At 51.7% G+C, this 282,376-nt stretch overlaps 7 protein-coding genes across 11 annotated transcripts in view; 4 read left to right on the forward strand and 3 right to left on the reverse strand.

Annotated features, from left to right (window-relative positions):
• The first annotated feature begins 2,085 nt into the window (after positions 1-2,085).
• Positions 2,086-14,077, forward strand: EIF4A3 (eukaryotic translation initiation factor 4A3). Its single transcript, XM_055408409.2, has 12 exons — positions 2,086-2,321; positions 4,689-4,761; positions 5,374-5,440; positions 6,232-6,294; positions 7,113-7,245; positions 7,448-7,528; positions 8,574-8,715; positions 9,588-9,726; positions 10,296-10,411; positions 13,349-13,456; positions 13,554-13,681; positions 13,838-14,077. The coding sequence occupies exons 1-12, from the start codon at positions 2,153-2,155 to the stop codon at positions 13,852-13,854; spliced, it is 1,236 nt and encodes a 411-aa protein (XP_055264384.1). The 5' UTR covers positions 2,086-2,152; the 3' UTR covers positions 13,855-14,077.
• A 3,082-nt stretch (positions 14,078-17,159) lies between these two features.
• On the reverse strand, positions 17,160-32,930 carry GAA (alpha glucosidase). The gene is made up of 20 exons (XM_055408407.2): positions 32,847-32,930; positions 29,542-30,209; positions 28,173-28,318; positions 27,099-27,264; positions 26,920-27,016; positions 26,354-26,473; positions 26,162-26,280; positions 25,962-26,093; positions 24,932-25,042; positions 24,358-24,471; positions 24,176-24,260; positions 23,612-23,729; positions 23,105-23,238; positions 21,865-22,016; positions 21,553-21,701; positions 20,220-20,361; positions 19,686-19,829; positions 19,090-19,254; positions 18,656-18,808; positions 17,160-18,263 (listed from the first exon to the last, which is right to left on the reverse strand). Exons 2-20 carry the CDS (start codon positions 30,046-30,048, stop codon positions 18,204-18,206), a joined length of 2,814 nt encoding a protein of 937 aa, XP_055264382.2. The 5' UTR covers positions 30,049-30,209; positions 32,847-32,930; the 3' UTR covers positions 17,160-18,203.
• Positions 32,931-34,129: 1,199 nt separating this feature from the next.
• On the reverse strand, positions 34,130-79,336 carry CCDC40 (coiled-coil domain 40 molecular ruler complex subunit). Its single transcript, XM_055408410.2, has 20 exons — positions 78,640-79,336; positions 77,105-77,168; positions 76,272-76,694; positions 73,271-73,403; positions 71,955-72,118; positions 71,106-71,189; positions 70,799-71,018; positions 64,383-64,540; positions 64,084-64,206; positions 60,916-61,037; positions 48,976-49,219; positions 48,714-48,896; positions 43,645-43,890; positions 42,469-42,682; positions 41,885-42,054; positions 41,692-41,783; positions 40,099-40,219; positions 37,552-37,740; positions 35,857-36,015; positions 34,130-34,904 (listed from the first exon to the last, which is right to left on the reverse strand). Exons 1-20 carry the CDS (start codon positions 78,666-78,668, stop codon positions 34,659-34,661), a joined length of 3,384 nt encoding a protein of 1,127 aa, XP_055264385.2. The 5' UTR covers positions 78,669-79,336; the 3' UTR covers positions 34,130-34,658.
• Positions 79,337-79,518: 182 nt separating this feature from the next.
• On the forward strand, positions 79,519-168,451 carry TBC1D16 (TBC1 domain family member 16). Of its 5 annotated transcripts, none has more exons than XM_055408411.2 (12): positions 79,519-79,596; positions 98,012-98,257; positions 101,048-101,645; positions 152,306-152,467; positions 153,526-153,673; positions 154,626-154,793; positions 155,327-155,475; positions 156,095-156,229; positions 157,000-157,186; positions 159,232-159,411; positions 161,994-162,140; positions 162,975-168,451. In XM_055408411.2, the coding sequence occupies exons 2-12, from the start codon at positions 98,074-98,076 to the stop codon at positions 163,221-163,223; spliced, it is 2,307 nt and encodes a 768-aa protein (XP_055264386.2). In that variant the 5' UTR covers positions 79,519-79,596; positions 98,012-98,073; the 3' UTR covers positions 163,224-168,451. The 5 variants fall into 5 exon arrangements, with proteins under 5 accessions (XP_055264386.2, XP_055264389.2, XP_055264388.2 ...); XM_055408414.2 differs by having other exon boundaries at positions 159,280-159,411; XM_055408413.2 differs by having other exon boundaries at positions 154,629-154,793.
• LOC129544644 (calcyclin-binding protein) lies at positions 143,692-144,705 on the reverse strand. The gene has a single exon (XM_055408418.2). It carries the CDS (start codon positions 144,522-144,524, stop codon positions 143,832-143,834), a length of 693 nt encoding a protein of 230 aa, XP_055264393.1. The 5' UTR covers positions 144,525-144,705; the 3' UTR covers positions 143,692-143,831.
• Positions 168,452-236,250: 67,799 nt separating the features above from the next.
• CBX4 (chromobox 4) lies at positions 236,251-242,577 on the forward strand. The gene is made up of 5 exons (XM_055408419.2): positions 236,251-236,571; positions 236,721-236,764; positions 237,904-237,969; positions 240,079-240,145; positions 240,392-242,577. Exons 1-5 carry the CDS (start codon positions 236,266-236,268, stop codon positions 241,796-241,798), a joined length of 1,890 nt encoding a protein of 629 aa, XP_055264394.2. The 5' UTR covers positions 236,251-236,265; the 3' UTR covers positions 241,799-242,577.
• A 35,915-nt stretch (positions 242,578-278,492) lies between these two features.
• Positions 278,493-282,376, forward strand: part of CBX8 (chromobox 8) — a 4,810-nt gene continuing 926 nt past the window's right edge. The window contains exons 1-5 of the mRNA XM_055408420.2: positions 278,493-278,637; positions 279,008-279,051; positions 279,237-279,302; positions 279,432-279,498; positions 279,910-282,376. The exon at positions 279,910-282,376 is cut by the window's right edge and continues 926 nt beyond it. Coding sequence (XP_055264395.1) covers positions 278,569-278,637; positions 279,008-279,051; positions 279,237-279,302; positions 279,432-279,498; positions 279,910-280,797 — 1,134 coding nt within the window. The 5' untranslated portion in view covers positions 278,493-278,568 and the 3' untranslated portion in view covers positions 280,798-282,376. The remainder of the gene's footprint in view (positions 278,638-279,007; positions 279,052-279,236; positions 279,303-279,431; positions 279,499-279,909) is intronic.

Genomic DNA, 282,376 nt, shown 5'->3' on the forward strand with positions numbered 1-282,376 from the left:
GGGCCCCTGCATTGGGAGCACAGAGTCTTAGCCATTGGACGACCAGGGAAGTCCCCTATGATTTTCTTAATAACATTTTGTCTAGCTTACTTTATTGTAAGAATACAGTGTATAATACACAGAGATACAATATGTGTTAAATACTATTTGTATTATAGGTAAGGCTTCTGGTCAACAGTAGTTAAGTTTGCAGTAAGTCAAAGGTTATATTCAGATTTTCAAGTATGCAGGGAGTTGGGGCCCCAACCCCCATGTTGCTCAAGGGTCAACTTGGGTGGAAGCTTTGGTCCAGCATAACAGGCCTACGCAAAGCAAATATTTTAACAAGCGTGAAGAGCCAGGCTTGTTTTCCAACACACTATTGCTTAGGTTATCCTCACCTTCTGGTAATACAGCAAAGTGTGTTTCAGGGAATTCCCTGGTGGTCCAGTGGCTAGGACTCTGCGCTTATACTGCAGGGAGTGGGTGGTCCCGGCATCCTCACCAGGCACATGTAAAAGATCAATTATATGGATAATATTCATACCTCAGGGCAAGAGCCTCAGGAGAAGTAAGACCCCCTTTACTTGTTTGCTGTGTGCTATGCTTAGTCGCTCAGTCTTGTCTGAGTCTTTGCCAACCCATGGACTGTAGCCTGCCAAGTTCCTCTGTCCACGGGGATTCTCCAGGCAAGAATACTGGAGTGGGTTGCCATGCCTTCCTCCAGGGGATCTTCCCAACCCAGGGATCATTTGCTGTCAACAGACGGCAAACCTCTGCTTTCTACATGTGCCTGGTTTAGTGGATAAAATGATTACCTAGTTTTCACTAAATTAACCTTCACAAGAGGCCAGCAGTTCAAGCAGTTCTGGAAAGAGGCTGTGGGTTAAAGATATGCCTAGTGACTGGAGGGGCTTCCTGGCTGGCTCAGCGACAAAGAATTCGCCTGCCAAACAGGTTCCATCCCTGAGTTGGGAGAAGATCCTCTGGAGAAGGAAATGGCAGCCCACTCCGGTATTCTTGCCTGGGAAATCTAATGGACAGAGGAATCTGGCTGGCTACAGTTCATGGGGTCGCAGAGTCGGACACGACTTAATGACTAAACCACCACAGTGATGTGAGGCAAGCAGACAATGGTAAAGGGCAGAGCCGGCACCTGGGCAAGTTTAAGTTTCACAAAGTTAAAGACGCTATTTTCACAGGACACAGATGAACCCGCGGCAGGGAGTGACGGTGGTTCAGAAGCCGATTCTGAGGAGCCAGATTCTTAGAGGCACTTAGAGAAGTTTAGGGTAAAATGCCATAACTGGTCATATTCTGCAGGGCAACCGAAAGCCATCACCTCCAGGGCCATCTTTTCTGAAGGGCGGGAGTTACTAGCGCCGCCATCAGACACGCGGAATACGGGGGCTCAAAGAACAAGGAGACGCAGTCCATGGTCAGGCGACCAGTCCTGGAGGCCCTGGAGCTGGGGACCATCTCAGAAGCCTTACTCTCCCACACTCGACCCCGGGTTGGAGCTTTTCAATTAGCAGGTTAAAACCGGCCTGGGGGTGGGTTGGGGGTGGGGGATGTGTGTGGCTAAAGTGAGAGCTGACAAGCAGGCAGTTAGATTCCAGATTTTTCAAAAGCAGACGACGTACAGTGGGGATTTCCATCCAAAGGCAGTAATAACGCGTGTGCCGGTGCAGGGTTGCGGACGTGTGCCCAAGTTCCCACTCGAATTAGGGCCACCAGGGGGATTTCGCCCGGGTCTGCAGGGGCCACAGGTTTACGGTCCCGCGCAGAGAATCCGGGAACGCGGGGCGGGAGGGAAACCAATTCATCCCGAGAGCCCACCCAACAGGGCCCCACGCGGTAGGCTCCTCGGCGCCCCGCTGCCTCCGCACCGATTAATCTTAGGAGTGAGTAGAGTTCGGCCCTCCGAGATCCCACGCGAGCCACTCCCGCACGCAAGCCACTGCCGTGCGAGGGCCGCAGCACCCCTGCTCTCTCTGCGGCCAGAACGTGACCTTTCACCGGAACAAGAACGCCCCGCCCCTTCCGAGGAGGGGCCTCGACGCACGCTCGGACGCACGCGCCATGGCGTCAGTTCCTGGCGGCGGCGGCGGCGCGGGGCCTTGCTTCCGCTTACCGCCGCGGCGCGCGCTCGGCTCTCATCCTGTTCGGTATCATGGCGGCTACGGCCACGATGGCCACTTCGGGTTCGGCGCGGAAGCGGCTGCTCAAAGAGGAAGACATGACCAAGGTGGAATTCGAGACTAGCGAGGAGGTGGACGTGACCCCCACGTTCGACACCATGGGCCTGCGGGAGGACTTGCTGCGCGGCATCTATGCCTACGGTAGGTGGGCTCCGGGCGCGGGCTGGGGGCGCCCACGGAGAGAGCAGGGGCCCGGCCGGGGGTGGGGCCCGAGACTGGGAGTCCTGCGGCCCTGGAGGCTGGCGGTCGGAGGTGAGACCTAGCCCGGGGACCCTACCCGCATTTGTGTCGGCTGGTTCAAGTGCTCTCTCGGCTGGGCGCCGTGCTGGGTCCCGCGAGGGCTGCAGGGTCCTCTGCACTCCCAAGTCATTCATTCAATGGATGACTGTATTGTAACAGGTGCTAGGACGTGCGCGGCTCTAGGCACTGAGGGCTTAGCAGTGAACCAGACAGGCCTAGGGAGCTTAAGTTGCCTTTGGGAGAAAGACGAAGTGGTAATGGCTACGAGGAAAATAAAGCGGGTTAACTGAATCAAGCATGACTGGGGGAGGAGAGAGTTAATAGGGCAATTAGGTTTGGGGCCTCCCAGGCTGGCATTTGACTTGAGATCTGGGACAAAGCCCGTTATGGATGGAGGAGCCTGGTAGGATGCAGTCCGTGGGGTCGCTAAGGGTCGGACACGACTGAGCAACTTCACTTTCACTTTTCACTTGCACACATTGGAGAAGGACATGGCAACCCACTCCAGTGTTCTTGCCTGGAAAATCCCAGGGACGGGGGAGCCTGGTGGGCTTCTGTCTGTGGGGTCACACAGAGTCGAACACGACTGAAGTGACTTAGCAGCAGCAGCAGCAGGCTGACATTTGACTTGAGATCTGGGACAAAGCCTGTTATGAGTAGATTATGGTAGAACCGAGCAGAGAGAGAAGCTGATCCAAGGGCCCTGCAGCCTGAAGCCTTGTGTATTTCAAGAAGACAAAGAATTCCCCCTATCCTGGGAACCTAAGGCAAGATTGGGACTCGGGAGGGGCACAGCCAACAAAGCGTGGTGCCAGGTGATGAAGAATTTGAATTTTATTTCTAAGTCCAGTGGGAGGCCTTTGGAGGGTTCTAAACAGGGAAGTGGTGGGATCAGATTTGCAGTTACAGAGGTGGTCCTGGGTGTCTGAAAACGGGGGAAGGCAAGGCAGGAGAGGAATCAGGGAATGTTAAGAGGCTTTTGTTCCAGTCCAGGGAAGCGATGTTGGTATTGTGTTGGAAATGGAGTGCTGACAGGGTTTGATTATGGGTTGAATGTGAGGCTCAGAGGAAAGTCCTGGGTGTGTGAATAACTGGATAGGTGATGATGCCCTTTCTTTTGGTGGGGGGCACTGGAGGGAACTCTTATTGGATGAGTGGAGCTTGAGGGACCTGTGAACTATTCAGTAGGACATGTAAAGCAGGCAGCTGGGGAGCCTGAGAAGAGGTGGGGTTGGGGATGCAGATGGGAGTGATCAGCACTTGTGCTTAATGCCTGGGACTGGAACAAACATCTTTTCTATCCAGCAGTCTCTGACACTGTGACAGTTCAGCACAAAGAAGGTGCTGAGGAGGGAGTTGAAGAGCCAAGGAAATGGCAACCCACTCCAGTGTTCTTGCCTGGAGAATCCCAGGGACGGGGGAGCCTCGTGGGCTTCTGTCTATGGGGTCACACAGAGTCGGACACAACTCAAGTGACTTAGCAGCAGCAGCAGCAGCCAGGCCTGGTAGTGTGGCTGACAGTTCTATCTGCCTCTGGGCACCCAGGACATCGCTGCCCTAAAAACAGTGTTTTTAGTTTCCCAATCCATGTGCTGGGTCATCATGAGGGGTTTAATTCGTCTGTTATATTTGCTTTTGTGTTAGATAGGAAAGTGTATTATATTTTAGAAAACTACCAGAAATTGAAGTATGCTATGTTTATTTTCTTGCACAGTTAGAGGGATGGTGGTGTAGTTCATGTAGCTGCATCAAACAGGAATATGATCCAAGCAGTAGACAAAATGGAGGTCTAGGTGATATGAACAACTTGCAGACTTACTACTGGTTGGGAGTGGTGACTACAGTACTGATTGGTTTATCCTCCTTTTTTACCTTAAAAAGTAATGTCACAGAACCCCCAGCAGTGCAGACTATTGTAATGTAGCCAAACAGTACACAAGGAATTGGAGTAAAGCGTGAGCCTCCGTCACCCCCATTCTCCAGGAGTAACCACCGACATTGTTTTTTAACCTCGGGTCTCTCTGTTGTGCAGCAGTGCTCCTTAGAGATTGTCTCTGTATAAACAAGATTGTGTGTCGGTGTGAAAAGCCCCTTCAGCCTGGCACTTCATTCATTAGCAGTTTCTTCTGAGCTTAGTGTGTTGGACATTGGGTTACGAGTGGGTGGGGAATTTTAAAAAGATACCATCTTTCCCACAAGGAGCTCCACTTATGGTTTTAAGTATGCTGTCCTAGTGGCTAGAGCTCATTTTTTTGTTTTAATTTACAGGTTTTGAAAAACCATCAGCAATCCAGCAGCGAGCTATTAAGCAGATAATTAAAGGAAGAGATGTCATTGCACAGTAAGTCTGCTCATGCAGTAGGAGTCAGGTGCTAGTCAGCACAGGAATGTGTAGTTCATTGCTTCTCCATTCAGACGCCTTTACCAGCTCTTGACTTGACTTCAGCTGTGGGCTGTTTTTATTTTTGTGTTCTCCACTCTAGAAAGCATTGTTTTTTTTCTTTAAGCCAGATTACTTACTTATCGTTTGGCATATGGAACTATACATTAACACCCTTTTAATAGCTTTGTTTCTGATTTGCCTGATTTTTAAAGACTCATTTACCAAAAAAAAAAGTCTGAAATTGTAGAAAAGAATTATATAAAAGGTGATCTTTCTCTGCTGCCTGGAACACCCATTCTACCGGTTCTGCAGTTCTGTAACCCCCTGATGCAAAGGCCACTTACTGTCCTTAGTGATTTAAAGGTTGTGCCTGAGTCCTGCCGCCTTGTGGTTAAGATGTTGGTTAGGGCATTGGGGTCAGTGAAGGGGGGACTCTGCTTGGGGGAAGCTGCCTAAGTGCTTCTGCAGCCCACAGCCTCGGAGCACTGCTGCAGCAGGGGTTACATGAATGGGCACAGTGGCATGTAGCCCAGCCTTCTACATCCCATTTATCTGTGTTTGCTTTGCTAGATCTCAGTCTGGTACAGGCAAAACAGCCACCTTCAGTATTTCTGTCCTCCAGTGTTTGGATATTCAGGTAATCTTAAACTTTAATCCTTGGAAATACTTCCTTTATCTTCTGTAACTACAGTGTTCAAGAAGTACAGTTCTTAAATATATCTAGTTGTACTGAATAAACATTGTTTAAGGGAATCTTAGGTGTACACTAGTATATGAGCTAATATTCTGTCAGAAATTTCTTTTTATTGAAACAGTTTTTAAAAATTTCATTGAGATGCAGTTGATTTGCAGTGCTACATTAGTTTCAGATGCAGCAAAGTGGTTCAGATGTATGTGTGGATATCTGTACACACACATATATACTTTTAAAGATTCTTTTTCACTATAAGTTGTCTATTATATATATATATAGTAATGTATATATTTTCATTCGAAACTCCTAATTTATCCCGCCCCTCCACCCTTTCCCATATAATAACCATAGATTGTTTTCTGTGTCTATAAATTGGGAGGTTTTTTTTAACTAGTGGAAATCCTTGTCTACAAACAAGAATCCTGACTAGTATACCTCATTATTGCTGGTTATCTGGTTTAAATAATATTCAGACTTGCTTACCTGAAATCAGATGTGTGGTTAACATGAGGTGATATTCAGAATAGATCTGAGTCTGAATATGTGCAGTCTACCTGGAGAAGGGAATGGCACCCCACTCCAGTATTTTTGCCTGGAGAATTCCATGGACAGAGGAACGTGGCGGGCTACAGTCCATGGGGATGCAAAGAGTTGGACACAACTGTGCAACTAACACACACATACCTCTCGAAAATACTGAGGTTCTCTATTTTCTGACATAATTATTTTCCTAGGTTCGTGAAACCCAAGCTTTGATCTTGGCGCCAACAAGAGAGTTAGCTGTACAGATCCAGAAGGTGAGATGATTAAAGATGGCGATGTTGTATTTGTAAGTACACTTGATCCTTGAACCACATGAGTGAACTGCGTGAATCCCGTTCATATGCAGGTTTTTGAAAACGAATACGTACTGCAGTACTGCCTGATCTGAACTTAGGTGGCTCGAAGGATAGGGAGGGCTGACTGAAGTCTGTGTGGATTTCTGACTAAGCTTGGGTTTAGGGGTGTCTGGAGTCAGTCATCCCTAACCTCCCTCCCTGCCATTCACACCGCTCAAGCCAACTGATTGACTTAATTGAATCTGTTTTGTCTCTTCTGTTGGGATTTTTTCCCCTGATTCCTTATGTTTTGCCTGAATCACTGGTTTCTGTGAAGTCATCTTTAGTTCTGCTTGTATGATTCTCCTTAGTTTTTTGCAGTCTTAGAATGATAATTTTTTTCAAAAAAAGGCCCATCTTAATAAAAATAATTGTAACTATTTTGTTTTATAGTGTAAACACTGTGGAAATGGAAATGTGTTTGTTAAGATGTTAATATTGTCTCTGGGTGGTAGGATTGTGAATTTTGCACATTTTCTTATTTTTCTATAGTTTCTAATGCATACTGCTTTTATAATAAGAAAACAGTAAAACTAACTTTATTCTGGTGCAGAAAAGAGTGGAAGGAGGAGACTTGGGCTGTCTGTAGTTTTATGATAGAAGTAATAGCATAAACAATACCTGATGGTCATTTTAAATAAGAATAGAAGCAGTCTTCATTTGGGGAGAACTCAGATGTTTCTGACGTTAGAGTGGTCTTGGGCAGACCTTGGACGTGAACCTGTGTTTTGATTCAGGGCCTGCTTGCTTTGGGTGACTACATGAATGTCCAGTGCCATGCCTGCATCGGGGGCACCAATGTTGGGGAGGACATCAGGAAATTGGACTACGGACAGCACGTTGTCGCCGGCACACCTGGGCGTGTCTTTGGTGAATAATTGCTTTTGTCTATAAAAAGTGCCTCAGTGATAGAGGACTGTTTTCATTTTGATACGCTACCTGGTAACTTTGCATTTGAGTAACTTTTAAGAAGTGGAGGGAAGGTCCCTGAAATGCGATGAAAACTGGTTGAAATGGCTGGCTCTTTACTTATAACATGACTTCTACTTATTTGGAAATCTTAATTTTATAGATATGATTCGTCGCAGGAGTTTGAGGACACGTGCTATCAAGATGTTGGTTTTGGATGAGGCTGATGAAATGTTGAATAAAGGTATGAACAGCAAGAGTTTTCTAGATGTATTGGGATGTATTTCATGTCTTTCTACTAAAACACATGAGGACAAATAAGGACCCCTGAGTGACAGCAGCTGTGCTCTTAATACAGTGACTGGGAATGCGTAATGACAGCTGTCACCTTGGTTCAGTAGCAGCTGTGACCAGTACCTTAGAGTCTTCACGCCTCTGTTCCCTGCACACCCCCCTCCGCGGCCTTACTTCCACATCGGGGCCAGGTGGGTCATCTCTAGGTACTCTGGTTGCCCAGTGTAAAGGGAATAATTTCCTTCTCAGGAGTCACCAGTAACTCGTGGGGCTCTTCCCAGGTGTTTTTCTGGTCCCTGGTTCTTGAGCAGTTCTCTTAGAACCTAGAGGCTAATGCTGTCCTCGGAGCTGCCCTCCACCCTATGTCTGTCTGGGGCCCCTTGCCTGGGGGTCCTGCTCATCAGCTAAGTTAAAGGTACAGTTACTACAAAGTGAGGTCTCTAGACCAGCAACATCTTTGTTAGCTGGGAATGCACTGGAAACACAACGTCTGGACCCCTGATCTTAGCGGTCAGGGCCTCGCGGCTGCCTGCCCCTTATGTAACATTTTCAGGTGTACAACATGACTCAGTATCTGTGGGAGATTGGTTTCAAATGGGAGGTTTTTTTTAATTGAAGATTTTTTGGTGAAAATCCAGATCTCTGGATTTACTTAAAATATGGCAGGTTTGGCCACCATGGGTGTACATCCTCGGGGCACCAACAGCTGGAACTGAGGTATGACCATCTGGCAGAAGCCCAGGGTTGTGGGCTCAGGTTTCTATTGCTTTTAACTGTTGGCATCCAGGACTCTTGGGTGGGATCATGGTCGCCAGAGCACACCAGGGAGAGAAGAGGGGATGTGAGAATTTGGTCCAGCTCCATAAGAAGGTTCCTTGTGAAATCTCATACCTTAAAACCACAGTGCTACATCTAGTTAAATGAACAATTGATGTGCGATTTATGTCAGAGTGTACAGCCTTAAAAATTCCTGTGTGTCTCATTCCTCATCCCAGGTTTCAAAGAACAGATCTACGACGTGTACAGGTACTTGCCCCCAGCCACACAGGTGGTGCTCATCAGTGCCACACTGCCCCATGAGATCCTTGAGATGACCAACAAGTTCATGACCGACCCCATCCGCATCTTGGTAAAACGGTGAGGATGCCCTATTTCTCAAGAGAGACTAACCCGTAGCATAGTTGTATCAGGTTTTCAGTTCAGTCACTCAATTGTGTCTGACTCTTTGCGACCCCATGGACTGCAGCACGCCAGGCTTCCCTGTCCATCTCCAACATCTCCAATTCCTGGTGCTTGCTCAGACTCATGTCCATCGAGTCGGTGATGCCATCCAACCATCTCATCTTCTGTTTTCCCCTTCTCCTGCCTTCAGTCTTTCCCAGCATCAGGGTCTTTTCTAGTGAGTCAGTTCTTTGCCTTAGGTGGCCAAAGTTTTGGAACTTTAGCATCAGTTCTTCCAATGAATATTCAGAACTGATTTCCTTTAGGATTAACTGATTTGATCTCCTTGTAGTCCAAGGGACTTTTGGGTCTTCTCCAACTCCACAGTTCAAAAGGATCAATTCTTTGGCTGTCAGCTTTCTTTATGGTCCAACTCTCATATCCATACAGACCATGAAAATTCTTTCGATTTTCTCTTTTGAAAAGCAAGCGTTGATATATTCTCTTTTGATTCAGTAATTTCAGGTATAAAAATTTGTTGATAGTGTTTATTTATCAGTGAGATTATTTGTCGCTGGGAGTAAAATGTGTATTCTATTAAATAGCCAAACATTTTGTTTAGAACCATATACAAGGTGTGGTTAAAGGTTCAGCCTAACCCCGAGCTTGGGCTCATGCAGTGGAAGTGGTGACTCCTGGGAGGATGTGGCAGGTGGGAGGGGTTGGGATCTAATGACCAGACTCCTGTGCTGCCAGGGTTCAGGCTGGTACCTGCAATGGCACCTGGGCTGTGTGTGCCCTCGTTGGGGTTGGAGGGGTGAGTTGACAAAATTATCTTTGTCCTACAGTGATGAACTGACTCTCGAAGGCATCAAGCAGTTTTTTGTGGCTGTGGAACGGGAAGAGTGGAAGTTTGACACCCTGTGTGACCTCTACGACACGCTGACCATCACACAGGCTGTCATCTTCTGTAACACCAAGAGGAAGGTGGGTGGTTGTCCTGACTCTTTAATGTCCTTGTGGCAAAACAAAAAAACGAAAGTCATAGAACTTAGACTTTTTCTGTACATGTTTTAGGTACGTGGTCTCTACAGCATACACTTGGCTTTGCCCTTTAGATCAGAGTTGCCATAGGTGATGGGTGGACTAGCGAGTATGTCCAGGGAACATGTGTACAGTGTGTTGGTCTGGTCCCGTGATTGTAGGCTTGGGATCACTGGTTTGGATGGCACCAGAGCTTGCATTCTGTGAGCTCCCATGTGATGCTGATGTGTGGGTAGAGCTGAGAACCCTGGCAACTTTCCTTGGAAAAGGAGGATTTGGGCTACATTCCAATGAGAACATTGACACACATATATATAACTTTTTTTAAAGAGAATTTTTGCCCCAATATTTGCTGGACAAATTTAAGTTTTCTACACATCCAGTGAAGATCGGAGTGAGTTTTAAGAACACTTGTTTTATGAGTATTTGTATTAGTCCTGCAGGTAATTGACATGAAATCCTGAATCCAGTCTCTGGTTTGGTTTGTGAGCACCTGTTGATTCCATCTGTAGGTTGACTGGCTGACGGAGAAGATGAGGGAAGCTAACTTTACCGTGTCGTCCATGCACGGGGACATGCCCCAGAAGGAGCGAGAGTCCATCATGAAGGAGTTCCGGTCTGGTGCCAGGTGGGTCGGCTGTACCTTCTGCTCCTGTGCTGAGGCCACGGGCCAGCATTTCCAGGGTGTTAACCTGAGCTCAGGGAGGTCACTGACATGCTTGGTGACCAGGGGAGCCACTGTGGTGTGATAGACTAGGCTGAGGTGAGAACTAACCTTAACTAGAGGATCCGTTTCCAAAAAAGGGATTTTCTGTTTATCCTTTTGTATTGGTTTTAGCTTAATCCCACTGCAGCTGGCAAACATGCTTTGTATGATTTCTTCCCCTTAGTATGTATTCATACTTGCCTTATGGCCCAGCAGCGGGTTGTTTTAAGACCATTCTTTGTGCTTGGACAGGATGGGTTCTGCGCTGTGCTGGCGCCCTGTGTCCTGGCTGTGCCTGTTGGCTTTCAGTTGGTTAATTGTGTTTCTCAGGCCTGCATCCTTACCCCTCTCCCCTTGACTCTTTCATCTGTGTTGAGAGTGCTGGTCTTTCTCTTGGGGGTTTTGCTTATGTGTCCAAGTTCAGAATTACTAGATGTCTGGAGGATTTAGCCGACCTTGGAAGTACCTGCCCCGCTTTACTAGGGCCTCTGTCCTGAACCCTGCTCCGTCTGCGCCAGCTTCCTTAGTGTACCTTTCTTCCTGCACATCAGGCTCCGAGTGCTCGGTGTCCCCTCAGCGCTGCCTTTCTTCCTTCACATCTGGTTTCCAGACTTAAGCTTTAGATGGATTTCACGCAACCGGAATAGTGTTGGCTTTTGTTTTTCCCTCCTTTAAAAAAAAAGTGAATTGGTTTATTTGACTGCACCAGGTCTTAGTTGCAGCTTATGTGGTCTCGTTCCCGACCAGGGATTGAACCCAGGCCCCCTGAATTGGGAGCTAAGAGTCTTAGCCCGTGGACCGACAGGGAAATGCCTGTTTTTCCTTTCTTTTAATCTGGTGATGATTGCTATCTTTTCATTGGAACATTTAGCCCAGTTTTGTTTACTGTAAATACTGCAATTATTGTTGTTTTTTGTTCAGTCACTCAGTTGTGTGGAACTCTTTGTGACCCCATGGACTGCAGCACGCCAGGCTTCCCTGTCCTTCACTGTCTCCTGGAGTTTGCTCAAACTCATGTCCATTGAGTTGGTGATGGTATCCAGCCATCTCATTCTCTGCTTCCCCCTTCTCCTCTTGCCTTCAGTCTTTCCCAGCATCAGGGTCTTTTCTAATGAGTCAACTCTTCACATCAGGTGGCCAAAGTATTGGAGCTTCAGTTTCACAATCAGTCCTTCCAGTGAATAGTCAGGATTGATTTCCTTTAGGACTGACTGGTTTGATCTCCTTGCTATCCAAAGGACTCTTCAGGCACCACAATTTGAAAGCATCAATTCTTCGGTGCTCTTATATTTGGTTTTAAATTTTATAAGATAAAATTGTCTGTCTTTAAGTGTATTTTACTTGTCATTTCTTTAGTTTGGATTTTATTCTTGTTATTCCTTTCTTCACTTTTTACTTTGGAAAATGTTTATATTCTATTTCTTTGTGTTAGTTAGCTGCTGATGATGCTGAAGAGTTATCAGCAACTGTGGTTGATGGTACTTTTATCGTCTCCCCTGAGGGTATAGAGAACCTGAAACCCTTTACTTCAGTGACCCTCCAGACTTCTGTCGCTGTTTTCATGTGTTTTAATTTACATGTATTTCAACCCCCACAAGACGTTTTTGCTTCATGTAACGAGATGGGTGTAATTCATATCATAAATGCTTTGTGCTGACCACGCTCATTACTCTTCTGTCTGTCTCCGAGCAGCTTCTGTCAGGGCTGCGTTTCCTTCTGCCTGAAGAATGTCTCTATTTAGTTTGTGTCAGCTGGTCTCTGAAAATGTCTGCTTCATCCTAAAGCATCTCCTGATGTTAAGGAGGCAGTCCAGCAGGGTTGGTCCCGGGCGCCCCGTGGACCCCAAACTCGGGGCGCTCATACCCCTTACGTGGCGCGGCCGGCCTTCCGTGTTTGGGGTTTCTTGGTCCCGTTGTTCCTGTCAAGACACCAGTCCTATGAAGACACTGTCTGTTCTGCAGGCTGCTCCCTAGGTCTGTTTGGTTTGTGTTGTGTTTCAGTGGTTTTCACGCTCATGGGTCCACGTGTGATTCGGTCTTACTCCTCCTGTTTGGAGTTTATCTGCTCTTGGCCTCACCCCTCAGGTGGTGCCCTGGCTCCATTCTTGGCTCTCCCTCTGGGGCTCCAGTTCCGTGTGATTATCTGGTAGCAGCAACACCTCTCCTGTTTTTTTGAACTTTTTTTCCTGTTCTATTGTCCCTTCAAACTTTGAATGTTTCTATACCAGTGATGTCCAGTAGGAATGTAAATCAAGTAAACATATGTTATTTAATCTTGTATATCATTTCAACATATAATCAGCATTAAAAATATTAGAGATATTTTGCTTTTTTTTTTCTGGTACTAAGTATCCAAATACAGTGTGAATTTTACAATTTCAGGCAATCTCATTTCAGACCAGTCACTCCAGTGCTTTGTGAGCTGGTGGCCTCAGCATTGGATAGCGTGAGTCTGTGTTGTGTCAGATTCTGTCCTTTGTGAAGGACAGAGTGGTGTGAGTTGCACTTCTAATTAGAAGACACTGTTTGTTGTGCACCAAAATCAGTGAGGCCGGTGTACTTGATTTTTTGCTGGACAAGAGTAAAATGATGTCCTTCCCATGTAGTGGTGGCTCTAAACAAATGCAGTAGAGTAAAAGATAGCCTATATATACATATATAGACATTTTTTATTTTAATGAGATAAACATATGGCTTAAGTAACTAAGTAAAACCAAACACGCCTTCTGAATGGGGCTTTCTGGTGCTGTCCCGCATGCTTCAGCCTGCAGAGGGACCAGTGTGAGGAGCCCTAGTGTGCTCGTAGCTGGTCTGACCCTTTTATGCTAGGCGATTGTCTCAAATGCCTTTCTTTCTGCAGCCGAGTGCTCATTTCTACAGACGTCTGGGCCCGGGGGCTGGACGTGCCCCAGGTGTCCCTCATCATCAACTATGACCTGCCCAACAACAGAGAGCTGTACATACACAGGTGCGCCATGCAAGCTTTTCCTTGGTTTCATTCTTCTTGGTGGATGTACTGAAACCTTTGCTATGTTTACTGAAGTGATTTTGCTTTATTCTTAAAGAATTGGGCGATCGGGTCGATATGGCCGAAAGGGTGTGGCCATTAATTTTGTCAAGAATGACGATATCCGCATCCTCAGAGACATCGAGCAGTACTACTCCACCCAGATCGACGAGATGCCCATGAACGGTGAGGCCCTGTCTGTGATTGTTGTAGGAAGAACCTCCTGGTTCCTAGTTTGGGCCACTTGAGGTTTCTCCCGTTTTGCTTTTTTTGTGAGCTTTTAGTTAACTTTATAAATTTTGTTTGTATTATTTCTTACTGTTTATCTTTCTTCATTTTCAGTTGCTGATCTGATCTGAAAAATCTGCTCACTGGAGCCTCTTCATCTATTTTGTATCAGTTTGGAAATATTTAGAGGCGGTTTCTATTTAACGGGGTTTGTGCGAACTCTATTCTCAAAGTACCTCCCTCCCCCCCACCTCAGGATGAACTCTGGAGATGGGGCCACCTTTTCTTACCCACGTGTAAATAATGCATTGCTTTAAGTCTTTTTCATTAAACATTTAAAACTTTTCCCATAAATTCTAATTTGTATTTCTTAAGATGGACGTCTAGTGACCTACTGTCTGTATGATCTCCTTTTATTCTGAATTTTGACCTTTAAGATGGTGAAATAGAAATGGTAAGCTGCCTGGACTCTCCACACTTCCCCAGATTGGTACCCGATCCCATTTCTTAAGGATGGCAGGTGGGGAGTCGATCATCAGTACTTTTCTTTGGGTTGGCCTAGGTTTGTGTGCTTGGGTGCAGAGGGCAAGATAGGATCCCTGGGCGGATAACTGTAAGGAACCGTTCCCAGCCTGGCATCTCTGGGTTAATGAGCCCACCTGTCATGGCTGAGGAGGGGCCACACGTAAGGCGCCGTGGGTGATTCAGGGAGGGGCCGACAGGAAACAAGCCACAGGGGAAGACACCTGAGAGACTCAGCCCAAGTCAGATGTTGTCAAGTAAGAAGCAAATGCAGACGTCCGCGGGAGTCTACCCTTGGGGTGAGTCAGAAGCGGTATGTGATCACCAGGGGTTTCAAAACCATTAACCCTGAGTGTTGGTGAAGATGTTGGTGTGGGATGTTCATGTGAGTAGGTACAGACTGTCTGGAAAGCAGCCAGGCCCTTGGGCAGTAGGAGCCACTGGAGTGATACTCCCCTTTGAGGGAGTCACTCTGCCATCGGCAGTAGTCTGGAGTGCTGGCTGCACAGGTGTGCTCACCAGTGTCCTCCGGCACCAGCAAAAGAGGCCTGGAAAGGACTGCATCACCAGGGGCTTGGGAGGGAAGCGATGTCCTATTTGCACTGATGCACGTGAGGGGGTTCTCGGGTGGGTGTCTGGGACTGCTAGTGTCACAGGCCAAGTGGGTTCAGCTGCTCCCCATGGTGGCTAAGTGTTGGAGTTGGTGTGGAAATAACCCAGATGCCACTGAACTGAAAGATGCAAATACACAGGATGGATATTGTTTGGCAATAGGAGGGAATGAAGAGCTGGCACATGTTGCAATTTGAACCTTGAAATAGGCTGAGTAGAACAAGCCAGTCACAAAGGGCCACACAAGTGCTTCTATTTCTATTAAATATCCTAAATTGGTAAATCCATAGACAGTGAAGTCACTCAGTTGTGTCCGACTCTGCGACCCCATGGACTGTAAGCTATCAGGTTCCTCCAGCCATAGGATTCTCCAGGCAAGAGTACTGGAGTGGGTTGCCATTTCCTTCTCCAGGGGATATTCCCGACCTAGGGATCGAACCGGGTCTCCTGCACTGCAGGCAGACGCTTTACTGTCTGAGCTACTCCAGTTTATAGAGAGTGGATAACCGGTTTTCTGGGGGCTGAGAGGGAGTGGCTGCTAAAGGGTATAGGTCTTCTTTGGGGGTGATGGGAATGTTCTGGAACTAGAAGTATGGTTGCATGATTCTATGAATATACTGAAAGGTACGGAATTGTACATTTTAAAGTGGTAAATTGTGTGGTAGGTGAACTGTATCAAAAATCAGGTGGGGAATCTAATACTTCCTCTAAATTATACTTAAAAAGGGCATGAGCAAGGGGGAAGATACTTGTATGTACTTGACAAAAGACAAACTGGAAAATACGAAGAATTTTGTGTGTAGGTAGAATGATGGTCCCGCCAAATGTGTGCCCAGTTGCTGAGTCGTGTCCAACTTTTTGTGACTCCATGGACTGTAGCCTGCCAGGCTCCTCTGTCCATGGAATTTTCCAGGCAAGAATGCTGGAGTTGATTGCCATTTCCTTCTCCAGGGGATCTTCCTGACCCAAAGATTGAACCCGTGACTCTTGAGTCTCCTGCATTGGCAGGCAGGATCTTTATCACTAGTGCCACCTGAAATTGGGTTCTAACATGACAAACTCAGAACTGAGGGCTAAGTATGAGGGCTACTAATTGTCTATCAACTTCCATTTTTTTCTTAGGACCTCAGACAATAGTGAAAATAAACAGGGAATTACTGTTTATTCTGTCAGTGCTGTGGACAAGAATATGTCTCTATTAAGAAATCCATCTGAGGGCTTCCCTGATGGCTTATTGGTAAAGAATCTGCCTACCAATGCAGGAAACACAGGTTTGATCCCTGATGCGGGAGGATCCCACATGGCTCAGAGCAAACTAAGCCTGTGCTCTAGAGCCTAGGAGCTGAACTACTGAGCCCGTGTGCTGCAACTACTAAAGCCCATGCTCCCTAGAGCCCATGCCCCCTAGAGCCCATGCCCCTCACGGAAAGAAGCCACCGTAATGAGAAGTCACACACTGCAACTAGAGTAGCTCTCACTCTGAGAAATTAGAGAAACCCATCTATCCCACCCCCAAATGCCCACATCTTAATCCCTGGAACCTGTGAATATCCCACATTAAATGGCCAGAGGGACTTTGCAGATGAGATTAAGTTAACGATTTTGAGATGAAGGGCTACCATGGGTCAGAGAGTGGTGAAATGAAGAGGTGGAAGAGAGTCTCAATGGTGAGGATTCGGCTCACCATTGCTGGATTTGGTGCCCTGAGCTATGATCTGGAGTAGCCCCTAGAAGCTCAGGCGGATGTGTAGGGGACTGCGCACCTCAGACCTGTATGCTCAGGAGACTGAATTCTGCCAACAACCCGAATGAGCAAGGGAGCCTCCAGAGAGGAAGCAGCAGCCCTGCTAACACCTGATTTTAGCCCGGTGAGACCAAGTCAAACTTCTGACCTACAGAACTGTGACAGAATAAATCTGTCATTTTAAGCCACGGAGATTGTGGTAATTTGTCGGTAGCAATGGAAAAACTATTTCATAACTCAGGGGGAACAAATCCAAGTAAAAAATAGGCGAAATACCTGAACAGACACTTTACCAAAGAAGAGTGACATAAGTCCAAGAAAAGATGCTCAACCATCTTCAGTCATCAGGAACACAAATCAGACCCATGAGATCCACCGTCACTGGAATGGCTGAAACTGAAGATACCAGCCCAAGCCACAGCAAAGCTGGTAGGAACAGAGCAGGTCACCCACTTTGGAAAACAGTTCAGTCATACACACCCCCGCTCCATAGGACCTGACCCTATCATGCTTGGTGTCTGCTCAAGAGAAATGAAAACACGTCCATTCACACTGGTCCACGACTGCTGACCACATCTTTATTCCTAACAGTAAAAGGCTGAAAACATTCAACGCCATTAAAATTTGATAAACCATATGGCACCTCCATACCATGGAAAACTGGCCATGAAAAAGCACACATGCAACATGGGTGAATCTCAGAGTAGTCAGATTAGTATTAGCACCCCGCCCAAAAAAAGCTGTTATGATTCCATTTACAGAAAATTCCACAAAATGTAAACTGATTTATAGTGACCAAAATCTGACCAGTGGTTGCCTGGGAACGGAAGTATGGGCATAGCAGCTTTAGTCCACAGAGCCCTTGGGCAGGGTTGGGGAGGGTGCGCATCTCCCACCAGGTGACTGACCCCAGGCCTGGCTGGCTGTTCTCCAGTCACCTGACAGATGATACTTGGGTGTGAGGTGATGGACTGTGAGGGTGCTGCTCTGAGAGTACACAGTAAAGCACGCACTCTGCCCAGAAATGTCCAGGGGCCCATCTAGGATGGAGTCCTACTTCTGTGTCAAGACCTTCAGGTGCATCCTTTTATTGAAAATAACTGCACTTCAGATTGAGGGTTCCCTGAGTCCTGTGAACTGTGCTGAGTTGTTGGGGGCAACAGCCCAGAAAGCAGTCTGTAGCAGCCCCCAGCTCTGTGCTTTCATCGGGTCCCAGCAGCAGGGCCTCCCGAGGTGGGGGGCCTTGCGACGCAGGTACCACCCCATCCAGGCACCAGCTCTGTGTCACAGGCGGGCAATGGTGGCTGACAGTGCACACACACTGCAGTGACAGGCTATAGAGGAGCAAAGCTTCCAGTAAACGTTTCCAATATAGGGCGCCCTCAGGGCATTGATCTGACTGGCATCTGGGCAGAAGACTAGATGAACTGCTGGCCCAGGGCCCAGGAGACAGACTCACAAGCGGATCTGGGTGTTCAAGGACATCAGTGCCATGTGACTCGGGGTAAGCACTTCTGACCCAGGTCCCTACACTGCAGATGGCGTGCAAGTGCTGGGCCACTGGGAGGTCTGTAAAGGAGCAGCACGCCACTGGGCCCCAGGTTAAGACCAACTGATGACGAACTGCTCTCCCATGGTCAGCGAGACAGGGATGTCCAGAGTCTGGGGACAAGAAATAGGAAAACTGGGTTGGCAACTGAAGTGAGGCAGACAGGAGCCTGTGGCTGTGGGTGGGCAGTGGACATGGGGCCTGGCCCAGCCCTGGGAGTCTCGCTCTGTCCCCTCCCAGCATTCCTGGCAGTGGCCGCCTCAATCTGCTTTGGAAACGAGCTGCCCTTTAACCAGGGGCCGACAACTTGGACACGGGCAGAGGAAAGATGTGCAGTGTGAGGGGCCAGACTTCCCGCTCTTCCCTGAAGGTCAGCTCCTCTCTGCCCCTGTAACACTCAAGTGTCCTCTCCATGCTGGACAGGGAGTCCACGATGCCAGCTCAGCCGGCATTTCCCTCCCTCTCCCCCACCCTCAAGGATAGGCCCAAGTGGGGGCTCTCTTGCCTCCGTGTCAGGGTTGAAGGTGAAGTTGGAGACAGGAACGCTGTTGCACAGGACTTGCCGGGGGGCTGTGGCCACCCCCAGGACGGCCACGTTCCTCAGCTGCAGGCCGGCCCCCTCACTGCTCATGTGTACCAGCTTGTTCACAATGGTGTTCTGGCCGGAGCAGAGAGAGAGGACCGGAGGCGTGAGCAGGTGGTCTGGGGCAGCAAGCCCCACTCGGGCAGGGTCTCTGGGCAGCACACCCCCTGCAACCCCTGGCAGGCTGGCACAGTGCAAAGGACTCTGGTCAAGGGACTTGGCCCATGGGCTCTTCTCCCCTTCAGTCTGACTGACCCGGTGACAGGTGGCCATCCCAGGACCCCAGGCCCAGCTACCCTCACCGAGTCAGGATAGTCACCCCAAGATGGCCCCCAGCCTGGGCAGATCCGACTCACGTTCTTGGCCAGGAAGATGATCTGCATGTAGTCCCCACCATCCAGCACTCCCAGGCTCTCCCCGTCGTCCCAGAATAGCTCCCCTTGGGCCTCCCCACTGGCTGTCAGGGCCACAGCCAGGGCCATGGGCTGCTTGCGGGACTCTGTGGTCGTGAGGGCAGGGCCCTGGGAGAGGATGGCCCACGTCACTGTCCCAAGCCAGGTGGAGGCCTCCAAATCCAGGTGTGAGGAACGCTAGGCTAGGACAGTGCCGCAGTGGAAGAAACCGAGATCCGCAGGACAGTCTACGGCCAAGTAGCCTGGAGGCCTGTGGAGACCACCCTGACCCAGGTGGACACCTCAGCGGTCACAAGGCCCATGGAGGTTTGCAGACTGACTGTTTTCTGAGAAGGGCCAATGAAGCTCTAGAAGGCCCTCCCCTCTACCTGGCCTGGGAGCAAGTCAGTGCAGGGATGTGTCCCTCCCCAGCCCAGGTCATCCTCACCCCTCAGAAGTATCATCTCTCCCTGGGGGCGGACCTCCAGCTGGACAGAGACATGTGGGGGCCCAGCAGCCCCAGGGCTGGACGAATGGGCTCAGGGGCCCGGCCCAGGTACCTGTATAGGGATGATGTGCCCGGCCCGGAGGTGGACGTTGATGGTGTCCAGCGGGGCAGACAGTGTCACCCACTGCCCCTTGCTGTGGATGGTAGACATGAGGGATGCAGGAGGCGGGAGGCTGCCAAAGGCCTTCATTGGTACCTGGAGGGGGATGTCATGTCACAAAGGGTCCTGAGCAGTGCCAAGACCCTGTGCTGCTGTTGGGAGGCAAGAGCGGAGACTGGGCCCCACAGTGGGGACAGAGCGAGAGAGGCTGCAGCCAGGGCTCGCGTGGGGCCGCTCAGAGGATGGGAGAAGGGGCAGGGGTGTGGAAGCAGGAGAACTGGAGTCCTGGATCAGTTTGGTGCCAAGTCACCCATCCAGCCTCAGTTTCCCCATCTAGAAAATGGGTCCTGCTAGGATCGTACAAGATGCTGCTAGTGGAGCAGCTCCAGGTGAGGGCCCTCATGTAGCAAGGACCCCTCCATACCAACAGTGCCAGAGGGAGGACCCCTCCACCATCCTCCCAGGCTTCAGGGCCCCAGGACTCACCGTCTGCAGGTCGTACCATGTGCCCTGGGGGAAGTAGCCAGTGACTTCAACCTTCTCAGCCTCGAGCACCGGGGTGATGAGCAGAGCCTCCCCCCACAGGAGCTGGCGGTCTACAGTCCAGGTGCTGGGGTCCTCAGGGAACCTTCAAACAGGAAAGACTGGCAGGGCGGTCTGGTAACCTCTAAGGTCAGTGAGTTCAGGGGGCCCATGGGGAGGTTTGGAAGGGAGCTGAAGGACCTGGGTTACACATGGCAGGGCTGGTTCTGGCCAAATGAAGTCAAGGCAGGAGCCAAGAATAACCTCTCCTTGCCTGATTATCCGGGCATGACCTGTTCACATTTCCTACTTGCAAACCGTGCTCTTGCCCATGTGTTTTATTTGGTTGTTGATGTTAGTCTTACACTTGGTCTGAGTTTCTGTACATTAGGGAGAGTGTCATTTTATTGACAAGTGAAAGTCACTCAGTCGTGTCCAACTCTTTGCGACCCCATGGACTATACAGTCCATGGAATTCTCCAGGCCAGATACTGGAGTGGGTAGCCTTTCCCTTCTCCAGGGGATCTTCCCAACCCAGGGATCGAACCCTGGTCTGCTGCATTGCAGGCAGACTCTTTATCAACTGGGCCACAAAGGTTTTCTGCTATTCATTTGCCTTGACAATCTATGTTTAGAGCAGTTTTCTGTTTATTTTTCTGTTTATGTTCAGAGAAATGTTATTTTTTTTTGCCTAAGTAAACCTCCTTCCTTTGCTTTTTGCTTTTGATGCTTAGAAAGCCCTCTCCTGCCAGAGCAGAGGGAAACATGGACTTCTGTTTTCCTGGGGCTTCTTCTACAGTTTAATTTTTGACATTTAATTCATCTAGAATTTAAGTTTGTATGAGATGAGAGAAAAATAGATTTTTGTAAATAGCTTACTAATTACCACGTTACTGAAAAATCCTTTAACCCTCTGATTCGAGGAGCCATTTTATAGGAAAGTAACTTCTCAGGTATATCGAGTCCTACCTGGGGGATAGCTATTGGATTTCTTTGGTGGTCTTATTACCTTAAGCCCCAAACGGATTCAATCACAGTAGACTTACAACTTGCTTTGCCATCTGGGAGGCCTGGTCTGTACTCAGTGTTCATCGTGGGACTTTCTGTTATCGAGGGCTCCCAGCCCTGAACTGGAATCCAGTGGGTGGGAACTGGGGGTGCAGGGGGTACCTCAGCGGGGAGGGCCCAGATTTTGCTGCCACCTCCTTCCCCTTGATGCCTGGAACACCCAGCGCAGGAGGGTGGCTAACCTGGGGTCAGTGGGCCTGAGGCCATCGCTCCCAACCCAGGCACTCACTCCAGAAAGAGGGGCCGGGCCACCGTCTCGCCTCTGGCGTGGGCCCCGTGGAAGAGCGTGTAGAGGTAGGGCAGCAGCATGTAGCGCAGGGTGAAGGCCTTCCTCATGGCTCGCTGTGCCGTCTCGCTGAACCTGTACGGTTCCTGCGGCTGCGGTGAAGGGGGTGGCGGAAGCACCTGGGATCTGGGGTGGCAGTCCCCAAGGTCCCCCAACCCCAGGAGACCTGGCAGTTCGGGGCCAGCCAGGGCTGGGGTCGCTGGCACAGAAAGCGGCGTTCCCAGGGCACAGCCTCCCCTGCTGTCCCCGCCCTACCTGGCTGTTCAGGTCATTGTGGTTCCGCATGAAGGGGTAGAAGGCCCCCAGCTGGGTCCAGCGCACACACAGCTCCTCTGAGGTGTTGCCCAGGAAGCCACAGATGTCAGCCCCCACCAGGGGCACCCCCAGCAGATTGAAAAGCAGGATTTCTGGAGGGCAGAGTCAGACAGGTCTGCAGATGCCACAGCTGGACCAGTCCAGGAGCCTGACAGACATACCTGTTGAACTGGCGAGGGAGGAGGATCCCTCCCAAAGACCCTCCCACCCAGCCCCTACCCGATGGCTGGTGCATCCTGTACTTGTGGTTTCAGCAGAACAACCAGCTGTATCTGCTCCCTAACACCTAGCGTGTTCAGGGCAAACTAGATAGGTCAGTGATGAATTGAATCCCCTCCCCTCCCTACAAAAGTTAAGTTCTAGTCCTAACCCCCAGTTTCTAGAAACGTGACATTTGGAAATAGGGTCACTGCAGACATAATCAGGTTGGGGACATCAGGGTGGGCACTGACCCACCATGACTTCTCTATCAGAAGAAGGAATCAGATACAGGAAACTCAGAGGGTCCCAAACAAGATGAACTCAAACAGACCTACACCAAGACACAATTAAAATGGCACAAGTTAAAGAGGATTCAGGCCTGCCACACTGGCCCCAGGATGAAAATCAGAGCCAGTCAGTACCCATGGGCAGAGCGAGCAGCGGCTTTGTGAAGGAAGAGTGGACTCAGCTCGGCAGGACGTCACATATGCAACGTCACATACACATCACACACGGAAGCAAGCCTGTGACTAGGAAAGCACTTCCAGGCTGGAGGGTTTGGCGGAGGCTCTCTTCAGCTGTGACCTCAGGGGGTCACCTCTCCCCTCTCCCCAGGGCTCCTGAGCCATCCCTGGGCCTAAGATGTCTGCAGCATCAGAGCTCTTGAAACAAAAATCAAAATTCTCTTTGCAAGGTAGAGCCAGGGAGACAACACGGGTGGGGGCGCCCTTTGGACTGAGCTCAGATGCAGTTTTCACGCAACTCAGAATGTGGTCATCAGAAGGATGTTCTAACAAAGCATGAATCCAAGATGGGATGCTGGGAAGAGGGGCACCACAGGTGAGCCCACTCACAGGAGTTGGCGGCAGGCCCCACCGCATCACAGCAGCATCTCTCCGAGGACCTGGCTCGGGACAAACTCCCCTGGAGAGGGGCCCATGCGCCCCTCCTTGCCCCGCCTCCTGACAGGTGTGCTCACCTGGCACGGAGTAGGAAAGCTGCTCCCAGTTGCTCCACACATCCCCTGTCCAGTGGCCGGAGTATCGGCCGTGGCCGGCAAAGGTTGAGCGAGAGATCACGAAGGGACGAGTCCCTCGAGCCTTCACCAGGGCCCTGGGCAGAGAAAGCTGTGCTGAGCAGAGTCCCTGGGAACCCATCACTGCCGGCAAGAGCGCCTGGCAGTGCAGCAGGGAGGATGGGCTGGGAGCAAGGAGCCGGATAGCTGAGGCCTCCGCCCTTGTCTGCTGGGCAGTCAGCCCTGCTCCCCGACTACCCTCAAAATGCATGTGTCCCAGGCTGGACAAACATCCCTTGAAGCTCAAGGAAGCCAGAGGTCCTGATCAGCCCTGGCCTCCCTGTCTCATCACCATGCCCTTTCTCCGAGGTGCCAGGCACGGAGCCGGAGGGCAAGAGGGGTTAGAATGGGGGTGGCAGGGGCCCTGGGGGACCTGGGCTTCCCTCTCCCTCCCCCACCCTGGCCCCTCACCTGTGGGAGGCGAAGGCTTCAGTTAGGCCGTACAGGTTGTGCAGGTTGTAGTGCGTGGACAGGAACTGGTGGCTGGAGGCGCAGATGGTAGCTGCCCGGAGGGTCCCACCAACCACCCCTGGAGAAGAGCAGGCTGTTTCCTTGGAGCCTCCGCCCAGCAGGCTGGTGCCCCCCACATCCTGGAGCCACTTGGAACTTGGGTACAGTTTCCACTTCTCCAAGGACAGGACGAGGTGGTGCCACAGCCTGGCCTCTGCAGACCCAGACTTGACCTCTGCCTGCTCCTGAACCAGCTGCGCCTGGAGCACCCCCTCTGAAGGGTCTCGCCTCAGCAGCACATGCCCGGTCGGCATCACGTGGCTGAGGTCTCCCCACATGAACCTCACTCCTGAGGCTTCCCTCACATGTCCCAGGCTCCTGCTAGCCATCAGCTCCTCAGAAACCAGCGCTTCAAGCCTCCCAAACCAGAGAAGGAAAATCCCTTGATCTGAGCTATTAAATCCCCAGCTGACTACTGGTGGGAACATGCAGACGGAGGCAGGCAGGGATCGTGGGACAGCTCACCTGGCATGTACGGCGGGTTCTCCAGGTTGTTGTCTGGGCAGCCATCCACTGAGCCCCTCACAAAATTGGATGGCTCATTCATATCCTGCGAGGAAGGACCAGGGGGTGGGCATCCTACCTGGTGCAGGGCATGGGGCTAATCCCCAAGGCCACAGGACACCCAGGGGCAGGGCCACACTCACGATCCACATGCCATCGAAGGGCACTTGGGCGTGGAACTCAGTCACCAAGTCCTGCCACCAATTAAGAGCCTCGGGGTTGGTGAAGTCAGGGAAGACGGTGAGTCCGGGCCACACCTGGACAAGAGGTCAGAGGGCAGACGGGGCCCCTGGAGCCTGCACAGAGGCCCTGGGCAAACCAGCTGCGGGCAGGGCTGCAGCCTCACTCATCTCCCTGGGGGTGGGTGGACTGCAAGGGGGAGGAGCATGGGGAAAGGCCCCAGAAGCCACACTCCTGAGCCTTCCTTCTGGTCCTGGGCTTGCCCTGGAGAAGAAGCAGGGACTCTTCTGGATGCACCCCCGCACCCCCTCGCCCTGGGAAGCCCCTGGGGACCCAGAAGATGTAGAGGACTCTGAGGTCTCCCTGAGGAGCTTTGGAGCTTGAGTCTGAACTGCCTTCAAACAAGGGCCCCTGACAAGGATTCTAGGTGGCCTGCCTTGTCAGAAGCCACTGTCACCCCCAGCTGTGAACCCCGCCTTCAGTACCACTGGCCAGAGACCCCTCTTCCTCCCCGTCGCCCCCCAGGCCCCACTGTACCTGCCCAATCAGTGGCTGCCCAGTCTCATTGGTGATGAAGACCCCCCGCCTTAGACCGTCGTCGTAGGGTGGGTAGCTCCCAGCAGGGCCTGAGCTGCTGATGGCAGGATCCTGGAGAGAGAAACCAGTTAGGATGAGAAGGAAATGCCTGAAATCTTGGCCCCATCGCTGGGAAAATGCTCTCCCTAAATGTCAGCAAGGCAGACGTGGATGCGGCTTCATGTGAGTCAACACACCGTGCGTGGAGGCACACGTGACCCGCCCCCAGATGCCAAACGGGGAGCCCCTGGACGCAAGAGTTACTTTCGCTTGAAGGGCCCAGAATTTCACAAATGCTCTACAGCGGCCGTTTATTTCCTTAGAAATAAAAATAAGAAGAGGTCTGCACCTGCCCTCCTTACTGAGTGAGTGGCCCTGGACACTGCTCCCTTCAAAGGGGCCACGAGGACAGAAATGACCATTTAGTCCAACTCCAAATGGATTTCCTCTCCTGAAGGGCATCCACAGTGGCGACCACTTGGTTGTCTCGGCTCCCCTTCCCCACCTCCTCCTCCGGGCACCCACCACAAGCTATACCAGCCCGAATGCACCCTTCTGGCTGCGGGGACTGGCCTCGGGAAGTGTGTCTCAGAGCCTGCCCTGCTCCCTACAAGGCAGAGCTGACCAGAGAGGAAAGGCAGGGGTCCCATGGAGCGCTCCAGCTGCTCCAGCACACAGCTCCACCTGGCCTGCCCAGAGCTGAGTGGTGTCAGCTGAGTGATGCCCTCACCACTTGCTTTCAGCGGTTCAAGCAACTTACAGCTGCAAGGATCCTGAGCAAAGACGCATTTCCAGGGACATCACTGGACCACAAAGGCCAAGTCTATAAATCTGCTATTCCCTCAACACCAAAGACCCTCAGAAGTGTCCTCCGTGCAGGACACAGCGGGTCAATGACGATGCCACTCTGAGTTGGAGCCACCGGACGCTGGGACCCTTGGCTTCCAAAAGAGCCCCGCTCCGCGCAGCACAGGACACAAAGGGCACTCACCACGATCATGACGTACCGCCGACCGCCCTGGTGGAGCTCCTGCACCATGGCCGGGAAGTCCCCGAAGTGGTCCTTGTCGAACGTGAAGTCCCGTCTGGCATCCATGTAGTCGAGGTCGTTCCACTGGACGTCCTGCAGCCACAGCACAGGGCTCACCACCCTGCCCCACGGCGGGCCCCAGGCCCCTCCCCAGCACTCACCAGGGGGAAGTAGGCCCTGGTCATGTTCTCCACGACCTGGCGGGTGATGGCGGAGGTGGAGTAGCCCCAACGGCACAGGTGGAAGCCCAGGCCCCAGTACGGCGGCATGAACGGGTAGCCTGGGAGCCAAGGTGACCGTGAGTGGGCAGGAGGGGCTGGGGAGGGAGCAGCTGGGGCCGGGGCGAGGCCTACCCACAACGTCCAGGTACTGCTGCACCACGCTCTTGGGCTCCGGGCCCAGGAAGATGTACATGTCCAGGATCCCGCCTGTCGACCTCCAGCTGAGGGCTGGGCTGGGCTGCAGGACCACATCTGGAGGAAGCAGCCTTGGGGCTCAGGAACAAATACTCAGCCCCCTTCCCGGGGCCTTCAGCTCTGTACCAATGGGCCAAACACCTGCTGGAGAGGCCCTCCCGTGGGGAGCCGGGGGACCCAGGACAGCCACTCTGAGCCCAGCTCACTGAGAGACCTGGAGCAGGACAGGAAGGTGCTGAGCAGCCTGAGGCCCCCTCCTCACATCAGAGGTCTCACCTTAGGGGCACCAAAGGACAGAGCTGGCAGAGGCCATGGCCCACCGCTCATTTCTCGGAGAATGTACAAGGCCCAATCCCCTGCCCCCTCCTCTGAGACCTGCAGCCTGTCAGGCAGGTACAGAGAGCCCCAGCTCCCTCAAGGTAGGAGGGGGTGTAGCTGCACCAGGGAAACCCTTAGAAGCAGAACTGGCCAGATGTGGAGGGCCCCAGTGCCCCCATGCTTACCCATGGCATTGCTGTTCAGCAGGAAGACCCCGTGAGCCAACCCGCCATCCTCCAGGACGAGGTAGAAAGGGTGAGATCCGTACAGGTTCACATTGGGCTGGGACATGGCAGACACCCCACTTTACGTCCTGGCCCATGAGGCCCCTCTGATCCCAGACCCACTTCTGCCACCCCTTTACCGCGGGGGCGATGTCCCGGTTCCAGAGGGTGATCTTGGTCCAGTTGGTGCTGAGCATCAGGGACCCAAGGTGTTCGGCAAGGCCTGTGATGTGCTGGGATGGCAGGGAGGTGGACAACTGCAGAAACTGGTCCGCAAAGAACAGGGGGGCCACCGTGGTGTTCAGCCTGCCGGAAGAGACCAGGTGGCCTCACATGAGAAGCTGACAGCTCCATGACCCCTGACCACAAGCGGCTGCTGCCCAAAACCCTTCCAGTCCTGGGAATTGTGGCCCTGAGTATCACCTCCCAGGAGGGCCAAACTGCTCCCAGACGTCATGGAGCTGCCCAGCTAGAGGCAGTTAGGGCACTCCGAGGTTCCACAGGTTCAAGTTAAAGGATGAGACAAGTTAACAACTGCAGCGTCTGATAAACTGATAGGTGCTGTGTGCCGTGCTTAGTCACTCAGTTGTGTCCGACTCTGTGACCCCATGGACTACAGCCCGCCAGCCTCCTCTGTTCATGGGGATTTTCCAGGCAAGAACACTGGAGTGGGTTGCCATGCCCTCCTCCAGGGCATCTTCCCGACCCAGGGATCAAACCCAGGTCTCCTGCATTGCAGGCAGATTCTTTACTGGCTGAGCTACTAGGGAAGCCCACATTGATGTGTACTATGTGATAAAGAAATAAATAATAAAGCAGAGTAGGGGGTATTGCCTGGAGTGGGGATGCTCCTTTAGACTGGACAGGGTTTCTCAGCCGAGGCACTGCTGACGTTTGGGCCAATCCCTCTGTGTTCTGGGCCGTCCTGTGTGCCGTGGGGAGCTGAGTGGAATCCCTGCATCCCCACCTTGATGGTGACAATGTCTCCAGCTGTTGCCAAGTGTCCCCCGGGGAAAATCACTCCCAGTGGGCCTCCCTGGGGTGGACAGTGTGAGTGGGGGGCCCTTGACGGCTCGGGTGCAGGGAACAGTGAGCACCAGGGCCCCCGGGGGCGACGAGCCGGAGGGTGGACCACAACAGGGTCAGGGACAATGCCCTCCAGCTCCCTGGCCCTCCCACCCAGATTTGGGGGGGCACAGAGCCTAGGCACTCACAGCACCCGTCCGTCCAGCTTCCGCCGCACGACCACCCCAAAGGGTTCCTCCGAGAACTCCACGCTGTAAAGGGTGAACGGCGCCTGGCTACGGACACGCGGGGTCTCCAAGGGCACCTCATAGCGCCTGTTGGCAGGATCTTTGATCTAGAGGACGAGAATAGTGTCATCAGGCCCTTGGTGGCTGACCGCCCCTAACACCTGTCCACTCCATCCTTCACCCTCCAGAGGAGGGAGGAGTCAGTTCAAGTCCCAGGGCGGCCGCACAGAGCGTGGAGGTGTGGACACACTAGTCCACACCCCTGAGCCTCAGTTTCCTATAGAGCCAGGAGAGCACCTCCTGTGAGCTGCCAGGTAAAATACAGAACACCAGAAAATCTGGGTTTTAGACACACAATTGTTTTTAGTATTAATATGTCCCAGATATTCTATGGGACATACTTATGCTAAAAAAAAAAAAGACGACGACTAATTCCTCGGTTATCTGAAATTCAAAATTGTATTTTTATTTCCTGAATCTGGCAATGTTTTTCTGCTGGCATTCCCAGTCATAGAGTGAATGCGAAAACGTAATTAGATCACCCAACCATTGTCTGGGGACACAGTCATCGCTCAGTAATTCAGGGCTGTTATTACTCTGTTAGTAACTGGGTATTACTGAACTGGGTGCTGCAGGCTCTCTCACCTTTGTGTCTGGACATTCGTTCAGTTGACAAGTTTTTACTGAGCACCTGCTACGTGCCAGACACTGTCCCAGCAGCTGGGAATAAATCGGACAAGAGGCCCTGCTCTCAGTGGCTGGGATCCCACCGCCCACTGCCTGGAATGTCCCCACTTCCTCCCTCCCCACTGTACCCCTTCCTGCCTCCTACTTTAGGTCCCAGCTGGGATGTCACTTCCTGGGGGGAAACCTAACCTTCCACCCCCTCACTTTAAGCCCTGCCCTCTAGAACACTCCGAGAACCTCCCAGTTACTGTCTTAGTGACCCACTACCCCCTGAATATAGATGCCATGTCTGTTCACACCGACTCTGGGTGAGGGTACAGTACACATCTGTGCATAAATAAACACCCCACAGAGTCCATCTTCAGGCTTCCCTGGTGGCTCAGATGCTAAAGAATCCACCTGCAATGCAGGAGACCTGGCTTCAGTCCCTGGGTTGGAAGATCCCCTGGAGGAGGGCATGGCAACCCACTCCAGTATTCTTGCCTGGAGAATCCCCATGGACAGAGGAGCCTGGGGGCCACAGTCCATGGGGTCTCAAAGAGTCGGACATGACTGAGCCACTAAGCACAGAAGAATCCACCTTCATCCACTGTCCACACACTCTCTTTGCCCGTGCCCAGCCCCTGGCCCCTATCCTGCCCACCGTGAAGTGGAGTCGGCTCTCAGTCTCCATCAGCATGTCCAGCCTCAAGGTCATGATGTCCTTGGGGAAGAAGGTCGGGACGGCACGGGTCAGGGAGGCCGTGTACCCTGTCTCAGTGGTGGTCAGGTTCTCCAGCCTGTAACTCGGGTAGCTGGGAGGGAAGAAGCACCAGGGCTGCCCCATCTGGGCATCCGGAGGCCACTCTGCAGGCACGTAGCAGCAGCCGCGGGCCTCACACTGCTGCTGGGTGATGCCTTTGTCTGGGGCGCAGTCGAAGCGGCTGTTGGGGGGCAGGTCGCACTGTGTGGGCGCTGCCCTGGGGCTGCCATGGCATTCTGGGCCGCTGGCTCCTGGTTGGCAAGCTTGGTGAATCTCGTCTTGGGAGAAGCCTCGTAGTTCGCGGGGGACTACCTCCAAGTCATGAAACAGGATGTGCTCCAGGAGGGCCAAGCAGAGGAGGGTGCAGACCCCCAGCAGGGGGCGGGAGCAGTGTGGCCACCTCATCATGGGTGAACAGTGGATCTAGGAAGCGGGCAGACAGAAGAACCAGGCTCCACAGGACAGCAGGAGGGAATGCCCAGGACCTCAGGAGACTCTCAAAGCAGCTTCCAGACTTGAACTTGGGGCTGGCCCAACAGCGCCCAGGGCAGAAGTGAATGAGGGCAGACCTGCAGCACGGAGGAAAAAGGGAAAGGAGAGGAAAGTCCCAATCAGGGAGTTGCACAATTCTGTGCATTGTGAAGTCTTCTAACATGTCACAAATTAACGTATCTACAATGTCTGTCTAAATGACTTAGTGACTTAACAAAGACAAAATAACAAAAAATGACAAAATGACTTAACAAAGGCCCACATGACAGATCAAGCAGAATAAGTTCCCACAGGAGGTGGAGTAAGTCCCGCTCTTGGATGAGGACTGTGGCTGAGGCGGTTAAGTCTTGGCTGATGGGGCGGAAGCACGCCCTCTCTCTGTCCCTCTCTGCTGACCTGGATGTGCATACAGCCTCGGAGGGGTCTTGGGCACCACAACGCAGGGCAACACTCAGGGACGGCCAAGCACAGGAGAGAGGCCTGGCCCCCAGGACTTGGCAAGTGGAGCCCCTCCTGGCCCCTGCCATCAGGTGTGTGAGAAACCTGCCCATGTGGGGTCTGGTTGTGGGTCTCTGCCACAGCCACTGCACTGGAGCCTCGCTCTGGTGACTCTGGTGCTAAGACTGTTATCACCTGCATCTTGCTTATCTTTATGTAAGGAACATTGTTTGTCCAGCTCCTCTGAGGAGCAGCAGCCATGGATACGGGACTAAACATGCAAGGATTTTACTCAGAGAATCATTTTTATCTGCTTGAGAGAAAATGGGGAGGTTGGCAGAGAGGCTGAGACCACCCACACATACCCACCCTCCTGACCCCACAGGAGGGTGGTGGGTCCCAGAGCCCCAGACTGTTATGCAGGTTAAGGAAGGTTGGGCAAGGTCATGGCACTGGGGGTCCTCAAGCCTAAGCTGGTCCTTAGAGGGGTCCAGGTCTCCCAGAAGAGGCCTGCCCTAGTGTTAAGGGCTAGGAGATGGCCCCTTGCAGGAGATGGCAGTGATGATTTCAGGGCACAGGAGCTGAACCTCTGTCAGCAAAGCTCCTTGTGGCAGGAGGTCTGTGAGCTGCATTCTCACGGCCTCTGGAAACATGCAGATACTGGTGGGGGCAGGGGGGGAAGTCACCCAGCACAGAAGTGCACCCACGTCATTGAGAGTCTGAGCCTGTCCCAAACACAGACCAGCCAGTCACCTGGAACATTCTGGCCACCATACTTCACCAGTATGTTAGGTGTCAGAGCAAACTGTTTTCATTCACACTTCTAACACCAAAAGTGTGGGGCTTTTCCACACTCAAGTCAATTCAATTCTGACAAGAACTCCTGGATTAGCAAAGACCCTACAGGTTGAGGGCTCAGTCCCACGAACTTCCTCAGACACTAACTGCAAGTTCCAGATTGTCACTTGCACTTCTGACCGCGCGGCTATAAATCCCAGGGTTCACACAACACCCCTCACCTCAGGTTCAATAACTGGCTAGAACAACTCACAGAACTCAGGAAAGCACTTTACTGGTTTATTATAAAAGATACAATCTAGGAATACCCAGAGGGCAAGGTATGGAGAAGGGGTGCTCAGCTTCTATGCCCTCTCTGGGCAGGCCACCCTCTGAGCAACAAAATGTGTTCACTAGCTTGGAAGCTCTCTAAACCCCAACTAGTTTAGGATTTTATTATGTAGGCACGAAACGATGAGATCACTGACCACTGGTAATTAACTAAATCACCAGCCTCCGCTCCTGGAGTGAGGTCAGGTGAAAGTTCCCACCCTGGAATCCTGCCTTCGTCCTTCTGGGGACTAGCCCCCATTCTGAAGCTGTTTACAAGCCCCCAGTCAACTCATGAGCATGAAACAGACATTCTTATCACCACCAAGATTCTAGGGTCTTCAGGAGTTGTGTGTCAGGAGCTGGGGACAAAGACTGGGGATAAATACCTATTTTTTATACCACACAAGTGTCCCAGCTCCACTTGACTCTGCTAGACCCATCTGTGATGGTGATGATTCAGAAACTCGGGGAACTCAGAGTGGAAGGTCTTGGCCCTTCCCACCCAGACTTCAGAAGTTGAAGAGGTGGCCAGTGGCACAGTCAGGGCAGCACCCCATCCCTTCCCTGTTTCCATTTTACATACAGGGGAGACAGCCTAGAAGGGGGAAGAGATCCTACAGAGGGGAAGGGCGCGCGACAATTTAGAGAGAGAAATGGGGAAGGACTGACGGTCAGTAGGTCAAGTGGCACCCCGGAGGGCCTGTCGCCCCATTTTCTGGGCTGTGACTTTGAACCATTGTTCCCAGGCCACGGTGGTGGTACGGACAATCTTGGTTCAGAGCCCAGCTCCACCAGCGGCAGAGGCAGCTGAAGGATTTTAAACCTCCCGTGCCTCAGCTTCCTCCCTGTGGACGTGGGCAAGCACAGCCTTCCTCGCCCAGCTGGGGGCAGTGAGTGGGTACCGTGGAGTTTCCGGGGTCCCCATGTTACTGAGGTCACCGTCGCCACTGCTGACCGGGGCGCGCGGCCCTGGCACGATGCCCTCAACTTCTCCAAAAGGAAAGCACTGACGACCAACCCTTCTATCGATCGACCCCTCCCTTCTCGGGCTTGACGACTGCCTGGACCCGCCAAGCCGCCAGTCTGTGGGGCTGCCGCGGACCGCCCCGGCCCCGCCACTCGCAGGGACCACCCGCAGCCCCAATCCAGCGGTCGGGCCGGCTCACCTCCGCGCACGCGCGCCAGCCGCAGCGGCCGCCTCGGGATCCAGCGCCCGCGGCGCGGAGGCGGCGAGTCACGTGACAGCTCCCTGCGCAGGCGCCCTTGGTGAGTGCTCGTCTCCGGGCATGCGCCCTCTGGTGGTGGGGCGCACAGGGGCATCCTCGCCCTCTTGGCCTCGGCGCCCCTGGAAAGTGGGAGGGCCCAGGGGCCATGCGCACTGCAGGAGAGAGGGCTCTGGGGAGAGGACGCCCGCGAGTGAGCGAGCTCCCCGCCTTCTAGAGCCCACCAGGCCACTCCAGAGGCCTGACTGCGAGTTTCTCACCCAGAGGCCGAAAATTTGGAAGCAACTTAAACTTCTTCTGAAAGGAAAATGTTGTCATAACCCATAAAACCGACTGTCATGAAAACGTTCAATGACAAGATACTTTTCATACATTGAGAAAAGGTTCGTGTTAAAAGGAGCAAGCTTGTACTGTGAGAAACTAACACGACATTGTAAAGCCACTATGAGCTAAGTTGCTTCAGTGGTGTCTGATTCTTTGCAACCCCATGGACTGAGACCGCTGGGCTCCTCTGTCATGGGGTTCTCCAGGCAAGAATATTGGAGTGGGTTTCCAAGCCCTGCTCCAGGGGATCTTCCTGACCCAGATATCAAACCTGCCTCTCTTCCATCTCCTGCACTGGTTCTTTACCACTAGTGCCACCTGAAGTGAAAGTGAACTGAAAGTGAAAATCGCTCAGTCGTGTCCGACTCTTTGCAACCTCACGGCCTATACCGTCCATGGAATTCTCCAGGCCAGAATACTGCAGTGGGTAGCCTTTCCCTTCTCCAGGGGATCTTCCCAACAGAGGGATTGAACCCAAATCTCCTGCAGTGCAGGCGTATTCTTTACCAGCTGAGCCACAAGGAAAGCCAAAAAATACCGGAGTGGGTAACCTATCCCTTCTCCAGGGGATCTTCCCGACCCAGGAATCCAATCCAATGCAGGTCTCCTGCATTGCAGGCAGATTCTTTACCAACTAAGCTATCAGGGAAACCAGCACCATCTGGGAAGCCCAAAGTATATAATGCAATAAAAATTAATAATAACAGAGGAGCAAGATTTTCAAGTGAAAAGTTGGATCCTGTGACCCTGTCAGGTGGAACCAGGCACAGAAAGCCCCACACAGCAGAGTGGGATTGAGGGCTTCCCTGCTTCTTTGTGGGGTTTGAGTTTCTGAAATATTTTAGAATAAATACACTTTTTTCCCGCACATTCAGAAAAAATTTTATTTTCCTGCTGAAACATTTAAAATTATCTTGTAGCACATTTTCCCTTTAAACTTCAGGGAAGGCCCAGGTAGCAGGTGCTTTGGAGTCAGAGTGTGGGGGGAGGCGCCCCGGGTGGGCGAGGGCGCAGGACAGCTGGGCAGACAAAGGGAGGCCTGTGTTCACACACCTGTGTGAGCTCACCTCAGGCTTTAGGCCTCCAGACGCAGCCAGGGATTCACATCCCCCTGGACTTGCTCCCATAAGTTGGGAATCTGGATTTAACCCATGCTGGAGGTGGGGGCAGTAGCAGAGGCCTGTATTTCCAGTTTTACTAGGAGAAGTTAGCCCAACGTGGGAATGCAGGTTTGTGTTCACTGACACTGCCTTTGCAAGTGGAAGACTCACCAAAATGGAACTGCAAATGCAGGGATTTTCTACAAAGAATTTCTACAATGCTGCCCTGTCTCTCTCAAGTGGTGTCATTCTCTGAGGGTAGGAAGATTCCAGTTCTGATGACACACAAGACTGGTCTCCTCCTTGTGGGTGGGTTGGGGATTGGGGCTCTCTAGGACCTGGATGACTCCAGCCTTTTGGCGATGGACTGGCTGACCTTGAGCAGGGCCTCTTGGAACTGGGGGTACTCTTCCTTCACATGGTGGAGGATGGTGCCGATGCTGACCAGCCTGTCATGCAAACGCTTGAGCTCCATCTGCAATGACTGCTTATTGTGGAGCATGAAGATGTACCGCCCGTCCTTCACAGCCTGCAGGTACTTGACGCGTGTTTGCAGGGTCACGAGCTCAGAAAGATTCTTGGGAGGGACAAGAGACCCCATGTCAGGCTATGCGTGTTCAAAAGAGGACACCTGCTGGCCTGGCACAAACTCTGACTTGAGGATGCGCCAGTGGAGAGCTTGGCAGATCCAGGGGAAGGGGCTGATGGACCCGCCCTCGCCCACAGTCCAACCTGCCAGGTGCCAACCATACCCATCTCAGTTGATTGGGCCCAAACCCTGCAGCCCTGAGTGACCCCTGCCTTCTGCTCACACCATAGTCAGTCCAGCAGAAAATCCCAGTGGGGCAGCTTTGAAATGACACGCGGAGTCCAGTGGCTTCTCACTAGCCTGAGGCTATCCCTGGTCCATGCATCCTTCTTAAGAACCATGATGGCCTAAGACAGGTCCTGTGTCCACTCTCGGCCCTCACGGCCCACACTCATCGTGAGAACCAAATGACTGCAGTGATCCCAAGTCACTCCTCCCCACCCCATCCCGGAGGGAGCAGCCCATGGTCGTGGTACTGCCCCCTCCAAGCCTTGCAAGCCCGGGGCCTTGGGCAGTCTCCACTCCTGCTGTGCCTGGGGGTGCTCATCCCCTTGCCTCCCCTTCAAATTTTGACTCAAATGTCACTTCCCCTGTGTGGCCATCTCAGACCACCTTCCTTCCTATTGCTGCCCCCATCCACCCGACACCCCTTCTCTGCTTCCTCTTTCTCTAGAGTATCTGTCAACATAAGATATGAGGTATCATTTTGCTTATTAGTTTATCTGTCCTCCCACCCTCAGAAGGTGACCTCAGGGAGGGCAGGGGTTGTCACCTTTTCTGTTCACTGTACCCCTAGCACCCAGGACAGTACTGGCCCGTGGAGCCTTCATGAGCAATGTGATGTGGACGACAGCAGTAGGTAGTGCTATGATCAGCCTGGGTTTAGCTGGGCCAGAGCAGGCCTTGCTGCTGGGTTCCTGTGGCCCTGAGGCTTGCCTACCTGTCGCTTGAGGGTCGCCAGCCGGTCTAGCTCAACTTCGAGCTCATCGGCCTCAACCTGCATCCTCGACAACTGCTCCTGTTTCTCCAGGAGGGTGTCACTCATGGATTTTTGAGATTCTTCCAGTTCCAGGATGGTTTGGGTGCACTCTTCGGTGGCCTGGGGCGGGGGGGCGGGGGTTGAGACAGGAGCATCCCGGGACCCTGCCCCCAGTTATTCAGCGGACAGAGGAGTCAGGCAGGGAGGACCCCCAGGACCCTCTATGCACACAATCTGGGAGGATTCCAAAGCTGGGGTGTAGGAGAGTGCCTCAGGTTGGGAGGCCAGCGAGGGAGCCAGGGCCGGACCCTCCGTGGCAGTAGGGAGGAGAGGATTCTGTCACCAACCTGGGCAGAGGAGGCCCCTGGGGAGCCAGGAGGGGTGGAGGGGGATGGAAAAAAGGAAGTCCAGGACAGAAGAAAGTCCAGGAGTGGCCAACATGGCAGAGAAATGCACAAACCAGGACCAGAAAAGGCCCCTTTGCACCTCCAGGAACATCCAAATAAGCAGTTGGATCAGATCCATCATTTTCAGCTACACTTTCCTCATGCGGGACTTCCCCGACCAGAGCTGTTCCAACATTCTCCATCTGGTCCTCTGGGTGACACCACGAGGTGAGGACCCATTTCACAGATCAGTAAGCCAAGGTACAGAGAGGTCAGACAATATGCCTGAGCCACGAGTAGAAGAGCAGGGCTGGGACCCACGGTGGGGCTCCAAGGCCAGGTTCTGTCTCAGGTAACCCTTGCCTCTCTGGGAGGGGCCACTGCTCCTGTCTCCACTGACAGATGAGGAACTGTGGGGGTGGAAGCTTTCTCACCCACTGAGACCACATAGCCAGCCAGTGGGGGCCGAGGGAAATCTGAGCTCAGAGCCCTGCCTGGCGATGGTGGGAGGAGGAGGCGCAGGGGCCATAGCTGTACCCCTCCCTGGGGAGGCACACACCGCATGGTTGGTCAGTGTGGCCAGGTGGACGGGGACACGGGCTCGAGTGGGTGCCACCATGTTCCCATCAGCCCATCCCCAGCACCCACTGGCATCAGTGACACGGGGGCTCACGCTCGTCACCAGCACTCCCTGCTTTCCTGAAGCCAGGGAAGAGGGGGCAGAAACGGGGCCACCTCCAGTCCTGAGCTGCACCTGCCTCATGGCTCTTCTGTTAAACCCAAGACAAACTTCCAAGCAAAGGCCCGATCAGAGCAGGGCGTTAGGGACACCCAGGAAGCACCTGTGAATCTGGCCTCCACTCTGTCTTGACCCAGAACCGGCACATGGGGTGTGGGGTTCAGACTTTTGTCCCCCAGTCCAGAAGAAAGTGGCTTGTCTGACTCAGGAGCTGAGCTCCTTCCATCCCCCAGCCCCCACTGTCACTTCTCTTTCTCATAAAACAGCCCCAACACAGCAGCTGGGACCACAGCTCCAGGAATCAGGGGCAGGAGAAGAGGCGGTAAAGAGGATGAGGTGGGGAGGGACCCACTGAGAAGCAGGCTGGAAGGACCAAGTGAAATCTCAGCCCAAGTCGGAGACAGTGCCTCAGAAATTCGGCCCTGGCTGGTCACGCACGGACGCCTGCCAGTGGGGCCGATGACCCACGCCGACCATCCGTGGACAGATGGCCCGAGGCGGGGCCCCTTCCCCGTCGCCCGGCTCCCCTACCTTGTGAACATCCCTGATCTTCCGTCGGAGCTCAGTCTGCTTGTGGTGGAAGTCTGTCCGGGTGAACAGCTTCTTGTCCATCTTGCTCTGCCCCTCAGCCCGGGTGGAGATGGTATCTCTGCGGGTGACGGCCAGCTCCATGTCCCGGATCATCTTCTCCTGCTGCTTCAGGAGCTGCCCGTGCTTGACCTGGATGACAGGGCAGGGGGACTGGGCAGGAGACGGGCCCGCGCCACCTCCCACCGCACCCAACTGAACCAGCGGGGAGCTCATGAGGGAGATGCCCCAGGGAAAAAGGAACATGGGGGCTTTGTCAACGGGTCAGTGATTTCAGTCCATGTCAAGAATATCAGGCCAGCAGGGCGACGCGGAGAAACTGACAGAGATAGGGCAGATGGGGACACGTGAGGCCCGCCTGCAGCCTGGGGTTGGGTCCTGGAGTAGAGAAAGGACACTAGGCAAAACAGCAGTGATCTCTGGTTAGAGTCCGTAGTTTGGTTAACTGTATCACACCAAGGTTAACTGCCTTGTTAGGAAAAAGGCATCGTGGTTTTGTGAGGTGGTAGCCTGAAGGGTCTCTGGGGCCTGGGTCTAGGGGCTGGGCTGTGGTGGGAGTGGGACTGTGAGGGGTGTGTGGGAGCTTTCTGCAGAGGAGGACATGGTCCACGTCTCCATGGGGTGGTGGCCACATTATGTACACTGGACATTTAAAGTAAGTTCATATTACTGCACGTAAGTTTGTTTATCGTTGTTTAGTCGCTAAGTCACGGCCAGCTCTTTTGCAACCCCATGAACTGTAGCTCGTCAGGCTCCTCTGTCCATAGGATTCTTGGCGCAAGAATACTGGAGTGGGTTGCCATTCCCTTCTCCAGGGGATCTTCCTGACCCTGTGATTGAACCCATGTCTCCTGCATTGCAGGTAGATTCTTTACTCCTGAACCACCAGGGAAGCCCTGTAAATAAGTTATTCCTCAATAAAGTTGATTTAAAATAACAAGAGGGGGACTCTCCTGGCAGAGACTCTGTGCTCCCAAGGCAGAGGGCCTGGTTCAGTCCCTTGTTGAGGAACTAGATCCCACATGTTGCAGCTAAAGACCCAGTGCAGTCAAATAAACAAATATTTTAAAAAATCAAGATGGTGTGGATTTGGGCTCTTGGATCAGTGGACACAGAAGACAGCCCAGAGAGAGACCCTCCCCAAATATGGTGCTGATTTCCAGAAGGAGAGCATTGTAACACTGTTCGTAGTGACAAACAACAACAAGCTGGAGACAATCAGCATCTTCACATCAACCTGGGACGGTCTCATTAAATTATGTTGTATACATAGTATATTCTGCAACTATTAAAGAAAGTTCATGTCTGTATCATTAAAAAAAGAATAAATTGCTGAGTTATATGTGACTGCAAGGAGATCCAACCAGTCCATTCTAAAGGAGATCAATCCTGGGTGTTCATGGGCAGGGCTGATGCTAAAGCTGAAACTGCAATACTTTGGCCACCTCATGCAACGAGTTGACTCACTGGAAAAGACTCTGATGCTGGGAAAGGTTGGGGGCGGGAGGAGAAGGGGACGACAGAGAATGAGATGGCTGGATGTCATCACCGACTCTGTGGACATGAGCTTGAGTGAACTCTGGGAGTTGGGATGGACAGGGAGGCCTGGTATGCTGTGATTCATGGGGTCGCGGAGAGTGTCGGACACAACTGAGCGACTGAACTGAACTGAACTGATGTACTATTTTGGTGAAGGAAAACAAAACTGAAACACAGCTAGGAGGGAGGGGGCTGGCAACCTCATCTGTGTGTGTATGTGTGTGCATCTCTGTGTGTGTGTGCCTGTGTGTGTGTGTGTGTGTAAGCTTTGTGGTACAGTGTTTGACCTGCTGCAGCAACATATATGGCTTCTGTGGTTTGCAAAGTCAGTTAAATGAAGTGTTTACTAAGCTTATCAGGAGTGGATGCATTTGATCAGAATTCTTCTGGACTCAGCCAGCAGGGTTATTATTGACCATGTAATTGTAAAAGTGATGTCATATTTCTTTTTATGACCTGCTGTGATTTGTATCCTTAAGTTCCTGAACCTTTGGCTCAGTGACAGCCTATGATTTAATTACCAGCCTTTTTTGTTTAAGGTAATGAAATCCAGCTAAAGATGACAGGAGAGAGAAAACATGACTCAACGGGGCAACATGGGTGTGTTCCTTGCACTGTGTTACTGAGAGTCCTTTGGTCCAATGGTGGGATACAGTTCTCAGATGGGTCATGAGATTGGGTGGGGATTGGTCACAGTCAGCATTTGGAAATACTGGAGTATGTTGCTCGCTTGGAGTGAGGGTAACATAGTGGTTCGTGAATACCGTGCAGATCGCCGTGTGTCCTGTGACCATTTTGATGCAGTAAGAGCAAGAACTGGACAGGCACTGGTAGAGAGTCAGCAGGGGGAACAGTGGGTCTTCTTGGAGTGCTTGGAGTACAGGCTGCTGTGCCAGGTCCTTCCCAGGACCCCAAGCTCCAGGCCCCCCACACCTCCCTCCTCCCACCCACCTTCATCCTGTGTATCTCTGCCTTCATGGCCCGGATCTCCATCTGGCCCGTCTCAGAATCCACAGAGGCCCGCATCTCTTTTGCCAGCTGAATTTTTTTCTCCCAAAGCATGATCTGGTGTCTTTAAGGGAAGGGGAGGCAGTTTAAGAGCTCCGGAACAAAGGGGTTTTCCTTCTGATGCTTCGGCGAGCACAGTCCACTGTGCTTGGGGCGTGCTGCACTTGGGGTGCACTGCGCTTGGGGTGCACCACGCTCGGGGTGCACCATGCTTGGGGCGCGCTGCACTTGTGGTGAGCTGCACTTGGAATGGGTGCAGAGCACACAGAGCAGTGTGGTGGGCTCTGGGAGACCCTTGCCTTCCTGTCCATGACAGGGTGCCCTTGCTGAGCAGGTGGCATGCTTAATTTGCAGGCACCCAGGCAAGGGTTTAAACAGAAACAAATGTCCCCCATTTGGGGACCAGAAGGTAAACTCAACCCCAAGGCCCTCCACCCTCACCCAGAGAGAAGGGGGACAAGGGAGAAAGCAGACATGTACCTTTAGGAAAAGCTGCGTAAGTCAAATGTAAGTGATAGAAGTTGACATAAGGAGAAGTCAAAAGCCTAAATAGACCAAGAGCCTGAAAACTATTAAAGTGTTAGCAAAGACATATGCCCCCCCCACTCCTGTTGTCTGAATGTTTGTGTCCCCACCCCGCAAATCAACATGCTGGAATCCTCATGCTGGTCTTTGGTGGGGGCGGGGTGTGATGAGGTCATGAGGGTGGAGCCCCCATGAATGCGCTCATAAGAGACCCCAGAGAGCTCCCCTTCTCCTGCCACCCTGTGAGGACACAGTGGGGAGTCTGCAACCCAGAAGAGAGCCCTCATCCGACCTCACAAGTACCCTGATCTCGGACTTCGAGCCTCAAGAACTCTGAGCAACCAATTCCTGTTGTTTATAAAGCCCCAGCCTGTGGTGTTAAGTTATAGGAGCCTGGAGGATCTAAGATGCCCTGAAAAAGTTCCAGGCAGTGTTATGTGTCGACTCTGTCAAAACGCAGGGAACAGATGGTCCCTTTGCTACTCAGTGCCTTGGAGAGCACATGATGCCAATTGGGGTGCACACAGCACAGGCTCAGGGTCCTTCCAGCTGGGAACGCAGACCCGTGCACCCCGAGGGGGAAGACACCCACAGAAAAATATAACAAAGGCTGCTTCAAAGGCAGACAGAGAAAATCACACTATGGTTAAAAAAAAAAAAAAGAATGAAAGAAACCCACAGAGAAAATGGTAAAGGAAGTGGATTCTCCTTTCCACTCTGCACTCATCGCTATGGTTTACAGTGCTTACCGTTGGGTCTGGATTACTCTTATAATCAGGCACCAGAAAGATCATACAGTTTTTAAAAAGTCTGTCCTGCGGGGAGCCACTCCGCTTCCACTGATCACCATCATGGCTTTGCAGAAGGGCTGCCCGGAGGCACAGAACTCCGCCGTTTCCAGGGATCCGGCTCAGGTTCCAGGGCCACGACCCCCCGCTCCCTCCCCCTGCCACCAGCTGGTTTCCGTGAACCGCGGGCAGCGACTCTCCGGACCGGCGCCTGGGCACTCACTCCGCCTCCACCAGGCTGTTGAGCACGGCTGCCTTCTCCTCGCTCAGCTGGTTCAGCTTCTCCTGCATCTCGATGGTCTCCCGCTCTGAGGCCTGCGTGGGGAGGGGAGGGGGCCGTGGGCGGGGCCGAGGGCGGGGCCGAGGGCTGCGCGCACCTGCTTGCCACGCCCATCCACCCTGAGCCCGGAGCGCACCTTGAGGGAGCGCAGGAACTCGCCCTCCGTGGCCAGGTTGTCCTGCTGTAGCTCCTCGGAGCTGCACCGGTTCTGGTTCATCAGCAAGTTGAGCTTCTTCAGATCGTTATCCAGGTCCTTCATGTGGCGCTCTATCTGCTTCTGCTCCTTCTTCTCCTGGTTGATCTTGTCTGTGGGGAGGGTGGGGAGTGGCCCCTGGGGGTTGTGATGGGGGGGGGTGTCTGTGCCCACGGCGCCCTCCCTCCCCGCCTACCTTCGGGCATCCCCACCCAGATGGCGGAGGCGGAAGGGGACATGGTTGGAGCTCCGACATCGAGTCCCCAGGAAAAGCCAGCAAGCTCCAGGGCAGGGGGTGGAAAGCAACGACCCCGACCTCGCACAAGCAGGTTTGGGAGCCCCGAGGGCCAGACAAGAAGGTGGCAGGACCTCTGGGAAGAAATAGGCACGATGTGTCCAGGCAGACGTGTCCCCGGACACCGGGCAGCACTTCCTGTGGGGCTGCAGGGCCCGGTTGACCCGGTGGGACCAAGTGGCACCAGAAAACCTCAGCGGGTGCTGTGGAGGGGCTGGGCAGGGGAGCTCACTTTCTATCCGTATTTTCTTCTGCTCCAGGATGTGGATCTCCTTCTTGGACATGTCCAGGGAGACCAGGTGCTCCTCGCGCTCCTGTGTGACCTTCACCATCTCCTGCTGCAGCCGCAGCCAGGTCACCTGGGCCTGCGTCACGCTGGTGTTGTTTTCCTCAATCAGCTTGGTCAGCCTCTTGATCTCCAGCTCCAGGGGCCCCACTTCTTCCCCCTGAAAGCGATGTTCACCAGAAAGCAGACAGTCCCTAAAGTCAGGGTGGGCTGCAGAGGGCGGGGACACCTGAGATCATACATCTGTGTGCTGAGGAGGGGGCTCTTTACTCAGAGGGCCTAGGGACCCTGTCACTGTGTCCCCTCTTCTGAAGTCCCAGGCCATGTGGCCTGACCTGCCGTGGGAGGTTCTGTCCTGGTCTGCCACTCCCTTCCCTTCCTCCACTGGCCTGGCTCCAACCATGCCCCAGTCTTGTGGGGCCTCTGTTACCCCAAAGGGCTTTGCAAATTGTCTTTTCACAACAGACTGTCATAGGTTAGGGTCTTTATTCCCTTGGAATCCATTCGGGTTGCAGCTCTGAGACTGTGCTCTGGTTGTGGTTGGGGTCTACCTAAGAGTGTGCCCACCAACTGCCCATGCTGCTCTGGGATTTGAGGCTGTTGTGGGGTCCTCGGGTCAGGGACACTGGATAACCTGTAGAACTTCAAGCCTCAAACCCATCAGACCACTTCACTAAGAGCAGCTGAGAGTGAGATCCTGCCTGCTCCCTGTCTTCACATAGTCCACGGGACACACAAAATATCAAAACAAGACAATTTCATGCCAGGTGGAAGTTATATGGAATCCAGACGTCAGGGGCCAAGAGTAAGATTTCATCACACACGAACACACTCGTCTGTTTACTGACTGCCTGTGGCTCCTCCCTGTAACCGCTAAGGTGAGGGGTTGCAACAGAGACTCTATGGTCCATAACACCTGAAATATTGACCATGTGGCCCCACAGAGAAGGTCTGCAGACAGCCCCTGAGTCAGCGTTCTACCCAGACGTGTGCGTTTCACCCGTAAGATGGGTGCGGCGGGAACGCCTGTGTCCTACATGAGTCCATTCCTGAACATAAGTTTCTGAAATGGCCAGGCACAGATAGCAACCCAAGTAGCCTCTCCAGGTCCCAGGGTCCTACCCCAAGTTCAGAAACCATCTGCTCCAGTTGCTTATTGAAAAAGTTGATGAGGCTTTGCTTTCTCTCAATCAGGATCGTGCGCCTGGAAATTTCATTTTCACTGTTGGTGATGAGGTCGTTGACTTTTTTCACTTCCTTATCCAGATCAGCCAGCATCTTCTGATGCATGTCCAGCCTGCAGTTGGTGTTCGTGATGTCCAGGGTGGTCTGAGCAATGTCACCGTCAATTTTGGAGAGATGTGTCACCTGAATTAGCAGAAGGAAACAAGACTGAACTTTTTTCCTCTTTCTGAGAGACTCCACATGAGCTGGTTGGCTTCTTGTGTTCCTTGATCTGGGTATTCATCTGGAGAAATTCTAAAACAGGAGGATGTTGGGTTTTTTCATAAGGTTTTTTTTGTCATAAGGTTTTTTTCTCCACCTTACGACCTGTCAAAGGACTTACCTGTTTGAACCCTAATGATTCCTCACAAAAAAAGAAAGCTGACATTATTATCTCTTCTTATCAAACAGTAACATACATTGAAATGGGGAAATGTAAAATACAGATGATTGCCTGTAAATCTGCCACACAGTTAGCCTGCATCACTATTTAGAATCTATCCTGCCTTCTTGACTTTGTATATAAATCCTCTTCCTCCCCGCCCAAACAAAAACAGGGTCACACTCTACATATAACTTTGTAACCCACGTTTCAATTGGACACATGTCATGTCATGTCATTTTTAATGGTTGTATAATACTCAGTCATATTTGTAACAGATTGGGAAGCAAGTCACAGCTGTCCCTGGGAACGTCATCTGTTCCACAACAAGCACAGGGGCCCTGCTCTCAACAGCTCATGTGCTTTTGGTGACAGAAAACCAACATGCCTGCCCTCTTTGAGTCTGTCATCTGTTATCAACATTCCTACTCAAAATAATGCTGTGACAAATGCCAACTTCTAGCTTCTATTTTATGGGACAAATGTCCTTTACATTTCACTAAAAAATTGGACATGGTCCTGGAGAGAAAAGATTGTACTGTGGGGTGTCATTTACCACCTGGCCAGAGGCTTGTGATCCTGGAACTCTTGCCAACCATGGTTCTGGGGGTGGGAGCTTCAGCCCAGGGCAGAGCTTCCCAGGGCTCCTTGGGCCTGCCCTCTGTCCTGAAGGCCGAGCCAGCCCGCCCTGCTGCCTCTGCAGGTTTCAGAAGACAAATTTGCTCCATTATTTCCTACAGTGGAGAGTTGACTGTAAGGACACTTGTGAGAATTAGGGAGGGAGGCAGCTCAGGCTCACTTTGGTATCAGGGCCCTTTTCCCTGGACTGTGGCTATGCCTTGACCTTGACAGCCAGCCTCTCACTGTTGGCTGCCCAACGACTCCTGCCCATGCAAATCCTCAGCTCTCTGTCAGCCTGCGACTCCCACCAACTCCTGCTCCTGCTGCAGTCATCTCTTTTCTTCCCCCATGTGATCCCAGCTGGCTTTGTCAAACACCCACTCTCTGACCAACTATCATGCATGGCTTTCCAGGACATCCCTAGGTTTAAAGACCTTGCCAGCATCTCAAGGCACCCAGCTCCCTACGGTCACACCTTGGACCTTTTGGCTCTTCTGAGCTCTGGTTATCCATCCATCCCTTTCTTTGCCAAGATTATCCAAGGTTGCCAGGTCTTCACAGGGACCCTGCTTTCTCACCGTACTGGAAGGACTTCAGTTCCTAAGTCTCCTTTCAGCCACCAAACAGGCCAACCAGAGCACCCTGACCTCCCCTCAGTCTCCTCAGGCTGTTTGTCCCCCATGTTGAGACCACCCTGGCCTCCTCCTGGGACATCGGTACTGCTCCTTTGTTAACAGTGTAGACCCCATGGTTCACCTATGCCTGCAATCCCTCTGAACACAGCTCTGGATGCTTTGGTCCCTCTACAGCTTCTGCTCCCTGTTCCAGATATCCCCCGTCTGCCACCAGCCCACAGGGGCATTGAGCAGTGGGAGAAGTGCCTCCTTTCAAGAGCTGGATTTGCTATTGGCTACTGCAAAGTCCCTTGATGAAAGTGAAAGAGGAGAGTGAAAAGGTTGGCTTGAAGCTCAACATTCAGAAAACAAGATCATGGCATCTGGTCCCATCGCGTCATGGGAAATAGATGGAAAAACAGTGGAAACAGTGTCAGACTTTATTTTTTTGGGCTCCAAAATCACTGAAGATGCTGATTGCAGCCATGAAATTAAAAGATGCTTACTCCTTGGAAGGAAAGTTATGACCAACCTTGATAGTATATTAAAAAGCAGAGACATTACTTTGCCAACAAAGGTCCGTCTAGTCAAGGCTATGGTTTTTCCCGTGGTCATGTATGGATGTGAGAGTTGGACTGTGAAGAAAGCTGACTGCCGAAGAATTGATGCTTTTGAACTGTGGTGTTGGAGAAGACTCTTGAGAGTCCCTTGTACTGCAAGGAGATCCAACCAGTCCATTCTAAAGGAGATCAATCCTGGGAGTTCATTGGAAGGACTGATGCTAAAGCTGAAACTCCAATACTTTGGCCACCTCATGCGACGAGTTGACTCAATGGAAAAGACTCTGATGCTGGGAAAGGTAGGGGGTGGGAGGAGACGGGGACGACAGAGAATGAGATGGCTGGATGGCATCACCGACTCGATGGACATGAATTTGAGTGAACTCTGGGAGTTGGTGATGGACAGGGAGGCCTGGTGTGCTGTGATTCATGGGGTCGCGGAGAGTCGGACACGACTGAGCGACTGAACTGATTGTTGCAATAAATGCTGGCCAGGACTTAGCAGCAGCAGCAGCAGCAGGACTCTTTATTGCCCTCATGTGGACAAGAATAGTAGTATACCTACTGCCCACAAAGCGCTCCAACAAATGCTGGTTCAGGACTCTTTACTGCCATCCTGTGGACATGGGCGGTAGTACACCTGCCATCCACCAACTGTTCCAACAAATGCTAGCCCAGGACTTTATTGCCCTCCTATGAACATGGGTGGTAGTGCACCTGCTGCCCACTAATTTTTGCAATAAATGCTGGGCCAAGTCTCTTTACTGGCCTCCTGTGGACATGGGTGATAATACTCCTACCCCACGAATTTTCGCAATAAACGCTGGCCTGGGACTCTTTACTGCCCTCCTGTGGACATGGGTGGTAGTACACCTACTGCCCACCAAGTGCTCCAATAAAAGCTGGCCCAGGACCCTTTACTGCCCTCCCGTGGCCATAGCTGGTAGTACACCTACTGCCCACAAATTTTTGCAACCCATGCTGGTCCAGTACTCCTTACTGCTGTCCTGTGGACACAGGTGGCAGTACACCTATCACCTACCAAATGTTCCAACAAATGCTGGCGCAGGACTTTACTGCCCTCCTGTGGACATGGGTGGTAGCACATGTGTTGCCCACATGGGTGACTGGGAAAGGCGGACACCCGGGAGCCTGGGGATCAGCCTCTGTGATGTTGCATCAGGGCCGTGCAAGTTTATTTCACACTCACCACACTGCATAACTTTTCCAGTGCACACTTGGGCCCTGTTGTTTTGCTCCCAGCAGGTAGTCTTGCCCCCACTTCCTGGAATAAGACCTGGTAGGACTCCACTAGCATCAACCAAGACATCTCAAGGAGACCCAGGCATGCACAGTCTTGGCTCCAGCCCCTTCTCCTCAGTTCCTTGGCACAATCAGGCCAGGAGTGAGCTGGTCTCCTCCCAGGTATCTGAGAGGCATTAGGTGCCTCAGGCTTGTAGCCAGTAGACAGCACCCTGAGGCAGGGGGTCACACAGGAAGAGCCAAAGAAGAAACAACCTAAGTATCAAATTGCTTTTTTCAGGACATAGGGACCCCTGCTCAGAGAAAGCAAGACCCCTGGGGGAGCAAAAGAGAGCTCTTCCCAGGGATAGGGTTTGGGTCCTCAGTCCAGAAGGGCCAGTCACACTCACTCAGGACCTTCAGGCACATTCTGGGAAAGCAGAGGGTCAGGCTACTCCATGATTCATTTTAAATTCTCCTACCAACTTGACCAGGGTCTCTGCAGCAGCAATTTACCCTCGGACATGTGGACAGAGATGTGTGAACAAGTACATTCAGTGCTGAGTTATTTCTAAAGTTTAAAACCTAGAAACAACTTTAAGTGTCCAAAGAGAGAATGATTAAAGAAAACACATATATTTGTAGGATAAAATGCGATGCATAAACCAACATGCACTTTTTCTAATAATATTTATGAAAAATGTTATGTTAAATGTGATCAATAATGTAAAATAAAACACTACACACACAGTGAAAAATTAATGGACTCCTCCACTTGTTGTTTGTGAACTTTTCACTCTGTGTTGTGTTTCAGTAAAACTAATGAACATGGATTCAGTCCAGTTCAGTTCAGTCGCTAAGTCGTGTCCGACTCTCCGCGACCCCATGAATCACAGCACGCCAGGCCTCCCTGTCCATCACCAACTCCCGGAGTTCACTCAAACTCATGTCCACAGAGTCGGTGATGCCATCCAGCCATCTCATTCTCCGTCGTCCCCGTCTCCTCCCGCCCCCAACCTTTCCCAGCATCAGAACATGGATTAGAGCGGTTTCACGGCTGACGTATAGGAAGAGTCCTATGTGCTCTCAGGTGGTGTGTGCATATGCTTCTTCACACGTCTGTTCATGTATGTGAACATGTTAAACAAATGTGTGTGTGTGTGTGTGTGAATCTGTGTGCTTGTGTTTGCTCACGTGTGCATGTGGGGATGTCTATGTGAATGTGTGTTTCTGTGTGTCTTTGTGTGTATGAGAATGACCATGTGTGTTTAGAAAAATTTCCAGAAGGAAATACACCACAGTTTCAGAAGAGATTATCTCTGGATGGTAGGATTGCAGCTGGCTTATTTTCTTCTTATGCCTTTTTGTATTTCCAGGTTTTCTACAATAAAAATTCAATACTTTTACAACTAGAAAAAATGAACGGTGAATGAACATGCTCAGTGCCTTTCCACCACATGTGGTCTGTTCCCCACTAGAGCTGCCCCAATGCTTGAGCACCATGAAAGCATCCACCCCTTGTGGCCCAGGTGTGTGCAGCTGGCGTACCAGGTTGGTCTTTTCCTTCTGGAGCTTCAGGATGAGCTGATGGAAGTATTTGGTCATCTTGTTGGAGGTCATGTGCTCCTTCAGCTTCTCCATGATGGAGGCATCTATCTTCTTCCTCAGCTCCAGCTCATGCTGGATGGCCTGGTGGAGAATCTGCAGTTCTCCCATGGTTGCCGTGTATTCCTAGAAAGGAAGAGTCAGAGGGTGAATACTATGAAGCAGAGAGGGAGGCTTGCCCTGCTGGTGGGGGACATGACCGTACCACATGGGCCTTGCCCAGCGCATCCTCTGTGTCCAGCAGGGTGAGCCTGTAGGTGTTAAACTCATTCTGCAGGGCCTCCTCCTTAGTCAGGCACTGTGAGGTCAGTTTCTGCATCAGGTTGGCTTCTGTCTCTGCCCGGTTCAGGATGCTGGCTAGCTTCTCATTCTTTTCTTCCTCCTTCATGATGGATCTCTTATAGGCTTCAAGCTCAACATCCATGGACTTGACTTGATGCTGGCATTCACTGCCAAAATTGAAAGAGCAACGCCAGGACATCAGAATACCAGTGTGTATGGTGGTACCCCACTGGGAAGAAGCTCATAGAGTGAAAAGAAAGAAATTAGGAAAACAACTCTTATTAGTATTAGTAGAATGTTTTTAAAGTTTTTGTGTGACTTTCAAATATTATTTTTTAGCCACACTACACAACACATAGGATCTTAATTCCCCAACAAGAGATCAAACGCATGCCTCCTGCAGTGGAAGCATGGAATCCTAACCACTGAACCATCAGGGAAGTCCCAACACTAGTTGAATCTTGACTGCTATTTTCTAATGTGTTGCAACTATTACCCTTCTCAAGCCCAAGTCTGAAACTCTTCTAATATCGTGATGATAGGAGGAGGAAGTACAGGAAACTGTTGGCTTGTGCTTGGTGGTGAGGAGTGGTCACTGCCATCCCATCTCCTTTAGTCATGATCATAATCTTGGAAAGAAAATGCTGCTACCTCAGTTTAGCACTCTTGAACATGAAGCTCAGGGCATTTGAGTAAATGGTGTGGCTGGGAGGAACACAGGTGGCTGTCTCTTCAAATTCCCTCAGCATACTGGCCATGGACATGCCCATAAGTAATGTCAAGTTAAAAACTGCAGATCCTGGATAATGGAATTTGAATTTTTGTGTGTGAGACATTTTTTCCCCTTAATTCTTTTCAATGACCAGATAGAACTTTAAATACCTCATTGGTGGAGAAAGAAATGGCAACCCACTCCAGTACTCTTGCCTGAAAAATTCCATGGACAGAGGAGCCTGGGGGGCTACAGTCCAAGGGATCACAGAGAGTCAGATACGACTGAGCGACTTCACTTTCTTTCTTTCTTTAGGGAGAAAGAGATGTTTCAATGAATGTTAAATTCCAGTTTGTTAATGGAGGTCTGTATCTACTAAGACTCATTTCCTGGATAGTTCTTAGCTGTTAGGGTATATTAATATAAAATTTAATTGAATTATTGAAGGACACTCTAGGGCTGTTTCTGAAGTTTATCTCAGTAATCTGTCTTTGGATGAAGATCAGATGCCTCACACATAACCTGCAACCAAGACTGGAGGAAGACATCATTTAAGGAACTCTCTTCAACCTGGATGGAAGGACCTTTCAGCTCCATGGTACTCTTAACTAGCTCACTCCCAGTGACATTGAAGGGAAATTGACTCAGGTTAACTCCCACTTCCAAAGGCCCCTAAGCTGGACTGGTCTATAGAGAAGCCTACTGACCTCAAACTCACCTTAAAACGATGCTCAAACAGAGGAAACTACACTACACTAGGATGAGAAGAAGATGACATCAGAAGCAGACAGCTTGCCCAAGATGCTGATCTGACTTGTGTGATCATTTATAAAGTTTTCTTGATTCCTTGGACTTATGCCTGTCAATCAAATGTTTTCTATCATGGACATGATTCTATGCTAGTTTAAAACTCAGTCCAATTGTTGGTTAGGGTTGGCCAGTTACCTGTGCCTAGTACTTCTGGGTTACCTTGGTGGATTTCTGTTCTCTAGGGCTCTGATTGGATACCCCCTAGGAAATTTATTTTAGATGAGTGTTCCATCCTGTTCTACTTATTCACAATATTACTCGATGGGATCCTCTCACTTGGCCAATTAATAATACCTGCTCTGATGCTGGCCATAGATTTAAGTTTTCTCTTAGGGTCATTTAAACTCAATCAAGTGATAAGCTAAATCTCAATAAAAAATTAAGTTCTCATCTATTAAAAGGAAAACTCCCACAATTATGGGGAGGATGTACCTGGCTAAAAAATAAATAAATACCTCATTGGCATACAATTAGGCCCTATCCAGTTTTGTGGGGTTTTTTCCCCTCATTTCATCAGTGTAGCAGTAAACATCATTAGTTAGTCAGTTCAGTCGCTCAGTCGTGTCTGACTCTTTGCGACCCCATGGACTGCAGCACGCCAGGCCTCCCTGTCCATCACCAACTCCTGGAGCCTGCTCAAACTCATGTCCATTGCATTGGTGATGCCATCCAACCATCGCATCCTCTGTCGTCCCCTTCTCCTCCTACCTTCAATCTTTCCCAGCATCAGGGTCTTTTCAAATGAGTCAGTTCTTCACATCAGGTGGCCAAAGTATTGGAGTTTCAGCTTCAGCATCAGTCCTTCCAATGAATATTCAGGACTTATTTCCTTTAGGATGGACAGGTTGGATCTCCCTGCAGTCCAAGGAACTCTCAAGAGTCTTCTCCAACACCACAGTTCAAAAGCATCAATTCTTCGGCACTCGGCTTTCTTTACAGTCCAACTCTCACATCCATACATGACTACTGAAAAAATCATAGCCTTGACTAGACGGGACTTTGTTGGCAAAGTAATGTCTCTGCTTTTTACTATGTCGTCTAGGTTGGTCATAACTTTTCTTCCAAGGAGTTAGCGTCTTTTAATTTCATGGCTGCAGTCACCATCTGCAGTGATTTTGGAGCCCCCCAAAATAAAGTCTGTCATCACTACACATAAAAAAAAGCCTGCACTCTGAAAACTAAAAGATGCTGATGAAAGAAACTTAAGATGACACAAATAGATGGAAAGATACTGTGTTCCTGGGTTGGAAGAATCAATATTGTTAAGATGACCATACTACCCAAGGCAGTCTACAGATTCAATGTAATCCTTAACAAATCACCAGTGGCATTTTTCACAGAACTGGAACAATAACTTTTAAAATTTGTATGAAAACACAAAATATTCTGAATAGCCAAAACAATCTTGAGAAAGAAGAACAAGCTGGAGAAATCACACTCCTTGACTTCAGACTATACTATGAAGCTACAGTGATCAAAACAATATGGTACTGGCACACACACACACACACACACACCAGACACACAGATCAATGGAACAGAATAGAGTCCGGAAATAAACCCCGCCACACACGGTCAATTAATCTAAACAAAGGAGACAAGAATATACAATGGAGAACACACAGTCTTTTCAACAACAAGGGCTGGGAAAACCAGACAGCTACTTGTAAAAGAATGAAATTAGAACATTCTCTAACACCATGTACAAAAATAAACTCAAAATGAATTAAAGACTTAAATATAAGGCCAGATACTGTAAAACTCCTAGAGGAAAATATAGGCTGAACACTCTTTAACATCAGTTCAGTTTAGTTCAGTCGCTCAGTCGTGTCCGACTCTCCGCGACCCCATGAATCACAGCACGCCAGGCCTCCCTGTCTATCACCAACTCCCGGAGTTCACTCAAACTCATGTCCACAGAGTCGGTGATGCCATCCAGCCATCTCATTCTCCGTCGTCCCCTTCTCCTCCCGCCCCCAACCTTTCCCAGCATCAGAGTCTTTTCCAGTGAGTCAACTCGTCGCATGAGGTGGCCAAAGTATTGCAGTTTGCAGTAATATTTTTTTTGATCCATCTCCTAAACTAATGGAAACAAAAGCAAAAATAAACAAATGGGGACTTCCCTGGTGGTCCAGTGTTTGAGAATCTGCCTTGCAATGCAGGGGACACTGGTTCGATCTCTGGTCTGGAAAGACCCCCCATGGGACTACTAAGTCTGTGCACCACAACCCCCAAGCCTGTGCTATGGAGCCCACTAGCTGCAGCTAGAAGCCTGCATGCCTAGAGCCTGTGCTCCACAATAAGAGAAGCCATTGCAGTGAGAGGCCCGCACACTGCGATTAGAGAGCAGTCTCGACTCTCCGCAACCAGAAAGCACACACACACCAATAAAGACCCAGCACAATTAAAACATAAAATAAAAAATAAACAAATGGGACTGAATTAAAATAAAATTTAAAAATAAACAAATGGGACTGAAAAGCTTTTTCACAGTGAAAGAAACCATAAACAAAAAAAAGATGACATAAGACTGGGAGGAAATATTTGCAAATGATACGACCGATAAGGGATTAACTTCCAATATATACAAACAGTTCAAATAGCTCAATATCAAAAAAACAACCCAATCAAAAAATAGGCAGAAAATCTAAACATACATTTCTCCAAAGAAGGTATACAGATAGCCAAAGATGCTCAATATGGCTAATAATTAGAGAAATGCAAATCAAAACTACAATGGATATCACCACATACTAGTCAGAATGGTCATAATCAAAGTAAAAGTGAAAGTCGCTCAGTAGTGTCTGATTCTTTGTGACCCCATGGACTATACAGTCCATGGAATTCTCCAGGCCAGAATACTGGAGTGGGTACCCTTTCCCTTCTCCAGGAGATCTTCCCAACCCAGGGATCAAACCCAGGCCTCCCGCATTGCAGGCAGATTCTTTACCAGCTGAGCCACAAGGGAAGCCCAAGGATACTGGAGTGGGCAGCCTATCCCTTATGCCTTCTCCAGCAGATCTTCCTGACGCAGGAATCGAACAAGGGTCTCCTGCACTGCAGGCGGATTCTTTACCAACTGAGCTATGAGGGAAGCCCACCAGTCAGAATGGTCATAATCAAAAACTACAAATAATCGGGACTTCCCTGGTGGTCCAGTGGTTAACAATCTGCCTTGCAATGCAGAGGATGTGGGTTCGATCCCTGGTTAGGGAACTAAAATCCCACAAGCCACAGAGAAACTAAGCCCTCATGCCGAAACTGCTGGGCCCATGTGTTCCTGGAACCTATATGCCACAGCCAGAGAGCCCATGTGCCACAAGAAAAGACCCCACGTGATGCAACCAGACCCAACTTACCCAAATAAATGAATACTTTAAAAAAGTACAAACCATTAATGCTGGAGAGGGTGTGGAGAAAAGGAACCCTCCTACACTGTTGGTAGGAATGTAAATTGGTGCAGCCACTACAGAGAACAGTATGGATGTTCCTTAAAAAACTCAAAATAAAGTTACCATATGATCCAGCAATCCCACCCTTGGGCATATATCTGGAAAAGATGAAAACTCTAATTCGAAAAGATACATGCACCCCAGTGTTTATAGCAGCAGTATTTACAATAGCCAATACATGAAAGCAACCTACATGTCCATTGACAGATGAATGGATAAAGAAGATAAGGTGTATATATGAGTGATTGCTGCTGCTGCTGCTGCTAAGTCGCTTCAGTCGTGTCCGACTCTGTGCGACCCCATAGACGGCAGCCTACCAGGCTCCTCCGCCCACGGGATTTTCCAGGCATATGAGTGATTGCTGCTGCTGCTGCTGCTGCTAAATCACTTCAGTTGTGTCCGACTCTGTGAGACCCCATAGACGGCAGCCCACCAGGCTCCGCCGTCCCTGGGATTCTCCAGGCAAGAGTACTGGAGTGAGGTGCCATTGCCTTCTCCAATGCAGGAAAGTGAAAAGTGAAAGTGAAGTTGCTCAGTCGTGTCCGACTCTTCGTGACCCCATGGACTGCAGCCTACCAGGCTCCTCCGCCCACGGGATTTTCCAGGCATATGAGTGATTGCTGCTGCTGCTGCTGCTGCTAAGTCGCTTCAGTCATTACTCAGCCGTAAAAAAGAATGAAATAATGCCATTTCCAACAACATGGATGGACCTAGAGATTATCATACTAAGTGAAGTAAGTCAGAGAAAGACAAATACATGGTATCACTTAAATGTGTAACCTAAAAAAATGATACATATGAACTTATTTACAAAATAGAAATAGACTCACAGACATCTCAAGGTTACCAAGGGGGAAAGGGGTTGGAGGGATACATTGGGAATTTGAGATTAACAGATACACTATGCTATATATAAAATAGATAAAATAGCTTAGAGAACTATATTCAGTATCTTACAATAATATATAATGGAAAAGTGTATACACTTTTCCATAGATATATGTGGGCTTCCCAAGTGGCTCAGTGGTAAAGAATCCACTTGCCAAGCAGGAGACGTGGGTTCAGTCCCTGGGTTGGGAAGATCCCCTGGAGAAGGAAATGGCAACCCACTCTAGTATTCCTGCCTGGGAAATCCCATGGACAGAGACGCCTAGCAGACTACAGTCCATAGTGTCACGCGAAAGAGTCATACGCGACTTAGTGACTAAATGATAGCAACACAATATGTATATTATAGATCTGAGTCACTTTGCTGTTTGCTGTATACCTGAAACACTGTCATCAACTATACTTCAATTTTTTAAAATGAGCAGAATATACCTCATCAAAGAAGATACGACAAATACTCACATGAAAAAATGCTCACTATCTTTAGTCACTAGGGAAATCAAATTAAAATCTCAACAGAACACCACGACATGACTACTAATGACTAAAATGAAAATGATGGCACTTTCAAGTATTGGTGGGGATGGGAATGACTGGGAACCTCAGTGCTGTGTAAGGGTTTCCCAGGGTGATCTGTTCCATTTTGCATTCCCACACCAAGATCTGCACACTCTGGTCACGCTCCCCTCCAGACTGGAAACAACCACATGGTGACGCATCCACATGAGGGAATACTACTCGGCAATGAGAAGGAACAGACTGATGATCCTGAAAGGCCAGGAAGGCTTTCAAAGCACTGTGCAAAGTGGAAAAAAAAGCCAGACAAGAAAAGCTGTGTATCGTGTGATCCCATTTATCTGAGATTCTGGAAACGACAAAACTACAGAAACGGCAGATCAGCGTTTGCTCGGGGCTGGAGGTGGGAAGAGGCATTACATTTGGGGTTGCAGGAAATATATGGTATCTTGAGTGTGTAATGGTTACTCGCCTCTGTCCATTTGCTGATCTGAACTGTGCTCTGGCAAAGGATAACTTCTTATATAATAATAACGGTAATCGACATAATAAATAATTTACCTAACAATAATACTTTACATAATAAATTTTTACATAAGTTATCTTCAATAAACCAAAGTTTTCAAAGTTACTTATTTTCTTATACTTCTTTAGGAAGTAGAAGCCTTATAAGTATCTAGAATTTGACAATAATGATAAGACATCCAAATTTTTTTGTTTATTGTTTTTTTTTTGGCCTCACCATACGGCACACAGAACCTCCCTGACCAGGGATTCAGTGGCGCCCCTTGCAGTGGAAGCATGGAGTCTTAACCACTGGACCACCAGGGAAGTCCAAGATGTTCAATTTTTGTGACAGAAATTGGAACACTCAGTAAGACATGCACAGGCAAAAAGACATCAGAATGCTAGCTGATAAACTGTCATTGTCTCAAAAGGAGAAAGATGGTGGTATTTTAAATCTTTATTTCTGTTTTTCCAGTTTCCTGGGATGTGATCACTTATCCTTGATAAAAATTATTTTTAAAAAAGACACACTTGGGAATTCCCTGGTGGCCCAGTGGTTAGGGTTCGAAACTTTCACACCGTGGCCCAGGTTCAATCCCTGAGGGGGAGCTAAGATCCCAGAAGCCACACGGCATGGCCAAAAAGTAAAATAAATAAAAAAATTTAAAGACACACTTTAAAATTGTCCTTCATAGAGAACAGACTAGTGGTTGCCGAGCAGGGGAGGTCAGAGGAGAGATGAAGTGGGAGGTTGGGGTTAGCAGATAAAAGCTTTTATAGAGAGAATGGATAAGCAACAAATCCTAATGTATAGTATAGGAAAACTATATTCAAAATCCTATAACAAACCATAATGGAAAATAATATTTAAAAAAGAATATATATATGTATAACAGAATCACTTTGCTGTACAGCAGAAATTACTATACTGTATGTAAATCAGCTATACTTCAATAAAAATAGATTAAAATGTCCTTGATTAACAGATACCAATAGAAAAAAAAACATAAAGAACTGGTGGAGTCTAGAGTATGTCTGAAGCTTGACCCAACCCATCTGAGGATTAAGACAGAACCTGCTGCAGGAGCTCAAGGCGACGAAGCTGACAGATTAACACCAGGCAGAGGTGCCGAGCCCTGCCCGCCCCCCGGGTTTCCTGTCGGAAAGTATTACAGAAGCAGAAACCAGGGCACAATGGGACCTGTTTGTGTCCCTGACCTTGAGAGGGTGTAAATTCTAGGCAGGGTATCCTCCCTAACCCCAGGTGACCACAGTATAGTCTGTATTTTCTGGCTTGTTCTGAGATGTTTCACATGGGAATGACCGGTTTGCTTTTTTTTATTTTTAACTTCTATTTTGTATTGGGTCGCGGAGAGTCGGACACGACTGAGCGACTGAACTGAACTGAACTGGACTGAACAGCCGATTAACAATGTTGTGATAGTTTCAGGTGGGCAGCAAAGGGACTCAGCCCTACACATACATGTATGTATCCATTTCCCCCCTGAACTCCCCTCCCGTCCAGGCTGCCACATGACATTGAGCAGAGTTCCCTGTGCTATGTAGTAGGACCTTGTTGGCTATCCATTTTAAATGCAGCAGTGTGTCTATGTCGACCCCAAACTCCCTAACTAGGCTCGTGGGCTTTGAATGTGTGGCTCTCAGTGTTTGCTGCAGCCTCATCATGATTCTTGGCCTGTGGTTGAGACCCCTCCCGATGGGACTTTGTCACTAATGGTAAAGAGTCGGTGCAATCTTGTCTTTCACGTCTTGTTGTAGTGGAGACCCATGTGACCTCAGGTCACCCGCTGGGTCCCAGTCAACACGACATGCCCATGAGCCCCAGGGAGCGAGGGCCACTTAGCCTTCCAAGTGGGAAGGGGGGATGTGACACGGTGTGTCATCAGGGCAATCCCCAAGGGCCTTGCCCATGCCCAGTGTCTGGGAACATGCTGTTAACCAGCTGTGCACGGTGCCTGTGGCGGCCCTGGGTGTCCAGAGCTGCAGGCCTCCCTGGGCTTGGGGGACGTCGGCGGTGGCGGGGCACTGTCTGCCAGACCCCAGGCCTGACAGAGGTCAGCTGGCGCTGAGGGGGCAGTACCTGCCTCCAAGTCCCACACCACCTTCCACCTCCCTCTCTTCTCCCACAGCTAAGGCACTTCCTCGGTGCCCAGACAGCTCCCAGGAGGGTTGGGGGCAGGGGGGTGTCTAGCTTCATGTCCAACGTCTGGACCATCAGTCAGGAAATCACCATTTTCGTTCATTTTCTAAAATGGTCTACATGCCATGAGCCGGTATTTGGTACTTTAGTTCAGCCGCTGAACTGGCCTGGAAGTCCCAAGCGACGCAATGTTCTGTTTTTGCAGCACCCTGACTTTAGTTAAATGGTCTCAGATTCTCTCCTTCACACCTATCTGGATGCAGCAGGGCAATCACAGTTCACAATTCTCACAGCATCCTGTGTGGTCAACACGTTTGAAAGGAGGCCTCCCTCCTCCATGGCTGATGTATCTGGAGTCGCAGGAAGGCCATCTGAGCCAAAACTAGTGCCCTATGACTTGTTAGGGGAGGTGTGCATTGCTAAAATGAACATTCGATGGGTGCCTGTTATAAACACATGACGTCATTTTTCTCATCAATGAGATCAGCACAGTCGAACATGTGCTCAGTTGTCAGGGAGGGGACTTTGGAAGACTGCTGGGGGAGGTGTTATTGTCTCGGCCCTCCTGGGAGTCCCTGTCCAGCCTGCCGAGTGCATACCCTGGAATCCAGAACTTCCCGGCTTGATAGGGAACATAATTATACAGACTGATAGAGACTATAATAGCCCTGGATGTGACTCTGTACAGCAACCCTGTGACGGGAAAGGCATGTGGATAACCTTGAGTCCATCAGAAGGTATGTGGCAGGAAAAGAAGGAATAAGCAACTGATATGTTTTGATTTGGGAAGATCTCCAGGACACCCAGTTGAATGAAAAGAGCAAGGCACAGAACATGGCGCCAAAGGGAAAGTGGAGAACGTGAACTTGCGTAGTTTCTTTTGCTGTCCTGGATGACGTAGGGATGGAGCCCCAGCAAACCAGGAGGAGTATGTGTGTGGGAAGGGGCACCAGGTCATGTAGGACATGGGCGCATTCACCTCACTGAATACTAGTCTACAGATGGTTTAGACCCAGTCACTGGGTCTATTCAAACAAGAGAAAAGAAAAGGAGCGACCGTCAAGCCATGCCTCAGCGGACAGGTAGGAACAGCCGGTGGGAGTGGAGGGGACAAGGTCAGGAGGAGGGTTGTAGGGGGTCATCCAGGTTAGTCCTGGAGACACAGAGTGCCGGCCTAAGTGCAGGGTGTCCCCCTGAACTCTGGAGGTCCCTGTGTGGGGGAGTCCACAGGCCATGAGACTCTCAGCCTTGACCTTACTCAAGGTCAGTGTTAGGCAAGAGGCAAAAACTGCTCACTAGCTAAGGCGTCTGCTCACCAAACACAGGGCAGCACTCAGTCGACAGACACAGCGGGAGCAGGTAGACCAGCAGCCCCAGGGGGGCCGGGCAGGGGGCAGCCCAAGCCCACAGCCCTGAGACAGCCCGGTTCCTCACCCGCACGTTCAAAGGGAAGGCAGATTGTTAGCCAGACTTTGCCTGGATAATTCTATGATTCTCCCTTTGGCTTTCTTTTTTTAAAAAATTAATTTATTTCAGATTTTAAACATTTATTCATTTAGTTTTGGCTGTGATGGAACTTTGCTGCTGAGTGGGTTTTCTCTAGTTGCAGAGTGGGGACTACTCTTTGCTGCAATGCATGGGCTTCTCATTGGGGTGGCTTCTCTTGCTGCAGAGCATGGGCTCTAGGTCACACAGGCATCAGTAGGTGTGGCTCGTGGGCTCTAGAGCACCCGCTAAATAGTTGTGGCACACGGGCTTAGCTGCCCTGAGGCATGTGGGATCTTCCCAGAGCAGAGATTGAACCCGTGTCCCCCACACTGGCAGGCAGATTCTTAACCACTGGACCACCAGGGAAGTCTTCCCTTTGTCTTTCTATCATCGACTCAGGGAAGTGAAGAAAATGAGTATTTTCAATCCGGCATTACCCACATAAATATGGCTTGTTTTTAAAACAGTCATAGGTATATGCCTCCATTTTTGTTTTTAATCACAAGACTGAGAAGGAACGTCTCTCCGAGCTGTTGGGCTACCAGAGGCCATGCCATGGGACTGGGGAAGCAACCCAATCCCTCCTCCCCGTGGTCAGCAGGCCTCTCCCGGGCACAGCTCACTGCCAGGCTGCAGGCTCAGGGCTGAGTTGAGCTACTATGTGTTCCCTCCAGGACCTGCTTCCACAACTGGGCCCCAAGCATCCTGCTGGTTTGGGGAACTAAGGCAAGGGTGGAAGCCCCAGTTTCCAGCACCCCACCCAGGGTGCACGTCCGGCCCTCGCTAGAAATGAGAGGGGAATGCCAGGCGGGGCCTCTTCCTTCCCTTTTCGGGGAGATTAAAGTGGGATTTCGGTTGGAACTCAGCCCTCAGCAGAACAATACAGGAAGGGTGACGTTTCTGCACACAGGTGGTGAAACTGCAAATCAAAGGGACACCTTTATCTCCCCAAGATAAATACCCCTTTTTCTTTCCCTCTCTCTCTGTTTCTCCTTAATCCTCCCAGGAAATCTGAGCATGAAAGCTTTGCAGCTCCCGGTGCCATGGAAAGTTTGAAAGGATTTAAGAAATACTGAAATCTGGGTGAACAATAAGGGGGGTTTCAAGAACGGAAATTGGGGCCGCAGGGCTGCAGGTGCTCCCCTTTGTCCCAGGAGAGCCGGGGACGGGCGCTCCGTGCTCACCCGAGAGGAGGCGGGCATGGAGTCCACTTTGCACCCGCCTCTGAGTTCCCACATGTCACAAGTTCTCCCATGGCTCCATCCAGGGCCCTGCCTGTGGCCCTGACACCTGGCCCACCTCTGTGGCAACCAGCAGGGTCGCCCGTACCTGAGTGCCCCCTGGATGGTCCTGTGAGCCTCGTCGCGATGTTTCATGCCCAGCAGGCTGGTGGCCCACTGCTGCAGGATGTGCTTCTTCTCCATGTTGATGGCCTCTATTTCCATGCAGGCCTGCAATGGAGAGTCGAGGTTATGTAGACATTGGTCGCACGTCATTAAGCTCAGAGCCCCCAAAAGGACGTTGGAGAGCCCCGAGCTTCCCAAATCACCTTCCTTCTCCATGACCCTAGTTTTTCTTTATATGCAGCAACAGAAGGACACATGTGAAATTAAACACGGCTCAAAAGGCCCATCCAACACTTGCCTGAGCCGTGAGCTCCAGCTGCGATATGGGACAATAACAGTACCCACATGATCAGATCAGACGGATGGTGCCTGTAGGCCCAGCACACTCTTAGCTCGACCACAAGTGCTGGGTCTCAGGAATGTCCTTATGTGTCATTCCAGGGGAATCACTGCACTCCTAGCAGTCTGGCCGCGTGCTGATTCTCAGAAGGGGCATGGAGTAGGGGCTCAGGTGAGGCCCTCATTAGGCCACGAGCATCTTAGTGGAGATGCTGAGTCTGATCAGCCTCTACTCTTGCTGGATGTCCATGGTAGACACTGGAGGAGGTCAGAGCAGTCTCGAACGTTCACAGGGATGATAAGAGGGCAGAGTTGGATGTGAAAGGAGGCATTACACTGGGGAATCCCACTCCCGTCGTCAGGGCTTTAATAAATCATCTATTCATTACCATTATAGAGCATAAAGTGGTGTGAGTTAATTATACCATGACTGCTGAGGCATTTCTGGATTTGGGTAAGTTATTAACTGAGAAGGCCGTGCCGCTCTGTGCCATGGACCAAGTTGTGCACTGCCTAACAGTACCTGGCTAAGGCAGAAGGTGCCAAAACTGCTGGGCTCCTCCCCAGGCTGGGCTGAGTGGGGACGGTCAGCCAGAGGCAGAAGGCCTCCCATGGAGCTCCCCAGTCTGCCAGACAAGGGCTTGCTGACCAAGGTACAGGTTGAGATGTAAAGACTGAGCTGAATTCAGTTTTTAAATGTTTCAAACACAGGCCCCATTAAAAAAAAAGTGTTCATTCTATACAAATTAGAATATGTAAATAAGCAAAAAGAAAATAAAAATAATCCCATTATGTAAAGTTTACCATTTCTATCACCCTGATGTTATCTTCCTGTGTGTGTGTGTGTTGTGTTTGCCTGTGTGTATGCAATCACATTCTATTATTGTTTTATAACTTAGTATTTTAAAGTAGCATATTGTGAAAGGGTTTCCACCTCAACAAATATTTTATTGGTGAGACAGTCCTCCACTGTATGGATGTATCGTAATTTGTTTGACCAACGTCCTCTTCTTGGGACTTTCTTGCTATCACACACAGCACTGTGTCCTCAGGGACTCTTTATTCATTTTGTTCACTGAGTAGTTAATGTACAGAAATTTAATTTGCATGCCCATTTTCCCTGGAATGAAGGCTGGACAGTGATATTTTGGGAGAGTGCGCTAGGGGACGGGGTGGGTGCCTGTGACACGTGGTACAATATTGTCCTGGAATAAAGAGCCTGATGAAGGCACACTGCACCCCCACCGTCAGTGCAGAAGCCCTGCTTCCCTCGCCTTGTTCATCTTTGCCAACTTGGTTGGGAGAACCCCTGTCCTGCCCTAGTCTGTCATCAATGTCTGTGATGCGCCTGCCGTGGCCCCCAACCCTGCCCCCTGCCCCCTGGTTCTGGGTGCAGAAAGGCAGGATGAAGAAGCGTGGGATGGCCCTGTCCTGGCAGGACACAGCCAGCAGGGAGCAGTGGGAGATACAGAAAGACGCGATGGAAGGAAAACGACAGTGTTGTGTGTGTGTGTGTGTGTGTGTATGTGTGTTTGTGTGTGTGATTATCACAGAGCAGAAAAGCACATGGCAGGTTCTGGATTGATTTTCAAAATCTCTGTCCACCACCAGACTTACTGGTATTATGTTTAGCAAGCCCTCTTCAATCCAGAACTCTACAAATATTTCTCTTTTTCTTTCTTCTGGCATAGCTTCCCTCATTTCAATAGTTGATCCTGTGTGGAATTTGTTTATAGTGTGTGCTATGAAGAAAAGATGTGATTTTTTTTCCCCAAATGATTAACCAAATGTCCCAACACCACTGGGTGCATAACTCATTTGCTCTCCATTAATTTACAATCCATGGAATTTCTATTCAAACATTTCCTTGATTCTGGGCTCTCTCACAGGCTCCCACAGCCTACTTGTCTGTCCCTGACTCCAGTAAGTCATTATTTTAGCCACTTGGGCTTTATAGTATTTAATGTTAGCGGGGAACCCACCATCCTGGTTTGTCCCAGACTCCCCTGGTATTAGCCCAGAAAGTCTCAGGTCTCAGGAAACCTGTCATTTCCGGGCAAACAGCCTTCATGAACTTTCTTCCCTGGACAATTCTCTGCTAGTCCTCTGAATTTATATTTTAGGTAAACTTAAGAATTGCTTTGTTAGCTAAAAAGTTTCCCTCTGCTGAGATTCTGATGGGCATTCATTCTAGATTAAGTATACGCATAGACTGGTGAGAACTGGGCACTTTCCCACGTGGACCCAGGTATGTTTGTTTGTTAGTTCAAGCCCACCCATTTGTCTTTCTTTCAATGAAAGTGTGTTGTTTTTTTCATGCCGTCACTGCACGGATGAAGATAAATGGTGATTCACAGATTAAAACAAAAAGCGACAGCAATTTTGGTTTCCAGTGCCAGTCACTGAACTTGGCGTTGCGTTGAGCCTGGGCTCTCTCTTACTTGCTATGGAGTGGAGATGTGGGCACTGCCCAGGTGTGCCAGCAGTCCAGGCTGAGAATGGTTAGGGAAACTTCAGCTCTCCTTCAAAGAGGTTTGCTGTTGCTAAGAAGCTTGCTAAGGATGTCCCAGCAAGCAGGAAAGAATGTCCCAGCTCCTGGAGGCCTTCGAGTCTATCATTGCCACGGTAAGAGTAAGAATACCGGCCACCAGTCAGCTGGCATCATCACCATGGGTCAGTCAGATGCTCTGAGATGCTTATGAGGACAGACAGATGTGCAGGGGGTGGGCCAGCTAACTGAGGGCTCAGTCAGTCTCTCAGCAGGCATGCAGGCGCTTCCCGGGAGCTGCCTGATGGCGTGGGTGATGCTTACCTCACTCACTGCTTTCCTGAGCATCTGAGTGTCTTTAGCCTGTGCGTGGTACTGGGCCTCGAACAGGGAGGTTTGTTCTTCCAGCTGGTTGGCTCGGATGGTCAGCTGGTCCACGTGCAGGTCCTAGAAGTGGGGGATAGGATGCATGGTGAGATGGGTCCCCACCAACCCAGACCCATGTCAGCGACCCCAGGCTGGACACGGTGCCACCCAGGGCTGCGGTATTCACACAGGGGCAAGGCTGATCGGGAAATCCAAGGTGTGGCCATCGTCACGTGGGCATCGCCTTTGCAGAATACCTGCCGCTTCTTCTCCAGCTCGGCCCGCATGCGCTGGGCTTCTGACTTCTTCACGACTTGCTTCATCACTTGGATGTCATCACGCACGTCCTGGTCTATGTTCTGCATGTAGAAGAGATGCAGAGCCAGGGTCTCCATCTCAGTTTGCAGAGCTGCCACTGGGAAGAGAGGGGGAGGGTATCCCAGCATCACACACAGACCAACACAGATGCAGCACCCCTCCCCCCACCGTGGGATGGGCCTGGGAAACAGCCTTGAAGCTATGAAGACCCAGACCCTGCCACCAAAGATCCTACAGTCTATTAATAGGCGGAGAGACAGAATATATGATCAACCCAGACAGCACATAAAAAGCAGAGACATCACTTTGCCAACAAAGGTCAGTCTCGTCAGGCTATGGTTTTTCTAGTGGTCATGTACGGATGTGAGAGTTGGACTATAAAGAAAGCTGAGTGCCGAAGAATTGATGCTTTTGAACTGCGATGTTGGAAAAGACTCTTCAGAGTCCCTTGGACTGCAAGGAGATCCAACCAGTCCATTCTAAAGGAAGTCAGTCCTGAATATTCACTGAAGGACTGATGTTGAAGCTGAAACTCCAATACTTTGGCCACCTGATGCAAAAAATTGACTCTTTTGAAAAGACCCTAATATTGGGAAAGACTGAAGGAAGGAGGAGAAGGGGATGATAGAGGATGAGAAGGCTAGATGGCATCACCAACTCAATGGAGTTGGTGATGGACAGGGAGGCCTGGTGTGCTTCAGTCCATGGGGGTCGCAAAAAGTCGGACGCGACTGAGCGACTGAACTGATCTGATGCCCATCAATTGCAACACTCCCTCTACTCCCACCACATGTTAGAGATTCTTCATGACCAAGGATGTTCTGAAGCAGTGTTGAGGTTAAGAGGCCTTGTGTGAATTTTACAGATTTCTTACCACATGGAAGTCGGCAACGTCAGGTTCGGTCCTAAATCCCCTGGGAGAAAAACCAGCCTGAAGGGTGGGCTGAGCACCACTGAAGTATGGGTTCCTTATAACAAAACTCTCATGAGATTGATTTATAAGCTAGAACATCAACTTATTTAGGGAGATAGACTTCCACCAGTAATTGTTCACTGGTGTAAAGCATTCGTTATTCAGTGTGTAGATCCAAACAGAAAATCGATTTATAGATCAAAAAGCTGCTGAGTGAATATCATATTAGAGTCAGGTGTTTCTGAAGGATGGACTTAAACTTGACAAACACTTTTTTTTTTACACCCACGATGATTTAAAAACTCTTACACTAGAGAATTCTTTGGGCCCCATGTGGATAAGAATTATAGGGGAGGGGATTGGAGAGGGTACAGGGAAAAGAGGGGGGAGTTTTGTAGAAAGAGTGGTTGCTGGGTGAACTGTAGGAGTGTATCTGGGGAGAGGGTCTTTAAAGAGGTCATTAAGGTAAAATGAGGTCACTAGGATGGGCCTGAACAACTGGTGTCTTTAGGAGAGGAGGTTAGGACACAGACACGGTGGATGAGCCCTATGTCCACACAGGGAAATGATGACTGTCCACAAGCCCAGGAGATTGGCCTCAGGTAGAACCACCTTGCCAACACCTTGATCTTATACATCTGGCCTCCAGAATTACAAGAAAGCAAACTTCTATTGTTCAAGTCACCCGGCCTATGGCCCTTTGCTGTGGCAGACAGCGCTGAATAACCCACCCCACCTGAATCAGGGAGCTTGCCTACCCTTCCTCCAGGGTACTCACTTCTGCCCCCTCTTTCCTTCTTTCCTGGCTGAGCGACTAAGAGTCAATATCTCAATTTTTTTTAATTAAAATTTTTTTTTATTCATTTATTTTATTTTTGCCTGCGCTGGGTCTCCGTTGCGGCGAGCAGGGGCTGCATTCTAGTTGCTGTGGCTGGGCTTCTCAGTGCAGTGGCTTCTCTGTTTCAGAGTGTGGGGTCTAGGGTCTGCGGGTTCAGTCGCTGTGGCCCAGGGACTAAGTTGCCCCGCGGCATGTGAGATCTTCCCAGATCAGGGATAGAACCCGTGTCCCCTGCATTGACAGGCAGATTCTTAACCGCAAGACCTCCAGGGAAGTTCTCAAATATTCTTTTTAATTTGTATTCTTTCAACACTAGTGAAATCAAGTCTGTTTTCACAGTATGAAGACTGGCTGTCCTTTTCCTTCTTTGACTTGCCTGCTCATACCATCACCCCTTCATCTACGGCAGGATAGTAGTCTTTTACCTATTAGGCTTTGAAGGGCCCTTCATGTAATAAGACAGGGTGGGCAGAGTCTTGAAAAGCTACCATGATCTCTGCCCCTGGTGTCACTCCTGAGATCAGGTTGTGTTTTGTGGCAAAAAGGGTAATTATCAGATGGGCCTGACCTCAGCAGGTGAGCCCTCTAGAAGCAGAGTTTTCTTGACCTGGTGTCAGAAGAGGAAGTTGGAAAGATATTCAGGGTCAACAGGCTTTGCTTAGCATGAAACAGGAGTCTAAGTATTCCTTTTTGGATAGTCAAATGAGTGAAAATATTTAGTGATTTTAAAGTGCAATCTGTACATTCAATTTGCAGTAAATAGATTCCAGAGTAAACTTTCTGGAACTCCCTACTCTGCACCATTGATCTATTTGCCCATTTTTTCCCCTTGAGCCATTTTGTTTCTATTGCTGTAGATTGATACAGTGCTTTGATACCTCTTAGGACAATATTCCCTCATTACCCTTCTTCAAAATTTTCTTGGATATTCTTACACATTTAGTGTTCCAAGTGATCTTAAAAATCAATTTGCTGAGAATAGAGAGTTTTATTGCTCTGGAATAATTTCTAGCAAGCATCGATAAGGGGGGAAAAGCAAGGAACAGAGTGGTGGGCATAGTATACAGCTACTTTGTGTAAAAAAATAGAAAAAAATGCCATACCCTTATAACTTTGCTTTTATACACAAAAATATCTTTAAAAGAATACACAAGAATCAATAATACCATTGTGACTCTGCAGAGGGGGCTGGACTGGGCCAGAGGGAGACTGTAGAGAGCATCAATTTTGTATTATTAGTTCAGTTCAGTTCAGTTCAGTCGCTCAGTCGTGTCCGACTCTTAGCGACCCCATGAACCACAGCACGCCAGGCCTCCCTGTCCATCACCAACTCCCGGAGTTCACTCAAACTCATGTCCATCGAGTCAGTGATGCCATCCAGCCACCTCATTCTCTGTCGTCCCCGTCTCCTCCTACCCTCAATCGCTCCCAGCATTTACTCCTCAAAAATAATAAATTACTATGTTAAATAAATTCAAGCTCACCCAAACATCCCACTGTGGATTTTAACTGGACTTGCAGTGAACTGCTTGTTAATTTAGAGAAATAACGTTTATATATTGTGCATCCTCCCATCCCATTACATGACTGTTCCATTTATTTAAATGTTGTCCATCCTTTAGTAAAGTTTTATTGTTTTTATTCAGACAGGTTCGCTTGCTTCCTTTTATTTATTTATTTGGCTGCACTGGGTCTTTCTTGCTGTGTGTGGGCCTTTTCTAGTTGTGGTGCATGGGTTTCTCATTGTGATGGCTTCTCTTGTTGCAGAGCATGGGCCTCAGGGCGTGCGGGCTCAGTCACTGTGGCACAGGCTTAGTTGCCCCAATGCATGTGATCTTCCAGGGCCAGGGATCGAACCCATGTCCCCTGCATGGGCAGATGGATTCTCAACCACTGGACCATCAGGGAAGTCTGGTTCACTTGCTTCTTATTAGACTTATTCCTAAGTATTTTATGGCTGTTATAGCTATCATGGATGAGATTTTTAAAATTACATTAATGATTCATAATTGGATATGACTGGTAGAAAAGAAAATCATAACTCTGGTTCAGTTACTTTATAGATTTCTTATCGCTTTTATTTGCTTCTTTTTCATCAGTAATCTTGAATCTTCTAGGTAAACGATCATACCATTGGTGGAGAATGAGTCTCATGACGTCATATCCAGAATCTATACTTTGTTTGTATTTCCTGTTTTCTTTCATAGCTGGAACGTTCAAAACAGTGTATCCTCATCTCATTCTTTACCTTAGCTGTGATCACTCCAGGGCTTTCCACTGAAAAAACTGTCTTATTAGTTGCTGATAAACACTTACAGATAAATTTCTTTCTACCCTAGTTTAGGATGAATAATGAGTTTTATTCAAACATCCACTGGGCATCCACCCAGAAAATCTTTTTGTTCTCTCTCCTTTAAGAAAAAAGTGCAATGAATCAGTAGATTTCCTAATTTCAAATTATTCCAGAATTAAGCCTTTCTTCACTAGGAGCTATTTTTTTCTTTTCATATATTGCTGAACTTAATCTTTTGTTGCTGAGCAAAAGTTTAATATTTGTTAATATTTTACTTAGGATTTTCATATCTTGTAAGTAGGATCATTATGTTTTTGTACACTGTAAGCTTTTTCCAGTAAGGATTATACTGAGAATTATAAAACAAGCCTGGGAAGAATGTCCCAAAATTTTCACCCTCTGGAGGGTTGAATAACATAGGGAATGTCTGGTTTTGTCCTGTCTGTAATCCTATGGCATTTCCCTCCCTTTACCTTTGGAATTTAAAAATTTCACCAACTATGTCTGGGCATGTTTATTTTTTCTTCCATCCATCTGGCCCTACATGAGTCTTTACACCTGAAAATTCATCTTTCTTGAACTCATGCAAACGTTTTGCTCTGATGTCATTGGTTAATGCCCCTAATCTCCTGGAATTTCTATCTTATGGATGCTGACTTTACCAGACCTACGTCCATGTCTTTTATCTCTTTCTCAGAATGTCCATCACTTTGGGTTTTTGCTCTGAATTCTGGATAGAATTCCTCACACTGGACTTTTAGTATACAAATTCAGTTGTTCAATTTTCAGCAGTGCTGATTTATCTATTTCGTACTTTTTTGGGGGAGGGGGGATGATGATTCTATTTTTTAATTCTGAGTATCCTTTTCCCTAATAGTTGGTTTTCATTTGACTGGTGAGATAGCCTCTAAAATCTCACATCAAACACCAGTTGGCACATGCTCAGTTTTCAGAACCCGACGTTTGTCTGTGGAGAGGTCTGCGCTCCTGTCTGGGGATTGCTGCTGCAGACTCACACCTGGTGGGTCTCACCTCCCTCCCAGGTAAGGTGGGCAACCGCAAACATTGTCCAGAGGCAAAGGCCCATGTTTCATCTACAGGACAGGGCAGTGGCAGCACCTGGTGGGCAGGGCTGGGACCATCACCCAAATTCTTTAGTTCAAAGAAGGGAGAAATGGTGCTGTGAGGCGGGTCCTTGCTTGGTGGAACAAGCTCTGCTCCTGCTCCCTGGGGACCTCCAGAAAGGACACAGTGTCCATAAAGACAACTGGATCTTTCCAGAAGCCCATCCGCGCCTAGAGCCTCTGATGAGGGGTGCTGGTGGGCAATGATTGCTCCTGTGTGGAGGGGGCGGGGGACCTGTGTCCTCTTTCAAACTGGTCTAACTTCTGTTATAACTGGAGGATGTGGCTCCACTGTTCTACTGTGAGTGCCCTGCTCTTCTCTTTTTGGTAGATTCTGTTAATTTGGTGATAATCAGGGAGGAGTGCTCCCTAAGTGAGCACTTCCCCAACTCTGTCTGGAAACCTCTCCTACATTTCTCAGGGTCCAAAATGCTTCTTTCCATCGACAGTTGAGACACAGGTGTGATTTTGTTTTCTTCCAAATTCTTTTAGGTTACTTCCCCCATTAGAATAGTTGCACAGAAATGACGAAGAAAGTTGGAAACATGAAAAACATAAACACTGAAATAATCTGCTGTGACCATGCTGTTCACTATAGCCCCTGCCTCTGCTCTGCGCAGGGCTTTGGTCTGGTAGGAACAGGTACTAGTCCTAGCCCCGTGGTCTCTTCTGCTCCAGAGTCACCTGCTCCCCTTAACCTGCTGCACAGCCTGGGGCTGCAGGGCTCTGGATCCTGGGTTCCTGCACTTTGGATTGGCCTCACCTATTCCTCCCCACCTGCTTAAACACTGCCCATCCCCACTCTTCCCTGCCTTCTGGAGACCCTATCTTCCACCCCAGCAGCCCAGCAGCCTCTCCCACTTTTGACTCCAAAAACCGACCTGCTGGCTTTTAGTGTTTGCTGCTTTGCCTAATTAGGTGCATTTTAAGACACGTCTTTCCTTCCCGAAAAGGTTGGCAACGCCTCCGGGACACATAACACATCTTGCGTTTCATGACATCCCACAGTGGCTCGGGGTCATGACAGCACATAGGGACACCCCTCGGGGTCATGATGGCACTTGGGCCACCCCACCAGCTTGCAAAGGGACTCAGGGATTCGATGGCAGGTGAGGATCCCCTTGGGGTCTCTGTGGCGTGTGGGGACACCCCCCATGGACACCTGCAAGGACGCGGAGCCGCCTTACGCTTTCTGCGCTCCGCGTTGGCGGTCTCACAGGTCTTGGTGTAGAGCAAGCGTGCCCTCTGCAGCTCCTCTTCCTTCTGCTGCCTCGTGCACGCGGCGATGGAGTGGCGGTCGTGACTTTTCTCAAGCTGCATTTGCAGGCGGGCCAGGTGCTGCTGGACCCCATAAAGGTTCACCCCCAACTCCTGCCGCTGGACTTGGCTTTGCTTGGTGGCCACGCTCTGCACCAGAGAGAGAAACTGGTTCAAGGAGGAGGAGGTTCATGCAGGAGGGAGCGTAGCTGAGTGGGAGGTGGGACAGGTACGCACCAGTTCTTGAAGCTCCAGCCTCAGTTTCTCTATCTGCCGGTTAAGATAGCTCTTCAGGGCAGCCTGGAATCTTATCATCAGGGGCTGGAACAATGGAAGAGCACAGCCAATTACTGTCCTGTCCCCTCCAGGGCTTAGCCACAGCTCTTGGCGCGGTGGAGACAGAAATGACTTTCATACTGGGTACTCCCCACTTCTGCCCAGGATTCTTACTTCAGAAGTCACTTGTGGTCTCACCGTAGGCACTGAAGGACCTAATATTTTGGCAAAATGACAGGATGAGCTGGGGCGGTGGTACTGGTTTAATCCCCAGAGCTGAAGGGCGGTGATGAGCAGAGCCTTGGATGCCAGCACCAAATGAACCTTGAGCCCCATTTCCCACTGCAACCTTAGCGCCAGCCAAGACCTGTCCTCCCCACTTGCCAGAGGCATGGGGAATGCAAGGCGATGGCTCTCAGTGGAGGGGACCTTGCCCCCACCCAAAGTCTGGAGACATTTTTGGCCATCACAACCAAGATGGTGCTGCTGGCATCTGGTGGGTGGAGGCCCTGGGGATGCTCCTCATCATCCTGCAGTGCTCAGGAAGCCCCCACCTCAAACAGTGATCACTTTCCAGTGACTGGGAAATGCTGAGTCTGAGTGAATGAACCTGAAGGGAGAATACACTTGACAAGGCGGCAGCCCAAACCCTGCAGATAAACTATTCGCGGAGCTGATGAACCAGAGCGCAGCATCTGCTGGGTAAAAGCCGGGCCATGGAGGCTCCAAGCAGAACAGGGCAAGTGCGGCAGTCTCTCTAAGTCCATCTTCGTCTGTGTGGGGCAAAAGCAAAACCCCCAAATATCTTACGTGGTCTGGGTCCAAGACCACCAGCTGGGATCTGTCTTCTTCCGCCTCGTCGCTGCCCTCAGATTCCACTCTCTCCACCAGGCCCCTTTCCTCCACCATGCTTAGCTGCTGGATCCTGTCCAGGAAGGAGGACGCGGCTCCCTCCCTGGGGTGGGTGTCGGGTTCTAGGGGGACAAGTAAGGGGGGAACAGCAAATGTTACTGCGGAGTTAACAGAAAGTGCTTCTCCCGGGGGCAGTTCATCAGAAAGCTAAATGCCCAGCCTCGTGCGACATGAGGGAAAAGAGAAAGACAAAGCCCCGCCTTGGGTTAGGGTTCACAATGCTACTCACAGGGTCTTCTGCTCATGAATTTTCTGCTAGCTAATTCAACATATTTTGTAGAAATGATTGAACTTCAAAGGTAGACAAGAAGCAAACACATTTTGTGGATACCTTTTAATACATAAATAATGAACAGAAAGGGGGCTTCTTAATGATGGACTAGATTTTTTTTTTTAAAGGAAAACAACTGATATGATTGAAAAGCAATCAGCGAGGCTCAAGTTTCAGCTTTTCTTCCTTCCTGAGCAGAAGAGATCCTGTTGTGTTTCTAACTCGTTTAGATGAGTGCTGTCTGCACGTCACTTGTAGGTGAGGTGAGGTTTTGTTGGCTGGACCATCCGCACACCACCATCAAATGGAATACTTGTTGCTTAGTCACTAAGCACTATCTCCCACAGTTTGCTCAAACTCATGTCCATTGAGTCGGTGATGCCATCCAACCATCTCATCCTCTGTCATCCCCTTCTCCTCTGGCCCTCAATCTTTCCAAGCATCAGAGTCTTTTCCAATGAGTCAGCTCTTCCCATCAGGTTATATACAATATAAAATAACCCAAGCTGCTTTCTCATGTACTCAACACTGGGATACCAGAACCAACTGGAAAGATAGGGGTGTGCCTGAAAGCACCTTGGAAAACTCAGCCCACAGGGACATGTTTAGGGCTGAGCTGCCCTCTGAGACCAGAAAGCAGAGAGGAATGTGTGGCCAGGGCCGTGTCACTGGATTTCGGTCCAGGCTTGGTTCTGCCACTTACATGGGTAAGTTACTTAATGACTCTCGTGGTCTGTAAAATGGAGAACAGTTCCTACCTCACCAGGTAAGTAAAAGGATTAAATTAGATAAAACAGAACAAATGTTCCACGTGTCTTATCCATTTGTGTTAATGACAATTTTATCTTTAGGCTCACAGCCCAACAGGAAACGAGGTAACAGGGGTCTAAGGAGTGGGAGCCCTCGCACAGAAGGGGATGGGAAGTGGCTTGTCCCATAGTACCTGACTCCGGGGTGAAGGGCCCCTCTGTGCCCGGAGGCAGCTCGTCAAGACCCAGGGATGTGTCGCTGCTCCCCGGGCTCTGTCTGAGGTGATGCCCAGCCTCCAGAGGAAAGACCTTCTGCTGGAGCGCTTCCTGGGATTGTATAGAGCAAAAACAACCAAATCTGAATTTATGAGGCTTTAGGCAGGACTGAGGCGTTATTCAAATTAGATTATTACAGTGTTCAGAATTTAACACAGTTGTGAAAGCAATAGAAAACTGCTTGCATATCATTTGGCTTTTGCAATCGTCAAAACAAAAAACACCTACCTTCACCCCAATGAGGGATTTGGGAGTGGTCTCTGCCCGTCTAGATCTGCAGCAAAGTGTAAACACTGAGGCATGGGCTTGTGCTGGACGTGAGTTTCTTTATTCCCAAATGCTGCTCCGGCCAGGGTCTCCCAAGAGGGCTGTTTCTTCTCTTCTTTCAAACGGTTTCACTTTGGGGACATTTCCAGAAGAAAATGTTTTCCCAAGCACCTGGCTCCGTTTTAACTCTTGCAATGATTATCGTTGACAATAACTACTGCCGCTGCTGAACTGGTGAACATGAGTAAGGGCAGACAGTGACCCTGCACGGGACCCTGCAAGGTGGATGCCAGTCGATTCTGTCTCCTGCAGGGGAAGCAGCTCATGGAAGCTGGAGCCCTTGCTTGAGTTCGCCCAGCCAGCCAAGGGCTGTCTCAACGCCCAGCTCCTGCTCTTTCTAGCTTCTTCCTCAGGTGATGCTGCTTCTAGAAATGACTTCCAAGGCATCCAGAACCACAGTGACATTCGTGGGAGCCCAGAGGCCAAAGCCTACCTCTGGGGGATCCAGAAAGGGCTTCTCTTAATGACCACGCCGATGACCCAGCAGCTCCCACTCCAAAGTTAAGTTACTTGAGAGCTGGGAGGAGGGAAATAGGGTTCTCTCTTAGGGTTTGTCTCTGCCCTTCTGGTTGATCAAATTTGGAGACTGTTTCCCAGTGAGTTTTCTTTTCCTTATAAAGTAAGAGGTTTTATTAAGATACCAAGCCATACTGTTTTTTTCTCTCATACCAACCTTCTTTTTAAAAAGAATCATTTATTTACCTATTTATTTGGTTGCTCTGGGTCTTAGCTGAGGTATGAGGGATCTTTAGTTGCAGCATGCAGAATCAACCAGGGATTGAACCCGGGACCCTTGCATCGGGAAGGCAGAGTCTTAGCCACCGGACCACCAGAGAAGTCCCCCAGTGAGTTTTCCAGAAACTAGACTTGAGGATGCAAACTGGGTTTACAGCTCAGCAAGCAACCTATACTTCAATACTCCTGGATGTGTTTGTTTGTTTGGCACTGTTTGTTTTTTCAGCTGTGCCATGTGGCTTGTAGGATCTTAGTTCCCCAAGCAGGAATTGAACCCAGGCCCTTGGCACTGAAAGTGCAGAGTTCTAACCATTGGACCATCTTGGAATTCCTGGTCCTGGCTATCCTATAAAGGAGGGCACTGTTTAGTTGTTAAAATCTTAAAAGTGGTTTTGATATGCATTTGTCATTTGTAGTCATAAAGCTTAACTATGGTGCATCAAATATTGAATCATGTGATTCTCTAAAGTTATTATCTCTTTTAGCTTTCACAGGGTGGGGAGGAACTTCACAGTTCAGAGCAAGCATGACTGCCATCATAGTTGCATGCCTCTGGGTAAGGAAGTCCTTTGGCTCCTCAGTTTCCTAATCTGAGCAATGGGGATAATAGTAGTTCCCACCTTATGGGGTTGTCACTGAGACAACACATGTAAAGGGCATGGAAGTGTCCAGCCCAGAGTACATGATGAATAAACATAATGCCTTCTCTTCCTGCCCTGCCCCTCGCTTCCCTTCTAGAATAGTCAAACCTAAAGCCAACAGGTGGAGTTGACCCAGTGTGGGGTGATGAGTCTGGACAAAATGAGAAGGGTGGGTTCCAGAGACTGTCCCCAAGGTGAGATACAGGTATCAGGCCTGGGCCTGGTGTGGAAGGTCTTGGCATGGAGAGTTACAGCCCAAACATTTGGGGGCTTGCCCTTGAGAAATGGACAAGCTGAACTGAGGCACCACCTGATAGAACACCAGAATAACATGGCATCCTTCCATGACATTCTAAACCTGGAGACCTGAAAATACCAGGCAAAACCAAACTGAGGGACATTCTACAAAATAGCTGGCCTGTGACCTTTAAAAGTGTCAAGGTCATCAAGGTCAAGGACAGATTGAGAAGACTAAAGAGACGATACAGCTGAAGGCAGCAGGCGATTCTGAAGTGGAGCTCTACTATAAAAGACATTACTAGGACACTTGGTGAAGGAAGCCCGAGGTGTATTTGGTAATGTAACACATTGATTTTGATAATTATCACATGGTTGTTTGCGGAAAACATACACGAAAGCACTGGGAGGCAACTTACTGTCAAATGCTTTTAAGAAACATTCTTAAAATTTCTTTAAGGTACTCCAATTTTTCTGTGTGTACGTGCTTAAGAATTAAAAAGTGAAAATAAGCCTACAGCTATTATTATCCACAGTTGCACTGTCCAGTCTGGTAACCACTTATAACAGTTGGATATATACATTTAAACTAATTAGAATCCTCAAAAGATTAAAATTTTAGTTTCTCCATCTCCCTGGCCACAGTTTAAGTGCTCTATAGTCACATGTGACTAATAGTTACCATATTGGACAGCGCAGATAAAGAGCATTTCCATTAGCATGTAGATTTTTACTGGACAGTGTTGCTCTAGAGACTGGACACCTGGATGCCCTTACGTGGAATATTTCCAACCTGGGTTTGGGAACACAAAGGAGGGTCCAGAAATTCTTGGCCTATGATGGTGGCTCTTGAGACTTAAGTTTGCTAAGAGATCTCTAACAGGCATTGCCATGTGAATTCTTTATAGTGCACCCTGAGCTCCTCACAGATTTACAAACCTCATGAGCAGTAAAACACTATAGACCTCAGGCTACTCACCTGGTTCATTTGCTCAGACAGGCCTAATACTTGCTGGGAGTGCTTTGTGGCGATGAACCCCATTCCTCTGGATTTGGATGGGTCGGGGGCCTCTCTGTCCTCAAGACCCATTTCCGTCCTTGCTCCTTCATACGGGTGTGTGTGGTCAACTTCATCTTCGGGCCCCTCCCCAGGAGTGATGTCTGAGGAAGCCAGATCTGGAGAACTGACTTCCGCTTCAGGGGACGTGGCTTCCAAATCAGATTCTAATTCCTCTTCCAATTCAAATTCCTCTTCCATTTCCATTTCCCCTTGGCTTCCTCCATAGTCCCCCTGGGTTGTGACTTCCCCATCATTTTCAATTTCCCTTTTGGAATGCTCTGTTGCACCCTCAGCTTCTTCATTTCTCTGGTCATTGCTCTTCTCCATTGGCAATACCTGTAGCTATGAAGCAGGAAAAAAAAATCAGGAGACAAAGTGTAAAGGATCTTGTGAGATTTTATTCTTAATAAGGTAATTATACTGATGGGAAAACTGCATCTATACACTCTGAGCATCGCTAGGAGATTATGTTTCATAGTTTAGCTTATCTGCTCTGGTTTTTTTGGTAATTATTTTGCATCCTTCATTACAGGAAATGAGCTCTGAAAAACTCAGGGCGATCTAGGTGTGGGATTCTTGATGAGCCATCAACGCTTCAGAAGGAGGTGGAAGGAAATTAGGTTTCTCTGCAACTGAACTGAGTCTGTTCCAGAGAAAGGTCATAGGATCATCGTACAATTTTCTTAAACAAATCTGAACTCTGATTCCTAGTAAATACAGCCTAGACTAATTCATCCCATAAGGAACTTTACCCTGCCGCCTTCAACATTCTGGTCCTCTTCTCCTTCAGAAGATGATTTGCCTCCCAAGTGAGACCTGGTGGCGGAGAAACAATTGAACAGTTTCAAACAACATCTTTCTTTTTCTTGGCATTTATCCCCTCCTCGATGTCTGTATATCTAGTTATTATATTTACTTGTTAATTGTCTGCCTTCTCTCTAGGCTGATGGCCGTGACTTTGTCACTAACACCAGCACTAGACCATGCCTGTCATATGGCACAAGAGTCACTCCAAGAATGAATGAAAAATGCAATGATTGAAACATTTAAGGAACAGTACAAGTAGATTATGCTAGAAAAGTCACCTTAAATATACTTGTGTTTGTGACAAAATGGGGAAAATAAAAAACAAAATAAGAGAAAATTGCACAAAAAGGACAAATACTCTAGAAACTTTTAGTTTTTCCATGATTTGGATAGTACAAGAATGTCATCTTAAAATAGTTTTTTTTTTAATTAGAAGTCAAACTAACTGTGACACAGACAGTGAAAATCCCGTGACTTCTCTCCTGCTCAAGATAACAAGACGTAATAGTAAGAGATTTAAGGATTTTTTTTATGTATTATTTTTTATTTTTTAGATATTTATTTGGCTGCACCAGGTCTTAGCTGTGGCACGTGGGATCTTTTTAGTTGTGGCATTCCAACTCTTACTTGTGGCACGTGGGGTCTAGTTCCCTGACCAGGGATCTAACCCAGGCTCCCTGCTTTGAGAACATAGAGCCTTAGCCACTGGACCACGAGGGAAGTCCCAAGGATATCTTTTTTCAAATATTTTTCTGTGCATTTAAAGCCACCCATCCACCAAATTAGAGGTCACACTGTATTCATGGTTTTGCATTTAGTCTTTTCATTTATTGTAATCTGGACTTTTCCATGTCAGTAGACGCAGACCTACCTTAAAAAAAAGAAAGAAGAAACAATACAGCGGAGTCCAACGTGAAAGGCAAATTTTATAAAAATAGTCTCTATCCTTTTAAACAAAGTGTAAGAGAGCAGAGGCCTGGTGGCCCTGTGTTTACCTGACTACAGCCTATCTGTGTGCTCAAGGCATTCACGGTGGGGCTGCCTGGCCATACCGAACCCAGTCCATCACCTACCACCTCCAACCCCGGAGAGGTTGGGCTGGTCTCCCTCTCACTGACCTCGCTGGGCAGCATCCAGCACAGAGACCCCTGCTCTCAGGGCTCTGCAGCAGGGATTAGCAAGCATCGTGGTTGCCATGGTTACTGTGGACTTAGCAAGTCCCGGGTTTCAGCGAAAGGAGCGCCCAGAAAAGGGGAAAAAGGGAGGGTACGGGAGAGGACAAAGGGACGCGAGGTGAGAAGGCAGAAGGGCGCGCAGGAATGTGGGGGTGACCGGGGAGGTCAGGAAAGGCCCAGAGAGCGGGGAGGCAGGGGTAGAGGAGAGGGGGAAAGGGCATGGAAGGGAAGAGGTGCCTTGGGGGCTATGGGAAGGGGGAGGTGTGGAAACAGCTCCGAGGCCCCAGATCCCTAGGCCCATTTACCCGCCAGCGCCGCCGCCCGGCTCCGCCATCTCCAGTTGCTATGCGACGCCGTCAACATCCGGCGGGCAAGGACCACGCGCGGGGCTTGCGGGGCAGGAGGCCTTTGTGCCATTTGTGTACACTAGAAACACAGAACTTTAACTCTGTAAATGTATTAAAGGATAAATACGCATCTTCCCCATCTCTAAGTCCGAGCTCTACCCCGCCCGACTCAGTTTCTCTAAAGCGACAACCGTGTCAACGCGTGTCCTGCCGGTCACTCTGGAGCCCCAGGGGCTCGCGCAGGGCACCCGGGAAGCCGGGGACATGGGACGGCCAAGTGTCCTGAGGACGGCAGGAAGAGGCGGGGGCGCGACGGGGTCCGGAGCCGGCCGCACCTTCGGGGACCGAGCCCCCGCCTAGTGCCTGCCTGTCCAGCTGCAGACCTGGGGGGCTCAGTACCCCCTTCCCGGGGTTCTTGCTAAGAATCCATGGCGGGAGAGGGATGCCCCGTGGCCTCCTGGTGGGTGTTGTTCTCTTCCCATCTCAAAATAGAAAAAACAAAAGCAGAGGGTGGGAGAGAGAGGGCGAGCGCGCACGTGGGGCGTCCCAAGGGTCCTGCCTTCGCTCGGGGGCGTGGGGCTTCCCTCTGGGGTAAAGTCCCGGGGCCGGGGGCCCGGGCGGGCGGGCGAGGCCCGGAATAGGAAGGGGGCGTCCGGGCCGGGGCCTGGGGTCGGAGAGCGGAAGGTGACTGGGGCGGTTCCGCAACTCGGTTGGGGCCGGGCTGGGACTGGGGCTGGCGGGTGGGGTGGGCGGCGGGTCTGATTGGGCCGGGGGCCGGGTTGGGCCGGGGGGCGGGCCGGGGGCCGGGCCTCGCCGCGCGTCCCCGCCCCGCCAAACCTCACTGGCGGCGGCGGCAGTGGCGGCGGAGGCGGCTCCGGGAGCCGGCGCAAATCCGGCCCCGGGTGCGGGACCCGGGTGGGTATCGGGGACCTGCAGGGGGCCGCGGGGGCGGGGCCTGAGGGGCCGGCGGGGGCCGGGCAGCGCCCTCGGCGGGACGGGGTCGGGGCGCGCGGGCGCGTGGGCCTGCAGCCGCGGGGCCCGGGAGGGGCCGGGGTCTGGCCGCAGCGCAGAGAGGTGCAGGGCCAGAGCAGGAGCGGGGCGGCAGGATCACGCGGGGAGCTCCCTGGGGACCCCCTCCGCGGTGGGTTCTGGCGCCCCGGGCAGGGAGTGGGCCTAATTCGAGGAGACTCGGTCTCAGGCTGTCTGAATCTTTGGTCCGGAGAACTTGCGGTCTTTGTCTGGCTGGATCGTCAGAGCACGCGAACGAGAACTTGTAGGGGCCCGCGGTTTGCCGACACAGCCCCCCAAAGTGTGTGTTTCACCCGCACGGGGCGCGCGCTTAACATTCCCGGCCTTGGGGTGGGTGGTCTGGCTGTTTAAGAGCCGCAGGTCTTGAAACTCACACCCTTTAGGCCCGAGCTCTTCCTCTTGATCTCTTCTTAAATAATAATAAAAGAAAGGAAGAAAAAAATCGAAAGAAAAGAAAAAGGGAAAAGAAAAAACCGGCAATTTAAGATTTCTAAATATAACCTAAGGCACGCTGCCAGAAGCCATGAATCTTGAAATCCTGTTATTCCCACACTCGGAAGTTGGTGTCATATGTTGGCCACAACCTAGTTCAAATTCTATTCAGAAACAGAAAACAACATAATACGTTCACTTTTCTTACCATGAAGTTTGGTTTACTGCCTCCTCAAGTTCATAGGAGAAGCCAGGCCAGCCCCTGTGTCTGGTCCCATTGATCCTTCTTTAGCACCTGCAGGCACCAGTTTCTATGTCTGTAAAGAGGGAACTGGTTCTCAAAAACCAGCCATGTTCTGGAACATATTATCAAAGGGCAGGGGCAAAGGCCCAGATTGGAGAATTCCATTCTAAATCTGTCACAGATTGATTAGAGAACTTAAAAAAAAAAAAAATCTGTGTGTTGTTTGGAAATCCCCCACTAGAAGCATCAATATTTAGTTGACTAGCAAACATTAAACACTTTTAAGAACCAGGAAAACTTTTGCAAAGAAAAGATTATTAAAGTGAGGAAAGCCTCTTAGTATTAACTGTGAAATTCATTCACAGCCATGTGTTGCTGGTATCAGAAGGCTTGTTCTCTGCTGAGTGCACTTGGCTTGTGGAGCGTTTGTGGTGAGCGGAGTCTCAGAATATGACTAAGAAAAGTTCTTATCAGTGGAATTTTTTAATCCTCCAGCCATGATGATTGTTATGTAAATAGATTCTGATTATCTTGTATGAATTAAACCCATAAAATCAGGAACTGAGGTGATCCCCATTTTACAGGTAGAAACACTGACACTTAAATTCCCCAAGTTCACGCATCCCAGAGTGACAGAAATACAGGCCTTGGGCCCAGGATGCTCCAAATCCAGAAAACCACTGTACCACCCTGCCTCTGCTCTTGCTCCTACCACTCACATGCACACATTCTCCCTGCCCTAGGGACTTAGAATAACATGGTTCATTTTGCCAAGTGATTCATAAACATTGAGAGTGGGGACTAACCGATGTCACCACTAGCTGCTAGTATCAATTCAGCCCAGTCTATAAAAAGCCCCCCAGGCCTCAGTGTAAAGGCATCTGAGATGATAGCCTCTGGGTTTGCAGAACCCTACCTACAACTGTGCTGGTCTCCCTGGCTCAGGTTTTGGGTTTAAAACATGGCCTCCAAACATAGACTGCTGGATTTGAATACCAACCCAGTACATAGTACTGACTTAATACTACTGTGCCTTGGTTTCTCCATCTGTAAAATGGGAGTAATACAACCTGTCACAAAGTTCTGTTGCAACAGTTATCTAAAGTACCTAGTACCTGGCTCATTCAAAGTGCCTGTTAATATAAGTGTTTAATTATTATTAACGACCATTGTTTGGATTTTTCACGTTTAACTAGATTGGTAAAAACATTTGGTTTTGTGTTTTGGTTCCTTGTATATGTGGTCCATCAGGTGGAAAGCTGATCATAAGCAGAAGTGGAATTCTCCATTTAGATATATTTACAGTCTCTCTATTTTTTTTTTTTTTTTGGTTTTAAAATGTGGATATTTATTGTTATAAAATCAACTGGTTTGATTTTAAAAAAACTGCTGTATTTTAAAATAATACAAATACAAGTTAAAGCAATTGTAAACTGTGATTCTTTTGAGTGCAAACAAGTGGTTATCCAAAGAAGAAATAAATCTCCTTGTGTGCTCAGTTGTTAAGTTGTGTCCAACTCTTTGCGACCCCATGGACTGTAGCCCGCCTGGCTCCTCTGTTCATGGGATTTTCCAGGCAAGAATCCTGGAATGTGTTGCCATTTCTTTCCCCATAGATATATTTACACTCTTTATAATTTTGTGGGGTGCTGGGTCCCCCTGGGCTGACCAGGGACCAGGGTGACCAAGTTGCCTGGCAACACAAATCTGGAGTAGAGATTTTAACTTGTCCCCCCACATCTGGCCAAGGGTCCCCACTTTTCTCCACAGGCCTGAATCCTCTCCTATAAAATTAGTGAATTAGCTTCATACGGTGGTACAGTTGGGGAGGATGACTTTAAACATGAAGGATCTGTAGCAGTGGAGGTTGGTTTGATTGGTGTACATTGTTCTATTGTATTTGTATTAGATTGACGGATGTTGATGAGGCCGTTGCACAAAGAAAGCACACACTTCTCCCAGCCTACCCCCACCTCCCCGCAAATGACACAGGGAATCTTTCCCCACTCACGTCCGTGTTGGTGATTTTGATGCTAGCAAACACCCACGTGTCCTCTGGGCCCTTGGTCTTGCATCTCTAATAAATCTGCTTTGATGAACTACCTGATGATATGTGATCTGAAGCATGTCCTTTGCTCCATCTTCTGAACCGATATAGCCATCCTCAGAGAGGAGAAATCAGGCACTTAAGACCTGTTAAAAAAAAGAAAGAAAAGATCAAGTTCGCCATCTGCCTGCAGTAGCCTCAGTTGTATGGCTAGCACGAGGAAAGAACTGAAAGAACCCAAATGCATTATCCAGTCTGAACGGCATGCCCTTCTCTGCCTGAACCTCGACAGAGAGTCTTTCCAGGTGTTTAGAGCTGATTGGAGAAGGAAATGGCAACCCATTCCAGTGTTCTTGCCTGGAGAATCCCAGGGACGGGGGAGCCTCGTGGGTTGCCATCTGTGGGGTTGCACAGAGTCGGACACGACTGAAGCGACTTAGCAGCAGCAGCAGAGCTGATATACAAGATGAGGGATCTGTATGGACTCACCTGACTGCATGCAGAGATGTGGTAGTATCTTTTCCATGCTCTTTCTGAATTAACTCCTGTAGAAACCACCATCACCTGGGTGCATCCTGAGCCTGTGTCTGAACCTGCTTGCACACTTTGGTGTTTGCTCTGGTTTTCCACTGAGTGACCCTGAATTCAAGTGGTTGATAAATTGGTTGTTACACTCTCTGTAGGAGACAAAGGACATGTCTATCAGATGGCATTTGAAACCTTTACGATTTTTCAATTTCTTCTTTTTTTTAACATTTATTTGGCTGTTCTGGGTCTTAGTTGCAGTATGTGGGATCTAGTTCCCTGATCGGGGATCAAACCCAGACCCCCTGCATTAGGAACACAGAGTCTTAGCCACTGGACCACCAGGGAAGTCCTGATTTTTCAGTTTCTGGAGCTAAAATGCTTTCCCTGAGCAAGATCAAGTGTGTTGCATTCCGGGGGTGTTGTCAGTATGTTTCCCCCCAGTTTGATTTCTGTTTTGTGGTGCATTAGCTACTCTTTTGCCACAGACACTGAGAACCTCTCTGTGTTAAAGTTTATAGGTACAGTATAGAGGTCAGATGCCCCTCATCCACTTTGGGGTTGATCAGTGGTTTCCTGGTTGGCTTTATCTTTTTCCTTGCTTTTTGGGTTTACTCCTTCCTCAGGATGGATCTTGACTCATCTTTAAGTCTGTTTCTCCTTGCAGCCCCGCTTCCTTGGCGCGGTGGGGGAGGTGCTTTGAGGGTATTTTCTGTCCACGGGTATGGGCAGCAGATGATCTTTCTCTGGACAGGCAGAGGCTTTGGGGTTTTCCAAGGAGTGGGTGATAATTGAAGTGACAGCTGGACAGTTGGGAGAGGAAAAACAGCTAAGCAGGCCACCAGATCTTCCCTAACCCTCGTTTCTTTAACTGTCTTCTCCAGTTACGGCCTCTTGAGGGTCCTTTTTCCTTATAGCAGTTGGCCCAAGGCCCCAGCTCTAGGATTTCTTCCCTAAACTTCATTCCTTCGATTTAACTGCAAGTGGATTGTGTTGTCCTCACTTCCACACAGAGGGCCCTATGCACAGCAGCCCTGTCTTTGGGCCATGATCTTTTCCATGTTAATCCTGAATGCAAAATGCAAGTGCAGCAAATATATTTCTCTTCTGCAATGATCCCATAATTTGAACTTAAATGCAAATAAGAACCGGGGTGATATCAGCTCCCAGGTGTCTTATCTGGGCAACGAGACTGAAGGAGACCCAACTTCCCCAAACTGTGCACCCCAAAGAAAGGGTTCCTGATCTGCAATATTTATATCACCCATTGAACTGAAAAACTGGATATTCCCCAAAAGACTGCGGTGCATGTGCCTGGTTTTGGGAGAGAAAACTGGGGCCTCTCGTGAGGTTTGTTAGCAGCAGATGTCTTATGAGAGGAAAACAATCCTTGTTTGCGTGTGCCTGGCTTGTGTTTAAGATGGCATTACCTTGTCCCTGCTCTGTGTTGATTGGTCTTTGAGGGCAAAGCAGATGAACCAGTTTCTTCTGGTCATCTGGCAGGTGACCAGAGCTCAGGGCAGTTTGCTCCTGAGCAGTGTGACAGTGGCAAGGTTGGGGGAAGAATCACCTCTGGGCTTTGCCACACAGCATGTCCCTCTAAGGGTTGATCAGCCCCACTCCCTACCTGCTTCCCCTTCACTGCAATGGACAGCTGTCACAGTGGACGTGGCCTGTGACAGGTGTGCGGGAACTGCCAGATCACGAGCTGCCAGGACCACACTTGTCCTGTTGACCCAGGGTGGCCCGGCGGCGGGGACATGGCACAGAACGGTGAACGGGAGAGGTCTGGGCAGAGCCTCTCTCCTACTGGCTCCAGGCTGCCCTGTGTCTTTTGTCTTCTTAGGAAGGTTCAAGAGGTGTTTGCACCTTTGCTCTATTTGTTTTCCATTTGGGAATTGATGCAGCTTCTTACACCACCACGGGGGCTTCCCTGGTGGCTCAGCGGTAAAGAATCTGCCTGCAATGCAGGAGAGGCATTGGGTTGGGAAGATCCCCCTGGAGAAGGAAATGGCAACCCACTCCAATATTCTTGCCTGGGAAATCCCATGAACAGAGAAGCCTGGCGGGCTTCAGTCCATGGGGTTGCAAAAGGGTTGGACACGATTTAGTGACTAAATCACCACCACCACCACCAGCACCTTACACCGGCACAGGAACCAAGGCTCTGGCACTTGTCTGTGCACAGCTTTCCTCTGTCCTGTCCAGCTGTCGCAGAGGCTGTGTCTTCCCCTGCAATGTCTAGGCCCAGGTTCTTATCATATTGCTTAAAGGCTAGTTGCTCTGAATGGAAGTTTGATGGAGAGTGGAGGTGGAAAGCCCCCTGGAGAGTTAGAAGTCAGCTCTTTGCAGTGCCCTTGGTGTGATGTGGTTGGCAGAAGAGCAGTCCCCAGATGTCCAGATGTTACTTCCTAGTTCTGGGACCTTGTGACTGTATTGGGTCATGTGGCAAAGAGGATTCAAGTTGCAGATGGAATTAAGGTTGCCTATTGGCTGACATGTGGAGAGATTGTCCTGGATTATCCACTGAGGCTGTGTCATCATAGGGTTCTTGAAAGTGAAAGATGAGGCCAGAGTCAATGTCAGAGTGATGCCCTATGAGAAAGACTGCACCTGCACTGCCGGCTTTGAAGGAGGAGGAAGGGGCCACGAGCCAAGGGATGTACGTGGATTCTAGCTGGAAAAGACAGGAGAATGGATTGTCCCTTGGAACCTCAGGAAGAAACCCAGCCCTGCTGACACCTGAGGTTAGCCCAGTGAGACCTGGGTTGACCTATGGCCTCTGGAACTACAAGATAATACAGTGTATTGTTTTAAGTCTCTATTTTTGTGGTGACTTGTTACAGTAGCCACGGAAAGCCAATACATTGGGGCTAGAAGTGCTTTGTGAAGGAAGCAGGATGGGAGACTTGTGTCTTTTCTAAAGGATGTCATTTCTGCATCTGTGTTTTGCTCATTTATGTCTTTTTTGGTGACTTTACCTCCCTATCTAGGAGGACTCTCACTGGGTCTGAATCACTAAATCTTGGGGAACGAATTTGGGGTAATAGTTTCTTTTTTAAAAAAGAATTCTTCATGTTTCTTTTGGCTGTGCTGGGTCGTCATTGCTGTGCTTGGGCTTTCTCTAGTTGTGGCGTGTGGGGACTACTCTGTTGTGATGCACGGGTTTCTCATTGCAGCGACTTCTCTTATTGTGGAGCACGGGCTGTAGGCGACGGGCTTCAGTAGTTGTGGTTCATAGGCTTAGTTGCTCCGGGTCATGTGGGATTTTCCCAGACCAGGGATCAAACCCATGTCCCCTGCATTGGCAAGCAGATTCTTAACCACTGGGCCACCAGGGAAGGTAATAGATCCTTAACTTTACCCCTGTAAATATTAGCTAGAGGAGAGCCTCACCCCACCACTGCCATGTGGAGTTACAAAAGCCTCGCTTCCTCTGGGCCAAGTGTCAGTGGCCACGTGGCTCCTGGGGAGGGAGGAGGGAACATGTGTGGTTAACAGCAGGCCTGCCGCTGCTCACTGGCTCCAACCCAGTGTGTGGCAGGGCCAGTTCTGAACAGAGCTGGGAGAGAAGAAATCTGCTATCCTTGCCAGGCCCCACCCTGCTTCTCTTGAGGTTGATGCAGTTTCTGACATCTTTCTTCTATAGGCACCCTCTCCCCACTCTCCAGCCACCTTAAAACCTCTCTCCTCCTGGAAACAAACTTGAGTTACCTTCATCACCAGTGTGACTTACTCCTGCAAGTCACAGAGGACCAAGAATAGTTCTCAAAGATGTTCTAATTCTTAAAGAGTTGCAGGTTAGTAGAAAGAATGACTCCTTAGTTGAGGAGTTTCTGCAGTCTTTTGTTTCATGAGCATGCGGTGGCGCGTGTGTGTGTGTGTATTTTCTGAGGAGAGGCCAAGTTGATCTTTCCTTTCGAATTGTACAATAGCCTATTTTATAAAAAATGTGGTCCTACCCAGTGGTTCCTGATGGCTCAGAGCAGCACAGAATTCAACGTGTATTCATACATTGATCAGAGATGGTTAAAAGCCAGCACTGGCGTTTTTATTTTATATCTTTTAAAATCATTGCCTTTTTTTTGCCCACTCAAGCTAATGCACATTCCAGATCTTGGCCTGACTCCATTTCTGTATGCCTTGTGCCAACTGCCAGGTTGGCATCGCTCTCCTTTCCATCAACAAAAACATGGCATTTGGACCTCTACTGAAGATGGCCCTTCATAAAATGAACTTCTCAGAGATGTTGTGGACTCAGGAGCTTATAATCTAAGATCAACAACACTGATAAGAACATAACCATTTTAAAAGTAAAAATATTAAATGAATGCATTCAAGAAGAATGAGATTTTGTTTTGTTTTGTTTTTAAATCGTTGTCACGGTTCTACCTGGAGCTGTTTCTCTATCTACGCTTCATCTCTTAGGATTTGGGGAGAGGATTTATAATATTGGTACAAAGTGCTTTGAGCATCTCAAGCTGCTTTTTTATTTCAATTAACACTAAATCCTTAGTAGAGATGCAAAAAGTCAGATGACTGTTTCTGACTATAGATGTCACTGGTTTTGTGTGTCTCAGGATCTCTACTGGTGGCGTTTTTAGATTGTACGAGAGGGTCCCCTTGTACAGGTCCTCTCCGGACACCCTCTCCAGGTTCCTACCTCTATCCAGGTAAGGAGGAGAGTCAGACTGGCTCATAGAAAGACCTCAGATCTGTGATGGGGACCTGGGTGTTCTGCTTGCTCCAGGTTCTGTACCTGGCAACCTTTCCAGAGCACAGTTTTCTGGTCTCCCAGGGCGGGTGGGAATCTTTGTTCCCTGCAGGCCTTCAGGTCCCAAAGATCCTGGGTATACACTGCTCTGCACATCTGCTCAAGAACTGTTCAAGGTCATGCATCTTGTGGATTCAGGGACATTAGAAGATCTGTCATCGGGTTGCTTGGTCTTTGCCAGGCCCTGGCATTGCTGCTGGCAGCCTGCCCTCAGTGCGGGGACCTGAGCTCCCTTTGTCACTGGCCTCAAGCTCCCTGTCCTTTTCCTTGCCTCCATCCAAACGATTCCACTTCATCCTGGCCTCTTTGGCTGCAAGCTTTCTGGTCCCAGACGTCTTTTTTAAAAATTAATATGTTATTTTTTTTAGGGCAGTACGGAGAATCCATACACCCTCTCCAGGTTCCACTATTATTACTATTTTTTCATTGTGATAAAATACACACAGCAGATTTTGAATACTGAACACTTTGAAGCACATAGTTCTACAGCATTAAATGTATTCTCATCCTTGTGCAGCCATCACCCCCATCCATCCCCAGGACTCTTCCCTCCCCTCCACCCGGGCCACTCCTCTGGCCGGGAGCTTTCCTGCATGCCTTTTCCTACTCCTCCCAATGACCCTTGTGTAGTGCACCCCAGAAAAGTTCCAGCTGCCCCTCCTGTTGGCTGTGATGTGGATCCTGCTGTGGAGCAGTCGTGTGCTCCCCATGGACCCTGGGAGTGTACCCTGGAGGAGACAGGGGGCCCCTCCCAGGCTGGCCCCCTGTCTCGGCTTGGCCCCAGCCCCTGCCCTGCCCCCAGCCTGTTGAACCCTCTAGGGGCTCCCAGTAAGGACCTAGCCTCAGGGTCAGGAGGGGGTGGCAAGTGTTCAAAGGGTGCCCATGGGAGCTGTAGGTGTGGCCTGAAAGTGGGATTGGCCCCAAGGCCAAGACTTTTCCTCTCTAAGGCCAATCACTGAAGCCTTAGAGCCTGCGAGCAGAGGGGCTGGGAGAGGGATGTGATGTGGGCTCCACCGGGAGACAGCTGGTCAGGGAAGGGCGGGGAGCAGGTGCTGGGGCAGGCCCTCCTCATCCCCACCCTGCTCCACCGAACCCTCTTCCTAGTGCTCCCCCAGTCTCTGGCCTTCTAACTCCCCACCAAGCCTGTCAGAAGCCCAGGCGTGTGCTCTGCTCCAGACACAGCTTACCCTTCAATGGTTGACACAGAAGAAATGATTCCAGCAGTGGGCACTGAAAGGCCAGGACGGCCCAACCTTAGAAATCTAGGCGGGGGACTTAACAGTAGTACAAAGGGGCCCGCTGCTTCCCAGGGGTCTGGTCGGGTGGGTCTAGGGACCCTAAGGGAGCTGGACACTGCTCTGTACGTGTGTGGCTTATCTGTGAAGGAGGAGCCACATGACTCTGATCACAAACCTTTCCACCATCCCGGGGTCATAGGGACACCCCTGAGGGACAGGCGGAGACACAGGGAGCTGCTTCCAGCTGCCCACTGCTCGTCAGGTCTCGTTGCCAGACCAGTGCGCACTGAAGCCCGGGGGCCTCCTCGCAGGAGGTCTCTGAAGGTCGTTCTCCAGGCCGACTCTTTCCATTTCACATCCCTGGACACAGAGCTGCACGTTCCTCTTCTCTGGGTGACACATGGGCCCAAGCCACGTTTACTAACCCAGTGACAGGTGCTGGGCTGCGGGCGGGGGAGAGGCCTTCTGCAGTCTTGGATCCACCCAACACTCAACATCCAACTGGTGACAGACCAGGGGAGGTGGTGGGGGAAGGCCCCGGGCAGCCACTGACATGTCATTAATTTGTGCTGATAACAGCCTGAGTGGCAGAGGGGCCCGTCTGCCTCCCGCCGGAGCCCGAGTCTCAGCCTCCCTTGGGGGTTCGGGGAGCAGTAGGTGAATGGTTCCGGTGTCACATGGTGATGGTGGTACCTGGGCGCCCCCTCCCCCAGACCTGCTGGGTCAGAGTGTAGGGATTTGCCCTCCGAGTTTCTTAAAGTCCCCTGGTTTGGAGAAGCACTGCGTCAGGTGACCTTAGAGCCTCTGGACATTGGTGCTGTTCTGGCTGAGACCTGCCTTCTTAGCGGCTCTGCTCTATTTGGGGCAGCTGCACCCCAAGAGCGCTGACCTGATCTTTGGGCGGGGAGGGCCTCCATTCTCATCCAGGAGGTGGAGGCCTTTCAGCAACTGTGCCCTCTGGGATTCTTTTCCTTCCCTCTCTTCCGACAGGGTAGGGGTAAACTCAGATTTATGTTCACCAGCTGGAGGACTTGGATAGAACTGCCAAATTAGGATGCTGCCAACTCAGATGGTGGGAGCAGAATAGAAATTCACACCAAGCAAGGAACCCAACCTCTGCGGACTTGTGTGTTGCCTGGCTTCCCCACGGTGGTCAGCCACCAGACACAAGCTGTGACTGTGGAGCTGGGGGGCACTATGTGACGTGATTGTCACTCTTGGCCTGGGCACAGGTGAGGGGCCCCTGGCAGGCCCCGCTGGGTGTGAGGCATTCTGGATACATGGGCCTTGCCTTCTAAACAGCAACAAGCCATCTCTTTCAACAGAAGCAAAATAAGGCAGTAAGGGGGATTCCAGGGGAAAGGACTGCAGGGGGTGGGGATGTGGGCAGGGAGGGCATGTTTGGAGAGCTTGCTCTGGGCTCCTTGCTTTGGCCCAAATGAGGAAGCTGTGGCTGGCAGATCCTGAGAAGGACTGCACCGGCTGGGTGCAGTCACCATATCAGCTGCCTATGAGCAGAGCCCGGTTTACTGTACACCCGGGGGGGCTGCCAGTCCCCACGGAGGAGAGGGGCTTCCATGATTGGTGGTGTGAAGGGCAGGCCGTCGAGTTTCTGAAATGTCTGTAACAGTGGCACTGCAGTGGAGTGGGGGTGGTTGCCGAGGAAAGAGGTTAACATGACCTTCCCTTCCCCCATAGCCTCCTCCCCCCTTTTTAAAATTTCTCATAAGTTTGTATATGACAAGTATCCAAGTTTTATTAAGCTTTAATTGACCTCCCTATTTTTAAAATCAAATAATAGTATACAATAAAAACGGGAAATAGTGATGAAAACAACACAAACACTCATTCGATGAGCCGGTGAATGCGCAATGTTTTCAGGTAAACGTATGCTTTAAATTAGACTTTTTGAAATATCAGAAGTAGTTCATTGAAAATGGAACCATAAGAAAATTAGATGAAAATATAAGCCAACAATTAATGGAAGAATGATAAAAAGTGTAAAACTGATTAAAAGAAATCACTAAGGGAAAGTTACCATCAGTTTGCCTAGATGTTCAAAACGTCTATTTCAAAATAGGTAACTCGATTTAAAGGCAAGCAACAAATTAGGGAATATATACATACAGCAAAAGATTAAGATCTTTGCTATATAAAGATTTCTTTCCTATCAATAAGGATTCTAACACCCGAGCAGAAATATTGGCAAAGTACACCAATAGACAATTCACAGGAAGAACACAAATGTTTAATACAAATAAGGCAACCCGCTCAAGCAAATGGATTATCAGAAAACCGTTTTGCAATGACAAAATTAGCAAAAAGTCACATCCCTCAAAACTCTGATACCTTTTTAGAAATCCATTGGACATCATATCAGTTTGGCCTCCCAAGGAAATAGCAATCCCAGAAATTAACCTAGGAAAACAGAATACAGATGAAGATTTCTGCATAAAAATGTGAAGTTTATTATTTAGGTAGCCGCTATTTGGAAAACAAACATCTAGGGATGGTGGCTGGTTCAAGAATGGTGCATTCTTGTAATATATTTGTAACTGTTAAGATGGAGGGTTGACATTTTGGATTTTTTAATTAGTTAATAATGTGGTGTATTAGTTTGCTGTGACTGCCATAAAAAGTACCACAAACTGGGAGTCTCAAGCAATAGATCAGTTTTCTCACAGTTTTAGAATCAGGAAACCTGAGATTTTGAAGGGTTGGTTCCTTCTGAGGCCTCTCTCCTTGGCTTGTAGAGAGTCGTCTTCATGTTCATGCTACATTCTCCTTGTATCAGTTCAGTTCAGTTGCTCAGTCGTGTCCGACTCTTTGCGACCCCATGAATCATAGCACGCCAGGCCTCCCTGTCCATCACCAACTCCCGGAGCTCACTCACACTCATGTCCATCGAGGTGGTGATGCCATCCAGCCATCTCGTTCTCTGTCGTCCCCGTCTCCTCCCACCCCCAATTCCTCCTAGCATCAGAGTCTTTTCCAGTGAGTCAACTCGTCGCATGAGGTGGCCAAAGTATTGGAGTTTCAGCTTTAGCATCAATCCTTCCAATGAACACCCAGGATTGATCTTTAGAATGGATTGGTTGGATCTCCTTGCAGTCCAAGGGACTCTCAAGAGTCTTCTCCAGCACCACAGTTCAAAAGCATCAATTCTTCGGTGGGTGTCTAAATCCAAATTTCCTCTTTTTAAATGACACCATGGACTTCCCTGGTGAACCAATGGTGAAGACTTCAAGATCCCAATGCAGGGGACCTGGGTTTGATCCCTGATCGAGAAACTAGATCCCACAGGCTGCAACTAAAGACCTTGCATGCAACAACTAAGCCTGGTGCAGTCAAATAAATAAATTTTTTTCAAAATAATAACAAAATAAAGGACACCAGTCACCGGATTAGGGCCCACCCTAATGACCTAATTCTGACTTGATTATCTCTATATAGAAGCTACTTTCAAATAATGTTGAATTATGAAGTGTAGGGGCTTCCCTTGTGGCTCAGATGGTCAAGAATCTACCTGCAATGCAGGAGACCTGGGTTCGATCCCGGGGTCTGGAGAAGGGAATGTCAATGCATACCAGTATTCTTGCCTGTAGAATTCCACAGACAGAGGAGCCTGGCGGGCTACAGTCCCTGGGGTTGCAAAGAGTCAGACATGACAGAGCAACTAGCGCACACACGTCAAGTGTAGGGGTGAGAACTTTAACATGAATTTTGAGGGGACACATTTTGGCTTATAACACATGGAAAAATATGTTACAACAGAAAGCAAGACATGATATAATTCCAGTAGGTGATTTTGTTTTGTTGAGATAGACGCAGGAGATAGTAGAAAATGCACAGATATTTTTGGGTTGTTGTGAGTTCAGGGACATGTGTTCTTTATACTGACACTTCTCTGAACACGTTTCATAATTAAAAAAAGAAAAAGCTTTAAAAAAATAGGTCAAGGAGTCTCCACTTCTAGTTTGAAAGAGAGCAGAGATTATGACCAGTTTTAATGGAGGCAAAATAAGTTCATGAAGGAACAAATACATTGAAAAAAATAAATGAACATTTTCTGAAGAGAGTAAATATTCATGGCTAATGTTTAACAGACGTGCGGGATCTACCAAGAAGCAGGTTATCTCCCACCCTTGAACAGCCTTGGGGGTGGAGCTGGGGAGTGTCCTTGCTTACCCAGGCTGGGTGGGGGGGCCTGGGAGCCGGAACTCCGAGCACAGAGGACAAAGTTCCACGTCCAGGTGTGTCCGCTCACTGGGTGACTTGGGGTGTGCAGTACCTATTTTCTCGTTTGCAAAACTGTGCTGCTAGGACTTGTTTCCCAGGGCGGCAGTGGGATATCACAGAAAATGTGGGGAATGCTATATGCTATATTGTGAACACTTGTCTTTTGGAATCCCCTTCAGAGCTTTCAGCACGTTCTTTTGATCATCCTCAACGGTGGCAAACCATCTTCTTCACTTAAAGATGGTGTGGTTTTTGGAATCAGCTGAGTGTTGTTTGCAGCTCATTCTGGCAGTTAGGGCAATTAAACTAAGTACCATTTGAGGCTCAGAAGGAGGTGAGGCCCCAGCCCCACCCCAGTCTTGCCCACCCGGAGGCCACGCCCCAGGAGGCCACTAAGCACCTGGACCACGGCTGGTCTGAACTAAGGTGTGCTTATGTTCAAATTAGAAACCAGACTCTGGAGATGTAAAGAATGTAAAATAGCTCATCAGTAATTTTTCCATATTGATTACATGCTGAAGTGATACTGTTGGGGATATAATGACTTAACTAAAAACATATTGTTAAAATGAATTTCCCTCATTTCTTTCTTTTTACTTTTTAAAAGTACAGCTACTAGGAAATTTAAAATTGCATATGAGGCCTCACTGTCTCCTGGGCAGTGCTGATCTGGAGAGGGGAATTCATTTTCTTGTATGGCTCATTAATTGATCTTGTAATTCTGGAGTGATTCTTGAATTCTAAAACTATTCCAGATGAATGGAATGAAGTTATCATTAGAATTGGAATATAGCTTTGTCAGGTGATAAATTTGAAAGAAAACACATATTCTGATGTGTAGGTTCCAGTGTGATTTAAGTTTCGAATCTTGGTCAGATGTCGTGTGTTCAGGCAGTGGTTAAGATGGGGGGATGTCCCCTCGACCTGGGGAGGCCAGAAGGCTTCCCCAAAAGTTGGCCTGGAGGGGATTTGGGTAGCGAGGAACAGCCCTGCCCTGAGTCTCCAGAAAGTGGTCTGAGCCAGGGGTTGGCCACGTGTAGCCCATGAACCAAATCCAGCCTTCTGCCTGTTTTGTACAGTGCACAGGCTAAGGCTGGTTCTGACATTTGTTTTTCATAATTTTATTTACTGATTTTATTTTTGGCTATGCTGGGTCTTTGTTGCTGCGAGGGCGTCTCTCCAGTTGCAGTGGGCAGGGGCTACCCCCTAGTCGTGGCGCACAGGCTTCTCACTGGCCTGGCTTCTTTGCGGAGCACGGCTCTAGAGCACTCGGGCTTCGGTAGGTACAGCGTGCGGGCTCAGTAGTTGTGGTTCCCAGGCTCCAGGACACAGGCTCAATATTTGCGGCACGTGGGCTTAGTTGCTTTGTGGCATTTTCCCAGATCAGGGGTGGAACCCATGTCTCCTGCGTTGGCAGGCAGATTCTTTACCACTGAGCCACCAGGGAAGCTCGGTTATGACATTTTAAATGATTGAAAAAAATGGAAGGATTTTCCTGTGTGACGTCAGAATTATATGGAACTGGCGTGAGTGAAGTGAAGTGAAAGTGTTAGCCTCTCAGCCGTGTCTGACTCTTTGTGACCCCATGGACTGTAGCCCGCCAGTCTTTTCTGTCCATGGAATTCTCCAGGCAAGAGTAATCAAGTGGGTAGCCATTCCCTTCTCCAGGAAATCTTCTAAACCCAGGAATTGAACCTGGGTCTCCTGCATTGCAGGCAGATTCCTTACCATCTGAGCCACCGGGGAAGCAAACAGTCTGGTGGGAGCACAGTCACACCTGCCCAAGAACTGCCTACTTTGGCACAGCAGGGGAGAGTTGAGTATCTCCATGGTGACCATTGGGCCCACAGAGCCACAAATATTTCCTTTCTGGCCCTTTACAGAGCCAGCTTGCCATTGCCGGGGCTGAGGGGTCAACTTGATTTTGTAGCCCACACTGAAAGTGGGGTCTCAGGCTTGGGGGATGCCTGAGAAGGGGTGGATTTGGGGACCCTGGACATGGCCGAGATAGAGGGGCTTCTGTGGTTCAGGGATGAGAAAGCAAGGACCCCAGCTGGTCCTGGATCCCCAGAGCTGGTGATTTTCAAAGTCCTCCTGCCCTTAGGGCTTCCCCAGTGGCTCAGATGATAAAGTGTCTGCCTGCAACGTGGGAGACCCGGGTTCGATCACTGGGTTGGGAAGATCCCCTGGAGAAGGAAATGGCAACCCACTCCAGTACTCTTGCCTGGAAAATCCCATGGACAGAGGAGCCTGGTAGGTTATGGTCCATGGGGTGGCAAAGAGTCGGACACGACTGAGCGACTTCACTTCACTCCTGCCCTTAGGAACTTCAGCAATGACAGAGAAGAGAGTGGTGGATTGCTCTAGGTAAAGGTGCCAGGATGGGAAGGATGGCTCTGTGGGGGCCCCCATGGAACTGTGTTTGGGAGAGTTAGTAGCCCTGGATACAACTGGAAATATGCAGGTGGAGGGGAGATCAGAGCAAGGGGCTCAGAGGGGCAACTGGAGAGCCATAAGGGGCTGAGGATCCAGCCTTCAGCCGCCGGGTCCCAAGACATTGAAGGAAATTAGTGCCGAGACCACCCCTCCCCTGCTGAGCCAGATGGCTCCCTGGTCCCTGCCCTCTGCCCCAAGAAACTGTCCAAGCACTGGACACAAAGAGAACTCCATTTAGGGAGCATCCTAAATCAGCCCTGGATTTAGGCTAAGTATACAAAATGCAGAAAGTGCGAAGAACAATATAATTTACCCTGAGAAGCTCCTCCAGTTGATAATTTAAAAAAACTTTATTGTGGTAAAATATACATGACATAGGGAATTCCCTGGTGGTTAGGACTCTGTGGTCTAAACCATTTTCAAGTGACAGTTCAGTGGCACTGGGGACATTTGGGTCCATGTTGTGCAGCCATCACCAGCATCCATTTCCATAACTTCTTCATCTTCCCAAACAGCAACTCTCCCCATTAAACACTAACTCCCCAGCCCTGGGCACCCACCCTTCTATTCTCTGTCTCTATGAGTTTGACTGTCCCAGGTACCTCATGTAAATGCAATCTTTGTCCTTCTGTGACTGGCTGGTTTCACTGAGTATGTCCTCAAGTTCCATCCGTGTTGTAGCAGGTGTCAGAATTTCTCTCCTTCTGAAGGCTCAGTAATATCCCATCATGTGGACAGACTCTGTTTTGTTTATCTATTCCCAGTCAATGACTTTATCATATTGGCTTCAAGTCTTTTTTTTTTTTTCCTTTCTCTGAGAGTTGGAATTGCAGCCCATCTGTGACACTCCCATTCCAGCCACCTCACCCTTCAAGGCTGGCCTGCACCCTGCCCAGTGTGGCCTGGGTCTCAGACATCTATGATCTCTGACCAGGAACTAGCTTTCCACACATCTGTTCATTTACACAGGCGACATCATGCCCATGGCAGGCACTCCCAGCTTGGTAGGCAGCCTTCATGAGCCCCATGGACAGGAACATTTGGTTGGTTCACATAGCTGCTGCCTGGGCTTCTGTTTCATTTTTGCTGGAATTAACATTGCTTTTTGCCAGCGTGTCAGGTGTTGGGTTTTCATTTCATGTTCTCAGTCCTTCCGTTTCCCCTTCTGTGAATCATCTGCTTTTTCTGTTGGAATATTGCTCCTTTTTGTGGGGAGCCTTTAGGAATTCTGTATATATTCTCAAGCTGATCCTTTGATTCCTAGTTGTTGTTTGTTTTTTTTAAGAATGAGTTGGGTGTTAACCTGAGTCCTTTACCTATCACTTGTGACCCCTTCCCAGCAGAGGCGGCCAGCATGTGTTAGGACAAGAGGTTGGGCTTTGGGATGATGACACACGGGTCCGTTGAGGATGGAGAAGACCCGGAGGGGTGGGAAGGAAGAGGGAGAACCAGAACATTCCCTGGGAAGCAGAGGGCTGAGAACCTTAGGAAGGAAGGGACACAGTGGTGAACCCTGAGCAAAGAAAAAGCCCAGAGGTTTCCCTGGTGGCTCAGATGGTACAGAATCCACCTGCAATGCAGGAGACCTGGGTTTGATCCCTGGGTTGGGAAGATCTCCTGGAGGAGGGCCTGGCAACCTACTGCAGTATTCTTGCTTGAACTGTGCTGTTGGAGAAGACTCTTGAGGGTCCCTTGGACAGCAAGGAGATCAAACCAGTCAATCCTAAAGGAAATCAGTCCTGAATATTCATTGGAAGGGCTGATGCTGAAGCTGGAACTCCAATACTTTGGCTGCCTGATGCGAAGAACTGACTCATTAGAAAAGACCCTGATGCTGGGAAAAATTGAAGGCAGGAGGAGAAGGGGATGACAGAGGATGAGATGGTTGGATGGCATCACCGACTCAACAAACATGAGTTTGAGCAAGCTCCGGGAGTTGGTGATGGACAGGGAAGCCTAGCATGCTGCAGTCCATGGGGTCTCAAAGAGTCGGACACAGCTGAGTGACTGAACTGAACTGCTGTGGGAACAGGTTCCTCTAGACCGGTCCTTTTGTAGGAGGTGCACACTTTGGGCTTGTGGGATCTTAGTTCCCAACAAGAGTTTGAAACTGGGCCCACAGCAGTGAAAGTGCCCAGTTCTAACCACGTCACTGACAGGGAATTCCCTTGACTGATTCTTAATGGGGTGATTTTGCCTTTGAAGGATGTTTGCAATGCTGGAGACATTTTTGGTTGCAGGACCCCTTCTGTGGTTGCACAACTTCCATTTACAGCTTACTGGTGTGGGACACGGTGCTGCCCCAGGGATGCCCTGTCCATGTTGATGACCTTGGGCCATGCCTGTCCTCTCTCTTCCTCCCCCAGGCAGGTCTGGAAGAGCCCCATCTGGGCCCAAGTGTGCGGAGGATGGAAACACTGCCTCGGCAATGTCTCTGGGCCGCCTCCTTCGCCGGGCCTCCTCCAAAGCCTCGGACCTCCTGACCCTCACCCCGGGTGGTGGCGGCGGCAGCGGGGCCCCCTCCATCCTGGATGGGGAGATCATCTACTCCAAGAACAATGTCTGTGTGCACCCCCCAGAGGGGCTGCAGGGACTGGGGGAACACCACCCAGGTGAGCCCGGTGCAGGGAACCTGGGGTCACGGGCTGGGAGAAGAAGGCTTGGGGTCATGGGCCCAGGGAGAGCTGGCTGATCTCTCTGAAGTTAGCAAGCTCCTGCATCACTTCCCTGTTTGCCCTAATTTCCCCATCTGGGAAGCACACCAGTGACCTTTGACTTACGGAGGGGAGGCAGGACGGTCAAAGGGGAATTAGCTGTGTTTGCAATGGAAGAGGGCATTCGTGCATACAGGGCTGCTGCTAGAGGGCTGCTGGGAGGCGGGAGCCCCCCAGCTGCAGGGAGGGAAGTGGGGCATCATCTTCAGGTAGCTGCCTGGTGGGGGGATTTCCCCCAGGCCCCCTTGAGTGTGTGTGGGAACACAGCCCTCAGGTCAGGCTTGGTGGTTTCATCCCTTCCTGCAGCCGCCCAGAGGGTGGGCTGAGGACCCAGCAGGTTGTGAAGCGGGCCTGGGACGCTGGGACGCGGAAATCATTGATCCTGCGCACCCTTTGTGCTTAAATCCACTGTTTCGAAATGGGGAAAGGAAGCTCTCAGCCTCTGCACAGGTGGAGATGGAGGGTCCTTTCCTGGCCCTCCACACCAGAGCCTGGAGTTACCCTGGGCTGTTTGAGGGACACTCCATCCTGTGGCTCTCCCGAGTCCCAGGAGTGGGCAACTTTTTCTGTGGTGACAGTGACTTTGCAATCTTTTGCCAAGCTGCAGAGGAGACTGCATTTTTTTCTAGGGCTCCAGTTGTATTCTGAGCCCCCAGACAGCAAGCTGTCTTGTGCACTAAGGGAGTGGGCACAGATTCGCTTTGCAGGAGTGTCACTGATTGTGGCTCTTCTTGGGCAGAGAACCTGGGGGTGTTAGACCTGGTTATGGCAGCGCACCACCCACACCTGAGTCCCTCAGCCCTGCTGCTTCCAGGAAGCATCCAAAAGATGGATTAGTGATACTAGAAGCCTGTGTGGTCCTCTGTTATTTGTGCAAGTGTACAGGATACATGTATTGCTTTATTTAATTTGCACAACAATCTGATGAGAATTGCACAACAATTGCACAACAATCTGAGAGCCTGGGTGGGCCTCTCTCTTAGAGAAGGAGGCTGGTGTTCAGAGGAGCTCCCCAACACCAGCCAGGGTAGAGGTAGAGTGAGGGCAGGCCCTGGGCGCTTCCTGAGGCCTCTCTAGGCTGCTGAAGGGTGCTTCTGGGTCCCCAGTCCCCGTGCACCTGCAGCCTGGCTGCAGCCCACCAGCGTCCAGACAGAAAGTCTCACATCAGACGTCAGCACATTTAAAAATTACGAATTACAATCAGATCTGGGCACTTTACTGCATACAAATTAGGTGTCGACAAAGTACTGAATAAATAAATTTATTTTTAAAAAGACAAGAAGTTTAACTTATGCTAATGAACACTTCAGAAAGTATTCTGTCCTTCTGCCTTGATAAGCATGTCTTTACAGTAGACCGTTAGGTACAGATTTAGAGTCACCAGAGCCCCCAGGTTCCAAAGCAGGAGAGCCGACTTCCAGCCCCAGCTCTTTCCTGGATTATAAGGACCCCGAGCCTTCTCCAGGGGACATCACAGGTCAGGTGGAAAGTCCCAAACAGGTCCTGGAAGCAGATTCTGAACTGTGAGGGTGGTGGATTCCAGGTCCTGGTCCCTGAACTATGCTCTAGAAGGCTGAGTGGCATGTCGCCTTGCCCCTGTGGATGCCTGACCATAGGCCCAAATTCCAAGGACTCAGGGGGCAGGAGCAGAGGTCCTAGGCCTGGGTCTGAGGGTGTTGCATATTCTGGGCATAAAGCAAAAAGAAAAGCTGCAGCCTTTGAAGGGCTTCTGGTATCATCCTTGCCTGATGGGAGGCAAGGGAGAGGGGGCCAGAGGTCTCAGGGTCCCTTCCCAACCCAAAGCCATGTGGAGACACTTGACCTCACCTGAACATTATTCTTCTGGACAACTGGTTGACAGCCCCCGAGTTACCCGCTGTTTGGAAATGGGAGCTGGGCTAAGGATTCTGGGTTGAGTCAGAGCCCTGGGGCATGACAGGGGCCCCAGCTTCTGCCCCAGGGGCTTCTCAGAGACCCAAAGGCCTGGGAACCTGGGTGCCATAGGCCTAAGAGTCAGGACATCCCCAAATGGCAGGTGTCTCAGGAGGAAAGGCCACCTTCCTCTCAGATTGAGCATTCAGGGGCCCTAAGAGCCCACCCATGTGCTGCTGGCCTTGGAGAACTGCACTTCTCTTCTTTGTCAGCAATCCAGGACATGACATTGAAGATGACCCTCCTTCCGAAAAGCAGTGTTAAAGATGAGATGCTGAGAAGCCTCAGTCAACAGGGATGCCACTCATCTTGGATTTATCTTTTGTGTGATGTAGTGATAAAGTCTGCAGCCTGAGTCCCTCCTAAGATTGCAGTGAAGCCGGTGGCGCTTCTGGGTCCCTGTGCACCTCCCCAGCCACCTGGGCTCATCTGGATGGGGAGGCTGATGGAGGCAGGGGAGCCCTGGGGCCGCCAGGGCTGTGGACAGGGTGGGGCTCTGAACAAGAGGAGGCGGGAAGGCACAGGACAGACTGCTGCTTGAGGGCTCGCCCCCTCGATCTGCTCTGTGTGTGCTTAGGAAACGCCCACAGCTCTCATTCATCCTGAGTTCAACTGTACCCCTCAGGTGTGTTTTCTTAGGGCCGGGCTGCACAGCCCCACAGCTTCACTCGCCCGGGTGTGGCTCCGGGAAGAAGCCAGCTGGGGGCACTTGGTGCACGGCCCTCCCTAACCGTCTGTGCTTATGACCCCTCATAGGCTACCTGTGCTTGTACATGGAGAAGGACGAACTGCTGGGGGCCACCCTCATCCTCGCGTGGGTCCCCAACTCCCGCATCCAGAAGCAGGACGAGGAGGCGCTGCGCTATATCACCCCCGAGAGTTCCCCCGTGCGCAAGGCACCCCGCCCTCGGGGCCGGCGTGCCCAGAGCTCAGGGGCCTCCCACCAGCCGTCCCCAACGGAGCTCAGGTCCACCCTGATCCCCAGAGACGAGGACATCCTGGCGGAGGCCCAGAGCATTCGAGACGCCGAGTGTGTCAGCCCTTCGCCCGAGGACGGGGAGAAGCTGGCCCCGGGCCTGGGGACAGACGGCCCCCTCCCGGCCTTGCCGCCGGCCCACAGCGACTCAGGAATCTTGTCAGCCATCAGCTCGCAAGACGGGGCAGAAGAGGGCCGGGAGCCCCGACCCGAGGTGGGCGAGGAGGAGGGTTCCTTGGAGCTGTCGGCTGAGGGTGTGAGCAGGGCCAGTTCCTTTGACTCGGACTCAGAGGCCTTCTCTTCGCCCTTCTGCCTCTCGCCCATCAGCGCCGCCCTCGCGGAGAGCAGCAGCTCCGTGTTCCTGGAGAGCGAGAGCGGGTGAGTTCCCCACTGCCCGCTGCGTCTCGGGCCGAGAGCAAGGGCCTGTGTCCCCGCTCTGCTCACTGAGCGCGGAGGACGCCCCCATGCCATCCCGCGGGCACCAGAGTGCCTTCACTTCATGCCGCCCCGGGGGGTTGTGAAGGACACGCAGCCTGGGCTGGGGGGCTGGGAGTTCCCTCTTCCTTCCCAGCCAAGTCTGACCAGCCCCGTACCCGAGTCCAGACCCCCTGGGACCAGGCCTCAGCATCCTGGCGTCTTCTATGCTCATCACTGGAGGGACTGAGATGGTCCGTCAGGCAAACCCAGGGAGGCCAGGGTGGCGGCAGAAGGCTTGTCGGGGAGGCCTGGTCCCCAGCCAGGCTCTGTGCTCTGCCTGGGGCCAAGACAGGCATGGGGCCCAGCCCACCAGAGGGGCCCTTAGCCTTTCTACTTCTCACACCCTCAAGCTGTAAGAGGCTGGAACGCAGCCCCAGGGGGAAGTTGGCAGCATTTACTGTACAGCCGAGAGCCCAGGGGAACCAGATGCTTGGGCACATTAGCGGGCTCACTTTACTTGCCACCCACACAGGGGCTGGGAGGAGCAGCAATGAGATGTTGCCTGAAGGGGAAGGGTTATCATAATGTCACATGGTGTCATTGTTAGGGGGCCTCGGGGCCTCCCAGAGGTGGGCACGCACAAGGCTCATGAACCACAGGCTTGGGCTGACTCAGAGCAGCCGGGGCAGGCGTGGGATGGGCAAGCACGGGATTTCTACAGCCCCTTCCTGTGCTTGGCTGTGGTCCTTGTTCTCATTAATTTCCAGGCTAAGATGGTGATGACAGTAAGTGCTGACATTAGTCAGTCAGCATGTAAGTCTTGAGCTCATGATGTGAGCTGGGCATGTGATCAGTGTGGATGTCTGAGTTTTGCCTGCGTGCAGGGCATGTGGGCCTTGGATTAATTCTTTTTAGGCTCACAAGAACCCCAAACCCTGTGAGGTGGGTGCTCGCATCACCCTCTGTGTGTCGAAGGGAGAAGTAAGGCTCAGAAAGGTTAAGCAACTTGCTGGAGGTCACCCAGCCGGTTCAGGAGCTGAGCCAGATTTGAACCCTGCTGGGTTTACAATGGACCTAAAGCAATAAGTTAACAGGAACTGATGTGAGAAAAGGAACAGCATGGAGGAATGTGGAGCGCTTTGCTGGTTTCAGAGGGAAGGAATTTGGGACGCATTCTTTCCTGTTTTCTTCCCCAGTAAGATGTGGTCCATTAAAGCCCACGGGTGGACTGAAAACATTCTTCTCGCATACTGAAGGGTGCATGTAAGGGAGCGGTCGGCCAGCCGCAGCCAAGAACTTCAGTGCCCCATGAGGTTCCCTGAGCCGTGTGCCCGTTTCCCACCAGGGAACCAGGCTCAGAAGGAAACTTGAAGCCCTGCCTGAGTCCCGCTGCCAGTGGGGCTCTGTCAGAGCTCCCCCTGGTGGTGCCACGCTGCCAGTTACTCCCCATCAGCCCTTCTCAGCCACTTTCTGTCTCTATGGATTGCCTGTTCTGGACATTTCACGTCAATGGGATCATGCAACTTGTGTCCTTTCGTGTCTGCCTCCTTTCACTGAGCATAATGTTCTCAAGGTCCATCCAAGCGTGTCAGGACTCCATTCATTTTTATGACTGGTTAATACTCCCAGCAATTTTCACTTCCTGTTGGATTTGGAAACATTATTCTGTACTGCGTGCAGATTCCTAACCTGAAGCTGGGTGCCATCTGTCAGGTGTGGGAGTTTGGCTATCCCGCCATGAGTCCTTTCTGTGGTCATGCTTTGGAAACCCAAGTTACATGTTCCAGACCCCTGTTCCACCCAATTTACCTTAAGGTTCATGTTTCTGCTTAGAGCTGCAGGGCATACTCAGAAGGAAGACTGTAGTGTCATGAGGGAGATCCCTCCTTCACCGTGGAGCCTCAACAATTCCATATTGCTTGCTTTTCTGGCTCAGTCTGTCCAGTTCCGCCGAGGCTTTGGGCTGGGGCAGGATGTCCCCCTCCCTGCTTCCTGGGAGCATGTGCTTCAGGCAGGGGCTGATGTGAAAACAGACTGTTTTTGAGATGCTATGTGAGAGGTATTACATGGAGGCATCCTAGTTCCTGACCCAGCCATGCTTGACAGGTTGCTGGAAGTTTAAAAAAAAGAAAAAAGCATCTATGGATTTCAAGAGGGACTGGGTGGACCCTGGACTCTGCATTTTCTGCCAGGCTGCTCCTGCTTCTTTGCTCCTGGAGTTGAGTTGTGATTTTGTCTCCCCACCACATTCGAGACCTGACAGCAAAGCTGGCATGTCTCCACTTCTTCCTGCCCCCTACTCCCCTACAGCTCCCACCCAGTGATGGGCCTGGAAATCTGGACTAAATGGTCAGTAGCACTGGGTGCTATAGAGCAAGGCTTCCCAGCTCAGCAAAAAATGAGAATGCTTGAGGCAGCTTTGAAGGCCCCTGATTCCCAGGCCCACCCAGACTGATTGAACCGGAATGACTGGGGTGGTGCCTGGGCACGGGCAGGGTTTGACCTCTCCAAGGGTCTCCAAAGTGCCGCCGGGCTTGAGAACCACTGTTGTGATAAGCAGACCTTCCCTCACAGCTCAAGTGGTAAATCATATGCCTGCAATGCAGGAGACCCCGGTTCAGTTCCTGGGTCGGGAAGGTCCACTGGAGAAGGGATAGGCTACCTACACCAGTATCCTTGGGCTTCCCTTGTGGCTCAGCTGGTAAAGAATGCACCTGCATTGCAGAAGACCTGGGTTTGATCCCTGGGTTGGGAAAATCCCCTGGAGAAGGGAAAGGCTACCCACTCGAGTATTCTGGCCTGGAGGATTCCATGGACAAAGGAACCTGGCAGGCTACAGTCCAAGGAGCACAGAGGGGCATGGGCCTTGTAGAGAGGGCATCTGGGGTGAGGTCCTGGAGCACCAGCATCTGCTGGACCAGACTCCCCACAGGGAGCTTGTCTTTGAGGATTTGAATGTGTCCGTAGTAGCTCCAGGAACAGAGGCTCTTCGTTTAACTGGGAACTGGGTCCCCTCGGGGGAGCAGACAGGCTGGCTCACAGGATCCCTCTAGTGGCAGAACCAAAGAACTACATGTGGAGACTGAGCGTGTGGCTGGGCAAGGGTGGGAGGAGCAACCCCCCATCTGAGAGTCCTGTAAACATTTTGTGATGTGGCAAGTAGTTTACGGATGGGTCGAGTGGTTAGAATGACAGTGTCCATTTGTGTGCTACCTGTGGGGTTTAGCCAGGCACAGCCTCATCCCTAGATGAGGCCACCTGCCTTAGCCACCTCAGCACAGTGATGGCTGGAAATTCTTGACCACGTGAGTGTCCAAAGACTGTTGGGAGGTGGGTGGACAAGGAAGGCTATGTGACTGACTTGCCATCATGGACCTTCCTCCCACCGAGGACCGAGTTCTACAAGCAGGGGTTAGGGTCTGTGGCTGTCTCAGTCCCGTACCTTCCATAGTGTCAGAAATCAAGGCTTTGGGTTGGGATGAAGGTGAGAATAACCACCAGACAAGATCAGTGGCCAGCCAGTCATTCATTTATGTCCTGAGAGGTACCTTGTCCAGTCTCTAGGGATAGTTGGATGAGGATGTTGTATAACAGGACCCCCATGTGGACCCCTATGTGGCATCTCAACTGCCCCCCACCTGGGGAAGTATGTGGTGACATTTATGAGCTGAAAACACAGCTGCCACTCCCTAAATCAAAAGGTGTCTTCTGGAACTCATCCCAAGAACCAATCTAAATTACAGAAATAAAGCATATTTGCATGAAGATGTCCATCTTGCTCTTCTTTATAATGGAGGAAAAAAGGGACAAATCTACAGAAAGAGATGCATCCATTACTGATCATCTTCTGGGTTAAGGGGTTTTATTGGGGACCTGTGAGCCCCCTGAGGTCTTCCACCTCTTCCTGTGTGCTCATGGTATTCATTTACCTGAGGAGGGGGCACTTCTGGCCCCAAAGGTGCAGAACCTTAGTACTGCCAGACAGAAGATTGTGCAGTATTAGTAAAGGTTATACATCAGTGTGGAAATTTATGGTGTATCCGTAGCAAAGCAGGTAGCAAATAATATACACATTTTGACTGAAATCCATGGGAAGGCCTGATGCATGAATGAGGCTATCCAAGCAGCGCTGCCTACTAGAACTTTCCTGATCTGTGCCATCGCGACAACGCCACTGTCTTGCTTACCTGGGGAATACGTGAAAAGTGGCTAGTGTGACTGACAAGCTGAATTTTTAATTTTACGTGATATTGATTAAGATAAATTTAAGTGACACATGTGAACACCCCATTGGACAGCACCAGTTGAGAGGAAGCTGTGCCAATATGTTAGGATAGTGTGGTTGTGAGTCATTTTTTTTTCTTTCTTATGTTTCAAAAATGCTACAGTGTGACTGTATTAATCATATGATGAAAACAAGTTTTAAAACTAGATAGCCAGGGACTTCCCTGGTGGCCCAGTGGTTAAGAATCTGCCTTCCAATGTAGGGGACGTGGGTTGGATCCCTGGTTGAGGAACTGAGATCCCACGTGCTGCAGCTAAGAGTTTGCATGCCGCAACTAAATATCCCACATGCCCCAACTAAAGAACTTACACGCCGAAGATCAAAGATCCCGTGTGCTGCAACTAAGAGCTGATGCAGTCAGATAAATAAATATTTTAAAAAATAGATCACATAGCTCACAGCCACTGCATAGCTCAGACCAGTTCACCCCCGTCTGCTGTCTTGCATGCTTGTTAATGAGAAGGCCCCCTAAGACCCCGTGAAGTCCTCCTCACAAAGCTGATGCTGATTGTCTGCCACCCTCCTCCCCAGAGCTGTCATCGGCGCCCCCACCCCCAGGGTAAATGTGTGCCAAGTGAAGGGTGGTGGTCAGGTTACACAGTGAGCTGGGTGGCCTTCAAGGCTCTCACCTTGGCATCACTGGGGCGGTGGTCTAGCCAGCGCAGACACGGGTTCAGGAGAGTCAGGTGCAGCCATGGGGGGATGACAGCTGCCTGTCCCCGGGGTCCTCCTTGGATGCTCACCTTCCTGCTGACCTCTCCTCTCCTCTTTTCCCATGCTTGCTGTGGTTCGGCCAGCCGTCCTCCACAGCCTCACCCTTCCGCAGCCCCCCTCCAGCTGGAATGTGCTGCCCTCCCTTGGTGAAACCCCAGCCAGACTGTGGTCTCCCCCATGACCCCAGCTTGTTCCCCAGGGCTCCTGCCGCTTTCCCCAGGCATCTTGTTTATGTGGCATTTAGCATGTGCTGCCTCCTGCTGCTGCTTTTCCTTGAGCTTTACCGTCTTCTGGACCAGCGCCGTCCTATAGGACTTTCCATGGTGATGAATGCTGTCCAGGGCGGTAACTACTGGCCATGTGTGGCTGTGGACTCCTGGAAATGTGGCTCTGGAAACCGAGCAACTGGATTTTTAGTGTTTTCATCTTTAATGAATTTAAAGTCCAGCAGCTACAGGCAGTGAGGGCTTCCATGTTGGACAGTGCAGGCCCAGAAGAAACTGCTTCTGGGGGGTGGGAGGGGGAGAGTGGTAGTCACCCTCCTTGCAAAGAGGATCCCCTCAGAGTGCTCTGTCGAGAGAGAGAAAGGGGAAAAGGCCAGAAAAGTGACCAGGTGTCCCCGCCCCCCACCCAGGGGCTGGTTTCCTAGGGGGTGGATGGCAGGAGGGGTCACAAGCAGAAGCCAGTGAGGAGGGAGGATAACGATGGAGCCAGCCCCGAGGGCAGTGAGTGCGACAGCATGACGGCACCCACCCCACAGAGGGAGCCAGGCTGAAATAAATGGCATCTTAAGTGCTTTTTGCCTTTAGGAGGAGAAGGCTCTATGACACCAGAGTATCAGCCGTAAAGGCTGAATTATTCATACGGTCTCGATGTCGCTGGTGTAACTGGCCCTGCTTCTCCTACCCTGCTCTGGGGAGAATCCAGCCTCTGAAGGACCTGAAGCCTACGAGCTGGGTGGGTCAGGGCCGGGTGCTGTCACTGATGGGGGAGCTGCCAGGAGGGACCCAGAGGGGGTCATGCTGGTCACCTGAAGCCTGGTGAGGGGGCAGGCTGTGCGATGCCATGAGATTCTTAGTTGCTTTGGGCGGTTTTCATAAATAGCCTTGCCGTTCCTTTTCTGTCCATCTTGGGGCAGGTGGGCAAGCCTGCAGGAGTAGAAACTGCAGGGCGTGGGGGGTGATATAAGCAAAGAAGACACTTTTTACCCCTTCCCACCCAGAGTAGCTAAAGCAAATAAGGACCGTTTCCCAGAGGTGGGAGATGAAGGAAGAAGAGGAGGGGGGCCAGAAGGATGGGACCCTAAAGAGATGAAGAGAGGAAGGGCCAGTGGCTGGGCCAGTGGATGTCCTCGGAGGCCATTCCAGCAGCAGTGGGACTGGGGATGGGTGAGGGAAGGTCCCGGGGCTGTGCTGCCCAGGAGAGGAGGGTAATTGTTGTTGGAGAGCATGAACGTGGGTCGTGGAGAGATTTAAGAGGTGGAATGGCCAAGAGTTGGTGAGAAGAGGGATGGCCAGGTGCTGGGGGGCACACCCCCCAAATTTCCGGAAGATATCTCTGGGCTAGCTCAGTACTGGGCCAGGCCGGTGCCCCCGATGCCCTGAGGATGCTCCTGGAACACCCACCTTCACCCCCTGGGGGGCCCCAGCAGCAGCCTGGCAGCCGAGAAGCTGGCAGCTTCCAAAGATCTGTTGTTTGGGTTTGTTTGTGCTTCTGTAACCGGGAGCTGAGATTTATTTCTTTAAAACATCCCATCTCCCGACACCCTGCAATCTGTTCTGCGCGTCGTTAAGACTAATCTTGTCTTATGTTTCTGTAGCACTCGGCAGGCTCTGCGTCGGCATCTCTCCCTCCACACCGCCCCCCTCACCCAACATCCCTGCTCCGTGTGCGGCCCCCCAGCCAAGGTGGCAGTCACTCACCACTGCCCTGCTCCATGCCTAGGGCTGACCGATAGCAGGGGTCCAAAGGAAGCCTATTTGAGAAGGGCAGCTGGTAGGACTGAGCCCTTGGGCCAGCCTGGGAGCCTCACTGCCAGGCAGGGAAGCCAGGCGCTGCCTGGGGCGGAGGATGGCCCTTCAGCGTCTACTGCACAGCTCTGGAAGCGTGCTGGCAGCCAGCTGCCACTGGCTCCAGGAGCTCGGAAGGGCTGCCAGGGAATTCAGGCTGGGTCTCGACGGTGCCCAGTCATTTGATGTGAGACTCAGGGCGGCTGTTTGGCTCAGACACGCTGTCTGGGGAGGGAAGGGGCAGGCCATCTGGGCCGGGCCAGGTCTGCCATCAAATGTAAACCAAGCCCTGTGTGAGCCCCGGGCAGGAGCTTGTCAAGGTGTTTGCATCTCTCTGTCTCAGTTTCCTCATCTGTGCAGTGGGGCCGCCATGAACACAAAGAAAGGCGATGAGTAAAAGCAGTTCCAAAAGGCTCAGCACAGAGTAGGCAAATGGCAGTCATTTACCAGGACGCTAAAAACAAAAGTGGCATTTTTATGGCACCTGTCAGAGTGCCAGCCCGATCCTAAGAGCTTTGTCTTAGTTTCTTGGGGCTGCTGTATGGAAGGACTGTAAACTGGGTGACTTAGAAAATCAGAGAGAGATTCTCACGGTTTTGGAGGCTGGGAGTCCGGAATCAAGGTGTTTGAAGGTCCACAGAGGTCCTTCCTGCCCCTGCCAGCTCCCAGGGCTCCAGCTGTCCCTCGTGGCCACGCCCCTCCAGCCTCTGCCTCCCTTGTTACGTGGTTTCTCTTCTTGGGAGGACCTCAGTCCTTGAATTTAGGGCCCACTCTCAATCCAGGATGAGCTCATCTTGGGATCTTTAATTACATCTGTAATTTGTTTCCAAATAGGGTCACTTTGGGAGATGAATTTTGGGAGACACTATTCAATCCATCCTAGACTTTGTGGGCACTGACTGTTTAACCCTTGAAACGATGCCCAAGGCTGGTGTGTTCTTCTCCCATTGTCCCAGGGTCGCAGAGCGAGGCTCCTAGCTGAGGTACCAGCTATGGTGTTAAAAACAGAAAAGCAAAACAAAATCCAGCCCTGTTTCCGCCATCACTTGGCACATGAGTTGCCCCTTCTGGCCTAGTCCTCTTGGCCCCTTGGGTCTGTTTGGAAGGCCCCCCCGCCCCCCACCAGAGGCTTGTGGGGCTGGAGCAAAGATGCTGTGGAAATCTGCTTGTGACATAAGTAATATATGTCCATTTTAGAAATTTGGGAGGAAAGGCATAAAGAAAATAGTTATGGTCATATCCTTCCAGCATTGCTATTATCATTTTGGTTTACTTCTCTCTGGCCTTTCGAAGATGGAGATTGTAATTGTCCATCTGAAGAGTTGACAGATCTTCTCTATAAAGGGTGATGTAGTGAGTATTTTTTGGTTTTTTGAGTGGCACAGCCTCTGTGTAGCTTCTTAACTCTGTCCATATAAAACAGCCACTAGCAATGTGAAAATGATTGGGTATGGTTGGTTCCAGTAAAATTTGATTTATAGATTCTTTGTATTTCATATAATTTTCATGTGTCATGAAATAGTTCCCTCCTTTTGTCTTTTTCAACGTTGAAAAATGTTCACACACATTCTTCGCACATAAACCTGCACATGGATGTTTGTAGCAGTTTCCTTCATAAACGCCCAAACTTGGAAGCAACCAAGATGTTCATTCTTCCATAGGTTAAGGGAGAGATGAACTAGTCTGTCTAGACAAGGGAATTCTATTCAGCACTAAAAAGAAATGAGCTATCAAGACAGGAAAAGACATGGAGGAAACTTAAATGCATGTTGCTGAGTGAGAGAAGCCAATCTGAAAAGGCTACAGACTGTGATTCCAACTATATGACTTTCTGGAAGAGTCAAAGCTATGGATACACGAACAAAAGATCAGTGGTTGCCAGGCATTAGGGCTGAATAGAGCACAGAGGATTTTTAGGGAAATGAAACTATTCTGGATGATGCTGTGATGCTGATACATGTCCTTATGCATTTGTTAAAATCTAAAGAATGTACAGGGCTTCCCTGGTGGCTCAGCAGTAAAGAATCCACCTGCAATGCAGGAGACTCAGGTTCGATCCCTGGGTTGGGAACATCCCCTGGAGAAGGAAATGGCAACCCACTCCAGAATTCTTGCCTGAGAAATCCCATGGGCAAAGAAGCCTGGCGGGCTACAATTCATGGGGCCACAAAAGAGTTGGACACAACAATACAGAAGGTACAGCATCAAGAATGGAACCATAATGTAAACTATGGGCTTTAGTTATTAGTAATAATGTATTGATATTGTTCATCAATCGTTACAAATGTATCACACTAATGCAAGATGTTAGGGGAACATCTGTGTGAGTGGAGAGGTATCTGGGAACTTTGTCCCTTCTGCTCAGTTTTTCTGTAAACCTAAAACTGCTCTTAAAAATAGGCTATTAAAAAATTCTTAGCTCATGGATTGAACAGATCACAGGCCATTACTTGCTGACTCCTGGTCTAAGCCAGCACTGCTCAGAAGAAATGCAGTGAGCCACATATGTGATTTAAAATTTTCTAGAAGTCCTGCTTTTAAAAAATTCCATCTTGAAATAACTATAGAGTCACAGGAAGTTGCGAAATATGTACAGGGAAGTCCCATGCACCCTTCACTCACTCTCCCCTGATTGCAGTATCCTGTGTAAAACCGTAATACACATTCCAGACCAGGAAATGAAGTTGGGTGCAATGCACAGATCTTGCTGGTCTTTCAAACTCCATTCGTGTACCTGCATATAGAGTCCTGTGCAACTGTGTCCCACGTGTTGCTTTGTGTAACCACCACCGCAATCAAGGTACAGAATGGTTCCATCGCTGCATGGCTACCATATGCTACCCCTCATAGTTGCAGCCACTACTATATTCTCTGTCTCTAGAAGCCTTCCATATAAGTGAAATCACGTGCTCTGTCACCTTGAGATGGGCCTTTTTCACTCAGCATAACTCCCCTGAGCCCCATCCAAGACACTGTGTTTACTTGTAGTGCTTTCCTTTTTATTGCTAAACAGCACTCCAAGGTGTGCATGAACCAGTTTGTTTAACTATCCACCCTTTGAAGCAAGGATTAATGGGTTGTTTCCAGTTTGGGGCATTTACGAATAAACCTGTTGTGAACATTTCTATGTGGGTTTTTGTCTGAATGTAGTTTTCATTTTTCTGGGAGAAATTCCCAAGAGTGTAAAATTGCTGGGTCATATGTATGATGGTTGCATGTTTTGTCTTAAAGAAATTGCCCCAATTTTTTTCTAGAGTAGCTGTCTCATCTTATATTTTCACCAGCAATGTAGGTGAGTGGTACAGTTTCTCTGCATCCTTGCCAGCATTTGGTGTGCTCAATGCAAGGAGATCAACCAGTCCATCCTAAAGGAAATCAGTCCTGAACATTCATTGGAAGGACTGATGCTGAAGCTGAAACTCCAATACTTTGCCCACCTGATGCGAAGAACTGACTCATTTGAAAAGACACTGATGCTGGGAAAGATTGAAGGCAGGAGGAGAAGGGGATGACATGACAGAGGATGAGATGGTTGGATGGAATCACCGACTCAATGGACATGAGTTTGAGTAAACCCCGAGAGTTGGTGATGGACAGGGAGGCCTGGCATGCTGCAGTCCGTGGGGTCACAAAGAGTCAGACAAGACTGAGTGACTGAACTGACTGACTGACTGTTTTATATTTTGGCCATTTTGGTATGTGTGTGGTATCCCACTGTGGTTTAATTTGCATTTCCCTAATGAACTGAATGATTAGTGATGTTGAGCATTTTAAAATGTGTTTCTTTGCCGTCTTCTTATTCTCTTTGGTGAAATGTCTCTTCATGTCTTTTGCCTATATTCTAATCTTCCTGGTGGGCTATCCTGGTGGCTTAGATGGTAAAGAATCTGCTTGCAGTGCAGGAGACCTGGGTTCAATTCCTGGGTTGGGTAATCCACTTTGGTATTCTTGCCTGGAGAGTCCCCATGGACAGAGGAGCCTGACAGGCTACAGTCCATGGGGTTGCAAAAAGTAGGATATGACTGAGTGACTAAACACACAGCACACACAATCCTTTTTTTAACTGTTATATGTTTGAGAGTTCTTATTTTCTACATACTAGTCTTTTGTCAGATATGTAATGTACAAGTGTATCTCTGAAGTTATCTTTTCACCCTCCTAGCAGAATCTTTCACAGGGTAAAATATTTTAATTCTGATGACACCCAATTTATCAATTTTTCCTCTTGTGACTCTTGCTTTTGTTGTCAAGTCTAAGAACTCTTGGCCTAGTCCTGAATCCTAAAGATGATCTCTTATTATTTTCTAAAAATTTTGTCATTTTACATTCTACATTTAAGTCCATGGCCCATGTGGAGTTAATTTCATTCTGCTGCTGCTGCTGCTGCTAAGTCACTTCAGTCGTGTCCGACTCTGTGTGACCCCATAGACGGAAGCCCATCAGGCTCCCCTGTCCCTGGGATTCTCCAGGCAAGAACACTGGAGTGGGTTGCCATTTCCTTCTCCAATGTGTGAAAGTGAAAAGTGAAAGTGAAGTTGTTCAATCGTGTCTGGCCCTTAGCGACCCCACAGACTGCAGCCCACCAGGCTCCTCCATCCATGGGATTTTCCAGGCAAGAGTACTGGAGTGGTTTGCCATTTCCTTCTCCGAATTTCATTCTAAGGAATGAAATTTAGGGCAAGGTTTATCTTTCAGCCTGGGGATGTTTTGTTGCCCCAGAATCATTGAAACGGGGTACCGAATTGCTTTAGCACGTTTGCCAAAAATCAGTCGAGCATAAATGTGTGTATCTAATAGCTGCATTTTAATGAGTAAAAAAAAGAGATATGTAAAATCAATTTGAATAATTATCCAATATACCCAAAATATTACCATTTCAATGTGTGATCAGTATTAAAAGTTGATGGAAGATGCTCAGTATTCTATCTTTGTACCTAGTCTTAGGGACTGTCATGTGAACTTTAACCCGAGAGCACATCTCAGTTTTGTTTTGCTTTTTTAAAATTTACTTTTAGCTGTGCTGGGTCTGCGTTGCTGCATGGGCTTTTCTCTGATGCGGAGAGCAGGGGCTCCTCTCTAGTTGCAGCGTGCGGGCTTCTCATTGTGTTGACTTCTCTTGTGGAGCATGGGATCTAGGTGCATGGGCTTAGGTCATTGCAGCACGTGGGCTCAGTAGTTGCGGCTCCCAGGCTCTAGAGAACAGGCTCAGTAGCTGTGGCACATGAGCTCAGTTGCTCCTCGGCATGTGGGATCCTCCTGGATCAGGGATTGAACCTGTGTCTCCTGCATTGGCAGGCAGATTCTATACCACTGAGCTATCACATCTCAGTTTTAATTCGCCATATTTCAAGTGCTTGATCCCACGTGTGGCACAGGACCATGGAGTTGGCCAGCTCTAACCGCTACTGGTTGGTGTCCTGGTATGGTTTTATGGTTTTTGTCTTTTTTTTTTTTTCCTAGTGTTCTCTGGCTAGCCCTCTTCCTTTGTTCTTGATGGCTGGGCAGCTTCTAGGGGGAAGTCTGATGAACGTTCTGTTGCCCCTGTTTGGGGGAGGTTCTGTAGCCCTAGCCCCTCCCGGGCTTGGAGCAGAGATTCTGGAAGTCACCAGTCTTACCCAAGGAAGCAAGATTCCAAAAAGACAGGTACCTGGTGGAGCCCTTGCGTGGGTCGATCTTCTTGAAATCATGGTATTGTTGACTGTCCTCTCAAGGACTGTCAGCTCTCTAGAAAGCCGGCCTCTTTCTATTAAAAGTGTCAGGACAGGGAGGAAAGAAGTGCATCAACCCTCCCGAAGTGAAAAGAATCAAGTTCAGCCTCCAGGGGAGGCCGCACTCCCGAGGGAATTGACAGTCCCACTGCAGGATGACTGGCGAAGGACAAGGAGATGAAACAGTTGTCAGCCTTTCCCCCTCAGCTCACAAACCGCCACAGCCCCTCCGGGTGTCCTTGATGCAACCCTCACTGACTTGTTGCAGGGGGTAGCGGGGATGCTCTCCAGGGGGCTGTGTTGCTCTGACTGCACAGAGCCCCGCGTGGGAGCAGGAAGCCAGAGGCCCTGGGGGCCCCGGCTCTTGCATCAGCAGCCCTGGCAGGGCCTCTGCGGGGCCCACGTGAGCTTCTGAGAGCTTTGAGCATAAGGTCACAGAGTAATGACGTGGCAGTGTCTCCCAGGTGAGCCATCCTCTCTGTCTTTGGGGAACCCTCCAACTTGGCTGTTGCAATGTAACCCAATACCTGATGAAATCTTCCCCCAAAGCAAGAGGGAGGTGACCGATGACCTTTGTCATTTGATGGGAATGTTCCCGTATCCTCTGCTGTTTGCCTTAACGTTCATTCCCAGCAAAGTAAACAAAGCATTTTTACTTGGATTTTCCGTTCAATTCAACCAGTGTTCTCTAAATGCCTGTGGTGTGCTGGGGAGAAAGGGCTCCTGGTAGCCCCTCTACCATATCCAGAATGTGCTTCCTTGCTTCGGGAAATCTGTTTTGGGAACCTGAGAGTGTGGTTTCCCTGACGATCTAACAGCCACAGCCCAGCCACACTGGTCATCGCAGAAACGCCTGCCCTTTGAAAGTCACGGGCCAGTGGAAGCAGGCCTGAACTCTGGTGCCAGCAGGTGGCCTCGAGTAAATTCCCGACCTTCCTTAGCGGCAGGCAGTGACACAGATGGTCCCTAAGTGTGGCCACCCTGGAGCCGAGCCCCTGGCCCCCTCCCAGCTCTGTGCCCGCACATGTCTCCATCCACATTGCCCCACCTTTTACCCGACACAGTGACCGTCCTTGCCCACCAGACCATCACAGGCGAGTGGCTCCTAAGTGCCCTGGAGGTCCCCAGGAGGACGTATGGGGACGAGCCTTCAGGCTTAGATGGCCACATGCCTCTTCTGTTACATTTTATTTGATGGTTCCCAAGATGGGGTGCAAATCCTCTAAAGATGGGAAGGGGCTTTCCTGAGGGGCTTTGGGGCCAGCAAGGGTGCTTGCCAGGGTCGGGGTAACATAGGGCTAAGAAGCCAGAAGTGGAAATGTTCTGGAAGGAGGGAGGGTGGCTGTCTCGTGGGTCACAGAAAGGGAGTCCCACATACGTCTGGAAAGGAGAGGGAGGGGAGGAGGCCTGGGACCCAGCAAAGGGACATAGATGTGGCCTCTCCCTGGAGCCCCAGGGCTGGCGGTTAGGGCCGGACCCTGTAGATGGTAAGACATCAGGATCTGTCTTGCTTCTGTAAATATTTAAACACTGGGAGGATTATTTTTGGTAGCTACGGTCTCTCTCCGAGCCTGGCGGGCTGCCGGGCTGCTGGGAAGGGTGTCGAGTGACAGCGGGCTCTCTGCACGCTCCCCCGTGCTCCGCGTGTTCACGGGCACAACGGCCATGACTTAAATGGGGTCACGGTTCTCCTTTCTGGGAGAGCCTGACCAGGCGTGGGCTCACAGGCTTTCACGTTCGGGGTAAGAGCGACGTGACCAACACGGATGTCAGGTCTCCGAAGTTTCCCTGACGATAGTTGAAAATGACAGTGCCTTGAGCTTCCAAACCGCGAGCAGTGAAGTAGTAGGGCCAGCCACCTGGCCGGGCACCCCCTGGGGAGGTAGCCACGCTTCACCAGACCCACCTGGGGTGAAAGGACTCATTGTGTGTCCCCGCGGAGCATGAGGGGCCGTAGAGAGCCGTCTTTGTCGGATCCACGGGGCCGATGTGCAGAGGAGCCTGCTCCCGCAGCGGGCGTGGATGTGGGGTGCCAAGGTCTACCGGGGCCCGGCTCTCTGGGAGCGGTGGCTGGTTTCCCCGGCCCCAGCATCAAATCTGTCTGGGCATCATGGTCCTGCTTCTTCCCCATGGAACACGAGGCTGGCATACACCCTGCCTTAAAACTCCATTTTCCTGGAGGTGGCACTTCAGCTGAGGAGGGCTGTGTGTGCCCAGCAGATGGCAGGCTTCCCTCAGATCAGCCAGGGGTGTGCCCTGCCCGCTGAGCCCGCCCCGCCTCCCACCCAGAGAGGAAGTTCCATCTGCCCTTTGTTGCTCACCTGTCCCCCCTCCCTTCTCACTGCCTGTTCCCGAGGGGCTGCCCGGGGGTGTGATGCTGAGGAGGGGGACACAAGCTCAGGCCCAAGCCAGACTCCCTTGGCTGTGGGGCCGCCAGACATGCCTTTCCTGGGTCCCGTCTCTATTTTCAGCCGGCCTCCGTCTCCCCGCGGACTTTCCGTCTCTTCTCTTGGGGGTCTGATAGGTGGAGAGTTGCCAGCATGGTCCCCCACACCACCCCCAGCCTTGTGCCATCCACCACCTCCCCAGAGACAAGACGGGCTAGACAGACTTGGCCTCTGGCCCCAGATCAGAGGCCCATGGCCGACATGAGCCCTGGGATGCCAGTGGTCATCCCGGGATGCAGACTGCTTGCTCTCCTTCTCACTGCCTCTGTGGACATGCTGACCCCTACCACAGCCCAGCTGAGTCTCAAGGGTGGCCTTCTTTGGGATTTACTTTGTTGGACACTCTCTCTTTAAAAACAAAAAAGTTAATGGTTTTTATATAAATAATATGTAGTTAATACAGACATGTTAGATATAAAGGAGTGGTACCCCAGGGGATTGAAAGCAGGGACTCAAAGAGTTATTTACACACATCTTCCATGACTTTTGAGAACCAACTTTTTCAGATTAGCTGTAAGGCTGTGTTGGTTGTTCCTCACCCCAGCATTGGTCTGGAGCTCCAGTCACACTGCTGTGGCCCGGGACTGCTGGCTGCAGGCATCTCTGCACCAGCTCCGCTGTCTGGGTTGGAAGGAAAGGCCAGCGAAGCTAGCCATGGCACCATGGCCAGGGGGCCGACTATGGCCTGGCTCCCACCGCCTGGTCTCCTTCTGGCAAACAGGGCCTGAGACTGATCACCACACACCTCCCTGTAACAGGAACCTACGCCTGCTCTCAACACGGCTTATTCAACCCAGATCTAAGGCAATTGTAAATCAAATCCAGTTCTAGGCCCTGAAAGCAGGTTCTTCGGAGACTCCGGTGGGCGGGGAAAACTGGAGGAAGCTCTGAGAGGCTTGTCAAGGTCAGAACACGAGATACCGCTGCCCCAGAACTTAGAAAACTAAACTCTCCCTGTTGTCTTCAGGGAACTGGGAAAATGAGCACACCCTTCTGAGTACCTGTCACTGAAGGGAGGGCACCTAAACAGGACCCTGAGTCCCTGGCACACAGCCCCCACCCCCAGAGGATGGGAATTGACACTGGGAATCTGGGAGGGAGCATCAGGGAGGGACTAACTGGGCATGCCAGCCATGAGGGTCCCCATGCCTGCCCCCAGGAATCTTCACCAGTAATCTGTGGTGAGATTGGCCAGGTCCAGTGTTTATACCCCTCCTCTTGGGCTTCCCTGGTACCTCAGACAGTAAAGAATCTGCCTTCAATTCAGGAGACTTGGGTTCAATCCCTGGATTGGGAAGATCCCCTGGAGAAGTGAATGGCTATCCACTCCAGTATTCTTGCCTGGAAAATTCCATGGACAGAGGAGCCTGGCGGGCTACCATCCATGTGGTCGAAAAGAATCGGACACCACTGAGCGACTAATATTACTTTCTTATAACAAGAGCACTGGTTTTTCTATTAATGAAGCTTCTAGAGTCCTCCCAGCCAAAGCAAAAGGCAGCTCAGGTCACAGGCAAAATGAGCAAGGGTCACTGGGGAGGCGGGCCTGGCTTGTGGGGACTGGGCTGGTAAAGCTGGCCTGCGTTCCTCTCCCTGCCTCCCTTTAGCCTGCTGGGCCCTGCAGGCCAGCTACTATAGAAGTCCATAGCCCATGCCTTCTTGCTCTGGGGCCAAGTAGTAGGAGGTGGCGTACCTGTTGGGATAGGTCCCCAGGCCAATGCCAACTGGACTGCCGCAGAAGGCATGCCTGCCTTCTCAGAGGAACCATACACAAAGTCCAGACCTTCAGAAACAGCTAATACATGGAGTGATCTTTGAGTTTGGCAAGTGCTCAACCAAAGCGCAGCATGAACTTGGCCCAAATGGCCAGAGTCCTTAACGGCACAGGTCAGGACCTCCAGGCCGCCCTGGGGCCTGTGCCTGGGGTCATTGCTCACAGGATGGCCTAGGCAGAGTCCTAGCCCTGGTGACTCAGCCCCCTTCACCTCTGCTGGGACGGGGCCACATGCCGGTGGTGCCTGTGCAGACTTGCCGGTCTTCCCAGGATGAGAGCAGCCCCGCCTACCTGGTTATAAGCCTTTAAAACAATCCTGAACTCTGCACAGGCCCTTGGCCCTGGCGAGGAGAGGAGAGAGGTGAAGATGGCTTATTCAGATTTGCTCTGCGACAGGCAAAAAAACATGTCTTTTCATCCTTGAGAACACCCAGTGCCACATTTATTTTGGAAGTGCCTCTGTCATCCAAACAAAGCTCAAAGCTGAAGGGTCACCTGTGCGAGGCCACACCGATGGAGAAGATGGGGACCTGGTTAAAAGGCTTTGCTCGTTTAACCACACCCAGAGAAGTAGCCCTCAGCTCTGCAGACTCTACTTCAATTGTTTCAAGGGCAAAATTCACTCCTTGCTCGCAGCGCCTCTTCATCAGGGGAAAGCAGTGCTGCTTGTGAGGGGTCTTACAGTGGTCCCCCACATTTGGGGTGCCCTTGGGGCCACCTTGATTCCCACCTGTGAGTGGGGTTGCAGTTCACCACTCCCTGGCTGCTCACACTGTGCTTTCACCCAGAGCTGGCATTCGTGTAATGGACAGAAAACATCCCCACTCATCCCTATGCCTTTTCCCTCATTTTTAAAGAAATGTCCTTCGGGAAAACCTTTTTCTCTCTTACTGACTGAAAGACTTTTCCTTGGCGGAACTGAGGGTACTGGGTCCCCAGAAAGGGCCCAGCCTGGGGGCAGGTGTGGACTAGGATGTGGTGACGCCGCCAAGCCTGACAGGAGTGGGAGGCACGGCTATGCCTGGGCTTTTCCACGGGGCTAGCCAGGGCACACTCCATGGTGCTTGGCTGAACTGAGCTGACCACTAAGTTTTGCTTCGTGGCTGATTAATGATTAAAGGACCAACAGTCCACGCATAAAACCTTCCAGAAAAGCTCTCTTCATCCCTCAAGTGAGTGGTTTGGGGCTTGTCCTCTTTGCACTGGAATGGGTGTATTGAGTTGCTGGCATGCGCTGGCAGAACTCTTGGTTTGGAACACAGGGGAGCAGCCCCAGCTGGTGGAGCCAGGAGCAGGCGAGCTGTGCATGTCTGACTTTCCACCACCATTTAATGATTGAGCAGATCCGGGGAGCCCCATCGGGTGGTGCCCACTGCACCCCTTGGTAGCTGACGGTGTACGGTTTGGATTTAACACACCGCTCTCTGTAGTCGACAAAGAAAAACTATTTCCAGTTTGCACAAACTGGCCACAGCCATTGCTGAAGCTGGGAGAGGGGCCGGCTGACTGGTGTGACTTCTCGGGTGGTAGTGTTTTGTTTTGTGACTTTGGAAAGAACATGAAAGACTAGGCGGACGTCCACTTGCCAAGGAGCCCAGGGCTGGTGGCCAGGCCAGCACCTCCCTGGTAGGTGTCAGGGAAAACGTTCAAAGTAAATAAATACTGTGATTTCTGGGCCTGCATAATACCTTTCCCCTCTCTTTCCTAATCCCAACACCTGGGGCTGGAACCCTACAGGAGAAGCTCTTGTCCTTTCATAACTGAAGGTTGGGTTCGGCCTGGATGGTAACAGGGATCCTGACTTAAAACACACATTCACACACACATAGTCACATGTATACAGACATACCATGTGTATACAGACATACTATGTATATACAAACACACATACAAACCCCACACACATACACACACAGTTTCAGGGAGAAGAACTTGAGAGTATTTTGCTGGAGTCAGAAGAAAATATTCTCCTTTATATGTTTAGTTTTTCCTTTTTTGAAAAAATCACTTTCAGAATTGCCGGGCTGGTTTTTCCAAATTTGAGATAGAGTCAGCCCTTTATATCCACCAGTTCAGCATCTGCTGATCAACCAACCTCAGACTGAAAAAGCTTGAGAAAAAAATTTCCAGAAAGCCCCAAAAAGCAGAACTTGAATTTGCCACATGTGAGCAATGAGTTGGGCTTCCCAGGTGGCCCAGTGGTAAAGAATTAGTCTACCGATGCAGGAGACATGGATTGGATTCCTGGATCAGAAAAATCCCCTGGAGGAGGAAATGGCAACCCAGTTCTTGCCTGATAAACCCCATGGTCAGAGGAACCTGGCAGGCCACAGTCCATGGGGTTGCAAAGAGTCGGACACGACTGATTGAGCACACACAGCAATTATTTACATGGCATTGACATTGTAGCCTTGCCATTGCATTAGATATTATAAGTCATTTAGATATTATAAGTCATGATTTAAAGTTTATGGGAGGATACATACACCCCAGTGTTCATGGCAGCACTATTTACAATAGCCAAGAATGGAAGCAACCCGTGTCCATAAAGAAGATGTGGTATATATACAAAGGAGTATTAGTTCAGTTCAGTCAGTTCAGTTCAGTCGCTCAGTCGTGTCCAACTCTCCGCGACCCCATGAATCACAGCACGCCAGGCCTCCCTGTCCATCACCAACTCCCGGAGTACACTCAAACTCATGTCCACAGAGTCGGTGATGGCATCCAGCCATCTCATTCTCCGTCGTCCCCTTCTCCTCCCGCCCCCAACCTTTCCCAGCATCAGAGTCTTTTCCAGTGAGTCAACTCCTCAGCCATAAAAAGAATAAAATAATGCCATTTGCAGCAACATGGATGGACCTAGAGATTATCATACTAAGTCATGTAAAGAAAGGCAAATATCATGTGATATCACTTATATGTGGAATCTTAAAAATGCTACAAATGAATTTATTTACAAAACTGAAATAGACTCACAGATGTAGAAAACACACTTATAGTTACCAAAGGTGAAAAGAAGGGAGGGATAGATTAGAAGTTTGGGATTAACAGATATACACTGCTGCTACTGCTGCTAAGTTGCTTCAGTTGTGTCCGACTTTGTGCGACCCCATAGACGTTATCCCAACAGGCTCCCCCGTCCCTGGGATTTTCCAGGCAAGAACACAGGAGTGGGTTGCCATTTCCTTCTCCAATGCATGAAAGTGAAAAGTGAAAGTGAAGTCGCTCAGTTGTGTCTGACTCTTAGCGACCCCATGGACTGCAGCCCACCAGGTTCCTCTGTCAATGGGATTTTCCAGGCAAGAGTGCTGGAGTGGGTTTCCATTGCCTTCTCCGCAGATATACACTCAGTTCAGTTTAGTTCAGTTCAGTCGCTCAGTCGTGTCCAACTCTCTGCGACCGCATGAATCACCACACCAGGCCTCCCTGTCCATCACCAACTCCCGGAGTTCACTCAAACTCACGTCCACAGAGTCGGCTATATATAAAAAGAAGCAACAAGGACATGCTGTCTAACAGAGACCTGTGCGGTATTCAGTCTCTTGCAATAACCTATAATGGGAAAAGGATCCATATATATGTATGCATGCATGCATGAATATATATTTAAGTATATAGGGCTTCTCAGGTGGCCCTAGTGATAAGAACCCACCTGCTAATTCTGGAGGCGTGAGAGACACAGGTTTGATCCCTGAGTTGGGAAGATCCCCTGGAGAAGGGAATGGCAACCCACTCCAGTATTCTTTCCTGGAGAATCCCATGGACAGAGGAGCCTGGTGGGCTGTGATCCATAGGGTCACAAAGAGTTGGACACAACTGAAGCAACTTAGCACAGTTACACACATATGTGTATAACTGAACCATTTTCCTGTACATATGAAAATACACAACATTGTTAATCAACTGTACTTCAATATAAAGAAATAAATAACGTATCCGGGAGGATGTGCATAGGTTATATGCAAATACTTGCCATTTTAAACAAGAGACTTGAGCATCCTCGGATTTTGGTATCCTCGGGGGCCCTGGAGCCCACCCCTCACAGGCACTGAGGAAGGACTGGATACCCCCTAGATCTCATACAGACATAGCATCCAAGACCCTCGGAGGGTTCCAGACAAGTGGGCCTCCAAACACGTGTGTTTGCCCCATACTGAAAGCTCCCCAGGGGAAAATCCCTCAGCCACCTGTAAGCCAGCCACTGGTGAAAGAGCCCCCAAACCCCTCTGAACCCAAATCTCCTATTCCTACTTTACATCCTTGCTCCTGAGAACTGGCTTGCAGCAGAGCCCAAAGCTCTCTCTGTGGAGTGAGGCCACAACCACAAAACTGGGGGAAAGAACTTCCCAGGGGCACTCCTGACCCCAGCCTCCACCCTCAGAGAGAGTGATGGCTCCTGGTCACCGGGCACATGCCTACACCTGTTTGTTCTGTTTTTAAAATAACCATCCTTAAAGAAATGCTTGTTCATCACCACACCCAGACCAAGATGTTCTGGACAATTCTCTCCTGGTTGGGTGGAGCCTGCAATCCTGCTCCTGGCTGGAGACCCAATTCCTCCCTGGACAATGCTGCAGCACCCCCATCATTCCCAGTCCTGACCTTCTGCTGCCTATGATGGAGGTGCCTGTGCCCACCTCATGTCCAAAGGCCTCTGTGTAAACAAAATACCCCAGATGATTTTGCTCCAAGGCGACTGCAGGAAGGGAGCCCAGGAAACAGCAGCAGAGCCCATAGGGTAAAGGGAGAGTGACCTCAAATCCAGCTCCTCCCAGTGGTCCTGACAAAGGCAGCCCAGGTTCTGTCTGGACATCCCCCAACCCAGTCCTGCCCAGCCTGCCCAGGAAGAGCATCGGACACTGGGCCGGCTACAGGCTTCTTACTCAACCAAACCTTCCCATTGACCTAACAGGGGTGATGTGTCCCACTGAGGATGCAGGACACAGGGCTCAGTCACAGCCTCTTGCAGGGTCAGGTTTGCTGAGCCATTCCTTGTGAATGGGAAACTCTTCTGGGATGCTGAGGTTAAACCCACTGACTCTCTGGAGGGGACCCGCCCTTTTGTAAGATGCAAGGAATAGGGGATGGGGGACATCCTCATCCTTTGAAGCAGGAGTTGCCACACGGAGTCCTGCTTTCTCAGGTGGCAGGGACAGCCTTTGTCCTCTCCTTTGTCCTCTGACACAGACCTTGGAGTGAGGATGTCCTGCGGGCAGAGGCTCCGGAAAATGCCCTGGGGGCTATGAAGCCATGGAGTGGTGTTGAGGATTTCGGAGCTGAGGGGCCTTCTCTTTATCTCTGATTCGAAACTTTGTGTATTTGTGACGATCAAAAACAGCTGCTTGGGCTGGACGTCCATCTGGGAGGAGGATGAGAGATCTCACGTTCAAGACATGAACGTACCCTTGCAATGTGGAGTGCATGCGTGACGTGTCCTCGAAGTACAAGGTCTGAGACCCATGTACAAAGCTAGTGATGGCTTTGGACCTGAAATGGGTGGGGGTGAACCCAACGGCATCATTGCTGCCTCCCCCCACCCCCGGCCCCTGCATTGGGACCGTGCAGTAATTGGCACTGCGGTGATTTATGCAAGTGCTAATCAAAAGCTTTTATTTTCTGATTATCTCTCCGTTTGATGGATGGCAGATGCCAATGCAGTCAAAATATAAACACGTTCCAGTCGGAAATTTTCAAAGAAGAAACTAGCCGTTCCAGAGAGCAGAGGAGGGCACCCCTTCTGCTGCCTGGCAAAGAGTTTCATTGGGGAAAATTATTTTTCATCACCTTTTTGCTTTCTATTTAAATTAAGCTTCACCAAGCAAGTTTGGCAGCAGCGGAGGGCTCCTAATTTGGTCCCCCTTGACCTCTGCTGCCTTGATTGGCAGTTTGTTGCCGGGCGGGAAGTTGTGCCCGCGAGGTAGGAACAGCAGAACAAATGCCCTAGGACAGCTCTGTGTCCCCCGAGGACCCCAGCGGAGTGGGGAGAGTGCGCAATTAGAGAGGTCTTCACACAGAAAGTTAATTAGCTACTAAATAGCATTTAGCACAGTTTACGATGGGAAATGCATGTCTGAGAAGCAAATGGAGACCAGTGAATAATGGTGGCCGCAAGACAGGGGGTCCTGGCCGCTGACGCTTTACTCCTCGGGCCTGACTCAACGCCAGGGTCTCAGGGCACAGGGCCTCTGTTTCCTCGAGGGTGGAGGGAGGAAAGGAACCTGAGATGTCCTGGTCCACGTACCCAGGAGCTGTGCCCCCAAGAATGAGGGTCAGGCACCCCAGGACCAGGCAGAGCAGGAGGCATGCCAAGAATCTGCCTGGCCTTGGAGTGGCTATCCTGCCTCCCCTGTACTGTCTGGCTTCTCAGTTGTAGAAATGAGTTCAATATGCCTTCGGTTACTGGGAACCGTGTGTGTGCTGGGTTGAAGGGTGTCCCCCAAATTCATGTTCCTCCAGAAGCTCAGAGTAGACCCTTATTGGGAAGGGTCTTTGCAGGTAGAATTAAGGCAAGGATCAAGATGAGATCATACTGAATTAGGGTGGGCCCTACATCCCAATATGTGTCCTTATAAAAGATAAAAAAGAACGTCCAGTCAGGGGGCAGAGGCTGTGTGACACAGAGTCAGAGATGGCAGTGATGCAACTGTAAATCAAAGAATGGAAAGGGTTTTTGGAGCCACCAGAAGCTGAGAGAGGTGGGCAGGATTCTATCCTGGAGCCTTCAGAGGGACCACAGCCATATGAACACCTTGGTTTTGGAATTCTGGCCTCCAGGACTGTGAGAGAAGAGATTCTGATGTTTTAAGGCTTCCAGTTCATGGTGGTTCGTTAGAACAGCCCTGGGAAACCAATAATGTAAGGGTCACATGACAGCCCCTATCTTAGTCCCTGGGAGGCCCAGCGTGGGTGCTGGTGTCTGAAGCCAGAGATGGGTTGGTGGCCAGGAGAAATCCAGGGACCCTTGGAGGACTGGCAGGGAGCGGGGGTGGGTCAGGGCCTTTGTGTTCTGTTACGTTCCAGTACTGACTCTGGTGTGCTTATTTGACCCACTTGATTTATTTGCCTGTTGAAACCATGGGTTGATTGCTTGGGGCAAATTTTATCTTTACCTTTTGTTTATTTATTTATTTTTTTTACCTTTGAATTTTTTTAATGATTTGGAGGGTGTTTTCTTTTTTAATTATAAAAGTAATACCTGCTTATTAAAGAAATTTTGGAAAATAGGAAAAAAATAAAACAAGGGAGTGAAATCCTACCTACAGCCAACACAGCCATTGTCAGCATTTTAGTGTATTTCCCCTAGCCCTGAGATTATTTTTTTGTTTGTTTCTGATGCTTAAGTTATTTTACAGAGTTGGAGACACACTGTAAAATTTGGTTTCTTGGTTTTTAAAATAATAATTTAACAATTTTTTATATATATTTTAACTTTTAATTTTATATTGGAGTATAGCCAATTAATGGGCTTCTCCAGTGGCTCAGCAGTAAATAATCTGCCGGCAATATAGGAGATCTCGGTTTGATCCCTGGATCAGGAAGATCCCCTGGAGGAAGGCATGACAACCCACTCCAGTATTCTTGCCTGGAGAACCCCACAGACAAAATAGCCTTTCGGGCTACAGTCCGTAGCGCTGCAAAGAGTCAGACAGGACTGAAGTGACTGAACATGCACACACATATAGCTGATGCCATAGTTTCAGGTGGACAGCAAAAGGATTCAGCCAAACATATACGTGTATCCATTCTTCCCCAAACCCTCCTCCCATCCAGGCTGCCACATAACGCTGAGCAGAGTTCCTTCTGCTATACAGTAGGACCTTGCTGGTCATCCATTTTAAAGATAGCAGTGTGTACATATCGATCCCAAACTCCCTAACTATTCCTTCCCCTCACAAATTATGTTATATTTGATATATGCAAAAAAACATATATAACATGTAAACGATGCAGCATAATAATAAAATGCACCCACATTACCCATCGCACAGCTATATGACTGAATTGATTCGGCTCCTGGGCTTCCTCCCTCCCCTGGAATCCAGGCTCCGGAAGGGAATCACTTTCTGGAATGCTGTGGGCATCATTTCCCCTCTCTTTTAAGGCAGGAGGTCCACATTTGTATACCTTTCCCAACAATACATGTTGGGTTCAGTCTGATTTTGAGAAGTATTAAAATGTCAGCATTCTTTGCCACCTTCTGTGACCCAGGTCAGTGTCTAAGATCACATGATTCATTTCTTATAACTGTGGTGAGGTACCCCAAGCTGCAACTACTCCACAGTTTGTCTATCCATGTTCCTGGCAATCGCTTCTTGGTGTGTTTTCGGGGATTTTCTCTATGACAGTCCTCGTGCCCATCTTTGGTACATGGAGCGAGCCCCCTCTGGGATATGTATGCTCAACTCCACAAGATGCAAATGTGGTTTCACACCAGCGATGGGCTAGCTTGGGTTACACTCACCCCCACCAGGATTGTATCAGTTCTGTCTTGCTATTTTCAACTCATGACCTATTGTAAATTCTTCCCATGTCTTCTTCTTTTTTTTTAATTTAATTTCTTTATGGCTGTGCTGGGTCTGTGTTGCGCAGACTCTCTCTAACTGTGGCGAATTCTGCTCTCTGGTTGGGTGGTTTCTCTTTGCAGAGCATGGGCTCCAGGGCCCGTGGGCTGAGTAGCTGTGGCACATGGATTTAGTTGCCCTGTGGCATGTGGGATCTTAGTTCCCAAATCAGGGATCCAACCAGCATCCCCAGCATTGGCAGTGAGATTCTTAACCACTGGACCACCAAGGAAGTCCCTTCCCATGTCTTCTTAATAGCGATCATTTTTAATGCCTACTAAATATCCTCTTGTGTAGATGCACAACTTTTCACTGGTTCATCTACCTTTCATGGACATCGAGTTTCCAATTTTCTGCTTGTCCTATGAGAAACCTCACTGGGCTTCCACTGTGCTGGTTTACAAATAGGATTATTCCTCCAACGGGCTCCCAGAAACAGAATCAAAGAGGGGAATCTTTTCAATTCTTAAGACACATCGCCAGTTGTTGCTTTAAAGAGTTGAGCCTTGGTTGTGGAGAAATTGACAGATATGCACAAAGGTATAAATGTTTCTGTACAAACACACAGAGGTCCTGCACATACTTGTGTACAAAGGTCCGATGTGTAATTCTGTGCATGCACAAAGGTTTAATGCACACACTTGCACTGAAGTTTGGTGTGATATTCTTTTACAAAATAATAAAAACAGGAACCATCCCAAGTTTTCATCTATAGGAAATGTTTAAATAAATACACAGAACCTGAAGCAACCCTTACAAAAAAGTGTGATTGACCCAGTGTACTGCCAGGACAAAGGCCATGAGTCGCGTGACTGAGAAAGATCCAGCTGTAACAGCATTGACAGCATGCTCCTATTTCTGCTTTACCACATGTGCGTGTATGTGCAGATGTGTGTGTGTGCACACAGGACACCCCCACTGTTACCTGGAGTTAACATGGAGGAGCCGCATTGAGTCTGGGCTGAAGCTGGTGAAGGAACAAGAGACTGCAGTTTTGCTTTACACGCCTCTGAGTGTCTGAATTTGTATCACATGCATTCCTCTTCCCATGAAAGAAGGGCTCATGGAGAGGGTAGAGATTTGACTGCTCACCCGACCTGGGCAGGAAGAGGAGCTGACTTCATGGTACATCTCGCAACATTGGCTTCCACCCCTTTGGAAATGAATGATTGCTGATCCATGTGCTAAAAACCATGCTCATTTGCATTTTTTTATGATTGAGGATTTTGCATATATTTCTGTATGTTAATTCATGTTGTTTCTTCTTTTGTGAAGTATATGTAATTGGCCCATTTATCTCCTGGGGTCTTTGACTTTATGGAAAAGCGCATCAAGGAGAGAAGGCCCTCATGTGAGGGTCCCCAAAGCCTCCTGCCAGTACCACCATTGGGGATTACATGGAGACCAAGGGGCAGGAGATATACCACCTCTCTTGGATCTGTCCCTCATGATGTCCAGTGTCCATTGTACCCTGTAAACCAGCTCCAAGGAGGGACAGTTGCTTGGCAGTCAAGGCTGACAGCAAGCTTTGGGGTTGGGCTGAGCCAGACCACTGGAAGATGGCTGTTTCACCCCAAGAAGCAGAGCTTCCTAAGCCCGTCCTCCCCCTGTTGGTAAATAGCCATTTTGCTCTAAGAAAATTCTGTTAGCCAGCATCCCAACCCTGGTTTGCCTTAAATGCCCTGAGCCAAGCAAGCAATGGCTTGGCGCCAAAGGATGCTCTGGGTCAACCTGGAACCAGGCCCAGGGCACAAAGAAACAAGAATGATGTGTGAGGGGCATCGTAGGAAGGGAGGAAAAGGATCCAAAGCAGTTCTGTTTTGACATCACTCATGGGACGTGGTGCTCTGAACAGAATTCAGGTTTGTGGGGTCCGCCGTGTGGATGGAATTTCGGTGAATGTAAATGAGAAGCCAACACCCCACCCAAGAATGCAAGGGATTTTTCATTAATTGTCATTATGATTTGTGGTTTGCGGTCAGGAGTGGTAGAGAGTGGCAACCAACATTTCCACCGAGGCCCCTCAGCACCCAGGGCCCAGTCATCGGCCCCTACCCTTGATACCAGCACCTGGTGTGGAGTCCCGAGTCACCCATGGCTCCCCTTCCAGCCTACAGAGACTGAGGGTGCCGGGCCAGACACAGGAGGGCACAGCAGGGCTATCCCTGGGCCGTCGTCAGTCTGAGCGTTCCAGATGGCACGTTGGGCAGAGTCTGTCAGGACTGGCTGTCTCTGCCTCTGGGGCTCCTGGATGGTTCATGGGACTGGCTGAAAAATGAGAAGGAGCCACATGGAGGGTGCAAAGCCCAGAGCTCAGAATCCAGAAGGTTCTGGCTCCCAGCTCCTCGCTCCCTCCCACCAGCTGTGCTTCTCAGCTGGTCCCTCAGTGTCTTTGTTAGGAAAATGAACCCACTGGCTTCCTGATCTTTGAGGTGCTTCTGTGACCTCAAGCTCTTTCTCTGAAGAAACCTTACTTACCCTGCCTCATGCCACAACCCTCCAAGACCCCATTGCCCTTCCCCCAGAGGCCTCTTTCTGGAAGGACAGTCCAGTCCAACAGGTACAGTCCAGTGATTCATGTGATGGCCAAGCAGTCCTTGCCTGAAGCTGAGAGAGAAGGCGAGCTTGGGCTGAAAGCCTGAAAAAGAGTTCATGAAATTTAATCAGATGCCTTAGGGGAACACCTAAATTTAGTCAAATTATTATTAGTATTCATTCCATTTTTAAATTGCCTAGGGGAACGTCACCGAAAAAGTTGGGAACCACCAGCCTAAGTGGTGATGGTTTTGTTCTGCAGACCTGAGGGACCTGCCAAGGGACTGCAGGGGTCCTGACCTACTACACAGCTGCTGCCCCCAGCACCCACACTGTGAGCCACTTTTGGGGGTGCAGGGATACAGGACCCAGAGGATCCAGGTGGAGCGGGTGCCCAAGGTGGGGTCAGGCAAAGCTTCTGTATTTAGCCATGATAGATGCATACAGACTCACAGGGACCTAGGCTTCATCAGCCCTAGGCTCTGGTCAGCAGAGCCCCCCTGTCCACCCATAGCAAGGTCCCTGGTCAGCGAACCCCTAGTCCCCAAGAGTCCGCTTCTTGTTACTGAGTCTCTGGCCTCCACCTCTACTGGTACTGCAGGCTGGGATGGGTTTTTGGAGGAGGACTATAGAATCCCTTCCCTGTGTGACTCGGGCCCAATAGATGGTAGGTGATTTTTAGAGGGTGATGGCCAGTTTCAGGAGTTTTTGCAGGAAAACCATACAAGATTAATGTGATGCCTTTTTAAAATTAAAAAATTAATTGAAGTATAATTGATTATATTGTGTTAGTTTCACGCATACAGCGTAGTAGTTCAGTATTTTGCAGATTATACTCCTTTATAGGTTATTACCTATAATAGGGCTTCCCTGGTGGCTCAGAGGTTAAAGCGTCTGCCTGCAATGTGGGACCTGGATTTGATCCCTGGGTTGGGAAGATCCCCTGGAGAAGGAAATGGCAACCCATTCCAGTATTCTTGACTGGAGAGTCCCATGGACAGAGAACCCTGGTGGGCTACAGTCATCAAAGAGTCGGACACAACTGAGCGACTTCATTTACTTTATAGGTTATTACAAGACAATGGGTATAATTCCCTGTGCTGTACAGTATATCCTTGTTGCTTATGTATTTTATATATAATAGCTTGCATCTGTTAATTCCATACCCCTTTTTGTCCCTTCCCCCTTCCCTTTCCTCTTTGGTAAACACAAGTTTGTTTTCTATACCTGTGAGTCTATTTCTGTTTTGCATATGCACTCCTTTGTATTATTTTTCAGATTCTACATATAAGTAATAACTTGCAGTACTTGTCTTTCTCCGATTTATTTCACATAACATAATATTCTCTGAATCCATCCACCTTGCTGCAAATGGCAGAATTTCATTTTTTATAGCTGAATAATATTCCAGTGTGTGTGTGTGTGTATCTTGCATCTTTTTAATCCAGTTGTCTGTTGATGGGCAGTTGGATTGCTTCATGTCTTGGCTATTGTAAATAGTGTTGCTATGAATGTTGAGATGCATGTACATTTTTGAATTAATGTTGTTTTTGTTTCTGGGTATGTACCCAAGAGGAGAATTGCTGGATCATATGACACGTCTTTTTTAGTTATTTTTTAATTTATTTTTTGGGTTTTTTTTTCATTGAAGGATAGTTGCTTTACAGAATTTTGTTGTTTCTGTCAAATATCAATGGAAGCTCTGTACTGTTTTCCATAATGACTTCACAAATTTACAAGGTGGCTTTTTTTTCAAGCTGCCTTTTTATGACACTGAATTACCTGACCTGCGAGGTTCTTTCTTCTCCCAGCCAGCACTTAGATTACAATTGAATGTTGGTCCCATAGAAACGACACAGGAACGTGTCTCACACCCCGGTGTTTGTGACAACCTGTGTTTCCTCTGCTGCCCTCCCCACTCCCCCATCTTCCTGTGGCATCACTTTGTTGGTTTGGGCTGGTGTCGTAGTTTCATTTTGAAAGGATCACATGACTGGCCGTGAGGCCTGGGCTGGGGCTGACAGGGAGGATGCCCCAGCCTGTGAACGTGTGTTCTCTGCCTGTCTCTGCAGCTCAGGGTGTTGTCTGGGTGGCCGTTGTGGGCCTTGCCTTGATCAGGGTCTAGGTCTCAGTGGAACTTGACAAAACTTCCCAAGTGCAACCATCAATGGGCTGCGCGTATGTGGCTAATAAGAGCACTTGGTTTAGAAATATCTTATTTTCTTACCCATGTGAAGTTACTGTAAAATCTGGGGGAGATGTGTGACTCTGTTTTGTCCTTTTTTTGTTCAGAAAGCTGTCTCTGCTGTTGTCTTCTCAGTGAAGTCTGTCTCCAGGATGAAGTCAGTTGGGAATGAAACAGAACAATTGGTTCTCAGAAGCCTGGTTCGGGAGCAGCTAGGAATGGTCTCTAGGCTGCTTGGGCTATTAATTATTTTGCTTTATTTATTAGAGGTACCCAGCATCCCTTAGCTTCCAAGCATATTTGCAAAATGCCTTAAGGGGAAAAGAAAAACAAATGATTCCTGCCATCAGAGTCTCCAGCCCATAATGAATGATACCGTATAATAACGTTAAGTGGGAAAAGCCCCACACAGAATCCCATGTACATCCTGAGTCTACCTGTGTAACCATCATAGACGCATATGATACATGGATGCTCAGAAACTCATGAAAGCAGTCGGCTTGGCTGAGTGAAATTTTTCTTAGTTTTACTTAGAAATCTGATGATGTCATGCTATTTGACTCAGAAAAAAAAAAAAATTAGAAGAAAAACAGGACCCAGAGGACTAGTGGGCTCTCCCCTCCTACCAGCCAGCACCACTCCCCCCAGCTGGCCAAAGGAGAAGGGAGGCCTAGCCTGGTTATCTTTTCCTAAATTGTGTTGGTTTTAAACCGGAATAACGTGCCTGCTCTCCTCCTCCCCGTGATTTACACCTTTCATAATTAGCCCTGCGCGGCATCAGAGCCGACCGGCAGAGTTAATGGCCTGAGCTCAGCCACTGTCCCCTCCCGGCTCCCAGCAGAGCTGAGCTCTCTGCACCAAGAACTGTGACTGAAGTCAGGCCGGCCCGTCCTTCCTGCGGCTCTTGAGCCCCTCGAGAGGCACGGGAAAGCTATGTTGGTCTCAGGTGTGGCTGATGACATCCCAACCTCAGCCAGGGCAGGTTCTGGGGGGCTAAAATAGCAGGATCCAGGACTTCTATTCTGATAATTTCCCATTTCCACTTATGTCAGAGATGACCCCTTGAGCCCAACAGAACTGAGTTCCCGTGGTGATCGTCAGCACCAAGGTCTCCTAAAAGATTGGGAAGGGAAGTTGATACAATCGCTAATGTTTCGTGCTCTGGCTGGCTGTTCTGGAAGCGACATTGATTGACTGTCTCTGGGTGCACAGCGGGTGGCGGGGGGATCTGCCAGCAAACCCCAGAGCAGGGCCCCACAGTGTCCGGGGTCAGTAGAAACCAGGCAGAGTCCATCCCAGAGGGTAGATTTAGCCGCCACTATGTGTGTGTGCTCGTGTGTTTGTGTGCACGTGTGTGTGATGTTAATTACAGCAGACGTGCCTACAGTTTTGCTTGCACAATCAGCTTAGAAACTGCCAGAATTTGAGAGCCTAATAGGGTCTCAGAGATCAGAATCCAGCCACTGTCACCTCCATTTTACAGAGCGAGGAGTTAAGGTGCAGAAAGTGAGACTTCCTTTGTCATCCATCTGCAGCCTCCTCCGTGCCAGGCCCTTACGGGGTGAAGGTTACAAAGACGGTTAAGACAGCATCTCTGCTGGAGGGCATGACATGTCAGGAGTGGCTCAGAGGCTGGGAAAGTCTCGGGGCCAGGGGGATTTGGGGTCAGGAAAGGTGGGCTCCCTGTCAGTGGTGGAGGGCAGCCGCCCCACTCCCACCCTTGCTGCCCCATCTCTCCTCTTGGTTAACAGAGTCTTGGTGAGGTTCCAGGAGTCAGGGTACAGGGAACACAGATGAGACAATCTCTCCCTGAAGTCGTCACTCTCGGAGGGCTCCACCAAACCCCAAAGAATGGGGAGCAGAGAGGCGCAGGGGACATAAGGGTGCAGGGGAGGAGGGCGTGTGTGTGTGTGTGCGTGCGCTCGCTCAGTCATGTCCGACTCTTTGTGACCCCATGGAGTGTAGCCCACCAGGCCCCTCTGTCCATGAGATTTTCCAGGCAAGAAGACTGGAGTGGGTTTCCATTTCCTACTCCAGGGGAATCTTCCTGACCCAGGGATCGAACCCACGTCTCCTGCTTGGCAGGCAGATTCTTTCCCACGGGCACCACCTGGGAAGCCCGCAGGGGAGGGGACATGAGTGCAAAAACCAAGGACTCGGGTATGGGACTGGAGTTGGGAACAGCAAGCATTCTGGAGCCTGAATTTGCAAGGAGGTGACTGGACTGGCTGCGCTGTTGGAAGGCAAAGGACATCCCACCCGGTACTGACCTCCCAACAGCCACAGGCTGCTGGCAGAACATCAGGCTGCACCCAACAAGCAGACAGAACGGCAATGCCCACTCCCTGTATCTCGGGCCCTCAGCCAAGTCCCAGTGCTTTCCTCTTCCATCTCCCCATTTTATGGCTGAGAAGGCCAGGGCCCAGTAGAGGAGATAATTGGCCCAAGACCACATAGGCTGGCTGAGGAACCAAGCCAGGACTGGTCCCAGGCCTTCCAGGCTCCACACTGAGCGAAGGGAGGATTTCCCATCCAGTTTGTCTTTGGCAGGAAGGATGTAGCCACATCCCAAACATGCCTGATGTGGCCGTTCATGTTTCAGTACTTAAACACACATGTGTGTGCGTGCTGCTGTGACATGTCCTCCAGTATCCTCGTTCTCTTTAGAACTCTCTTTCCTGTATTTTTAGTTGGCTGCTTGTCAGTCAAGCAACATTTGGAAGCCCTATGTGAGTAAATGCCGTGTGATTAGTACGTGATAGGGGATAAAGAGATGCTTTCCAGGGACTTCCCTGGTGGTCCAATGGCTAAGCAAACCTCTGTGCTCCCAATGTAGGGGGCCCAGGTTTGATCCCTGGTCAGGGAATTAGATCTCACATGTCACAACTAAGACCCGCACAGTCAAATAAGTAAATAAAAATAAATACTTTTTAAAAAGAGATGCTTTCTACTGCTGCACAAGAGCTAATTTAGTATAGTGGTCAGGGCACAGCGTGGCCTTGAGCAATGACTGGGCCTCTCTGGGTGTCAACTGTCACATCAGAAAAGTGGGCATGCTAGCAGCGATGTAGTGGGGACGCTCTATCTATTTTTAGGACCTAAACTGCTCTGTACGTGTTGGTTCTTACTTTGTCCTGTCCTCTAGGCTTTGTATGGGCAAGGTACAGTTAGTAAGGTCAAGGTCACAGGTTGATCTCTATGTAGACTAGTTAGCCTTTTGGAAACAAAGCAGAACTCAGAAATGCTCAGTGTAGTGAAGCTGGCATCATGGACCAGCCTGCATGATGTCCCCCATGCCCTGGCTGGCTGCCTGGCCTAGGAATGGGTGGAGACTGTGGGGGCGCAGGACATCAGTCCTTGTGACCAAGCGAGCTGCCGCTGAGGCCACTGTTGCCCCGAGATCCAGAGGCTTAGCCAGGTCACTGCAGAGCCCCGTCCAATCCAAAGTAGCTTTTAAACAGCTCCTCGCTTGCCATGGTCCAGAGTGGTACTCATCTCACCGTGTGTGGGCAGAGGCAGGCTTCGTCAGAAACTGCATCTGTGCTGAGGGCTCTAGGGACAAAACTTCTCAGCTGTCAGTGGCAGGTTTGGGTGGTTGAGGACCTGAAGCTGGTGACACGCAGACGGAATTGGTGGCAGACTGGGGTAAAAGTGATCTTTGTCTTACCCAGTTACAGTGGGTCTGTTGTGGCCACAGCTCTCTGAATGCCCCCTCCCACGTTACTCATCCTTTAAAATCAGGACCCTGGGGCTCCCAGAACATCCTGGTTGCCCAGGTTTCCTTCTTTTAAGCACTCTTTTTGTCTGACAATCAAGTCTTCACAAGGGCTTGAAGAGCACCTGGCAGCCCTTTAAGTAGGCGCCACAGGACGCGAGAGTTCTGAGGAAGCTTCGCTGCTAGCAGGGCCAAGTGTGCGACTGTGCAGGGCGGGTACCACAGCCATGCCAGCTGGCCGACGCTCCCACCGGGTGGATTACACAAGATCGGTTTGTTTGTTCTTCCTCGAACCCCTCAGGCGGATTTCTGGACTTCAACTTTACCAAGTAGGAAGACAAAAAACAAAACAAAAACTTGCTTCTCCGAAACCCGAAGCCCTGTCAATGGGGAGGGAACACTGCCCAGATGAAGGGGCCTTTCTGGGCCTTTTTGTTTTTAAAAAAACAATATTGGTTTCTTTTTAAAATATTTATCTATTTTGGCTACTCTGCTCAGTTTGTGGGATCTCAGTTCCCTGATCAGGGATTGAACCAGGTCCACAGCAGTGAAAACCTGGAATCCTAGCCACTAGGGCATCGGGGAACTCCCATTGGGTCTTTGTGGGCTTTGCCTTCTCTCAGGGTCCTTGAGGATAGAGCACATCACGTCGTGAAGCAGTGGAACAGCCCAGCTTCTCCCAGGGGTCACTTAAATGAAGAGGCAGTAGCTACGAGGGAGGGAGGTTGCCCCAGGACCCCCCCACCAACCAGGTCAGAGATGGAAATAGGACAGGAATTCCACAGGGAGACGTCACGCACAGTCACTTTGGAAGCAAAGTGGCCAGCCTTCTACCCACTCTATTGATGTTCTTAAACTTATTCCACAAACTCTTCATTATCCTCAATAAGGCACCTGTGTCGCAGGGTTTCCTTCCTTCCCACCTGTTGGTCTGCATGGCCTTTGCATGGGTCAGGGGCTAGCCAGTCCTACAGCTGATCCAGCATGGGCATCCTGCCTGACGTGAGCCAGGAAGATGAAGGAAAGATAAGAAAATGTCATTTGGAGTGGGGGGAACTGAGAAATTCTAAATCAGAAACCCATTGGGGTTTTTTTTAATATTATTACTGGGATAAGACAAAATTTACTCTTGCAATCATTTTTGGAGTTTTTAAAATTTTTCTAATTGGAGGAAAATTGCTTTACAATGTTGTGCTGGTTTCTACCACACAACAATGTGAATCAGTCATAATTATATATATATATATATATTCAGTTCAGTTCAGTTCAGTCGCTCAGTCGTGTCCGACTCTTTGCGACCCCATGAATCACAGCACGCCAGGCCTCCCTGTCCATCACCAAATCCTGGAGTTCACTCAAACTCATGTCCATCAAGTCGGTGATGCCATCCAGCCATCTCATGCTCTGTCATCCCCGTCTCCTCCCACCCCCAATCCCTCCCAGCATCAGAGTTTTTTCCAGTGAGTCAACTCGACACATGAGGTGGCCAAAGTGTTGGAGTTTCAGCTTCAGCATCAGTCCTTCCAATTAACACCCAGGATATGTATAAATATATATATATATATCTGCCTCCTGAGCCTCCCTCCCCTGCCCCATCCCACTCCTCTAGGTCATCACAGAGCATCAGGCTGGGCTCCCCACGTTACAGAGCAACTTCCCCCCATCTCAACCATTTTAAAGTGTATAGTTTGTAATATGAAGTACATTCACACTTTTGTGCCATCACCCATCTTTAGAACTCTTTCGTCTTGTAAAACTGAAGCTCTATTCATTAAACTCTTAACTTCGCATTCTCTCTCTCCTCCAGCCTCCAGTAGCCTTAATCTGCTTTCTGTCGCAATGAATTTGGCTCTTACAGGCACCTCATTTAAGTGAAATCCTACAGTATGTGTCCTTTTGTGGCTGGCTTACCTCACTGAGCATAAAGTCTTCATGGTTCAATCATACTGTAGCCTGTGTCAGGATTTTGTTCCTTTTTAAGATGGACTAATATTCCATTGTATGTGGTGACCACATTTTGTGTATCCATTCATCTGTTGATGGACACTTTTTTTCATATATTTTAGGGACATGGGTATTATGAATAAGGCTGCTATGAACATTGGTTTACAAATATCTGTTTGAGTCTCTGCTTTCAATTATTTGGGACGACCTGATTAAAGTATCAATGAAAAAAGAAAAGTGTTGGTCGCTCAGTCATGTTTGACTCTTTGTGACCCCATGGACTGTAGCCCGCCAGGCTCCTCCGTCCATGGGATTTTCCAGGCAAGAGTACAGGAGTGGGTTGCCATTTCCTTCTCCAGGGGATCTTCCCAACCCAGGGATCGAACCCGGGTCTCCCACATTGTAGGCAGACACTTTACCATCTGATGATGCTTTACCATTAATGACTTCCCGAAGTCATTAATGAGTCCAGGTGAATAAATAATTACACTGTTCTTTTGTAATTGTGCCTGAGCCATTCTAAAATGGCGTCTGCAAGCTACTTTTAAAATACATGAACACATGAAGCAAGGTAAGAATCCCCAAGCTGCCAACAAAGACGGCTTCTTGGAGGTCACACTGGACAGGATAGGGAGATGTTGGGAGGTGCATTTCCACTGCTGATTTTGCACACTTTAGTATTTTTTGAATTTTTAACCACAAAAAATGAATTTATTTATTACTTACAATATTAAGTAATAAAAAAGCAAGGAGTATATTTTTAATGTGAAGTTATTTATAATATGAGATCATTTCCATTCCTTCAGTAGGAGGAAAGTTAAACTCAACAATGTAAGAGCAAAATGAATTTCTCTTCCTAGGGTAATGCCATTTTCCCCATAATGATGGGTGCCTTTTTCCAGCGTGCGTTGCTTACTTGACCTATTAATGCTCTCTGCACTCTCTGCTTTACTGGCTCTTCTCCCCGCCTCAGGCCTCACCCAGGCTCCCCAAGACCACCCTCAAGAATGTCTGCCCCCAGCCCCTCAGCCTCCCGCCTCTGGACCCACGTCCCCATGACACAGTCACTCCCTGACGTGTCTGCCCCTCGTTCTCCACCAGAATGAAGGTCCAAACGTCTGGCAGCATTCAGCTGTCCCCAGAACAGGGAGGCACTGAGAACTTTGTGTTGAATAAACAAATATTGGCTGAGGTCATGCTTTGTGCCTTTGCCAGGAGATGTTCAGGCTGAATCAGACAGGGGAGGGGGGGACACAGGGACTTCTTTTTATTGAGATATCATTCACGTAAAGTGAAACTCATCCCTTATTTCTTTTTAAAAAATATTTTATTATAGTACATTTTGCGTGAATTGAAACACAGAGATCTTTTTTACGTCTTGGCAATGTCACTCGGCATGAGGGATCTTAGTTTCCTGATTGAACCCGCACTCCCTGCAGTGGAAGCGCAAAGTCTTTACCAGTGGGTCCCCAGGGTAAAGTTCCAGAATTCACCCTCTAAAACGATACAAAGCAATGACATTTAGTTCATTCACAAAGTTGTACAACCATCCCCACAATCGAATTCCAGAATATTTTCATTTCTAAAACAGTAATCCAAACCCATCACAGTTAAAACTCACTCCTCCCTTCCCTTGGCTTGTACCAACCACTAGTCTGCCTTCTTTCTATGGGTTTTTCTTCTCTGGCTATTTTATATGAAAAGTGAAAGTGAAAGTCACACCCGACTCTTTGCAACCCCATGGACTATACAGTTCATGGAATTCTCCAGGCAGAATACTGCAGTGGGTAACCTTTTCCCTTCTCCAGGGGATCTTCCCAACCCAAGAATCGAGCCCAGGTCTCCAGAATTACGGGTAGATTCCTTACCAGCTGAGCTATCAGGGAAGCCTCGGTTCAGTTCAGTCGCTCAGTCGTGTCCGACTCTCCGCGACCCCATGAATTACAGCACGCCAGGCCTCCCTGTCCATCACCAACTCCCGGAGTACACTCAAACTCATGTCCACAGAGTCGGTGATGCCATCCAGCCATCTCATTCTCCGTCGTCCCCTTCTCCTCCCGCCCCCAACCTTTCCCAGCATCAGAGTCTTTTCCAGTGAGTCAACTTGTCGCATGAGGTGGCCAAAGTATTGCAGTTTCAGCTTTAGCATCAGTCCCTCCAATGAACATCCTGTGTGGTTTTATGTAACTTGTTTCTCTCACTTAGTATGTTTTCAAGATTCCTCTATGTTGTAGCACGTATCAGTATTTCACTAATTTTATGCCTAACTAATATTTCATTATATGGATATACTGCATTATGTTTATCCATTTTTCAGTTGAGGGACATCTGTGTCATATCCCCTTTGGGGCTATTATGAATAATGCTGCTATGCACATTAATTCATATACAAGTTTTTGTGTGGATATATATTTTTAATTTTTTAGGCATGGAACTGCTGGGTTATATATGGTAAATCTATATTTAACTTTTGAGAAACTTCCAAAGTATTTTCCACAGTAGTTGCACTAATTTTTATTCCCATCAGCAATGTATAAGGGTTCTAATTTCTCCACATCCTCACTGACACTTACATTTTCCTCTTTGGTTTTTATTATAACCATCCTAGTATGTGAAATGGTACAATATTTCACTGTAGTTTTGACTTGCATTTCCCTCATGGCTAGTGATGTTAGGCATCTTTTTTGTGTGCTTATTGGTCATTTGAATATTTTCATTGGAGACACATCTGTTCAGGTAGATCCATTGTTTAGTTGGGTCAGTTGTCTTTTTGGTGTTGTATTCTGAATTTTTCTTTTTTTAAATATAGTCCTTTATCACATATGTGATTTCAAATCACCTATTTCTCCTATTCTATGGGTTGTATTTTCACTTTCTTGATAGTTTTCTTCGAAGCTCAAAAGATTTTAATTTTGACAAAGGCCAATTTATCTCTTTTTTTCTTGGATTGCTTGTGCTTTCGATGTCATTGAATAAACCACTGCCTAATCCAAGGTCGTGAAGATTTATGCCTGTGCTTTTTCTAAGAGTTTTATAGTTTTAGCTCTTCCATTTAGATCTTTGATCCATCCTGAGTTAATTTTTTGTAAGGGTATGAGGTAAGGGTCCAAATTCAATCTTTTGCACATAGATATCTAGTTGTCCCAGTACCAGTTGTTGAAGACTATTCTTTCTCCCACTGAGTTGTTTTGGCAACCTTGTTGAACACCAGTTGATCATCAATGTATGGGTTTATTTCTGGCCCATCAGTTCTATTCCATCGATCAATATGTCTTGTCATTATGGCAGTACCTCTTTATAGTGAGTTTTGAAATTGGGAAGTGTGAGTCCTCCAACTTTGTTCATCTTTTACAATATTGTTTTGGTTGTTCTGGGTCCCCTTGCATTTCCACATTATGTTTAGACCAGCTTGTCAATAACTCCAAAAAAGCAGGTAGGATTTTGTTGGGGATTGTGTTGAATGTATGAATTAATTTGGGGAGTACTGCCATCTTAACAATATGAAGTCTTCCAATTCGTAAGCACAGGATGACTTTCCATTTGTTTCAGTTCAGTTCAGTCACTCAGTCATGTCTGACTCTTTGCGTCCTCATGAACCACAGCACGCCAGGCCTCCCTGTCCATCACCAACTCCAGGAGTTTACTCAAACTCATGTCCATCGAGTTGGTGATGCCATCCAACCATCTCATCCTCTGTCATCCCCTTCTCCTTCTGCCTTTAATCTTTCTCACCATGAGGGTCTTTTCCGATGAGTCAGTTCTTTGCATGATGTGGCCAAAGTATTGGCACTTCAGCTTCAGCATCAGTCCTTCCAATAGATATTTAGGACTGATTTCCTTTAGGATGGACTGGTTGGATCTCCTTACAGTCCAAGGGACTCGCAAGAGTCTTCTCCAACACCATAGTTCAAAAGCATCAATTCTTCAGCACTCAGCTTTCTTTATAGTTCAACTCTCACATCCATACATGACTACTGAAAAAACCATAGCTTTGACTAGATGAACCTTTGTTGGCAAAGTAATGCGTTTGGCTTTTTAATATTCTGTCTAGGTTGATCATAGCTTTTCTTCCAAGGATCAAGTGTCTTTTAATTTCATGGCTGCAGTCACCATCCACAGTGATTTTGGAGCCCAAGAAAATAAAGTCTGTCACTGTTTCAATTGTTTCCCCATCTATTTGCCGTGAAGTGATGGGACCAGATGCCATGATCTTAGTTTTTTGAATGTTGAGTTTTAAGCCAACTTTTTCACTCTCCTCTTTCACTTTCATCAAGAGGCTCTTTAGTTCTTCTTCACTTTCTGCCAAAAGGGTGGTGTCCATTTGTTTAGGTCTTTTTAAATATGCCTCAACAGTGCTTTTGTAGTTGCTGTGCAAGTCTTTTACTTCGTGTGTGTGTGTGTGTGTGTGTGTTGTAAATGAAATTGCTTTCTTAATTTGGTTTTTGGATTGTTCATTGCTAGTGTATAGAAATGCAATTAATTTTTGTATATTTGATCTTGTATCCTTCAACTTTGCTGAATTCATGTATCAGTTCTAACAGGTTTTTTTGTATGTGTGGATATGAATTCCTAAGGATATTCTATATGCAAAATCTATAATCTGCAAATAGAGATAATTTTACTTCTTTCCTTCAGTCTGGATGCCTTTTTGCTTCTTTGCTTTTCCTTGCCTAATTGCCCTGAATAGAACCTTCCGTAGAATAGAAGGGGTGAGAGCAGACATCCTTGTCTTGTTCCTGATCTAAGGGGGAAAGCTTTCAATCTTTCACCATAGAGTATGATGTTAGCTGTGGGTTTTTATAGATGCCCTTATTAAGATTGAGGAAGTTCCTTTCTATTTTTAGTTTGGTAAGTGTTTTCATCATGAAAAGGAGTTGGATTTTTGTCAAATGTTTTTTTCTGCTGCTATTGAGATGGTTGTGTGGTTTTTGTTCTTTATTAATCTGGTGTATTACATGACTTGATCTTCATATGTTAAACCACCTTTGCATTCCTGGCATAAATCATACTTGGTCATGGTGTATAATCCTTTTTAGATGCTGTTGACTTTGGTTTGCTGGTATTTTGTTGAGAATTTTGTGTCTGTATCATGAGGGATATTCATTAGGGCCTAGAATGCTACGTTCTTATGATGTCTGTCTGGTTTGGGCATTAGGAACTGACTTAATGCAAAGTCCAAAGCAAAACACACCAAAGAGAATGATACATTTCTAAGGATTTTGCAAGAAGGAAGGGAAAATCAGCATATTTTGGGTACCTGTGACACATCAGATACTCTCCTTAGCAGCTTCCCTAAAGTCAAGGGAAAACAGAGAAACTGGGTCTTGGAGAATGAAAAGAACAGGAATGGAGGCTAGAGAGCAGGTAACCCAGAGGAAGGAACCCAAGGAGGCAACTGCATGGAAAGAGGGCCTTATCAGGTAGAAAGGATGTGAGTTGTCCATTTTGCCTGAGATATAGTGGGAACATATAAAGGGGTATAACGATTGAATAATATTCTCCTAAATCCATATCCACCTGGAACCTCAAAACTCGGCTTTATTTATAAAGAACATCTTTGCAAATGTAATTAGTTGTGATGAGATCATTCTGGATTAGAGTGAGCCCTAATCCAATGACTGGTGCCCTTACAAGAAAATAGAACAGAGACACAGAGAGCCCCACCCAGAGGGAAGAAGGCCATGTGAAGACAGAGGAAGAGCAACTGGAGTGACATGTCACATGCCAATGAAAGCCAAAGACTCCACCAAAAGCTGGAAGAGGCAGGGAAGGATCATCCCCAAGACATTCATACGGAGCTTGGCCCTGCTGACACCTTGACTTCAGACTTCTGGTCTCCAGAACTGCGAGAGAGAAATTTCTGTTGCTTGAAGCCATACAGTGTGATGCAGTGATACAAGGAGGTGTGGACAAAAATGAGCTGATATTACCTTGCACCAGGCTGAGGACTGGGACTTCCTGGTGGACAAAACCTGATTTCTCCAGGTGGACAAAACCTGGTTTCAGATACAGGAGCATGGGGCAACGGGGAGCAGTAGGTATGTTTTCAGGGGCATTCTTTAAGAGATAGTTTTTTTTTTTGTTTTGTTTTGTTTTAATAAGCTCATTTTATTTAAATAAATCCTCCAGCAGGAAGTGGAGAATTCATTGCCTTTACTTAGAAGAAGGTTGTTTAAGTAGTTATATGTCAGATTTATTTGTGCAGCTCAGCAACATTTCCTTACTGGAAACATTTTTCCACATCACAGTTCCCAAAAAGACTTTAAAGTCTCAGAAGTCTGTATCTCCTTTGGCTTGCTTCTCTCTTGATTCCACCCAGGCTTTATTAATGGTTCGTTTCATATCATCATCTCCATCTTCATAAATTTTCTTTAGAACATTCATTAATCCCTCACTAGGATCTGTTTCAGTGTCATAGGAGGGCTTTTCTTTCTCTTTGCATTCTTTTTCTACCTGAGTCAGGTAGTCCCACCGCGTGTTTTCTGCTTTCTTTCTACATAAGATAAGAACTGTGTCTGTCTTGACCTTTTTTGAACTGCCTTCCACAGAGATGGGTTTCAAGAGATTGTTCACAATCATGGAGTAACTCTTCCCATTTAGGTTCTTTACCAAAAGATCAAATGACCTCTCTGTGAAATTCACCTGCACACTCTCAGCAGGCACTTGATGAACTCCAGGTAAGGTAATGTAGATTTTCACAAACTTATCTGACTGGTCCCATCCGTAATTACTGATTTTCACTGTATATCCTGTTGTAATAGGAGCAACCACAGCAGCTGGCTTCTCATTTTCTGTAAGTTCTGCTTTCCTCTGTGATTTCTGCTGCATCTTATTCTTTATTTCTGTCTCAATCTTGGATTTTTCAGCTGTCAGGGCATCACGTACTCTTTTCCTAGTGGCTTTTTCCAGCAGCACCTTCACCTCTTCTACATCTTTCTGGAGCTCTTCCAAAGCTGAAGACATGATCGGGCTAAGTCAGGCAAGGCCCGGGCTGCAGCGGCGGAGAACGGAGAACGGGAAACGCCGCAGCGAGCGTTCTCACCGCGAACGCAGACAACACCTGCACGCGTAGCGGCGGACGCAGCCGGCGAGCACACCTAACCCTGCGCGAGATTTCGGCCCGCCTCCCGCACGCGGCGCCTCTGGAACCAAGAGATAGTTTTTAAAATAGAGTTTTGTTTTCCTCTGTATCTTCCTTTATTTTCTAAGTCATTGCCTTTGTCTCTGGAAGTCACACATCATAGGTGTCAGGAATCTGAGCTTTGGATGAGCCATGCCTGGTTCATCCCTGCTCTGCCGTTTACCCCCTGTGAAATTTGAGGATGATGTTCCTGGTCTCAGACTTCTTAGCTATAAAATGGGGTTAATAATATCTCCTTCATAGTGTTAGTATGAGAAAATCTTTAAAGCAATCAGCAGAGCTCCTGGCACATAGGAAACCTCAAATAAACGGTAACTGAGATAATGATTGGTTATTGATACCGGACTTTTTCCTTTTTTTCTTTTCAAAATTATCCTTATTGGTTTTACAATATAAAGGCTAAAAAACGATGGGAGATCAACTTATTATTTCTGAGTGTCGAAATGATACATTATTCTTTTTAGAAAATATGTAAGATAAAGAACAAGGTGAAAACAAACTATAATGCCACCTAGAGATGATTTTTACTGTCATTTTGGTGTGGTTTTCTATTTATCTATTTATGTAGATATAAAATATTTATAAATATGCATTATATACAAAACTATGTTGCATCATATTTCATATAATTTTCACCCCACCTTCTTGATTCAACATAATAGCATTTTCTTTCATCATTAAATACTTTAATAAAATGTTTCATACTAGTTTAATGGCATTGTATCATATGCATGTGCCACGATATATTAATCCCTGGGACTTCCCTGGTGGTCCAGTGGCTAAGACTCCACACTCCCAATGCAGGGGGCCAGTTAGGGAACTAGATCCCAGATGCCACAACTGAGAATTCACATGCTGCAAACAAAAAAAAACCATAAATAAAATATTTTAAAAGCTTAAAAAAATAAAATATTCCTTATTGTTAGAAATCTGGTAATCATATTGAGTATTGGTAATTTTTACAACTTTATTGAAGTATAAGTGAGTTACAATAGCTGCATATATTTAAAGTACAAGATTTGCTGAGTTTTGACATATGTGTACACATTGTGGTTTCCATTTCCATTTCTCTTGTGATCAATAATGTCTTATGCTTATTTGCCACCTTCTTTGGCGAAGTGTCTTTTCAAATCTTTGGGCAATTTTAAACTTGTGTTGTTTGTTTTCTTTTTACTGGGCTTTGAAGGATCTTTATATATTCTGAATATAAATCCTTCATCAGTTATATATCTTACAAATATCTTTTCCCAGTCTCTGGCTTGACTCTTTATTTTTTTAACAATATCTTTCAAAGAGCAGAAGTTTTTTATTTTGATGAATTCCGATTTTCACTTTTTTCTTTTATAGATCGTGCTTTTGGTATCACATCTAAGAAATTTATCTAACAACATTATTGAATTTTAAGAGTTCCTCATACATATTCTGAATGTGAATCTTTTATTGGATATGTGTGTCATGAATATTTTCTCCCAGGCTGTGTGATGCGTTTTTGTTTTCTTTAATGATGTATTTTGAAGAAAAGAGTTTTCAGTTATCTTATCTATTATTTATGTTTTGTGCTTTTTGTTTTTTAAGAAAACTTAGCCTATTCTAAGGTCGCAAAAGTATTCTTTTATGGATTCTTCTAGAAGTTTTACAGTCTTAAGTATTATATCTAGGTCTATGATGTATTTTGAGTTAATTTTTGTTTATAACATGAAGAAAGTGTTTATGTTAATTTTTTCATTTATTCAGATATCCAGTTGATCTAACAACATTTGTTGAAAAACTGTTCTTTTCTCCATTGAATTGTTTTCGCATTTTTGTCTAATTTTTTTTGTCGATTATATTTGCCTATTTCTGGGCTCTCTATTTTTTTCCATTAATTAAAAAATTTGCTCTTTAACCAATACCAAACTACACTGATTACTGTAGGTTTTAATAAGTCCTCTAACTTTCTCCTCTTTTTATAGTTGTTTTGCTTATTCTAGGACTTTCGTATTTCCATATGAATTTTAGAGTCAGCTTGCCAATTTCTACCCAGAAAATTCTTCTGGAATTTTGATTGGAATTGTGTTGAATCTGTAGATCTATTTGGTAAGATTACCATCTTAACAATGTGACCATTTCAATCTATGGACATGGGATATCTCTTCATTTATTTAGTTTTCCTTTAATTTCTCTCAGCAAGGGTTTGTGTTTTTCAGTGTAGAGGTCTTGAATGTCATTTGTTGCACTTATTCTAAATATTTTATATGGGCTTTTTGCTACTGTAAGTGGAATTTTTTATTTATTACATTTTCCAATTATGTGTTACTAGTCTTTAATAATACAATTAATTTTTGTACAATAACCTTTTATTTTTTTAACTCTGTTAAATTCATTGATTAGGTCTGAGTTGTTTTGTAAATTCCATGGGATTTTTTTCATGTAAACAATTATATCATCTGGGGAGTTTTACTTCTTCTTTTCCAATATTTATGAAATTTAGTTTCTTTTCTGTCTCTTACAGAGCATAGAGCCTCCCAATCATAGTGGGTAAAAATTCAGTCTCCTACCATTGAGTGTGATGTAAACTGTAGAATGTCTGCAGGTGCCCTCTATCAGTTTGAGATGTCCTTCAATTCCTAGTTTGCTGACAGCTTTTCTTCTGAATGAGCACTGGACTTTCCTCAGACGCTTTTTTGTGTCTATTCACATTAAGTGTTTTTTGTAGGTAACTATAGCTGTTTTCTTAGGATCGATACCTGGAAATGAAAGTAAAGTTTCAAAATACATAAACACTTTTAAGACTTTTGCATTCGATTTCCAAATTGCCATTGAGAGAAATTTGGCCAGCATACAGTGCCCCCAGCCATGCAAGAGTACTTCCCTAAATCATTACCTACACTGTATTTTATAACCTTTTAATTATTGCCAACTTCATAGACCTCCCCCTAAATTGTATCTTGCTTCCATTTGCATTTATTTCATTACTCTGAATATGAAAATGTTATTGGTTATTTGTATTTATTCTCTAGTGATTGTTTTTTCATGTCCTTTTGCCCTTTTTTCTTTCCTGTTGGGCACTCATTTTTAAAATTTTTACATACCTTTTCTCATACTAAGGATATTAACCCTTATCATATATGTCTCAGTTTGTTCTTTGGCTTTTCATTTTTTTAACAGATTTTTTTTTTGAGCAGTTTTAGATTCATAACAAAATTATGAGGAAAGTACAAAGATTTCGCATATGCCCCCTGCCCCAACAACGTGCAAAGCCTCCCCATCACCAACATCCCCACCAGAGTGGTATGTTTGTTACATTTATAACAGTGACACATCATTATCCCCCCTAGTTTACATTATTTTACATTATAGATTCATTTGGTGTTGTACCTTCCATGGGTTTTAACAAATGTATAATGACATGTATCCACCACTATAATATCACACAGAATAGTTTCCCTGCCCTAAAATTTTTCTGTGTTCCGCCTATTCACTCCTTCACAATCCCAATCTCTGACAACCACTGATTGTTTACTACTGTCTACTTAGTTTTGCCTTTTCCAGAATGTCATAGAGTTGGAATCATATAGCATGTACCCTTTTCAGATTGACTTCTTTCACTTTCCTCCATACTTTTTCATGGCTTGATAGTTCATTTCTTTTTCTTGCTGAATAATATTCCATCATCTGGATGTACTGGTTTGTTTATCCATTTATCTGGCAATTATGAGGGGCCATCAAAGGGTGCCATTAATTTCAACCTCCCTCCCCTAGTCCTCCCCACCTCTACTCCACATGCACACAGCATGATTTCCAAAATCTCATGCCCTTCCCAAGGCGCTGTGTCCTGTGCGACCCATGGGACAGGCTAAGGTTTACAGAAACCAGATCCAGGATGGACGCTCACTCTGGCAGAGTCCAGGGTGAAGGCTTTTGCTCCCCTGCTGTGGTGGAAGGACTGGGGGCCTGAGGGGAAGAACGCTGGAAAGAGGGCCCCACACGCACCTTCCGGCAGCAACTTGCCTCTAGGCAAAAGTCTGCTTAAACCCTTCTACAACTCCTGTGGGGGAAATTATTTGCATTAATTAATTGACTAATTAATTCCAGGCACTATCCTTGGAACCTACAGCTGGGGTTCCACTGACATACTGTTTAACTGACTCAAAAGGCTTAGGAGGAACAAAAGCAAGAGCCAACTTAGAAGTTTGGATATTTAAAAATGTTAGAGTCTGGCCGCAATGTCTCTTTGACCTTGAGAACCACAATTCAATAATTTTGGAGGAAGGGAATTCCCAGGCAGTGGTTAGGACTATGCTTCCACTGCAGGGGGCCTGGGTTGGATCCCTGGTTGGGAAACTAAGATCCCACATGCCTCGAGGTACAGCTGGAAAAAAAAAAAAACCAAAAATAATAATTTTGGAGGTTTCTTCCCTCCTGCTTAAGCTTTTTCTGAAAACAGACACTTATGTATCAGTTATCTATAGCCTTATAATGGAGGACTCCAAAACTTAGCAACTTAAAACCACTGCATTTAATTTGTTCGCAGTTCTTCTGGCTGGACTGGGCCAAGTCTAACCGTTCTACTGGGTACTCTGGGGCTTTCTCAGGCAGCTGTCACCAACTGGGGGCTCAGCCAGGTAGAGGGTCTGACATGGCCTCTGTCCACGAGGTTTGGAGACTGTGGTGCTGTAAGCTGGGCCTCTTTCCTTGTGGTCACTCATTTGTACCTGCGCTTCATTACATGGTGGTAGGAGTGTGCCAGGAGGGAGAATGCAGAAGCCTCTTGAGGCCAGACTCTGGAGCTCACAGGATGTCACTCACACCATATCCTATGGATTAAAGCCACTCAGAAGCCCAGCTCAGACTCAGAGGTGGAGGAATGGACACCATCCTGAGAATCTGAGGCCATATTTAAACTCCCAACTCTGTGCCTGACATTGCTCTGATTGTCAGGTAGACAACACATCTGCTATGTTTTGCGATGACAGAGTTGACTTTTCTTATTCATTTCTGTTTTTGCATGTTGGTGATCTTCAGAAAGAAAATGCTGTATTTCTTAGAGTTTAGCATCTTCTAGTTGTACCTATAAAACAGTTTTAAATTCAAGCATATTGAGAGTTATTGCCCTAAATAAACCTTCCTTATAATTTTAATGTACCACACATAATAATTTTATGAACAAGCCAGGTTATATGCAGCACATATGAATATTCTTAAAACCAAAGTGCTTTGCATGTGTAAAAAAATAAAAATTATACATATTTCAAATTTCCCGAGATTTTATTTCCATTTTTTTCTATGACTTTAAAATTCTCAGACATTTAAAATTTTCATCCCAGGCACAGGTATTAAATCTCTGTGTCCTGTGCCAGGCCTGTGCTGGGAGCTGGAGATGCAGAAGAGCAAATGAGATACAGCTCTTAACCCCATGGCAGTGGATCTTGAGGCAGAAACAGATGTGGCCCTTGGTGACCTAGATGACTGTACAGACATCTGCTATGACAGGCCTGAAATAACAAGAACCAAGGCTTCCATCAACTTTGCTCCAGTTTGAATGGTGGAACCCCAGCTGTAGGTCCCAACACAAGGTCTTGAATTAATCAATCAATCAATTAATTAATGCAAATAATTTCCCCCACAGGAGTTGTAAAAGGGTTCAGGCAGACTTCTGCCTGGGGGCAAGTTGCTACAGGAAGGTGTTGTGGTGGGGGGGTCCCTCTCTCTGGGGCTCCTTCCCCTCAGGGCCTCAGCCCTTCCACCACAGCAGGGAAGCAGTTTCAGCCAGGACTCGACCGGAGACAGTGTCCATCCTGGATCTGGTTTCTGCAAACCATGGCCTGCCCCATGGGGTGAGCAGCACATAGCATGTTGGGAAGAGCATGCAGATTTTAGAGGATCGTGGTGTGTGTGTGTGTGTGTGTGTGTGTGTGTGTGTGTGTGTGTAGTGGCGGTGGGGAGGGCTGAGGGAGGGGGTGCTGGAAATAATGCCACCCTTTAGTGGCCCCTCTCTGGCTGGGCTTGGAGGTGAGCCCGGATGGGCCGGCCCAGTCGGGAAGCATGCCAAGCACATGCTCTCTGGCCACTGCGGCCTCATTGTTCAGTAAGCAGATTATGAAATGCTGCGAGAAGCGGCATGGTAGGGGGCTGTCTTCAGCCCTGTGGCCTGCCTTGTTTTGCAAACAATCATTGCATAGGTCAGGGTCCCCTCGGGAGGACAGGGAATCCCTCAGCCTTTTTGGGTCTGAGTTTGTCGTGTGGCCGCGTGCTTCAGCTTATCTGCCTTTCTCCCCATCTGGTTGTCTGTCTTCACCTGAGTCTGTTTCCTGGGAGACCCCAGGTGCCCCTCAGAAATGGGGGAACTTGGCTCCACCCACCTCCTTAGGCAGGTAGGGAAGAACAGCACACCAGGCCCAGTGCTGTTCTAGAAGCAGCAAAGGTTCTAAGCCCAGTCTTTCTCTTTGAGGAAGTTCCGAATTAGACAGATGTGCGTGAACAATCCCGAGTGGCTTCCTTTGGAGACCTGGTGCCCATCTGAGGAAGAGGTGCCTTCAGATTAATTGCCTCCGACAATTTTATGTTCTTGGCTTAAACAGGAAAAGCGGGATAAAGCGACTGCACTCTTAGCTCTGCAGGATGTTGGGATTGGACCGATGTTTGCCTTTACTCTGACTGTATTTTAGCAGTCATCTGCTAGAGTTTACTATGAAATCTCAAGAGACAGCATTTTACCTGCAGTGTAGCTGATTCCATGAAATAAAATATTTTGTAACTGAGGGTCCAAATAAAACAATGAATTTTTTAAAGAGGCAGAATAAAAGAATGGGGTGGTATTGCTGAACTTTGAACTGAGAGGCCATCGAATACACTGGTGAAGGTGTGGGCCCCAAAGCTTGGGTTCAAATCCCAGCTCTACCACCTGCAAACTGTGTGACCTTGGAAAAGTTACTTAACCTTTCTGAGCCTTATTCCTATTCTGTACAATGGGGATAATAACCGCTCATTTCCTAGGATTATTGTGAAGATTTTATGTGATAAAAAGCACAGGGCAAGTGGTTAACACAGAGCCAGGCTCAACTAAACGTTTACTGTTAGAATTAATAGCATTACAGCAGAAACGTTTCCTTATGGAACCAATATTTTTTCAGGAAAATACTAAACCAGTGTGAACCCAAATGGAAGCCCCATGCTGTCTAAAACGCTCACGAAACTGGCTTCTTTTAGCAAGCCTTGAAAACCAGGGTGCCCAGCACTGAGCACTGTTCATTCTACTAGAAGCCCTGTTATTATCTTCACTTTGCAAAGGAAGAAACAGAGGTTCAGAGAGGCTTGCTAACTTCCCCAGGGTCACACAGCAAGGGCTCAAATCCAGTCAGACACCTCAGCTGTCATTATGACAGCCCAGTGTCTTTACAGAGGTGGGACAGAATTTGGTCACAAGAAGTGCTGTGATGGGATTCATTCATTCAATCAATCATTCATTCATGGATGCTCATGGAGAACCTCTCTGGGCACGATGTGCTCCGGTATGTCTCTGAGCAGACACACATGTTTAAACGGTTTCCCCTAGCCCTCCCTGCCCTTCCCCCCATGACCGCGTGACAGACATGTGTGGCCCTCACATGACTTGCTCCACCAGCTCCCCCTCCAGCGTGGATGCCCACCTTCAGTTCCCGGATGGCAGTGGCCTCCTGCAGCCCCCGCGCTGGGACGAGCCGCAGAGGGCTGGCGCCCTGGAGCAGATCTGCGGCGTGTTCCGAGTGGATTTGGGCCAGATGCGCTCCCTCCGTCTCTTCTTCAGGTGAGGCCCTTTTGGCCATGTCCTGGAAGCTGCCCATGCACCGCCGGGGCCCTGGGGGGCCGTGCTTGGGTCTAGGAGCCTGACATTCCCAACCGTCTGCTTCCCAGCATCACTAGTGCCCTCTCGGCAGTGCCCCATGATGGCTGCCCCGCGGGAGCCGGGTCTAGGTAGCTCCCAAACTCTTTCCTCTACCTTCAGTGTGATGGTAGCAGCTGTTGCTTGCAGCTCTGGTTTGGGGGAGGATGACAAACCGGGCTACACAGACAGCAGTGGCTGCAGACAGCTCCCAGTCACCCAGTCAGAGGCCCAACTGCTCTGTGCATGCTCAGGACAGCCTATGGCTTTCTAGAGGGAGGCACCATTTCCTTCATGATGGAGGACCATCCCTTTCAGTTCCCCGCCCAACAGCCACCTCAAGTCTCTCTTCCTGAAAGCTGCAGGACAGCACCAGCCAAAGACAAGTGCTTCAAAGAAGCAGTTGTGTCTCTGGGGGAGTTCCCAGACCCAGAGCCCCATCCCGCCTTTCAGGGAAGGGCAGTCAAGGTCAGGCGATGGCCCTGAGGCATAAATAGTGAATTTCTCTGTAGGATTTTCCCAGAGTGACTTCTGTGCTCGATGGAAAGCCCACTGGAGGGGAGTCCCTTAGTGCCCACCCATCTGGGTTCCAAATCTGATTCCATGTGAGGGCATCCACCCCTAGGAGATGGATGATATGATATCATGATATCTCCATGATATCCAGGACAGAAGGGAGGATATGACCTGGCCGGCAGGGGAGGGGACTAAACGCTGCTCTGGCAGATCTTCTGGGGGCGAGGACAGTCCCACCTGGGGCCTCCCTAGGAGGGAGCTGCTTTTCCTTCTTCAGCAAAGAGGGTGATGGCTTCTGTGTGGGCATAATTCTGTCTGTTTCCTGCCAGCAGCCAAACTCCTGGGAGACTTTCTGTTTCCTGCCTCTGAGGTCGGGTGATAGCGGCCTCTGATTATACTTGGAAATAAAAACCCATGTTTACATATTCATGGGTCTGTTCTCTTCCCCCCTTCCCATGTCCGCTCAGCGATGAGGCCTGCACTAGTGGCCAGCTGGTTGTCGCCAGTCGGGAAAGCCAGTACAAGGTGTTCCACTTCCACCACGGTGGCCTGGACAAGCTGCCTGACGTGCTTCAGCAGTGGAAATACTGCGCGGAGACCCACCTCAAAGACCAGGTAGCTAGGGAGGGAGGAATGCGTGCTGCCCACCCCCCATGAGGAGGCCCTGTCCCCACCCCGGAGGCATCTGGCGACTGAGACCCACCCGTCCGCTCCCCTCCCTTCCTGCCTCCCTTCCAGCCAGGATCAGAACACCCACTCTCTCCCTTGGAGTCCCAGGCCTCAAGGGTGTGACCTGTGGCCTCTAGGGGCCAACAGAGCAGCAGCTTGGGGTTTAAAACATGTGCCCAGGCTTCTGGGAAAGGCAGTACTCCGCACTTGAAAAATCATGTTTTGACAAGGCTTCCTGCCATATTTTCCTCAATCTACATACAAATGTAATAAGAGCTCTTTAATTATCTGTTTAAGATAGTGTATGTGCTTATTAGAAACGGGCTGACTTTAAAATTCCTTTCCTTCCCACAGAGCCTCCTGCTGGCTTCCCTTATTACAGTAGCATGGCTTTTTTTTCCCCCTACATTGAACAACCTTTGATTTTTGAATTAAATGTCAGCTGCAGTTTTGCCCTGGATCCGTGACTGCCCGTGGAGACAACCTGACAGGCGGGCTCCCCGCTCGCAGAACAGCCATCCCTTTGTATGTGGCCAATCACATGTAATTTATTGCAGGCCCTCCCGGCAGAGGGAAGTTGGCCGTCCCAGGCATTAATTCCGTCTTTGCGGCGGGGCCGGAGGGAGAGTCGGGGGGGAGAGGCGGTCGGTGGGAGTGGGCCGGGAGCCGGGAGCGCGAAGGGGGACCATGGTAAGCGGACGGTATTTTCATTTTAATTGCGTCTAATTACACTTGCCATTTAGGGGTTTGTATGCGGGGGAGAGGCGTCCCCCGCTTTTCAGAAGAAGGGACGGGGGGGGGGAGGCGTTTACATCCCGCGAAGAGCGCGGGCTGTCTTCGAAAGCCGAGCGTCTGAGCCACTGATTCACACCCCCGCCCCGACGGTCCTCGCGTCCAGCAGGTCGCCGACGAAAAGACGTGTATGCAGTTCTCCATCCGGCGTCCCAAACTGCCGTCTTCCGAGACGCACCCCGAGGAGAGCATGTACCGACGGCTGGACGTGGCGGCCTGGCTCCGCCACCTGAATGCGCTGGGGCAAGTGGAAGAGGAGTACAAGCTCCGCAAGGTGAGGCCCGGCGCGCCCGCGGGCCCGGCGGCTTCGAGGCCAGGGATCGGGGCCGGCCCACGGGCCGCTGCCTCCGGCCGGGTTTCGGGGGCGGGGTTGGGGGCGGCGGTCCGTCCGCTGACGCCAGCGGCTGTGTGAACGCGCCCGATAGAGCGATCAAAGCCGCTGCGATGAAAAAGCAACCTCCGGAGCGGGTTCGGGGTACCCCGCGACAGCGTGTATAGAAGAGCTCGCAGCCCGCGCCCGCGATTCCAAAACCGGGATTAAGGCCCTGACGTGAGAACGACAGGTTAATCTGAGCGCCGCACCAGGGGGGGGCATTGACATTGAAATGAGCCTGGTTTGTGTCCTGTATGGGAATGGGGGGCCGGCACTTTCCCCTTCTAAACATGTGCAAATTGCAGCGATCTGAATCAAGGCATCAGTTGTCAAGAAGGCGCAGCAAAGCCACCAAAACACAGATCTCCGGGGATTTGGGGGTGCTTTGAGCGGTCCTGCTTTGGCCCCTCCCCAACTTTTGCCGCTTCTTCCAGGCCATTTTCTTCGGCGGCATTGATGTGTCAATCCGAGGGGAGGTCTGGCCCTTCCTGCTGCGTTATTACAGCCACGAGTCGACGTCGGAGGAAAGGGAGGCGCTGCGGGTGCAGAAGAGAAAGGAATACGCCGAGATCCAGCAGAAAAGGTGACCGCGGCGCCCGACCGGGGCCCCCGCGAGCCGCGGAGGGGAAACCCCCGCCCCCCTCCCCGGAGCCGCGGAGGGAAATGCCATTTGGAAAGGCAATTTGAGGTGCAATTCAGCATTGATAATATGTTCCGTGACCCATAGTTTCCTTGGAAAATGGGTCTCCCAGGACCGTGAGCGATGGGTCTGGATAAGTGCAGTCATTACCCCCGCGCCCGGCCCCGGGACTGGCTCTCTTTAGCTCGCATGTCAAGGTTTCAGAATTCTTTTTAAACATACTTAACGAGGCGCTGACATCCCACCACTGAACGCCAGGGTGGTAGCAGGGCGGGGGTCGAGGGGAGGGCAGCTGGAAACTGGGGTTGCTGAGGTCTGTTGGGCCTCCCTGACCCTGTAGTTTCGGTGAGCTCTGCCCCGGATGCTGGGACCGGTGAGACCGACTTAATTTGGGAAAGCCTTGTGCACAGCGCCACTACCCTGCCCGGAGTCAGTGGCAGCTGGAGGGTTGGCCACCGACCCCAGTTCCCATCTTCGAGCAGGGCGGGAAGGGGCGCCCCTGGCGGCCTGGAGCGGGTGGGACGCTTGCTGACCTCCCAGCGGGCTCTCTGCTCCGTGCCAGGCTCTCCATGACCCCTGAAGAGCACAGAGATTTCTGGCGGAATGTGCAGTTCACCGTGGACAAGGATGTGGTTCGGACCGATCGGAGTAACCAGTTCTTCCGAGGCGAAGGCAATCCCAACGTGGAGAGCATGAGGTACTGCCTCCCTGGCCAGCAGGGTTCCTTCCCAACTGGGTTTCACTCCCATCTGCCGCCCCGGAGCCTCACCTCACCCTTCAGGTCTCAGCTGACACTCTGGGAAGTGGACCAGCCGCAGAAGCTTCTGCAGGGGTCAAGGATCTTTCTTCTAGGTTCAGTGCCCCAGAATCAGAGTCCTTAGCTATTTCAGGCAATGTCAATGGGCCCCTTATTGTCCTAGTGACCCGGGGAAGGCCTGGAAGCCCCTCCCAAAGGTACTAGCAAAGGCCCCGCCCTCTGGGCATCCACCAAGCCTAACCTTGCTTGGCCCACACCAGCTGTGAACCCGTCCCCCCCACCCCGAGTGACTCCCTCTCCCATTGGGTGGTCCTCTGGGAGATCAAGCCACACAGGGGCTGAGGCTGGCATCTCTGACATTCTGTTGCCTCCTGGCAAATAATTGCACAAAATTAGCAGCCCATAAAAAAAGTCCCTGCCAGCCCACCCTTTGTCACAGGCAGTCAACCATTAAGAAAATCAGACCCACATTCTTTCTTGCTCTGCTCTAGAGGATTGGGGCTTGTGAGTGCCTAAGTGCAGGCCCTTACCTTTCCCCAAGCTCTGGAGATGATCCTGGGAGCTGCTCTCCTTCCTCTAAGATCAAGGTGAAGCATAGGGTCCTGGAGAGCCCAGAGTGTCCAGCCTGGGGTTCTACTGGCCTGGACAACACACCACTATGTTATGGCCACCCTCCACTGACCTCCCTGCTCTCTGCACTGCATCTCCAGGAGGATCCTGCTGAACTATGCGGTGTACAACCCAGCCATCGGCTACTCCCAGGGCATGTCGGACCTGGTGGCCCCCATCCTGGCCGAGGTCCTGGATGAGTCGGACACCTTCTGGTGCTTTGTGGGTCTTATGCAGAACACAATCTTTGTCAGCTCCCCTCGGGACGAGGACATGGAGAAACAGCTGGTGAGGCTCTCAGATGTGTGTGGCTTGGCTGCTGTGGGTCGCCAAGCAGCGGGAAAGCCAAGGTGGGCCTTGCTGATGGACTGTGGGGGGCTTAGCCCTGGGCCCGTGGACTAGGACCAGCTCCCCCAGGAGGGATACACGCTGTTCCCAGGTCCCAGGACACATGCTGCCATCCTCACCTCACACTCCTGCAGTCCAGAGGCTCCTCATGTGGCCTCCCTCCTCCCTGCATGTGGCATCCTAACCCAGGTTCCCTGGGGGGAAGGGTCACTATCACACCTGGCCCTGTGCTTTATATAATGTGTTCTCAGTGCATCTGGGTCCCCCACAGGGGACACAGCCAGGGTTCCGAGGGATGGGAATGGGAGGGGGAGGCCCAGTGGATAGTCATCACAACCCCACCCTGAGGGAAGCAGGCCTGTTGTGCCCAGGCAGCTCTCCTCCCACCCCCTGCTAACCTACACAGACCAGGCAGCACTGAAAATTGGGAGTGAGGAGGCAAAACTGGGTGCGGTGGGGCCAGGAGTGCGCACTCTTCCCTTCCTTGTGTACTCCAGTCGCCTGGCAGGTGCTGCTGGCACTGGGACATGGTCTCAGGTCCCCAGTCTGAGAGATTCTCAGCCTGGAAGTGATAATGCAAGGGCAGGATGCTGGGTGTGCTGGGCAGTGATACAAAAAGAGCTCTGGTGATAGACAGGGAACCAGCACAGGAGTCCCAGCGTCTCCTGGGCCAGGCTGAACCCACGGCACACGGGGTCTGGCCCTGAATGTTGCCAGACCTGCCAGGACTTGGCTGAGCAGGCCTTTTAGGGCAGTGACACTGAGTGGCCCGGTCAGGTTGGCGGCTCACATGCAGTGAGGCTCGAGCTGAATGGAGGGCCTCGAACGCCAGACCAAGGAGCACTCCTGTTGACTAGCCGTTGGAAGCTGGTGAAGACTGTGGATGGGAGAGAAGGACATGGCAGGGGGATTGGAGGAGAGGGAGCCGGGAGCAGGGAGATGGGGATGTAAGGGGAAGGTAAGGGGCACCAGAGCAGGGGTGGGGGGCATCCATGAGGGAGGGAGGAAGGGGGTCAGCTGCTTGCGTGGACTTGCTGACCCTGCTGTGGGCCACTGGGTGAAGAAACTGGCCAGTCTGGAAGGATCCTCAGAGTCAGTTTCCGTGCCACCCCAGTGGCTGTCTCAAGTAGGAACAATGGGCTGTTTGTGTGGGAAGGGGCCTGTGAGTCACCAAGACCCCACCCCCACCCACCCCCCCGCAGGATCCCCCGGCTGCGATCTCAGCCGAGCCTGCCCGTTCCCCGCTCTCTGTGTTGGCTCTGTGATGTCAGGTTTCCACGGTACCTGGGGAGGCAATTACGGGCTCTGACGTGATTCGCCACTGACGGCTCCACAGCACATGGCCCCGTGACTCGTTAGCTGCTGGAGATCGATTTTACAACGGTGCTGGTGAAGTCAGCAGCCCAAGCCGGGTGCTGCCAGAAATAGCCTTAATCTGGTCCCACGTCACTGGGTGGTGACCTGAAGCGCAGGAATAGAGCCTCTTGGGGTTCAGAAACACCCCCTCTCTGCTCTGAATCAGCTATGGGAGATGATGAATCTAGGTGATTGGAGCGGAAGGTGGTTGAGTGGGTGCGGGGGAGGGGGCGTTGGCAAAAGGATGCTTTGCTCGACATCTCAGGAAGGAGGGGGCGTCAGAAACAGCCCATGTGGTGCCTGAGAGCCAGGGGTCTTCCTAGTCTCAGATCTGCCACCCGCCTCCTGGGCCACAGCAGGTTGCTCTTGCTGTCCCTTGCCACAGCCTCCAGAACAGTCCGAAATCTGGGCTAAACTGACCAAGACAGATGTGAGTCGGACTTCCAGTGACAGAACAGAATAAGTGGGTGCAGACCCATGAAGCAGAGAGAGACCTCACGGGTGGCATACCTGCTCTGATGGTTTGGGGGGGCCCGACAAGGAAGGGCCTTGGTGGGAGGGGGCTTCTGGGCCAGGCAGGCAGGCCTGCTCGGGGCTGGGGGGCCCATTCCTCTTGGCCTTGCCCCCAGCTGTACCTGCGGGAGCTGCTGCGGCTGACCCACGTACGCTTCTACCAGCACCTGGTCTCGCTGGGCGAGGACGGCTTGCAAATGCTCTTCTGCCACCGCTGGCTCCTGCTGTGCTTCAAGCGGGAGTTTCCTGAGGCTGAGGCGCTGCGGATCTGGGAGGCCTGCTGGGCCCACTACCAGGTGAGCCAGGCGGGGCGCCCAGGGCTGGGGGCTGGGACAGTGGTCCCGCACCTGACGTACGACAAGGGCAGGGTGCCCGCATAACCGGGCACCTCCTCTGGGGTGCCCTTGCTCCACCATCCCTGGCCCCTCACAGGCCACATTCAGCCCCTCACACGGCGACTGCCTTCTAGTCCCACGTGGCCAGCCTCCGACCTGCAACTCGCCTCCCAAGTAACTGAAATCGATGCAAATTGCCCACTGACTGCGCTCATTACCACGTTCTGGGGCTGAGCACGCTCCTGTCACAACCAATCAGTGTGAAAGACATTGCGGGACCAAACAGGACGCTGATGCCCACATGCCGGACCCAGTGCCCGCCCGCCTGCCCTCCTCGAGATGGCTCAGGGAAAGGGCCCCAAGATCCTGCTTCCCTGCCAGCCCCTCTGAGAGCCCAGGCCCCGCTCACTGTTGCCTCGCAGGGACGTGATTTCCCCTTGCCGTCCTTCGTTATCAGCATCTCCTCAACAAATTCCCCTGAGAGCCTCGCACTGGCCCTGTCACACGGCTTTAACGCCCAAATTAGCAACAAGCAGGCCATGTTAAAGGATAGGCAAGTCTCTCTGAATCCATCAGCCTTAAAAAAAAAAAAAAATAGTATTGACGCATCCGAGAGGTGGCCAGGACCATTTCTGCAAGAGCGGCCTCCATCCTTCCTACAGCAGCTGGCGCAGCTTGGATTAGACAAACCTTGCTGATAGATGCGCACGCCCACCAGCCCTCAGAAATGTGCATCAGCGTCTGCCCTCCTTACAAGTGTCGAAGAAGGATTGTGTCTGATAGAAGTGAATCTGAAGAAGCCTGCTGCCGGTGCCACGGGCTGTTCTGTATTCATCCATCCTCGCCCACCTCCTCTCCTGCTCCCTCCCGGCCCACGTCTGGGCTGTGTGGATTAGCCTGCTCCGTGTGTACTGCAGGGTGGAATCTAGGAATCACTGGCAAAGATGGTCCAAAACACTGAATCACATTTAAAAGAAAAAAAAAAGTGTGTCCGTTTTGCACAAAGCCTCACTGCCTGTTTTCTAGCAGCAAATTTGCCACCTTCGGGACATCACATTTAGGCTAATGTTACATGTGAACCCAGAGCATCACCCAACAGATGGGGCCATTTCTCAGGCTAAATTTAGCCTCATTTGGCCCCACCCCTTGATCAAATTAGTGGCAGGAGGTTGAGGCGGGGGGATAGTAGGATGGGGGTAGTCGGGGTAGGCTAATTCATTAGAGTGAGCTCTGGTGGGAGGTGGGGGCGGTCACTACCAGCTGGTTTAACTTTAAAGTGTCCCCGGAGTGTGAAAGGCTCTGTTTTCTTCATTTATTACACTTCCAGTTTGCCCTCGGGGGATGGGCCGCCCTGGGCCTGGTCCAGCGAACTGGAGTTAGTCCGGTACTGCCGTCCAGCCCCCTTTAGAATGTGCCCTATCTTTCCTTCCCCGTAATCCTCTCCCAGAGGAGCTGGACATGAACCTTCCTGGAACTCCTCCGCTGTCCCCCTGACCCCACCCCACCAGCCCCAGCTGCAATTCAAATAGCTGCAGAAGGACCGTTCTGAGCCGCAGCAAGACCATTCCGGATTATCCAATTCAGAGGAAGGGGCTGGGCAGTCTGGGAATGGCCTTTGTAGAGTGGGTGGGATGTGGGGGTGTTTGCTGCCCGTAACCTCTGCCCGCGCATCCAAGGCTCTGCCTGGCCCTGCTTGGGAAGGAACAGGGCTCTGTCTGGTTGGGTGGCCGACGTCAGGAGACTAAACACAGGCTTCCTGGTGGTCCGTGTCCTTCCTTTGCCCCCGGGAGCTAATGTGACTCAAAGGCGGTGTGCCCTCCGCGCATCCGGGCCGGAGAGCACACAGGATGTACCCCGTGAGGACCAAGCGCCAGCATCCTGCTGCAGGCCCGGCCTTGCTGGGTAGCAAAGTGTGAGGCAGCCTCCAGGGAAGGCAGCAGAGTCCTCGATGGGGCCTGAAATCTGGTTAAAGAGGGTGGGCTCGTTGTAGGGAACTATGGGGAGCTGCTGTGCTTGGCTCTGAGGCTCTCCTCCCCACTTTTCTTACCAACAAACCTAAGAGTCATCTCTGGGGCACAAGTTGGGACATTTGGCCTCAAGGCAGAAGCACGATGACCAGTGGGTGGCTGCCGGAAAGTTCATCTTCCTTGATAGCATGTCCCACCACCCACTGGAGTAGGGTTCTGACCCAGTCTCTCAAGACCCCAGAATGGGTAGTAGCCAGGCTTCGGAGGAGCATGTTCTTTGCCCATGTGCTGGAGAGGCTCCTAGAGGACTCCCCAGAAGGGACCAGCAGCCTGTCGGTGACCAGCCCCAGCATCGCCCTTTTGCGTGTCACAGCAGTCTTTGGATGTAGGTGAGGACACTGGCCCATTTGCAGGTGGGGAAACTGAGGCGGCTGCTGGGCTTGCCCAGGGCCACACAAACCCAGACGGCCTCACCTAGGAGCCCCTGACCCCATAGCTCTGCTTGTCGCCTCTACCGGCAGTCAGGACCCGGGGCTGGGTCAGGGGCCTTATCTGAACCCACTCTCTACCCCCCAGACAGATTACTTCCACCTTTTCATCTGCGTGGCCATCGTGGCCATCTACGGGGATGATGTCATTGAGCAGCAGCTGGCCACCGACCAGATGCTTCTGCACTTTGGAAACCTGGCCATGCACATGAATGGGGAGCTTGTTCTCAGGAAGGTGAGTGTGGCCCCTCCACACGCAGCCCTGCCCAGCCTTGTAGAGAGCCCCACCTCTGCTTCCAGAGCTCCACCCTTACAGGCCCCCTTATAAGCTCCACCCCCAACATTTGTAAATTCCTGCCCACATGCAGAGCCCCGCCCCCACCCTCCATCCTGGGAGCTCCCCACCAAGGTCAGAATGTCTGGCAGCTGCTCAGGGCACCCATCAGGCTGACAAAAGAGGCCCTTCTCCTCATGGAAGGAACAGATTACCCATTTTGACAGACAGGTCCTCCACTGTGAGGCACCTCACTCATATCCCAGAGGTGGGAAAACTAAGCAGGAGGCTTAGGGAGGGGAGGTAGCCAACCTTTCATCCAAGGTTAGTGGGATAAATGGGGCCTTTGCCACCTCCCTACTTCCCAGGTTCCAGCTGGAGACACTGCTTAAAGCTTTCTGGTGTTTTCCAGGGGCAGCGAGGAGGGCCTGGGGTCAGGGGTGGAGTGGGCAGGAAGAGGGCTTGAAGAAGTCCTGCAGGGCAAAGAGGTGGAGCCATGGGGCCAGGCTGAGCCAGGGAGGGACGGGGGGCCCTATTCCACTTTGGCTGCCCTATTCACTCACCTTCCATATGAAGGCTGTTGGGGGAGCCATCTTTGGGTCGAGCCTCATGGGAGCACAGCTTGTGAAACTTTATAGCCCCTGCCTTCAGCTGGATCAGGGTGTCGAAAGGGATGAGGCAGGCAGAGCCCTCGCCCTGACCTGGCACAAGGAGCACCCTCAGGTGCTGACTGTTGTTGCTCTTGGATCACTAGCTGCCCACTGTACCTCATCACCACTGTCCTTTTGTTTGCAGGCGAGGAGTTTGCTGTACCAGTTTCGCCTCTTGCCGCGGATCCCCTGTAGCCTGCACGACTTGTGCAAGCTGTGTGGGACTGGCATGTGGGACAGTGGTTACATGCCTGCCGTGGAGTGCACGGGCCAGCACCCAGGGTCGGAAAGCTGCCCGTACGGGGGCACCGTGGAGACGCCTTCCCCCAAGCCCCCCAGAGAAGGCAGGAAGGGCCCAAAGACGCCCCGAGAAGGCTTCAGTTTCCGCAGATAGGTTGGGCTCCCTGAGCTGGACAGGGGGTGAGGGGACCTCTGCCAGGTCCCAAGCATGGGGGAGGGGGTGGGGATGGGCGTGGAGGGGACAGGATGGTAGAAACGGAAGGAAAATGCCCTTCAGCAACATGAAGGGAAACTTTTCGTATTAAGGACAAAATTGGAGTCCGGAAGTGCCAGAAATAAAACCTGCCAGCTGCCCAGAGAAAAGTTGGCTCCCCAAACAGTGGGACCAGGATGCATGACCACCCTGCCTGGAGATGTAGGCTTGCTGGGTTCTCGTGTTGCCCACCTTTGATGTATCTCAACACAACCCAGGAGTTCCTCCAGCTTCATCAGTCACCAAAGGGTATTATTGCCAGGCACTGGGAAAGGCTGAGACAGAGGCAGAAGGAGAGAGACAGCACTGGGGAGCCCAGAACAAGGGGGTCCCATCCAGGCCCAGAGGCATTTTTGCAAGCTGGGCATACCCCCTCATCAGGCTTCATTCTTTGAATGAATCAAACAGACTCCACAGCTTCTCCAGCCACAGCTGCAAAGCTGATGTGAAGACATCTGCCAGAAAAAAAAAGAAAAGAAGGCCCCACCGATTTCAGGGTGGAGAGGTGTAAGAGCAGGCGGCTGGGGGCTTTCGCACCGTCCGTTTCAACATCCGACCCTCATTCCATCATGTGAAGGAATCTGCTGCCCGTGAGCCTGAGCACGGGCTGTTGAAGTGTTGGATTCTTCTCCCTTAGGTGAAGAATCGTCTACATTCGGCAGTGTTGAGGCCATTTTTACCAATACTGTGACCAACTTGGGGTTGGATAGGTCGAGGTGTGTGTGTATGTGTGTGTGTGTGTGCACGCAAAATTCTCTGAAGGGAATCTGCAGTGTTTGAGGGAACTGACAATGTGAACTGACCAACCAAGACAAAGGCAGCTGAAAGTGCCAGAAACACTCCCACTTCCCTGCAGGGTCTGTGTTCTGCCGTGACCGCCGGTCTTCTGTAAGTCAGCGTCTCGGTCAGATGTGCGAGTGACCACAGTACAACAGCCGTCACTCAGGGCACCCCTGCTTTCTGTGTGGGAACCAGGTCTTCCCAGCACACTCTCCCTACTCCCAGAGCCTCCCCAGTTGCTCCTTCTGGGGCTTAGAGGAGGACAGACAAGGACATGGGAAGGCTCCCAGCCAGCATAGAGGACTGGAGCTATTTGCACGGGAAGCCACCCTCTTGAACTGACCGGAACAAGGAGCCTGGAATCGTTCCTTGAATCCTCCTGAATGTCCTGGGGAGAAAAATCCTTGAAGTGCTGAGAGTCATCACAGAGGCACAGCCCAACCAAGGCTCCTTCCTGCCCTCGGCTTTTCTCACTGAGAGTGGACGCTGCTGGATGGCGCCACTTTAAAAAGTTGTTTATCAACAGGAAAGAGGAAGTTATCAGCCTCTTCCCTCCTCAGCTACTCTGAGACCATGTCCTCCAGTGGGCAGAAGACTCACACTGGGACTTCCAGGTTGCTGACACCTCGGTCCAAGAGCCTTTTGGGGAGACTGTCCTGGAGCCCCATCAGTGCCCAGATCTTGGGGTACCAACCATTATAGTCCAGCAACAGGGTCCAGGCTGGATAGACTTCTCATCTGCTCAGCTTCTGGGCAAAGAGGATTGCCTTTCCATCCAGAGGATGGCTCCTGATCTGTTATGGAGGTGGCTTGAGTTACATAGGTACTATGTTGACCCTCCTCTAGAGACCACATCTCCACGAACAGGCGTATCAGTTACCCATTGCCACAGTAATGCTGCATAACAAATAGCCCCCAAACATGGCGGCCTCAAATAGCATGCATTTAGCTAGCCCTTGAGTCTGTGGGGCAGCAGCTCCAGCTGGGCAGTTCTGGTCTGGGTTGGGCTATTGAGTTCCAACAGAATGCTCACATACGTCGAGGTGTATAGAGGTCAGATGTGGCCCTTCTCCATGCCTCTTGCATCCTTCCCACAAGCCAGTCCTGGCCAAGGCAAAGGTGCAGAATCAGAAGTGTGCAGGCACCTTCCCAAGCCTTGACAGATGCTACCCCTGCCCAGCATCCCATTGGCCAAAGCCAGTCACATGGCCAGACTCAGCATCTAAGGGTGGGGAAGTGGACCCTCCTCTGCAGTAAGAGAAGTCACATGCCTAGGGGCTGGGGACTCAGGGAGGGGTGAGGAACCAGGCGGCTGGTAGGGAGCTGGAATTGGGAGTCTGCCACTACCGCCACAAAATCCTGGTCTAGATAATACTGTTTTGGAACTCACCTTTTATCAGGGGCATGACTTTCTACTAAAGGGACTGGAGATGCCTAAGCAGGGAAAGAGTGCTCCCCTCGCTTCCTCTGTAGCCAGAGTGCATCTGCACATTTTCTGATACCTTGTGCCTTTGGGCTGCTGTGTGGGGTGGAGGGAGAAGAGTCCTGGGTGGAAAGCACTCATTCTGAACCTCCTGGCTCCCACAGCCCCTCATCCTCACAGCTCCCCAAGACCTTGTACCAAGTGCCACCCCCGCCTTCACTGCTCCCACCTCACACTCTGTGTGCTGGGCCGGGCCCCAGTGTGGTCTGGGCTTCTTGGAGCAGCCAGGACCTCAAAAAGCCGAAGACCTGGGTGTATGGGCTCTGTGAGGTCCCACTGCTCCGGAGGGATGGAGAAAGCCCGCCCTTATACGGCTCCCTTAATCTGGATGCAATTAGAGGAAACCAGCCAAAAACCCTGCGGCAGCTGTTGCCCCAGGATTATTCCCAGCCAGCAAAAGGCATTAGGGTGATAATTCAGTCATTAGACTTCTAGCCTTCCCACCACCAGAACGTGCAAATACGGGATAATCAGCCCGGCACGGCCATCTTCCACGATGCTGCTTATTTAACCCATTTTTTAAAAATGACACTTAATGTTATTGGCTGGCGTGCATGTGCATGCATACTTATAAGTTTCCCCACTGCTAATGTCTGTGCTGACGTTACCTGATGTCGTCGAGGCCTCCGGGAAGAGAGGGCACCTTTGATGCCCACGTGCTGGCGAGGAAAGGTCAGAGGGGCACAGACTCACCAGCCCAGGGTGGGGTTCACCCTCCCAAGGAAGGGGAAACAGTGGCAGGATGAAGCTGGGCCCCGGGAAGTTGGGAGATGCACAGCTGGGGAAACGGTGGGATTGGGGTCTGATTAAGTGCAGAGGGGAACAGTGTGCTCTTCCAGAAGGTTCTGACTTAAGTCCCAGCAGGGAAGACTTGGAACTCACAAATCAAGGGAATCAGTGTTCTTGAGCCAATTAGAGAGGGAGGGATGGGCAGGCTGGGGAGGACCCGCCTCCAGCCCAGTCCACCTCTGCAGAGGAGGAGGGTCTGCAGTCTGGAAGGGCAGTTCCATTGGCAGCCATGGTCTGGACTCTATTAGCAAGCAGCACTGTGTTGTCTTGATAGGACAGGACAGTGTCAGGCACGACAGAGGTTTTTGAATCCAGGACCTTTGAGTTTTCTGTCAAAGAAAACTCTGCTGGGGGCAGACAGCTAGACAGGATGAAGATGCTGGTCCTGAAATGAGGGCAGAAATGGCTGGCAGAGGTCCCCCAGCTCTGACCTTTGATTAGGAAACAGGACAAAATCTGTGAATGGTGGTGGGGGGGCCTCTGTGGCTCTCCCCAGTGTTTTGTGAGGTCCCTCTGAGCTCTCTTGTCTGAGTCTTGTTTGGTAGAAATAGCTGGGAAGCGGCAGCCACAAAGTGGGCTGGGAATCTGCTCAAGGCTGTGCCCTGGCCCTGCGGAAGCCTCCATCTTCTGTTTAGCCTCTCCTCCCCCATGGAGGGAGACTGTGTGGTGGCAGGAGGGCCTGGGTTCACCCTGCTGAGGGAAGGAAGCCTCTTCCAGTTTGTCTGCCCAGCAGAGGCCCCTAGAGGCTGCCCTGCCTCAGAGGAAGGGGGCGGAGTGTCCCCGGGAAATCCCACACACACGTGCAGGGGTGTGGCCGGCCTGGGAGCTGTGCCACGAACCCACAGCAAGGGGAGGGAGCCTGTGGGTCTGGCCTGAGCCTGGGCGCTTCCCCTGGAGATCCTGGGGAACCAGATGGCTCAGGATCTGATTAGCCTTGGATTTCTAATCCGGGCTGCAAGGCCTTCCCTCCGAGTGAAAGCATTCTGTCCCCGGCCATCCCTGGCTCAGAAGAGGGACCTGCCCCCACAGTTGTGAAGCCTAAGGACAGGGCTCCCCTACAGAGGGTGAGCAGTGCTGTGTGGAAGGAAGACGCTTACCTAGGGGTCAGGAACCTGGTTCCCATCCTGCCTCTGACCCTTTCCAGGTGCGTGACCTCCCTACCCTGAGCCTCGGTTCCCTCATCTGTAGAATGGGAACACTGCCTCTGGATTAGCCCACCTCACAGGACTAGAGCGGGGACTCTCCAGGTGAAGGTGTCATGAAGATGGTTTCCCAGTCCCGGGGACCTCACCTGCCACTCAGGGAAGAGACCACTGACCTTGGCCTTGCAGCCTTGGCCGAGAGGCGGCGTGCTCCCAATCCAAGAGCTCGCCCTGCTTCAGGAGTCAGCAAAGCCCCTCCCTTCCACACGTCTGCCTGACTGCGCGTCCCCAGCCGGGGGGGCTCCTCTGTGCCTCTTGGGTGAAATTCACCCCATGCCACCTCACTCCTGCCACAGGGAAGACACCGGGAGCCATTACCTTGGTGGCCCCGACAGACGTGTCTGTGTGCAGCGTGCCTGGCTCTGCATCAGGACGTGGTCCAGGCCTCAGGGTCCTCCCCTGGGGCTGTGAAACCTACTCGAGCGGGGCAACGGGGAGGGGGCTGTGGTCCCCTGACTCAGGCTGTAGAGACTGGAGAGGGATGTCCCTGGCCCTCTGGGGGGCAGGGCAGGCGTGCAGACAGGCTGCAGGCATCTGGCCGTTAAACACATTGCGCTTATTTTCTAGGTAGGAAAGTATGTTTCTGGTTGAGAGATCAAGTCACTTGGTCATCTTCTCTCCAGCACCTTGGGTTAGTCAGAGGGCAGGGTTTCTGTTGTCTTAGGGAAAGTTTAAAGAAATTTCCACCATTACCAAACAATCACTGATGTCCGTGGCAAGCAATTCGTTCTCTGTATTTTGTTTTTTAAATACGATCGCCCGCTGCCCCAGGCTCGGGACTGGCCACTCTGACCGCCGGGGCTCCAGCCCCCACAGTGCTTCCGGCTCTCATGGATCCCACTGCAAAGTAAATAAAATCATACTGACAATAAACATATGCTCTGCGGCGCCTCTTAAGAGATCTGACAAGGTTTGTTAGATCCAAATGTGGCAGGTTCCGGTGCTGGGTGAAGAAGGCCCCCATGGTAGAGTAAGGAGGGCCAGAGGGCTGGCCAGTGGCAGGCCCTGCTCTGGGGAACCTGGCTGGCGGCCCAGGGGTCCATCAGGCATCTGAAGGGGATGGGCACTTGGCCTGCTAGAGGGGAGGAGCTGCTTGCCTTCCTGATGGAGAGTTAGTGGGCAAGTGCCCATGAACCCCAGTAACTGGGGGCCCTGAGACCGGCCCTAGCACCTGGAAACATATAGTGTTTTATTGTGATTTAGCTGCTAGGCCTCCAATTTCAGGAAAAGCCAGAGTCTTGCATTTGTAAACTTTTGGTGGAGGCAAAGAAGATGAATTTGACCTTTTTAAGGGTGGGATTCAGGCATGGGGCTTCTCTCATCCCCATGCCCTGGAGCCCTACTGCAGGGAACATGCCCCAGGGATTATAAGGAGGTGAGCAAGGGGGTAGGGGCTCATCTGGTTCTGGAGCATGCTGGTGGGTTGCGGGCTCTGGGCCCCAACATAGTGCCTAGGGGGTTGCAAACGTTTTCTGTGGTTTCCTATGTGCCTTTCTGTCCTTTTGCCTGAGAGGGGAGGAGGGCTTATGTGCCACCATCCTGAACATTGGCACCAAGGGTCTCGTGTCTTCAGAGTCTGTCTCACCCTCCACCTACCTGGCCTTGGCTGAGACCACAGAGAACTTCATCACCCCTTCTCTGCAGTCATACCCCTGCCTGAGGCTGGCTGACCACACAGCCAGGAGGGGCAGCAGGCCCAGGTGATGCTTCAGCTGCTGTGCATGGCTGGCGGCTCCACTTAGAGAAACCGTTACTTGTCCTTTGGGGGAGGTGCCACTTCTCCCTCATGTCCCATTCTAACCTGGGAGCTGAAGTCACAGCTGATGGCCGAGTGCAGACAGAGAGGGAGCTTGGAGTTCAAGGGCACCGACAGTCCAACCATCGCCACCCTCCAGGGCATGGCTGTAGGTCAGTTTGTCCTCAGAAAGGGATGGTCCCAAACCCACAGAGCAGCCGTGCAAGAGGCCCATTGTGGTCCCCACCCCCACCGCCCGCCTTGGGCCATGGCCTTTCAAACCTGTCTGGCCACTGATACCCTGGGTCTGCTCCAACCAGGAGCTCCATCAAGTGTTTGTTCTGCTCTAATTCTCCCTGAAATAACAGCCATGTAGTCATGGCCACAGAGATGTGCCACCCAAGAGCCAGACTCTTCAGGGCAGCCTCTGGAACGGCCCAGCCTCTGTTGTCCTGTGGTCCTGAGGACTGCACATGTGCCTGGGAGCAACTTGTCTGTCGCAGCACAGACGGGCAATCTGCACGACTGGCAGTCTTTACACTGCTGCTAGCAGCAGAAACTCTCCTGAGGTCCATTCACTTCAGAGACAGCATCTTGTGCACCCTCCAATCCCATCATCCCTCCATGCACCCGTTCAGCAAGTGTTCAGCGAACCCCACCAGGGAGACCGGTACCATTGTCCCAGGACCAGCTCCAGGGATCTGAGGTCGAGCACACCGGGTCACGGGTTTCTGGGGCAGCGGCATGTACACTTCAAACCCTCCATGAGCATAATCACCTTTCCAGCCCTGGGAGAAGCCACTCAATGTCCGCACCTTTGGGGCCCCCAGGGTAAACCCTGAACTCCCCAGGTCGGAGTGGCCTTTGGCTTCAGAGACTCAGAAATGTCACTGGCAGGATTTTCTTTCAGTCAAGTTGAATCCCATTATGAGCCCTCTCAACCCAGTCCAGTCCCAGTTATCACTGATGTCCCTCCTTACCCCCAGCACCCACCTGAGGACGTGTCATGGACAAGGGTGGGAGCAAGCCCACACAAAACGTGCAAGGGACTGTCTGCTCTTGGCCTAATGTTGCCACTGAGACACCCTCTGTCCAAACCCAGAGAGTCCGTGAGGTCTGTCTCTTTCCTTTAGTTGGGGTCCTAATGCTCAGGCACACTGCATCTCTATCCCCACGCTGTCCCTATGCTGGGAAGCCACCACCACCACACACACACACACACACACACACACACACACACGTGCACACGCAGCCGGGAGGTCTCAGCTAGCCCGCCCCCTCCCCGGTTCAGTTAAAGCCCTGGCTTTTAACACCAAAAACATTTTGTATTGGGGTAAAGCCAAGTAACAATGTTGAGATGGTTTCAGGTGGACAGTGAAGGGACTCAGCTCTACAGATACATGTGTCCATTCTCTCCCAAACTCCCCTCCCGTCCAGGCTGGCACATAACATTGAGCAGAGCTCCGTGTGAAGGAGCACTGGCTTTTAGAACAGAACCCATAGGAGGCTGGCTGTAGGTTCCTTCCCACCACTCAGCAGAAACTTGGAGCACCAGGACTTGACAAGCCTGGGAGACCCTTGGAAGAAAAATTACAGTGAGATCAGGGTCCCAGTCATCTCTGCGAGTTATCAGGGCGCATGAGTGATCTCATTACCACCCCCCACCTCCTCACAGCCATCGGGGAGGGTCCCACCCAGCCACTGTCACGCCCTCTGCAGACTGGAGAACACCTGCCAGTGGCCTCATGGACCACATTCAGATGCTGGCCTTAGGACACCCCTAAAGTCATCCCTTATCCTCAGTCTATCCCTTCCCTCACAGGTGAGGCTCTCCTCTCTCTGCATCTCAGGAGAGCAACCAGATCTCTGGGCTCCTGGGGCATGTCCGTGTGATTTAGACAAAGTGGTTTGAAAATATGCCATTATTCTCCGAATATGATAATATACCTGCCGTGATAGGTCAAATGCCACAAGCTCTTTCATCAGCAATTTGACACTGAACGAAAGAAAGCACTTTATATTTTGAGTTATTAGAGAGATGGCTTAATGGTTTTCTAAATGGACTTTCGGGTGCTGCAATTAAGATGGCGCAACAATGGGAGAGTGCCATAGGCTGCGTATAGCAGCCCCTCAGGAGGAAGAAGCAGAGTCAAAATCTGCTCAGCCCACAGGAGACATGTGCAGTTCAACAAAGTGGGAGACCTTCACCAGGGACCAGACGCAAAGTTCACTAAGTTCATTGATTCCTGGCCATGAGTAAGCACGATAGCGAAAGATACTGAGGGTCCCAGTGGCCACACGTTTATGGTGAGCGAGCACAACAAACTATAGAATTTCAAAGCCTAAGAGTAGAATGCAGCAATGGGAAGGGGCCAGGAAGCCTTCTGGAATAAGATGTCAGAGCTTTACATCAGTTCACTGGAGAACTATGGCCAATGCCTGACTGGACACCAGCTACGTGGGGGATGGGTAGAAGATTCTGAGGGGCACAACACAAGACTAAACAGACCTCGAAGGGTAGAGGACGGGACCCTGTCTAGAGTAAAGACTGAAGGATAGTAAATGTTGTCAAGAGTTTATGACTCAGTGACAAGAATGCCAACTAGCCACTCTCCATTTTTCTGGTGAGAAGAGCAGGGCAGAGCCACCTGTGGTCACAGGAGGCAGTGCCGAAGGGCTGGGCATCGGGAAAGTGAAAGTCGCTCAGTTGTGTCCGACGCTTTGCGACCCCGTGGACTAAACAGTCCATGGAATTCTCCAGAACAGAATACTGGAGTGGGTAGCCTTTCCCTTCTCCAGGGGATCTTCCCAACCCAGGGACCAAACCCAGGTCTCCCGCATCGCAGGCGGATTCTTTAGCTGCTGAGCCACAAGGGAAGCCAGGAGCTCACCCTCGAGTCACCAGCCTCTCGATGTCCCATCCCCTCTGCCCTCCAGGACTCTTGGTGTGGGCTCACTCGCAGGGCTCCTCACTCTGCCCAAGGCGCATAAGTACAGGGACTGTGAATGAGTGGAGCGTTCTGGCTTTTCGTATGAGCTCAGCGGGGAGCCCGCTTTCTGTGGGGTCTTAGTGTCCTTCTGTAAAGGAAACCCAAGTGTACTTAAAGCAACCAGCTGGGACAAAGAACCAACAAAGACAATACACAGCGGGGGAGGGGGCTGAGAGCTGGACGGCATCACCGTGAGATGACAGGCCTCCCAGGGCCTGTCAGGCATTCAGGCCCTGCCCTCTGTTATGCCCACCTCCTGTCCCTGTAGGAAAACTTTAGAAATTTTAGAAGAAAAAGGTCCCCGGGACCCTCAGACCTCTGGGCAGATGTCCTCTGGGGGAATCCCACCCATCTACCCAAATGGCAGGGTCCATTCTACTTCCAGGAACATTCTGCCTTTCTCCAAAGCCCGAGCATCCTTTGGGCTTTCTGATAAATCCCCAGGTTCTGCCAAATGATTAATTTAGATGGGAGTTCCCCGCCCCCATTCTTGGTCTTACTGCTCCATGGGGCCACATGACTACCTGAGCTGTGCTGATAAATAGCAGTGAACTTTTAGGGCTCCGAGTCAGCAGCCCGAAGCAGAATGGCATGGAGGGGGTGGGAGGTGTCCGGTGCTCAGGGACGTGGGGGTGAGGGCATTTCCAGGGGAGGTGAACTGCTGGCTTCGAAGTGGGGTGAGATAAAGAGCTCAGCTCTTCCCACGTTTCCTGGAATGCACACTTCAGAGATGTTGGGGGGGCAGGGTGGGGGAGTGGTTCAGGAGGGTGAGATCCAGGAACTTGACTCAGGCTAGTTCAGGTAGGAAGAGGGACTGCCCTCACAGGTGTTTCTTCAAGAGCTGGCAGGTGGGACAGCACAGCAAGGCTGGGATTTGGTCCCCTATTCCCTGACTTCTGGCCTGCAGCTTCTCCCAACCCCTCCGCAGCCCTCTGTATCTGCACCCTCCCCCATGCAGTGGCTGAAGGATGCTGGGGGTAAGGGGTCTTAACAAAAAGACCACTGCCCATCAACCCACTGGATCAGAGTGCAATCACCAGGCCAGCCCCAAAGAGCTTACCAGGTCCCCAAAATAGGGCGAGGCCCCCAGGGTCTGAAATGGTTCACCAAGCCAGCTTGGTCTTCTGGATCCTTGCACAGACCTCAACTCCTATCACAAGCCTGAAACTGACCCAGAACACCACGGTCTGCTTGTAGAGTGAGGTGCTGAGCCCACGGAATGTGGCTTCTCTTAGAGGGGACACCCCACCAGAAAATGTCCCACCAGTTGATGGGCACAACTCCTGTGGCTCCTGCCCTGGCTAAGGTTGGGCACCTAAGAGACTGCCAAAGCCTGGATGGAACAGAGCTCCCTAGCAGGTTTTCCTTTCCAGAAAGCAGGTTCCAAAGTTTGGGTGGAGGTCTGCTGGGCATACCCTGCCCCCTAGGTCCGGGGACACCAGGTAGGTTGCACGAGGCTGGAGGTGGGCTGCATGGGCTCCCCACTCCTGTCCTGCTGGATCTCAGACATGGACCTGGCTGAGGGATTCAGCAACACTGTGGCGTCTCTGCAAACCCAAGGCTTCTCACCAGGAACTGGTCCTCCAGGAGGGAGGGAAGCTGGCGGATGCTCCCATCCCCACCCTGCTCACAAGAGGCCTGGGGAGCGTGGGTCCCCATGCCTGGGGCCCCACCAGGGTCTGGTCAGAAGGTAGCAAGTGTGGGCACAGTGGGGCCCCCCGAATCCTCAAAAATAATCCTCAGTGCTAATTCCCATTTCCCCAGGAAGAGGGCCAGCATCGCTCAGATCCATCCCATTTTCTGTAAAAAGGCTTTTGATTTCATACCTAGCGGACCTTTTCTCCTAGTGGGAGTCCCGCCCTAGCCTGGCACACACCTCAGGGGCCACCGTGTGGATGGGTTCCTGCCCATGCTGGGGATAGGGAGAGGTACCAAGGGAGAGAGGCATGCAGGACTGGACAATAGCCGGGGCTTCAAGGGAGGGCACTCAGGGCCTGGAGCGGGCACTGGGGCAGGGGGCCGGGGTAGAATGAGGGAGAGAAGTGCAGGAGGGAAGGGAGACGGGGCAGCCCCTCCAGCCCCCGCGCCCGCTGATCCAATCGTACCCAGTGTGCTGCGGATAAATATTAACAACCCGGGGACAGAGGGAATTTGGGGAAATCGAATTAAAAGGGCACATGCAAGCTGGCAGCTTTACTAGAGAATCCCTCCCGGTGAAACACACCGCTGGGAGAGGAGCACATAGTGAGCTCCCGAGAGGGCCCTAAGACGGAGATGGAACTCCGCCCCCCACAGCCGCCCACCCAGGACAGCGCAGGCAGGGCATGACCTTTGGCAGGGCGGGCGCCTGGCTCCAGTGCCCTCCAAGTGCCCCCACCCACGTGGCCCTGGCCCGCCACTCCCAAGCACCAGCCCCAAGCGCCGTCTTGAGGCTAGGACACCTGGCCACCCCTCAATACAGCGCCTTCACCCTCAGCTCCTCAGCTCCCCGTCTCTGCGTCCAGCCGATGGTCTCAACAAAACCTGAACAAGCTCCCCATGTCCCCTACCCTCCTCCAAAGGCCGAGAAAAGGCAACCTCGGGCCTCAGAAGCGCTCCCTGGGTACCTAGGTTTCCCTGGTGGGGGCACCCGGACCTCTCGGTAATGCAGACCTGGCCTCCCCAGCAGGGTCCTAACCCACCACTGACAGCTGCCTATTCTTAGCCCGGACAAAGCCCTCCGTAACACGACCCCCAAGCCCAGCCTGCTTGGCAGGATCTATCTGCCTGGTGGGTCCCTTGTCACCGGAGTCACAAGCTCCCAGGGCCCATTTTTTCTGGAAATCAAGATTCATTAGGGCCCCCCCGTGTGAGTTAATGGCTCGCTTCAGCCTTCATCAACTTGGGAGTTGAGATCCCTCCTGGGCTCTGCCATCCGGCAGCCCAGCCCCCACCTTCCCCTGGCCCCTGGCCCCGTCCCTGACAGACAGATGGATGGCCTGTCCTGGCAGGTTGCACAGCTCTTGGACCTGAACAGCAGCATCGCTGGCTCTTTATTCTGTATTTAGGGTAAACAGACCTCTCTTTCCAGGCCCCTCTTTTCCTCTAAGACTGTCTGCAGGAGAAGCCCTTGGGAGGGGTAGGTCACTGCTGACTGTCTGCCTGGCTGGGAGGAGGCCCCTCAGGGAGGCCCAGGAAGAGAAAGGGTTAGTTCATCCAGTACCACTCCAGACACGGGCTCCATCCTCTCAGCCATGTCCTGCCATCTGGAATACCCCCCGTGGTGGAGAACTCACTACCTGTCATTAGAAACTGCTCTTTGGCCAGGAGCCATGGGTCTTCTATGCGGACTAGGCAGGCCTGAGGGTGAGGTCAGTGAATACCAGGGAGGGTGTTGTTTGGGACACTGACCCTGCAGGGCCCTTTCCATTCACTATAGCACTCAATACTCACTGCAGCCAGATGGGGGCAGTACTGGGTTTACCCTATTGCCTAGAGGAGAAAAGAGAGAAGTTAAATGGTTGGCCCAAGGTCACCTAGCCAATGGACGGCCGAGCCAGGACTGGTGCCCAGGCCTTTCTGATTCTCTTTTCCCTGTGCTTGGACAGTCTCTGGCCAAGGGCTTGGGCCATCCGTCTCCAAGGGAGGGGACATCTGAGCACTCAAGTGGGCACCTTGAGTCTCAGTTTACCTGACTCTGAACTGAGCTGCTCCTGTTCTCGATGGTTTTTCCCTCACGCCCACCCAGGGAATGATGGATAGGATGTGTGAGCTGGCATTGCTACGTGACCCCGAGCACGATGCCTCCCCTCTCTGGGCCTCTGTCTGGGGGCAGGAGGTTTGTGTGTGATACCCGGCCAGAGGACGCAAGTCTTCACCCCATCTAGGGGCTTACCAGCCTCACCCTGCCTCACCCCTTCCACTGGGACCCCAGCGCCCAGCAGGGAGGAGCCAAGGTCACCCAGACCCAGGCTGCCAGGAGATGCACCCAGGAGCCAGCTCCCGGAGCTCCACCCCCTGCAGGCTGGTGAGAAATGCACAGATTGTCCTGCCTGCCCAGCTGGGAGCCCACTGGGTAGAATGACCTGAGTCAGATGCACTTCTGGGCTTGGTTCTAAGATAGAGGAGGAGGTGGGGACCGAATGGGGCAGCTCGGGATGGAAGGAGGAGCTGCTAGTGTCTGAGTCTCCCTTGAGGCAGGAAAGGCAGACCCTTGAAAAAGGGGAAGCGAGGCCAGGTGGGTGCTTCTCCTCAGGGCGCAGAAATGGGGAAGGGCGGGGCTACAGGGAGTTGATTCTGAAGTAAGAGGCCATGCCTCTCCACCACTGCAGGGTCCAGCCCAGGCCTTCGCTCAAGGGGTGCAGTGGGGAGTGGGGGAAAGTGAGCTTCCGGCTCTGTCCTAGTCTCCCCAGGTTAACAATTCAGCTGCAAAATGGGGCTCTTTATCTGCCTTCCAATGCAGGGGATGTGGGTTCAATCCCTGGTCAAGGAACTAAGATCCCACATGCTACGGAGCAAATAAGCCCATGCCCTGCAACTTGTTAGCCCATAAGCCACAGCTAGAGGAGCCCGTGCACCAAAACGAAGACCCAGCACAGCCAGAAAAAACAAAACAGAGCTCTTAGTGCCCTCCTCCCGGGGAGAATAGTAGCGACCATGCATTGAGCATCTGTTGTATACCAGAACCCCCGTCCAGGTAGAGGATGGGTTTTCAGGGAGAAACAGGCTGAGGGAGGGGAGCTGTTTGCCTGAACCCACAGGGGAGAGTTATGGGCAGGTTCGGAATCAGTGGGGTGGGCCCTTCACAGCACCCTGCACCCCTTTCCTCCTCCTGCCTGCTTGTTCCCCACTCATAGGGCTGTTTCAGGGGGCCACTGGCCCCTGCCCACATAGGACACTGTCAGGTCCACTGTGTCCATTGTGTGGGGCCAGGAAGAAAGAGACCCGGGCCAGCCTGAGAGGTGGTCATCACAAAAATCACATAGAGAATGTTCAGGGAGCGTGACAAGCTCCACAGACAGCACACAGGCCCAGAGAAAGTGACGAGTCTGAGACTGGGGGCCGGGGGGCTGTGATGGAGGGTGCAGCTTCTGCACTCTGGAAGATGCCTGCATCCTGCATCCCTCCCACAAAGTGGCTCGGCTGCCAAAGTCACCTCTTCCAGCCATCCAGGAACCGAGGCACGCACACCTGCCTTTAAGGGATCCTGCATCCAGAGTACCAGGAGGTATTGATACCAGGGTTTCAGGATCAGAACACAGGAAAGGTGATTGTGCTCCCTGGTCATGTCATTGTGCGGGGCCCTCACCCTGACCAGACATGAGAATCACATGGGGACTTAAAACCAAGGGGGCCTGGACCCCTCCCAGCTGTGCAGGGAGATGGGGGAAGCCCTATCTGTTTGTTTGAGGGGTTCCCTGGTGGCTCAGGGGGTAAAGTCTGCCTGCAGTGCGGGAGAACCATACTTGCCTCCACGCCCTGAGTCCTCTCTCTCTCGAAGATCCCCTGGAGAAGGAAATGGCAACCCACTCTAGTATTTTTGCCTGTAGAATTCCATGGACAGAGGAGTCTCGTGGGCTACAGTCCATGGCGTTGCAAAGAGTCGGACATGACTGAGTGACTAACACTATCTGTTTGGAGGCCCCTTGGAGCCTCAGAGTGGATGCCCCACCCCTGCCCTCTAAGGGGGCTGCTCCCCACTAAAGCCTGGTGCTCCCTCACTGCCCCTCCCTCCTCCTCCCACCCACGCTGACCTTTGAGGCTGCATGGAAGAACCCACCCTTCTCCCCAGGGAGGTACTGGGAGGGAGTATCGGGCACCCAGGACTCCCTGGGGCTCTTTTCTTCTCACCCCACCCCTGCTTTTCTATCTTGGAAACCACAGAAGTAGAACCTCTCTACATCTGCAAGCTTAGATCTTAAATCCACAGACTTGCTGACTTTCCAAAGTGCTAAGCTGGTGTGACCACATGATGCTTCACCCTTATTTAGACAAGAACCAGCCCCTAGTGAGTCCTTGGCGGCCCCCAGGCCAGGCCTGCCAAATCTGTCCTGCCCACCTTCCCTCCCCTTTCTCTGGGGCCACTGATGCAGGGCTCCTGGATCAGAACATGCCTGGGGAGCCAAAACTGGACCAGGCGACGCAAGGGGGCATTGAACTGCTCTCACTTCCTCCCAGCTGGGCATCAAGGCCCAGCCCAACTGTCCTGCATGCCCCCAACAGCAGGGGCCACTTCTCTCAACCTCTGTGACTCCACAGCACCCTGGATCTTCAGGCCCTGGTCCCCATGAAAAGGAGAGCAAAGAGGGACTGAGTTTCCAGGGGTACCAGCTTTGGAGTCGGACACGACTGAGCGACTTCCCTTTCACTTTTCACTTTCATGCATTGGAGAAGGAAATGGCAACCCACTCCCCAGTGTTCTTGCCTGGAGAATCCCAGGGACAGAGGAGCCTGGTGGGCTTCCATCTATGGGGTCACATAGAGTCGGACACAACTGAAACGACTTAGCAGCAGCAGCAGCAGCTTTGGCTCTAAGGCTGTCTTTTGGGGAGCCTCTCAGACCCAATCCATTTCTAGGCAACATCAGTTCAGTTCAGTTCAGTCGCTCAGTTGTGTCGGGTCTCCCCTAATTTGGACTTTGAGTAAAAGAGTGGGTGGGATCCACATTCTTGCATCCAGCTGTGGGAATATGGGCACATCACATGAACTCTCTGAACTTGAGTGCCAACAACCAGGACATTGGTTCTAATTCCCAGAGCTGGCTCCTTCACCTCCACCCTCCAGGCCTTGGACTTCCTACTGGGACCCTCACCTTCAGCAGTGGGTCACTGGCATGGCCCTGAGGCCCCCACATTCAGCATGGAGCCTGGCCAACAGCAGCCTTGTGGTCTTTGAAGATAATAAATTAATCAACAAGGGCCCCTCCCTGACGCTCAACAAATATTGCCAGAATGAAGGCACGTCACTACCATGGACACTTGTCAGAGTACACAGACCATAAAAGAGGCGGTGACAAGTGCTGATGGAGCGATAAGATTAGATCCCAGATGTAGAGGCTGGCCCCGCAGGTCACTGAGGGGTGGACAGGGTGGAGTCTGAGAACATTCTCGCTGCTCTCTGGAGTCCTGTGTGCACCAAGAGAACTTTGGTTCCAATCCAGTATCTCCCGCTGTGACTTTAGGCAAATTGCTGAGCTGCTCTGAGCCTCATTCTGCTCACCGATAGAATGTGGACAGTAACAATACCCAACTCTCACACTTGTTTCAAACTAAAGGCAAAGCATGAAGTCATATAGATCATGTCACACGTGCCTGTTAGAGGCCCTCAGACTGTGGCCATGTCATTTGGGTCTGCCAATGGCAAGCCACTCAAGTACTCTTGCCTAGAAAATCCCATGGATGGAGGAGCATAGTAGGCTGCAGTCCATGGGGTCGCTGTGGGTCGGACACAACTGAGCGACTTCACTTTCACTTTTCACTTTCACACATTGGAGAAGGAAATGGCAACCCACTCCAGTGTTCTTGCCTGGAGAATCCCAGGGACAGGGGAGCCTGGTGGGCTTCCATCTATGGGGTCACACAGAGTCGGACACGACTGAAGTGACTTAGCAGCAGCAGCAGCACCTCACATGGACAGCACAGCTGCAGGAGAGACTCAGTGGTTTGTTCCCGAGTCCTCAGTTCTGCTGCCCTGCGCAAGCCCCCTGTTACCCATGACACCACTTCTGCGCTTCCCCCACCAAGGTCTCAAAGGCCTCAATGCCTGCCACACGGCAAAGTCCAGGGCACTGCCTTGTGGGCCCAGCTCTCTGTCTACTGTTTGTCCAGCGCTCACGGCATCCTGCAGACAGACAGGTCCTGGACCATTTCACAGATGAGTAGACGGAGGCCCAGAGGGTTGTGGAGCATGCTAACATCACTTGGCCTGACTGGGGCCAGCCCAGAGGGAATGGGGTGGGAGTGGGGAGTGTGAACACAGAAGGGCAAAGGGGATGGTTGTCCCCAAGGTGGGAAGGCCACCTGGACCTGACCACAGTTTGGGGTTGCTGCAGACTCGTGCTCAGCCCCGTTGGTTGAGGCGGACCGCTGGGATGTTCGGGTCTCCTACTCCAAGGCAGCACGGGTGCCTGGGCCCCAGTGGGCCCTACTCTGGGTGAGGGAGTGAGGGAAGCACAGACCATCTACAGCACAGATCAGCCTCTGCTGGCTGCGACCAGGGCCGGGCAACCAGCACAGGCTTCCCACAGCCTCACAGGATTTGTATCTTTCACAGGCTTTGATTTCACCTGAGGGACAGGGCTGTCAGAGCATTTTGACGGCGGTGGTTTGGCCCCACCAGGCTAGGGGAGGCAGTGGCAGAGGAATGGGGGTTCCTGGAGCTCCACGGAAGGATGAGGGGATTGTCAGAGAGGAGCAACTCCTCAGGAAGGCTTCATATCCTTGGGGGAGGGCCAGAGAAGCCGGGCCAAGGCTCCAACCTGGGGGACGGACTCAGAGACACAGGGGGTGACAGGGTTGCTGATCAGGAGCTACTGTGCTGGGGGAGGGGCGCTGAGGTCCTCAATTTAGGAGGCTAGTATCGACTTAAAACAATAACATAAACAGGAATTTCAGCAGCAAAATGGGTTTCTTTGGGAACAGCAAAGAATTGCAGTTTGGGACATGTTACCCATGGCAAACCACAGGCAAGTCAGGAGAACAAAGCAGGGGGAACTTTCTTTTATAGAGAAGGGGAATTGGGAGGGGCTGTTATAACCAAAAGAGCTCATTGGAGGAAACTAGGGAGTTGGAAGTGTTGTGGCTTTTCATTGGCTGAGTTGTGGCAATCTCTCAATGGCTGGGCTGTTGCCAGGCCAAGAGAAATTCTTCCTTTTCTTGCTGGATAGAAAAGTAGAAACCTTCTTGATGGAGATGAGTTATTCTCTTCCTGTTGGGTCTGCAACTGATGCTGAATGGTAGGCTATGAGAACTCCCCCTCTGGCCTCCCAACTCCATTTTATTTTTTTTCAAATTTTTTTTGGCCGCAACTTGTGGCTTGCGGGATCTAAGTTCCCTGACCAGGGATTGAACCTGTGCCCTTGACGGTGAAAGGCTGAGTCCTAACCCCTGGACTTCCAGGGAATTCCCCCAATTTCATTTTAAATGAAGCTTCTGTTTATTACATTTCACACCGTAGAGCTGAGGTATGCTGTCACAAGGCTTGGTGGGAAGTGCTCTCTCGGCCCCTCTTCAACCTCTCCACGCGCAGTGGAGGCCTCCCACGCTGTGGCAGTCATCCAGGGAAGCACCCCAGCTGCTTCCCACTTCCAGAGGGAGGTTTGTGCCTGCCAGGGGAGAGCCAAGAGCCTGGCACGATGTGGTGGCAAGAGCACAAGATTCAGAATAAGGGAGGCTCTGAATTTCTGGGCCACGGTTAGTCTATACAGTGACAGGCTTCGGCTGAAGTGAATGCTTTGGGAGCCCCCAGGCACCTTCTGTTGTTCCTCCTACTGGCCATACAGGGTAGGGCTATTGTGACCCCCATTTCTTCAGTTGGGAAACTGAGGCACAGAGCGGCTCAGCGACCTGCCTGAGGTCACACAGCTGCTTAGTGGCCAGTGCTGGATCACTGCCATTCCTCTTGCCCTCACCTTCTGCCCTCCGGGTTGCTAATGCCAATGGGAGGATGACAACTCAAGGACAGGTGTCCCAGGGAGGGACTGGCCAAAATCAGCTCCCGGAATGGGGGAGGGGTGGCTCTCACCAGAAAGTAAGGAGCAGGAAGGTAGCATGGCCCCCCTCTGTAACTTGGCCTGAGCCCCACGGATACCACTAGACAAAGTCCCGAGGGAGAGAATGCACAAATTGGAAATGACCTAGGACACTCGAGGAGGAGTTGGTCCTCCCCACAAATCCGAAGGAACAGGCTTACGGGATAAGCAAGAGGCAGGGTAGTGGGGTTCAGATCCCAATCTGTGTGCCTCGGCTGTCCCCCCACCCAAGTAGGAGAGGGCTGCCACCTTCCACACAGCATGGGTGTGAGGGGCAGGATGTGCCAAGTCGTGTCCGACTCTGTGTGACCCGGTGGACTATAGCCTGCCAGGCTCCTCTGTCCATGGGATTCTTCAGTCAAGAATACTGGAATGGTTGCCATTTCCTCCTCCAGGAGATCTTCCTGACCCAGGGATCGAACCCACAACTCTTAGGTCTCCTGCATTGGCAGGTGGGCTCTTTAGCACTAGCACCATCTGGGAAGTCTTGAGAAATGAGATAACTGAGGTAAATACAACAGGTGCCTGGCACCAGGCAGGCCCTCGATGGTCCAAAGCTGCTTTAGAGAATTTCAACAAAACTCTCAGAAAAGAAGTAAGCTTTCTGATGTCCTGGTCCCTCAGGGAACAGGGGTGGGGGTTGGGGGGCGCAAGATGGAAGCGGGTGATTGAACTCGGCCCTTCCTGTTGTCAGGGGGCTGGTCCGCCTGAGGCCTGTCTGAGGCCTGGGGGCCTCCTGAAGGGGCTGCTCCCTGTTCTCAGCTATCTCTCAGCCTTGAACTTTCTATTCTGTTTTGCAATCCGCTCAGAAAGCGGCATTTCTAAACTCCCTTCTTATCACTGGGAAACTTCTGACACAACAATAGCTGCTTGTACTGCTCTCCTGGGTGCGGCTAAATTCCTGGACCCCACCATCCTCACCGCGCACCCCCCCAACACGCACACCTTTTTTTTTTTTTGGTAGCTTTGGAACTATAATGATGCCATTGTGATTGGTGTGTTCAGATGACAGTGTGACCCTTGAGTTTAGAAGCATGAAAGAGTGGTGGGGGCTGGGAAGAAAGGAGCAGAGGAAGAGAGAGGGGACCTGCAGGCAACCAGTGAGACAATCAAGGGAAATCTTCTTAGAGCCACGAAAGGACATTATCTTGCATCAGTCACCTGGAGATAGCAGCGCCTGCACTGGCTGGATTCAAAAATATGTACTTACTTGTCAAAATACCAATTTTTTTCAGTTATTATAATTTTCTCCTTCTCCTCGAGCCCAGCCAGTAGGACTCAGCTGCATAGAGTTGATACAGATTCATCTGAACGGAAACTAACAACAGGCCATCGGATGACAACCCTTGGTTGGCCACATGCGGCCATGGGGAGTGAGTCAGTCCCAGCCCTTGGCCAGTGAGCTCTGTGGCCCTGGGAACGCTGCTTTCCAGAGCTCAAGGTCTGTAAATAGAGCAGGTGGGGAGCCCTTGGTTCACAGGTAGGTGTCGGTCACTGGCAGGAGCCCCGGGACTGAGCCTCACACTCCTGCCTCCAGTTCACTAGCCTGCGCCCCCAAGAGACAGCCCCAACTCAGAGTTCGGGTGCCACCTGCTACCACTGTCCCCTCGGCCCAGGGGACTTCCTGTCTCCCCCAGGCTCCCAAGAAAACCCCAGGAGGCATTTCTTAGAATGTTTGGCAGTTGCTGCACATTCAGAAGGACTTGGCAGGGGCCCAGTAGCCAGAACAGAGAAGCAGATTGAAATTTGAGACCTGGAAGCCAGGTGCACTGGTGGGGAGACTGGCAGGGCCAGGATGGTGCCCACATGGACACTAGGACCTGTCACTTTGTGGGAAGCTCAGGAACTCTAACTTCCTGCGATGCTGCCCCCCAGGGCCTCTACTTGCAAAATGGCACCTCCAAGCCTAACCCTTCCTTGGCTGGTTGGTCCAGAGAAACAGGGAAACAGGTAAACGGTGAGCTGGCATTCAACACCGTGAGGAGGCTCACAGAAGGGAGTCATTCTCTTTGTTAAAGAAACAAATATGTTTAAAGACATTGGTATTTGCTCTCCTCTGAGCGTTTCACTAATTTTGTCCCACTCAGCCTTCCCCATAGGATCTGACTGGGAAAAGAGGCACTTGCCCATGGCAAGGCCCTGGTCAGTTGCCTGGCCAGTTTCATGGCAGGGGCTGAATAGACATCTGGCTGACTCCAGGGACACACCACCAGGGCTCATGCATCCCAGGCTTTATTTCTGCCCTGAGACCCCTTCTCATCCTGGGTGAGGCTCCCCAAGGCCTGTGGGACAAAACTTGGACATCAGAAGAGAGACCAACTCACTGTCATCTTCTCAAGTGGCTGGACTGCCCTGCCCAGCAGAGGGCCTTCAAGGGTTTGGGCTCCGGATGGATGTGGCTTTGGAGAGCAGAGAAGATAGAGTAGCCAGGATGGGAGGGGCTCACAATTGGGAGGAGCCCACGTTAGGGACATTCAGAGACCACTGCAGTGGGGGCTAGGAGCAACCTTCACGGGTGTGCCTGTCTCTCCTGGAGAGAGGAGACGTGACTTGTTTTTCCCTGGGCAGGGTGGGCAATTTAACCCCAGAAAGGATTTTCAGGTGTCCTGTGAAGGGGGTCATGAACTCTCCGTGCAAGCTATCCTGGAGAGGGCGCTAGGTAGCAGGCTTGTGGGTCAACCAGATGACCTCTGAAGTCCTGAGGAAAGGCCAAAGGTTCTAAGAGCTTAGCTCAGACCTGGGGCTGAGGGACAAGGGAATGGGCTCAAGTCAAGGAAGGACCAGGGGTTAAGGGAGCCTCCAGGAACCCAAGGGATGTTGGAAATGTTTGTGCATGGGTCCTATCTCACAGGGAGCCAGGCACACACACACTCTGTGTGCTATAAACAGAGCCATGAGCCATAGGGCAGAGCCACGGGGTAGGACCACATGAGAAAGGGACAGAGGCCGTGGCAGTTGGGAGGAGACATCAGGGCAGGTGAGGTCAGCCAGGAGGGCTTCCTGGGAGAGGTGACTCTCCTGCTGGGCAGGAAGGACATCTCTGAGTCTCTCCTGCTGTCATACTTCCCCTAGGAGAGCAGAGGCAGGCCACCCAGCCTCTTGCCAAATAAGTGGCAGAAAAACCTAAGCCTTTAAAGAAAACCAAATTACTGAAGTTTACATGACCCAAAACCAAGCATTTTAAAGTATACAGTTCAGTGGCATTTAGCCCATCCATTATGTTGGGCAACCATCCCTTCTATCTAGTTCCTCAACATTTCCATCACCCCAGGAAACCCATGCCCATTGACCAGTTCCTCCTCATGCCTCTTCTCACAGCACCTGGAAACCATCAATCTGCCTTCCACACCCACAGATTTCCCTTTCTGTCCTAAGCCATTTTTAAAAGAGCAAAAAAAAAAAAATAGATAGTTGGGATCTGGTCCCTCTGCGTGTTTCCAGCTGTGCAGTCTTAAGCATAAAATTTTGTCTTCCTCTGCCTCAGTTTCCTCATCTGAAAAATGGGCATGAGTGTCTCATAAAAAGGTTGTTGTGGCCAAAAAGGAGTCATCTGGGCAGTGTGTTGAGTGCAGGTCTGCCCCTGGAAGCCTGGGTGCATTTTAGCTGCTGTTGCCACAGGCATCAGATGTTAGGATGGTGTGGGACAGGACAGTGGGGGACTGGAAGGGCAAAGCCGGGAACAGCAGATGTGTTTTCCACCGGGCAAGGCTCGTGTGTGTCCCCTGGGCACCCAGACCTGTTTCCAGTCTGCATCTACTTCTGTGATATTGGGCCTTAGTTTTCCCATCTGGAATGGCAGGGCCTCACAGCGGGTGGATTCTGCATGATGCTGAGGGTTGGGAGATACTCAGGAAGGAGTATTCTGTCCCCAGGCAGGGTTGCAGTGGGGATCATGGTGGTCTTGAGAGGAAAGCCTGGACTGGGCGACAGCAGGCAGGTGCCCAAAGCGACGGTGATGGGGGTTGAGAGCATGCAGCCAGGGCCCTGGCTCCTCTGGCGTGTCCTCTGGAGCCGAGCTTTTGAACAAGTGGCTGGATGCTTCCTGTCCTGGCTCCCCTTACAGGCGATCCATCAGCTCAGCTGTTACTGTCTAGGCCAGCGAGTGGCCATAAATGCGCCCGCCACCTCTCATCGGCCCCCACCCCCCCCCGCAAGTGGGCCAGGTTTTATGTTGTAAGAACACTGTGGGGCGTCTCAAACACACCGCTAATGACAGGCATCATGAAGCAATAAAAGTGATGGGGCTGGGAGGGGGCTGGAGGGAAGGGCGGGGGGCTGCCAGTCCCCGGCTCCCCTGGCGGTGGTGGCAGGAGCTCTAGGAGAATTGATTAGTCTTGGACGTGCTGACCTTTTTGTTCTTGAAAAATTGCTTTTGAGCAGCTGAGGCAATAAAAGTAAATTGATTCAGAGAGTCCGAGGATGAAATTTGCGTTAGGCAGGGAGGGGCAGATAAACGCCTCTTGACGTCAGCACTCCTCCCTGCCCCCCAACCCCAACCCCTGGGCAATACCAGGGCAGGACCCGAGGAGCCTGGCAAGGTGTGCTGGGGGCCGCAGGGCCTGGCACAGACGCAGCAGAACTTCACCAAATGTCTGGACAGAGACACGGAACTGATAATGAAGAAGGGAGGGCTGGAGACGAAAAGAAGTCAGACTGGGGGGAGGGGAAGGAGGCCAAAAGGAGAAAAACACCAAGGGGAAATGGCTAGGGGAATTCAGGCTAGACAAGAAGGAGGCAGTGAGGACCCGAAGGGAGCCAGGGAAAGGAGAGAGGGGACAAGACTAGCCCAGGCTCTCCTGAACACTGCCTGTGCCTGACCGTCTCATTGAATCCCCACAAAGCCTTATGCTTGTCCCCATTTTATAGAATGAGGAAACTGAGGCCCAGGGAGGTCATGTCACCTGCTCAAGGTCACTCAGCAGGACAATGGTAAAGCCCAACTAAACCCCTCTGAGGCCAGGCAGGGGGATCCCAAGGGTGTGTCAACACCAAGGAGGCCCCCATTGCAGGGTGGTGGGCTGGGGGTCATTCGTCCTGTGTGCCCCTCACCGCCTGGAGCCCATTTCTTCACTGGGGGCCTTGGGGAAATGGCATGAGTCCGTGTTCGTGTAATCCAGAGCTGGTTGCCCAAGATGCGCTGGGGAACTGACCCCAGTTGCTGGCCCAGGAGACATATTTGATCTCCGCAGTAGCCCAAACCACCACCCACCAGGGTAACTCCACTTTCAGGAGCCACAATCCTGGATTTGGGTTTGGGGGTTTGAGATGTGGGATCCTGTGATTTTGGGGTTGGAGTGTGCAGCTTCAAATGGTGACTCAACAGTAAGTGGTTGATGTCTGTCTAAAATGCAGGCACCCCACGGGGTGAGAAAACCTAAGCACCATCCAGACCGTGAGTGATCTTGTCCTCAGGCTGCCCTCTGCCCCCAGCCTGCCCCTGAGGGACCAGCCCCCAGCTAAACGTCATCTCAGACGTTCTGGATTCCACACCCTGACATGACTCTCCCACCCTCGGGCACCACACCCGGCTAGTCTCTTCTCTGTCTCACCACCTGCGACCTTCGCCCTCCTCTCCCAGCCTCGGGAGAGGGCCAGGAGGCTTTGCTGCCTCGATATCCCCGGAGGGAAGGGGCTTGCCAGAGCCTCCGCGAGGTCTGGCTTTCCAGCCTCCCTGGATGCCAGCAAGGGGCCGTCCAAGTGCCCCAGCCCCCACGTGCAGCTCCAGAGAGGCAGCCGGGGTCTGGAGTTGGCCGTGCGGGTTCGCGCTGCGGGTCCCAGGAGGGAGGGACTGCGCGGAACCGAGGGGCGACCCTCCCCCTCCCCCTCCGGGCTCGGGGGTAGGGGGGCGGCGGGCCTGGGGCTCGCAGGTTGCCGGGCGACCGCCGTTGCCAGTGGAGACGCGCACGCACACTTCCCCCTGGGCGGCAGAACGAACGCAGGCTGCGGCAGGGGCGGTGGGTGCCTTCGCTGTGGGGCGTGCGGAGTCGCGCGGGGAATCCTCCAACCCTCATGGTTCGGGGGTGGAGGGCGATCTCTAGCCCCCATTACCTAGTCGGAGGAGGGAGGACCGCAAGACACCTACCCCAGCATCTCCTGGCCTGGGTGCCAAGCCTCCCCATGCCCACCGGCCCTGAGCGAGTGCAGAAGAAAAGGCGGCAGTAACTCCACTCATGCTTCCCAACCCGACTGCCATCCGCCTGGCAGTTTGCCTGCAAAGGTCCCAGGAGGATGGAAAGGGAGATTTGTCACGGGAGATGGGTTATTCCCCTACAGGGAAACTCTGAGTGATGGGGAAACTTACCTGAGGTTTTAACTGCTAGCGATCCGACCGACTGTGCTAGGATTCGAACCCAGACTCCTCGCGCTGCCAGATTTGTTCCGAAGCTTGTGGGCGACCGTGGGCGGCGCTCTCGCCCTTTCTGGTCGCCTCTTCCTGCTGTAAAAAGAAGTGGTTCCTGGATACGGGAGTGCAGCCTGGGGTGCAGGCTGGGCCCTGGCGCTGGGCCTGGAAGCCACTGCGTGGCCGCGCCTCCCTCCCGAGCGGGCCGAACACTGCCAGCGCATGAATAAGGCCTGGCAGAGCGCCGCGGAGGGTGTGCAGAGGTCAGCCGAGAGGGCTGTGCAGGCAGCCTGTTTGGGACTTCATGCCAGGTGCAGCCAGGCGATTCTGCCTGGGCACAGCCTGTTTCACTTCCTCTGGAGCAGGGGGGCAGCTGGGAGCGAGTGGTGGGGGCTGGAAACGGGGGACCTAGCCAGCCACGTGCTGGAGCTGAGAGCTGGGAACTTACTGAGGTCAGGTTTTCACCCCTAGTCCCCTCCCTGTGAAGACCAGTCTAGGGGAGCTGGCAGAAGTTGCCATGGGAGGTCCCCTCCAGTGTCTGGACTGGTGGTCCAGCCTGTGGCGTCCAGGGCTAGGCTCCACAGCAAGATCCTTGCATGGCTAAGTTCTAAAAGACTCCAGGAGTCTGTGCCCACCAATATGGCTAAAGGCCTACCAAGTGTCTAATCTATGATTATTCATTCATCAAGATTCACTCAGCATTATTCAGTCATCTCAGTACTATTGTGATCCAATGCAAATTCCTCTGAAAGTGTTCTGGACTTCAGAGTAGCCTTGTTTGATATTCAGTGGCCCATCCCAAGCAGGTCAGTGACTATAACATTGAAAGGGCTCCTTTATGGGGAAAGGGGATCACTGCTCACTTGGATAATGTATCCACCACCACCCAAATTTTGTCTCTCTCCCCAGAACCTGAGGCTGGTGGAAAAGGAAAGCCTGCTCTGCAGGGCTGTCCCCGTGGTGGCCCGTGAGCCGTCCACTCAGCATGTGTCCTGGCTGTGATGGAGAATGGTCAGGAACACTAACTGCACAGGCCAACTTGCTCTGCAAGGATGGGAAAGGCACTTGATGTGTGTGCAGCAAGGCAGGTGGCAGCATGAACAGTTAGGGGAAGTGTGCCTTCTCAGAGGAGCCACAGACATCTGTGGATAATGACTGGGGGGTGGGAGTGTGTCTGTGTGTTCACCATCTGCAGGCACATAGTGTGCAGTGTGCACACACAAGGCAACACCCGGGTGAATGCCTTTCCTGTTGAGTTGGTGACACACATAGTGCGTTGGAGGGAAATGACTTTCCAGGGACTCCGAGCAGTGTCCATGCAGAGAGGCAGGTAGTCCCTGCCCTATGGCCAGAATTGTTGTCTTTGTTGTTGCTGTTCTGTCGCTAAGTCGTGTCCAACTCTTTGCGACCCTGTGGACTGCAGTATGCCAGAGTGGAACTGACCACCCCCCGCCCCCACCGCCGCTGGCTAATCTGCAGGAGGGAAGTTGTCACGGAACCCCAACGATCCCAACTTCAAGTTCCCCAGAAGCCAACACTTTGGGGAGATCTGCTGAGGCTTTAGTGGTCTGCCCTAGCTGAGAATATCTGGGTAACTGCCTTTTAGAATCAGGGGACAAGACACGTGAAAACTCCACTCCCGTTACTTTGCAGCCTCCTTCAGGCTTTGTCTTGATTTGGCTTGTGACTGTCCAGCAAATTCCAGCACGTTGGATTGCTCACTTTTGCTCACCAGATCTGGGTATCTCCTAACAGATCTCCATCATCAGTGAATGGAGATTTCGCCTGAAAAGCCATCCATCCTGGTAGCGTTTGTTGGCTTTTGAAGGGGAACTCACACCTGTCCCTGAGCATGGGCAGTGCATGACACCACGCAAGCAAAGCCAGACTCACTGGAGAGGTGACAGCCCTGATCTGTGTGTGGTCAGACACCATCCATTGTGTCCCTCTATGGGCGGGTCCTGGCAGCACTGGTGGTAGCTGCGTGAGCCTGGAGGGGGTCCCTGTTCTCTGGAGAAAGCCAAGTGACTGCGTGCTCCTCTCACAAGGTAACGTGCTGTGTACAAAGACGGGAGCTCAGCTCATTCCAGCTCAGCCTTTATAATCCACCTTTAGATCCTCCAGTGGGGGCAATGGGTGGTCTTTTTCAGTGCAGAGGAATGTTTGAGACAACTGAACTTCCCCACAAGGGGACGTGGTGTATCCCAGATCAGAAAGCCCAACACCTATTTAATTCGGGGCTTCCAAAAACTAGACCTTCGTGTAATTCTGTTTGCATGGAATGTCCAGAATAAGCGCCTCCATAGAGACAGAAGGATTAGTGGTTGTTGACTGGAGGGAGGGAGCAGAATGGGGAGTGACAGCCAATGGGCACAGAGTTCTTTGGGGTCTAGGAATTCTGAAATTAGATGATGGTGGTGGTTGCACAGCTCTACATGACTGAAACCATTGAATTTTACTCCTTTCAATGAGAGAATTTATGATATGTTGATTGTATCCCAGTAAACCTGTTAAATATTTTAAATAAGTCTCATGGGGAAATGTTCCTGATGGTAGTAACCAGTATGTACATAATTTCATCTTTATTTAAAAAATATATGCACAGGTGTATGTAGTGGGAAGACAGACAGGAAATACACTAAAAACACCAGCAGTGACTTTGGCTGGGTAAAGGGATCAGAGGAGGTTTTATTTTTCCTGCACAAACAGCCAGGGGGCAGGATCCATCTAGACTTGGGGGTGACGTCAAAGCCCCAGAGCCAAGACCCTGGACCAGCCCGTCCCTGCCCACGGCAGACCCCGTGACTCTCCAGCAGAGGCATCATGCATCAGGCAGCCGGGGGGTCAGCTCCTCCCTGGGGAGGGAATGTTGTAGGGCCGGACGGTGAGATGGGTGGGGCGGGCGTGGTGGGCAGGCTGACTCGTGAGCCCCACTCTGGCTGTAAGCTTCAACTGGTTCCCCTCCAGGCAAACAGGCAGGAGAGGTCAGGCAGGAGACCAGCAATAATTACCCGCCGGGCAGGCAGGCTTGGCACCCCTCCTTCATTCCCGGGCAGAGAGGTCATCCCTGGAGCCCGGGCCTGCCCTGATGCCACGGCCCAGCAGCAGAGCTGACAGACGCGCTCATGACCCTCTAGGATGGTTCAGGTGGTTCCCCAGGAGGGAATCCAGCAGGGGGCCCATGTCAGGGCCCTGGGCCTGACTCTCATTCTAGACTCCCAGCAAAATCCTTAGCCCCTCGAGTCTCCATCTGGAGCAACTGTAGCCCTGTGTTTTGCAAAGGAACTGGCTCCATAAATAGTGGTAGATGAATGGATGGTTGAACTGGGACAGCAGCCTGCATGTCACCTCCGGGTAGCCTGAGATGCACACGGCCTTGTAGGGGAAAGTGCCCAGGGAGCAGGGTCAGCACCGCGGGCACTGCCTGAGTCACTTGGTTATTCCTGGCCGCGGAGGAGGCGGGAGTGGGGCTGAGCAAGGAGGCCACCTGGCCACCCAGGGGCTTGGTGAAGCTGCTGTCAGGGAGTTCAGGCCTGGGGTAAGTTGAGCAGGGGTGTCTGTGGCAGGGGTAGGAGGTTTTCAGAAGGCTGCTGGAGTGGGCTGGAGGTCATGTCCAAATTAGGGCCTGAGTACGTGGATGGCAAACGGGTAGCTTGGTGTGCTCAGCACCGTGCAGCTGGTCAGTGAGCGCTTCCTCAGGCCCTGACCTGCTCAGGGGACTGGTATGTGACCATGGATAAGGAGCCACACTTGGCCCTCCCTTTCACTCTCCTAATGCTGGCCTGGCTGGTGCTCAGGGATGAAGGGCTGCCTCACAGCGCTTGTTGCCTCCAGAGCCCAGGGGAGCCCGGAAGATCACAGGTGTGGCCAGCTGTGGGTGCTAGCCCAAGGGAGGATGAGCCGATGGAAAGGTCATGGCGTGGATGGACCACGGGCTCCCCGCAGCACAGAGAGGCCACGGGAGTTAGTGCCCAATGCCGGTAAGATGAAGTTAAAAATAGGGGCTCCCAGAATCCATGCAAGGGCTTGGTGCAATAAACACTATATGTAAAGTGCTTGACATGGAGTCTGGACTTAAAAAGTAGAGGCTGCTGCCATCCTATAATTTTTCTATTATTAATAGAACTAATATTAATATCATTACTATTACCGTCCAGTCTTAATATCTTTAATCCCAAGACAAGATCAGTCCCCAGGGCTATCCCTCCGTTGTTCAGCCTCCTCTCCTTTCCACACACCTAATTCTGGTGACTTAGGATAATGGCAAGCCACTCCAGTACTCTTGCCTAGAAAATCCCATGGATGGAGGAGCCTGGTAGGCTGCAGTCCGTGGGATCGCTAAGGGTCGGACACGACTGAGCGACTTCACTTTCACTTTTCACTTTCACACATTGGAGAAGGAAATGGCAACCCACTCCAGTGTTCTTGCCTGGAGAATCCCAGGGATGGGGGAGCCTGGTGGGCTTCCGTCGGTGGGGTCACACAGAGTCGGACACGACTGAAGTGACTCAGCAGCAGCAGCAGCAGCAGCAGCAGGATATGTTAAGCTATTTCTCATGAACATGAAAGGTTTTGCCCCAAAAGCTCTTCTGACTTTGCAAAAGTTCCAACTGCCCATCTTCAAACTTGTCCACTTGCTTTGTGACCATGGGTGTCCCTTCCCTCACTTTAGTGGCCTCTGGCGTGGCCTCCACTAGTGCCTGGTGCCTGGTTCCCTCCCCAGTCAGCAGGGACCCAGAGCAGGGTTGGTGTGAGGCGGGGTACTCCAGGCTCTGTCTGGGGGCCTCTTACACCCTGGCAAGGCCCAGCCAGGCAGAAGGAGGCAGCAGGAGGGGGTTTAAGGAAAGGCCAAGGAAAGAGGAATCTCGGCCCTTGAGGTCAGCCTGTCTATTTTTACATCCCATCCCTAAAGGGGCCAGGACGGCAGGCCCGTGGCCATCACTCAGCATGAATGTAATCCCCAGGGAATCGGGTGTCTTTGGGAAATTGGACCCAGGCTGGGGATGCACAGAGGCCCTCAGTCCCCCTGGGGGGCCTGAAACGAGGGAGATCCCGGCCTCTGGAATCAGATGGCCTGGCCTAAGCTGAGAGTGGGGCAGGGGCTCCACCCCTCCAGACCCCAGCATCCCCTCTGTGAGATGGCCCTCACCCTCCAGGCCTGTTGATAGCTGAGGGGGTGGAGCTGCAGGAGGGCTTCTGGGTGGGGTCTGCTGGGAAGCAGGCTGAGTAGGCCGACAGCCGCAGGCCTTCTGGAGAGGACTTGCCTGGGGGAAGGCCCTGCTCCCCTGGGGAGGGCCCTCTGAGGGTGTGGGTCAGGGGCCAACACGACAGTTTGCTCAAACAGCAAAGGCCTCACAGCCTGACCTGTGGAAGTCAGGGAACTTCAGGGAGTTGGGAAGAGACTACCCGGGTCTGCCTTCAGTAATAAGGGGCTGATTTCCGGCAGACAGCCTGGAGCTCTTGGGCCACCGTGGAAGGTTCTGTCACTCAGTGGAAGAATGGGCCTCAGCCAAGGGCATATCCTTCCCAGGGCAGCAGGCATCCAACGACCAGAGAGGCCCTGCCAGCCCCGCCTAGCTGGGACAGCCCTGAGCCCAGGTGTGGACCCTTCATTGGGGCTCCCTGAAGCTCCGCACCTTCCTGCCCTCACTCCCTCCTCAGGTGAGACCCCCAGCTGCTGTGCCTCCTCCTGACCGCAAACTCAGTCACTCAGCTCCACACAGAGGGCTGGGCAGGTGTGAGATCCTGAGAAGACCCCACGTGGATGCCTGCCCCCAGTTCCCCAACCACAAATCCACCTCCAGGACTTCTGGAATGGGTTGAACTGTGTCCCCGCAAAATTCCTGTCTATTCAGAACCTCAGAAGAGGAAAACGCAGGGTTCATGCAGGTGTCATTAAATTAAGGATCTTGCGATGAGACCCTCTTGGCTTTGGGGTGAGCCCTAAACCGATGACTTCTGTGAAGAGCAGAGACACAGAGAGACACGCAGAGGAGGCTGAGGGAGTCAGAGGCAGAGACTGGAGTGACGCAGCGAAGGAACACCAAGGGTGGCCTGCACCCCCTGGGAGACAGGGTGCCCCCTCAGGGCCTCTACGGGGAACTGGCACTGCCGACTGTGAGCGAATACATTTCTGCTGTTGTAAGCTGCTCAGTATGTGGTGATCTGTTACAACTACTATGGGAAATGAATTCAGTTTAAAGACAAAAGGTCTAAAGGCACAGGGATCGCAGTCCGTCCCTTGCAAGCTGCCTTACTCCCCAGGTGCTCTGGTGCTGTGTGGTACTTTTATTCTGAAGTCACTTTGGCGTCTCAGCTGAAGAGAAATGAGATGAGATTTCAGTTATAGGAACAGGCTTGTAGCTGTTAGGGAATATTTGTTGGAGGGGAGCTGGTGTGGAAGAAGGGACACAATTGCAGGGTGACCCAGCACCCCTGTTTTAGCACTGAAAGTCCCACACCCCAAGAAACTCAGTGCTGGGCGAGATGCACCAGGCACTGACCCAGTGCTGACCCAGTGGGCCAGCCTTATGGCCTGGAGGCCTTTGCAGTCCAGTTGGGTGAGTTAAGGAGGCCAGAAAAGGAGGGAGCCAGTCTGGGGATGTTTGGGGAGAATCAGTGGGTCTGAGAGGCGTGAGGAGACGCCAAGGCTGAGAGGGGCCGGTTCTCAAGAAGACATGTTTCCCTTGGGATGTGTAGGTTGATGTCTGAGTGGGTTGTCTGGCCTGGGAGCTGCTGTGCAGCCCTCTCAGACCGGCTAGGAGGCTAGTGTTAGAAGCAGAAGTAAGAGACCAGGACACCAGGGGACTTCGCTCCAACCACGTGGAGAAACGCCCCAGAGCCCTGAGAGTCGGGGGTGATGCAGCAGGGTGGTAAGAACCCTGAGACCGCGGGGCCCGAATGCTGGACACAGAAGGCAAGGCCAGCAGATGCAGAGAGGAAACCGTAGCTCGTTCACCCCTTTAAGAGGCACAGCCGGTGACAGGCAGACCCAAAAGCAGCAGAGCAATATGAAGAAGGGAAAGAGTCAGGTCACACAGAGAGACCTGATAAATATGACTTCAGCCCCGTGGTCAAGGTTGACACCAGCAGTGATGGTCAGATGCCCTTGACACAACAAGATGAGTGAGGCCCTTTATCTCTGCAGACTTCCTCCCCTAAACCCACCACCCAGTCCAGTCCAGAGAACAACATCAGACTTGTCCCACTGGCTGCGTTCTGCAAGGTAGCTGAGCAGTGTTCCCCCAAAGCACCAAGGTCATCCAAACAAGGAGACTCTGAGAAACTCGCAGCTGAGTGGTGCCTGAGGAGATGCGACTAATAATGTAACATGCTTCCTGGATGGCATCCTGGAACAGACATTAAGGAAAAACTACGGAAATCTAAAGGAAGCACAGGCTTTAGCTGGTAATAATAGGTCAATATGAGTTTGTTAATTGTGACAAATGTGCCATCCTTGTGTATTAATACTAGCAGAAATCTGGGGTGGGGTGTATGGGAACTCTGCACTGGCTTGAAAGCTTTTCTATAAATCTAAAACCATTCTAACATTAAACATCTATTTCGAGGACCTCCCTGGTGGTCCAGTGGCTAACACTCCATGCTCCCCAATGCAGGAGGCCCAGGTTCAATCCCTGGTCAAAGAACCAAATCCCACCTCTCCAACTAAGAGCTTGAATGTCATAACGAAGATGAAAGAACCCGCGTGTCGCAATTAAGACCCAGTGCAACCAAGTAAACATATAAATAAAATAAATATTCTTTAAAATGTTTAGTTTTTAAAGGAAAGGAGCAACATTCAAAGAGTACAGATAATCAGATTACAAAGGAAGAAATACAAATGGATTAATAAATATGAGAAAATCCTTGATCTTTCTGATCACTAAATAAAAGTAAACAACAATGAGATATTTTTGCCTTATCCTGTGGGCAAAGATGAAGACTCTGATGGTACCAAATGTTGGTGGAGGAATACTGAAACAGGCACGTGTCGTTGAGAGCAAAGAAATTAGTCATTTGTCCCAACCACCATAAACACAAGGGGGAAAAAGGTAATTTGTTGATGTCTGTTATAATATTCACATCTTCGTGTACTGTGAACCAGCAGTTCCAATTCTAGAAACCTAGCCTCCAGAAACTGTGGTGAAAAAACATTTGCTTAAGGGCACAAAGATATTTGAAGCAGTATAGTTGGTAAGGGTGAAATTGAGGAAAAAAGTCTATGAATAGAATATTGATTAAATATATTTTGATACATTTAATGGAATTTTATGGATCCACTTTAAAGAACTACATACATTTTTATAGAATATATGACTTTTATAGAGAAAGTTTTCCAAGATAGATGACTAAATTATAATGCAAAGGATTTCCCTGGTGGTCCAGTAACTAAGACTCAATACTCCCAGTGCAGGGGCTCCAGGTTCAGTCCCCGGTCAAAGAACTAGGTCCCACATTCCACAACTAAGAGCTCACATGGGGCAACTAAGACCTGATACAAGAAAGAAAGAAATACTTTAAAACATGATAAGTGAAGTGAAAGTCGCTCAGTCATGTCCAGCTCTTTGGGACCCCAAGGACTATACAGCCCATGGAATTCTCCAGGCCAGAATACTGGACTGGGTAGCTGTTCCCATCTCCACGGGATTTTCCCAGCGATCGAACCCAGATTTCCCCCATTGCAAGCAGATTCTTTACCAGCAGAGCCACAAGGGAAGCCCAAGAATACTGGAATGGGTAGCCTATCCCTTCTCCAGGGGAACTTCCCAACCCAAGTTATCGAACCGGGGTCTCCTGCATTACAGGCATCTTGTTTACCAACTGAGCTATCAGGGAAGCCCTTAAAACATGATAAGGCAGGTTGTAAAACATTTACGTGACTACACATGCACACACACACAGGTGTACATAGATGCAAACAGGGCTGGTTTCATGGAGAACTACTTCTGAAGCCACACAGGGCCGCATGCTCAGAGGGACCTCTGCTTGGATTAAGGGTCTTACTAATTTTATTTTTGGACATGTGTTTTGTAAGTGAAGTCTGTGGGATGTTAGAGTGTGTGCGTGAGCCGATATTTGGATATACGCCCCTTTGCATATGGCGTTGGCAATGCCCCACGAGCATGGAGTTCTCGAGCATGGGCCCGAAGGAGTTCAGTGAGATTGAGTGTGAGAATGAGGCTCGTGCATTATGCCTACAACCAATGAGAGGGAACACTGATGACTTCCAAAGGCCACACCTTCTGTTCAAGCCAGAACTTACTCTGAATGCAGAAAGAATGCAACGTGGTTTTAAGAAAGTGAATGACCAGGAAAACCTATCATCTACTTTCTGACCTGTGTTCCTTCCTTGTATCGGTCAACTACTCATGCTGAAACAATGACATGAAAGGCAAGGGGAAAATAGGGCACCCTATCACTCCTTTTCCTCCCAGCCCTTCTCTACTTATTGGCCTCCCAGAGCCCCTTTTTCTCACCCATCACAGGGGACAGGACTGGCCAGTTGTAAAGCCGTCAGGTCGAGGGTGCGCAAGGCCCTTGACGAATCCAACTGTTCTGTTGGATTTCCCATCAGTCTCGGTCAGATGCAATAGTGCTGGGTCCAGGGCTGGGTTCTATGGGTAGGGCATCACTTTCTTGAAGAAAGTGGTGAGGGGAGGAGCAGCTCAGGCAGGCTGAGATGGACATCCCTTGCACAGACCCTCCTTAGGAAGTGACTTAGAGGACATCCCTTGCACAGACCCTCCTTAGGAAGTGACTTAGATAGGTTTAGCCCAACAAAGGAGTGCCAGGAAGTAATGGGGCTTCTTCCAGCAGTTACACAGGGAATCACCCAATACCCAGTAAGTCCACTCGCAGGTGTGTCCCCGAAAGAACTGAATACAGGGACTCGAGCAAATACTCCTACACACACACTCATAGCAGCTTCACTCACCGTCATCAAAAGGTAGAAACAACTCAAGCATCCATCAGCAGATGAATAGAGACACAAACTGTGGTCCACCCCTCCAATGGAAGAATATTCAGGCTTAAAAAGGAGGTTCTGAGCACAATCCAACCCAGATGGAAACTGAAAACACGACGCTGAACGAAGGAAGCCAGATGCAGAAACCATGTAGAGTAAAATTCTATTTCTATGAAACATCCAGAATAGGCAGAGTCCCTGGAGGCAGAAAGTAGAGCAGTAGTTTCCAGGAGCTGGGAGAACAGATAAATAGGGAGTAACGACTTAATGAGGTCAGAGTTTCTTTCTGGAGTGAAGAAAAGTTCTAGAACTAAATAAAGGGCATGTTTGCCCAACATTGTGAATGTACTAAATACCACTGAATTGTAGACTTTAAAATGACTCATTGAGACTTCCATGGTGGTCCAGTGGTTAAGACTCTGTGCTCCCAGTGCAGGGGGCATGGGTTCAATCCCTGCTCAGGAAAGTAGGATCCCATATACTGCACAGTGCAGCTAAAAAAAAAAATTAATAAAAAATGAAATTAAATCTCAGACATCAACTTATAAAAAAGTAAATAAAGCAATTCATTCTATGCTATGTGAATTTCACCTCAATTCAGAAAAAGCAGAAATAGTAGTGCTAATTAGCAGTGGGGCTGGTGATGGTGCTAGTAGTATTGTAGTACTAGTTAGTAGGAGGAATAGCTGGGCCTGGACCCCTCGATTCTACCCCAGATGATGCACGAAGGGAGGTCATCTCCAAGATGCCAGCTGAGCAGTGGCACCTATCAGCAACCCTCCAGGCTACAGCAGGAGCAAGAACTCCAGAGGGTCTTCTCCCTAACAGAGGCATTCCAGTGACTTTATTTGTTATTGATGAGTTGGAAGAACCCCAGCATGAGATAGAGGCAGGCAATGCCAGCAAAAGGGAAGACAGTTAGAGGCCCAAGGAAAACACCAAAGTCGTAATCATTATACGCCACTCAACTGTGCACTGAATTTTTATATACAGTCATAATAATATAATGTTATTGATCTTCTGCTTTTAGCACCAACCTATAAAGAAAGAATCGACCATTAGTAGTTATAGAGTAGACGGCCGATATCAGCAGCCTTGGCAGTGCCCAAGAAGCAGAGCTGTGGGGTGGGGTGTGTAGGAAGTGGAGCCCCAACGGGCAGGGCAGGAATTCTAATATCCTTCACCTTCCCAGAGGGAAGCTGAAACATGCTGGGACAGTCTCTTGTGATTCTAGAAATGGAGGGGGACAAAGTAACATGGATAAGGAACAGGGGAGCTAAAAGCAGTGGTAGAACTGAAGGATCAGCAGCAATAGGAGACAGAGGACTTCACTCATGCCTGACATTGATGGAACGCATATCTGCATCTTTGAAAGTCTGCAACTTGGAGGTTTGTATGTAGGGGACTTACCATAAAACCAATTGTACACATGCTTTTTCAGAAAACTGAAGCAAGAGAACATTGGTCAATTCATTCTACGAGGCTTGTACTACCCTGATACAAAAATCAGACAAAGATGTTACAGGAAAAAAAAACACAGACTTGGGAATTCCCTGGCAGCCCAGTGGTGAAAACTTGGCACTTTCCCTGTTGTGGTCTTGGGTTCAATCCCTGGTCAAGGAACTAAGATCCCATAAACTTTGCAGCACAGCCAAAAAACAAACAAACAAACAAAAAAACCACAGATCAATATCCTTTACAAACAAGGTACAAAATCATTAAGCAAAATTTTAGAATTTTAATGATTTATTAAATTTATTAACAATTTAATTATACATTAAAAGAAAAGTGCAACATGACAAGGGGGAAACCCAGGAGCAAAGACTGGTCCAATATTTGAAAATCAATTAATGCAGTCCACCATTTTAACAAACTGAAAAGAAAAGCTATATGATTATCTCAAAATAGAGGAAGAAAAAAGCATTTGACAAATCCAACATCCATTGGTGACCCCCCCAAAAAAAGAAAATTCTTACCAAACTAGGAAGAGAAGGGAACTTCCTTAGTCTTATACAGGGCATCCATAAACTCCATAGCTAACACCGGAATAAATGATGAAAGACTAAAATTTTCCCTCTAAGATCAGAAACAAGACTAGGATGTTCACTTCCCCTACTTCTAGTCAACATCACATTGGAGGTTCTAACCAGTGAAGTAAGCCAAAGCGAAAAAAAAGCATTCAGAATGGAGAGGAAAAAAACTAAACTGTCATTATTTGTGGACCATACTAACCATCTATGTAAAAAATCTAATGGAATCTACAAAAATATCTGCTAGAACTTATAAGTGAGTCTAGAAAGGTTACCGGAGAAATATCAATACATAAAAAAAAAAATTGTATTCTATATAATAGTAATGAGCAGAAATTTAAAAAGTTTAAATAGCATAAAAAATACAAAACACCTAGGGATAAATCTGACAAAAAGATGTCTAAGAATTGTACACTAAAAACCACAAATCATTGCTGAGAGAAGTTTAAATGATCCAAGTCAATGAAGAGAGACATTTTGTTCATAGCTTAGAAGACTCAATATCATTAAAACTATCTCTTCCCCCCAAATTATATATAGATCCAAGGCAATCCCAATCAAAATCCCAGCAGGCTCTTTTTGGTAGAAATTGAGAAGCTGATTCTAAAATTCACATGAAAATATAAAAGAACCTAGAAAAGCTGAAGCAAATTAAAAAAAAAAAAAAGCATGAAGTTGGAGGGCTAACGTTACCCAATATCAAGACTTACATAAAGCTACGGTAATTGAGGCCGCATGGTATTAGCGTGAAGGGGAACAAATAGATTGATGGAATGGAAATAGATTTGTACATCCCTGTACAACTGATTTTTTACAAAGGTGCAAAAGCAATTCAGTGAGGAGACTAGTCTTTTCAACAAAGGAAACATTTGGACATCCATATGCAAAAAGAACACTCCAATTCATACCACCCACCACTACAGAAAGAAACTCAAAATGGATCATTGACCTAAATGGAAACCAAAAACTACAAACTTCCAGAAAAAAAAAAGAGAGAGAGAGAGAGAGAAAATTTTGTGACCTTGAGTTAGGCCAAGATATCTTAAATACAGAAATACATTTAAAAAAATCAATAGGAGTTATCAAAGTTAATAACTTTTATTAGGAGTCGCCTAGGGCTTAGGGTGGGGTGATTGCTAATGGGAATGAGGTGATGAAAATGTTCTACATGTTCTAAGACTGTGGTGATATTTGCACATACCTGTGAATTTCTAAATATCTTTGAGTTGTACACTTAAGTGGTATTGTATGATGTGTGTGTGTGTGTATGCTCAGTCGCTGAGTCACATCCTGCTCTTTGTGACCCCATGGACTGTAGCCCACCAGGCTCCTCTGTCCGTGGAATTTTCCAGGAAAGAATACTGGAGTGGATTGCTGTTTCCTTCTCCAGGGGACCTTCCAGACCCAGGGATTGAACCTGTGTTCTCTTGCTTCTCCTGCATTAGCATGCAGGTTCTTTACCACTGTGCCACCTGGGAAGCAATGTGGAATGTGAAGTACATCTCAATAAAGCTGTTATAATTTTTAAAAGAAAAAAATTAATACTTTTGCTCTTTGAAAGACTGTCAAGGGAATGGAAAGACGCAAACAAGGAAAAATATTTGTAAATCACATATCTAATGAAGGTTGCATATGAAGAATATAAAAGAAACTTTCAATGCGATGGAACCTAGGAAAACAAACAACCCCCTGACCACCCAAAAAATGCTCATATATGACTTAAATAGACACTTCATCAAAAAAGATGTGTATCGAAAATAAGTACATGAAAAGATAGTGAGCATCATTAGTTATTCGAGAAATGCAAATTAAAACCAGAGTCAGATACCACCACCACGCACCTGTCAAAATGACCAAAATTAAAAATCTGATGACAGAGTGATGATGGTGTGGAGAATCTAGACTTCCCAACACTGATGGTGAAAATACAAAATGGCACAATCGCTTTGGGAAAGTTTGACAGTCCTTAGAAAATTAAAGTATATCACGTGACCTACCCATCCCATTCCTAGGTAATAACAGCATGAATACAAATGTTCTTAGCAGCTTCATGTGTAATAATCAAAAACTGAAGACAACCCAACAACGGGTGAATGGATAAAGAAGCTGTTATTTCCATGTACTGGGACACTGGCAATAAAAATGAAATGAGCTATTCATACACACAATGGCGTGAACCAATCTCAAAACTAGGCTAAGTGAAGGAAGGAGAACAAAAAAAGAGTATGTACAGTATGATTCCATTTATATATAACTCTCCAAAATGCAAACAAATCTTTGGTGACAGAGAGCAGATCAGGGTTTGCTTACGGAAGGTCTGGGTGTGAGAAGGCAGGGAGTAGGGAGGAAGCGTAGACTGGGACAGTGTTCACGGATGTGTTCACTATCTTGAATACCTACGTCAAAGGCTATCAAATTCTGCCTTTTAAATATTCGCATGAGTTTTTATATGCCAATTATGCATTACTTTGCCAACCAAGGTCCGTCTAGTCAAGGCTATGGTTTTTCCCGTGGTCATGTATGGATGTGAGAGTTGGACTGTGAAGAAAGCTGATCACCAAAGAATTGATGCTTTTGAACTGCGGTGCTGGAGAAGACTCTTGAGAGTCCCTTGGACTGCAAGGAGATCCAAACAGTCCATTCTAAAGGAGATCAGTCCTGGGTGTTCATTGGAAGGACTGATGCTAAAGCTGAAGCTCCAATACTTTGGCCACCTCATGCGAAGAGTTGACTCACTGGAAAAGACTCTGATGCTGGGAGGGATTGGGGGCAGGAGGAGAAGGGGATGACAGAGAATGAGATGGCTGGATGGCATCACTGACTCGATGGAGGTGGGTTTGAGTGAACTCCGGGAGTTGGTGATGGACAGGGAGGCCTGGCGTGCTGTGATTCATGGGGTCGCAAAGAGTCGGACACGACTGAGAGACTGAACTGAACTGAACTGAAAGCCATTTTTTAAACAGTAATATATCTTCATTTTAGCAAGTGAAACAGTGCAAAGATAAAAAAAGAAAACATAATCACTGTCCCCTCCTTCCCTCCATTCTCTCTTCTCTAAGGTTTCCAGTGGGCTTCCCTGATAGATCAGGCTTCCCTCAAAGATCAACTGGTAAAAAATCCGCCTGCAATGCAGTAGACCCTGGTTCAATTCCTGGGTTGGGAAGATCCCCTGGAGAAGGGACAGGTTACCCACTCCAGTATTCTGGCCTGGAGAATTCCATGGAATTTACAGCCCATGTGGTGCAAAGAGTCGGACTGAGCAACTTTCACTTTTTCAGGGCTGCTCTATAAGCTTTGATGTGAATTTACTACAGTTCACATAATCATCTCTCTAAAAGCTGCCCATTTCAGTTGTTTCCAGTTTTTTGTTTGTTTGCTTTGCTTTGGTTTTGCCCATCGCCACCAATGCTATGTCAATTTTCATAGACTATTATTTATATTTCTGTAGAAGAGGCTCCCACAGTGGGATACTGGGTCAGAAGGTATGTGAGTTATTTTCTTCTCAGTGGATATTGGCAGATTATTTCTGCCAGGCATGTATGAGATGTCTACGTCCTGCATGGATTTGCCTCAGTGGATCTTAGTGTTTGTATAAAGAGTGAGCAGTGAAATATTATTTAACTTTGCCCACTAGACATAGTGTGGTCATTGTATCCATATTCTTTAATACGGTTTTCTTTTGTCGGGGTTTACATGTGCTTTAAATTCAATTGACCATCTAAATTTTATTTTCTATGAATTACATGTTTCTATCATCTTTTTTTTCTGTTGGGTTGTTTAGCTGTTTTTTATCAAATCATACTAGCTTGTTCCATATTGAGGAAATTGAACATATGATACACATCTATATACACATACGTTATATACATGCAAGCACAAAACGCACTGTCATGTATGTGCACAACCACTGTATATACACACTTGTGTCACACAGCTACATGGAGGCATGCCTACATATACGCACATGTATCATACACCAATACATACATATACAGAAGTGCATGCACACAGATACACACATGCACATATATACACACGCGTGCACCAGCATCCTATTTACATACACACACACGTGCTTATGCAAGACATATATACAAATACATACCTGCAGGAGTTCCCTGGTGGCCTAGAGGTTAAGATTCCAGGCTATCATTACCCTGACTAGGGCTGAGTCCCTTGTTGGGTTCCTGAGATCTGGCAAGCTGTACAACTTGGCCAAAAATAAAACGCCTGCACACACATATACACACACGTGCATCACATGCACACCATGGAAGAAGGGTGGGTCCCAGGGCCATTCCAGCAGGAGGATCCAGAGCCTGGACAGGGCGAGGGGTGGAGCCACAGACAAGCAGGGGGTATATGGGTCGTGGGTGGACTAAGCAGCCACCCCAGCCCTTGGAAAGGGTTTTGAGAACCACTTGTCTCGCTGTGACAGCCTCCACCACCTCTTGGCACCCACATGGTGAGGCTCTGGGGTTCCTGCAGTCCACACCCCAGCACCGCCAGTCAGTCACACCTCAATTCCACCCTCCTCACGTCCAACCAAGAAGACTGCTGCAGCACTGGGTGAGCAAGTGGGGCTAGGCCCTCTGAGGAGTCTCAGTGTGGACTTCTTCCCTGCCTGATATCTCTTTGGGGTGATTTGGGTGAGCGGTTTTTGACATGTTAAATGAGAAATTGCCTTTTTTCCCTCCCGCTCATAAGACTCCACTCTTAACATTTTAATTGCAGAGGTTTTGGGCTGACAAGTGCTTGCCTCAGTCTGGCAGGTGCAGGTGATGTAAACTTGCAGTGTCTGGCAGAGCTGAGCCAGGGGGCCTCGGTGAGGACGCCGGCTTCTCCCGCCACCACGTGGCAGCTCCAGGGGCAATGTGGGGCAAGGAGGGTCCCTCAGGTGTGGGCACTGTTATGTGCCAGATTTGCACCATCATCTAATTCCTTCTTGGGTTCTCAGACCTCTCAGCCCATCTAGAAAAAAATTTTAAGTGAGAAAAGTAAAGGCATCTAAGTAGGAGGGAGGTGTCCATGCTTCACTGAAAGTATTAAAATGTTTTTTATTTTTATTTTATTTCTGTTATTTTTTAATATCTATTTATTTATTTGGCTGTGCTGAGTCTTAGTTGCAGCAGGTATGCAGGATCCAGCATGCAGGATCTAGTGCCCTGACCAGAGATGGAACCCAGGCCCCTTGCCTTGGGAGCACAGCGTTTTAGCCATTGGATCACCTGGGAAGTCCCTAACATGTTGACACTTTTAGAGCAATTATGAGTGTGTGTTGTAATACCCAGAGCAACCACTAGGAAAACCATACATGTCAGTTCAGTTCAGTCCAGTTCAGTTGCTCAGTTGTGTCCGACTCTTTGCAACCCCGTGAATCACAGCACGCCAGGCCTCCCTGTCCATCACCAACTCCCGGAGTTCACTCAAACTCATGCCCATTGACTCGGTGATGCCATCCAGCCATCTCATTTTCTGTCGTCCCCGTCTCCTCCCACCCCCAATCCCTCCCAGCATCAGACTCTTTTCCAGTGAGTCAACTCGTCACATGAGGTGGCCAAAGTATTGGAGTTTCAGCTTTAGCATCAGTCCTTCCAATGAACACCCAACCATACATATAGACTCAACCAAAGTGAAGTCACTCAGTCATGTCCCACTCTTTGCGACTCCAACTCCTTGGACTATAGCCCACAAGGCTTCTTCATCCATGGGGTTTTCCAGGCAAGAATACTGGAGTGGGTTGCCATTTCCTTCTCCAGGGGATCTTCCCCACCCAGGGATCGAACCCAGGTCTCCAGCATTGCAGGCAGATGCTTTATCCTCTGAGCCACCAGGGAAGCTCAGACTCACCCAAAATCACTATAAATAAATCAAGATGGACTCCTAATGTTCAAGTAATCCACAGAAAGGCAAGAGAAGAGGAGCAGAGAAAGCAAACAGAAAATCAACAATAAAACAGCAGACTTAAGTTCTAACATGTTAATAATTTGCTTTAATGTAAATTATTTAAATTCACCAATTAAAAGGAAGAGATTGGCAGAGTCTATTTTTCTAAGTGATCCAACAATATGCTGTTTACAGGAAACTCAGTTCTAATTCAACTATGACATTTCCCTGAAAAGGATCCACAAATGGCGAATGAACATAGGAAAATACCTTCAACACTGAAAGCCATGAGGCAAATGCAAATACAGATCACAATGAAATGTTGCTGCACATCTATCAGCATGATTCAAATAAAAAATAGTGACCACACCACACGCTGGCAATGATGCAGACACCCTGGGTCACTCATGCATTGCAAATAGGAGTGCAAAATGAGACAGCCTCTCTGGAAAACAGATTGGCAGTTTCTCACAAAACTAAACATGCATTTGCCATATGACTCAGCAATTGCACTCTTTAGCACTTACCCTAGAGAAATGGAGGCTTATGTTCACACACACACACACTCAAAACCTGTCCATGAATGTACATGGCAGACTACTCCTAATAGCCCAAAATTGGACCTTCCCCGGGCAAATGGTTGAACAGTAAATCCACACCATGGAATACTACTCAGCAGTAAAAAGCACTGTTGATTTACTCTTGGATTAATCTCCAGGGAATTATTTTCAGTGAAAAAAACCAATTCCAAAGATAATATAGTATATGATTCCATTTATATAACATACTTGAAATGACAAAATTATAGAAAATGGAGTGCAGAGGAGTGGATCCTAGGAGCGGGGTGGGAGGGGCATTGGAGAATGGAGGAGATAGCTGCTGCTGCTGCTGCTAAGTCGCTTCAGTCATGTCTGACTCTGTGCGACCCCATAGATGGCAGCCCATTAGGCTCACCCATCCCTGGGATTCTCCAGGCAAAAACACTGGAGTGGGTTGCCATTTCCTTCTCCAATGTGTGAAAGTGAAAAGTGAAGTCACTCAGTCGTGCCTGACTCTTAGTGACTCCATGGACTGCAGCTTACCAGGCTCCTCCGTCCACGGGATTTTCTAGGCAAGAGTACTGGAGTGGCTTGCCATTGCCTTCTCCGGGAGGAGATAGCAGTGGTTACCAAAAAGGGCGACACCAGAGATCCTTGAGGCCATGGAGCCGTTCAGTGTCTCAGCTGCGGTGGTGGATATAGGAACCCACACAGGCGACAGAGTCATTGAAACTAAATACACACACAGATGAGTACAAGCAAAACCAAGGAAATAGTAAGATGGGGCATTTATATCAATAGTGATATCTTGGCTGTGACATTGAGCCATAGTTTCACAAGATGTTACCACTGGGTGACCCTGGGTAGCTGTGCTACGCGGGATCTCTCTAGGTTGCTTCCTCCAACAGCTTGAGAATCTACAATGATCTCAACATAAAAAGGTCAACTTAAAAAAATAAATGAACAAAAATAAACAAAAACCAAACCAAATTCCCTCCAGACTGCTCTGACCTTCAGTCCTGTCTTGTGACTCCCCCACTCCCCCCAAGCTCATCGCTCCCCAACCACTCCCAGCTGCTCCTCCAGCCACCAATGACTACAGTACATCACTAAATTCAAGGTTATGGCTTATCCTCGATTCTCCCAAACAAAACGCCTGTCATGGGGTTGGCTCAATTTACAGGTGTTTTCTTTGGAAAAGAGATCCAGGGAGCAGGAGTGAAGAGGAGAGAGCATGAAGCAGGGAAGGCTGTGACCCAGGGAGACGATGCTTTATGGAGTTGCCATCCCAACGGCGCCTGACCCTGGGGGCCCAACCTAGCACAAAGGGGAGAAGCATTTGTTTGCCGTAGACACCTTGTCTGTCAAAGATGACTCTGAGAAGTGTACTCATGGGGTGCACATGTGTGGGTGCTGAAAGGGTTCCTTTGGATTCCCCCACCTTGGACAGATGAGAAGCAGTAGGACTGAAAGTCCACCTCTGGCCTCTGACCCATCCGCCTCTCATGGTGCCCCTTGGAGCCTCAGCACACAACATACCTGGCAAACTCTTCCCAGAAGCCTTCTACCTATGGTCAAGCTCAAAGCCAACGATCTCTCTCCCCATAGTCCATGGCTCCAGGGTCTGGGGGTGGGCTTTACCCCATTGCCGGTAACCTCCAGGGATGGAAACATGTGGGGCCCAGCTGAAATCTCTGTGTGTCCACCTCCCCCACTCCCACCCTGGCCAGCACATGCCCAGCAGCTCTGGCCACCCAGCTCAGATAAAAGTTCACAGAGAGATCAAAAGTCACCGTGCACCTAGCTGGCAGAGTGGAGGTGCATACAGACTGCCTTTTAGAAAAAACCAGAAGGCCCACGGGGCCTGGCAGAAGGAAGTCACTGAATCGATGCCTGTTGAAGGGCTTTGTTCCCAAAGCACATGCGTCAAGGACGAGGGTGGACCATGCTCTGGCCACAGCCCCGAGACCAGAGCTTCCCCCAGGTCATGGGTCACAGCCCCATCGGGGAGGCGGTGGTGGCAGGTGTCCGGTGCCACAGGCCAGGATGTGGGGTTTCTGTTACTGATCTGTCTCCTCACTCCATGTCTTTCAGACTCGGTGTCCTTCCCAGCATAGCAGCCAGGACCAGAAGTCCTTGGTGAAGGCTACCCTAATCCAGGATGCGTGTGTCCCGAGAGAAAGGAGGGGCCTCCGCTTCACCCCAGGCCCTGAATCATTCCAGGGTTTCCCAGGCATCTTTCTGCAAATCCAAGAAGAAAGGGTGTGTGGAGATTGCAGGCCACTAGGTAACTGGCCTGAGGTCACCTGGGGTCATCTAGACTGCCCCCATCCCTTTCTTCACAGCAGGATGGGGAATCTGTTCCTCTGAATCACAGTTCACTGCCCTGGCTTTCATGAGAACCACCTGGGCAATTTTGTACAAAAAAAAAAAAATTCACCCAGATTCTGAAGCAGTTGGTCTGGTCAGGACCCCAGGGTGGTATTATTTTAAAGCTCCTTCATGATTCTACTGTGCAGCCTAGGTGCATAGTCCACTCCAATCTCCGGGGCCATCACAATGAGGGCTACTGGTACCACGTTACTGACGTCTCAAGGCCTCCATGTGCTCATCTGTAAAATGGAAACATGATGCCTACCTCATAGGTATGTCATGAGGAGTAAATGAGAAAACCCTGGCAGGTGTCTGGGTCTCAGCAGGGACCCCATAATGAGTGTCCCTCTCCCGAAAGCCCTCTTCCTGTGTTGTCCAAGTCCCAGCCTCCACTATGCTGTAGTGGAACTGGAACTGTCAACCCTGAGTTCAAATCCTGTGATGCTGCTTTCCAGCTGTGTGACCCTGGGCAAAGACCATAGAAGGCCCCAAATCTAGAGAGTTCCTAAAATTATGAACCTCACATCACATCTCAGACCTATTCAGTGAGGACTCTCTGGGCCCAGGATGCTAGCATTTTTATTTTAACCAGAACACTAGGCACCGGAGACAGCCAACCAGACGCCCATGCTTTGAGTCCACAACCTTAGAGCTCCCAGCCTTTGTTTTCCCCTCTGGGAAATGGGGTAATAACAATGATCTCATTTTTCACAGCACTAAATGAAACCAAAGGAGTGAAGAGGCCTCAAGAGTGAAAATAGAAACAGGTGGGGACCAGCGGGGTTCTGTTTCCTCCCCTTCCCAGCTTCATGGTCCCTCTGAGGCTACACCTGCCTCTTCCAGGTGGCTTCAGGCATGGTTAGTGTCAGCAACTGCTTAGGCCCACCATCCACTAGACGATCTTCCCTGTGTAACTCTCCTGGCCTCCGGCCTGCCTTCCCCTCCTGTAGGTGGTCTGGCTGGTTAGTTCGATGTAAAGAGAGAAACACACGACTCAGCCTCCCACTTCCCTCCTTGGGTCCCACCAGCTGCACCGGCCACACAGGAACCTCTGCTCCCCAGGCCAAGAAAACAGGCAGGGCCCCCAGGGCAGGACCAGCTGCTGGATTTGAGGGACCCAGAGCAAATGAAACTTTGAGGCTCTTGTTCAAAAATTATGAAAAATTCTAAGGCATCTGTTTTGTTTCGTCATAGTTGTAAGTCGTGTCTGACTCTTTTGCAACCCCATGGACTGTAGCCCGCCAGACTCCTCTGTCCGTGGGATTTCCCAGGCAAGGGTACTGGAGAAGACAGTGAGGGCAGAGCACTAAACCAAGGGTGGAGAGGTTGGGAGTGCTTGTCCCACTGGGCAGGTCGCCTGTGGCGAAGCCTCCCTGCCCCAGGGGAGTGGCAGGGGTCCAGCTCAGCTAATGATGCAGTGGGAAGCTAGCAGCGAGCAGACCAAGCCACCTTCCACCCAGTGTGCCTCCCTTGGCCTTTCAGAGCCTTGCCTCTCACTCTCTGTTCGTGACATTTAAGTGGAGCTAAAAGGAGCTGTTCATTCACCCACTCAGGACACTGACAGTCTGCAAGGAGACTTGACAAGGAAAAAAACCACACTCAGAACCTGTCTTCTAGATACACACGGTCCAGGAGGCAAGGCCTTTGCTTGATCCCACTCAAACCCTCTTGCTGCAATGTCAACCTTCTCCTCTGGCCCAAGAGGTAGGCGGGGCTCTCTCAGAGGGCCAGTAACACCGCTTAGTCCAGAGCCTGGATCGGAGGTCTCAGCGCCTCCCCGGCACAGAACTGCCTCACCTTCCGCCCGCTGTACACGCCCAGAGCAAGGGCGCTGTCACCCCGATTCCTCCCTACCTTCTCATCAGCAAACCCTGCGGAAGAACTCACTCCCTGGACTTCTGTCCACCCCCTGCCCTGGTTCCAGTCACAAGATTCCCAGGCTGAGCTGTTGCAATATTAGCCTAACTAGCTCCCTTGCATATCCCTCTAAAATATTTTCCAATAGAGCTCAGGCCCCACGCAGTTTGGCACACCCTGTAGGGGACAAGACCTCAATTTCAGGGCCCTGGACTAAAAGCCCCTGGCTGCTGCAGCTCCCCAGAGATCTGTGGTCCCAGACCAAAGGGGACAGTCCCCCATACCCCCACCCCATGCTGACCCTCAGTCAGAGTCGGGCTATTTGGCTACTTGGTTTCCAGCCCATTGATGGTCCCTCTTGCCCTGTACCTCCAGACTGAGGCTTGCAGGGGCCAAGGTCATGCGTGTCACTGAGGGGCAGGGGCTGGTAGAATTAGAGCCCCTTCATCTGCCTCTCTTTAGTGGTTGCTGAGAGAAGAGGAAGAGAGCCGTCAGGTCACAGGTTTCCTTGGGAGGCACCCACCCTGCCAGCCTGCTCCCCCAGAGACCGCCAATGCTCAAAATCGGGTGGGTATCTCCCTAAAGGAGGGAAGGAGGAGGAGGATGGGCTAGTGGGTGGAGGTATAAGGTAAGCTCCCCTGCCATTCCCCAGAGCTGGTCTACCTACCAGGCAAGGTCTCAGGGACAAACGCTTAAAGAAGAGGCTCTTCTTCCCCACACCGTACCTGCCTCTCTGCGAGTGACCCACAGACGCACCCATGTTTAAGAAGCTTGGTGAGGACCAGAGGGAAAAGGGTACCAGGAGTCTGCCTGATGCAGAAAGCAGCGCGAGGGGCTGCAAGGGGCGGGAGAGAGTTGGGAGACAGAAAGACCAATTCCAGAGCCTTCCAAAGGCTTTCCCATCCCCCAAGCCAGCACTTAATCCTCCACCTCTGCTACTTAACCTCTCCCACCAGGGGCCGGGCACTTTAACTCCATTTAAATAAGCCCTTGAGGGCCCAGAAGAAATTGTTGCCAGCAATTCAAAAGCCCTGAACCCTGAGGGCAATCAGTGGCTTACTGTCCAACTGCCCTGGGTTCCAGGCTGTCGCCAGAAGCCTTCCCGTGGCTCAGAGGCCCAAGCCTATTATCCAGGGGAGGAGGCTCCCCCACGAGGGTGATGTCAGTACCCCAAGGCCTGGTAGAGGCCTCGCAGGCCCCACTCTCTGTTCGCCTGGCTTAGTTTCCTCTAATTCTCTTCAACCCAATATAAGGAGACCCTAGTCGGGCATACCTGATGCAAATGCCCTTCCTGGTTGAAGAAACCTGGGCAATTACTTCCTTTTCTGCAAAATGGGCTTCAGAACTCTTGTGAGGGTTCAATGAATGATACACTGGCTGGTACCTGGAAGGTAGGAAGTTCAGTTCAGTTCAGTTCAGTTGCTCAGTCATGTCCGACTCTTTGCCACCCCATGAACCGCAGCACGCCAGGCCTCCCTGTCCATCACCAACTCCCAGAGTCCACCCAAACCCATGTCCATTGAGTCAGTGATGCCATTCAACCATCTCATCCTCTGTCGTCCCCTTCTCTTCCTGCCCCCAATCTTTCCCAGCATCAGGGTCTTTTCAAATGGGTCAACTCTTCGCATCAGGTGGCCAAAGTACTGGAGTTTCAGCTTCAACATCAGTCCTTCCAATGAACACCCAGGACTGATAGCCTTAGAATGGACTGGTTGGATCTCCTTGCAGTCCAAGGGACTCTCAAGAGTCTTCTCCAACACCACAGTTCAAAAGCATCAATTCTTCGGCGATCAGCTTTCTTTATAGTCCAACTCTCACATTCATACATGACCACTGGAAAAACCATAGCCTTGACTAGATGGACTTTTGTTGACAAAGTAATGTCTCTACTTTTTAATATGCTATCTAAGTTTGTCATAACTTTCCTTCCAAGGAGTAAGCGTCTTTTAATTTCATGGCTGCAATCACCATCTGCAGTGATTTTGGAGCCCAGAAAAATAAAGTCAGCCACTGTTTCCACTGTTTCCCCATCTATTTGCCATGAAGTAATGGGACCAGGTGCCATGATCTTAGTTTTCTGAATGTTGAGCTTTAAGCCAACTTTTTCACCCTCCTCTTTCCGTTTCAAGAGGCTCTTTCTCCTGGCAATCTTGATTCCAGCTTGTGCTTCCTCTAGCCCAGTGTTTCTCATGATGTACTCTGCATATAAGTTAAATAAGCAGGGTGATAAGAGGGCATCAGAGGGAAGTCAGAGGAAGGTAGGAAGGTATAAGGTCAAAGCAAAGAGTCACCTGGAATTAGGTGTGAGCAGAATCAGTCCCTCTAAGTCTGAGCAGACTCAGTCTTCCAGGTGTGGGCCAACTTTCACTCTAAAATGCTTGAACCCCCAGTGTCTGAAGCCACCCAGCACTTAGAAGTTAGGTTACCAGACAAGACATAGAACACAGCTAAATCTGAATATCAGATACACAATAAATCATATTTTAATATAACTATGTCCTGGACTTGCATGGGACAGTCATTGTTTATCCAAAATTAAAATGTAATTCAGTGTTCTGTGCTCCCCCACGAGGGTGATGTCGGTACCCCAAAGCCTGGTATGGGCCTCACAGGCCCTACTCTGTCCACCTGGCTTAGCTTCCTCTAATTTTTTCATTTGCAAAATCCTCTGTATTTTCATTTGCAAAATCTGTCAGTTGTAAGTGAAGACTATCCTGTAACAAGGGGTTTGGTTTCAGTTTATTAAATCCCCTGATGGGAGGAGGCAAGATGAGAAAGTTAAGTGAAAAGTTGGATACAGATCTATAAACACACTATCATCATTACTTGTTTTTAAATTTTAATGTATATTCACCTAGAGAGGAACCCACATATAGACACTGTCCAAGCCCAAGACAGAAACAGAGGAGATGGACAGACGTGGAAGAAAGGCTGGGAGGAAAGTTCCAACAGGTTAACGGCGACTATGTCTGGACTGCAGTTTCCTCACTTTCACTTTGAAAATTTTTCCAACATTTTTCAGTAAACATGTGTTACTTGATAAAAAAATACATTTTAAGTTCATCACTTAGGTGGAGAATCTTTTAAAATTGCTAGTGCATTGTTGGCTTCCCCAGTGGCTCAGTGGTAAGGAATCCACCTGCAATGCAAGAGATTCAGGAGACATGAGTTCTATCCCTGGGTCAGGAAGATCCCATGGAGAAGGAAATGGCAACCCATTCCAGTATTCTTACCTGGAGAATCCCAAGGAGAGAGAAGCCTGGCATGCTACAGTCCATAGGGTCACAAAGAGTTGGACAAAACAGTACATTGTTAATGGCCAAGTGAATAAAAGAAAAATATTCACACACCATCCTTTCCCAATATGCCCCCCCCGCCCGCCCCCAACCCCCCCCCCCACACACACATCCTAAACAGCCTTATAAAATGCACGGTGTTTCCCCAGCCAAAGGCACCAACATTCTTTATCCTGCTCTTGACGGGTCTTTGTGGTGGGCACCAATAGCATATCAGGACTGGGCCCTGCTGCTGCTGACCTCAGGGTCCACAGAGCAGGGGCTGACGGGGCAGGGGGTGGCTCGCCCTGGGCTCACAGCCCCAGCCCCTCCTCCCCACTCCTGCCTATGCTTTTTGAGCCTTGCACTTTCCTTTGTTTTTATAGTTTTCAGTTTCCTCGATCACTGTCAACTGTCATTACTCACTGCCGTCTGCATGCCTGCCCCCAACAGCCATTCTCACTTCTGTGTTTTCCTTCCAACCCTCTGTGAACGCCGTGGTTGAGACTGTGTGAACAATTCGGGCAGGCAGGCTCAGAGTGGAAGCATAATTGCTCTCATAAAAAAAAAAAAAAAAAATGGGGAGATTTGAGGGCACGACTTCATGAATCCTTCTCAGCTTCCATAGTCACACAGCAGAAGTAACAGTCCACAACTCTGAGCTCTCAATGGTGTTGGGTTATTGTATTTTTCCAGAAGCATTTGCCTCATAAGTGTACATATTGAAAATATTTTTTCTAAGTCCCATCTCAGAGTCTATACTTTTTATATGCATCACCTAATCCCACTACAATGAAAGCACATGGACATACCCCATGGAGCTAGGGGTCCCGAACCTGAATGAAGGTCATAGGACATGGAATTTGAGGTGATCATGATGAGAAAGTGCGTCATCAGGGTTCAGATGAAGACAATAGAAGCCACTCTGGCATGTCTGGCAGAAAATGAAACTAGGTGCTTATAAAAATCCTTGGAAGGACTGGAGAAGCAGGCTATACTTTGCTTCCAAAATGGGCCCTAAGACACCACCAAACTGGCCCATCAAGAAAGCTACCCCTTCCTCCCCATCAATAAGGTGGGAGACCAAGAGGACAGCTCTGGGGCCACTGGCTTCAGAATGCCTGGAGCAATCAGAGTACCCACTGGACCCACACTGACCAAAAACTAGGCCTCAACCAGCCTTTCGACACCCCCAGGGCTGGGGACCAGCCTACAGGATGCTGCCTCACATGCCCACCACCAAACATGCCAAGAGAAAAAAGCAGAGGCGTGGCCTTTCCATTGCTTCCTGCTTCCAAATTCCCAAGAAGGCATCTAACTGGCCAAAGTGAGTGGCAAAGAAGTCTTGGGATAGCTGGGTTTTGCCTTCCTCTCTGAGACAGAGGAAGGTGGCAGAATGGCTGCTGAGTGCCGGCCTGTACATCCTGCACAGAAGGTTCAGAGAAGGATCCGGACTGAGAGATAGAATCGACCACCTGCCAGTCTAGGAAATGTCCTTCAGAAGGTGGTGGGGGTGGGGTGGGGGTGGCCCTGAGCTACTGCTCAAAAAACCTGGGCCTGGGGCTGTTTCTATAATCCATTTGCTATGTGATCTTGCCTGGTTCCCATCCATCACTGAACCAGGATCCAGAGGGCATTGCAAGGGTAAAGACAGGCCACTGGCAGATCCCACCCCAGAGGTTAAATTTTCAGGAATTTGCTGGCTGGTAAACTTCCTGTTGGGAGCTTGAAATTGGCCATGGGGGAATATTTACACCACAGAAATTGGCAAATGATATAAACTGGGGGTTTTGTCCTCATCACCCAGAACTGATTATTAAATACTTACTGGCAAGTCATTGATTCAGGCAATAAGGATGAGTGAAATGTCTAGGAGGCTGTGAGCTTGGTAGGTCTGCACCCTGACTGCAGGTGAGGATCACCTGAGGAGTCTTTGTCAAATCCCAGACCCCAGGCCCCAGAAGCTGGAGGAAGCAGAGGAGCAAGGCAGTTGGCCAGAGAGAGTCACGGGATGACAGGAGGAGACTCCCAGGGTGGATTAGCTGGTGAACAGAAATCCTCCTACTGGGACTTTCCTGGTGGTCCACTAGCTAAGTCCCTGTACTCCCAAAGCAGGGGGCCGGGGTTTGATCCCTGGTCAGGGAACTAGATCCCACACGCTGTAACTAAGAGTTTGCATGGGGCAACTAAAGATCCTGCATGCCGCAACTAAGACCTGGAACAGCCAAATGAATAAATAAGTATTTTCTTTAAAAAATCCTTCTGCTGGGAGGAGCTGCTAATGCAGACAAGAGAGAGCAGGAAAAGGGCAAAGTCCTCAAAGGACTGAGAAGGAAAGAGACAGCAGAGCCAGGCAGGCTAGAGGGTGTGCGGAGCGGGAAATGGGGTAGGCAGGTGTGCAGGCAGTGCAGCGTTCCTGCCTGGGACACCTGTTTCTCAAGGAGGGGGCATTTTCATCTAGGAAGCGCTGGGGGGAGAGTGTTGCTTTCAGGGTGATGTTGACTGCCCCCTCCTCTGAGTTCACTTGCCCACAAGGACCCACGAGGCTCCAGAGTCCCTCAAAGGGAGCAGAATGTGTAATAATCAGCAGAGGCAGGAAGGTTCACCTCCCAGCTCAATCCAAATGCTGGAACCTGAAGGGGAGGTCTTAACTTGTTTTACTGCTTTTTTTGGGGAAAAATAACCACAACAACAATAGTGCATGGTGGTTGTAAACTAAATTCAAAAGAGTAAGAGAGGGAATTCCCTGGCACTCCAGCAATTCACACTCTGCACTTTCACTGCCAAGGGCCCAGGTTTGATCCCTGTTTGGGAAACTAGGATCCCACAAGCTGTGGGGTACGGTAAAAAAAAAAAGAAAAAGAAGAAGCCACTTTAAAAAAGTGCAAAAGAGAAAAGTAAAAATCACTAGATGGCACTGCCCAGAGGTGACGACAAAGGGTGACCATTCCTCCAGGTTTGTACCGCTTTGTGTGAACACACGCGTAGACAGTGCTACCCGCACTCCCCTCAGAGCTCAGCCTGATTGCTCTGCTGGCAGCCTGAGTTCCAAACAGGCAAGAAGAGGAGAGGGAAGAGGGAGCAGGGCCCCTTCCAGCCCATCGCAGTGACACCCAGGCTCCTGGCCCCTTGCACTCCAGCCTGACCAGACCATTGTTTCAACCTGCCTCATCCACTTGGTCTGGAGGTTGCTGGTTTTTACAGGGGGTAGTGTACTATACATAGATTCCAGCTCAGCCCAGCTCCCCTGGTGAGCAGCGGAGTCTCCCCCTAATCTCCTGGTGACCCTGACTGCAGCCCCATCTCCCCCAAACCACCCCACAAACGATCTTATCTCCAGTTTTTCTTCCCACCCCATCCCAACACCCTCCCCTCCCCAACACCCTGCCCTCTAGGAGCTCCAGAACGTCGGGCCTCACCCTCTCCCCTTTTAAATAAATATTTTTAAAAATATTTATTTATTCATTTGGTTGTGCTGGGTCTTAGTTGCAGCATGCAGTATCTTTAGTTGCCCCCTGCAAACTCTTAGTTATAGCATGTGGGATCTAGTTCCCTGACCAGGGATCAAACATGGGTTCCCTGCTTTGGGAGTACAGGGTCTTACCTAGTGGACCACGAGGAGAGTGGTCTCTGCACTGGCCACCGTTGTCCTCTCCCAGGTGGACCCCCACCCGTGCCCCCAGCACCACTCTCCCCTGATCCTCGATGCCTCCTCCACTGCCACCCCCACCCTCTCTCCGGCCACGAAACACACACACGTTTGTTTGGCCCCTACTGGCTGCTCCAGCCCCAGCCCTTCTTCCACGTCCTCTTAGCGGGCACTGCCCTGACTCAGTGGTTGAGCTTGCAGCCGGTGTACATGTGTGTGCGCGCGCGTGCAGTCTGTCCCGTCCTGCTCGACCTACGTCCATCTCAGTGGAAACTGCCCATCCTCCAGCATCCCCCCAAAGAGCAGCAATCAGCTTCTCTTTTCATGCTTTTTTAAAAAAAACATTTTATTTGTTGATTTAGTGGTGTTGTTGGTCTTAGTCGCGGAGCTTGGGATCTTCTGCTGCGGTGCACGGACTCTCTCCAGAGCGCCTGGGCTCAGTACTGCAGCCGGTGGGCTTAGTTGCCCCCTGACAAGTGGGATCTTAGTTGCCCCGAGGCATATCTGATCTTAGTTGCCTGACCAGAGATTGAACTAGCTAGCGTCCCCTACATGGCAAGGTGGATTCTTAACCACGAGGGAAGTTGCATCTTCTTTCCTTGCTTTTTGGAGAGTGACCTGGTCTAGAGCTTCAACCTGTTCAGGAATTCTGACAACAGCCCAGTCCCTAAGCTGATCATCCTCCCATTTCTGACTCTCCCAGATTCCTGGGAAGTGGGCCCCCTCCCATCCATTTCACAGAGAAGGAGCCTGGGGTCAGACACCCCGACCTGTGGTCAGGGCAGAGACAAGACTCCGGCCCACATCGTTCCTAACCATCCTGCCACACAGCCTTCTTCGATGGCTACTGCTGACTGCCTGGTCACTTCACCTCCCACCTGCGCAAGACCACGTGTTCTCTCGGCGACTTTTCTGCTCTGCTGGTAATGCCCCATTCCGCTGATACTGTTCCCAAGGCCTGTTACCTCTACCCACACTGTCACCCAGTTCAGCAGGGATGGCTATAGTCTGTACTGTTGCAATAATCTGCTCTTATCTGCCTATTCTTGTCCACCCCACCCTCTGCTCCCAATTAATCTCCTGAAACACTGTCAAGGCATTGATTGCATCATTTGTCAAGTGTGGGGTTGCAGCTTGGCTGTGATCAGCATCTGGTGAGCTCAAAGAAATCCTTTGGAATTCTGGAGCCATTATCCCCGAAACTGTGTATGAAGCTTGAGGCTTCTGCAGACAGAGCTGAATGTGAGGGACAGCCTGCTGAGGACTGGAGCCTCAGGAAACCCAGAGTAGGGTCGGACGGAGGGATCCTCTTATTGTTCTGGGGCCCAGCCCAGAGAACAGGCTGGGGTGAGTGTCCTAGGACTGCTGTAACAAAGGGCCACTCACTGGAGGGCCTGAATAGCTGCTCTTCTCACAGCTCTGGGGGCCAGAAGTCCGAAATCAAGGAGTCAGAAGGGCAGGGCTCTCTCGAAAGATTCCTGCCCCTTTCAATTTCTGGTGGCCTCCAGCAAGCCTTGGCATCCTTGACTTCTAAATGTATCACCCCAAAGTCTATCTCCATTTTCATGTGGCTTTCGCCCCAGAATCTCTGTGTCTGTGTCCAGATCTCCCTCTTCTTACAATCTTGTTTCAAGTATATCACATTTGCAAAGATCCTCTTTCCTAGCAATTTCCCATTCTGAGGTTCTGGAGAGAAATGAAATGGGTGGGGTGGACTATTAAACTCAGCACTGTGACTGCCCCAGCAATAAACCAGGAGGATCCAAACGAGGCACATGGGCACAACCAGAAAAGTGCCAGGAAAGAAGAGGCTGGAAAAGAACCAGAGGAGAGTGGAGCTCCTGAGTGGACGGCAGAGAGAGAAGGAGAGAGGATAGAGACCTGCGGAAAGAGGCCGGAGGAACGAGGAAAGGCAGAAGCTGCCAGGGCCAGACGCCCAGGGGCAGAGTCTGTGCCTGGAGGCTGGAGGTCAGCACCCACCAGGACTGCCTGCCAGTCACCATCCCTGAGAGGAGGAAATGGCTCCATCTCCAACAGATTAGGCATTTTTATCCCAGGCATCTGGATGCAGCGAATGGAGGCCTTGCCCAGAGTCCCAGAGATTCACAGCTTGCTGAGCAGCTGACGGCCACCAGCCCCGCAGGAGACACATGCGCATAACCATCCTCAAGGATGAAGCCCCATAATTACCTTCAGCTGCCAGCAAACAGCATCCACTTAAATGACAAGCAGATGCTCACGGCCCCTTCCGGGTCTGCTCCAGGCAGCATCCCACAGACACCTCGGAGGTGCACCCTGTCCTGCCGATATCAGTGGTTTCCTGCCTATAATAGAAGCCCAGACCAAGCACCCAGGAAGAAGACACCCTTCTCCAAAGAAACTGCAGCTCCAGCTGCCCCCTGCCAGCCAGCCAGCCTCCTAGGCTGTTGGAAAACTCCTGTGTCCCAGGAAGGCACCTTTGAAGTGAGCCGAGTGTACAGGGGACACATTATTGATGTGAATGTCCCATCCCACAGGTGTCTGTGAAGGCCACCACCCACCCTGGCTCTGATCTCACTTTTTAAATCAACCTGGGTGGGCCTCCAGGGGGAGGTGGGCTGGAGGCAACATTCTTGGTGGGCACTTGTTTTGGCCCAGAGGAAGCCCCCTCGCCAAGCCTGATACCAAGCCTGACCACGCTGAGCACACAAATGACCACATGACCCTGGACACTGGGTCCAGCCACTGGCCTGCCTCGGGCCTGCAGGGCTGTGAGGGACATAAACCAGGGACAAATCATAAAGCTCTCACAGGTCAGATGCCAGAGGGGTTTGCTCAACTGGGATTTGGGAGTTATCACATCCACCCCTGAGCCTGCTGTGTAATATGGGGCCACAAAGCCTCATGTGGTCTTTGAAAACACGAAACTCACCAAGTGCTAGAGGAGAGGCACCCAAAGTGCAAAATCCACGCCCAATTTCCCAGACTAACAACAACAGACATAAGGTCAAATACTTCATTAATAACTTTTTATTGGCCACAGGTTGAAGTATTTTGGAAATGCTGGGCTAATACGCTAAATAAATTTTACCTGTCTCCTTTTACTTTTTTCACGTGGCTACCAGAAAACGTAAAATTACAGACATGTCTTCCATGATATTTCTTTTGAACCGAACTGCCCTAGACCCTCACGATAAACAGAAAAGTCCAGTGGCCCACCTGACCGTCACGGAGCAGCCAGCCTTCAGTTTCCTGCCTGGCCACCTGCTGAGTGACGCTGAGCATGGGCTCCTCCAGTCCTGTGAAAAACGAGGAGTTTCGTAAGATCCTCAGTACCCAGAACCGCGACAAACCCTGTAAAGGCATTTGGGCCTGAAATTCAGTCCTAGAGGTCAACGGCACTGTTTACTCCACATGATGTGCATTCCTTCCAAATGAATCGCCACATGCTTGCCTGAGTGCCTGCTAGGGACACGGGAGATGCTGAGGAAATGCAGACTTGTCCCACCAGCTCCAAATTTATAGTCGGGCGGGGAGATAAGACCTGCTTGTGCACAGACACGAAAGCGTTACGTCACCGTCCCGCACCATGTGTTGAAGTGTCAACACAGAGCTACAGATGTGAGGGCCGACGGAGGGAGCACAGGGTCTGCGTGGCCCCCTCCTGGGGGGAGGGGCGGTCTGCAGAGCAGACAGTACACTGCGCCTGACTGCCTGGTGTGCGATAGGCAGCCATCAGAAGCACAGACCTTGGGTAAGTGTTTGCAATCCCAATTCTGGCACGGAGCAGCTGCATGAAGCTGTTTAGTCAGCATCCGAGCCTCAGTTTTCTCATCTGTGAAATGGGGATAAGGTTACCCATTCAGGGCTCTCAGGAGGAGCCAGCATGCAGCGAAGTGTCTCATGCCAATCCTGGGATGAAGGGAGTACAGGAGTGCTTGGTAAATCTTTGTCCCCTCTCTGCTTGCCCCAGAAGAGAAGGAGCAAGGCCTGAACCGGCCAGGGCCTGAAAGGAAGTGAGGGAAGACTGCCCATCTGTGACAGGGATCCCCCAAAGAGAGCAGGGTGACAGATGGGGGAGAGGAGAAAGGGTTAGACTGCAGGTGGGTGCCAGGGAAAACCTCTGGAGCTCCAGTGAGAGGAATGGGGTGATTCGGATGAGAAGGAGTAATGAAAGAGAACCTGAGGGACTTACCTGGTGGGCTAGTGGCTAAGACTCCATGCTCCCAATGAAGGGGCCCGGTTTCAATCCCTGGTCAAGAAACTATATCCTACGTGCCGTGACAGAGACCCAGTGTGGCCAGATAAATACATTTTTTAAAAAAAGGAAGAAAGAAATGGGAATTTGAGAATTTGAGGCACATTGGGAGGGAAGGCAAGAAGCAGAGAGGCCAGAGTCACAGTGCTTGCCATAAATCCAGACAGTTGGGGATGAGGGTGGGACCAGGGCTGGAGCCGTGGAAAGGGGAAGACCGGTAACAACCCCCAGAGGTAGATCTTTCCAGACCTTTCCCTAGGCGCGTGTGTTTAGGGGGAAACTGTGGGGTCGCAACAGCATCATGCTGTCACTAAGGTGACACTCATCATATCTTGCCTTTGTAGGGACATTTGGTGGAAGCAAAGGACAGCTCTTGGGGTCAGAGTCCTTCTTCTGTGAGTCTGGCCCTGAAAAGGAGGGCCCTGTCAGGTATAAAACGGATTATAACAGGGCTGACAGGCTGGGCATGTCAGCTGCGTGAGAAGACATGCCCAGCACTCAGCCCACAGCGGGAGCACAGGGACCAGCGGTCCTTTTCTACCAAGAAGAGGACATGGGGCTCTCACGCCGGGGTCCCCCTCCAGCAGAGTAATGCAGAAATGAGGCTTTGTGGCAGACAGGCCAGACTCAAATCCTGGCTCCACCCCAACAGAAGGGCTTGAAGAAGCAGTTTATTCTCTCACAGCTCTAGATCCCAGAACTCAAAAATCAAGAGCTAGGCAGGGCCATGCCCCTCCCTGAGGTCTAGGGGAGGACCACCCCTTACCTCCTCCAGCTTCCGGAGCCCCAGGCATACCTTGGTTTGTGGCTCCATCACCACGTGGCGTCCTCCCCAGACGTAAGGAGAACATCTTTGTGTATCTTCTCTTCAGTCTCTTTTAAGGGCACTCGTCCTTGTATTTCACGCTAATCCAGAATGATCTCACCTCAGGATCCTTGCCTTAATTACACAAAGTCTCTTATTTCAAAGAAGACCATGTTCTGAGTTGTCAGGTGGACATATCTGGTGGCAGTGGGGGGCTACTATACAACCCATTACACTCTGCCCTTTGTGCCCACTCCAAGTTCACATCCATCCCATGTGCAAAGCACACTACCTCTCTTGCATATCATTACCTTCTCTTTGCCTCGGTTTTCCCACAGAGCTGAGGATAATATGACCACTTTATGTAGATAAGGTAAGAGTGTGTTCACCAATGTATGGCAAAAACCACTACAACATTGCAAAGTAATTAGCCTCCAATTAAAATAAATAAATAAAAATTTTTTAAAGAAAGAGTGTGTTCACCAGGACACTGGCCCAGAGCTTGGTGGGTCCAAGTCACCGGAGCCACCTCTGTCTAGTCTCCAGTCCTTACTACCTCTCCCGGCTCCACCTTCTCAAATGATAAACTCCCTGATGATGGGAACCTGTGTTCGTTTAATTCACTCCAGTCCTCACCACAAACCCCAGGCCCTCCTGAGGCTGCTCACCAGGTGTACTTGGTGTGAAGACCCAGGGACTGGTCATGACTAGGGAATGAAAACGGCCCGTGGAGCACAACTGCCGGCTGGAAGTGTGGAGATGGTTGGGCCAAGACAGCTCATTTCCCTGCACAGAGGACTTCCTAGGGCCACACAGACCCAGTAAAGCATTCAATTCAAACTGAAAATAAAGGCCTGCTCCCTGTAATCCACGGTCGTCCACTGAAGCCAGCAGGAACGAAGGAGTCCTATGTCTTGAGGACACCGGAGTTCCAGGGGCTCCACGGGCCCTGAATGTGAGGCTTCCGGAGCTCGTAACACGTGCTTCCACACCTCACCTGTCGTGAAGTGTGTAGCTTCAAGTTCACCTACCCACCATTCAGCGTAACCAGCTTCCACAACCCCAGGCGTCCTTGTCCTGAGCTGGGGTTCTGACCTAGGCTTGGTTGCCTGGGTGCCTCTCTGTCTTGACAGCAATCATGAAAACAATAAAAATAACAATAATGGCTAACATGTGTTGTGCCTTCCGCCTGGCAGGCGCTGTGCAAAGCTTTGCCTATTGATCCAGTTAACCTCCAAGACTACCAACTGTTTTATCATTAGCCTCCTTTTCAGGATGAGGAGACAAGCGCAGGATGATGAATCAGTTGCTCAAGGTCACAGCGGGGAGTAAATGCCCCACCTCCACGCAGACCTATGCTGCTGGGTTCCTGGAGTCTGTGCCTTTAGCCCTACCCTCTATTTTTAGTGTTTAAGTCTTAAATCCATGCTGCTAACAGGGGGAGAGATGGTACTTCTGTGATGCTTCTTAAAAGATGACCTGGTAGAGAACAGGTCATTCAGGAAAGCTAAGCACGTGACCCCTTCTCAAGGCTTGGGAACTTACTCTATGTCTAGGCCTGACCTGGTTCCCCTCACTTCCCTGCTTAAAACCTCCAAAGGACTTCTACCGGATCAGAATCAAGTCCAAACTCCTTATCACAGCCACTTGGGCAAACAGCCTTCATCCTCTCATCTGCTCTCGAAGCCCAGTCCCCCAACTCACATTGTCCCCACGTCCTGCCTTCCTTCTGGTCCTCAAACACTCCCAGTCTGCGCTTGTCTCAGGGCCTTTGCACATGCTGCCCCATCTCTCTGGAGCAACATGCACCCCCTCACCCCATCTTTACCTAGTTGTCTCCTTCTCAACATATAGGTCTTAATTCACCTGTGACTTGCTCAGTGAGGCCTTCTCTGACCACCCACCCCCTGCAATCTGAAGCATACTTTATGCAAACACACTTATAGAACAAAACAAAATAAAAGGATAAATTCTTTCCCGCCAGCAAGAGGAGGGCCAGGGTTGGAGCTGGACCAGCCCCTCCTTGGGTTTAGCAGATACGGAGGCCAGGAATGTGGACACAATCAAGGTCCCCTAACAGGCTTGGAGGACAAAGAGAGCAGCATGGGGCAATCCTGAGGATAATGGGGCCTTTGGATGGGGGTCTGAGCCCATCTACCTTTAGGACAATGACTTAGGGGGTCTGGGATCCTGTGCCACCTACAAGAGGGAGCATCTTTGGGGAGGAGAAGCTACAAGGATGCTGTACTGAAAGGACTTGGTTCACCATCCACAGGCCTTCCTTCATTAAGATCCTATCAATATGGGACTTGCCAGTGGTCCAGTGATTAAGAACCTGACTTGCAACGCAAGGGACACTGGTTCGATTCCTGGTCGGGAAACTAAGATCCTACATGCTGTGGAGCAACTAAGCCTGTGTGCTCCACTTACTGAGCCTGTGAGCTCTGGAGCCCAAGTGCCACAACTAGAGAGCCGGTGCATCACAACGAAAGATCCTTCATGATGCCATCCCACATGCCAAAACTAAGACCCAACGCAGCTAAATAAATAAATACCACATTAAAAAAGTGCATTCTAAGAGAAAAAAAAAAGATCCTATCAATATGCCAGGTGTCCCTGTGTCCCTCACCCCCTCCGGGTCCTGCCATGGTGTCCTAGGATCCCAGTTCTTACTGTCACCTGTCCCAGGCCTGGGGCTCTCCTCCAATGTCCTGGCCTTCTTTAGGGCTACAAACAGTTGAATCAGTGTCCTCAACCCCATTTCACTAAACATATTTCACTTACTTACATTAATCTAAATGCCTCCTCTGGGCTGGCCCCTGTGTGAGTTGCTGATAAATGTTTAGGACTGTCACCTAGGGGGATGGGGGTCAGGGTGGAATACATATGATTTTACTCCTATAAAGGATGTATATCATAGAATTTACAAATATTCTTTACTGTAAACTCTATAACCAATTGATTCACAGAATGCTTTCATTGATTTTTTTTTTTTCCAAACTCTTGGATCAGTGGCCAACATATGCTTGCCATTGATGAATGAGTGTAGTTCTGACAAGAATATTAGTTGATATTGAAGCCAACCAGTAAAGTGAAAGGGAAACAACAAAGAAGTCAAACCTCACTGGTTCATAATGATGTGAGTAGCTTCTTCACTGAATCAGATAAGAGATTTTTTAGTATCAAAAGAATATTCCTTCAATTTTTTGTGGCATTCACAATGTAATGGTGACAGACAGAACATGCTTTTAAATTTAACCTGTATCATTAACATTTTTTCCCATCACTTTCTTAAGTCTAGACAACCAGCGAAACAGTAACGCAAGATGTGATTTGCAGTGTTTGCCAATTTCTGTGGTGTAAATACTCCCACCACAGGTGATTTCAAGCTGCTGGCAGGAAGTCACTGAACAGGCAACTGGGACAAGAGGCACAAGAGCCACGATTGTCCAACATTTCCACCATCAGATACAATAGAAGCGAACCACCCCTAAGAACATGATATGATGAATCAAATGGAGTGGAATCATTAGGAAGAAGTGAGTCTTAGGCATGTATTACCTTTGTAGTATAATCTATGTCATTATAAATTTAGTTAAATTTTTTAATAGTTGCCTGTGCCAGGTCTTAGTTGAGGCATGTGGGATCTTTTTTCATTTGCAGCATGCAGATCTTTAGTTGTGGCATGTGGCATCTAGCTCCCTGACCAGGGATTGAACCCAGGCCCCCTGCATTGGAAGCACTGAGTCTTAGCCATTGGACCACCAGGGAAGCCCCTGTTCATAATTTTTAAATGAGGGGCCCCGAATTTTTGTTTTGAAAACTGGACAAGCAACCCACTGGACGTGCCTGCTGAAGGACAGCAGGTCTAGTGCCTTGATTTAATTTGTGCCATTCCAGGTCACCCATGTGGGAAAAAAGAAACCCAGGTTTCCTGACTAATGTGTCCCCAGGAGAGGGATGTGCTGGTGGGTCTTCTGTCCCAGGAGACTCCTGTCCAGCTGGGATCCTGTCTGCAGTGCTCCAGGCCATGCGAGGAGGGCCAGAGGCTGGCTGTTTTGACAGAAACAATTCTGTCCACTGGATAAGCCTGTTCAATACTCTATTGACAGATTCACCTTGGCAACCTGAAGCCTGTTCTTCCAGAAGCACCTCTCCCTCACTGCCTGTCTTTGGTCTTAAAGGCACACCTCCCTTTCCTCCCAGTTGGTGCGGGATCCAGGGGGAAGGGGCCAGGCCGAGCATTGGGTTATGACATGAGCAGATGTTGGGGGCACTCCTTGCGTCCAGCCAGAAGCCCCAGTTCCACTCTGCATGGGGACCTCCTCCTTTACGTCTTATACTCCATCCCTGGAGATTGACAAAGAAGCCTTGGCTCCCTGGGGTTGGGGTGACAGAGACAAACACTCTATCTTAACCCTTCTCTTCTCTAGAAGGTGGATTTAGGAACCCTGAAGTGGCAGGAATGGGCACTCCTCTGTGGGGTTGGAGGGTCTGAGTTTAGGGGGAAATCGCTGGTGTGCAGCGCGAAAAACCAGGCCTCTAATGAGCGCTGTGAAAACAGCATAATCAATGCGTCTGAGAAACAGCAAGTGCCAGCTCTGCAGACTGTGAAGACACTGGCCTGGCCTTTCTGAAAGCCAGAGCTGCCCCAGCGCTGGGACCTGTCCTCCAGGACACACACAGATCCCACGGAGGAGCACAGGGCTTCTTTGTCATTCCTGAACGATGTGCAAAAGCCGGTCAGCAAGGAGTCAGGCTGAGAAGCAAGTGGGAAGTGACCAGGGGACAAATTACCCTTGGTTCAATAGCTTCGACACCCATAGCATTGCATCTAGGTCCATCTGTCTGTCTGTCAGTCAGGGCCTACTGGAGAAAGAAGGCAAAAGGCAGGCTCGGTGTAAACAGGAAAGTATCATTGTCGGTGGTGGGTAACTGAGAGGGAGATGAAGCAGTTGTATCAGCAGAATGTGTGGGAGAAAGCAATCCCCAGCTACTCCATGAACAGAATAGCTGTAGTTGGTTTTCAAAATTCTGAGAAAGACCTCTTTCCCATCGAGGTTTCTGCGGTAGCATTTCTCTGGTCCTGTGCAGTATTTATTGGCTCCCATGGCATTTGTTTTGGTCTCCAGGCCAAAAAAGAAACCTATAATCCCTAATAAGTTTAAAAAGAAAAGGACCCTTTCTCTATATGGATCTTCTTTCATGAGACTCTGCTATTTCTTTGGAATCAAAGAAAACATCAGTGTCAAGCAAGGAGGTGGGGGTGGGAGGCACAGATCCATTTCTGAACCTTTCGATCTGAATCCGTCAAAGAATACAAAATCACCCCATTATAATCATTACTGTCAAATCGCGGGCAATCAACTCGCTGACACAGGCCAGATGGACGTCCGGGAAGAATCCATAGAGCCAGCTCTGGTTCTGAGCCCTGCAGAACTGAACCCTTTAAATCAAAGAAGGAAAAAAAGGCATGCCTTTATTTCCTGGTGTTCCCTGTTACTTTTACGTGTTTGTTTGATCTTTTTCAGGAGCGTCAGACGGAAACCTGCACTCCAAACCGAGGAGAAGTGGCCAAGGATGCCTATAGATAGTAGGCCACTGGTGCGGATCAGTGTTCTGAACTCCCCAGTGCCTTCAGCCCAGAGCCAACAACTGAGGCAACTGAACCCATCCACAGAGAAAGCTGGTAGTCCCCATTCACCAAATCTCCCCAGAGACGCCATTCTGGAAAGTTCTCCCCGAAGCAGGACCACATTCTAAGAGCCCTAGGCGCTTTTGCCTTTTTGGACTCCTTTCTCCATTAAAAAAAAGGAAAGTGTTAAAAATTATAGTTTATAACTGCATTGGTATAAAGATGAACTCATTAATATTCTACATTAAAACATTTTCTTGAACTTAAGCTTTTTTTCTTTCTGATTTTAAAAGAAATTAGATATACATATAGTGGAATATAATTCAGCCTTAAAAAGGAAGGAAATTCTGACACATACTAACAACATGGGTGAATCTCAAAGGCATTATGTTACATGAAGTAAGCCAGACACAAAAGGACCAACGCTGGGTGATTCCACTTACATAAAGAACAAAGCAGTCAAATTCACAGAGGAGAAAGTAGAACAGTAGTCGTCAGGGACCGAGGGGAGCAGAAGGAGTTGTTGGTTAATGGTTAGAGTCCCAGTTTGTGAAGACGAACGATTCTGGAGATGGATGGCGGTGATGGCTGCACAGCGATGTGAACATACTTAATGCCACAAAACACTTAAAATGGTTAAAATGGTAAATTTTATGTTTTTACACATACACATAAATATATGTCGTGTATTTTACCACAATTTTAGGGCTTCCCTAGTGGCTCAGATGGCAAAGAATCTGTCTCCAGTGCAGGAGACCCGGATTCGATCCCTGGGTCAGGAAGATCCCCTGCAGAAGGGAATGGCTACTCATTCCAGTATTCTGGCCTGGAGAATCCCATGGACAGAGGAACCTGGCAGACTATAGTCCATGGGGTCGCAGTGTCGGACATGACTGACTAACGCTAACTACAATTTTAAAACAACAACAAAAAGAAATTAGAATACTTTTGTGGATCCTAAAAGTATTGTGGGCCCTGGTACTGAGCCTTCCCAGTCTTATAGAGAAGTGACCCTACCCAGAAGCACGCAGCTGGCTGGCTTGTGTGGGCCCACTCATGCCCTTCATTAACCTCATATTCATATAGCCACCCTCCCCATGTTCCTTCTTCCATCAGTCTAAGCCCAGAAAAAATGAAATACAGAACTTTATTTGGGACTTCAGTGATTATAAATAATCTTGACACATTTCAACTCAGCTCCTGCCTTTCTCAAGGCTATTGTCCCCATCAGAGGAGAGGATTTGGGGTCCCTTCCCCCTTCCTAGGACATCTCTTGGGGTTTTAATCTCTTTTCCAGTCAGCAACCAAGGGGAGTATCCCTTACAGGGAAGTGTCAGGGCACTTTTAAGAGGTGGCATTTGTCAGCCAAGACAACTTTTTAAAATTGTTTACTTTTACTGAACCTCAGTTTAAGGAAGAGAGTTCCTGGTGGGGTTTCTACTCTATCCCCTCACCGCCCCCACCCCAGGTCCTACATGAAGCCAGCTGGCTCTCTGGGGAAATCTGCACTGTAATATCAGTTTACTTCTTATTGGCCCTTTGATAGCAGATCAGGGGCTTTGTGATGCTCTTGACCTGAGATTTCCTTTAAAAATCTCAAATCGAAAAAAGAAAAAGTATATATTCTCCTCCTGTCAACTTCTGTGAGTGAAAGGGCACTGAGCAAGGGGTCGGTTTTGGGAAACAATGGCCTTGACCACTGAATAGTGTTTAGTCCTGAGTGTGCAGGGGGTGTTCCTAAAGCTTAAAGTTCTGGGGCCGGTTGTTTCTGGTTGGGCAGGCAGCAGCCTTGCAGCCGGAGTGAGGGGAGGGGGTGGGGCTGTGCCAGAAGCAGGGGGCGCGGGGCTGCTCTGCTTAACCCCTACATCAGTGAGACCTGCACTTGGCCCCACGTGTACATCTCCATCCCATTCCGGGGGAGGTGGGGCTATGGGGGCGGGGGGAACGGGGCGGAGGGCTGCCCGTTCCGGCAGGCCCCAGCTGCCAGCCAGCCCAAGGGGAGCCCGCCCCCTAGGGGAGGGCGTAGCAAGTGCAGGCTCCTCGGTGCCCCTGCCCCGGCCCCGCCCAGGCACCTGGAGCAGGCAGGTGAGACCGCTGCCGGGGTCCCCCGGAACCGAAGGGGACTTCTTGGGGGTCCTCGGGGACAATCACAGGAAACTATCCTCTGGAAGAAGCTGGACAGGAAGACTTCTTGGACAAACCCGGGGGTTCTTTCTGGAGGTGGGGTCGCAAAGACACCCACCGTTTTCTACCAGGATTCAGGAGGGCGGGGCGAGGAGGAAATGGACTAGGTAACTACGTCCGACGACCTTGTCGTCGGGAGTGGGGGTGGGGTGGGAACCCGGACGTGGAGGGACCAAGTTTCAGGGCAGCCAGATTCAGCTCCGGAAGTGGCCAAAGACGGCCCCGATACAGACAATACGGGATTTGAGGGGGTGCCCGAGGCGTTAACACCCGCCCCCAGCCCTTGGCCCCCGCAGCACAGGCAGAACCATGCTCTGGCTGGGCCCTCCCGGCCGCCATCGCACGGTCACCGGATCCCTGAGCACCCCCTCCGTTCTCCCTTTGATCCTGCAGGGACACCCCCGCCCCAGGTGTCCAGCGGAGCTTGCCGCGCTCCGGCCCCTGGGGATCGATCGGCTGGCTGGCGACGCGCCGCCTCGGCTCCGGAGCCACCGCCCCCTCCCCCGCCCCGGCTACGCAGGACGCGGCCTCGGAGCAGCGTCCTCGCGGTTGCGGGCCGCGGCCGGAGCCGGCTCCAGGCCAGCCGCGAAGGCGGAGACCGACCGGTTTCTTCCGATCGCTCCGGCCTCGCCACTCCAGGGTTGGCGGGGGCGAGGAGGGGGAGGAGAGCGAGCCCAGCTTCCCCGGCCGCGGCGCTCGGCACCCCACCCCCGCTCCTCCTCCGTCGCCAACTACCCACTCCTGCGCGCGCTTAACCCTCAGCGCGCCGCGAGGCCGGGACGGGGGCGCGCACTGGGCTGGGGGGAGGGTGGGGTAGCAGTTACGCCTCGGCTGACTACTACTTCGGGGTGCGCCTGGAGATTTTAATTTTATTCCCGGGTTTGCTGCAGCAGCTCTTGGTTGGAAAAAAGAAAGAAAGAAATCTGCCTTGTGTGTGGGCCCCGCAGGGTTTGGGGGGCGCAACGGAAGCACCCGAGAGCAAAACGCAGGGGTGAGTGTGCGTGGGGAGAACCTCGTAGGCACAGGAGACCAGCGGGGAGTCCTTGGGCAAACGAACCCCAAATGAAGAACACACAGCGTGCAGAGGCCGTTGTGTGTGCGCGGCGGCGGCGGCAGGCGGTGGAAGCGACACCAAAGATCATATTTGAAATATGGATCCTGGGGGCGCCTATCTCCAGGCGGGCGGGAGCCCTGCGACCGAGCTTGGGACCGGGGCTGAGTGGGCTTCTCCTAGCAAACCTGGGAAGCTGCCCTGACGTTGGGAGGGGGTGGACCAGCCGACGTTGTAGAAAACGACGCGTCCCGCTTCGGCGCCGGCGACCCCCTCGTGCCGCAATGCGGAGGCGCGGCCCTGCGGCGGTCAATGTGGCCCCAAGGCTTGCCCCAAGGGTCCACGACCTTGCAGCGCGCCAGATCCGTTCCTCGCCCGTTCACTCAGCCTGGTCCTCCCACCTGGAACCCCAGCTCCAGCTCCGAGCGGCTCTCTGCAGACGGACGTGGGGGCGTCAGGGGTTTCACCACCGAAATGAAAGCCGACCCTTGGCTGGCCGTGCGACAAAGAGCAGAAACACGGGTGTGGGGCCTCAGAGGACGGAGGGGCGCCCTTAGGGACAAAGTCATCCCTCGGAGAAGGTGCACGGGGCAGCCTTCCGGGCTCCCACACAGCCTCCCTGCTCTCCTCACCACCATCAATAACAACACCCCCCCCACCCCGCAACATACACAGTCCCACCAGGCCAGCTCCCCCAAAGCCAGAGCTAAAATGCAAAATTACATATACCAGAGCTGAAGTCAAAGACAAGTTCCCCTACTAAGAACAGAAGAGAGAAATGAACTCTAGCCAATGCCTGGGCAGATTTTGTAGACGTTGCTAGTAAATTCTCCCTCAGCTACTCAAAATCCACCTCAGGGCGCCTAAAAAATCACACGAACTAGAGGGCTTTCTTAGTGGGGGACTAGCTGGGGAAGTCACAGGCGGCCCCTTCCGGGCAGAGCCCAGACCTGGGCTCCGTGGGCGGTTAGTGGCATCTCCTGGCAGAGAGCGTCCATTCAGAGAGAGTTTCTTTAAGAAGTCGTTTGTTTCCCCGAGTTGACATGGGTCAGGCCCCTTGGGGACCCGAATTGTCAATGACCACCCTCGGGTCCAGGGCCGTTAAATTTTTCCAGGCTGCTCCAGGGTCTGCTCTTCCGGCCCTCTGCCCTCGGGGCGGGAGCCTGAGCTCCCCAAGAAAGCACCGCTCCTCTCTTGGGGCCCTTGAGGGCCCCTAGGGGCCCCAGCCCGAGGTGGCACCCAGAGGACTTCTGCCCTTCAGGGGAACCAAGGGGTGCGATCTGCCTCCGGCTGGAAGGGGACAGCGTCAAAAGCGCAGGCCGACGACCCTTCGGGGTTCCCCGTGGGCTCGGGATATCCCGTGTCGGAGGCAGGGGCCCCAGCTGAAGGCTCTGGGAATCCCGTATTTAGAGCTCCACTTGTCTGCGACTCCCTTGGAGGGGCCAAGGCGGGGTGGGATGGTAGGGGAGGCCCCATGGGAGATTTTCCAGGAGGGACTTGCAGGACACAGCGGGGGAGCTTCGAGGTCTCACCGTTCCCCACCCCTCAGTTTCCGTCCCTTCCTTCTCCCCATTCACAGCCCGGAGGACCTGAGCTCCGCCCCACACTCGCCGGCAGGTGAGCGGTGGTCTAGGGCGGGTCTGCGAGACAAGGCTCCGGCTCGGGGGGTCGGCCTCTCTCCACGTTGGCCCACCCACCGCTAGGACGACTGAAACAACCACACAAGTTCCCGGGTTCGGCTTGTGTATTTCGGTCACTTTCCAAGCCGGGAGCGGGGGCGGCCGGGGACTCCCGGGGCTTCCGAAGAGCTTCTGGGCGTCCCCTCCCGAAGTGTTGGGGAGACTGCGGCTGCTCGCACGGTCACACCGGCAGCTCCAGAAAAGACCCACCGTGTTGGCCAGTGGGAGCCACCCATCCTCCCCAGCTCGGCAGCAGGGTCAGCCCGGCTCCTGCGCAAATTCGCCGTCGGGGCACCGGGTGCCATCGCGTGGCCCCCGAGATCCCGAGCGCGGGCCCCAGAGGGGCGCGGGCAGAGCGAGCTGAGCCATTGCCTGCCGAGTCCGACGCCCCTGGCGGCGCGGAGGCTGCAGCGGCCGCTCACCCTCCCTCGGCGCTCCCCTGCCCGGGACGCCTCGGAAACACCCATTGGAAAAAATTTTCTGGGGGTTTTCTAGCGAGAGGGCGGGCGGAGTGTCGGGAAGCTCAGACCCTCCCTGGACGAAGGGACTGTCCTGGAGGAGGTCGCTCCAGATCTCCCGACAGTCTGACATTGCCGACGGCGTGGCAGTTTGGTAGGCTCAGTTTGGAAGAGTGACTGTCGCGCTGACAGCGCTTCCTCCGCCAACTTCAGGGACCCTTCTCCGTCTACGGTCAAGTTGTCCCACACGAGAACTTCTCGCCCTGGACACGAGGGTCAGGAAAAAGCTCAAGACACAACAGGAGGAGGAAAACCTTTTCCTGCGTCCCCCTCCCAGCTTCTTTAAACCCAGATAGCCCCCTTTCCCCAGGAGTACAGGAAGGCTTCGCCCCCACCCAGGCAGGCGCGCCCCCCAACACCTTCTCGGGGAAATCTTGTGTTTGTGCCTCAAGCTTGTCAGAGGGCAGTCGCTGCAGACCGAGCCCCTCTCTGGGGCAGCCTGAAAGGGATCCCCGCGCCCCCCGCCAACCCCTCCAGGCTTGGGCACCGGCCGCCAAGACAGCAGAAGCCGCCCAGCCACGGGAGCTGCGAGGTGGTGGTGAAATGGTGGAGTCCATGTGTGCGTCCTGAAACACCAGACCATTTCCAGGCTTCTCCTGGATTCCTGGGAGAAAAGGAGCCCAAAGCAGGCTTTGGGGGGTTCGCTTCCGCACCTCGCCCCTCCCCCCGCCCGCTCGAGCCCCGGCGCAGTCCCCACCCAGCATTCCGGGACTTGTGTCAGGGCGGGAGCGGAGACCCGGATGGCTCTTTGCCCGCCCCCCTCGCTCGTTCCACTCTCGCTCGGCCTTTGCTCCTTTCCTTTCTTCCACGGACGCTCAGCCAAGAGATTGCGCAAGCTTCCTGCTGCCGGTCCTTCAAGGGCCCGGAGCCGGGGGCCCGGACACACCCCCGGGCAGGCGCGCCCCTGCCCCTGTCACTCGGGTCGCCCTGTCCCCTCCCCAGGCCCCCCCTTCTCACTCCGACCCCACAGAGCTCGCGGCCCCGCGGGCGGCGCCCTCGGGAGGCCGCGTGGGGCGCAGCAGCTCCCCCAGCCGGACGCCGGTGCTGCACGCCGGAACGCGCCGTCTCGCCGCCGGAGGTGCTAAACTTCACACTCGGCGGCTTCTCCGGCCGGGTCGGGAGGGCCTCGGCTCGGCCGCGGCTGCCGGCCGGGGACCAGGGAGCGCGAATTCGTAACCAGCGCTTGGCTCCTCGGCCATTCCATTCGCCTCCCTTTCGTGCGGCCCCGCTGTGCCCGGCTCAGTTTCAACCCTTTCTTGGCCTTCCCTGCCTTCTCTTTTCGAAGCCCTTCCCGGGACCTCACCAAATCCTCTCGGGCCCCCAAGTAGACCTGGACATCCTCTTCGTCCCCTCTTTGTCCTGCCTGACTCACGCCGTTGGCCGCGGGGTGGGGGTGGAGGGTTGCTGCTGGAAACTGGACCTCCCATCCTCGCCCCTCCAAAGACAGTGCTGAGGGTGAATTAGGAACCCAGCAGGATTCGGGGAGGGATCGAGAACGCTTTGGTAGGGTTCTTGAGCTCTAGGGCCCCAGGCTGGCTGCTCCTCTATCCCCTTTCTCCTCTCGGCGCTCTTCTCCCTGGCGATCCTTGGCACCCAGGCCTCTCCCCTCCCTATTCTTTCTCTTCCATTCCTCGCCTTCCTAAATGCCCTCAGCCTCATGGGGCGGGGCGAGGCGGGGCGGCGGGACCCGGCCGGGGGTGGGGGCGCGAGCTGCCCCGGCTCCGATTCCGCCCCCTGCCGGCGACCCCCTGGGAGTCTGCACATGACGCAATTCGGTGTAAATGGAAACTGCAGTAGATGCTCCCGTGGCCCCCGGCAGGGGTCCCCGGGCAGTGCACTCTGAGAATGAGAGGCGAAGGGGGCAGGCCAAACCTCTAGGCCGCAGGCGAGGGGTCGCAGCCAGACCCTCGCGGCCCCGCCAGGCTCTTCACCCCCGCCTCGGCCCCCCGCCGACACACCTCTCTCCGGCCCGGTCCCGTTCCCGTTCCCTCCCTCCAGCGTCCCTCTCCCAGGCTCTACGATCCCTCCCCCTGCACCTCCCCGACGCCCTCCTCCTCCTGGCCCCCTCCCGCGCCCTTCCTCCTCCCCCCCCGCCCCGCCCGCCGCCCAGGCCCCGGGCCTCCGGTAGGCCGGGCTGCGCCAATCCCGGCCGCGGCCCGCCCCCTGACGCCGAGCAGGGCCCGGCGAGGCCCCGCCCGCTGACGTCCGGATTTGCATGAGTTCTTGTGCAGCCGCGGCCCGGGCTCAGTTGTCTCAGCGAGCGCGAGCCGGGAGCCGGGGCGGGCGCGGGCACCGGCGGGCGGCCGGGCTGTGCAGGACGAGCGGCGGCAGCGGCGGCGGCGGCGCGGGCGGCAGGGGCTCCTCGGCCGGGGCGGCAGCGGGGCGCCGGCGGGAGCCAGCAGCGTCTGCAGCCGCGCCGGCCGCCCGCGCCCCGGCGCGCTCCGGTTCGGCCATGGAGCTGCCAGCTGTTGGCGAGCACGTCTTCGCGGTGGAGAGCATCGAGAAGAAGCGGATCCGCAAGGTAGGGCGGCGCGGGGGCGGCAGCGAGGCGGCGGGGGAGCGGCAGCCGGAGCAGCCCGCGGGGAGGCGGGGAGGGGGGGTGGGGAGGCTGCGGGCCGGGGCCGGGGATCCCGCGGAAGCTGATGGAGTGCTGTCTCTTCCCCCCCTCAGGGCAGAGTGGAGTATCTGGTGAAATGGAGAGGCTGGTCCCCCAAGTAAGTAGCGGCCGAGGGGCGGGGGAGCCTGGTGCCGAGGCGCGGGGCTCCCGGGCTCCGGACCAGCCGGGCTGGTGGGGTGGTGGGGGGAGCGGACGGGAGGCGGGGTGGAGGTGGGGTGGAGGGAGGAGGGGGTGGGGAAGTCGGTGGCAGGCACTGGGGAAGCCGAGCCGCCGAGCCCGAGCCCGGCGCCCTGTGTTGTACTCCGCTCTCCGGGAAATGCCATCACTAATTTATGCACTAAAAGGAGCCGGAGGAGCTGGAGAGACGCGGGGCCGAGCCGGGGAGGCCGGCGGAGGGAGGGAGGGCGCAGGCACTGACTGATGTGCAGCAGAAAATGGCTCCTTTCCCCTTTCCCTCCACCGAACGGCTCCATATTGCAAAACCAAAAAAAAAAAAAAAATTAAAAAGCGACGAAAATGCAATTGTGTGCCTCTTCCCTCCTAGTGGTGCAGGGAGAGGAAGAAAAAAGGCAGAAAATGTTGGGAACTGTCACTGCGGCGCTTTTGGTGGGGAATTTTTTTTTTTTAATTTGAAATGCGAAGGCACCGGATGGAGACAGACGCGCAGGCACACGCACACACACACTCACTCACACACACACACAGAGGCATATTTTTGTGTTGCTGAATATTTGGGGGTTGCTTGCCCGTGACAGCGGGCTCCAGGGCCGCGAGGGGGTGTGGGGGGGCCGCGTGGCTCACGGTGATCGGATTAGGGGTCAAATGGAGAATGGCTGAAGCCCTCGCGGAGACTCGGGGCTGGGGAGAGGAGGAGGGGACTGCGACTTTGCATTTTGGCTGCTTTGCACGCAGGATTCCTGGTGAGCAAAGTGGCTTTGGAACATGTCGCAGTAACATGCTTAAAATTCTTGACAACTGCAAAATAAACTGCTAGTTTCATTTTCCTTACCCCTCCCCTTTCTTCCTGCCCTTGTGTGTTTATTTTGACTTGGGGAGGGTGTATCAGGGACCGTGTCAGGCCTGCAGAAATTTACTCTCCACCCCCCACATCCACAGCTAAATAGCTTTCAGTTCATGAAGACAGAGTAGGGCCTTATGTCATTCCCCACCTGGAGGCCACAAAGCTGGCTCGGTTTTTTTTTTTACGCCGTGTTCCCCTCCCTTTTCCCTTGCAAGATATAACACGTGGGAACCCGAGGAGAACATCCTGGATCCCCGGCTGCTGATCGCCTTCCAGAACAGGTGAGCGTCCCCCAAGCACCCGCCGCCGGCAGCCGTGACCGTATATGGGAATGGGAGAGTGGGCCAACGCTGCAGCAGGACAGGGCCGGGAGGGGGGGCTGGCAGGAGTCCCCTCCCCCGGGTCTGAACGGGCACGACTGGGGCCTCGGCTCCTCTAACCAACGTCCTTGGCGGTTGCTGCAGCTTGGGGTGGGGGCGGGGCAGGCCCGGAGAAGGAGAGGCTTGTGTTTGGGGGAACTGCGGGAAGGGCGCTTGCGGGTGGCCCTACAGCTGCGCGGAGAAGTTGGGGCTGCGCCTCGGTTCCCTGCCATCCCCCCTCCCGTGGCTACCTTGGAGCCCCACCCCCGGAGCCTAGGTGTTGCTTTCCTGCTGCCACTGGCCGCTTGGCACGGGCAGCTCTCGGGGCAGCTCCAAGGGAGCTGGCATTGTGAAACCTCCGAACGTCACAGAACTGAACTTAACCTGTTGGGGACTGGAGAAAAGTTTACAAGACCTTAAGCCGCTACCCTCACCCCCCAGGGAGCTTGGGGTCGACAGGGGCCAGATTCTGTCTGGCGCTGCGTGCCCTTCACACCTCCCACTAGGCTACTTGGTGGGTCTGGCCCCCATTCTCAGGGCAGGGGGAGCTTGGCCCACCAGTTGTGGGGTGGGCACTGCCTGATGGTGGAGGGGCGGCTTCTGACGAGGGGTTCGTCGCGCGCACAGATGCTTGTCACGCTGCAGCTGCTGCAGCTGGATTCACCACCGGTGGCTGTGGTTCTCCCTTTCGGGAGGACAGAAGGGGGAAGGGCGATCCAGGAGGGGCGGAGCAGCAGGAACCCGCGGAGCCGGGCCACACCGCGGCCTTCCATTCCCCCTCCCCCTTTTATTTTGCATTATTTCCTGTGGCGCGTTTGCCTCTAAAACTGTAAACTCTAGCCCCTTGGAAGGAGCGACCATCAGGGAAGTTGCTCTCCTGACGCAGGAGGGCGCCGAGAAGGGATCCTGCCCGGGTTCCACCTGGGAGTTCACCAGCCTGTAACCATGTCAGCGGCTGATGCCATGTTGCATAATGGATCCCCGAAGATTTAAAACGCAGGCTGTTGCAATGCCATGCAACTTTGGAGTCAGGCCCCAGCCCGGGCACCCAGGCATGACAGAACTCCTCTGGGTTAGCCCAAGGGTAGAGGGGTGCCTAAGGTCTGGAATGGGCTGCAACTTTGGCCTACGCTGGAGAGGCACTCGCTTCTGCCATGGAGGGTTGGGCAGTGCTAGGACCACCCTCCTCCCAACCTCGGATCATCCTCCATCAGGCTGCCAGCGAAAGCCTGACAGCTGTATTGACCAGCGCCACCGCCCACGGGCTTTATCGCCCACGGGCTTTATTAAAAATTTGGAAGTCAAGGGAAGCTGGGAACCCGGGCTCGTCGGGCTCGTCGAGTAGGCGGTGCTTCTGTGCGTCTCCCCGCCCAGCAGCTCCGCCCGGGCCGTACCAGAGCTGGTTCACCTGGTGGCTGCGAACCTGGCCAGGCCCTGGCCTCGGTGTCCGGCCCCCGCCCCCAGCCCCTAATTGGCTCATTTGCCGCTGTGTAAACAAGGGCGCAGCCCCTCCCCCTGTTTAGTGCCTGGCCTTTAAGAAAACGAGTCCTCCCTTCTGCCGGCGGCACTCGTTATCTGAATCTTAATGAGGTCATTAGCATCCCGTGCCTCTGACGGGAGGCACCCGGTTGACGCTCACCTCATTTGGACTTGTTTTCATCCCCTGGACCCCCGAGCTCACAGCGTGTTGTGCAGGGCCACGGGCCCAAGGCTGTGGCACCAGTGCCAAGCTGCCCAATGTCAAGCTGCAGGCAAAGATTCAGGGCTGCGGAGGGGCCCCATTTCAGGTATGGACATCTGAGGTGGGGGAGCCCTTCGGAGAGGGCCCCTTAGGCAGATAAGGGTTGGTGCTGGGGTAAAGTGGCACCCTGGAACCGGACTGGGGCGTCCAACTGACAGTGGAGGCAAACTTCTGCCCTGAGCCCTTGTTCCCTCTGGTTCTTGCTGGCCTCACGGCTCACCACAGTGGGGGCATAGCAGGAGGGGACGTGACTGAGGCTAACAGCACTGCCCTCTGTTCCCCCTCCGCAGGGAACGGCAGGAGCAGCTGATGGGATACCGGAAGAGAGGGCCGAAACCCAAACCGCTGGTGGTGCAGGTGAATACCCTCCAGGGCCCCAGGGCCAACCGCGACTTTGTCCCTTGACGTTGCCACCTGAGGTGCCTCCGGGCTTAGAAGTCGGGGGGAGTTCCTCTGAAGCACCCAATTCCACTTCATCTTGACTTCCCACACCCCTCCCCGACCTGGTAGGGGCTGGGACACTCCTGATGCTGGAGGCTTGCTTTGGGGCTGGTCTTATCCCTCCTCTTACCTCCCCCTCCATTCCCACCCCGTCCCCCCCAGGTACCTACCTTTGCCCGTCGTTCCAATGTGCTGACCGGACTCCAGGACTCCTCGGCTGACAACCGCTCCAAGCTTGAGCTGGGCGGTCAGGGCAAGGGCCAGGGGCACCAATACGAGCTCAACAGCAAGAAGCACCACCAGTACCAGCCGCACAGCAAGGAGCGGGCGGGCAAGCCCCCACCGCCAGGCAAGAGCGGTAAATACTACTACCAGCTCAACAGCAAGAAGCACCACCCCTACCAGCCGGACCCCAAAATGTATGACCTGCAGTACCAGGGCGGCCACAAGGAGGCGCCCAGCCCCACCTGCCCGGACCTAGGCTCCAAGAGCCACCCGCCCGATAAGTGGCCCCACGGCGGGGGAGCCAAGGGCTACCTGGGAGCCGTGAAGCCCCTGGCCGGTACGGCCGGGGCTCCAGGCAAGGGCTCCGAGAAGGGTCCCCCCAACGGGATGACGCCGGCCCCCAAGGAGGCGGTGACGGGCAACGGGATTGGGGGCAAGATGAAGATCGTCAAAAACAAGAACAAGAACGGCCGCATCGTGATCGTGATGAGCAAGTACATGGAGAACGGCATGCAGGCGGTGAAGATCAAGTCCGGGGAGGCAGCCGAGGGCGAGGCGCGCTCCCCCAGCCACAAGAAACGGGCTGCTGAGGAGCGTCACCCCCCAGCAGACAGGACTTTCAAAAAGGCCGCGGGGGCGGAGGAGAAGAAGGCGGAAACGCCCTCCAAGAGGAGGGAGGAGGAGGCGCCGGGGACCGGGGACCCGCAGTCCCAAGAGGCCGGCTCCCGCAAGCTCTCCCCGACCAAGGAGGCCTTCGGCGAGCAGCCTCTGCAGCTCACTACCAAGCCCGACCTGCTGGCCTGGGACCCGGCCCGCAGCACACACCCGCCCGCCCACCATCACCACCACCACCACCACCACCACCATCACCACGCCGTCGACCTAAATCTCTCCCATGCGCGCAAGCGCTGCCTCTCCGAGACCCACGGCGAGAGAGAGCCCTGCAAGAAGCGTCTGACAGCGCGCAGCATCAGCACCCCCACCTGCCTGGGGGGCAGCCCCGCCGCGGAGCGCCCAGCGGACGTGCCCCCCGCCGCCGCCCTCCCGCAACCGGAGGTCATCCTGCTGGACTCGGACCTAGACGAACCCATAGACTTGCGCTGCGTCAAGACGCGCAGCGAGGCCGGGGAGCCGCCCAGCGCCCTCCAGGTGAAGCCCGAGGTGCCCGCAACCGCGGCGGTGGCTGCTGCGCCGGCAACAGCGGCCGAGAAGCCCCCGACCGAGGCCCAGGACGAACCCGAGGAGCCACTGAGCGAGTTCAAGCCCTTCTTTGGGAATATAATTATCACCGACGTCACCGCGAACTGCCTCACCGTCACGTTCAAGGAGTACGTGACGGTGTAGCCGAAGGGCGTCGGAAGAGGAAGCGCTTCACCCTCTGGGGCTTGACACCTGGGGCCTGGGGCGGACTCCTCCTCTCTGCAACTGCGGGAGCTCCCGGCCCGGCCCCAGCGCGAAAACGGCCGAAGCCGCGGCAACCGCGTCCCTCTGCCGGGTCTTGGCTGGAGCGCCCGGCCCACACTGGCACCTTCCACACCGTGCCTGCGGGTCTCGCCCTCATCTGCCGCAACCCCCCCTCTCGTGGACCTCCGGGACTGACAGGGCAGCCACTCGCGGCGGTCTAAGAGTTATAGTATTATATTTTAACCGTGCTAACTTGTCAAGTGCAGACTTTACTCCCGTTTGTACGTGGTGTTATATTGAAATGTATTGTTTGAGCTCAAAAGGCCCACCACCCCCTTCGGGCTGATATATATATATTTATTTGTAGGTATTTATATATTGAAATATAAAAACCTAGATTTATGGAGTTTCCTCTAGATCATGTTATATTCTATATCAGACGAACTATTTTCTGTTGGCCTTTCTACCCGTTCATTCAGTATTTCGGTTGATTTCATTTCCTCCCCTTCCAGGAACTGCAATACCAGTAACCTTGGTATATATTTTTTGATACTGTACACATGGATGTGTTGTTTCTATGTGCAAAACAAAACAAAAAAAGTTTGTTAAAAGGCTAAACGAGCTCTCTAGAAACTGCTGCTACTAGAAATGTCTAAACTATAAGCTTCCAATTATTACCTGCTTGAATGTAAATATTAAATGGAGATGTTGAAGGTGCATTTTTGCTGTTTGAGATTAGCTAAGAGGAAACGTCAGACTGGGGGGGCTGGGTGGGCGGCGGCTGGACCCCTCTCTGCACCCTACTTCCGCCTTAGGTCGGGCAGGGGGGGGTGGGTGGGGGTGGGAGGACCCATCGCATCCTGCGATAAACTTTTGCAAAAGCAAAGTGAACTGGTTTCACGAGCAGAGGCGCCCGCACCCGGGGAGTGACCCCGCTCCCCGGAAGTCGAGAGGCTCTCCAAAGGAGAGGGGAATTCCTGCGGGGGGGCCGTGCTGGCGTCGCCCCTGCTCTCATGAGTCTTTGGGCCTTGGCTGCCCACCGCGCGGGCAAACCCGGGATCTGCATAGTGGGGGGAGGGTTGCACGGGTGCTCGAGCTGCACGGAGACGTGGGTGGGGCTAACACACACACATACACACACACACACACACCGCCGCCAAGCCCACCCGGCATCTGCTGATTTTTGCCCCCCACCCCCCAGGACGCAACACACCCTGCCGCTAGCCCTGGTGCAGCAGGGGTGTTCCTTCCTAATAATCCCTGCCCGGTAGGGCAGGTTCCGCAGGGAGGGGACCCTCCCACCCTCTCCAGCGTCCCTCGCTGCCATCGCTGGCCCCGCCCCACCGAGGAAGCTGCCGAGGCTCTTTCTCTGCCAGGCTCTCTCCCCGGAAACCACCAGGCCAGAAGCCGCGACTGGAGGCGCCGCGAACGCCGCCGGGGCAGGGGGCGGGGGGCTTCCCGCGAGGTGGATGGGTTGTGGGAGGGGGAAAAGGCCTGCGAGAGCAAGGCCTTGCCGGTCCCCGCTTCCTGAGTGAGCAGGAAAATGTGGGACCCCATCTCACCCATCCTGCTTTGGGTGGCTAGGCAGTGGCCCCTGGTTTCCCCACGCAGGAAGGGGTTAAGGGTCCCCAGGGAACGAGGGGAGTAGGCCGAACTCGAACTCCGAGGTGCCGCTCCCCCAGGCCAGGAAGCCGAGACCCGGGACTGCTGCGGCCGGCCTTGGCCAGCTTTCTGCAGACGCAGCGATCTTCTTCCTGGCTGGGGTGGCCCGAGCAGGGCCAGGGGCCACGGGACTGAGGGCCTGGTAGGCGCGAGTCTGTTGCTGGCCCCCAAGTCCCTTGCCTGCCAGCCTGGGACTGAAGAGCCTAGCCTCTGCTGGCCGCCAGGGCGGAAGAGGTCAACGCGGTTCATAATGGGGGGTGGGGGGGTGGAGAGGTGGCGAGAGAGCACAGTGTTGGGAAGGCCAAGAGAAGAGATAGAGGGCCAGGAGGGCGGGAGGCCTGAATGCGGACAGTGTGGCCAGTGTTGGCTGCAGGCCACCAAGCGGCTGGAGGTGGGGGAGGGGAGCCTAGCGGTGGGGAGGGGAGGGAGGGAAGGGAAGCTCTGAAAAAAAAAAAAAACCGTTGGGAGTTTCTAGCCCTGGCTTTTGTGAATTGTCCCTCCCACTATCCCCATCACCCCAGCCCCCTTTAGAGTGAGTTAAACGCTCCACCTCCCCCCTCGACGTAATGAATGCCCTTTGCCACCCTGGGAGTGGAGGGAGGGGTAATCTTGACTGCTCCTGGCAAACTGCCTGCTCAGCACTAGAATTGGGCCTGTCCTTCACTGACTGGTACACAAAGGCACATGCCAGGCGTGGATTTCGTCTCCCTGTTTTTCTGGTAGAGGAGAACTAAAAAATCGGGAATAAGAAGGGGAACCCCTTGTTCAGGTCTGCACAGGTGGTGACTTGGGAGTGAGCCTTAGCCTTGAGGGGTGCCCCTCCTGCCCAGTGGGTGGCCTCTGCAAAACTGAGCCTGGGCAACAGGGGAGGGGAGGTAGAGGATGGCACTGTCAGTGAAAGGAGAAGGAAACTGCTCCATTACCATTCGCAGAAAGGTGTGGCCTGCAGGTGGCTTGAGGCCTTGAAAACTGGGCCTGGTGGTGGACCTCCTGGGGGGGATCTTCGAGCAGGATGGTCCTTGGAACAGCCTGGAACCTAAGTTCAGAAGACCAGCAATAGGACAGAGGCAAATGGATAGGTCAGGAGGGGCAGCAAGATGCCCAACTGGCACGAGACTCAAGAGTGTCCAAGGTCCCTTCTGGCCCAGGAGGGACAGGACTCTTGCTGGCTGAGGCCACTTAAGCCTCTTGTTTCAATCAGACCCCACAGAGGTCAAGTGTCCCTGTGGGATGAGAGTCTGAGGTTCTGATGGCTAAACAGCTTGTCCAGCTCACCTGGCCACTGCCCAGTTCTGTACTGACTCTAGAATCAATCAGGCAGTTTGCTGTCACTCTTCAGAGAGGTACACCATGGCAACTCGCCCCTCCCTCACCTCTCAGACATAGATGTGTCCAAGGCTCAGGAACACTCAAAGAGGGCCAGGGACCCCGGCATCGGGACAGGGGAGGAGAGCCCAGTAACCCAGATGTCGGCTTTGTGACAGATCTTTGACACAGATGTAGGCTGCTTCTTCCTAATGGAGGGCAGAGATGTTTGTCAATGCCCAACTTTCACAAGCAAGGGGTCCTAAGCCCTCACTTTTCCTAAACCCTCACTTTGAGCCCAAGTTCAGATGATTCAGTTCAGATGATTCTGGGATCTTAACCTTGCACACTGGGAAACCCAGAGTTCTGTCTTTTCTCCAAACAAACCTTTCTGATGGGGCTGAGCCTTGAGCATAGAGCTGAAGCTGACTCCTTGCAAAGAGAGAGGCACTTGTGTATCCACCCATCCCTCAGAGGCTGGTCCCTCTTGCACCAGCCAGGTTCCAGATTCCAGCTCTAGTCTCCCTGCAGCCTGCACCACTGCCATCAACTCATTTTCACAAGAGCCAAGTTTTGCCCTTCGGTGTTAACTCCATCCTTGGGTCCTACCAGGGTACTTAGGAGCTAGGGTTGCCAGGCTGTGCATATAAAAATCTAGGGTGCTCAGTTAAATTTGTATTTCAGATGGACAATGAATCATTTTTTAGTGCCTCATGAAATATTTGAGATATACTAATATAAAAAAAATACTAAAGTGCTTTGTTTATGTGAATTCAGATTGAACTGGGCATCCTGGAATTTGTCTGGAACCTAACTTGGATCCTGAATAGTCTACTTAGTCAGTCCCTGCCCACAGGGAAGTTTCAATCCAATAGGAGAGAGAAACTGCTGAGAGCTGAGCCACGGGGGTCCTGGTGAGTGCGGTGGTTGTAGCGACATCGAGTATGTTTGGCATGGCACAGAATGGCTGCTGGATGTCCAGGGGCCTTCAGCTGTGATTTAAAGGGGAAGGGAGTGGTGGAGTGAGCATGTGACAAGGCCTAGACAAGTAGTGATGGAAGACCAGACTTGGTCGCTCCATCTGTTGGCCCACCTCAGGCTCCTGAGTTGACTCTCTTCCCCATTCCCATTCACCCCAACAACAAAGTCTAGAATATACAAGGAAGGCAGAACAGATCCAATTGCAGTGCCCACTGTGCTTAGTTGTGTGGGATCTTGGTGACCCCATGGACTGTAGCCCACCAGGCTCCTCTGTCCAGGAGGATTCTCCAGGTAAGAATACTGGAGTGGGTTGCCATGCCTTCCTCCAGGGCATCTTCCCAACCCAGGGATCGAACCCAGGTCTCCTGTACTGTAGGCAGATTCTTTACCAGCTGAGCTACCAGGGAAGCAGTACCCACTCCCCCACCAAAACCCTTTCCCTTTCTACACCTCAGTTTCCTTAGCATCTTCAAAGACATGCCCTGACAGTGAGGATGAACTGGGTCGGGAAAGAGCCTTGAGCACTTCTGGAAAACTCCCCAAGTAAACACACAAGTTATTATTTTTTTTTACCAGGGAACATTAAACATTTCATGTCAGATTCAAATGCCTTGTAACGACTTCTGGCTGAAAGCCTCAGCTTGACCGGGGAATAGATACCCAGTGATGTTTACCCCTGAACTGACTGCTGTGTCTCCCTCCCCTCGCCCCCACGTCCTCTATAACCCAGTATGCACCAGCCCTTTGCATTCTGCCCTCACTACCGGCTTGATAGATCACCCATTGACCTGGAACCTCAGCCTCAGCCTCTCCAGCTTTATCCTGGTTCACCAAGGCTGGCATTGGGACAGAGAGAGAGGAGAGCTGCGCCTGCATTTGTGCAGAACCAAATCCTGATGCTTTTTTAATCAAGTTGCTTCTATGGTTCCATGTTACGTTTGCAGCTCATCTGAGAAGGTGAAGACCCTAAAGAGGAACTAGTCCTAACGGCGGATATTCTCGGATGCAAGTGTCCACTTCCCGGGGCCATCGTTCAGATGCACCCCGCCCCCCGCACCCTCGTTTCCCTCCCTTCCCCTTGCAGTCGCTGTCAACAGCTAAAATGGAGTGAGTGCCCGCCACCTGTGGGGGGTACTTTAGGACGTCATCGCATTTAATTCACACAGGCTCCCATGAGGTAGGGCCCATCACTGTCCCTGTCTCACGGATGGTAAAATGAAGGCTTAGAGGCTCAAGTAACCCGTCCAAGGTCAAACATCCAATAAACGGGAACAGGAGTTCTGGGCTAGCCTTGACTGTCTGCAGGGGTTGTGCTCCCAGCTTCCAGGGTTCTGTGGGTTCTTCAGAGGTGAGTTCAGGTCTCATCCCCTGCCTGAGGTTGTTCTAGAGTATTCCAGCCTTTACCAGGGCCTGCTGTGCCTGAACTCCTGCAGTAATTACCGCACCCCCACCGACTCATCAGTCATGCCTCTGTTCTCCAACTGGACAAAGCCCTGCCCGTCTGGAAGGCCGCGGACACGTCTCGGGTATTTCATGCAGTCCCACAGTGTGCTCAGTTCCTAGATAAATACCTCGGAATCAGATGCCTCGTGTGTGTGTGTGTTTTGTCCTGTGAGGATATGTTTGTGTGTGTGAGAGAGAGAGATGGGACTTTCAGACAGTGATGCTGATCACTGCACTGATTAGCAGCAGACACAAGGAAGGCCCCCGTGCCGCCCCCAGGGGCTCAACCCCCGTGACCACAGAGCTGCACAGCAGAGACTGGGGACTCAGGCTGCTCCCTTCTGCCCCACCACCGGCGGGCGGCAGACACTTGGGCACTGAGCTGCTCCAGGTTTCTGCCGCCCCCTCACTTCTCACCTGATCCATCTGTGTGAGTTTCAGGAGACTCCAGGTAATTATGTGGTAATTGAATTTAGGGAAACAGACCCTAAGGATAATTCTGGAGTCAGTTCCAGAAGACTCATGGTTTAATTTCCATATTTAGCTAGTGGTACACGTTATACGGTTCCTGATAGCACAGCAACCACCTTATCCTTATGTATTTAGTTTTAACATGAGGTTCAGGATAGTACAGATATGGGCATGTTACTCCAAAACACACACAGTTAGCAATAAGTGAAGACACAGCAAGAACCCCCTTTTTAATTTTGATATATAGTCTTCACATAAGCTGGGTGGATAAGACCTGACACAGTAAAAAAACTCACCAAATGCTGCCTGTAATTATTCTTTCACTTAATCAATGATCTGCAAGTTGTAGGGGCTAAGAGCTGCCATTACCAATGGATCCAAGGTACGTGTGCATGCCTGCATGAGTGTGCATGTAGGTGTGCATTTATGACCCGGCAGAGAAGTAGCGATGCAGCCTATACCAGCAGGAACACCTCTCCTTTGCTGCCTGAACGAAGGATCCTTTCAAGCACACCCTGGAGTTTAATATTGCCAATGACTGGCCCTGACTGCTTTCAACCTGCGCCAGGTGTAATGTAAACCTCCCTGCATTTCCTCCCTTTCCTGTTTCATCTGAGAAATTCTTCACTAATTCCATGGTATCTGGTTTCTCATTGTTTTCTCTGCATTAGACAGCCCCTTGGGGTGGGCTTTAGGAAGGTGTGCTTAATGCTCTCAGCCTTCCAAAGTGACACCAGCTCTTCCCTCCTGACCACTGCCATCCTCCAAAACCTCTTCCAAGGGACGTCTCTGGTTGTCAGGGCAAAATAAGCCATAATGTCTTGGGGAGATGAGCAAGCACCCGTCACAAAATCAGAGGACGGTCACGGGCGGACTATACCACAGCATCCAATGGAGAAAACAGGATAGTCATGGTCAGCTCCTTTGTAATATAGCGTTAAGTTTATATTAATGTTACAGCATTAAGGTTATATTAATGGTGTGTCTTCCATTCTTTGTTGAAGCAGTGCTGTTTGGGGTTGAAGACAAGGAGGAATACAGCCGGATGGAGGAGGCCTGGGCTATTCCAGATGCAAGCAGGGGACCATACATTTTCCTGTGATTCTCTAAAGGAGGTGGGATTACAAAATCATGTGAATGTTGGGGGGGTGGAGAGAGAAGAGCCTGGCAAGCAGAATCCCTCTATGAACAACGGAAGTGAGCATCCTTATAGCCATTTCCTGCTTTGTTTTTTGTACTCCCTGCTCTCCCATCAGTACTGAGTGGGGGGAGAGGAAGCCCTGGGCAGGGTGAGGGAGACTCAGGTCTGGCCAGATTCTTCTCAACCTTCAGTGCGTCTTCCTACCGTCTCCTCTCCTGGCATGGGAAATTATTTATGTTTGCAAATTGCTTTTGACTCACATGAGTTATTCTTCTTGCCTGCCAACAGGTCTGGGGATGGGAGAGAGTTATTGAGCCGGCAGCTGAGAAATCCAGGGGCGATGGCTGAAGGAGCATTGAGGCGGAAGTCATGAGCCTCGGGATTTGGTCCCAGCTCCATCACTGCCATGCCATTCCTTCCCCTTGCCGGGTCTCGGGCTGCTCATCTGCAAAATGAGAGGGCTGGGTGACCTCTGAGTGCCGAGGGCCGTGGTGGCTCTGACATCCCCGGGGCCTGTGACCCCTGAAGAGGCACAGACAGGGTTGGCGCCAGCCCCGATACTGCTCCCTGATGTGGGTCCTCAGTGCTGCCGCGGCTGCTGAGCGCTGGAGGATGGAGAGGATGCCCTGCCCCGGCAGGAAAAACTAGACAGGGCGGCGGGGCAGCCAGTAATGTTTCCTCCCTTAGCCTTTTGCTTCATGCTGGTCCTTAGTGAGGCCTATTTCCACAGACTAGGATGAAAACAAATGTCAGCAGAGGATCCACCAGAGCAGAAATGCCCTGGGGCTGGTCCAGGAGAGAGATACACATGAGCAGAATGAGCATCCTAGACACAATCAGGGCCAGCGCAGGATCAGCTTCATGACAGGTGGATAGGGGTCACCTGGCCTTCAGGGACGAAGGGGTTGGCCCACTGATGATGGAATCATCGGCTTCTGGAAGCCCGGAGCAGAGAGGGGTCCTGGAGTTCCTAACCCAAGTCCTTTACTCTACATATGGAGAAGCTGAGCCTCCCAAAGCTGAGATCAAGGTGAATTATCGATGATTCTCTACCCACAAGTGGATGCGTATGTTCCAACAAGGAGCAGTGCTCCCCCAATTCATCCACCATAAAGTTGGATTTAATAATAGTAATAATTCAAAATCCAACGCCATGGCCTTGACGGATTGGCTGCGTGCTGCTCTTGAGAGCCATGGTCTGGCCTCTATTCTCTGACTGTGGTTTGGGGCCTAACCCAGAGAGAAAAGAAGCCCGGGGTCTGGGCTTCTTCCAATCCAGTGACCACCAAGTGGGGATGAAGGCTGTTGTGGGCTCAGCTCTCTGAGGTGGCAAGAGACCTGCTAACCTCAGAGCTTTGAGTTGGCTCTGCCTTGGTATTTGCTCAGTCCTGGCCAAACCACAGTGAGCCTCAGCCCTGGGTCTAGAGGGGAATTTGGGGTCTGTGCACTCCCTCATGAGAGAAGACCTATGGGTGGGTAGAAGCCAGTCAGACAGCAAGAAGAGAAACTTTTCTGCAAATCCCTTTTCTTCTGGAGCCTGCCTTTTCTCCTAGGCCCAGAGATGAGTTCCCAGGGCTATGACATTCCACCTGAGTAGACTATAATGCCTTGAAGGTCTAGCTTCTCATCAGTTCCATCTGATGAGAAGGAATGCAAGGACGCACCCCGTCTTCAGCTGTGAGTCAGCCTGGTGGTAGGTCGAAGTGGTCCTGCACAACTTTCAGTACTTCGGAGAGAAGAGGGTGACACAGGACCAAAATCAAGGCGGGCAGAGGCAGCAGCAGGGAGGAAAGGAAACCAGAGAGGACCAGCGATAAAGAGAGAGACAGACCCAGAGGCAAGGAGACGAAAAGGACCAGGACCAAAAATCAAAGAATGAACATGAAGGAAATAGAGAGCAAGACAGAAGCAGATGAGGAGGGACGCCCACACAGATGAGGAGACACAAAAGGCTGGAAGAAATCAACTGATTCAAAAGCACTGTGTTGGAAGGGATCAAAGTCAGTGTCGCCAATGTGGGGACAAACTGACTTGCGTCTCCTGATACGATGCCCTGAGAAGGACACAGCGACACTCCAGGGCATTTCTCCCACAAACGCAGCACCGGAATCTAACCATGTAGAAACGTCCGCACCAAGGCTGAAGACCCCAGAGAAAAGCAGAGGCTCTGTCCCAGCTTCTTGTTTTTGTTGTTCGGTCGCTAAGTCGTTTCTGACTCTTTGCAGCCTACCAGGCTCCCATGTCCTTCACTAGCCTGTCCTGGGTTAAAAGAGACTAAAAAGGCAGGGCCCCATGGATTATACAGTCCATGGACTTCTCCAGGGCAGGATACGGGAGTGGGTAGCCTTTCCCTTCTCCAGGGGATCTTCCCAACCCAAGGATGGAATCCAGGTCTCCGCATTGCAGGTGGATTCTTTATCAGCTGAGCCACAAGGGAAGCCCAAAACACAGGACACTCAATGCAATTCATGATCTGGGTTTGGCTAATGGAAAAGGAGAAAAACTTGGCTCTCAAGAGCATGACTGAGAATATTCACAAAATTTGTCTATGGACTCTAGGTTAGAAATAATATTGGATCCATGCTAAAAGTCCTGATTTTTATAACTGTACAGTGGTTATGTAAGAAAGTGTCCTTGTTCTTAGGAAAAACACATTATTTAGGCATAAAAGGGTAAAAGGTCTCCAACTTGCTTTCAAATAGTTCAGAAAAAATATGGGGGGAAGGTGGGGAGGGAGGGAGAGAGAACAATAAAGCAAATGGGGAAAATATGAATAAAGAATATATGAGAGTCTGGATAAAGAATAAATGAGAGGGGCTTCTCTGGTGGTCCAGCAGTTAAGAATCTGCCTTGCAATGTAAGGGACAAGGGTTCGCTCCCTGGTCAGGGAACTAAGATCTCCAGAGGCAACTTCACTGCAACCAAGTCCAACACAGCCAAATAAATATTTAAAATAATAATAATATATGAGAGTTCCTTTACTATTCCTGCAATTTGGAGCCTTCTCTTCAGGGTTGGGGACAAGTGTTGGCTGACACTGGAGGCTCATACTGGATCTGGGAAGAACCAGATGCACCTCCCATGCAAGCAAGGCTGAGGCCCAGCTCTCCAGCAGCTGAGAACATCTGGGCAACTTGACTGTCCCTTTCTGCCTGCTTGAAGGCCTGTTTCCCAACCCTTCATCCCCTGACCTCAACAGAAATGAATGGGGGTCCAAGACAGTGGGCCCATAGTCACCAAGCCCCACACCAGGAAGTCGAGGTGCCTCCAGCTCAGCCTGGCTACTCACACCTCACAGAAGGGCCCACTGTCACTCTGTGGCCATGGGAGGAGGCAGGACCTGGCAGAAAGGGGAAGTATTAGGCCACTGGGCAAACCAGGCTCCAAGTGCCAGCTATTCTGCACTCACCGGTTTGGGCCCCTGGGGCTGGCAGCTCTGTCCCCTAGAGCTCCCCAAGCCTGGTTTATTCATACCATTTTGGTCTCCTAAATGCTTCTTGAGAGAAGCCTTCCTTAACCAATTACTTCATTTATTATCCTGTTTTTCTTCTTTAGGGGCTTCCCTGGCGGCTCAGTCGGTAAAGAATCTGCCTGCAATGAAGGAGACCCAGGTTCAGTCTCTGAGTTGGGAAGATCCCCTGAAGAAGGTCTGGAGAATTCCATGGACAGAGGAACCTGGTGGGCTACAGTCCATGGGTTTGGGGCACAAAGAGTCATGGCTGAGCGACTAACACTTTCTTCTTTAGAGCAGGCACCCTTAGCTGAAATTTGGATTTGTCTGTTCCCCTCTCCCCCCCCATAGTGCAAGCACCTGAAGAGGAAATCAGTATCTCTCTTGCTCATTGCTGTAGTCTCAGCTTCCAGAACTTGGCAGGTGCACCAGCGCTATTTGTTGAAGGGAGGAAGGAGGGAAGTGAGGAAGGAGGGATGGAAGGAAGGGAGGAAGTCTCTGAACCTCCCTGAGCCTCAGTTTCTTCACCAGTGAAACTGGAGGAAATTGGTGCAGGATCTGCTGAAAAGTTTGCTTGGATATAGGATTGAGAATGTCCCAGGGTAGTGTTAGACCCAAAGAGGCAGTAAGAGGCTTCGATTGTTAATATGACTGTCTCAGGCCTAATCCCAGCAACCCCAACCCTCTTCCACCCCTGCCCATATCATTGTTCAGACATTTGGTAATTAATCTGGTAACCTGGACATTTCTCTTTTTTTGGCCATACCGAGCAGTTTGTGGGATGTTAGTTCCCCGACCAGGGACAGAACCCGGGACCCTCTATGGTGAAGCATGTAGTTCTAACCGACCACTGGACCACCAAGGGATTCCCACACCTGGTCATTTTAATTTCATCTGGGGGAGGGTAGATTGGAAGGGTTGGAAGGATTGGAATTATTTTGTCATAGTTTGTGTTTCAGGTTTTCTCTTTTTTTTTTTTTTTCAGGTTTTCTCTTTGTGTGTGTGTGTGTGTGTGTGTGTGTGTGTGCGTGATTTGATTTTATTTGATTCAGTACTATGAACTGGGCACAGAGCTATAGCCGAGATCTCCCCGCCTCTGCCCTCCAGACCTGACAAGCCAGGAGTCCTGTGAATGCTGGCAGGATGACAGGGGAAGTGTGGGTCCAGCTCCCAGTTTCTGCATGGGCCCCAGAAACGGCTATGCTTCTCATGAAGAGATTCTCGAAGTAAAGCATCCCTGGGCCCCCAGATTACCCTTCTCATTCTGACCTGGGGATTCCCATCTTGATTCAGTTGTAGAACATGCTCAAAAAGAATCTTGCCTTCAGTTCTCTGACTTGCCTCTCAGTAATGGAAGAGAGACAAAGCCAACTGGAAACAGGCAATAAATGTTGCCTGGCTAGCCAAGCTACGAGTGAAAAAGGAGTGAGTGAAGGAAGGAAGGAAAACCTCTGGGAGTTTGAAGTTAGTTTAGCTCATACTTCGGTTTCTTTCCTGGCACATATGAGACTCTGGAAACACTGGGAAGATTCCAATCTAGGCCCGACCGTTGTCCCCACCCAAAGCTAGCATTATTGGGACCAACAAGCTTGTCGAGGTGTGACTAGCATCCCAAATGAAGCTGGTTCCTCTCCCAACCTAATTAAGGCCCACGTAGAGAACCCTACTGAAATGCAAGCCCCAAGGAGACAGGAAGTAGCTCAGAAGGGGTAAGAGAAAGATTTCAGAACCACATCCACTGAAACTGGTTTACCATTGTCTAGCTTCCCTTGTGATACCACTGAAAGATGCAGATACACACTGTGCATTGCAGGGAACACACCACACAGGCCAGTTTAACTGATCAAATCTTGGCAAGTTAGCAAGTACGGATCACGTGCACGCTCAGTAGCTTCAGTCGTGTCCAGCTCTTTGTGATCCCATGGACTGCAGCCTGCCAGGCTCCTCTGTCCATGGGGTTTTTTCAGGTAAGAACACTGAAGTGGGTTGCCATGCCCTCCTCCAGGGGATCTTCCCGACCAAAGGATTGAACCTGCGTCTCCTGTATCTCCTGCCTTGCAGGCAGATTCTTTACTGCTGCACCACTGGGGAAGCGCCAGTAGGGATCATATTGACATTTAAAACATTAGCGGTGATCCTAGTCTGGTTCAGCCGCCTCTCCAGCTGCCTGGAGAAATGAAATGTGCCTACAACTCCAGACCAGCTGAGTCTCTCGTAGGCAAGCCATCTCTTTGTGTTGTCCATGCCTTGTATGAAGGGTGTGGGAATTGCCATGTTGAATGGACTGCTGACAAAGGAAGAGACCAACTTGTGACCTGTTCAATCAAATTCCCATCGTCAAGATAAGAATGGGCAGGGACTTCCCTGGTGGTCCTGTGGTTGAGAATCTGCCTCCCAATGCAGGGGACGTATGCTTGATCCCTGGTTAGGAAACTAAGATCCCACATGCTGTGGGGCAACTAAGCCTGAGCACAGCAATTAGAGAAGCTCACACACCTCAACAAAGACCCAGCACAGCCAAAAAAACAGAGAGAGAGAGAGAGAGAGAGATAAGAGTGGGCAAACGGTCAGGTCTATAAATAATGCTTTCAAGAGGGGCTCTTCCTGAACCATCTCACAGATTTGGCAGGTGTGAGCTGCCCATTTCTTTCTGTCCCAAATGCAGAGCTGGCCAGCTCTCTCCCTGGAGCTTTGGAAGCTCACCATGCAAGAGCCCCTCTTGTCTTTCTCTACCCAGCACTGAGCCAGGAACATGAAATCTTCTTTAGCCACAAGATGTTCTCATCTCTCCACCTGCCCTGCAACCATGCCACTGCCTGGAAATTAACTCAGGTGGTGAAGAAGCCTTCTCCAGATTTCCAGTTCCTAACGTAGGGTTAGGGTGAGGAATCTCCACCAGCTGACCAAAAACGTGCCCAGAAACCCAGGTCATGGCTGTGTTCTGTGTCATGCCCTGCAGGGATCTCTGTGTCTGCCACTCTTGACTGGTCTCTCTTACCTGCTGAACCTTAAGCTCTCTCACTAGGAGGGACTGTGTCTTTGTCACCATCATTCCCCAGCACAGCGTCTGGAAGGCCTGGATAAATATTTACTGAATGAATGAGCTGTGTTTACAAGGCTACAAGTCACTGCTGCTTCCTCTCTCCCCATGTCCCCCACCCGAAACTCAGAAAAGAGAAAAAATTCAGGCAGAGGCTTTCTTGAAAGCTGTCCCCTGGTCCCCCACTCCCCAAGTCAGCAGGATTTCCCACCTGCTCATGGGATGGGAGCAGAGGAGGTATCTCTTTTTCTCTCTGTATATCTAAACAATAGCCAATAGTTATTAGATTCAATCTTTGTTCTTTACTCTTCTCTCTTTCATGAAAGACGTTGCTTTTGTCATAGCTTGTGAGGTATTTTGTTTTCTCTCTCTCTCTGATAATTTTCATCATCAGCTTGAGTTTAGGATAAATGCCAAAAGTGACACCAGCTCCTGAATAAACACCACTGCCTTGTGCCCCCTTGACCTAATAACGACGATAACTCACAATTATAGATTGCTCACTGAGACAGGCTTCACGGGAGAGCCCTTACATGCTTTTTCTCTTTTAATCCTCACAATAACCTGATGCAATACAAACAATTATTACCCCCAGGAGGAAATGGATGCTTCGAGAGGTCAAGTACCTGGCCTGGGGTCACAGAGCCAGTGTGCAGTGGAGCCAGGACTTGAATCAAGGTAGCCTGGGCTTCTAACCCTGGTATCACACTGCTGCCCTCGGGAGTCTTTGCACACAAAGAGTGTCTGGCCAGGATGTCCCTCTTCAGGAATGGCAGCATAGTGACAACCATCTACACATTAGAGGCACCAGCTGTGAACTGAGATGAACCCTACAAAGTGAACCGCTCCTGGGATCACAGAGTCATCACAAGGCGGGAGCTGGAAGAAGTCTCTAATAAACCTTAGGGGCCATCCCCTCATTTTATAGACAGATACAATGATGATTGGGGGCCCACACTTCAGCTGGTGGAGCATCCAAGATCATCCAAGAGTGCTGCTGCCTATGGCCCCCCATTTGTGGTCCACTCTCAACGCAAACTGGACAAGAGACAGTTTGAGATCAGATTTGGCCTGCTCAGTTCTTGGTTCAGACCTAAACACCCTGGCTTGTTTCACAGCTGACTCAGCTCTCTGGAGGCCCCCCAAGTTGAACATGGTTTTAGAGTAGCCTCCAAAATATGAGGCTGCTGGTTAGCACATCTGCTCTACAGACCTGGCAATAAACTCTCTGCTCCTTGTGCCTGAGTGTCTTTGTAGCCTCCTCTCTTCCGCAATTGAGAGCTGACAAAGGATTTTTATTCACAAACCTCACATCATGGTCATTCTATTTCCATGGCTACTCCATTAATTAAAAAAAAATATATATATATATATATTTATTATGGTATGCTGGGTCTTAGTTGTGAAGTGCAGAGTCTTTGATCTTCCATGCAGCATGTGGGATCTTTAGTGGCTGCTTGTGAACTCTTAGTTGTGACACCATTAATGTTAAGTTTTGGTCACATCCTCATGGGATGAATGGACAACCCTCAAAGTCCTGAACTGGAAGCCCAGGTTGTTCAGGCAACTTCCATCCCAGCCTTGGCTGCAGCCCACATCCCCAAATGAAAGTGTTGCTGCTGCTGCTAAGTCACTTCAGTCGTGTCCGACTCTGTGCGACCCCATAGACAGCAGCCCACCAGGCTCCCCCATCCCTGGGATTCTCCAGGCAAGAACACTGGAGTGGGTTGCCATTTCCTTCTCCAATGTGTGAAAGTGAAAAGTGAAAGTGAAGTCGCTCAGTCGTGTCCGACCCTTAGCGACCCCACAGACTGAAGCCTACCAGGCTCCTCCATCCATGGGATTTTCCAGGCAAGAGTACTGGAGTGGCGTGCCATTGCCTTCTCCGAAATGAAAGTGTTATATACTCTCAATAGCACCAAAACTTTCTTCCCCAGTGCTTATCAAGGTTGTAAATTACATTAGGTGTGTGGTTTTTCCATTACTGTCTCCTCTCACCCCAGGCTTCAAACTCGATGAGGTCAGAAGCCAGGTCTGTTTTATAGTAAAAATAACTCTGAGCACTGAGATTGATCAGCATGGAGAAGGTGCCTAGGAAATCTTTGTTGAGTGAACAGGTAAGAGGGTGGGTGGATGGATGATCGGTTGATATTGAGAGAGTGGGTTTAAAAAAATGTCTAGATGCCAGATTACCAGAATGGCACCTGAAGCTGACGGAGGTTCCACTGTGCACAATGATGAGGTTAAGGAGGGCCAGAGTAGGTGCAATAATTCTTCCCCTACCTTCCTTCCCCACCTGCAGTCTCTCCAGCTACCACCCTGAAGACTTCCTGCAGAAGGATGTCCCCCGTAACTAGCAGCCCCTGGGTTAATGGCAACCTCAGGAGGTTGGTGAATGGGACTACATTCTCTCTTCTGTTTATTTGGATTTTGCCGCTTTCTTCCCCAGCCTGCTGCTCCAGGGAAGGTATTGGGAACATTCTAACAGATGTGAGGGAACCAGCTGAGCAGGCTGGAGCAGATAACCTTCATGTACTTCGTGAAGTGGAGCTGACAGCACACACTTTATCTGGGGATTCCCCTACCAAGGAGCGAAGGTGGATGGGGGAGAGGAAGGACAGTCCATTCTTGGAGACACCGATTTCTAACTGCTGCCGCCTCCACTTTAGTGACACATGGGACTTCATAGGCTTGTGGGCACCTCCTTCATGCCCTTGGTGCAGGGCCTAGGGTAGTGTTGGGAACAGAAGTGCATTTGAGGAAGCATCTCTATAATCATAATGGCAAAGAAGACCATAAGGGCATCAACACTAAGATGCAAATTAAAGACTAACCTTTCCTCTGCTTTTCTAATCAGGGCACTACTAAGTACCAGGCACTTCCCATGGTATTTCATAGGGTCCTGCCATGGTCCCATCCTATAGACAGGGAACTGGGAGGCCTGGGGAAATTCAGCTCCAACAGAAGTGTGCCCAGTTGGGGGCCATGGTTCTGTTTTGTCTGTTCCCTGGAATCTTACAGGTGGAAACCCTAGAGGTCATTCAGGTCACCCTCAAACCTAAGCAGGAATTGCTCCATGACTTCCCATGATAGCACAGCGGGCCTACCAGTCCCAAGCACCCTGCTCTGCCAAACTCTAGGGGTTGCTAATTGTTGCCTGCTCCTCTTTTAGCAACCCCTAGAGCTTAAATCCACCTTCTCTGCAGCTTCCTCCTGTTTCTTCGGGGCTTCGCCCTCAGGGGCTGGCAGGGATCCAAGTGCTTGGGAGCTCTGGGGGACCCAGCCTTGGCAGAAGGGTTCCCCCCGGCCAGTGGGACTGACCCCCAACCTCACTCTGCCGCGGTCTGTTGAACCTGACCTGTACCTTTGCCCTTGGCTCCTACACACGCACGCACGCGCGCGCGCGCGCGCACACACACACACACACACACACACACACCCCACGCCTTCAGAAAGGAGACAGCCTCTGTCTAGCCTGGAGTGAAAGAGTAACTAGTACATTTTCCTGGTTCTTCCCATACCCCACCCCACCCCCACCCTACTCCCACCTTCTTTTTTAAAACCTTTCCGATGGATCTAGAAGGAACAAGCCAGCTACGACGCCGGTTGTCGAGAGGCGGGAGATGCTCTCAGGGCAGATAGCTCTGCTCAGCCCCTTCCCCAGGTTAACTGCGATGGGGGAGGGGAAGCATCTTGGAGCAGGGAGGGGTGGGCTTATCCCGGAGGACACCCAAGCACGACCCCAACACTGCGGGTGGGTTTTGATTGCCCTCTCCTTCCCCCTAAAAAAGCGCGATGGGGATGGGAAGGGGCGGGGCTCGGGGAAGGAACGCACCGGCCGCACCTCGACCCTGCTGACTCGGCAAAGCTAGCTCCGCCTGCCCCAGCCCGGCATTAGGAGTAGCCGGGGCCCCTCGACAAAGCTGGGGAGTGGCGCCCCTCCACCTGGCATGCCTGTCTGCCCTTCGGCGGCCCCGGCCCGGCGGACGACGCTGGCGGCCGGCCATCTTCTCGCCTCGCCCCGGCGGCCGCCGCCTCGCAGCTCCGCACCCGGGAGAGACCGCAGGCCAGCCGCCACCCACCATCCCGGCCCCCGGCTGGGGGTCAGCTGGCGCGCGCCAGCGCCGTCGCCACGTGGCGGGTGGGACTAGGGCAGCTTGAGCCCTGCCCTCTAGGGGGTTCCCATCGACAGGACCCGGGAGCTGGACGTGGGGGCGCAGTTGCTTCCTTGGGGGCATCCTGGTGAATTGTCGGTGAAGCCTTTGAAACATTTGCGCAGGGCAGGCTTCGGTGCCACACGTCCACCCTCCCACTTCGGTGGGACTGCTCTGGCCTTTCCCGCCCGCGGTTCCCTCGAGGTCTGCTGTCCCTCCTCTGCGTCCTCTGTCGCATCGAGCAACACTGTGATCCCACGCAACAGCCACTTTCTAAAGGGTTGACATTCAATCCTAGGGCTCAATTCGGTGTCCCGACCCGACTGTAAGCGCCCCCAGGGCAGCCGAGTCCGGAACCGTGTGCCCGGGTCAGGTCTGGAGGCGGCTCTTCGCCGGGATTGTCCGGGCCAGCGACTGACCCAGCAAGTGAACAGCGATGAGGCCCGGGAGTGGAGTTACCAACCACATAGAGTTTTCACGATGGGGGAAGACAGGGAGGGGAGCAACCTGGAAGCCCCCAGAGTGTGACCGGGTGTGTCCCTTTGACGGTAGCCTTCTGGGCAAATCCATTCGTCGCTGGGGCAGCGGAGGCTGCGGACGAGCCGGGTTCACCCCACCCTGGGAGCGGGCCGCCCGCCGCCCGGGGAGGCTTGGGAAATGGGCGAAGTGGTCAGACTGGTTTCCGGAGCCGGGCTCGGAATCCACGCGGGCTGGCAGGCATTGGTGGGGGAGGATTGAGCCCCGCCAGCGGCGTTGGCAAGGCCACCCTGGGATGCTTTGTTTTCCATCCTCTAAGGAGACCCTGCAGGATGAGGGTGGGAGGGACAGCAGACGTCCGGTTGGGAAACCCAGTTTCAGGTATGAACCAGCAGTCTGGCAGCTCCCCACCCCTCTGGTGCCCAGCCCCCTTCTGCCCGGTCCGGACTTTAGCCAAGAGTATTTGGAAGACTGAGCTCCGGGTCCACAGCGAACCTGGGCTTTGATCTTAGTATTTGAAAGAAACAAGGGGAGGGGTGGGGTGTGTAAAGAAGAGTCCAGCTCTGCCACTAACCTGAAAGACCATGCACAGGACACTCCCCTCTCCCAGCCTGTTTCCTCATCCATCACCATCCTTTCCAGTCAGACACTCCTGGGGGTCTGGGTGCACCGGGAGATGGGGACTCAGAACCCCTAAGGAGTCGCGTGGAAAGGAAAGGAGCGTGCAGAAGCCGATGGCCACCCGCTCCCTCCCAACCTAGGACGTGCAGTCGGGAAGAATCAACCAGCTGTTGAGACCTTGGGTGCCCCCATCTCATCCCCAGGGGCTGGGGGCTTGGGGACGAGAAAATGGAGTCTTCAGGGAGAAAATTTCCTACCTAGGAACAGTGTGGCACTTGATGGAGTAGGCTGCCAGGAGCCAGATTCTCCCTCGGTCTCAGGGGTGAGGAAGGGGTGCCTCACCTTCCCCGCCCCCCCCCACTCCCACACACACATCATAAACCCCCACGTCAGGAAGTCCTGTGCAGGGGCGGTGAAGGAAGGGGCTGAGCAGCAAGCTGGGGCTTTGGGGCGACAGCACTGCCATCCCAGAAAAATGGAGCGCCGAATCTCGCGTTTGCAGCAGCTGCTGGGCAGCTCGGGGGGTCTAGGGAGCCGCCCACGCCGCGGTCTTCTTTGAGGTTACTAGGGGAAAAACGGGGGCGTGAGGTGGGCACTACACGAGTTCGGTGGGGGCTAGAGGATTAGTGACGCCTCCCCCAACCAACCCAAGTAGAAAAGAGAAGGAACTCGAGGCTAGAAGGGCACCCAGCTCTTGTCACCCGCCCAGCCTGCGGGGGACCCCACCCCCCTTCCCGCAACCAGGGTGGGCTGCGGCGGAGGCGCGGGTCCAGCCCGGCAACCGAGGTGGAAGGGAGGTCCTTGCAGACCCTCTAGGGCTAGGCGAGTGGCCGTCGCACGCGGAGCACCCCCCCTTGGGAGGGGCTGTGCCGGCTCCCCGGGAGGGGCGGGGCGAGGGCGCGGGCCCCGGAGCCCCCGGGCCGCCCAGCCCGGGTGGGCTGCAGGGGCCCCCGCGGGCCCGGGGCGGGCTTTGTCTGCCGCGGCTCCTCTTTGGGAAGGCGCCAGCCCGGGTACAAGATGGCGGGGAAAGGGTGGGATCGCAGGCGCTCGCCACGCGGAGCGGCCCCGCTCTGCCTGCAATGCAGCAGGGGGAGGGGCGGGAGGCGGCGGCGACGCTGCGAGCCCCCCGCCCCCGCCCCGGCCACCGGACGCGCCCCCCCGCCGGTGACCCCGCGCCCCTCTGGCCCCGCCGCCTCTGTCTGGCGGCTGCAGCCTCCGCCTCACTCCGCAGAGCCCCGGCCGCGGCAGCTGCAGAAAATGGCTGCCAAAGCGGCGCCAGTCGCCACGCTACCACGGGCGGGGGGCGGGCTCCGCGGTCGGCCCGCAGCCCCGCTCCCTTCCGCGTCCCGGCACTCTCCGCCCGGTTGCCCGGACGCTCGTGGGCACCGGGGAATCTGGGGCCGCAGCGGGGGGCGAGAGGGGAGGGGGAGGGGCGGTTACCTGCCAGAGGAGGGGGCGGGGGGTGGAGGGTGGCAAGGGGCCAGTGCCAGGAGGGCGCTGTCTGTCTGTCTGTGCCCCCCATTCCGCATGCCCCGTGCCCTCGCGAGGTCGCGGCGCCCGGGTGGGGCAATGCTAATGGGCTGTTGACCTCGGTGACCGCTTACAGCCCACTGTCCGCACCGCCACCCCCTCCCCCGCGTTGAGGCTGGGCTGGCCAACCCTGACGCCCCCTCAAACCCCCGCCACCCTCGGCGAAAAATAAAAAAATAAATTTAAAAAGCTGTGTGCGTGCCGACTACAAAACGACCCAAGCCCGGAACTCCGCGGAGAAGATCCGGGTGGATCCTTCGGCGCCATGAGCCGAAGCGGCGGCGGCAGCTCAGCAGGTGCCGCGAGCCCACCCTCTTCTCTGCAGGGAGCAGCCCCCCCGACCCCCGCCTCCGCCCAGCCAAGGGCCGCCGCCCGCGCCGAGGAGGCGCCCGCGGCCACCCTCCCTGGCACCCGGGCCCAAGCACGCTTCTCTGGGAGCCAAGGGGAGCCCAGGGCTCTAGAGAGAGGTGTCCAAAGCGATCTGGAGAATCGGCCGGGGGTGCAAGCTTAGGGCAGTGCCTGGGGGCGCACCAGGGAGGCAAGGAAATTGCCCCCCGGAGCCTCAAGGCTGGTATTGCTGGGGAAAAAACGAAAAGTGCGAACAGAGGACCCGTGGGTGGGGTTAGGTTCTGGAGCCCGAACCACTTGGCGCAGTTGAGCGGGTCTGTAGCCCCCTCTTACTCCAATCGGGAGAAATCCGGGCCGTAGTGAGTTCAGCTGGCCAGGAAGAGGTGTTCCTGTAAATTGGGACTTTATTTTCCCCTATCTGCAAGTTTCTCTCACCCCTCCCACCAACCGCCTACTCAGCTCCAGCGATTTCACCACTACTGGCTGGAAATTTCAAATTCAATAAATAAAGAGGGCAGGGACCAAGAGCCAACAGGTCAAGGAACGGGGTTTCCAGATTAGAGAATGGCTTCTGCTCTTGGAGTTTAAGAAAAGAGAAGCAGCAGCACACTGAAGGAGACACCTCCCCGTGACAGAACATCTGGGGCCCTCCTCCCTCCCCTAGCTGGGCGAAGGTATCCATCCACCTACGCAGAAACTTGGGGTTGGAGATTTAATATGAATGACCTGGCTAAATGGGCGTGGGCAGGTGCGGGGCAGGGATGGGCTACGTGGGAGTATCAGGAGGCTGCACCCGGGCATCCACGGATTTTTCCAGGGCTCAGAGAGGTCTCCATGGCAGAGGTCCAGCGTTGGGCGCAGACCCAGACAAATCCTCTGCCCCGAGGGCATCCCCAGTCACTGCGCGGGAGGGAAACTGTGCTTTCTGCTAGGCAAGACACCACGGCAGCAAATCTCAGCCAAGGTCGGGGAGGGATATGCGCTGGCACCAAGGGCTGCTGCGGCCGCAGCGCTTCCTTCCGCAGAAACAGCGAGGAGGAGGCGGCGGCCAAAACTAACTCCATCCAGCAGGCAGCGCCCTCCTCAGTCTCGCACCCGCGTTCCCTGGCAAAGCCCGCTTCTGCCACCTTCCCCGGAAAGGGTCCAGGTTGGGGAATTAGAGTTTTGGAAGAGAAAGAGGGCGAAGGCGAGGAAGGATGCCCGAGACCGAGCAGAGGTCACGCAGGTCATCGTTCTCCATTTCCCATCCCCCACCCGAGCCAGGTCTCCTGTGCGACCCCCACCTGCGCAGGCCTCCAGGCACAGGCTTCCCAGTAGAGGGCATCGCTCAACGCCTGGGCTAGGCGGCGGCCCTAGAGGCAAGCTCTGTCACGGGCAAAGTCCCAGGGCGCTAAGGTGCTCATTGTATTAGCTGTCCCCTTTGGTTCTCCTGGGGACAAGCGCGAGTCCCCGAAAGGGTAGCTCCGGTCGCCGCGGCGTCGCTAAGAGAACACGCGCTTCGGAACTGGTTACTACTCGGGAAGGGTCAGCTGGACACCTGTGCGTGCGTGCGCGTGCGCGCGCCTCTGAGAGCGAGGGAGGGGCCGAGGGGAGCCCCGGGAACCGCTCTGCGTTTACTGCCCGAGTTTGAGGCAAACCCGAGCCTCAGGTCCACGGGAATAGCGACGTCTTCTTCCTCCTCGGGCTCCCGTCCAGCGGGTGGGCTCAGCGCTGAGCACCTGACCTGCATCCCGCAACCTCCAATGCACTGCGTTCTGCCTGGAAACCCGAGGGTGGCTCTATCAGTGCATTTTTCTCCCTCCCGCAGCGTTCCCTCCACCACTGGCAGTTTTTTTTAAAAACAACCTTTAAATGAGACATCGATTTATCATTATTATGATTGCATTCAGAAATCCAGCCCGAAGGGACACCCTGGGAGATAGTAATTTGGTGGTACCTAGGGCGCTTTGTGGTTTAGCACATCCCTAGTTCCCGTAACCACATTTCTTCGGCAGCTAATTGCTCTGATTACCTTTGGGGCGGGAGAGGTGAGCGTGAGTATGTTGCGGGCGGAGGGGAGACTTGGACTGTTCCCAGAGCCCCGTGCGTGCACACCGTGGACCTGATGCTGCGGCGTCAACCGCAGCAGCAACGCGCGCACGCACACACACACTCTCCAGCTCCCCTCCCGCATCCGGGCCTTCCCGCTCCTCCGTTGCCGCTCGCAAGGGTTTGGGGAGGGGGTGCGTGGGGGTGGAGGTGGAAGCGTGAGCGGAGCGAGCGAGAACAGGCTGAGCGGGAGGAAGAGAATGATAACGAGGCCGAGGGGGAGGGGGAACAGCCGCGAGGAGAAAACTTGGGGAGAGGGTCAGGCAAAAATGGGGGTAGGCAAGGAGAGGGGTGCGGAGACGAGAGGCGGGGAAGCCGCGGGAGAAAGAAAGGGTGGTGGTGGGGAGCGGGCGGGGGCGGCTGGCTCGTTTCCACTCGTGAGAGCCGGTTGCCGAGAGACGCGCGAGCCAATGAGCTAGCACCAGCTCAGCCCGGCGCCCGCCGCGTGCCCTTATATGGTGCGGCCGCTCGGCGGGCGCTCGCGCACATCGCCATATAAGGGCAGGAACCTAAATACAGGCTATACCTTGTACTCCGCTCGCCCGGCCGCGGCCTCGGCGATCGATGAGCGCGCCGCCGAGCGGGCTGCGGCGCGCGGGTCCCGGGAGCCGGCGGGGAGGGGGCTGCGGCGGCTGCGCGGCTGGGCCAGATGTGCCTGGCGCAATGGCAGCGCGAGCCAGCTGTGGCGCTCGGAAGGTGTAACCCGCCGCCTCCAGTCTCCCTTTCCTTTTTCTCCCACTCCCACCTCCCACTGTTTCCGAGGTGCAGATGCAAATGAACCAGAATTGACATCTAATTGCTTTTGTTTTAAAAAAAATAATGTGAGCGAGTCTGTGTTAAGTCTGAGCAAAGGCCCAGGATCAGGAGAAACCTAGCCACACGCTTGGGAGCTGGTAGGGTGGGGAGGAAAGAGACCTGGACTGTGATTTGAAGGTTCGAGGTCCCCTCAGCTTTCTCCCGAGGCCTGGCCCGTGGTGCCGTCAGCTGACATCCAGCGCCCCTCTTTCTCCGACCGCCTCGGCGCCAGGCCTGGCGGAGGTCCCAGGCCGGGGCTCGAGAAGCGGGAGCTGCGTGTGGCCCGAGCGCAGAGGACCCACGGGCTCGGTGCCCGGGCGGCCCAGGCAGCCTGGAGCCAGCGGAGCGGCGTGAGGCAGCGGTGAGAGGCGTCGCCGTCACACCTCTCCAAGCGTCTTCTCTGTACCTGCCCAGCTCCTGGACGGCAGGCTACATGCTACCCAAGGTAACAGGCCTGGCAGATCCGCGGCCCAGCACCGCGATTGGGCCCAAGGAGGCGAACTCAGACAGCTGAGGGGGGAGGGCCCGCAGGAGATCTCTTTGAGAGAGGAGGTTGGCCGGAGGGTAGCCTCAGAACAGCCGGTCAGCCTCAGACATCTCCTGGCTCCTGCGTAACCCTTTGACCCCAAAGTCCTGTCTCCAGTTGTTGCACTGCTTGCTTTCTCCCTTCCCACTTCTGACCGGTTTCCTAGCCCACCCAGAGAAGAGTTTTGGCCTCCTCCAGGTGAGGGTCTGGACCAGGAATGGCCCCTGGCCAGGATGCCTGCCAGTCTGGAAGGAGCCTCAGTGGTATGATGACATAGTTCTCCTGCCAGCAGAGTGGTGGGACATAGCTTTGCCAGTGAAGACCCCACATAGCTTACCCATGGCTCCCCACTGTGTACCGGGCTGAGGCCTTTACTGCCGGCGGACCTGAGAGACTCCCAAAGAGTCTTGCCAGCAGACTGATGGTCCTGAAGAAACCTATGCATCTGGTCCAGTGGCCCCCAGAACCTGAGAGACCCATTCCCCATCACCCAGTGTGTCTCAGGTGCCCCTCTCCATGCAATTTGCAGTGGGGTTGTGTCCACCTTGTCTTGGCTTCCCCAGTGCCCAGAGATGCCACAGAAAGAGCCTCTTCCCTCTAAGGAGGGCATTTCCAGTAGCATGATGCCACCTATAGAATGTACCTGGAATTAGTCCCAGCTGCGGCTATGCCTCCAAGCAGCCTGGTGCTGTACTGGAACTGGAGGGAAGATAATGCTCCCTGCTTGTCCCCGACTGAGGTTGGGATTGGAGAGGTAGTCTCGTCACCCAGCGCTTCCTCTAGGACTTTTCCTCTTGCCTTCTTGGACCCCCCCCCCAGCTGTTTAGTGGTTCTGCGCTTGGCATCACTTGAGAAACTGAGACCAGAACCTGGCACGGCTGGGGTAGGAATTCCCAGCTCTCCCCAGGAGTCCCTGGGATTTCCCAACAGTCACAAGCTCCAGGGTTGTGTGCTGGCTGAGGCATCAGTGGCCAGGCGTCAACGGTGAACAAGTATTTTCTAAAGGTTTTGGAAGCCCAATAAACCTGACCACACGACCCCAAATGTATAGAATGGGGAAACTAGACAGGCTACTCTAAGGCAGCCTGGTCCAAATGACCCTTTTACAGGACAAACTGAGGTCAAGAAGGGAAAAGAAAAATGACTTATCCAAGGCATCTCAGCCAGTCAGGGGTGGAACAAGTACAGGTCTGAATCCATTTTTTTTTTCTTTCCCCATTCAGTGCTGTTTGGATTATCCAGGCATGTCTCGGCACGAGCTTCCAGGCTTGGTGGTCCTGGAACCTTGGAGCTGGTGCATGAAGTCCCATGATGGCTGCCCAACTGGCTTTACCTGCGCCTTGGAACTGACTGCCTTTGATGGCAGCCAGTGGCTCTTCCTGGGTGGCTGGGGAGGAGGAGGGGGGCCAGAGGCAGGAAAACTCTGTTGGACCCTGACCTCAGGCTGTTGGGCTGCTGGTCTGGCCAGAGTCTGGGAAGTCCAAGGGTCAGTGACCCCAACTGCACCCCAGATGACTCTATCATACCAAACACCGTGACTTGGAGCAGCAGTGGGGTGTGTCTAGCTTCCTGCTGTGCTTAGTTCCAGTACCATGACACCTCCTCTTAGGCACGACCGCAACTCCTGGGTGACAGACCTAAGTCAGCCCTGTCCTCAGCTTAACTTGGTCACCAGTAAGTTACTTAGCCCCTCTGAGCTTATTTCCCCATATTTAAATGTGATTACTAAAGTCTCCCTCTAAGGACTGTAATGAAGAATAGAAGAGCTCAGAAGCTTCTAGCCAGAGCTTGGCATGGAGCAAGTAGCCATTGCTCAGCAGATGGAAGCTACATCTATCCACTCCCACCACTCCTGCACAGCCTCTTGTGCCAGGCTAGGCACAAGGCTCTGCTAGACAAGTGACCATAAAGCTTCACGTACATTTGAGCCCGTGTAGAAACATGGGAAACTCCAGGTAGAAACTCCCAAGCGCTCTCCAGTGGGCTCCGTTGGGCAGCTAATTTGTGGGTGTCAGCTCCAGCTTCCGCCTTATCCTTGCATAAATTTCTCCAGTCAGTACTCTCCAGTTCTAGCTGGCTCTATACTCTGCTGCAACCCAGAATCCAGCAATCTAGCCCTTGGTTGGCTTCTCTGACCATCCCTAGGAGCTCTCCAGTGTAGACTGCACCAGGATCTTTCCCTCTGGGGAAGAGAAGTGCCTGAACCCACAGAGGCTGGAAGAAGCACTACCTTACAGTAGGAAATTGAGCCTGGGACCTCTTTCCTCATCTTAGAAAAACAGCACCTATGTGTGTTTGTGGTCTTGCCTTCCTGGGATCTAAATTACCCTCCATGTGGGTCCACTAGAGGCACCTATCAGAGCAACAAAATGGGAAAGACCCTGCCAATTTGGCAGTTGGGAATACTGATTTTCCAGAGAGGAGGGAAGTCTGCTCATCTTGTGGGGCAAGGGCTGAAGGCACTTTCCTGGATCCCCCGAGCTGGGAACTTGGGCTGGACAGCGATTGAAAGCCTCAGCTGGCGGGAGCGCCGGGATTAGCCTACAGGCTCGGAGTACCTCGGGGTGTAGCTGGGGAGGCTCTGTCTGAGGCTCCAAGTCATCGCCCCCAAGCCACCTCTCCTCCACGTCTGTGCTCATCTTTCCTTCTCTTCCCTCACACTTGCCTCTGGCACACCGTCGCTCTCAGGATCGGATCCCCACGGTGGATATCGCTCGGCTCACTTGTCAGCCGAGACGGGCCACTGCCCCCATTCACTTCTGACTGGTCCAAGCGCCTTTAAAGCCCAGCTGGCTTGCTGCGATCCCCGCACCCACTGCCCTCGCCCTCTCCATTTCCACTGGACCAGTCCGCGCAGACCCGACTAGTGCAAAGTGGGGCGCGAACTTTTCGCCTAATAACACTAGGGAATTTGCGCTTAGAAGTTTCCGCCTGCCGGGAGGAAAGCTCACCACCCCGCTGCCCCGCACTGGGGCTTGCGACAGTGACTCGGAGCCCGAAGCCTGGCGCCCGGCGCCCCCAGGTCGGGGGCGCCGTTCCAGCGGGGTGGCCAGCGCCTCTTTCCGCTTGGGCCGCTCTTTGTTCTCGGTCGGTTGAGCCCGGCTTGGCTCCGGCTCTAGGGTCAACGAAGCTATTACTCTGGACTTTGCAGGCTGGATGGCGCCTCCATCAGGAGGAGAGGCTGCTCGCGGGCCGGGGAAGTTCGATCCCTCCCCTAAGCTTGCGGTGGGGGTGGCGGTGCGGCAGTGGGAAGGACTGTTTAGGGACCAACTGCCCGGGGCTGCTAGAATACTCGCAGAGGCTGGAGAACGAGGTCGGCTAGGGACCTCTTTCAGACTTAGATTTAGGAAGCTGTTAAACCGGCAACACCCTGAAAGTCGGACTCCTTTCTCTACTCTTCATTGGGTGTCCACCCTACTCTCCCAAAAGGAGAAATTGAGGCTGAAACCTGGATCTGGGATTGGGAGGCCAGGAGCCCCAATTCTCCCCGCGTTTCCCAGCTAGGAAAAGACTTGGGGGAGGCTAGAATCTTTGCTCCAGTATTCCAGGGGTGCCCTTTCCCCAGGGCACCCATCCCCCTAGGGAAGAAGCTGTGCTATCACACCCACCGCCAGGAGGAAAAGAAAAAGATAATACCTCTGGGGTCGAGCTGCACCACCCAGGGAGGTGTAAAAAAGTCAGGATAGCGACTGCGTCCAAAAGGCAGTGAGAATAAAAGCAGAGGAAAGAGAAGGATGGAGGGAGGGCTGGCTTACTGTCCCAACCCAGTAGTCGCGACTCTCAGCGACACCCTCTCCCCCGCCGGGAGGTCTGTTGGCGCCCTCCTTCCTTTCCGCGGAAACAGACAGTCCCTCGACTGTGGGCTAACCCTCCGCCCATTTCCCCTCTCGCTTCCCCACTTCTCTCTGCAGGTCGCTTCACTCTCAGCAATTCCTAATCCTGCTTTCCCTCTGCAACTCTGATTTTAAAAGAAATACAAGAATTATTTCAAAAGAAGTGAGCACAATGGTGGCTTTTTTGGCCACCTCCTTAATTAAACGTAAAACTTTCCTCTTCTTGGAAGATATAGGGAATTCCTGTCCACAGCGCGATGCAGGGAGGCCGGAGGTGGATCTCCCACCCTTATGCTCTGTGCTCTCTCTATGTGGTTTGCTGGGGAAAACAAGACTGACCTTGGAGGGAACAAGTCCTGCTGAAAAAATCCTATGGAGCCCAGAATAACCCTGAAAGTGGCCCCACGATTACAATTCTGGTCCAAATCCATTTACCATATTTATTTGTGGATTTCTCCCTCCCACTCCTCTTCATATTAAAAAAGATCAAAAAGACGTTTTAATGTATAAAAGATGTTTCCTCCGCATAATGCCCTCATCACCACCCCCATACCTTTTTTTTTTTGCTTTGAATCCAAGGACTTTTGCTGCGCCAGTCGTCGCGGCGACCGTCCCAGAGCAAGGAAGTGCTGTCTTTTGATATGTCCAAAGGGTGGGGAACTGAGCCCTAGAGGGGCCAGGCCAGAGGCCCAGAGCGCTGATCTGCCGGATACCTCCTTAATCCTTGTTAAGCCGCTGGTCTACCTTCTCTCTACCCAGCGCTATTTTCAATGTCGACCTTCTTATATCCCCAGCAACAGTACATGCTGACCCTGTTTCTTGGGCCACTGAACCTCCCACGAAAAAAAGAGTGTTCCCATGGTGGCTCAGTCCTTCACCCATGTGGCCAGAAAGTAGCTAAACTTCAACTAGATAAGTAACAAACTCAGCTGTGACTCTGACATTTCCACTACTTTAAATTTCAGCGCTCCCTGGTCCTGGTCAAGAACCCCATACTCTCAGCAAAATCAGTTTTTCTTGCCGTAAGCCTCTGTTTTCAGGATCTTAAGGACTAACTGAAGAAATAAAATTAATTTTGCCTCTGATTACTGTGTTATTCTAGATAAGCCATTATTATGCAAATGAGAGAGTGCGGCTTTCAAGTTGAATAAGAACCGTGCCGGGTAGCGGCGCAGGACTGCCCCAGATGTTTGCATAATTACTTCTGCCCTAACTTCGAGAGTGCAAAATGTCAAGGGAGGAAGTGGTGCGGGTAAATACGGTACCACGTTCCCTGAATTTGATTTCCTAGAGAAGGGCAGGGAAGCCGATCTGAGGCTTTCATCTGGAGCTAGAGAAGGCGTCCCGACTCTCTGGAGAGGGTGTCCCAGCCCGAGTGGCCGTCGACGCCCTCCCCTTCGCGGGTGAGCCATCCCGCAGCCAAGAGTGGCCGGAGAGACCCGAGTCTCGCCGGGGCAGTGAGGCGCTTGCGCGGGGACTGAGCCGCCGCTGGCCGCGCGCTTTCCGGCAGCCCCGGAACCGGCAACTCGGCTTCTGGGCGTGCGCGGAGCCTGCGCGCTCTGGACGCTCAGCCTCGACGCCCGTCCTGCCTGGTCTGACCCCCAGACAGCGCCCCCTCCTGGGGCTAAGGCTGGGGGTGCACCTCGGGAACCCCGGCGCGGGGCTACAAGGAAAGGCACTGATCAGAGCCGAAAGGACGCCGAGGTTCCATCCACGTCCATCAGAGGCAAGAAGGCCGGACCCTCCCAAGAACCGTCGCCTTTTCTCCGTCTAATCTCAAACGTCTGCGCCTAGGGTGTCCTGTACGCCCCCGTGAGGGCGAACGCATCGGCGGAGCTCGGCCCGCGGGGGTTCTGCCGTAGCACCCAGACTCTTCCCCCCGCCCCCGCAACATGTGCCTTCCTGAAGGACCTGGCAGGCTCTTGGTGTTTCTGATCTCTGAAACGGGAGACTGGACGTTGGCTCTTCTCAGCTTGAACAGCCTCGCGAGGAAGTGGTACTGGCCGAGGGATCTTGAGTTTGGAACTAGAGGTCCCGAGAGCCCCATCAAAAAGTCAGTTCAATTCCTTCCGCTTGGGGGCGGGGTAGGAAGTGAGAATTAACGTGAAGAGCCCGACGGAGCCCGAGGCATCCCTGCAGATTCCCTGGGGACGGGAGAGAGCCTGTGGGGTTGGAAAGGGCAGTGCGATCGGCATTGCTGGCGACCGAAGTGCCTACCCTGGCAGAGGTCGAGTTCTAGGGAGCCCAGACCTCGCTGAGCTCAGGCTCTGGGGCTACCAGTCTTCACCTGGTGTCTTCCCTTGGGAAGTGTATGCTCCCTGCCTTCCTGATGGATGGGGTCACCAGCGGGTAGGGAGCGCACTCACACGGACCCTGCCTAGTCACTGCAAGGCCAAGACTTTCCCCGTGCAGACAGAATCCAGAGTCAGACTATCCTCCAGGAGCATCTTGAATCACAAGCTGAAGTCAGTGAGTGGGTCAGTGAGCCCTGAGGCCAAGACTGACGCCGCAGGGGAGTTCTCCAGTCCCAGGAATCTCGGGGCTAGGAGGCTTCGGATAACACCTTCCTCTAGGATGGGGCGCAAAGGCTTTGACCCTTAGTCTACCCATTTGTCTCTCGCGGCTCTGCCACTTCCCCATGCCCTCTTCGCCTCTCCCAGTCCTGCCTCGGTTTAGGCCGTCGAATCTGAGCCCCTTCTTCAGGGCCTATGGGAACCGAACACCCAGACTCATCCGTTCTCGGTCCCCTTCCATCCTGCGGGACAGGCACGGAGATGCAGTAGCTCAGGTCTCCCACCCACCTTGGACCTATCTCCCATTGCACCCCGCCAGCCCCAGGGTGCCTCCGGGCTCCTGGAGTGGGACTTCGCAAGCAACACGAGGCTGCCTTCCTGGAGAAGATTTGGGGGATTCACCCCGCGGCGCGCGTGAGCGCATGCGCGCCAGCTTCAGCGCTGTGCGCGTGCTCCCGCTGCATCGCACCCGCAAGGATCTGGGCATCCGCGCTGCCGGAGTCGCGGCTTTGGTAGCGAGCCCACCTGATGTGACGCCTCCCCGGGCAAGCATCCTAAGGAGCGAATTTAGACTGCGTCTAAGGAGTCTAAGGAGCAATTTCCCTAGGAGGGTCAGTGAGCATCCAGCTCCCTCTTTGTGGGTAAACCTCATGGGAGGCAGGGACAGCTCTGGCTGATACTGGATTCCTTGAGGGAAATTCACCCAATCCAGACCACGAAGTCTCATTAGCCTGACCTGGCCCCAGAACACTAAGAAGGACGAGTGTTACAGTAATAATGAACATTTATTGAGCATTTACTTATGCCTGACGGTGTGACAGTGCTTACAAAAATGTTAATATTTCTTTTTAAAGTAACAATTATGGGGTCAGAAGCACAGAGTGGTTAAGTAACTGGCACAAGGGCACACAGCTAATAAATGAATTTGAACCACTGGCCCTGGAGCCCACAAGTTTAGCCACTGTGCTCTGTGATGAAGGAAAAACTAAGACTTCCACCATCATCCAGCCTCCAGGTGGGTTGATTGGGCTCCTAGAACTCATCCCTCACTGTGTTGTTCCAGCCTCATTTTTATTTCCTTCTGAGGGCCCAGATCCATGTTTCTGCTTAGCATGGCCAGGTTGCTTACTCTGACAATGAGACCACTGTCTTCTATGGCCAGTTCCACTGGCCCTTTCTTACCTTGAATAATTTCCATAAACCAGGAAGAAGTGAAACATCTAGAGGGTCCCAAACTCCTGTCCTACAGTATCAGAGAGAACTGGGCTTGGGACTCCTCACACAGAACCCCTGCTGTGTGCCCCTGGGCAAGTTATGTGGCTTCACCGTGCCTCAAGTTTCCTCATCTGTAAGATGCGGATTATGGAATTACTCTTAGCTGGTTGCTGTGAATGTTAAGTGGGATAATACAGCTGCTCAATAGATGCTGCTTGCCCCGTGGAGCTGCCATTCATCCTGTGGTTTCAGGGGGCTAAGTCAAAGGTTATGGTGCTTCTAGAGTATGTGCAGGCTTGTGAGAAATGTGCAGCATGGTCAGCCCTTTAGTATCCTTTGCAAATTATTCTAGTGTTTCTCTGACACCCATTGAAAGTCTACTCGGAAGGAGAAAATGGGACAGGAGAGGTGGGAACTTCTTGATTCTGGGAAGGACTAGAGGATGGAAACCTCTAGGTTCAAGGCCAGAAAACTTGTCAGCCTCCCTCCTGTCACCATCCGGCCTGTCCGGGTTAGGTCTTTGGGACTTCTTTGCAAGGTGTTGGATCACCTCTGCCTTTACCCCTGTAGCGGGCGAACAGCCTCCCAGAGGCATCCGGCCCTGGCAAGCGTGGGGGCGGCAGAGTCGGAGGACGCCTGACGGGCTCCGCGGCTGCTGGTGGCAAGCCACGGGCCGCGATCGCCGCACACGCGGCCACGCTCGGAGCCACCCGTGCTCTCTTCACTGCCTGCCCTGCCGTCGCGCCGGAGGCAAACGGTTGATTTTTAAATCCGCCCGCGTCCGCGGCCAAGACCGGGCAGGTCCGACACCCGCCAAGCCGCGGAGCTGAAACGCTCCCAGTGAACTAGCCGAGGCCCGGCCGCATCCTCCAGCTAGAGGACGCGCTGGGGCTTGTTGGTTTGGCTGGCGACCCAGGAGCCGAGCCAGTCACCCCGGTCGCCCTTCCCCTTTCCTCCCCTCGGACCGCGCCAGCCTCGAGGACTCCTCCCCGGGGCTGAGTCCGCGGGCAGCGGACACTGGGCGGCCTAAAAGGACCCTGGACCGGGGGCGGCCCTCAGGTGAAAGAGGCGGGCGCGTGGGGGCACAGGATCCCGACACCTTCCGGAGACTGGGCCGAGGGCTGGGAGCAGGTTCTGAGGGCACTTTGTCGGGAAGGGAAGTGGCAGGCATGTACCCAGCTCACCGAAACGAGTGCAGAATTGGGCAGTAGACCTAGGGGGTCGGGAAGCAGGTGGCCCGATGTGGGCGGGCGTCTGTATTTCCACAAACAAAGGAACAGGGCAGCTCACCCCGGAACTAGGGGGTGGTGGGAAGACAGCTAAAAGAATCGCCGACAATTTCCTTCATAAAAATGCGATCTGAGAGCATTTGATTTCCACTTTCACTCCCCCTCGCCCTCCGCCCCGACACACGCACTGTCTCCAAAGACACTCAAATTGCAGCCATATGGGGCTAAAGTAATAGGAAGCAGTTACCTTATTTACTGAAGTGGCGGCGCATTCAAACTTGACAGCCTCAGCCGAGGACCGCCGGGCAATGAAATTAAGAGCAGAAGGTTCCTGTTCTTTGAAACTTTGTTTTGTTTACACCCAGGGGTGCACGCGGGAAAAACAGTTATCTGACTTTGTAAGATAAAAGAGGTTGTGTGCAGGAAAGAAGGGAGGTGGCGAGAACTGAGTGATGAGAAAGGTAGGTCCAACAAGAAAGGTGGGGAGTTTGGTTCCTTCTTCCCTTGGTTTCTAAGTGTCACCGGCTGATCACTTTGAAAGAAGGGGTAGGGACTCAGCGGGAAGGATGCTTCTACCCACCCCCCACGCTAGCGCCCTCCATGGCAGGTACAGGCAACCTCCCTCGCCAACCAAGGAGGCCCCAGCTCTGGGTCGCACCAAGACTACAAGCCCATTTCTCAGACTTCTTCTCACTTAGTCTCCAAACTCTTGGGGTGTCGAGGTCACTCAGTGATCTGTGTTTACACTCTCTCCAATCCTGGTGTCTTTCAAACAGATGGCAGCGGTGCGCGGGTCGGGAGTGAGACACACCCCCATCACCACACCCAGGGTTTCTCCCCCCACACCGCGGGACTGAGTTTCTCTGCAGCGGACAAGAACTGGGCTTGGTCTGATTGTTCTCAGGTTATTCTGTGCCTCTCCTTTCCTTCAGGATCAAGTTCCACCTTTACTATGGGCGCTGTAAGAATCCCCGACGTTTGCAAAATCGGGCACCTCCAAAGCGCTAATTTTGTTCAGAACAAGTGTTTTCACAACCAGGCATAAAGACAGTCAGAAAAATGCGGGAAAGCAAAAAAAAAAAAAAAAAAATCACTAAATACCCTCTGGAGGAGGGGCCGTGCACAACAGCTCCAGGATTTTCATTTCCCACTTGAAGCTTCGGAGGCACTTAAGCAAAGAAGAAAGAAAAGAGTGAGAGGTACGAAGGAAGAAAGGCAAGAAGGAAGGAAGGGAGGGATGGAGGGAAAAAGGAGGAAAGAGGAGAAAGGCAGGGAGGGAGGAGCTGAGCTAACTTTTTCAGCGTGAAACTGAAACCATCGACCTCTGCACGCCTCGTGCAAACTCCGGGTCTGTGAAGGCACCCAACGCAAACACAGCTCGCGGGAACAGCGCTCCAGAAACCCTATCAGAAGGGAAACCACCACTCTTTGCGGACGCGGGCCGACTCGCGAGGGGTGGGGGCAGGACGGGGGTGGGGAGGGGCGGTGGCGAAGCCCCTCCGTTCCTCCAGCCAGTTCGGGACAGGCTCCCTCCTTCCGGCTCCAAGGTGGCCCTGGGGCTGCCCGGGGAATTCAAGAGACCGGTGCGTGGCTGGCACAGCCGGGCAGCCGTCGCCCACAGCGGGCAGCGAATTCCAAGAGGCTGCGGGCGGGGCGTGCAGAGCGACCCGGGCCCAGGGCAGAGGGTGGGCTTTCTCTGGGCGGGGAAACCAGACACTTACAGGCGGCTGAGGCCGACTTTATTTTTACTGCCCAAACTGTTGGAAAGTATTTAAGCTTAAACAGAAACAGCTGTATCGCTGGCACCGGCCAACGAAACTATTTGTTACCGGGAATGACTTTTTATGATTAAGGACCCGGCCGTCGGCGGCCTCTCGCGGGCAGCTCGCGCGGGTCGCCAGGGCTATCTAGGCGTCGCCAACTCGCTGTTCGTTAAGACCGAACGGCCAGAGAGATGAGACTGCTCACCCAGAGCTCACCTTGTAAAGTTTGAGCAAGGCCGAAATCTGGACCCCGCCCCGTTTCCAAGGGTGGGGGCGGGGAGTGCGGGAGTGGGAGGGTAGGAGTGGGGGCGGGAATCTCTCCTGTCCCGCGCACCCAGGACCGCGCCGCACCCGTCGCGCACCTAACTTTGGACAGGAGGCCGGTTTTCCGCTCTGGGCTTCCTGCCCTTTCGAGTCAGACTCCTTGGCTCGCCTTTCCTCCTCTCTCTTGTTCTCCTTTTTTTTCTCTCTTTCTTCCACCACATCCCTCGCCAAGGGAAACTGCTTCCAGTCAAGTTTATCACCGATGTTTTAACTAAATCGTGGGTGCCGAGAAGTGGGTGCTGTTACTTGCAGCTTGGGTGGTAAGAGAAAAGGGTCGGGGATTGCTGGGCCCAGACTGGGGCTTCTGTCTCTGTCGCTGCCGTCCCAGTCACGGGTCACCGCGAGCTGGGCAGGAGCGTGCAGTTTGTGTGTGTGCAAACGCGAGGCACGCGGGACCCTGTCCTCGCCCCCTTTCCTGGACCCCGCCACCTTCGCCCCTCTTCGTCAAACTTCAGTGGACACTGTGAGGCTCCCCGGGTTTTCTCGCAGTGTCTGCCACGCGCATTGGGATGAGCTGCCAACAGGAAGAGTGGGGCACAGGCCCAGCGGGTTGCCCGGGTACGAGTAAAGCAGGGAGCTCCCCTAGTCGCGCTCCCCAACCCCAGCCAAACTCCAGACTCTGCCTTGGTGGTCGTTCATGCCCTCCCCAACACACCCCGGCCTGGAGCAAGAAGCGGCTGGGCTGGGGCTAGCGACACTTGGGGCCAGGGCCTGGCGTGGAACAGAAACGCGGGCTGGCGGCAGGGGCAGGTGGCTGCGGGTGTCCGGGACGGGTCGGGGAGGGGGCAGGAAGAAGGCGCGCGAACTCCCCCACGGGATCCTGGGGTGCAGGAAGACTCTGGCAGCAACGGCGGGCCGCCACCGAGTCTGCATTCGGCCTCCAAGCTAGGGGCGAGCGCTCGAGCCCAGCCCGCCTCGCAAGGCCCGGAGGGTGGCCGAGGGCAGGGTTGCGCGACCGGAGAAGGAGACACAGGCACATTGATTTGTTAGCGGGATGGGGCTGGCGGCAGCGGGGGGAGGCCGTTGCCATGGAGACGGAGGGTCGGGTGTGCAAGCCGGGGGGAGGGGGCCGGGTGGGAAAGCTGGCGAGGGGCGCGTCGCCGGCACTAGGGGGTTCGGGCGCGGCCCGCGGCGCCCCAGCACCTGTGCATTGTGCATTGTGCAGCGCGGCGGCGGCGGCGGCGGGGGGAGGAAACAACGCGAGTCCTGGCGGTGGGGGTGGGGCTGGCTGGGGGTCGCCAAGGGGGCGGGGCCTGGCTGACACCGCCGCCAGGGTCCCAGCGAGAGCTGTGGGGGACGCTGAGCACCGGGGGGACATCTTGGCGGCGGGGGAGGGGGCCCCGGTGGGGACCGAGGGTGGACGGCCCCCTGCCAGCCCGACAGACTGACAGTGGCCGAGCCCGCCTCCACGCTACGCCACTTCCGGCGGCGGCCCCACCCCCCTCGCGCTCAGTCTCCGGAGTCGCCTCGGACTCCGCCCCCTGGCGATTGGAACGCGGGTCACGTAGCAACGCGGGGGAGAAAGCGAGAGGGGCGTGGCCCGGAGTTCGCCCAATCAGAGCGCAGGAGAGCTGGCTCTGGCCGCTCGGCTTTAGCAACGTCGTTAGCAACACGTGGGGCGGGAGGAAGCGCGGGGCAAGCAGGGAGGAGGGAGCTGCTCGAGGGAGGGGGCGGGGAGGGAGCTAGCGCGCGGGAGGGGGAGGAGAACTGACGTCAGCGGGAGAGTATTATGGTCTGTCGTGCGCTGGCTGCTGCTTTTCTGCTCCTGGAAGCGGCCAAGGGGGGAAGCGCCGAGTCAACATGGAGCTTTCAGCGGTGGGGGAGCGGGTGTTCGCGGCCGAAGCCCTCCTGAAGCGGCGCATCCGGAAAGTAGGTGCCCCCGGGCCTTGGGCCGAGCCCTCCCCTCCCGGCCTGGGTTCCCTCCCCCTGCTGCAACCCAGCTTCCCTTCCCCCAGGTCCCAGCAGCGGCCGCGGCCGTGGCGGCGGCTCTGAGCCCAAGCGCTTTCCTTAGACTTGCAGCGATGCACAGATTGCATGGGTGGGGGGCGGGGTGGGGGGAATGAATGCCGGTGCATGCACTCTGTGCAGCGTTTCGTGCAGGGGGTGATGCAGCGGGCGCGTGCCTTTCGCGGTGGGATTTAGCGCATTCATTCGGTGCATGCATTTTTTGCATGTATTTCTTGTGTCCCCGTCATGCATTTTTCCCCGTGCACACACAATTTCCTTTTTGCATCTTCAGGGACGCATGGAATACCTCGTGAAATGGAAGGGCTGGTCGCAGAAGTAAGTAGGTTCTGTGCAATTCTCAACCCCAGACTGTTATTCCGGAGCTTTCTTTCTTCCTCTTTTTCCCTTTACATTGAAATACAATACAATGCAACAAGAAAAGTTACAGACATACACATACACACCCGCGGTTCTTTCTCTGCTCCCTGGACTGACGCCCACTTCTTCCTGATTTCCTTTAGGTACAGCACATGGGAACCCGAAGAAAACATCCTGGATGCTCGCCTGCTTGCAGCCTTTGAGGAAAGGTACAGGCCATTCCAGGCTTCAGCTTCTCACTTAGAAGCACGAAGGGTGGCTCCTGTCTAGCCTCAACTGGAGGCGCACTTGGTTTCTTCACTCACGCACCCCTTTCTCCCCCTCCTTCCTTTCTGCAGGGAGCGAGAGATGGAGCTGTATGGCCCCAAAAAACGAGGACCCAAACCCAAAACCTTCCTGCTCAAGGTAGGGTGACAGTGTCCAATGGTGGGCAGTAGTGTTCTTGTGTCAGTTTGTGGGGAGCAGGCCATGAGGGGTTATGAACCAATGAGGTGTGCTGTTTATAATCTAGGAGGGAGTCCCTAGACAGGCTGACACCAAGTCACTTCCCCGCTAAGGGTATCTGAGGGGAGGAACTTAGCCAAACTAGAATTCCTTTATCAGACCCCCTCAACCATCTCAAATAGACATAATCAACCACAGGAAGGGTACTTGGTACAAATGACTGCTTCCAGAAAAACTGCTACCCCTACCCATATGGGAATTCCAAGGCATCAGAGGGTGAAGCTGGGAGGCTGGGGCTGGAAGAGGGGTGGGGGAGGTGGGGGCGGGGCAAGGGCCCTGCTGGGTTCTTGACACTAGTCTCTCTTCCTGAAGGCCCAGGCCAAGGCAAAGGCCAAAACGTACGAGTTCCGAAGTGACTCGGCCCGAGGCATTCGGATCCCCTACCCAGGCCGCTCACCCCAAGAACTGGCCTCTACTTCCCGGTCCCGTGAAGGCCTTCGCAACATGGGTCTTTCCCCACCGGGAAGCAGCAGCAGCACGAGCAGCACCTGCCGAGTGGAGCCCCCTCGGGACCGCGAGCGCGACCGGGAGCGAGAGAGGGAGAGGGAACGAGAGCGGGAGCGTGAACGGGGCGCCGGCCGCGCAGATGACAAACCCGGCTCGCCAGGTGACAGCTCCAAGAAGCGAGGTCCCAAGCCCCGGAAAGAGCTCCTAGACCCCTCACACAGGCCCTTGGGAGAACCCAGTGATGGCCTCGGAGATTACCTCAAGGGCAGGAAGCTGGACGACACTGCTTCCGGGGCAGGGAAGTTCCCAGCTGGCCACAGCGTGATCCAGCTGGCTCGAAGGCAGGACTCGGACCTGGCCCAGTGTGGTGTGGCCAGCCCTAGCCCCGCTGAGGCCACAGGCAAGCTGGCTGTGGACACCTTTCCGGCCAGGGTCATAAAGCACAGGGCTGCCTTCCTGGAGGCCAAAGGCCAGGGCACCCTGGACCCTGGTGGCCCCCGGGACAGGCATGGCTCAGGCACCCCCAGCTCTGTGGGGGGCTTGTATCGGGACATGGGGGCACAAGGGGGAAGGCCCTCCCTCATCGCCAGAATCCCAGTGGCCAGAATCCTGGGGGACCCAGAGGAAGAATCCTGGAGCCCCTCTCTGACCAACTTGGAGAAGGTGGTGGTCACCGACGTGACCTCAAACTTTTTGACCGTCACCATTAAGGAAAGTAACACGGACCAAGGGTTTTTTAAAGAGAAAAGATGAATATCTGGGTGGGTGATCCCAAGACCAGGGAGCAGGAGAGAGAGTAAGAGTGCAAACTTGGAATAATGCTTTTTATTTCTGGGTGGGGAGGCGGCCTTCTGGCTGGCCCTGCCCCTTCCCTACCTTCACACAACCCCTTTCCTTTCATCCCTCCCACCTCAGTTTTGGTTGGAAAGATTATCTCTAGAGTTATATTTTCTATTAGATGTAAATATGTTATTTAAGAAAAAATATCTAAATATATATATTTCAACTCTTGAAGTTGTTTTATTTAAACAAGGAGAGAGAGAGAGACTCAGTGTGGTTTAGTTGGGGAAGACAGGCTGAGTTGGGGCAGGAGGGGTCCGACAGCCACCCAGGGCAGTAGGGAGGATGAAGACCTGGGCACTTGGCCTCTGATGGTGTCTGGAAGGACTCAGCCAGCCCACCTCACCCCTCCTCCATTTTCCCACAGCCCAGGGGCAGACCCCTGGAACCAAGGCAGGACCCGGATTTTTTTCTCTCTTCCCATTGGTTGGCCAGGCCAACAAAAGATTGGCTCCCCAATCAGAAAGGGAGGAGGTGGGGTCAGTCTTTTTCCTTTTCCTATTTTTTTTTGTTTGTTTTAAGATTAAGAAGTCTGTTGGTGGGAAAGCAAAGTATTAACTGGAGTAATTTTTTTGTGTGTGAAGTTGAAGGTAAAAGTTGCGGGTGGGTGGGGAGCAGCAGAGTCCCCCCAGGACCACACCAGGAAAAGCACTTTACGGGAGATACGTGTGTTGTACACGCAGATAGGATCGTAGGTATGTCATGTGGACAAAATCTCCCAGTTCCCTCGATTCCTTTCCTTACTTCACAGAAAGAAAAGAAATCCAGCGAATCTGTTTACATTCCCGAAATGCCAGGATAAATTGGGAGGATTGCATGTCGGTGCCCAGAGTTCGAGACAGTTGCTGTTTTACGAGAGAAATGTTCGGGGGTGGACTTTTCTTTTTTCACGTCTTCTAGCTTCGCCAGGAGAGACGGTGACCCCCACCTCCCAGGAAGATTGGACTAGTCCCCCTCCCTCGGGGAGGGCGGGCCGCCAGCTCCCAGGAGAACGCCCGGCCAGACAGGCCCACCCAGAGGGACCCACGGGGGTGGGGGGCGGCTGGGAGCGGGGCTTAGCACCCAGGCCCTGGCCGCAGCTCGGCTGGGAGTGCGGTGGAGGTCTGGGCTCCGGCTCGGAGGTGGCCAGGACTGGCACCGGGGCGGCTTCGGCGGGGCGAGGGAAGGAGGGGCCAGGGGAGGTTTCCATCCAAGAGAGCGCATCAGAACTTTTCCTTTTTCCTTTTTTACCCCCCTTTCTTAAAAGCAAAAGCTATAATTTATAGGCCTTTTCGATTCGCGGAGTGTTCTCTATTTGAACTCGACATTCAAACTCCGCCAGAGGGGGAGGGAGGAGAGGGAGTTGGAGAAGAGACTGCCGGCGCGGTTGGGGAGGCCTGCGCGCGGCGGCGGGTCCCTGGACGCCCCCGCCCCGGCCGACTCATGACCACGCTGTGTTCCAAGGACGCAGGATGCGCGCCCCTCTTTTGACTCAAAAGCACAAATCTGCCCC

This window comes from Moschus berezovskii, chromosome 20 (genome assembly GCF_049115385.1).
Source record: "Moschus berezovskii isolate FMDL1 chromosome 20, NW_MosBer_1.0, whole genome shotgun sequence".
In the NCBI taxonomy this organism is placed as follows: Eukaryota; Metazoa; Chordata; class Mammalia; order Artiodactyla; family Moschidae; genus Moschus; species Moschus berezovskii.

What these genes read in the sequence shown, in the direction of transcription:
- EIF4A3 (XM_055408409.2), top strand. Translation starts at nt 2,153, where the DNA reads ATGGCGGCTACGGCCACGATGGCCACTTCGGGTTCGGCGCGGAAGCGG. An exon ending in GCGCGGCATCTATGCCTACG is followed by an intron (nt 2,322 to 4,688) that starts GTAGGTGGGCTC and finishes TTTAATTTACAG; the next exon opens with GTTTTGAAAAACCATCAGCA. An exon ending in AGAGAGCTGTACATACACAG is followed by an intron (nt 13,457 to 13,553) that starts GTGCGCCATGCA and finishes TTATTCTTAAAG; the next exon opens with AATTGGGCGATCGGGTCGAT.
- LOC129544644 (XM_055408418.2), bottom strand. Translation starts at nt 144,524, where the DNA reads ATGTCTTCAGCTTTGGAAGAGCTCCAGAAAGATGTAGAAGAGGTGAAG.
- TBC1D16 (XM_055408411.2), top strand. Translation starts at nt 98,074, where the DNA reads ATGTCTCTGGGCCGCCTCCTTCGCCGGGCCTCCTCCAAAGCCTCGGAC. An exon ending in TCCCTCCGTCTCTTCTTCAG is followed by an intron (nt 152,468 to 153,525) that starts GTGAGGCCCTTT and finishes ATGTCCGCTCAG; the next exon opens with CGATGAGGCCTGCACTAGTG. An exon ending in AGGAGTACAAGCTCCGCAAG is followed by an intron (nt 154,794 to 155,326) that starts GTGAGGCCCGGC and finishes CGCTTCTTCCAG; the next exon opens with GCCATTTTCTTCGGCGGCAT.
- CBX4 (XM_055408419.2), top strand. Translation starts at nt 236,266, where the DNA reads ATGAGTTCTTGTGCAGCCGCGGCCCGGGCTCAGTTGTCTCAGCGAGCG. An exon ending in AGAAGAAGCGGATCCGCAAG is followed by an intron (nt 236,572 to 236,720) that starts GTAGGGCGGCGC and finishes TCCCCCCCTCAG; the next exon opens with GGCAGAGTGGAGTATCTGGT. An exon ending in CCAAACCGCTGGTGGTGCAG is followed by an intron (nt 240,146 to 240,391) that starts GTGAATACCCTC and finishes CGTCCCCCCCAG; the next exon opens with GTACCTACCTTTGCCCGTCG.
- GAA (XM_055408407.2), bottom strand. Translation starts at nt 30,048, where the DNA reads ATGATGAGGTGGCCACACTGCTCCCGCCCCCTGCTGGGGGTCTGCACC. An exon ending in GCTTTCCTACTCCGTGCCAG is followed by an intron (nt 22,017 to 23,104) that starts GTGAGCACACCT and finishes TCTGCCCTCCAG; the next exon opens with AAATCCTGCTTTTCAATCTG. An exon ending in GGCACATCATCCCTATACAG is followed by an intron (nt 19,255 to 19,685) that starts GTACCTGGGCCG and finishes ATCCTCTCCCAG; the next exon opens with GGCCCTGCCCTCACGACCAC.
- CCDC40 (XM_055408410.2), bottom strand. Translation starts at nt 78,668, where the DNA reads ATGGCGGAGCCGGGCGGCGGCGCTGGCGG. An exon ending in AGCTGGAGAAGAAGCGGCAG is followed by an intron (nt 64,207 to 64,382) that starts GTATTCTGCAAA and finishes CCCCACTTCTAG; the next exon opens with GACCTGCACGTGGACCAGCT. An exon ending in CGCTGGGCAAGGCCCATGTG is followed by an intron (nt 48,897 to 48,975) that starts GTACGGTCATGT and finishes CTTCCTTTCTAG; the next exon opens with GAATACACGGCAACCATGGG.